Source organism: Papilio machaon, chromosome 28 (genome assembly GCF_912999745.1).
Source record: "Papilio machaon chromosome 28, ilPapMach1.1, whole genome shotgun sequence".
NCBI lineage: Eukaryota > Metazoa > Arthropoda > Insecta > Lepidoptera > Papilionidae > Papilio > Papilio machaon.
This window is the reverse complement of record NC_060013.1, coordinates 907,829-1,156,420: the sequence shown is the minus strand read 5'-3', so window position 1 is coordinate 1,156,420 and position 248,592 is coordinate 907,829. Positions and strand designations below refer to the sequence as shown.

Here is a 248,592-nt window from a genome sequence, read left to right as displayed (position 1 = left end):
CAACATCTGAAATATATTGTAACTTACCATTTACTGGGAAGATTACCTTACTATAGGGTAATCAACCCAGTTATTTACCAACCTATGATGCAAAATATATATTTTCATAAAATGGTTAAAAATCTATAACTAATTATTGTTTTGACGTAACAATCTAACGCTTTATACTTTTGCCCGACTGATAGAAGGGTAATATTTTTCATAAGTTATGTCATACTATTTTGAAGAGCCATAAAGTCGTATGGATTTTTTAATTTGGTAACACTATCCATTATCCAATCCATATCCATTACATATTGATGTTGAAAAAAAAAACAAAGACATTAAATATATTTATTATAGTAATTAATTTTCTTGTATGTGATTGTATGTATATTAGTAAATATTGTATGACTAAATTGTTGTGTGAAATTGTAAAATATTTAAAAAAAATCGTGTTTTTTTTTTGTGTAGAAAATAATACACACAGATCTTAATAATTTCTAGATAATTCTAGGATATACTAAAAAAAATAACTATAACAATTAGTAATAGGCCTAAAGCTTTGCTTCTAGCTTTTTTTAATTAATTTATTTAATTTATATCTATATAAGATTATTTTGTTTTTACAAAAAAAAAAAAAATAATTGCGTAATCCGTTGCCGGTACTTTCATATTTAAGACCCTTAGTACACAAAGCAACATAAATCTTCGATACTAATGTTGTATGATTTCGTCGTAAGTATCGCGTTGTCGATCCGTATATACAACGTTGAATCAAGTCAGTAGACATCATCATCAACCTACCCTTATCCTTATGGAGGGTCAGCACTATGTACTCCTCCATACATCTCTATCAGCCGTTATAATTTACCCCCTTCTTACGCATATCCTCTTTCACACAATCCATCCATGCTTTCTTTGGTCTTCCTCTACCTTTATAGCCTACATTCGATTACTTTTTTGTTTATATGATCATCATTCCTCCACATAACATGTCCAAACCACGCTAACCTTCTGCTCTTCAATTTCACGATAAAGTCAGTAAATATAACATCTACATTTCAACTGTATATATTTATTCCACCATCTTGGAAATCACAGCCACTTTTCTTACTACGATCTTGAAAAAAATGTCGCGAGCGACTGACAGAAATGTCGGCGACGCGACGATGTACGAACTTCTAATAATTGTGATGCTTAAATCGCTAAGCGACTAAAATCTCCGGGTATCGAAGATTTATGTTGCCTTATGTACGAAGGGCCTAAGAAATAAAAAATTAAAATAGTTACAACGAATAGTAATTGACATGAATTGAGTTATTCAGTGAACATTAGAACTTGTCTTACCTTCTGGCTGGGTCTAGAATGTTCTAGAAGTATCTTATTCATATTGTATGTGTGTAGATGTGACACGTGAAGATAATAATTATAGAACAGGGATAGATATAATATCCAATAGCTTTTGTATTGCGAATAATTCTTTATATACAGGATGATTTAAAAAAAATAGTTTATTAATATAAAAAAAAAATCTAAATGGCACTCAATTGCGTAATTCTTTTCTTTAAGTTTTACCTAAAGTGTCAAATCTGGTTAATAATTATTAAAAAAACTATCTTATATTGAGTCTACATCAGTTTTCACAGCTTTAAAACTTTTCTTCCGCTAAAGAAAAACACCTCTATGTATTTCTTAATTAGTTATGTAAGAAATTAGTTTCATATTTTGTCTGCAATAGGGCAAGGTTTTTCTTTTTAATTTCTGATCAGGCTAGTCTATATCTTAGAATACTAAGATACAGGATGTTCCATTTAGTTACTATCGGTAAGTATTTTTTTTAAGTTATATACTTGTGTTTACCCTTAGTGACCACTCAACGACTTTGCTTACTTCTAAGTTTTGTTATTTCAACACATTCCTTTAATTTTTCCATTAAAACTACTGATTATATTTGAAAATTACGTAATTTACGTTTAAAAATAATAATTTTTCTTTTATTTATGTATTACGAAAAATTCAATAAAGTTCGCTTGCTTAACAACTGCACCATTAAACAAGGGAGCTGCTAACTAAATTCGTCGTAACAGCGCAGCGACTGTTGCCTAGACACCCGCAATTACTGATGATTTCCTTACCTTCAATTGACTGAGGATGGGACACACGGATATAGGATATTTCCCCTTACTATGCGTCCCCTCCTCCGTCAATACCAATTCCCCTTCCATCCTTTCCTTATAGGAAAAGTATGGGCAGGTATAGGGCAGGGATCCCCAAACTATTTTGGACAAGTGACTCCCTTTTCCAAAATGAACCGTTTCCACAAACCCCCCATGGCCAAATTATTTACTGTTAAGATGAATTATTGTTATTATTATTAACTAGCTTTTACCCGCGACTCCGTTCGCGCGGAATAAAAAATAGATAACGGGGTAAAAATTATCCTATGTCCTTTTCCTGGTTCTAAGCTACCTGCCCACCAATTTTCAGTCAAATAGATTCAGCCGTTCTTGAGTTATAAATAGTGTAACTAACACGACTTTCTTTTATATGTATAGATTCTGACTTAGGTCAATAGAAGACAGAGTGAGAATTAGCAATGCTTTAAGTTCTATATCGACCACTTTGAGAATCCCTGGTGTAGAGGAATTAAATTAGACCTCCGGCGCAAATGGATTTACTTTAAAAATATTTATTACTTGTATGAATTTTCAAACACGCTGTATAGAAGCTAATGTATTATTCTTTTCTCATCGCTAGTTCCTAATTGTTAATAGTTACGGATGCATTTACGTTTATTGTGATAATAAAAATTATAAAAAATATATGATTTCTAGGTTTTTTTTTTTGGTAAAATTCCTGTGCTTTTAGGTTAGGTTATAAATTAATGTTACCGACAAAAATCTTGAAGAATTATTTTAAATGTGTTTTTGTTAATTTTGGCTTAATTTAATGTTTCTACAAATTGTTTGCAAACAAAACCTGTACAAAAGTATTGCTTGTCTTGTTTATTTGCAAAAAAGTTCGAGTTTAATTTCCCATGTTTTGTTCTTAAGCCAAAGATTTTTAATCGACTTCATATTTACTTAAAGTTATACTGTATTGCTCCAAAAAATTAGTTAAACCCTTTAACCTTTTGACCGCTGGTAATTACGAACGTAAACTTGGTTATAAAAGAGTATTTTTAACCTTTAAATTGTACCGAAACTGCTTTCAGTACAAGTACTTTGTTTTTGGTCAAGATTTCAGTAATAATTTCTAGTAATATCTAACATTAGAGATAAAAGCCTTGGCATTTATTTAAGCTAAAATGTAATTGACACAAAGTTTTTTGTCGTTTGTTTAATAATTTTTATCTTTTTTTTTTAATTTAAGTTATGAATATGTCTTATTCGAGTTCAAATTTGTGCCACATTTTTTAGATTAGTTTTATTTATTGGAAATTATGAAAAAATTACGAATTTTTTTAGGTATTTATATATTTATTTAAAGCAAAATGTTTGTTTAAATTACGTTATTAAACTTAAAAATAAAACTACTAATAAAAAGGCCTATATAGTCTAGTTTAAACAGTTTTCTTGCTTCCTACACTAATTTTTTTCCGTCTTCTATTACAACTGCTTAGTTTTTTTTGTTGTAAGTTAATATGTATGGTGTATGAACATAAAAATTATAACTAAATGTTTTGTATGATTGTTCATGAATGATTGTAACTTTATTTTATAATAAATAAATAATTATGAAACACTCTGTAGCTTTTTTATTAAATTGACCTTATATATTGATTAATTTCACAAGTACAATTTTATAATTGTTGTGAGAAATGCGTGTGTGACTGTCATAACAGTAATTCTGTCAGAAATGACTTGACAGCTACAGTACGTTCATTAATTCATTCTTTTATAATGGCGCACGGTGGTCTCAAATCGGATTTGAGGGACTTAGGGTCAAAGTGTTCGTTACCAGTTTTTTCTTTATGGAAATGAGTAGAGGACATCAACCCAAATAATAGTTGTCATGTACATTTTTTGCCTAAAGGTTGTAGTTTGGACAGAAAAAAATAATCATCGTTTTTTTTGTATGAAACGCATCAAAAAATGTTAAATTGTAGCTAAGCCCTGTTTGATCCCGCCTTCAAACCTTTTTTTTCTTAATCCCTGTCTAGTCTACTATCGTTACACATAGTAAACTTGCGCAACTAGCTGCTACTCTTCGAGATTAAACGATTTAAAAATTTGCAAAATCAGGATTATTTTTAAAATATTTATTTTGTATTTACATATTTTATTTGCACCTACTTTATAAAGAACTGAATAAAAATGTATTTAAACTATGATTATAATGTCAATATCAAACATAATATCAAAAACTAGTGTCTAAACTTACTCACTATTGCTATCACCATGTTGCAATTGCAATGTATCTACATCTTGAAATTTGATTTCTGACTCTCTCGAAAAAGGTAGCAGCTCTTTGGCTCTTGGCGATAGAACCATTGCCACACCATTTTGATTTCTCATACGAGGTCTTAGCGCTGAAATCTTCGGATCAGACGACAACCTTTATTTACTTCAACCTTTTTGAATTTTGATGGCTCCGAGTGTTTCTATTTCACCTCTTATACTAGTTCTTATAGCTGCCAAATTTGATTTCTGACTCTGTCGAAAAAGGTAGCAGCTCTTTGGCTCTTGGCGATAGAACCATTGCATTTTGATTTCTCATACGAGGTCTTAGCGCTGAAATCTTCGGATCAGACGACAACCTTTATTTACTTCAACCTTTTTGAATTTTGATGGCTCCGAGTGTTTCTATTTCACCTCTTATACTAGTTCTTATAGCTGCCACTGTTGATTTTGTTTCTTTTGTTAATTAAAAAAAAAATAGGACGACAATGGAACGTTGAAGACGGTCCGTCATTTTCCCAAACAATACTTCCATCAGATTTCTGCAGCCTTATTGGAACTAGACTAGCCATAAAAATACTAGTCATCAAATTCTTCATCTGACTTCTGTTTGTAGTTACTTTGACGGGAAGCTCCATCTAAGCATTGTTTGTTTCCCTAAAACTATCGAAGTGGCAATACTTCAATTTTAGAGAGGCAGTGGGCGAAACTAGTATAAGAGGTGAAATAGAAACACTCGGAGCCATCAAAATTCAAAAAGGTTGAAGTAAATAAAGGTTGTCGTCTGATCCGAAGATTTCAGCGCTAAGACCTCGTATGAGAAATCAAAATGCAATGGTTCTATCGCCAAGAGCCAAAGAGCTGCTACCTTTTTCGAGAGAGTCAGAAATCAAATTTCAAGATGTAGATACATTGCAATTGCAACATGGTGATAGCAATAGTGAGTAAGTTTAGACACTAGTTTTTGATATTATGTTTGATATTGACATTATAATCATAGTTTAAATACATTTTTATTCAGTTCTTTATAAAGTAGGTGCAAATAAAATATGTAAATACAAAATAAATATTTTAAAAATAATCCTGATTTTGCAAATTTTTAAATCGTTTAATCTCGAAGAGTAGCAGCTAGTTGCGCAAGTTTACTATGTGTAACGATAGTAGACTAGACAGGGATTAAGAAAAAAAAGGTTTGAAGGCGGGATCAAACAGGGCTTAGCTACAATTTAACATTTTTTGATGCGTTTCATACAAAAAAAACGATGATTATTTTTTTCTGTCCAAACTACAACCTTTAGGCAAAAAATGTACATGACAACTATTATTTGGGTTGATGTCCTCTACTCATTTCCATAAAGAAAAAACTGGTAACGAACACTTTGACCCTAAGTCCCTCAAATCCGATTTGAGACCACCGTGTGGCGGTCCTTTTTAATTTCGTCAAAATCAAGTTCATAGAGCTTGGTCTGTGGTTTTGGTTGTACCCAGATGTCTAAGTGTGGTTTGGGCTCTTGATTGTTGGGTGGGCGCTTCGTGATTGCACAAGTTCACATTAATTTTAACATACAGTACAAAAAGGCCGTTGATACTTCTCACACTAGCTGTCACATTTTAGTTTGACTTATGCTCACCTGGTCAATTTCATCTAATATATAAAATTCTCGTGTCACAGTTTTCGTCACCGTACTCCTCCGAAACGGCTTGACCGATTCTCATGAAATTTTGTGAGCATATTCAGTAGGTCTGAGAATCGGCTAACATCTATTTTTCATACCCCCCCCCCATTTTTTAACTGCGCGCGGACAGAGTCGCGGGCGACAGTTAGTTGTCTATAAAACTAGCTAACGTTAAAAAAACACAAAATACTGCTGTCTACTTGTTCAGAGAATATGAGATATAACGATGTTTTTGTTGCTGCAAAAAACTATGTTAATGACAACAAGTCAACTAATATCTTGAATATAATCTGTAACGTAAGGTTAATAAAAAAAACTCATTTCAGATTCCAAAAGATTTATTTTCGAAATTTCAAATCCTTGGATCATACACACAATCGATTAGCCATTACTGAATACTTAAATTGAGACTGTCATTACGGACTTCATTGTTGTAATTATTTTAAACGTCATGTTGAAAATATAAGAAAATCCGCAATAAACAATTTCATAACAAAAATTTTGTGTAATAAGAAATTTTAATTGATTTGAGATACATTGTGTTATTACAATAGTTATTTTTCTTTTTAATTTTTATTTTATAAAAGAATTCTTTATTTTTAAATAAAAAAATGGTTCATCGATTAGCAAAACTCTCCATACATTATTTTTTACATAAATCTTACAAAAACTTATAAACCGAAAATATTTTTACATTAATATTATTCTTAACATAAACTATACAAAAAAAAAAACTCCAAGGATTTATTTTACAGATAAAATTTCATCATTGTATCATAAAGAAAAATAACCTAAGAGCCAAAAATTTACAATTTTTTTTTTTTTGGTTAATTAATTTTCTAATATCAAATTAGCGAAACTTGTGGTATATACAGTGGGAATGAATCATTTCAATAATGAAACGAAATAAAAAAAAATATGTCAATTTTTTAATACAAATTACAGACTTAAGATTTCAGAATATAACATCGGTGTTCAGTTTTAAATAATAAAGAAAAAAAAGTCATTCGGTCAAAATTGGCGCCATTTTCATTTGAAAAACTTTGTAGGTTATGTTTAAAAAAATTATCAATCATAGTTTAACCAAAGTTTGGGTTTTTGAACTGTAATTTCCAGTTTGGAAAGCCTAAAAGAACCTGTAAAATTTTCCACAGGTAATTCACATAATTGTTTGTGGTTTTTAAAAATTTTCATGTGACAGATATCTTTCATAGATTATCTGGATTCATTCTAAAGTTGCGGATGTTGTGACAAACCGGGCATTGTGTGCTTTGGTACGACTTTTCATTACTGCCCATACCCCCCGCGCGACGTGGGTGCAATAATATACATTATTATTAAAAAAATATCACATTTTAAGCAACCAGTGTATATGATATATGGGCTATGGAGACTAACGGGACAGAGTGCAGTGTTGGCAATACATGTATTATTAAAGGTATACAATTTTCGATATTATATACAAAAATGTATATAAAGGTTATAGATATGTATAAGAGATATTGGCAACAAAGTCATTTCAATTGGGTTTGCCTTTTATTTGAATTTTATTGCAAAACTCTGACGAACAATTTCTACAGATTTTTATTTTTTTCAAAAATATTTTTAAACAAAAATCGATTTACTTAATAAGTCTGAAATTAATAGTGAAACCAATTTAGAACAATTGCTTTAACTCTAATAGCAAAATTCAGCCAACAAAACATAAAATCCATGACAGTTTTGTGGTGTACGACATCTATATATATAAAAGAAAGTCGTGTTAGTTACACTATTTATAACTCAAGATCGGTCGAACTGATTTGACTGAAAATTGGTGGGCAGGTAGCTTAGAACCAGGAAACGGACATAAGATAATCTTTACCCCGTTTTCTATTTTTTATTCCGCGTGGACGGAGTCGCGGGAAAAAGCTAGTTACTTATAATTCAAAACCTATAATTTTGGGACATTCAATAATTACTTCATTATAACAAATTAGAAATAAACTTTACAATAATAAATAAACCTTTAACAAGACAATGCCATTAAAAACATAACACTCTGGTCCGTTAGACTGTAACTATTGTACATTATGGAGGATAAGGGGTACGAGGGTATTGTGTAAATGTGTATAAATAACTCTGGATAAATGCTATTGCTAAGACTTGTGTGTGGACACGAAGCGCGGGCAACGGCAATACAGGGTATGGGCAACTTCAGTCTTATAAAACAATCACCAATATCTTGCCATTAGTCAAAAATTCTGTATAAAAATTGTAACAAGAAATATATATTACTAACAATCAACAAGACGGGATTTACACTATTACATGTATACTGCCTAGCAATGTATGTGTACAATAAATTGACTGACAATGACTGTGTACATTACTGTCTAGCAATGACTGTGTACAACATTACATTGCTTGGCAATATTTGTGTACAACTTTACACTATTTGGCAATGTCTGTATTCAACTCTTTTAGATGTTATCAAAGACCACCAGCAAACATAAAAGGGATTTACTGGGATTCTTTACTTGGTCTATTAATTGCCTAATTAGTGTAGATCCAGTGATGTAATGGAAATGTAAATGGAAGAGATATGGTGACCAAAGAGTTGTCGTTCCCGAGCACACAACACCAAGAATCTTGGTGCGCGGAGCGCTGGACTGGACCCGCGCGGGCCGGAGCTGCGCGCGGGGACTGAGTTAACGGACTTATAGCTAACTTAACTAACAACCACAGAACTGTATCTAATTTTTTTACATATCATAAATTTATTAATTTTTGACTCAAATTTTAAATTAATTAGATGTCCTCAATGTACAATGGTAGTTTTTTTAATTGCACACATTGGAAGATGGTGAGTAGTGATTTGAAATGACCAAGTTCTAGAAGTTACCAGACTATTTGACAGTTCTGCGGCGGAATATGAAAACTGTGACTGTAATACTATTAAATGGTTGTTAAATTGCTGTAACATTCAAGTAGAATTAAAAATGAAATTTTACATTAAAAAGAAAAAAGGAGTTGGGTTATTTTAAAAACTTTTTTACCAATTAGATACTAAAATATTCTAGATATTGAATCCAAATGACTGGATTATTCTTTAAAACAAGATCTTTTACTATTCGAAGTTAAACAGACTCGTAATATGAACAAATATATGATGACCTTATATCAAAGCAGGCCATAATTATTTCTTTTTTATGAAAATAGACTTTTAGGGTTAGTTTTTAAGATATAATTAATAGGTTTTAAATCCTTTTCTTTAATAAATATATCATTTAAAATATAACAGTCACAGTCAGTTTACAATTTTCATAAAAAAATTGCTGGAAAACAAAATTGTATAACACTTAACATCTAAGTAAAAACTTCCAAAGATCCTGTCCTTTGTGAAAACATTACATGGTTACATTTCAAAAATCAATATTTCACATTGCTCATTAAATATAACTTTTTTTTTCAAAGTTAATTAAGAAAAAAATCAGAAGTTATGCCTATAACAATATGTAGAGTTAAAGTTTAAAGTAATTTTTTTATAATTTGCAATTGAAATTGTAAATAAAAATGTATAAAAGATGCTTACGTCTTATGCTTAGCTTTTTATGCATAAAAATATATATAAAACAATCAAGATGTTGTGTGAAATTGTTGAATTTTCTTCACAAAGAATCAATCTTTGTCCTTGTATACTGTGAGAAGTTAGTTGAATATAAGTGTTGTATTGGACATTTCCAAGTTCATTTCTAATTAGTTAATAACTATGTGATGTATTCCACAAAGGATCTAGATGTATCACAAAATAGTAGCAAAATTTACAACAATAGCTTTAAGACCCTGGAGGTCGTGGCTAGTTAGCTCGTGCGTCACTGTTACGCCACAAAGTCTAGCGGCCGGTTGAACCCACCTTTCCTATTCATGTACTGTCTATATTTACGTTTTAAAACAACGTGAACCTCACCTTCAACATTATCTTCGACTTTCTTACCTTTAGTCGAATCGAAGCCGCAGAAACCCATAACTTTTAACATTTCTTGCTCTTCAGGCGTCTTTCCCTCCAAGTCCGCGGGCGTGACGATTGGTCGCTCGCCGAAAGTCTTCTTCGGTTTAGGAGCGAATGAGGTAGTGGGTAATGGAGATGCGGAGCGTGATCGTCGTCTTCGGGGGGAAGGTGATCTCCGACGGTCAGGAGATCGACGCCTCCTCTCTAAAGACCGGGATCGAGACCGGGTCCTTGGTCTCCTCCTCTCGCGGTCTCTATCTCGGTCTCGGTCCCTTCTATCTCTTCTATCATCACGCCGCCGCGGACTTGGCGACCGGCCCATGCTGTAATGTTAACATAACATAAATCATGATGTATTTTTGTTTAGATCTAAAGTAGTAGAGATGTAGGATGTAATAATTACCTTTGTCTTGAATAATTTTTTCTTAAAAATAAAATAAAAAGAAAACAGTAACACACAACCTAAACGTTCGCCATTTTGGAAATAATTGCATTCTTTTGACATAATGCAACGAACGGTTTTTTGCGTTCCGTTATTTATTTTGTCTTTTTTGTATGTTCAATAATATATTGATTAACACAGCGTAATGTTTTTTCTTTTAGTATTTAAAATGAATGTAGGATTTTAAATATCTGAAATTATTTTGGAAAGAATTTGGTCACCGAGTTTTTGAAAAACAAAATTAAATTTTTGAAATCCGCACAAATTAGAAACATGCGTAACACGAAACGTGGCATTGATTAAATGTTGTCGCACTATAAGATTATGAATTGCCAAATTTTTGAGGACAAATTGTTAGGTGCGGTGTTAGGTAGCAATCATTTTGCATAAAAATAAATTTAGTACTTTTACAATATATTTAAAAGAACTATCAATGGTACATACAAGAAACGATTATTGGACGATAAGCGGACATTAAAATTTGCTTTGTGAATGACGCATAAAATCCTAAGTCTACTCTTCCGAGCAATACTAAACATGTAAAATCAACTACAAAAAAATAAGTGCACATGTAACGTGTGGTATCTCAATGCAAATCAACTGTTGAAATTGAATGGTGAATCCTCAAAGCTTAATGGTTGGTTTTCGTGGTCCACGCAATTGTGGTAATTTTGTGTTCGTGGCAACATTATTTCCACCAAAGCCATCTGGAGGCTTAAAATGGAACTATAGATGTGTACAGCGCCACTACGAGCTGTGGCTCAAAAACGAAATTTTGACATCGATTTACAGAAGTGGTCGCGAGTAGACGGTTCCCTTTTTATTCGAAAGAATAAGAAATTGAGCGTTTCAGCGTAATGTTGGTGGTGCTAGTGCATTAAAACGTAACAAGGGACGTTCTGTGTGTGTAAAATAAACGCTATATTATGTTTGTGTGCTTAGTGTGAGTTAAACCGCTTCGCATTTTCTAGTGAAGTGATATCTTGGTGACGGAAAATCGGCATATCTTGTCAGGAGTCGCCTGCCGGTAAGTTAAAGTAACATTATTAATCGTAGATAAATATTAATGACCCAATAAGATAACATTGAAAAATGGTGTAAGTGCCTTTTACATATTTTTCGACTTTGGGTGTGTCAGCCGTCCATAGATCAAATTGGGTCGTTTTTTTTAGCCCTGCACGCATCGAGACGCCGTATTTCTGGCGCTGCTATTTACGCGGCTATTACACTATTTTGACGTTCCTCCTACCTTTTGTCTATTTAAAGTGTTTCCGCTTTTTATTTAAATAATTAAATTTTACTGCAAATGCGTTCGATGATGAATGGATGAGTATTTATAATTTACATAAGTTTTATGTCTATATTCATTGAATTTGGGCGTGACTTGAAATCAATTACATTTTATCTGACTACAGAGGTGATGTCACCAGGGCGCGGATGTTACCCGGCGAAATAATATGAGTCACTGTTCCGTATTGCAGGGGTATAAGATTGTGTTCACCTTTCCTCGGTCGGTTAATCGTGCGCTCTCTTGGTACAACGGGTACACAATTACGTTGATGGTAAAAGATTTAATAGTTTTTGACCGAATCGATGCGAGATTTCAGCGTCAATTAGCAATTTATACATCGTTGAAGCGGTTATCAAGTTTCTTGAATCTGTGTTTAATTTACGATTTGCGCCTTTATTGTCCATGATTACGTTCTCTGGTCAATTTTGAATACAATGTTTTTTTTTAATGGGTGATGAGGCAAAAATTATTCACACATTATGCCATTTTTTCTTTTAAATGTTCTTATAAAATAAATATTATAATTGTTCTGAAATATTTTAAAGTAAATAGTATGATTAAATAATACAAATATATATATGTGATATCCATGAAGCTGTAAGTAAATACATTGATAAACTTACAAGATATACTTTAGTCTTTGATAAAAATGTATAAATAATTGTTGATTATTCTACTAATTTTAACATTACAAGATATTAAGCTTCATTTTTAATCACGCAAATTTTATTTAAAACAAGCATAATTGATACTCCCATAGACATAAAAATATTTGAAAAAAATTCAAAAACTTAATTTTTTTCTATGATCATTACTTTTAGAGTTATTTTTTTTTTTTCATTAGGTGGCAAACGAGCAAACAACCACATGAAGTCGCCGCAATAGCGAGGCAACCGTTGCCCATAGACATCCGCAAATGCAGATGCGTTGCCTACCTTTAATTAACGGAGAAGAGGACGCACAGAAAGAGGATATTTCTCCTTCCTATGCGTCCCCTCTTCCGCCAAATCCACTTCCCCTTCCCATCCTTTTCTTAATAGGAAGGGATACTAAGGATACTAAGGAAAGAGGACTAAAATTAGGCCTGATAGAAGTTTTATTGGAAAATGTTCCACATAGAGTGGCATAAAGACAGAGGATTGATGTTTCTGTACTGGTATTTGGTAGTGGAAATTCATGATAACAAGTATTGTTTAATATTAGGTTATTACTGAAAATTTATAGAAAGCTTTAATAAAATAATGACAAATTAATTATTCACCAATCAATTTGTTATGAACGCTGTACAATTGATAGACATATTACATTTGGATAATAATTATCTACTGGTTATTATATCTTGCAAGTTATTGTCATATAATAGCCATACTGGCAATGTGTTTCTTTGCATGTTTAATCTGCAGTAGGATCTGTGCAAAAATATATCCTCTCACTCACTCTCGTTGGAAACAACAAGAGTGAGAGAGAACAAAGATATCAGTGTAAAAAAATGCTTCGTAGTGTACAAAATTTTATGCTTTTGTTTTGATGTTTTAATATCACCAGCTCATTATACATTCCCACTAAAGGGCTCGGAACTTACCCTAAGTTAGGGGTGACTAGGCCATAGTCAACTATGCTGGCCCAGTGTAGGTTTGTTGAATTCACATGTCTTTGAATTCCTTAATTACTTACATGCTTTAGGTATTTAAAATTGTTTTATTTGAAGTGAATGAAATATGAATCCTTACAAATACTTACTGGATAATGCTGACTACGTTTTTGCATTAGTGTGAATTGTAGAAGTGGAATTGTCACACCTCAATACCTATAATTACTGTGTGTTTTCATTTTTTTAATATCTCAAGGTGGCAAACACCCTTGTCACCCCTAATTTGGGGTAGGCTACGAGCCCCTCGGTGGGGACATATAGTGAGCTGATGATGATGATGCACAGAAAGAGAATATATCCTCTCCCTGTGTGTCTCCTATTCTCCGTCAAATCCTTTCTTTATACGAAAAGGATGGGAAGGGAACATGGACTCAAAGTTGATAACTGACCATAGTCGCATTTTTAGATGTATTGTCTACCTTTAATTGATAGAGGAAGGGATGCTGAGAGAGAGGATATTTCTCTTTTGCATTTTTTCCTCCACAAAATCTACAAAATCTACTTGTGATGATCCAATACTGCTCTATCAGCATGCAATTGTGAAAGAAGTGGACTTTTTTTAACATTAATGGTTATGAATTACTTGCTTTAAATATATCCACTCTATATCTTTATATGTCCTGTTTAAGTATGTATAGTCAAAATTATGAGCACGGAAAGTATCTTGCCTTGATCTTTTAAATAATTGACTAACAATGCCAGTTACTTTTTAATTAGTTGGACTCGGAATTTTTTGATGTAATGATCATTGGTTATAGAGTTAATTAAAATTTATTTAAGAGAAAGTTTTATTCTTAATTTCTGTATCTAGGTGTGACCCATTTTGAAGAATGTTGAATGGTAATTATTAGCTCACTGTGGGTTTCTGAGATCAACATTTCTGTTTAATTAAAAATATGTTACCTCTGTTGTGTCAAAGATAATGAGAGGGATGATGTTATTATTTATACAGATTTTGGTCTCAGAAACTGATGGTCAAGCACTCTATTTACTAATGTTATAAATGTGCAGTTTGAATGGATTTATATACGTTGTTATCACGTTATGTATGTTATCACGTAATTCCAGAATGGATGCTTGAATCTGGATGAAATAAGAGATAGAGATATGTTTAGGAAATACATAATAAAATTCTTCAAATTCTCTAAAAAAAAAACTTTTGTATTGGGCGTAAAGTACACTAAAAATCTCATACTAATCTTACTTCTTACTAATATTATAAATGCAAATGTTTGGATGGACGGATGTATGTTTGTTTGAAGATATCTCCATAACGGCACTATGGATCTCTGTCAAATTTTACATAGATGTAGAACTTTATGGAAGAACACATAGGCTACTTATTACGTTATTTTTAATTCCGCGTAGACGGAGTCGCGGGCGACAGCTAGTTTTGACATTATTGGCAATGACGATACGAACGCGATTGTCACAAATTCGCGCTAGACCCACTGATCATGTCATGTCTCATCTGGTCATGTGACTAAGAATTAAATAAACGGCTAAACACTCCGTATTTGTCCGGTGTGCGATGCGCCACGGCCGCACGATAATACCACTCCCACTCACCCTGATGAAGGGCCGATGGGTTCGAAACTAATCTGGTGCCGACACTGAACAAATACATTGAGTGTTTAGCCGTTTATATATTAATTTAAAATTCATATAGTCCATTTGATAGATATGACGCATTGTCACATGAGAATTGTAAATAAAACCGTGTCACGTCATCAGGGTGTACTATTTCAACCTAATCTGACCAACCGGCCGTTAAAATGTGTAACTTTATCCCTCTAATGTATATAAGTATTATGTAACTGAATAAATCAACGCATAAAGTACATAATTATTAACTGAATTAGCAACTAAGTAAAACTTTATAACAATGCAAACGCTTAGCTAAAGACAAAGTACAATTAATGCCAAACTGCATCAAGTTAGAAATTGTTAAAAAAGTGAATGTAGATTAAAAAAATTACGCTAAAACTTTGAAATACCAAAATGTTTTCTAAGTAAATCATCTAATATATAAAATTCTCGTGTCACAGTTTTCGTTCCCGTACACCTCCGAAACGGCTTGACCGATTCTCATGAAATTTTGTGAGCATATTCAGTAGGTCTGAGAATCGGCCAACATCTATTTTTCATTTTTTTTTTCAAGTGCGTGCGGACGGAGTCGCGGGCGACAGCTAGTATTGGTATATAATAGGGATTGAACCTAATTGAATGTCTAACGTTTAACCCATTGTCCACTGTCACTAAAGCAGTTATTTCATATATCCAAACATATTAATTAAATGGGAGTGTCTGTATGTAACATCGAAAAATGTCATATATCGTATACACGATTATTAGAGTAATTTTTGACGGGACTTTTACGGGATGGTAGTAGATGTACGTATGTTATAGGTAGGCTACTGTTTTTTTATTCTGCGCTGAGGAAATCTATATCTATATATATAAAAGAAAGTCGTGTTAGTTACACTATTTATAACTCAAGAACGGTCGAACTGATTTAGCTGAAAATTGATGGGGAGGTAGCTTAGAACCAGGAAACGGACATAGGATCATTTTTACCCCGTTTTCTATTTTTTATTCCGCGAGGACGGAGTCGCGGGTAAAAGCTAGTTAGTAATAGTTATGTGTTAGTCGCAGATTGTGATTCAGTATTTGATATCGCATTCTACCCAGTCTTGGTCGTGTTTAATCACCTACAAAAGTGTTTCTTTGTTCCGTTAGGTAATACGTTCAGTATCTAGTACTCTATTTAGGTTATCGCATTGTACCTAGAAATATATACGAGCTTTTATTATATGTTGTTTGATATTGTATTATTTTTGATTGTAATTTTTATTTAAAACGATTAGAAATTTTATTAATAGAACTAATTTCTGTCGTAATAAGTCTCCTTTTAGTGTAGTGTGCGCGGTACTCTGTGTGCGGTAGTTAACCATCTTATATATAAAATTCTCGTATCGCGGTGTTTGTGGTTAAACTCCTCCGAAACGGCTTGACCGATTCTCATGAAATTTTGTGAGCATATTGAGTAGGTCTGAGAATCGGCCAACATCTATTTTTCATTCTTTTTTTTTTAACTGCGCGCGGACGGAGTCGCGGGCGACAGCTAGTAAATATATATGTTAAATGATTTTTTTTAAAGACTTCATCCGCGTTTATAATTCAATTAAAAGTCGTTAAAATGTCCGTTGCAAAATTATCTTGATTTATCTTTGTTTTTTTAATCTGAATATCGTGTATAAAAACTGCCTGGTTCCGTCACCAAGGGTCACCGACCGTATTGGAACCATAAAGTATTCAATATTTTTTCTGCCGCTCGACGTCTGCATAACTGTCAACGTGATTGACGATCAATGATTTTTTATCTGTGCCCATTGAAAAGACAAATTTGAATATCGAACGTTGGGAAATACAACGGGGCGGGGCTCTGTATTTTTTTTTCTCAGAATAAGAGATATAGGTTTTTTTTTGTTGAAATTTATACTTTAGAAAATCTGTTATTTAGAAATCTAAAGAAATTCATGATATTAAAGAAACAAGTCATGTCTATCCTCAACTGTGTGTTTTTAAGACCATAATCTTTGTATAAAACATATTATTAACTATGTCATTATCTCTGACAAAACAGAGATAAAAATTTATTTAAAAGAAGATTTTGGTCTTGGAAATAATAATTAGATAATTAATGCTTTAAAGCAGTAATTTTCAAAGTGGTTGAGGACCCTTTGGGTTCATGGAGGTCCAGACCGGTGTGTACCAGAAGTAATGTAACAAGTGTTCACCGAAAGATGTCAAATTTTGAAAGAGGTCCTAGAGAAAAAGTTTGACAATCTCTGGTTTAAATAAATCAGAGAGTTAACGATTTTAAAAGTTAATATCTCTTAACTATTAAGAGATTCTTACCACAATTACTGTCTTAACCCCATGGTGTTTGGCAAACTACCAAATCCAATGGCAGGTCTGCGGTACCAGGGTTGCCAAAACTTATCAATAAACAAAATTAGGAAAGCACAAACAGTCTTACTTGGTTTGCAAAATACAAAACTTTACTACTCAATGTTGAAAATTAAAAATAAATTGTTTTGTTTTTCTTATTGCAACTTAAATTGAACTTTTTGGTTGTTGGCAACCCTATGTATAACTGACATTGTTTACTAAATAATAGAAATGGGGGTAAAGTGTAGGCGTTTCTATTTTAGTAATGTAACAAGAGTATGTAACTGATTATTATAACTTAGGTGAGTATTTACTAAGTTCCTGTTTACAGTAATAGTGTAAGGACTTACCGTTGGTTACCTAGACCAAAATCTCTCTAAAACATATGTACAATGTGTTTTAAATGGGAATTTTGGTATCGGAAAACTCAAGGCTAGTCGAAAATGAGTTCCAGATGATTTTTTTTTTCATATTATAACTAGTTTCATATTCCTGAGATAAGAGTCATAGTAGTAGTAATGGGGCTATGGGTACCGCAACTCCATGTCTAACTTGTATTTTCTGTGGGGGCAGGACATGGATTTCTTTAGCCAACCCAGCTCACCGAAGAATTCCAGTAACCTTTTTATGTTAATGGTGATATCTGGGAGCGATACCTGCGATCTGAGATACCTTATCCTGAAGTGGAGTGCTGGACAGTGTATGTCTTGAGATGCTGTTTCCTCTTCATGCAAGCTCTGCATAGTGTAGTTTATGTTATCTTACTAATATTATAAACTAGCTTTTACCAGCGACTCCGTCCGCGCGGAAAAAATAAATAGAAAACGGGGTAAAAATTATCCTATGTCTGTTTCCTGGTTCTAAGCTACCTGCCCACCAATTTTCAGTCAAATCGATTCAGCCGTTCTTGAGTTATAAATAGTGTAACTAACACGACTTCTTTTATATATATACTAGCTTTTACCCGCGACTCCGTCCGCGCGGAATAAAAAAAAATAGAAAACGGGGTAAAAATTATCCTATGTCCGTTTCCTGGTTCTAAGCTACCTTCCCATCAATTTTCAGTCAAATCGATTCAGCCGTTCTTGAGTTATAAATGGTGTAACTAACACAACTTTCTTTTATATATATAGATATAGATGTGAATGTTTAAATGGATGGATGTTTGTTTGAAAGTATCTCCAGAACAGCTCAATGGATCTTGATGAAATTTGGCACAGATGTAGAAATTTTTTTGGAAGAATGCATAGGCTACATATTACGTTTTTTTTAATTCCTCGCGTACAGAGTTCCGGGCAAAAGCTAGTATGTTATACAGGTGAATTACAATCATATAAAAGTATTTTTAACTTAATTTTGAATGTCTGTATCATTTATATTAAGTTTATTGGATATATTTGATAAGTGGAGTTTTTGCCAGACATGATTTCGACGATCGACGATCGTGTTGCGTAAACGTTAAAAGTTTTCAGACTTATGGTTCTGCCATTTTGCACTCGTTCGACCGGTGCAACCGGTTGTAAGATGTGTGGTACACAACTGGATAGGCGATAGAGATTTTTTAATTGGTTTTTAAATGATTCTGTAGTTTAAATATGTTATTATTAATGTTTCTACACACTACAAGAATACTGTCAAAATTCAAATACCTGATTTTATTTCGCGTAATTCTTACTAATATTATAAATGCGAATGTTTAGATGAATGGATGGATGTTCTTTAAAAGGTATCTCCTTAACGTTTCAACGGATCTTGATGTTATTAGGCACAGGTGTAGAACATAGTCTGGAAGAACACATGGGCTACTTATTAAGTTTTTTGTAGTAGCTAGTAAAGAATTGTGTGTAATTGTAGCCCAAAATGTTTTATTTTAAAAATGTGTTCGTAAAACGATAGTAATTTCAAAGCGTCCTGATTGAATTGATGTTTTTAACAAGTGAGCATAGTTTTTTTAATGTCGATTGATATTTATTTGTCACTAACAAAGCTCCAAAGTAAGTGTTACGTACATATAATTCGACTTTCATACATAATGTAATTTATAGCTATGGTATAGCTTAGCTAATACTACTCGATTGGCTTATAACCGGTCAGCAGGAGCGTCTCTTGCAATGATTCTCGTTTTATCTGCGTCTGTCTTACGTAACGGTATCTTGGATTATCTGTTACCAGCTTTGTTCTGTGACCCTTCAAACTGAAGGGTTTGGGTGATTAGTGTAAAGCCACGTTACCTCAGAACTCCACTGAACTGTCACTTGTATTACACACTAGGTTTTTTTTTGATAAAGTGTCTCATGTGCTCCTTGAGATTATGTTTATCTGTGCAATATTTTAATAGGATGTGTTGAATCGTTGCGGAGTTATTAAGTAAATGTGTGAATCAATCGTATCCTACGGGTACACATTTCCGGGATTGTAAGTAGTCTATGTGTTCTTCCGGACTGCGTTCTAAATCTATACTAAAATTTCATCGAGATCCATGCAGCCGTTATGAAGATATCCTCTATCAAATATCACTCCAAACATTTAAACTTTTGGCGAGCCGGCGACGCACTGTGGACGCCCTCTGCCCCACTACCGGGACATAGGACATTAAGTCAAGTCATTTAAACTTTTGCATTTATAAACAAATGTCATAGTTATAGATTTGTTTTTGGTATTTTAAGTATTTCCCCTTTTAATACATTTCAAATGTATTAATTCATTATTTTAAACATTTCTTTGAATTACGTAAGTCTAGTCTTTATCATTGTTCTGTAGACGTTGTATTGTTCCAAGTTATTCTCGATGACTTTTATCCTGGCGTCTTGTAGACCACTTGTACGTAGCGGAGTTATCGCTCCTGATAAGATATGCTATAGCCAGGCGATATAATGCTATCTGGAATCGTACCTTTATCTTATCGTTGGTACGTTTGAAATATTTTTCTTGTGTCGTATTGTAATAATTTCTTTGAAAAAAGGTCAGCGAAATTGTATGTTTGCGACTCAGAAGATAGAAATGTTTATTCCATTTTGTACTGTAGCCCTTTAGTTCTCTTTAGAATCTATTTAGATTCTGATCAATACAGAGTTTATATAAAACATTTCCTCACACCTAAATCGTCTTCTTCTAATACTCGTATATAAAATTCTCGTGTCACAGTTTTCGTTCCCGTACTCCTCCGAAACGGCTTGACCGATTCTCATGAAATTTTGTGAGCATATTCAGTAGGTCTGAGAATCGGCCAACATCTATTTTTAATTTTTTTTAACTGCGCGCGGACGGAGTCGCGGGCGACAGCTAGTACTAATATATAAATGCGAAAGTTTAGATGGATGGATGTTTGAAGGTATCACCAAAATGTTTCAACAGATCTAGATGAAATTTGGCATCGATGTAGAGCATTGTCTGGAACACAGGTCAAACTAAATTATAACAGCTTACTAGCGCCCCCCAGTCTATGTAAAAAAAATCATAAGATTTGTGGTATTATAGCTGTCTGGTATTTTTTTCTTTCATGGCATTTTTTATGTCCAAGTAGGTTTTATACGTTTTGTTACAGGACTAACCGAGATCTCTGTCACCGGGCCAGAAGTGATCGTCGGGCTATAGTTTGTCGTGTAGTGTCAATAGTGATTTTAATTCGTTTTGATGTATTTGTTGAAATTTATTACCTGTGAATGTTTTGGCCGTAAAATTTAATTTTATTTATTAACAACAATAAATTAAAAATTCAACCAAAACTTTATGGTTTGTAATACCTCATGTGCCGACCCCATGTGAGTGGGAAAAGACATGATTGATTTGATTTATATTTTTCCTTGAATATAGATAGTTAAAGAGAGTTTTCAATTTAATTAGAGAAAATCAAGTACAGTTGGCTCTTTGCTTTTACGCAAATAACATCCATGCTCGTTACACGGCGACCGCAAACTTTAATAACATCTGATGGTCTGGTAAAAGTGTGTCTAATGACCATCGTATAACCATGTCACAGAGTTTTAGATATATAGTAGCTGTTGCCCCCAACTTTGACCCTTCGTCGAAAGTAATATTGTATGGTTGCGTCGCGGGAATTGCGTTGTGCGCGCTCCGTACGCAACGTTGAATCTCCGACGCGAGTCGTCTTTTCAGACTACATTTATAGCGACTACATGTCAACTGTATATTAGGTCCTTACATATGAAATTGGCGTTTTGTATGGGAGGAACAAAAAGTCGAATATTTTTTAATGTAATATATTTAATTAATCAAAGTATGAACCATTATTTTCTATGCACTTTTGCCATCTCATAGGTAGTTCATTGATCCCTTTACTAAAAAACCAGTCGGACGGGAATCAATAAAATCTTTGAAGGCGATTTGGACTGCCCCATCGGAGTTGAATTTTTTCCCTTGCAAGAAGTTATCCAAATTTCGAAAAAAATGGTAATCTGTTGGAGCAAGGTCCGGAGAGTACGGAGAATGTCTTAGACTTTCCAATTGAAGCTCTTCTAATTTAGTAGCCGTCTGTTGCGCAGTGTGTGGTCTAGCGTTGTCGTGAAGCAGCAGTGGCGTGGAGCGATTGACCAGCCTAGGTTGTTTAGCCGCTAGCTTTTCCATCATGGTTTGCAATTGCTGACAATAGACATCAGCCGTAATAGTCTGGCCAGATTTGAGAAAACTGTAATGAACAATACCGGCACTAGTCCACCAAACGCTTACAAGTAACTTTTTTGGGGTTAATTTTCGCTTGGGCAGGATTTGGCTGGCTGGCCAGGATCCAACCATTGCGCAGAGCGCTTCCGATTATCGTAAAGAACCCATTTTTCATCACAGGTAATGATTCGGTTTAAAATACCTTCATTATTGTGCCGGTTTAGTAATGTAACGCAACAGTCGACGCGCGTTTGCCGGTTTGCTTCAGTCAATTCGTGAGGTACCCACCTTTCAAGCTTTTTAATCTTCCCAATTTGCTTCAAGTGAATTAAAACAGTTTTATCACTAACATCGCAGCCTGCAGCTAACTCGGACGTGGTTTGCGATGGATCCGCTTCCACAATAGCCTTCAACTCTTCATTATCAACTTGAGTCTCAGGCCGTCCACGGGGCTTGTTCTGCAGATCGAAATTTCCAGAACGAAAACGTTGGAACCAAAAACGAACTGTGTTTTCTTTTGCAACACGACCGCCATACACATCATTCACCCTTCGAGTCGTTTCCGCAGCACTAGTGCCACGGCGGAACTCGTACTCGTAAATAATGCGATATTTTAAGTTTTCCATTTTGTAAAATGAGTGACGCAAACAGAAAAAAACAGAAGAAAAAAAAACAAATGAATGACGGTCATCGAACCACAAATACATGAGTCTATAGCTGTACAAATTTGAATTTGGAATTCCTTACCAAAGAGGAGAAATTCGTGATTAAAGTGGCCAGTACGAAAAACGCCAATTTCATATGTAAGGACCTAATATATTTTCAAGAAAAATACAGACAAAAATATATATATGTACGTTTCGTCGGTTATATAAAAATTGTGTTATGTAGTATATATCTGACCTTGGCTGCCAATTGATTATGTCGTCATCCAGGAGGTCAGCTCATTGTCGCAGTTAAGAGAAGCGTTTGGGAGTATGCGTGGTAGTCAAGTATTCGTATATCAGGTTAGCGTAATATAGGTCTGTCTGAACAGTTTGACCTCGGATATGACCTACTTAGTACATTTTGTTTACAGCTATTATGGATATAGTAAAAAAAGTTTGGTATCTGACGAAGCTTTTGTGGTTTGATTTGAGACAAAAATATGGTCGATTTCATACAATTGTTTTTCGTATGCATTCAAATATTTCAACAAGTGAAACACGATCAACAAATATTTGTAAAAAGTACCTTCGAAAAGTACACGAAATTTCAACCAGTTTTACAAGTCTTGTGTCCCTTTTGTCGTAATCAAATTGTGTAACTCCATCCCGCTCTAACGATGTTTTTCGAAGGACCGGTTGAGCGAGTCCTTGACTTTAGCGATGAGAGAAAAAAATCTCGGTGCATTTCGACTTTATAATATTTTGTGCTTTATGCTTCAAGAGATAAGAACTATTTTTGCTTATATCTTACTCAATGCATGACAAAATTTAATTTATTGTGGTACAGTAATATAGACCTTCTTGCTATTGGTATAAAGTTTGAAATATTTTTTTTATAATTGTTGTTATATTATGAAATTCATATTTGGACGTCTGATGCATATGGAAGATTTTTTTATGTAGGACGTGGGACGTGTTTATGTAGTAAGTAACAGGAAAACAATACGTTACAATTATTTGAATGTATGGATAGATTATGTCATCCTTACCGTGATTTACTATAGACTATATATTTTTTATAAGATAAGTGGACAAAGGAGCAGCGGGAACACCGAAGTGTTTAACGACGCCCATGGATATCTACAATACTAAAGGAACAGAACTTGCATACCTTTGAGAAAATGATACGTTCATTTCAAATATAAAAACAAGTCGAATCTGAATAAGCAAGAGTCCGAGACTGAGATTTATCTCGCTTTTAGAGGTTTCTCGCTTATGGAGTTCGTACTTCAGGACCGGAGATAGACTCTTTTACATAGGTTTCATAATTACATCGATGTACAAATTTTGATCCTTGAAATCTATATATATATAAAAGAAAGTCGTGTTAGTTACACCATTTATAACTCAAGAACGGCTGAATCGATTTGACTGAAAATTGGTGGGCAGGTAGCTTAGAACCAGGAAACGGACATAGGATAATTTTTACCCCGTTTTCTATTTTTTTATTCCGCGCGGACGGAGTCGCGGGTAAAAGCTAGTTATTTTTAAAGAAGTTTTGCATAAACATTGTAAAACCTCATTTCGAATGCTACAAAAATCGTCAAAGCATTTCTCTTTCGTTTAAAATTTTTAATTTAACATTTTAAATGATTTTATGCACAAAAGAAAACAGTAAATGTAAATATTAATGATTCTTTTGTTTTTATTTTTTTAAATCGAATAAATTTGTTCAGTGTAAACGCACCCTAACATGACCTAAGACCCTAAGATATGGTTGTGTTGACAAATTTGAACAATGTATAATTCAAATGCCTTATCACATATGTCTTTGGAACTCAACTATGATAAGAGGGTATATATTGAGTTGGTTATTACTGGGACGTATTTATTAATATGGATGACTTGTCTTCAAAGGAATTCCTGCAAAAAGATAACTGGAATTATGTGGTTAATTTTTTGAATTGGTTAATGTATGTAGAAATAATTTTTGTTTTATTTTCCAATTCAAACACTGAACTGTAGAAATATAGCACATTAAATACTGAACAAATTTAAAACTATTTTCACTTTCAATTGTTTAACAATTATTAATTACAAAAATTAATAATTATTAATATTTTCAACTAGAGGTCGCACGTGTCTTCATGAGCGCGGAATTTAAAAAAATAGTAACCTATAATATTAGGTCCTTACATATGAAATTGGCGTTTTGTATGGGAGGAACAAAAAGTCGAATATTTTTTAATATAATATATTTAATTAATCAAAGTATGAACCCATTATTTTCTATGCACTTTTGCCATCTCATAGGTAGTTCATTGATCCCTTTACTAAAAAAACCAGTCGGACGGGAATCAATAAAATCTTTGAAGGCGATTTGGACTGCCCCATCGGAGTTGAATTTTTTCCCTTGCAAGAAGTTATCCAAATTTCGAAAAAAATGGTAATCTGTTGGAGCAAGGTCCGGGGAGTACGGAGGATGTCTTAGACTTTCCAATTGAAGCTCTTCTAATTTAGTAGCCGTCTGTTGCGCAGTGTGTGGTCTAGCGTTGTCGTGAAGCAGCAGTGGCGTGGAGCGATTGACCAGCCTAGGTTGTTTAGCCGCTAGCTTTTCCATCATGGTTTGCAATTGCTGACAATAGACATCAGCCGTAATAGTCTGGCCAGATTTGAGAAAACTGTAATGAACAATACCGGCACTAGTCCACCAAACGCTTACAAGTAACTTTTTTGGGGTTAATTTTCGCTTGGGGCAGGATTTGGCTGGCTGGCCAGGATCCAACCATTGCGCTGAGCGCTTCCGATTATCGTAAAGAATCCATTTTTCATCACAGGTAATGATTCGGTTTAAAATACATTCATTATTGTGCCGGTTTAGTAATGTAACGCAACAGTCGACGCGCGTTTGTCGGTTTGCTTCAGTCAATTCGTGAGGTACCCACCTTTCAAGCTTTTTAATCTTCCCAATTTGCTTCAAGTGAATTAAAACAGTTTTATCACTAACATCGCAGCCTGCAGCTAACTCGGACGTGGTTTGCGATGGATCCGCTTCCACAATAGCCTTCAACTCTTCATTATCAACTTGAGTCTCAGGCCGTCCACGGGGCTTGTTCTGCAGATCGAAATTTCCAGAACGAAAACGTTGGAATCAAAAACGAACTGTGTTTTCTTTTGCAACACGACCGCCATACACATCATTCACCCTTCGAGTCGTTTCCGCAGCACTAGTGCCACGGCGGAACTCGTACTCGTAAATAATGCGATATTTTAAGTTTTCCATTTTGTAAAATGAGTGACGCAAACAGAAAAAAACAGAAGAAAAAAAACAAATGAATGACGGTCATCGAACCACAAATACATGAGTCTATAGCTGTACAAATTTGAATTTGGAATTCCTTACCAAAGAGGAGAAATTCGTGATTAAAGTGGCCAGTACGAAAAACGCCAATTTCATATGTAAGGACCTAATATTACCCCGTCAGCTACCGTTTCGTCAAATTCGACCCAACTGTTCCGGAGAAAAAAATTAAATAAAAAAAATAATAACTTAAATTTAAGCGGTCCATTGCTCGTTTGCCCCCTTCTCCTATAAAAAAATAACGTATCAGCAATGAACGAAATATAAATGTTTTCGGTATTTAAAAAAAAAATTGTCTTCCAAATTTAAAAAAAACTGATAGTGTTATAACTACCGCCATGTATGGAAATTGACGTTCCTTTGATTTATAAATTAAAAAAAAAAACGAAATTTAGATTTACCTTAAGCTGTTTAACACTATCAATTTCGTTACTTCTGGTATGGAGTCTCACTCTTCCGTGATATGGAGAATGTGGTCTGCTATCTGGTATATAAACAAAACCAGCCAGTATCTAATTCTAACATGTACTCGTGTACACTTGTACATCCCTAATGTAAATTCGGTTAGTACCGTAACGAAAAACGGATGTTAGTGTACAAACGAGCGTTTTTATAAACGCCGCGTTTGTATATTTATTGTGAAAACTTTTTGACAGATTTAATTAAAGAGTATGCTTCTTTGAGTTGTTCTTAAATGTACAACAACAACATAACTCACGCCTGTAACCCAGAGCTGTAGGCAGAGAACGGACCTCCATTTGGTGCTGTCCTGACACATCTCTCTCCAGATATACACGCATGTCGGTTTCGGGTGCTCTTAAAATGTATTAATACTTTTTTTAAAGAGCGTTTATAAACCGCTCGTCTGTTGTAACGTACTAGGCGCGTCTCTATCGAACGGGAGCGACCTTGCGCTATTTCGGTTGTGGTAACCGCCCAGTTACAACCGCGTGTAATATTTGAATCGATATGATTGAGGTGTAGGTACTGTTGCCTGAAAGGTACCAAAGCCTATATAACTAGATTAACCTTATCTTTTGTATCGATTTAAAGCCGAAATTAATTAAACGGAGTAAAAATATATTCAATACATGGTGGCCATTATGTTATTTCCATTTTTCATATAGACGGTTCAAGGTTTGGATTCGAACTCTATATGTGGAGGAACATCCCGTGAACTATATATTTTTTTAATTTTTTTTAAGCTTGTCTTCTATCTATCTATATATATAAAAGAAAGTCGTGTTAGTTACACTATTTATAACTCAAGAACGGCTGAATCGATTTAACTGAAAATTGATGGGCAGGTAGCTTAGAACCAGGAAAAGGACATAGGATAATTTTTACCCCGTTTTCTATTTTATTTTATTCCGCGCGGACGGAGTCGCGGGTAAAAGCTAGTGTTTTATAAATGAATGAATACAAATAAAATGATTGAATTCATCTTGTAGTTATAGCGAATTTTTTATATATAGAGCTATAAAATATTAGAGGTAGCATCAACATTTATACATATTGAGTATTTTTATCCAGGAAAAATGTACGGCTTCTGTGGTACAGACATGTTTTTGTTTTTTAAATATATAAGACAATAACTCCATAATGAGCTTCTATAGTTTAGACAGAGATTGCAATTTTTTTTTCTCGTGAACCCTTTTTGAAAATGGTTTCGATGAACACTGCTGCTAACTTCTTCAATTTGTGAAACCAATAATTTTCCAGATATCGTAAGCTCCTGCCTTTTCTTTCATACATCTCTGGGAGTCTGGCGTCCACTTTGGTAATCACTCGTATGGTTGTCCAGTTCTAACACTTTGATAGTCTATGGCATTACGTAACGTATTGTAGACCGACGGAGCATGACCGTTCTATTATGCTGTTGAGCTTCCGAAGCTGATTATATTAAATGATGCCAATGCCAGCCGACCACGTGATAGACGAGTTAATAATGTGTGTTATTGCATGTCACCGTGGAATTGACAAAATAGACAGTTTGTAATGTTACTATTTGAATTGCAGGAAGATCGGAAGCGATTCACGATTTTTGAAATACTTCTCGATAAAAATCTGTTTACAAAGTTTAACATTTACAGTGGTAGAAACCAGGAACAATAACATCTGTTTCACGAATGGGCTTCGTCTGCAATACCTAACACAGAAGACAGGCGTTAAGTGGAAGCAATTCCAAGTACAGTCTGCTGTGTGTGTGCCGAAGGCCTAGCTATAGTCCCCTTTCCTATCCCACCCTTTTCTTATAAAGACAGGATGGGAAGAGGAAGTGGATTTGCCGATGGAAGGGGTGCATAGGAAAGGGGAAATATACTCTTTCTTTACTTCCCCTCCTCTGTAGATTAAAGGTAGATAACGCATCTGCAATTGCAAATGTCCATGGGCAGCGGCCGCTTCTCTATTTAGGAATATTTAGGTGGCCTCTTTTAAAGTCTAGTCGTTTTTTGCTGTCGCTAGTGAAACTGTTCATTATAGTACAAATAATAATTATATTCTTTTAATAGCTGTAGGCCGCAACAATGTCCGCCCGGAATAATGAAAATATTTAAAAAGTAGCATGTGTTCTTCCTGACTATGTTCTACATCTGTGATAAATTTCATCGAGATCCGTTCAGCCGTTTTGGAGATACGTTCAAACATACATCCATCCATCTAAACTCGCATTTATAATATTAGTAAGATTAATACATAATCGTTTATTTTTAATTATACACTTTATTATTGTAGTATGACAAATGTTTTTAAAATTACTCACAAGTGTTAATTATAATATATATATATGTTTAGAATTATGTATATATAAATTATTCCTGTTTAATGTAAATAAATGAATAAATATAATTATTAATAAGAAATGATTTGATTTCAATCACATTACGACATTTCTATTCGTGCCTGTCTTATCGGTTGTCTGTTTGTTTGTGAAAATATTGAAAAAAAAAAATAAGTCACATGCTTTTTTCAAGATTGCCATACGATATGTACGGTACATCCATAATTGATAATGAACGTAGATTACAGGTATTATTTGCACTGTTATATATCTTACTAATATTATAAATGCGAATGTTTAGATGGATGTTTGTTTGAATGTATCTCCGGTACGACTCAACGGATCGTTGTGAAATTTGGCACTAATGTAGAGCATAATCTGGAAAAACACAGGCTACAAGTTTGTTAAATTCCGCGCAGACGGAGTCGTGAACGACAGCTAGTTTTCTCCACACAGTCGAACCTTATTCTCGCTTATAGAGGTTTCTCTCTCTCAACGGAGTTTTTCATTTACCGTTACAGTTTCGGTTGTCTTGCTTGACACTTGTAACATATGCTGACTGTTATGTGGTATGGATACTAAAATATGTGATGAGAAGTGTAATGTCCATTCTATAGTGTAACATTTGTATCTCTTTAGTTGTGTACAATAATTCTGATGAGTATATCGTTTTGTTACAGTTTGTGCATGAGATCAGGGCGGGACATCTCGCACTGAGCCGACGTCAACACGACACACTAAGTAAGTTTGATTTAGTAAGTCAGAGATTGACAACATTTTATAGTTGTGTGTTAAGTACGTAAGTAAGATTTAGTTGATTTCACATTTTGACATTGGTAGACGCCAGCAACAACGTATGTTGCACGAATGGGCCGCTCGCCTGGTGAAATACCACGACTACATAGAAGACTGGCGTGAAGTGGACAGTGTTCGTTTGATGAGTGTGATGCTGGAGGACTAATTTTAGTCCTCTTTACCTTCCCACCTTTTTCTTTTAAGGAAAGGATGGGAAGGAAAAAATGATTTGACGGAGCAGGGGACGTATAGGAGTAGGAAGCATTCTTTTTCTGTGCATCCACTCCTCTGTAGATTAAAGGTAGGCAGCGCATCTGCAATTGTCACTTAATAATATAAAAAAAATCTTGTGTGCCGACCCCACGTGAGAGGTATATAGCTTTATGATGGAAAAATTAATTTGACATAGGGTATCACGACCATTCTTATTTTAAATTTAAAAAAAATTACTATCTTGGCCTATTGTATTAAAACTCGGAAGCGTACAAGTGGTTTGACAATGCCACCCTGCATCCCTCTTGATGCACCCTCTCTCATTAACAAGCTAGATGCATGTCGGATCGATAGGGAGAATACATATATGTAATATGTCCCTCGTTTCGAATATGAATTCGCATGCCAATGACCTCGATATGTCAAACATTGATGGAAGAGTACGGATTTCAACAATAGAAACGAAATTTTTTTTAAAACTTTGTTTTGATGCAGATGTGTTGCCTACCCATAATCGACGGAGGAGGGGTAAAGTATATATCCCTTTTCTTTCCGTCCCCTCCTCCGTCAAATCCACTTCTCCTTCCCATCCTTTTTTTTATTAGGCCCCCTTTTCTAATAACTTAATTTAGGCCTCTGGCAATTTGCTTGACACGAAATTGCTTCCAATTCACGACAGTCTTCTGTGTGGTCGTGGTATTTCTCCGGGCGAACCGGCCCATTCATGCAACTGATGTTGTTTATCGTTTATATAAGTGTACCAAAAATACAGCTGAATTACTTTTACAAGATAAAATAATTTTATTTCTCTTTACATTCATCCTCACAAAATATCAAAACTCTTAAACCATTTGCCAATCATTTACGACAAATTTCACACATGTCATGAACTAAATACTTTTTGTTTAACGCAACCCTTCATCCCTGTACCCCTGGTGTAATGAACACCGCTCGTTAGACCGCTCACCCGCAACTCGCCCCTTCATTTCACTCCCTGCCGTCTGACTTTTGACTGCCCCTTGTGTGTGATTTTTAAAATAACATCGTTGAGGTGTGAAGTAATAGGGTATTTATTATTTACTTATCAGAAGTATTAGGGGATATTGGACAAAAATTGTATAGCTAAATTTCATGTCATGTCTTGCCTGATTATTAAGCTTCGCTGTGTCCTAACATCAAAATACTAAGGCGATCTTAAATTAGGAAGTAAGTGCTGTATGTTCTTTTTAGCCGATTTCAAAAAGAAGGAGGTTATCAATTCGACTGTATTTTTTTTCTATGTGTGTTACTGCGACGCTCCGCCCCTGGTGGTCCGATTTTGATAAAAAATATTTTAATCGAAAGGAAGTGATTGCAGATGGGTCCCTTTTTTTTAAATAATTAGAAGACTAGTAGATTTTGAATTTAGCTTCAAAATTTGTTGCGAAAATTAGGGACAATTTTGCTTTCAGCGCTTACGTAGGATAAACTATAGGACCTACATAAAAATTATGTATGGACGAATTGTAGCTCTTTAAATGTCCTAAATAAAAGTCCGCGATAGCATATATCTATCTTTTATAGTTTTCTCACAATAACCATTTTTTTTTATTTAAAAACATCAATTAAATTCATGCCCTATATCCGACGCTATTATTCGAGTTCAGTATTAACCCTTATGTAAATAGATATGTTTATTATCAAGAGAATTTAATGTAGATTATAAGTTTGTTTTTTTAACACTCGATGTAGGTGTTTCTTCAGTAGCGAGTTCAATCAGTGCAGTGACAATTAAAACAAATAAATTAGTCTCTCGTTAGAGTCGCGAGTGACAGCTAGTAATATAATGAACAAAATAAGAATCTCCTATACCGTTATTTGACACAATAGTCTAGAAGACCGTCTATATGAGTGTATTATATTCAAATAAGGTCATAAATATGTTAATATATTCCAGTAACACGTCCTATGTTACCGTCACGTGCGATCGACGCGTTCAGGTTACGTGATAGTATTTTGTTTGTTATTGCTAATCTACTTGTGAATTATAGTTCTCACTGAGTGGACAGAAATGGTTGCTTATACCCTACTGGTAGATTAGGGTAAAAGCAACCATTGCAGTCCACTCAGTGATGTGTTTATTGTACGTGAGGTGTTTTTAGATTAGTATTCCTACGCGTTGAATCGGTCTGGTTGAAGATTTGATGATTTTAAATCCTTACTCGGATTATTTTAGTCGCAACAAATGAATTAATGTTGTCTCTTTTTCTCTAAAAAGTTTAAAGCGAAACTGGCTTTTTAATTGTGAGGTAGTTAGCAGAGCTGTACTCCTCAACCCCCACTTCTGGGGTAATTACTCCGTCTGCCGTGTCGGAATGCTCGTTGCCGAGTTTACGGCAAAAAGGGACTCATTAATTTATGCTGGAACGTTCTGTGTTTTTTTTTAATTGAAACGAAATCACGGCGAGTAGGGGGTTGGTTCTCCCGACCTCCTGTTCTATTAAGTTGGGTTTATTTTTTGGCAGGTAAATATTTATTAATATTTTAATGCCTGTGCAAAAATACTATTATTTATGAAAATTGCTTATTTTCTTTGCCTTTAGTAATCTTAGTAATATTACAAATGCGAAAGTTTAAATGGATGGATTTTTGTTGGAAGGTATTTACTGAACGGATCTTGATGAAATTTGGCATAAATGTAGAGCATAGTCTGGAAGAACACGTAGACTACTTATGAAGTTTTTTTAATTCCTCGCGGACGGAGTCATATACACAATATGTGAATTATTACACTAGCACGACTCCGCCTACACAAAAGTATGTTTATTTAATATGTCCTACGTGTTAGTTTCATATGACATCATCGAATACTAAAAACAAACCTATTTTCTCGGCCTCAAAGCTTTAGTCAGCAGAAAATAAATACAAATTATATTATATATGGAGCGAGACGCGACGGCGTCTGTCTATAGAGGGGTTGTTTATTGCTTAGCGATTGAGGAAAATGGCGGCCGACGTTGCGACGCCGCCCGATGAAAAGGATTTCATGAATGTTGCAATTTAATGGTACTTTTTCTAGACGTACCTACAAATTATACTGAAGAGTTAGTGAATTTCGCAGAATAGATGTCAAAAAACGTTAAGAAATTGTAAAAACAGTCATTTTAAATTGTATTTTGTAGTTTTATATAGCATTTCTGCCTCGTGCACTTTACATGTTAATGTAATCCAGAACAATGAAGGCGGATTTCTAAATCGCATAGCTCTCAACAGTTATAACATAGTTAACAATAAACACGTCCGCTGCGATTGAAATCCGCTTATCGAATGAGCTATTCTAAATTCAAAATGTTGCGAACATCGCCGCCATGTTGTTTATCGCGTTTCCGCCGCGTCCCCAATTGGACGCGTCCTGCGGAACATCCGGAATGTGTTTTGTCGTGGGTGACAGGTGAGTTTTGATGTGTAGTTTGTTTTTAGTTTGCCCCAGTTTCTATAAATATTCTATTAAAGGTATTATTTCATACCTTCTTCTTACACCTGATAGGTAGTTGTCTCTATAACAGATTTGCTTTTATCTTCATCATCATCAGCTGACTAGTCAACCACGCTGGCCACATATCTTTGAATTTCTTAGATATGTGTGATCACGATGTTTTCCTTTACCGTAAGAACTTCGGATTAATGTACATATGTGAATTCAAAATGGAAAAACTCATTGGTACGATGGATTCGAACTTAGAACCTGTAGATTACAAGTCAAGTGCTTAACCCATGAGCCACCGACGTTCTTCTTGCTTTTATATTGTCAATCCTTCGTTTCTTCAAAATCCAAACTTTTCATTAACATCAGAAGTGAGGAGAAAACAAGAAATCACATAAAATCTGGCTGTCGATAAGTCAAAAGGCAGAAAAAATATTGTAGGTTGTTATACCGCAGATAATGATTAATTTTAGTCTTCTTTCCCTTCCCACCCATTTCTAATTAGGAAAGGATGGGAAGGGGACGTGGATTTAGCGGAAAAGGGGACGCACAGGAAGGGGAAATATACTCTTTCTGAGTGTTCCTTTCTCCGTTGATTAAAGGTAGGCAACGCTTCAGCATTTTCGGATTTCTATGGACAACGGTCGCCTCGCTATTTCTGGAAACCAGGTAGCCGTTTGCCGGTTTGCCACCTTTAATATATGACTAATCTTATTCCAGTAGGTCAAGGGCGTGTCATATCTCTGTCACTGGAATCAACCGAGTGACACATTTATGTCTGTGTGACACAATATTACGCCCACACGTCGCGTCGCTTTCACGAACTCGCTGACAGTTTTCCGCGTCTATTTTTACATACAGTTGTTGGTCCATATTTTTTTAACGATATGATAATAAAATGTGCATTAACATAATGTCGGTAGCTTTTGAGTGATCTGATATATACCACTTCCTACCAATCTTCTTACTTAATATTATAAATGCGAATGTTTCGATGGATAGGTGGATATATGTTTGAAGGTATCTCGATGAAATTTGCCATAGAGCTAGAACATAGTCTGGAAGAATACTTTGGATCCTAATTACTTACTTACTCCGCTGGCGCAGCGACCCAAAGTGGTCTTTGCCTCCGACACAAGAGATCACCAGAGTCGCCTGTCCTGTGCCTTCTCCTGCCAGTCCATCTAATTAAGTTTAAGAATAGTTTCGTGTTTTATGTTGTTTTAATTATACAAGTACATGTATAGATTAGTAAAAAAGAAACTGTACTAAGGATATTTTGTGAAGGGGTGAACGAACCCCTTTGTTACGTATTAATTTACCCCTTGTTAGTATTAGGGCTTCATAACTTGTTCATTTTTACTTTTAGTTGTATTGAATTACGATGATTTTTGAGTAATGTTTACTTTACGAACATTAAAAACGTAGCAACAACCTTAAATCGAAGTTCTCAGTAATTCGAATAAAAATAGCGTTCTTTTCCGAAGAACCATCTATTACTCGATATCTCGAATTATCTAGATTTTGGAACTAGAACAAAATGTTAGGTATATAGACATTTAAGTACATACTAGCTTTTACCCGCGACTCCGCGCGGAATAAAAAATAAAAAACGGGGTAAAAATTATCCTATTCCGTTTCCTAGTTCTAAGCTATACCTCCCCATCCATTTTCAGGTAAATCAGTTCGACCGATCTTGAGTTATAAATAGTGTAACTAACACGACTTTCTTTTATATATATAGAAAGATTAGTAATATATGTTCGATTACATAACTTTTTCTGATTAAAAAGTATTTGAAGTTGCCAATATCTCCTTAAAAGTTCGATTTCTGGTTTCTTATTCCGCAATACGTAGACTGGTTGTACTAGCTAGCCTGGCGCCCACGCGGGGGCAATGACCTAGCTCAGCTGACTCAGCACTGCGTTTTTCTTTTTCGCGATTTTATTGTTATGAAATATCGCCATCATCTCTACAACTTTATTAATCTTAGACTAATCAATATTAATCCGTGAAGAGAAAACGCTGTACCTTATTGTAAATTGCGCTTTGTAATATAAAATTGTAAATTGCGCGATCTGATTAACATGAAATTTGACCTAATTAATGTGAAGAAGTGCATAAAGCTATTTATAAATAGCTGTCGCTTTCGTCTTCGACAACAAAGTATCCTGTAATATACCCTCGTGCATCAGCTACCTTCATATTAAAGTTCCGTCAAAATCAGCCTAGCGGTTTTGAAGATTACCCAGAACAAATGCATACTTGCGGACATATAGACAAGTGGACAAGCGGACATATAGTTTTTCGTTTTCACCAACGTAAATACATCATGTGTACGAAATATGACTTTTTCAATATACAGACTATACAATTTTATTGTATAGGTGAAAAAAATGAAATTTCATTATGAATTATAGTCGATTTTTTTACCAATGGAAGCCCACACTGAATTTGCGATGTACTAAGAAATAACGACCACCTGAAACAGACCGGTATGCATGTATGTTTGTGGAATGTTCTCTGCTTACCCCTCTGGTTTACAAGTGTGAGTTTATAACATTTGAATAGAACATAATGTTTCTAATAGACTCTACTCTCGTGTACACTGAAGCCATTTTTCTCGTCTCTGACGCACCCGTTGTGTGTTCGTTTACGTATCCATTTGGCACCTCTGTAGTGGCATTGACTCATGCACTGGCCCATAGCCAGAAATTGACCCCGATATATCAATTAGATGGGGAACAGAGTTCACTTGTCTCAGTGAATGAGATTGAATGAATGAATGTCCTGTTGCAAGGTTAGTCTCACAAAATTGTTGTGAGAGTGGCTCTGTTGTCGCTCTGAAAATATGGAAGGCATAGAAAATCTATAGACACACTAGCTGTCGCCCGCGACTCCGTCCGCGCGCAGTTAAAAAATGCGAGGGGGTGTTATGAAAAATAGATGTTGGCCGATTCTCAGATCTACTGAATATGCTCACAAAATTTCATGAGAATCGGTCAAGCCGTTTCGGAGGAGTACGGTGACGAAAACTGTGACACGAGAATTTTATATATTAGATTTATCTGACTCGTTGCGTATAAATCCGCATTACGACAGCTCATAAGCGCCCTCATGTCAATGTCAAAAAAGTGTCACCAGAACCTAGTCATATTGTAGATGTCTTGTTATTTTTTTAAGGTTTTTAATATGTCTAAGTAGGTTTTATATATTTACAGAGAGAACTAATGGCGATAGCAGCGTTAGGTTGCTGTTTTATTGGTTTCTTGTCTTAAGTGACTGATGTTCTGATAAGGGATATTTGCGATTGAGATTGTATGAACGAACGAATGTCCTTTTGGAACGAAGTTCCTTATCGCGCGTTGTGAAAGGGGGCTAGACGGAAAAAATTCTTACGAAAGTTGTCACGACACTTTTTGCTATATCACCATGGCAACGACGTGACAATATGTAATGAAAATTCATAGAAATAAAATGTACTTCTTGTGAAGACTTAAGTTTTTTATTCATAGAATAAACATTGGTTCCTTCACTAATTAATTGAAAGGAACTTCGTTCCATCCGGGTGTCCCTTGATACCTCTCAAGTTTTTGTTTTATGTTTTATTGTTCTCGCTGACTATATGTTCATAATAATGAACGATTGTGAATGACGTCGTCAGTTTGATGCTGGATTGTTTATTTTTGTAACTGACCGCTGTTTATTGAATGAGAGAGTGAATGAATGTTCTTTAATTGATCGGTGCAGATGTTTAATGCACTGATGGTTTATTGTTTTTTTTTTTGTTTGTGATGTGTTTTTTTATTCATTTCGATTGTGATGACATTGTATTAATAGGGTGGGTACATATTAGAAGAAATTCAGAGGTTTCGTTGGGAACATAATGTGTGCACACCTTTATGTCGTTATTTGTGAGTAGCGTTGCCAGTCGTCCGGATAAAGCCGGACATAGGTAGGCTTTTTAATTGCGTGTCCGGCCAAAATAAACAACGTCAAAGTTGTCCGGCTTTTGTTAGGCTTTTTACATTTCCCAAACGAGAGTGTACCTATTAATACTGAGACATAATCCTAAATAATACAGGGTGTCAGACCTTTCTACCCAAATGTCCGGCCAAACCGGCTGGTCTGTCCGGCTAGTAGGTTTGGCGACCAGGCAACCTTAATTTTGAATATAGTAGCAATATTATTGTTTTTATTAATACTTTAAGTGATCACTAAGGTGGTTGCTTAGGGTACATTTAAGATAAACATGTATGATAAATCTACATTAACGTCTGTTTAAGCAAATATTAATTTAATATGTTGTGTCGAATCAAACAGAATATCGGTTGAACACGATTCGTCAACGCAAAATAGCAATAATATCCAAATTAATACCAGTTTACAGAGCTACCTTCTAATTAACGTCCCGTAAAAATCGAATCATCCGTTTCGAAGAGACATGTCTGTCTGTTGTATGACAGATTTAAAAAATTGGACTTTTTAAAATTATATTTGAGTACTATGAATTTCTTATATATTACATACTTTATATACATACTCTGTCCTCAGCGGTATTTCCAAACAGTTACAACTTAGGGACTCCTAAGAAAAGAGCGTATACCTCCCTTAAAGGCTGGCAACACATCTGCGATTCCTCTGGCGTTGCGGATGTCCATGAGCGTCGGGAATAATTTAGGCGATCCGTTGCTCGTTTGCGCCCTTCTTTTATAAAAAAAATACATACACTCCAATTTTATTAATTGTATAGATGGAAAATCTTATATGTTGGTAAGAGTACAGATTATGTAATTGGTGTGTCTGCAAGTTACATAATGTTTACTCTACCTTGTGTAACATGTTATTTACTTAAATGATAGCGAACTTAAATGTGATGTCACCGACAGATTGTTAATATTGTCATAATGTATTATTTCTAGAAATTTTAAAGTGACGGGTACTTTATTTACTCATGAAAATGAAGGAAATTAAGTATATATTTTTTCTTAAGAGAAGAATTCTTAATAGAAGAAATAAGACATCATTTCTTAAAAGAAGAACTCTACGCGATTCGTACGACTTCGTCTTGTTGCCATGGGTACTATGAGAAGTTAATTTTTTTTCTACCACATAATACGGTACCGTTGCTATCCGTGCTCATTTTTCCGTGTCTATTCATCGTGAACGAGCTCCCCCTTTCCTACCTCACCTCATATCTCCCCCACCCCCTCCTCAAAGTATCACGCGACTCCCCTTTAGGGTTGTCGACATATAAACGTAGATCCAAAATTGAAAAAAGGTGACTTATCAACTTGACTCTTTGGATTACTGAAAAACATGTCCAATTTTATTATATATTTTTTTCTCTGGTACATTTCATGTTTACTAGAATCTATTCCCTTACCCTGCGTAGAGACAGCTCAGTATGTACTCCTCCATACATTTCTATAGGCATATCCTCTTTTACACGATCCATCAATACTCTCTACCATGTTTTGCAGTTGCTGCTGTAATGTACCTCTATTTGTACATTCATACATATATGTATGACGCTATGTTTGTATGTTGGTCGTTGCTTGAGCTTTGACGTGCAGTTTTTCATTTCCAGCGAAATATAAGTTGTGTCCTATTTGATGAGCGTAGCGGTTTTGTATTTTTTTTACTATGTGTTTATTACATTAAGTATATTGAAATTTTATCTATTGTTGCCTATTGGTGGAAATCTCAACTTAAATCGTATATAACTCTTTAAAAAAATAGCTTTATTACATAAATATATATTCGCATATATCAATTCACGTCCGTATTTGCGCAATTTTCTAAGACAGGGGTACAAAGTTATTGTTGTAACTATAAAATAATGAACTTTTGTCTCAAAGTTATGATTTCAAAGTTATTTTGATTAAATAGGATCATTAGGATTACAATTTTCTTCAGTTAGTACGCGTAAAGTGTCTTTATTCTTCTACTAGCTGTCGCTGGCAACTCTGTCTGCGCGGAATAAAAAAAACTTAATAAGTAGCTTACGTGTTCTTTCAGACTATGTTCTACATCTGTACCCAATTTCATCGAAATTAGTTGAGTCGTTAGGAAGAAACCTTCCAACAAACATGTATCTTAAAACATTCGCATTTATAATGTTAGTAAAATTTCTTTAAAAAAACCTACATTATGCCAGGAAGTTAGTAACCTATTCCATTTTTTGGTGAGTATTTTTCATACATTTAAAATGAACAAAAATATTAAGACCCGCTACCGCTCATGTAACTTATACACGCCTTACAACGTCGGGCGCCACAGTGACCCGACTTCAACGGATCGATACGTATCACGCGTCTATACGTCTCGCTCGCTCTTTACTGCTACCAATAGTGCAGGAAAGAGACAAATGATACGCAGTACTGTGACGCCTAACACCAATTTTGGGGTGGGCGCCGACCCATTACAATTCCTTGGCATCGATGACTCTATACGTAAAGTTATGTTAGTTTTATTATTAAAATAATATTTACGAAGGATTAATTCAGGTTCGTATTTTTTGTGTTGTCATTTTGTTTTATTATGTTTTTCTTTTTCACTTGTGTCAAGGTATGGCCTAAATTTCAACAACTAGCAGTCGCCCGCAACTTTGTCACCACACATTAATATAAAATTATCCTTTAATATTCTCGAGTGCATCAGTTAAATTTATTGTTCATTAAAATTATTATTATATTCGCCGTCTGTTAGAAAATTATATATGCAATAGAATATTAAATATTCCATATTAATAATATAATACAATATTTGTTAGGTGCACGAATTGGCCGGGTCGACCGGTGAAATACCACGACCACACAGAAGACAGGCGTGAAGTGGAAGCAATTCCGCGTTTCGTCTGATGAGTGTGATGCCGGAGGCCTAATTTTAGTCCTCTTTCCCTTTCCACACTTTCCTTATAAGGAAAGGATGGGAAGGAGAAGTGGATTTGGTGGAAGAGGGGACGCATAGGAAGGAGAAATATTCTATTCTATTCTATTATTTCTGTGCGTCCCCTTCTCCGTTGATTAAAGGTAGGCAACGCATCAGCATTTGCGGATGTCTATGGGCAACGGTCGCCTCGCTATTGCGGCGAATTCAGGTGGTCGTTTGCTCGTTTGCCACCTTATAATGTAAAAAAAAAGTACAATTTACATATTACAAATTATGATAAGGTAGAAAGGTTCACGAGTCCTAAAGCACGGCCTTTTGCTAGTGTTGTTTAAAAAATGATTCAGACGTTCCAAGAGTAATTGACTATCTAATTCATCGCAGCACTAACCGTGGTTTTCTTAGACCAAAATCCCCTTTTAAAACATACTGTTATTCCTGTTTTATCAAATACTAGCTTTTACCCGCGACTCCGTCCGCGCGGAATAAAAAAAAATAGAAAACGGGGTAAAAATTATCCTATGTCCTTTTCCTGGTTCTAAGCTACCTGCCCACCAATTTTCAGTCAAATCGATTCAGCCGTTCTTGAGTTATAAATAGTGTAACTAACACGACTTTCTTTTATATATATAGATAATGACAGGGATGATGATTATGTTTTATACAAAAGTTTTGGTCTCAGAAACCAACTTTAATTCCGTAACGTTTTTACTTGAAATGCCTTTTAAAACTTTCTGACTCTTGATTTTTATAGTACTAGTTCAATGACCTACGAACTAGGTTAATAATTCTAAAAGAAATGTACTTATCAATGTAATCGCATTAGGGTAAGTATACACTATAATGAGACTGACCGATAGGAAAAGTCGTAAAGTGTGCCAATGCTTACTTGTTATATTAATTGCAACCTTATTTCTTTGTAATTAAGTCTTATATTTCTTGTGAATTTAATTTATTTAGGTTTATGATCGATTATCGAGCAACGTTTTGGAGTGTAAAGGTGCGTTTACACTGCAATGTACGTACTCAATGGTTGCGTAAAATATATTTTATTTCTAAACATTTAAGAGTATACAACCGCATTGTACAATGCCAGTGACTTTTTCAGTGCGGGAATAAAAAAATGACCAAGTTACTCTCGCATATATCAGCTACTAATAATAGGGAATAGGGGATGTTACTATAGAAATATGTAAGATTTATGAAAATCTATATCTATATATATAAAAGAAAGTCGTGTTAGTTACACTATTTATAACTCAAGATCGGTCGAACTGATTTAGCTGAAAATTGATGGGGAGGTAGCTTAGAACTGGGAGACGGACATAGGAACTTTTTTATCTCGTGTGCATTTTTTTATTCCGCGCGGACGGAGTCGCGGATAAAAGCTAGTGTTTCATAAGTCAGCGACAAGAGACAAAATGGAGCGAGTAAGAAATGATATCCAAAGACACTGTCCCATCCGGATAATGTCGTAGGTACAGTCAGTAAAATAATATTTATAATTATAAAGATCACATGTTATTGTAAATTTACTTTAAATCATTATTCAATGTCTTATGTTATTGCAAAGTTAGTAGCCATTTGTGAATATCTAGACTGCCTAGACCTAGAAACTTATATAGTTATTTATTCTAGCATATAGTAGTGTGTGTCATAGGATTTTGTTATGTTTATTTTTATATAAAACTAGCTTTTACCCGCGACTCCGTCCGCGCGGAATAAAAAAAAATGCACACAAGATAAAAAAGTTCCTATGTCCGTCTCCTAGTTCTAAGCTACCTCCCCATCAATTTTCAGCTAAATTAGTTCGACCGATCTTGAGTTATAAATAGTGTAACTAACACGACTTTCTTTTATATATATAGAATACTAGCGAATATCCGCGACTTCGCCTACGAGGAATTAATAAAAATTGTTTTTTTTTGTAAAGTGTTAAAATATGGCCAAGTTTATGATTCACAACCAATTGACATCATAATAAAAAAAGTTGAAATTTTTAATATCTGTTTTGTTCGTCGTATAGCCTTTATTACTCAGTGATAATGTAGCTTTCTAATGATAATAGAATTATTGAAATCGGACCAGTAGTTTTTAAGTTTATTTGTAACATACAAAAATACAAATCTTTCCTCTTTTGAAAATTTAGTATTGATAGCTTAGTCGTTAATGAAAGTGTGAACTTTTATTCCTTATTCGCCTTTACGTCGGCGACAAAGGAATTTTATACTCGTTACTCTATTAAGACTTGGAACTCTTGGAAACTTGTTTTGCTGACTGTACTAGGACGCGTCCGTGAATTCATGACTCCTAAGATTAATTTTTAATTTATATACGGGTACATATATGTTTATTTAATGCCAGTATCAAGGAAAAGTGGTATTTATCAAGGAATAGAAGAAAAAAAATTGGCTGTATTAGGTTTAACACAATTGCCCATATCCGTTTGTGGGTGAGTTTAAAAAAAAAATTAACTCCATTTCAAATTTGGAACGGGCGGAAGCGCATTCCCCGACCGCGTGTCGTCTATTTCGGTCTTGCGCGCTCCTCGCGCTCCGTATTTATTTTATTTTTATTTTTAAAAATAAAAGGTGGGAATTCTTCGCACACTAACGGGGTCGTTGTTTGTTTTGATTAACGGTTAAGTGTTAGACAGATGGGGGAGGGGGTATGACCGAACTATGACGTCATGCAGTAATCTGTAAACTCGAATATGCAGTAGTAATACTGGCTAGAATAAAATATTAATAATATCGTTGGATATTAAAACATAAAATAAAAAAGATTCTATAGGCTAGTTTGCGTCCGTGCTTAAGTACCGAACTTCTCTGACCTGACCTTCTTTGTGCTTCTTTTTACGCTGATCTGGATGATACGTATGTCTTTTGTGAATGGTAAAAGAACTTTTACCAAAGAACTTTTGCTTGTAAGATGCAATTTTACTATACTGACGTTACGGAGTATGGTTTAATGCTTCGATATTTTGGCGAATTTATGTGTCCGTTCGCTCGTTTGCCACCTTATCATATATATCGGCGTGACCATCTTATAAAAATATCTCATGGTTGAAATTAATTAAATAACTCTTGTAAATACGTTCTTACAATCGATTAATTGATTAAAACTTCATTTATTGTAATTTTTAGATTAATTTACAAATGATTACTAAATTCAAACACTTTATTGTAAGTCTCATGAGGGTATAAATAAGAATGTTCCGGCGGCACAGAGGCAGTCTCAGTACGACCGCCGGAGTGTTCAGAGCTCTTCAAGGAGACAAAAACTCTGAGAAATATACGGATGTTCATCAAAGGCTGCGTTTCATTTAAGGACGAGCAATGCTAAAAATGATGTTAGTGGTGCTACCACCACTGAAGTTGTGTGGTTTTCACACACTTCGGGCGGTGCTCATCCGACATATAAAAAAGAACAACTATAGTCCAGTTGTAGATGTTTTATTGTTTCTAAGGGTCTTAAGTTGGAATTAAGAGGTCTAGTTATTGAGATTAATTTGTTACAAGTACCCTCAACTTGGCTTGTCCGTCTGTGGTGCTTCGTACAAATTGTTACAAATTGACCTCTTAAAAATATCGCTAGGGTAACCACGTGTCCCAGATATTTTAGTATAAATATTGTCGTTTCTGTTTTATTCAAAAAGAACGAAAGGGATAACCATATCAGTAGTAAGTGACTCAGGTGTATTTTTTGTTTTTATCCTTAACCGCTTTGCAAGATTAACAAAAATATTTATATTAAATCACATTACTCGTATTAACTGTCTGGAGTTTTATTACGACATTACATATTAAGAAAGCACACTTGGCTTTTAATTGAAAACATTACTAAGAATAATGTAAATTGCAAAAGCAATTTTGCAATCGGTATGTATGTCGAATAAACGAAAAATATTCTTGACTTCTATACATAAAGGGAAATTTATGAAGCTTTGTATCAAGCAGATGAAAAATATTTTACCTTTTAATAGAGGGCGAAATCTTACGTAGACGTTAAGTTGGTAATTAAGAGCCCTATATGTTAAGTTGTCTTGTAAAATATAAATACAAAATAGTTTTTTTCTATAGATTTCTTTTCATTTTCATATAAACTTTTTTTTTTCTCATCAGCTCCCTGGCTTTATCCCATTCACTTGGGATCCGTAATGTTTTGACTTTTATTTTCACCCATGTTAGTCTTTCTTATGTTCTTGGTAGGGATTGCAATCCGGAAAAACGGATCCGGTAATCCGGCGGATCCGGCATCATTTAATGGTTACCGGATCCGGTACCAATATACCGGATCTGAAAACCGGATCCGGTGCTAGCAGTTTGTGAGAAAATAATATAGCTGTTGCATGAGTAGGTACTTTAAATGCGTTGTGCGTATATATTTGCAGCTATGTTAGAAGTCGTTTAGCTGATGACACAATTAACAATATTTGTTTTCTACGATCTTATTTTCAAAATCAATATTGATTTTCTTTTAATACTTATATTTTTTTACAATTATTACTTAAAATAATTATTTATCGTAAGTTGATTAAACTAAAGAGTTCTAAACTTATTATTGTGATAATTTTTGCCATTCATTCGTTCGACAGATTCATCAAATCTGTTATAATCATAAATACCTATAAGACTTGTTTGTTAGCATTCTCAAATACTTTAATAATGATTTTGATCTCATTTCAGTTAATTACGTAAGGTTAATTGTTTCTATTAGATATTATAGTTACTTGATAATTAATATTGTTGCTTATAAATTGATCTATCTGTGAAAGTGAAATCTAGAAAGACTAAGCTATTCGTTACGTCGTAAAATTATTACTAGTTACCTACACTACTAAATTTTAATTGTTTTCTTGTTGTCTATTTGTCTTAACATTGGTTAAGAAATAAAGTCGATTTTATATATTTGTGATTTATTTTTAATAAACTACCTACATATAAGTGCAGTGACACTTGATTAACTTACTTATTTTGTACTAAAAAGCGAAAATCATCTTCATTTAATCAATCCGGTCGGATCCGGCCGGATTGATGGGAATCCGGTCGTATCCGGCCGGACTGAAAATGACGCCGGATTGCAATCCCTAGTTCTTGGCAGTGAAAACTCGATTCTCCTGTAATCCTTATGTTTCATGGTTACCCTACACTTGCATAATACGGTCATCTCTCATTGTGATTCTTGTGTCGTACGATGACGCAACGACCCCCCCGCCTCGTGTCCGTCACGTGTCCGCCCCGTGTACAATACACACTGACGTGATTGTGTTTGGATCGCGATTATCCTTGGATTTGTATTTGTATGGAAATTTATTGTATGATTGTTCTGCGTTTATCTGTTGTGATGATGTGGTCAGATATACAGAGGGATTGTAGTGTTCAAAATGAACGCTGGCTTAATGTAAACAGTAACTGGCGTCAGTGAGCTAATAGTCCATTCCAGTCCACCGCTACTGTCTTATTGTACTGGTATAATGTAAACGAGGCATGTCGAGATCAATGAGCAAAGTTATCTTGAAAGGTAAAAAAATGGAAATGTAAGGATGTATGTATGTATGTATGTATGCAAGGATTTAGAATGAATTTCTATATTGTATCCATGATATCAGTCACGTATGTATGTACGTAATAACTATTTATTATGTTAGATAATACTAGTTTGTTGCCCGCGATTTTGTCCGCGTTGAAATAAAAATGAAGCCTTCATTTCGTTTCGTAGTTACTTAGTAATGTTACTAATATTATAAATGCGAATGTTTGGATGTATGTATGAATGTTTGTTGGACGGTATCTCCGTAACGGCTCAACGGATCTTGATCTGTCAGACTTGTACTTAAGTTTTTTTATGTAATTTCGCGCGGACGGTGTCGCAAGCGACAGTTAGTCATATAATAAAATGCAAGTCTCATAAAAATTTTAACTTTTTCCTGAATAAGAACTCTTGTATTAGTCTGTAATATATTTCTGTTTCTAGTTAAAACAAGATCTATTAAGTTATTCGCGGAATTAAAAAAAACTTATTAAGTAGCCTACCTTTTCTTTCAGACTGTGTACTACATCTGTAACAAATTTCATAGAAATCTGTTGGGCCGTTTTAGAGATACCTTCTAACAAACAACTATCCATCCATCTAAACATTCGCATTTATAATATTAGTAATAATTGTACCGTTAGTGCTATATTGTGGTAAAAATGCGTCAGACTCACAGCAAACCGCACTGACTGACCGGTTCGAATCCCGTACCGGCCACTTCCGCTTCCCCTTCCGTGCTGTGGTCGACTGTATGGGTGTATAGGGTCGGAATTATAACCAGTAAGCTCGTTATATAAAGTGAAAAGTAATTGAACGTAGACTTCTACAATGGGATTCTATTCAGATATGACGGTTGATAAAGATGTATGGAGTTTGTCTTCTGTGTGGTCGTTGTATTGTGCCGGTCGAGCCGGTCTATACATGCAACATATCTTGTCAGCTACTGGTTAATGTGCTTATACTAAATAGAGAAATGGGCGTGATGATGATGGTGACTGATGTCCAAAATATATTGTTAAGTCAATCTATTTTAAAGAGCAGAGATATGTTTATTAGGTAGTGAAAACTGACCCTAATGGAATAGTGCAATTGCTCGTAATGTGGGTTAGAAGTTTGTAATCTCTGCTTACCATCGTCCGTCTATAATCCTATTAAAACAGTTGGATGTGGGGCTTCCGTGTGCCGAATACTTCTTTTTTGCAATACAGCGTAATGGGTTTTTAGGGTCACGGTACTGTGTATATGTTATTTCAGACTAGCTGTCGACCGCGACACCGTCCGCTGGGAATTAAAAAAAACTTTATTAGTAGCATATGTGTTCTTCTTGACTATGCTCTACATCTGTGCTAAATATCATCGAGATCCGTTTAGCTGTTCTGGAGATACCTTCAAATAAACATCCATCCATCCAAACATTCGCATTTTAAATAATATTAGTAATATTAAGTATATAAGTTTGGTATCAGACTGTCCTAGTTTTTTGATTCAACAGCTAGGTCTGAACAAGGTTTCACATCTCTTCAAATTTGATTTGAATACTCCAAGTCTGCATGGAGATTTTTGTCGGATTTTTTTTGCTGTCTGATTTTTGTTTACGTTTATTGAAAGGTGGCAGATCTAGTCCTAACTGAAGATTAGCAGAATCTAAAGTTAGATATAGATATAAATATACGAGAGCACATTCACAGGCATATTCTGATTTTTTTTTTGAATATTCGACGTTTCTATAAAAATAATGAGGTCATGTGTTTTTATTTTTATTTTAGTAGTCATTATTTCGGCGCCAGTTATCGTTTAACCTAATTACTTGCGAGCTTAAAGTAATTTTAAACAATATTTATGTACAAAGATATTTAAAGAAGCAATTGTTATTAACTGTAATAACCCAACTCTTAGTTAAATGGTTTTAAAGCATTACGATATCTTGCAATCAGCTGTGATGACGTCATAAGGTTTTCAAGTGAATACGCAATGTTGCCGTTAAAATTTGCATACCGCCCAAATGTAATTAGTCTAGGTAAGTTGAACAGTGACAAATTGTAAGGACGAATTTATTCGTTTCCCACGACTCGATTCACTCGACTCTTTGTAAAGATTCATCTTTATCGATTAAATTTTAATTTTGTTATATTTTAAATGAGGTTCCGCGATATTTCATTGGCTGAAAAAATCTTGATGTTACATATATATAACTCGTCTGCATTTTAGTATCAATACTAAAAACAAAATGTAGGTTTATATAAAAATTTAGAACAACGCCATCTAGGGAAGGATTGGCGAAATCTTTTAAATTAGGGCACTATTAAAAGGTATGTCGACTAGATAACATGAAAGGGTTTTGTTATCAAGTCCAATCTATATTGACCATCTCTGTCAATAATAAATACAGTGTCAATGAACTACCGGCATTGGAACAATTGACTGCATTGGAAGTCATCGAAGTTTATTTGACATACGCTATAAGGAATTTAAATGGTATGACATGAAGTTAAGTATAAATGTAAGACGAGGAAGAGATGGAATGCATGGATGGTGGTTTGATTTGGAAGGTAGTGAATGATTTAAGATTTGTATTACGAAAGTCTAATGCAGATCACACATATGACAGACATAAGACAGATAAAGACATTGTGATATTAGATTTTTCGCTACGTCTAAATATATGGAAGTCTTGATTAAACGAATCTATATATATAAAAGAAAGTCGTGTTAGTTACACTATTTATAACTCAAGAACGGCTGAATCGATTTGACTGAAAATTGGTGGACAGGTAGCTTAGAACCAGGAAAGGGACATAGGATAATTTTTACCCCGTTTTCTATTTTTTTTATTCCGCGTGGACGGAGTCGCGGGTAAAAGCTAGTTAAATATAAAATTGCTAAATATGTAGATTTAATTTTGTCTGATCGAATCAAAATTTTAATATTGTTATGACCTCTCGTATGAAACACCATTACGCCATAGTGTTGAGGTTGTTGACCCGGGTGACGTGACGCGCGTGGGCGACACGGCCCGTGCAAGTTCTATGGTGTGGTGACCATGAAGTTCCATAAATGAAAAAAGAAAAATATCCCAATTTATTATTTAAAAAAAATAAAAAATAAAGAAATCGACTGAAATTGATTGTACCCCAGGACTCACAAATCACCACACCTCACTCAACAAAATCTATTTTATCTGCGAGTATCATTATGGAACATGTGTACATGCAAACCAACATTATATATACGTTAAAAATTTCTCGTATTAATTAGACTTAACTATTTTTTTAAATAAGCCACCTTAAGTAGGAAAATAAAAGTAATGAAAGTCTTCTGTACGCCTATTTGAGCGTTATCCGTGTATTCTAATAATCATGGTATTACTAGCGAATACGTTCGTGACTAAACGAACTGTCGAAAAGTTTTTTTTTTTTATATATATATAAGGTCGTTTTTATGGCAATTCACATTACGATAATCGTTGTATTTTTTTAACTTAATTACAGTACGAATGTGTTTTGGAAACGAATCTTTGTAATTATAGGTTGATGCGAAACAATAGTTGTTTCAAAATACGATTTCGCTGGATAATTATAACTTTGAGAAGTTTGTATTAAGGTTTTTTTTTTATAAGATTTATTTGTAAAAGTATGCTTGCTAGTAAGGTTGTCAGGTCGCCAAACCTACTAGCCGGACAGACCAGCCACTTTGGCCGGACATTTGGGTAGAAAGGTCGGACACCCTATATTATTTAGAATTTTGTCTCAGTATTAATAAGTACACTCTCGTTTTGGAAATGTAAAAAGCCTAACAAAAGCCGAACAACTGTTTATTTTGGCCGGACACGCAATCAAAAAGCCTACCTATGTCCTCCGGCTTTATCCGGACGCCTGGCAACGCTACTTGCTAGCAATGACTGTATGAGTCGAAGCTATTTTTCTCGCTTATACAATTTTCTCTCTAACCAGAGTTTCTCGCTTATCCAGGTTCGACTGTACTGGTTAAATGTTATTGTATTTAAAGTAGAAATTGTTTAAGACATTAGTTCATCATCATCAGCTCACTATACGTCCCCATTGAGGGGCTCTAAACCTACCCTAAGTTAGGGGTGACTAGGCCATAGTCAACCACGCTGGCCCAGTGTCGGTTGACTTCACACATATGTTTGAATTTCTTCTCAGATATGTGCAGCATCACGATGTTTTCTTTCACCGTAAGAACGTCGGATAAATGTACATATGTAAATCAAAAATCGAAAAACACATTGCTACATGTCGGGTTTCGAACCCAGGATCTGCAGATCGCAAGTCAAGTGCTTAACCCCTGAGCAACTATCGCTGAAACGTAAATGTGCATTGTTTAACTTAATACAGACTTTACGTTTCGCTTTTGTTTCGCATAGCTTTCGCTGCAGTGTGTCACATGCTTTATAATCGTCTGTAACGAGCAACGTCCTGATAATCTTACTGTTCAGTATGTCAGTAAGTCTATTTATGTTATACACTTTCACACGCTTTACACACGCTACATTAGTCGTATACGATTTGCTAGATGTATACAGGATGTTGTAAAAAGTTTATGTCAATGACTTAGAGCCGAGCATAACGAGACTACTTATGACATTTTAACGCATCAAATGCCAATTTAATGTGATCAGAGTGCCTAGAATAATGACGACATAACGAAAACGTTCTCATGATCATTCGTGCTAGTGACTCACATGTAATAAAAAAAGAGTGTTATGATGATCAATTTAAATGGAATAGAATATAAAGAAACATATAGTTATACTAGCTGTCGCCCACGACTCCGTCCGCGCGCAGTTAAAAAAAACTTAACAGAGGTATGAAAAATAGATGTTGGCCGATTCTCAGACCTATTCAATATGCTCACAAAATTTCATGAGAATCGGTCAAGCCGTTTCGGAGGAGTTTAACCACAAACACCGCGACACGAGAATTTTATATATTAGATTGAGCAATGGTTTTCCACTACCATAAAAAAAACATTGTCTTCACTTTCTTACTTTTAAAAAACATATCGCATGCTTAATGGAACACTGACCCATTAGTAGATAGGTCAAAATTGAGTTAGGTACAGATATAGGCTTCTTTTAGTCCCATCTAACGTATCCCGTATAAATTACGCCGAAATTAGGTGTTTTTGAGGCTCCAGAAATATATAGGTCTGTTTCACTCTTGAGAGATCTCACATCAAGTATTCGTCGTACAGCGACTCATGCCAGATTGTGTCAAACGCCTAGTGCAGTGAGATTAATATTTTATTTTTAACAAAGACCCAATCGTTATTGAGACTGTTTACAACAAAATTCTAAGGTAAGTTTTATCAAATTGTGTAATCTTATATAGACAAATTAAATTTAAGGTCAGTTTACTACAAATTTTATAATAAATTACGTGAAACATTCAGTTATAAGCCAGTTTTCGATTGAACAATATCATATTTTTCGAGACCTCTTACAAGTTAAGTCAGTTTACTTTCAAAACGTATTCACTATTAAAGATAACAGTTTGACACATTTAAATATGAGTCTATTTACTACAAAAAACATTGTTGTTTAGAAGCCGCAATAATAGTTGAGTCTTTGTTTTATCAAAATTAATGTATTATAATACATTAAATTTTCATTGCCTGTAATTAATTTCTTTGAAGTCACTGATTTTTTATTTTTTTAAATTTTTGATGTGTATTGGAATCTCGGCCAGATTGATCTACAAAGATATTTTATTTGTTTGTTACAAAGATCTTTTATTTTGTCGTGTATGACCAATATAAGCTCCAAGTATAAATATTCAAATATTAGCAACCCCAGAAATTGTAACCAAGTGTTCCATTTAGAAATAGAAGGGCAAACTGTAAGAGTATGCAAACCTTTTTTCATGAAAGTATTAAATATATCTGATCGTGTTATACGTACTGTCAAGAGCAATATAAATGAACATGGAATTTTAGCGCAAGATCTGAGAGGACAGCACGGCACTCATGTCAGGGTTGACGAACAACTACTAAACGATATTAAACAATTCATCGACGCAATTCCAAGAATGGAATTTCATTATATTAGGCAATACTCTACTCGTGAATACATTGATGGTGGCAAAACAATTACAGATCTTTTCAGAGACTTTAAAGAAAATCAAAACAGAAATAACAAAGCAGCTGGAAGATATTGCACGTTTTATAAAGTATTTACACAAGATTATAACATATCATTTTTTCGTCCCAGAAAAGATCAATGCGATCTATGTGTTCAATACATGAACTCGACGCCTGAACAAAAAATATTGCTACAAGAATCCTACGATGCCCATTTAGAAGAAAAAACGTTGAGCCGCCAAGAAAAATACAATGATCGCTGCAAAATAGACCATAAAAATAAAGGTCTTGTGTTTGATCTGCAAGCAGTTTTGCAATCTCCTAGGGGAGATACCTCAGCATTTTATTACAAATCTAAATTAAATAGTTACAATTTGATAGAAACGATTTTAAACAAAAAAGTTGATGACCATAACATAAAAAAATCATATGTCGATGAGTTTCTTCTGGAATGAAACGGATGGTAAACGCGGGGCCAACGAAGTCGGGTCCTGCTTACTAGAAATTTTTAAAAACCTCTCAGCGGAGACATCAATTAATGACGATGGATGTAATTTGATTCTCTATTCAGATAACTGTGTTGGGCAAAATAAAAATAAATTTATAGTGTCACTGTATCTTTATGCAATTACTCATTTAAATATTAAGTCCATTACTCATAATTTTTTAGTAAAAGGCCAAAACGAAGGAGATAACATTCATAGCCTAATAGAAAAGGAGATTAAAAAAAATTAAAGTCTGGTCCAATATATACCCCTCATCAGTATATACCCATTATTAAAAATGCGAAGAAGTCTGGCAAGAAATTCTCAGTTCATGAATTTGAGTCATTTTTAAACTTAAAGAAACTTCAAGAAGATTGGGGTGTTAATTTTAATAAAACTAAAGACGGATGAACTGTATTTTGGAATGAAATAAAGGCGATAAGAGTGACCAAAGATATCCCTTTTTCATTTTTTATTAAAACTTCGTATAAAGATAACGAATACCAGGAAGTGAGCATCAGAAATAGAAGGAAGAAAATGCTTCCTCTGTGTGACATTATGCCAATTAATGTCTACACTCAACGGCAAGAACTAAGCGACAATAAAAAAAAAATATATTTGAGAGATTTATTATTTTTTATTTTTTTTTTATTGTCAAAAAATTTGATTCCAAATTTTTATTCGGATTTTCATAACGCAATTATTTAATTTATTACTAATCATTACGAAATTAATTAAAAGACAAAGTACCTTAAGTTTATATATACGAGTAACAGCACTACTAGTATTACATTTCCTTTAGAATTTAGATTCAAGTTTTTGTTTTATTTTTTATAGAGATTTAACTAAAATATAACCGAAGTAAATTTAATTTTAAGAACAAGTTAAACTGTTTTTCCTTGCTCTTCTGAAAGATTCTGTAATAAAAAAATAATTATTAATAATCTTTGATTATATTTATGTTTTTTATTCATTAGAAAAATCAATATTAAGTTTATTTACGATCGGCTAATTTGAATAAAATGACCCAATCACAAAATTTGTTTTTCTAAGTTAATCAAATACAGACTAAATACTGAATTAGTCATAAAAAATAATAACTTGTTCAATCTAAGACAGACTTAAAACTTATTGGAACGTTGGAATTTTAAAGTTTTGCTTTACTTTTTTATAAAAAACTGACTTAACTTTTAATGTACTTTTTAGATTTTTTTTTTAAATAGATAGTAATTATTTTCGGTGTTTTTTTAATCATATCTCATGAATAGTAAATCATACTTTAACCAAACAATGATTCATAAATTATTTATGGCAAGTTTTCATTTTATCAGTTATAATGTATGATGAATCCTTATATCAAAACCTTCTTTTGCGATTTCCCAACAATCGTGTTTTTTGAGTTAGGTCAGTATTCCATTAAGCATGCGATATGACAATATGCTTTTTTACCGCAAACTGTCATAAATTAAAAATGAAACATCCTGTACAACAATAACACGGAACGTTGTGTGAGGAGTCACGCTTGATCAGAGAATAGGCGCGCTGACTGCGTAGAGATGAACGACATGTCCAATAATTTGTAAACATACATAACTAGCTGTCGCCTGCGACTTTTTCCGCGCGAAATTAAAAATAAAAACTTAAATAAGTAGCCTATGTGTTCTTCCAGTCTATGATCCACATCTATACCAAATTTCATCGAGATCCGATGAGCCTTTCTGGACCTTCAAACAAACATCCATCCATCTAAACATTCGCATTTATAATATTAGTGAGATTTATTTCATCGACTTTTGCTAAGGTTACAAAATCATTGCAAGTTACGATCTCTCTAATATCGTGGTTCATCTCTGACATCTATTTCGTAATGCATAATGGCTTGCAAAACGCCCCCTCGTGGGAAATAATGTGAAACGTTTATTTTTTCATTTTACGTAACGCATAATACAATGAACAGACGTTCTTAATATTACGTGAGAAATAACACAATGGGAAAGTTATTTTAGTAACTAGCTAGAGAAGCGCACAACTTCGAAAGGCTTTTAAAATTTAAAACAAAAATAGTGATATATCCTTTTGGTAAAGAATTTTGGTGAAGAATTGTAAACCTTAAGTGGCGATGGGCCGGCCATATTGCCCGCAGAACGGACGGCCGATGGGGCCGCAAAATACTGGAATGGCGGCCACGTACAGGTCGGCGCAGCGTGGGCAGGCCTCTCGCAAGATGGACCGATTATCTGGTCAAGGTTGCGGGAGTATCCTGGATGCGGGTTGCACAGGACCGATCATTGTGGCGATCTTTAGGGGAGGCCTATGCCCAGCAGTGGGCGAAACGAGGCTGAATGGATGGATGGATGGATGGATCCTTTTGGTTCTAATCCAAACCACATCACATTTTTCTCTCATTGAAAATGCTGAAATAATTCCCGTACTATTTGTTGCGAATTTTTAAAAGTAGACAGAGACCTATAGCTGATGATAGGTATAATACAATTATGTCTGAATTGGTGCATGTACCAGGGAATTCACTGGAAACGAGTAAAATTTTGAAAGGGGGGTATACGAGTAAAAACTTTGGTAATTCTTGGTTAATAGAAATGATAAATGGTATGTTTATTATTTGCAGACGTAGACAGAGGAGCGGTCGCGATGGCGGACACGGATACAGAGACGCTGCCGAACGGGACTGGGCCGATCTCCACCACCGAAGAGGAGGAAGAACGCCTGAAGCAACGTCCCGCTGACATCGATGCGGTGAGTTATACAATTTTATCCCAAACTAATCACAAAGAGTCCGAAGTTGTAAAACTATACCAGATCGGTGCAATACCACACAGAAGACAGGAGTGGTGGTTGAACGTGCTAGAGGCCAATTCTAGCTCCCTTCCTAGCAACCTTTTATCTTATAGGGAAGTGATTGTTATGTTAGTGATTTCAGGTCGCCGTTTGCATGTTTTTTACCTTGTATTATAAAAAAAAAATCCTCGTAAACTGTCCTTGTAATCCTTTCAAATATCATATACGTGTTTTCCAGGATGTCCGCGAGATGGAACGCCGCAAGCGAGTGGAGGCGCTGATGTCATCGAAACTGTTCCGCGAAGAGTTGGAACGCGTGTTAGACCAGCAAGCGCATGAAGGTAGCGACGCACCGCTGCTGCAACGCATCAGGGAAATGGTTGGCGGACGATTGCATACTGGTAGCTTGAGGGTTAGTATCGTAACCATGGCAACATTGCCATAAGAGTCATAGAGACACGAACGACGAGTACCGCCTGTAGACTAAAAGACTGAATTATATTGCTGATTGAGGTATCATTCAATACTTGTTCTTACCCTGAAACAGCGGTAGTCAGTCACATGTACCCAGAAGTGAGAAGACAAAGGCTAAAGATGATGATGTTATACTCTCAGGGTCCTAGCTGCGTGCTCCCCATCAATGATATCCGTGGTATCGAAGGTGTGGGCTACGAGAAGGGGGAGAAGATCTTGCGCTGTAAGTTAGCAGCCGTGTACCGTCTGGTTGATCTCTTTGGATGGACACAGAGTAAGTCAATGTTAACTTAAATTGTTATTATGTATTTGGTAAGAAATAAAGATGATTATATGTTATCTAATTAAAACAGCAACTCATGTATGTTTAGTTATTCCAATTTCTCTTAAAGTATTATGGATAGAGTTACAAAATAAAAAAAAAACGTTTTGTAGCAAATTTCATCAGCTTTCTTTTAAGTTTTACTTAATATTAAAGTAATTATTTACAGCATTACGATGGCTTCTATGTATAAGGGCCTTTACTTTTTTATATTAAAAGTTACCTCTTTGTTTAGTTAACATGCACTAAACAATATACACATTGACATGTGTACATTTTTTCTTTGCTGAAGTAAAATTGTCCATACAGCCTATTTTCCTATATGGTTGAAACTTTGACAGCCTCTCCTGGAGAATTGTCAATTTGCACATTAGCCCTTATACGTAGGAGCCATTAATTAATTAGAAGGAGAGCTAGGAGTCTCAACACAGGCCAAAGTAGATTCAGCTTCCTGTTTCTCACACTCAATTTAATGTCAACCATTGTCAAAATACGGATATTTTATAGTTCCACAAGGATCTTATCGTAGTTTTTTGACATTGACATGGGGTCAAGTTTTTAGGGTCATCAGAAAACAAAAATTTCTTAACTTCTTCCGACAGTCGTCCATGTTGCAACTCCAAGCAATTGATTTGCAACTTTTAACTTGTGACCTGATTTCTTATAGTAATTATTTTCTATATAAATTGATATATTTGTGTAATCTAAAAATTATGAAGATGGTAACATTAAACCGTACCGTTTTCTCATTGGTCAATATTTGACGCTGTTAAGATGACATTGTTCATATATTTTCCGACTGCCAAAAGATTCTTATGGAACTGTAGCTTGTGGGAGAGGAATAAAGATTTTTTATTTATTATTCCAGCCGGTGTGAGCGGTCAGATCACCGCTCGTCTGAATACGGCGGTTGAACAAGTTCTGACAACGCCTCGTGGTCTCCTCCCGCACGAGGTGACCGCCTCCTCGCTGGTGAAGGTGGACATGCAGGGAGTGGTACAGGACCAGGGGACCACCAACTTCCCGGTCAATGTTGAAGGTGAGGAACTGTAGCTTGTGATTCACCCGCAACTCATGATAGAGGTTTTTATATTGAAAAAGTTCTTGACTCAAGATAAAAATCTATTTAATGTAATACTAGCTGTAGAACGCGACTCCGTCCGCCGATAATTTAAAAAAAAAACTTAATTAACAGCGTGTGTGTTCTTCCAGACTATGTTCTACCTCTATGCCAAATTTCATCAAGATACGTTTAGCTGTTTTGGAGATACCTTCTATTAAACATCCATCCATCCATCTAAACTTTTGCATTTATAATATTAGTAAGATTGTCTCTTTGTTTAGGTTTCTCTCTGCACGCGTCAGTGCACGCGGCGCGTCCTGACGTGCGCTGCGTGCTGCACGTGCGCTCTGCGGCCGCGCTCGCCGTGTCCGCCTCGCGCCGCGGTCTGCTGCCGCTGTGTGCTGAGGCCGCACTGCTCGGACCACTCGCACACCATCGCACCCCCCACGGTCAGTATACACACGTCAAAGACAGAAGCCCCCCAACAAAGATAATACGCGCCCCCAAGGTTAGTACGCACCCCCCACGGTTAGTACGCACCCCCCATGGTTAGTACGCTACCCCCACAGTTAGTAGGCACCCCCCACTGTTAGTACGCACCCCCTGTAATGTAATAGAAAGTTCTGTTGTATGTCGTCGTAGTGTCAGCCAGACTAACTACATCGCGACATTTTGCAATACTTCAGCTCACCCCCACGGTCAGTATACACCCCCTATGGTAAATACGCACCCCTCATACTTCCCTAAAGACAATTTCAAAGACTTTACGTAAGTGTGTGTTGGCGGAATAATGTTGAGCAACACTGAAGATGTATTATTATTTTCTTATATGGCATGGATTGGAAAGGGAAGTGGATTTTATTGAGTAGTGGACGCATGGGATGAAAAAATATTCAAGTTTGTCCCCTTCTCCGTCGATTAAAAACAAACAATGTAAATGACGGTACTTCTTCGAATTCAGATGGCCATTTACTCTTTTGTCATCTTAAGTAAAATAAAAATTAGAACAAATCTGAAAAGGGGTCTGCGACAAAAAAATAACTTTAGAAATCTCTTTCTAACTTTAATATAATTGAATCCTAAGTTAATTACGACAATAAACAAAACAGGTAACTTAGACAACGAGGAGCGCGACAAGTTGGTCCGTGCTCTGGGTCCCAGCGCCAAGGTCCTGATGCTGACCAGCAATGGCGCTCTCTGCTGCGGAGCTACTCTCGAGGAGGCGTTCTTCCAGGCCAAGAACTTGAACACCGCCTGTGAGGTGCAGCTGCGGGTTGCCAACCAGCCACTGGATGATCTTTATCTGCTGGATGAGGAGACCAGGCGTCAGGTCAGGCATTATATCAGATATACTACTTCTTGGTGTCACACAGAATATGTCTCTATTCTTTAATATCTGATATCTGTGTACTGGAAAATAAATTTCCTATACTTCTTTTTATTAGGGAAGGGATAGTGATTTGACAGGGGAGAGTATGCAAAGGAAAGGGTATTTTTTTATGTCCATCTCTGATCATTAAACTCATGACTTCTAATTTGTCTTGTTTGTTTGATTTATCATCTTGTATCTATTGTAATTATGAGGTCATCTAAATTCGCCGAAATAGCGAAATGACTGTCTCTAGATATTGAAGCGTTTGCCTACAATGGACTCTCTCTCCTTCTCTGTTATATCCACTTCTCTTTTTCATCGTTATAAGAAAAGGATGGGAAGGGAACATGGATTGAAATTAGAGCTCTTTTATTTTTTATTTTTTTAATCGAAAGGAAGTGCTTGCAGATGAGTCCCATTTTTTTTTTTTAAATAACTAGTAAAGTAAATATTGTCCATTTAGATCTACGAGTCATCTCGTAAGCCGCCGGCTGATACAAACAAGTGGCGTGTCGGTGGCGAGGAGTTTGAGGCTCTGATGAGGATGCTGGACAACGCCGGCTTCCGCACTGGATACATCTACAGACATCCTCTCATCAAGGTCAGTTATGTTACCACAGTTACAGGCTGTTTCCACTGGACAGTCGCTGATGTCCAGTGGAAATTAAACAATGACGTCATTTAGTTATAGTGAAGTATTATATTAACTTCTTTAAACGGTTTTATAGCACAATATGGATTATTTAATGTGTGGTTTACATTAAGACAGTACAGTAGACCAGTAGCGCTGGCCTGGTTTGGGCTAACTGGCGCCAGTTAGTATTTATTTTATGCCAGTTGTATGCCAGCGTTGGTTTTGAAAGCTACGGTCCCACTGTACTGGTTTAATGTAAATTTATATTAAGGTTTTAAAGTTGGTATCGCGAGAGATGTTTTTTTTTTTTCTTTACTAATTTTCGATTTCTTCTACTGATATGTCTATTTTTGTCTATAGAACGATGTGCCGAAGCCTAAGAATGATGTAGAAGTACCACCTGCGGTCTCCTCCCTTGGTTATCTTCTGGAAGAGGAAGAGCTGTACAGGCAAGGGTGAGTTCTTATGTTGTTGTTAAATAATTTAATTCCCTTCCCATTTAGGATTTAATATCGTGCAAACGGGTTTTTGTATTAATGCCTTCATCGTATAGATAAATCTCTAATAAATACGAAGATGTATAAATATAAAACACTAGCTTTTACCCGCGACTCCGTCCGCGCGGAATAAAAAAAATGCACACAAGATAAAAAAGTTCCTATGTCCGTCTCCTAGTTCTAAGCTACCTGCCCATCAATTTTCAGCTAAATCAGTTCGACCGATCTTGAGTTATAAATAGTGTAACTAACACGACTTTCTTTTATATATATAGATGTAACTTGAATACATAACTTAATTCTTCAGGTTATGGAAGAAGGGTCAAGGCAAGACAGGAGAGCGCACTCGTTGGCTGAACTCCCCCAACGTCTACCAGAAGGTTGAGGTCCTGGAGACAGGCACCAGCGACCCCAAGAAGATCACCAAGGTAGAATACCTCCGCGTCGAGGCTGAGTAGACCGGTCTACTCGGTCTACTGGTCTACTGGCCGGTCTTTTGAGTAGACTTTGGATGTAGACTGAAGAAAATGTTTATTTAAAATTATTTACAGTGTCTATATTTTCTTTTAATTGAGATTATCTCGGTTTTTATCTAGATTTCGGTCTGTATGCAAAGTCTATAATTTTTATTATAATCCAAAAAGTTGTATTTTGTTTAGTAAAGCTATTGTAAAGCTAAAGTACTCTTTTACCAATATTTAAATAATACTCTTCGTTAAGAAAATGGATTCATATTGTATTTGAGATAAAAAAAAAGTCCTAATAATCTTTAAAGGCTTAATATTGCTTGTTATAGCGCAATTTAATAAAAATAAATAGAAATTAGAATTGGCACAAAAGAAATAAATAAATAGTATTTAATAATAAACCAACAATAGACATATTTATATGGATTAAATTAATCGGATCCGACTCGAAGGATCATTTATTATAATCGGTTACCGCAATGAAAACTAGGCTTATATAGAACCGTAGAACTCCACTCTTGTATTACATATCGATGGCTCCTACGTAGACTAACGTAAGTCATAATTTTGTGATTTACATCTTGTTTTTTTATATCATACGGTTACAAAATTAACGAAATATAGACATTCGCAATTGCAGATTATATTTAATCTACGGTGGAGAGAACGCACACAAAAAGGATATATCTCTTTCCTAGCGTCCCCTCCTCCATCTTATTAATTTTTCACATCTTTACATTATTATAATGTTTCTGTGGCTTCAACAAAAATAGAATTATTTACGTAAATTATAAAAAAAAATATGTAAATTAATTGTATCTATACGACATTTCTAGACGCAGTTTTTTTTTCAACTATTTTTCTGTCATTGTTCTTTCACAAAACAAAAATGTCAAATATCGTAATGGCCGCTGTGTATGAAAATTGACTTGCGTCCTGTTTATTTAATTTCTAACATTCAATTGATAAGTATAACAACAGTGGAACTCTACGGTTATTTAAAAGTACATAGATGTGCATTTATTGAAAGCTAATGCAGTTACTTGTATGTTTTAAACATTTTTGAGGCTTTACATTTTAGGTTATCTTTGAATTTGAAAGTGTTTTTTTTGTTGGACTAAAAAATTGTTTTTTTTTATTTATCGGAATTTGTTGAAAATTTTACTGGTTTAATTATATTTTATTTTATTTTTCTTTAATTGATTTTTTTTATTAAAAAAATAGTTGTCAAAATAAAAAAAAATATTCGAATACTTATTTTCAATACTTAATATCACTTGCGTTCAATAAATATTAATTGAATTTAATTCAAACAAATATTGTATTTAATTTTTTTAAATACAAAAAAATAATTGTTAAATTTTTTTTTATTTTTTTAGACGTTTTCTTAAAAAGGTATTTTTTTCGTACCAAAAATTATTACCTGACTAGATTTTTTTTTAACAAAATGAAGAACTATTAGATAAAAAAAAATTCGCATTTATATGAATATAGTTTTTTTAAGACATCAAGTAACTGTATGAGTTGACTTTCTAATACTAGATATGACCTATATTTTGTGGTCTAGATTTTAAATTCTTAGACTTTTTCGAACTAAATCATTCTTATAACGTTTTTTTATTTTATTATCTTTTACATTCCATAATAAGCGGGCGTTTTTTTTTTTAAAATTTTTAATTCAGTTTTGTATTTTTTTTCTTTTACATATTTTTATTTTTATATATTTTTTTTATTTTATCGTAATTTAAAAGGTTGTTTATATTAATTCCAGGGGTTGTCAACTATTTTTTGTGACGTATTAAGACTGTTTTTTTTTCCTTTAGAAAATTTAACCAGTGTTAGGTCTAAAAATGCTTTAGAATTATATAAAAAAAATATATTAAATTGATGTGAAGCTCAAATTTTTGTTTAAAAAATAATCGAAAAAAAATCATGTATATTTCCATTTCAAAAATTGTATTGATATTAATTTTGGCAAAAAACTTTTTTTTTTCGAGTTCCTAAAACTATAATAGAAAAATACGCCCTAAGAAAGTTTTTGCGTGTCTTTTGCTTATGTGCTTTTTATGTCATCAATATATTAAAAAAAACATTTATGAGAGAAAAAAAAATAACAAAATGTTTATTTATTTTTAAATGAAATGCTTTTGAAGTTTTTTTTTTTAACACGGACTAATGTATTTTTTTTTTGTTTTGTTTTTTTTAATTCGTTTGTTTTTTTTTATAATCTGTGACTAATATAATAATGTTTTGCAGTGGGTGGACGCTAACAACGAAGAGGTAAATAATGTTTTTGGTTCGACATAACCTCACTTCGACTCCATAACTATTTTTTTTTTATTCTTTAACTTTTTTTTTTCTTTTAGTATATACTAGTAAAGGCCATATATTTATTACAATTGTTAAGATTTGTAGACATTAAGTCTGTGGAGTCTTACATCTTTTATTTTCGAAAAAAAATCAGATTTTTGATTAATCAAAGATCTGTGGTATACAAAGCTTTTTTGTCAAGGTCGTGTTAAGGTTAAAAAATACTAAAAAATTATCGATTTGGTAGAATATAAAAAAAATAACTAGTACTTTAAAAAAATTAGATGATCAAACACTTTTCACTGATAAAAGGCCTCTATTAGTTTCTAAATTCTATTTCTTGCCTCTAATTCGATTAATTTCTGCTATTATTTCTGTTCTATATTTGTTGTATGGTCATGTATGGAAGGGTATGGGACACATCTCCAAGCTTAAGTCCATAGGGTTCGGGTTGCTTTATTAATATAAAAATAAGTTATACTTCTTTGAAATCAAATTAGGTTAACACTTTAAATGCCATTGAAAAATCAAGTTAACCGTTGTGGCATTGAAAGTGTTAAATGTTAGGAGTTTATAAATTTTTTTGGAAAGCTTATTAGTTATTTACTTAATAATAATATAAGCGTTTTTTAATATGTTTAATATATTATGTGCTATACTAAAAAAAATGTAAAAAAAACATTTTTTTTTACTTTTTATAAATAGTTTTTTACTACCAGTAATTCATTATAAATACGGATATTTATGATAATAAAGTTTTTCGTGTTTATGTACGTTTTTTCGTACTTGTGTACAAAGTGTACAAGCACGGCTACATGAATTTGTACAATAAGTAGATAATTTTATACAGTACTTATGTATTTTTTTTGGTATTTTAAAGTACATTAGTTTTTTTTTTTTAAAATAACTTATTCGTGTTATTTATGAGGTTCTAAATAAGCTTTTACTTAGAGAAGTATAACTTAATTAATACGTATGATTTAAAGTTAAATTGTTGATTCAAATTTTTTAATTTTTTTTTTAACTATCAAGAGCATTTCATAAAACATCTATCCCCTGGTTTTTTTTCGAATGGTTTTATTGAGATTTAAAAAAATAATAATACCATTCGACTTCAAATGCATCGAGTATGTACAGTGTAGGGTCGAGAAATTGAAAAAAAAACGAAAAATTAATAAAAAAAATCACAAATTTGTAAAAAATGTTGCCACATCGAATCCTAAGCTTCCCGCACCTTTCAAACACAAAGCATCCCGAAATTCATAAACTCCCTACAGTCTATTTTTTATCTCATTTTTTTTGTTTGAAGAAATTGGAACGCGACTTAGCTTTGCATGCATTAAAGATTGCCATTAAAAAATCTGTACACGCTCGATGAGTTTGCCAGGATGAAAAAAATTTTTTTTTTCTTTTTTTTATTTTTCTCTTTCGCATAGCACATTCTCCTTGCCACTAATAACCTTTGTACCTAACCTTAACCTACTGCTGGCAACATTTTTATTAATTTGTTGTTTTTTTTTTCTTTTTCCCCTACGCTGGATGACTTCGGTATGTCGGTTTTGGTGACATTGAAAATTGGACCTTGTGCTGATGATAGTGGGTTCAAGATGGCTCGCCTGCGCACTCTAGTACCCCAGTCAAGATAGATACCCTACAATTTGTGCCTAAGAACACAAACCCTAAGGAATTCAAGCAATTACAGCAGCAGGTAAGTTATTGCAAATTAATATTGACTAGCTGTCGCCTTCGACTCCGTCCGCGCGATATAAAAAAAAAACTTAATAAGTAGCCTATGTCTTCTTTTCAGATTATGTTCTACATCGGTGACAAATTTCATCAAGATCTGTTCCAAAATGTTTTAGAAACATCCATACATTTATCCAAACATTCACATTTATAATATTAGTAAGAACTCAAGGAAAATACTTAGTGTTTTTTTTTCCATTAAATTTACGCCTCTAATACAAGATGTAGTGATGAAGTAGCTTCCATTATACGTTGACCCGTCATCCAGATAAAGGAGAACCGTCGCGCGGACAAGATCAGCGCTGGTCCTCAGTCTCACATCCTGGAGGGTGTCACTTGGGATGAGGCGGCGCGTCTGGTCGGCGAGGATGCTGTCAACACGCACACAGGAGACCATGTCGTGAGTAGTCTCTCTCGCACGAGTATTTATAACATATGTTACAAAGAGATATAGTTTACTAGCTGTCGCCCGTAGCTCCGTCCGCGCGCAGTTAAAAAAAAAATGGGGGGGGGGTTATAAAAAATAGATGTTGTCCGATTCTCAGACCTACTGAATATGCTCACAAAATTTCATGAGAATCGGTCAAGCCGTTTCGGAGGAGTACGGTGACGAAAATTGTGACACGAGAATTTTATATACTACTCAAAACAAAATAGGGCCCACCATCTTTTTGTCCCTTAATTTATGTGCATACATGATTATTAAATTTTTACAATTAGTCGATGTTGAATTAGGGTTTTACACATTAAGTAAACACAAAATAACGTTTGAATTGTTTAATTTTATCGCAATACACTCAAATACTCATTTTTAGAGAAAATGAGCACTAAGTAGACTGTCAATAAAAACTTTTATAGTCACTGTTTGTTTTTAATAAACTTGCCGGGAGCTTTTCTTTAGTATCGAGTAGGACCTCCTTTGCTCCGTATGCACTCTCTGAGCCTATCTGGAACACTCTCAATCAGATGAGTGGTGTTCTGGTCGGGTATTCGTTCCCAACAGAGTTTCAGCGCGTTTATGAGGTCCTGTTGGCTGTTAACGTGGCTATGGGTCTCTTTAAGACTTCTTTTCAATTGATCCCATAAATGCTCAATCGGGTTGAGATCGGGACTCATTGCTGGCCAAGGTAAAACCGAGATATTGGCATCAGAAAGTGCCCTCTGAGTGACCCTAGCTGTATGCGCACGAGCGTTGTCTTGCATAAACACAAAATTATCACCTACTCTTTGTGAATATGGGATGACATGAGGTCGGATTACTTGCTCGACGTAACTGGCTGCAGTGACCGTGCCTTCGTTCAAGATCACCAGCTCTGTTTTGCCTAACAAGCTTATACCGCCCCATATCATCACACTCGGGCCCCCAAAACGATCAGTACCGTGCATGCATGGTTCAGTAAAACGTTCTCCTTCTCTTCTCCACACACGTACACGTCTGTCATCGCTAAAAAACTTGACTTTACACTCGTCTGAAAAGAGTACTGTCCTCCAATTGTCCATGGTCCAGTGCAAATGCTCACGCGCAAACCTCAAACGTGCTGCCCGGTGAGCCCTTGTTAATTTTAAACGAATAACACGCATCCTAGAATGTTGCCCGTCCTCGTGGAGTCGATTTCGAATGGTTTGACCACTAACACGTGTGCCAGTAGATTGCCTTAGCCGGGATTGCAAGGTCCGGGCGGTTGTCGTGCGGTCCCGGCGCGCAGTCAATCGAATGTACCGGTCTTCTTGAGCAGTTGTGGCTCGAATCCTTCCTGATCCAGGTCTTCTAGCCACACTACCTGTCTCCTGGAACCGCTCCCATACGTTTCGAATGGCTCGCCGTGACACACCAAGGCGAGATGCAACCGATCTTTGCGATTCTCCCTCTTGAAGCAAAAGAACTGCCCTTGTCGAAGTTTCCACATCCATATGACGACGAGAACCTGGCATTGTAATCGGGAATAATGCCGAAACTAAAAAACACAGCTAAACAAAATGTGTTCAAAGTATTGCGCTTAAAGCAAGACTGAGAACACAAACGATTGAAAATTTAAGAAATGGGTAAATGGGTAAGCACTTTACTTTTTTGTCTCCCCACTTGAAATCAACAAAAAAGTTAACTTTTAAAACATCATTATGAAGTAATAAACATGTGTGCTAGAAGTGGTAGTGCTTCATTTTGTCAATGATTAGTATATGAGTTATTTATAAACACGATTAGAGACAAAGTTTCAGTGGGCCCTATTTTGTTTTGAGTAGTTTATATTAGATTATTTCGCTGGTATTAGGAATACATACGTGTGAGTGGAATAGGTTACAGTTTTTGCTAAAGTCCAGTCGCGGAGCACGAAGAATTTCGTACATTGAACTGTCATTACCTGTCTCTGTCACTCTCGCGTAAATACAATTAGTCTCGCTCGCACAGATACAATGGCCGCCGTCCTCAGGGATTGTAAACCTTTTACTGGAGACTATAAAGTTTGTTCTTTTGTAATAAATGTGACAGACGAGACGTCTTCGGAAAGCAGTTACTCCGATACGGAGGAATCGGATTCTGATTTTTGATTTTTTTTATTTTTTTATGCCGAATTAAGATTATTAAGATTTTTTTTCTTGTTAAAATTTTTATTACTTGTAATATAATATCTAAATAAATAATTTATATAATAATAATAACTATATTTCATAAGTTGGTAAATTTTCTTTCTCCTTCAAATAATTCATGTAAACCGCACTAAATACAAAAATGTTTATGACCACTGTCAGTAGGTAAAGAGGTCATTGTACGAAATTCTTCGTTCTCCGCGACTGGACTTTAATACCAGGATTTCATAAGATATGGTACTATATTACTGTCTTACTTGTGTATTTGAAGATTGTGTGTGTTGAAATAGGATAGATATATGTTTCTTTTTTCTTATATGATCAGGTACTTATGGGTGCAGCGTCAAAGGGTATAATCCAGCGCGGGTACCAACATAATGCGACAATGTACAGCGCTCCATACGCACGCAATCCATTCGATCATGTCACCGATCGTGAAATTGACGAGTACAAGCGTACTGTCGAAAGAAAACAGCGCGGGAACGAATGTATGTAAAATTTACAGGCCCGGAGTTACATAAGGTTTAGACTAGGGATCCCCAAATTATTAAGTGACCCCCCTTTTTACAAAATTAACTGTTAAATCAGACCTAAATGACTAAATTCTGACTTAGGTCAATAGAAGACAGAAATGTTTTTTTTTTATTTAAAATAGTTTTTTTGAATCTAGTGTAAAATTAGATGTTTTGTCATACAACAAAATTGCTTTCTTCCGTCTTTATTTTTATTGAAAAAAGTTAGCGCTTGACCACGATCCCATCCGATGAGATGTTATGGTCTTAAGATGGTACTTGCTAGCTTTGTATTTTGTATGAAAAGTATTTGAACGATCTTAAACAGACGACACCGACCTTTCTGAGTCTGAGGCTGTGAGTGGCGCTCAAGTGACGTCACCCGCCAGCGCGCCCTCCGAGACAGAGGAGGAGTCCCGCGACGGTATGCAGACAATATTTCTTCCCTTCCTTATATTCCCTTCCCATTTTTCTTTTATGTTAAAGACTAGTAATCGACCACGACTCAGTTCGCGTGGAATATGCTTAGCCTATGTTTTCTTCTAGACTATGAACTATATGTATGCCAAATTTCATCGAGATCCGTTGATCCGTTCTGGAGATATCTTCATGCAAAATCCATCCATCCATCTAAACATTCCAAAAAAAGACAACTGTTGCAGATTTTCTCTCGCCTACTGTAATACTTGACTTCACAAAACACACACAAAATACACTCTGACTGCGTGCTAAAGGATTAATTTTAGGTCTCTTTAACTTCTTATATGAAAAGGATGGGAAGGCGAAGTTGATTTGACAGAGAAGAGAACGCATAAGAAGGGGAAATATCTCCTTCCTTGAACAGAATCTTGCGATGTTCCAAATAAGATTACTAAATTGTTAGAGATAAGTTTGGAATATTAGGTACTAGGGTGCTTTTTTGCTCGATATGTCAACTTATACTGGTTCATCATCAGCTCACTATATATCCCAACTAAGGGCCCGAAGCCTACCTTAAATGTGACTAGGACATAGTCAATGCTGACCCAGTGCCAGTTGACTTCACAGATATGTGCAGATTACATCTGGTTACTGAGGTTAATTTCAATGTTGGTTTTTTTTTTTTCGTCTACCTTCTATAGAACACCGAGTGTTACGGATAGAGACGAAGCAAGTTCCGGTTCGCAGCCAACCTGAGCTCGTTCTCAGCGACGGTGAGTGTCTTGCGTTTACATCAATGAAACATTTACAGATACTGAAAATATTATAAGAGATGATTTTGTTTGATTGTTCTAGTTTAAGCTTTCTTTAATACTTAAAGCTATAATCTTAGGTATTCTAGTTATTCAGTTAAAAAAAAACTAAAAAAAGCTATTTTTTTAGCAATTTTGGTTCAATTAAACATTTTTGTATTGCATATTAACATGTTTTTTTCTTAATGATATGATGCATTTTAAGATATTTGACGAAAGAACGCAAACTATTTGTTTTGTTAACTGAATTGCGGAAAGATTCAAGGACGCGTCAAGTTTAGGCGCATTTCGTTACATGAGAGAGATGGAAGATGTACAATGTAATAAGTTAGAGCAAGACAGCATTACATCCATTTGTGTCTGCTATTTTTTCTTTTAGATTCGCATTTTTTAATGTTCTTTCGTCAAAGAAATGTTCTAGAAGTATGCAGAATTAGTTTCATGCATGTCACAAACCTATTTCCTCTCCGTAGTTGATACGACCGACTTCCTGAAGGCGGAACGAGAGCATACCGATATGTCTAGAGGTTAGTTTTCCTAGATCCTGCATACCTAAGTCTTAATTCTTCTAATTGTTGTATACATTCTGACAGATTAATGATTTTAAACGTTTGTTTTTGAAGTTTTAAAAGAATTTTGTGAAAAATCGGGCGTTGATTTTTTATTTTTGATTCAGTAAATCTTTCAGAATGTTACAATTTGCATGAATAACTTAACTGTGCAAGATTAACTTTAGGTTTATGATAAATGCATACTAAATATCTATGAATAAAATTTAACTATGGTTTTCATTAACTAAAGAAATAACAAATTGGTGATATTTGTTTTCGAAACTGTTTGGAATTTTGGTATTTATATAGATACGTAGATTTCGTAATTATTTCATTAACGAAATGAATATTTTGACCTGGATTTCCATATCTAATGTTCGCTTTTTTTATCCCTCTTAAATTCCTCAAAGAGATTGAACGCGATCCCAACTTACTGTCTGATGATGAAGTATTCTTGGACTCGACCGCGTCCACTGGTACTTCAAGTATTATCACTGCGCCATCTACAGTCGTCATCAGACAATATACTGCTCATGCGCCTGTCTTAGGACATGTGAGAGGTGAGAGTGAGATGGAATGGGTGGGTTTTGGGTAGGTTAGAATGAGATGGATGTTGTCTTTGACTTGTGTCGTCGAATTAATGTGAGAGAATATATTTTGGATCATCTAAGAAAGAGTTGTATGAATGTATGAAGGTTCTTGTGTCGTTTGTGTTATGTCCAATTTCATCATCTTGTGTCGTTAAATCGACTCTGCCTTATTCAAATATTGTAGCAAAATTTGATTGTTGAAACTAAGTAACGTAAAGTACGTTTATGTGATTATTTCACTAAACCAAAAGTCCTTAAAGGTTAAGGAACTAACTTTAAAGTGCTTGGTTAACATACGCTTTAGATATTTAATAGGACATCTCTTTAAAGCTCGAATCCATTTGCTTTGTATGTTTAACTTGCACTTAATAACTTGCTTGTTCATTAACACAGGTAATCTATCAGATGCTATCCTCGAAGACGTTCTCACATCTAACAATCGTGCCAAGCACAGCTTTCCCCGAAATCCTGGCTTCAGTGATGTCATATATAAATACGAATCCGATATCAAAAAACACCCGAAATGTAAAATCAATCTTAACACAAAAATACCATCAAAAGATATAGTTATTTATAAAAGTAATGATCTAGGCAGTTTATCCAGTTTGAATTCTATTCCATCGTTAGAATGGGATAATAAACGTAAAGTTGATTATTTATTTCGTACACGATCATTGCCAAGACAACGTACTAGTTCCTTAAATAGTCTTTATAGAACTAACTCTCATAGTGGCTTTGTTAATTCATTCATAAGGGATCCGGAACCTAATCATTATCATATCCCACGTAATAGGTCTTTTAGTACCAGTAATCTATCTTTTAGGTGTACTTCTGACACTAAACAATTAAAAAGTTCACATATTTCAGTCTACTATTCTTCTGATAATATTAATCAATCACATACATTAGAAGTTAACTCTGAATCGAAAATTAATATAGTTAAAGTTATGGAAAAGACAGTACCGGTTTTTAAAGTTGATATAAATACAAATGAATTTGTTGAAAGTCAAGAATTTAATGAGGATAATTATTTAGAAATGAGTAATAGCTTCTCGACGGATAATCAAACTATCATTGAAAATAATAACAAAGAAACAACTGATATAGATAGACAAGAAGTAGATAAAAAAGATTTACCAAATATTAAGGAGATAGAAACTAATACAGAGAAAATTGAATCAAATTCAGAGGTACCCGAAGAAGGTGAATATCACAGTTTTCATGATGAAATGGATTTCGAAGAAGCAGTATACGATAGTCCAGTTAAAAAACTAGTAGAGAAAGATATCAGAGACTATTCAGTACCTATAAATTTCTTTTGTTCAGATTATGGTAGAAATGAAGTACCAACGTATCAATCTCCAAGAAAATGTGATGTACAAAGAATTCTAGAACCAATTTTAGAAGAATCTAAAAGTATAAATAGCGATGAATCTAATAATTTTTCATGTATTGAACATGTTAAAATTGATTTGAACGTTCCTAAATTAGACAAGAAAGAAGAAACAGAAGATATTGATAGTAATAAATGTTTGCAACAAGAAATATATGAAATTAGTGATAAAAATGAAGCCATAATTAAGCCAGAATTTTTAACTGAAGAAAATATATTTCGTATGCCTAATAAAGTGATTGCAAAAGATGCTAAAATCAAAATGCAAGTAACAGATTCAGTAAGACTAAGTTATAGCAGCATAGCAAGTTCCGAAGGTTTAAGCTTCGATTCCACTATTGAATTTGAAAAATTAGAAATAATTTCTGATATAATCGGTATTATTATAAACAGAATAGACTTTGATAATATTTATCCTAATATAAATGAAGTTAATAACAACAATAATGATTTAGAAATAACAAATATCAATAAAAATGAAATTTCTATAAATGAACAAACATTTGAAACATTTTCTATTATTGATATCGTTAAAGAAATAGAAAGAAATGAAAGTTTTAATTCAACAAATGATAGTAACATGCAAAGTGAGAGTCACAGAATAGTCGAAGCTATTATTTACTACATATATGATAGATCATTTTACATAGCATCACAAAAGAATAAACGCAAACAAGTCAAAAGAGTAATTACAGTTGTTGACAATGAAGATATTTTATATACTACTTCACCATTATTTCTATTTATCGAAGATATTACTGCAAAAATAAATCTAGAATCAAATGGCAGTTCTAATAAAGATGTTTGTGACAAAGATTTAAATGAAACAAATAAATTTGAACCTAAAGTTGTGTCTAATAAAGAAGAATTTGACAATGGAATGAAAAAAGATTCCATCAATGTATTGGATAATAAGACTACTGAAGAAAATATTAAAGTACCTTCACATACTCAATACAATTCCATGGTAACTAATATTGATTCTATTCAAGTTCGTTGTAATGATAAAATATTAGAAAACAAAGAGATTGATAATCAATCTTCAATTATAGATAATATAGAAGTTATTTCTGATAAAACTTATGTTATTAAACAAGAAGAAGAAGATGTAGAAGATCCTTTAAACGATACATTAATTTTAGACAATGAAAACGAAATGAATACAGCTTTTTTAGCTAATGAATTTAGCAGATCATCTTCACCGAGAAGATGGAATTCAGTATTCGATCTATGTACTGAATCACCTATCAAAAATACTGGTGATTTATCTGGTAGTGATCTCAGTCTGTTATACGAAAGAAATAATACTTTATTAGGTTCTCCTTTCGTCAAACAAGCACCAGTGATAGCGATGTCACAGACACAAAATAGAGGCGGTTTAAAATATTGGATATCTTTCGATGACAGTCTTAATGATGTACAACAAAAATGTTGTAGTAAAAGTAAAAAGTTTCCTGATAATAAAATGCCTAGTTTTTATTCATTAGATTTTAATAAAGATGGAAAAGGTTATGATAAAAAAACACACGTTCGACGAAATGTACTTTGTAGTGACTACAAAAATGACAGTAACATAACCTCAAATAGTTTTAATACAGCGTCCACTTCGAATAATTATAGTACATGTGAATCGATAACTGTTGATAACGAAAAAAACGATTCCGAACGATTAATTTACGATTCGAGAATCGATTGGAAATCGAAAGGTTGTAGACAATATTCAAGCTGGCCACCTTACGAAGATACTGTGTTTTATAGAATTATATCTAAATTCAGAATGTCTGAAAGCTTCGATCCGAGTACAGTTAAACTAGAAAATAGTTTATAAATACCATTTCTTAATTTTCAATTAAGTGTATAAAAAAACATTTAATTCGATGACTAGATAAAGTTAATTTCACACTTAAAGATAGCCAAAAGCATATCGAAAGCTATATTACAAATTAAATTAAGTACAAAGTACTAAAATAAGTAACAAACATAATAGTGACTTGGATAGACAATAGTATGCTCTATAAATTTGATCTCAATATTTATTTAATATTCATTTATTAAAGCTTGCAACACACAACATTATGCTACAAAATTAGATTGTAGATTGACCTTAGATTGATAGAGTCGACTTTTTTCGGAATTCATTACTAACTTAGGTCAAAAATGAATTCACAGTTTAATACGAAATATGTTTTTTTAAACCTGTATTCATTAAAATTTATCTTTAAGATAAATATATTTTAAAAGTATTAATATAAATAAAAAGAAATATTTCGGGTTTTATTTGATATATTATTTATTTGTTTTTGTACGCACGCACGCCTTGTTAATTTTGTAAGATTATTTAAATTTTCCTTTTTTAATATGTGCTTTTTGTATTGCACTGTACTTGTTAATATGGTATACTGTTTGACTTTAAACATAAAAGCTATTAACTACAAAGTTATCTGACTCGGTGGACATAAATGGAACTAAATTACAATAGCTCAATAACGCCCTCTATCAATATCCTGAAAGTGCCTTAAAACACCTTAACATAAGTATAAACTGGTGCATTTACTTGTAACAGAACAAGCCGCTCTATAATATGTTCTAGTGTAACCTTTTCACGAACTAGACTTGCTTTGAAAACTTTTTGAGAATATGTTCTAGCGTACATCAACCTTTAAGTACTGTCGATGTCTTATGTTTCATTTTTACAACTTAACCTTAGCCAACAAATTCGCACGGACGCTTTAACGCGCGTTAAAAAAGAACAAACTGTAACTTTCGTGTATTTACTTAAACCACAGCACTTTTAAAAGCGACGCTTTTTATCGCGTGGTTTTGCAATCGAAATTTTTTTAAAGCGTTTATTGCTCGAGAGCCGATAGTTTAAAGCACCCATGTGAATGCACACTTACCGTGGGTTTCTAAGACCAAATTATGTACAAAATATCTCGTTATCCCTGTCATAATCTTTGAGAAACCAGAGATAACAATATGTTTTAAAAGGAGATTTTGGTCTTGTAAACCCACGGTTAGTGTTACATATCTTATGAGAGAGCGGACTGCGATAGTAGCGCCTCTTTTACCGAGTCAGAAAAGTTTGTCGTAATATAAGTTTTTGTTAAGTGAAAATTCAAAAATTTAAACATTAGTTTTGGTTAGAAAAGCTCGAGTTAGATGACATTTATTTTTTTTATTTCAAATAAATAATCTTTTGTGTATTTTAAATGAATGTCTTTGTCTCTTATGTGTTTTTACGTTTGCATGTAATTGGGTTTTTAGTAATAAAGTGTTTTTTTAATGCTATTGTATTTTTAACGTTGTGTTTTCTTTGGTTTTTTTTTTACTAAATTTGTATATAACGAATTAATGTGACACATTTGGCTGTACGGGCATGACTTTTGTCTTTTGCGTTGAGAAGAAAATAAATGTCACTTGTACAAGCTTGCATCCTGCATTTTATGGTTTTTAATTTTAAATTCATACTTTTAATGGCCAATTAAAAACAAATTTCAACGTTTCGATGTTAATTTGATAACAAAAATTTCTTTTGGTTTTTTTAATTTAAATTTATTTGTAAAATTAAAAACCTATAGTAGCTTCTGAAGTCAAATTTGCATCTCATTTAGCATTGTCAATGTTATTGGTTTCGGGTAAACGACTTTATGTCTAATAACAATAAAGGTGAGTGTTGCATGATATTTTAAAATGACAATCTGTCAATTAGTGGCGGGAAATTGCATTAACAATATATATTTAATCTGTAAAATTTCAAAATATGTTTTTTTAATGTGTGTTAATCATTTAAACGTCAAACTTTGAGGTGATTTGATATACTTATTAAGGTTTCTTAAATTTTGTCTAGAATTGAGGTATTTTTAAACACTTTAAATCCTAATTTTCTATAGTTTTGTCGTAATTTAAATTGAAAGGAGAAAAACATTGGATTGGTATATAAGATGTCGAAATAAAATTTATTTAAGCGTTATTAAAATTTTGAGGTTATGATTATTGAAATGTTTCAGGTGAGCATACTGTGAACGGTGATCACTCTGACGCCCACCAGAGCACTTTCTCGCATAGCAGTAAAGAGGTAAGCAGAATATATAAAAAATAAAAAAAAAATAACACGCATATCTCTTACTAAAAATATATACAGAAATTTACATCCCGTAGTTAGAAATAAAATATAAATTAAATAGCCCTACTAATTATAGTGTACTTTGTTTAGACTACAATGCGAAAAAAAAAATTTTTCGTTTTAAAAAAAATCTTTTTGTTAATTTTTCTTACAGACTAGCTTTTGACCGCGATGACATTCACTTCGAAATTTATTAATAAACCAAATGTGTTGTCTAAAAAATAAAAAATAAAGTTAGGGATGGACAACCCTTATCTCAACTCCGGATCACCTTTATAATATTAAATATGAGATTTAGTTTTAAATATTGTTTTTCCTTTCCCAGGGATCGCCTTCCAAGGAAGTATCTACTGAAGACTCGCCTAAGAAAGACAAAAAGAAGAAAAAAGGTCTGAGGACGCCGTCGTTCCTTAAAAAGAAGAAGGAGAAAAAGAAGGAAAAGTCCAGCACACCGCAGCCCGCCTAGAGGTATAATAATTCTTTTTTTTAAATTCTTTTAATCCAATCCAAAACCGAAATGTACAAACATAGATAAATTGCAAGTTTATTACTAACTTGGTAAATACTAAATTATGTATTACAATTAAATAATTAAATTAATAGGTTATATAAATATTTTCACAAAAATAACTCAAACTTAATAATGTTAGGGGGTAAAGGGGGGTAGATATTGGCACCTGTCCCCTCCCCTTAAAGACTAGAAAAATGCAAAAGTTGCCTATAATCCTAGATAGACATCTAAAAAAGGAACAGATTTTCATTAAAAAAATTGGACTAAATTTTGAAAAATTATTAATATTTTCTAAAAAAAATTACTACTGTATGGATTATTTAACTCTATTTAGATCAGTGTTTCCCAACCTTTTTGGATCCATGTCCCATTTTTCAGGATGAACACGACTATTGCCCCCTTATACATTTTGTTTAGAAATAAATTTCTCTCGAATCCTAAATTTACAATGTTAGAGAAATAATTAAATACTACTTTTGGTTGACTAGATCTATTTCATATAACATTTTTAAACACGAAAACACATATAAATATTTTAAATGCAACGGATTTTTGTCTTTAAAACGTTTTTATGTACTTTATAGCACTTGCTATCATTTTAAGGATGTAGCCTTAAGTTTTTAAATCTCCGAATTGCCCCCCCTCTAAATACAAATGTCCCCCAAGAAACACTGATTTAGATAATTTCAGCGTCATATCGACACGAATATAGATTTTTTTATCTCTGCCTTTTATTTAATTTTTCAGGTATAACATCGAAACAACACTGCCATGTCGCTTTCAATATTAATTCTTAATAATTAAGAGCAAAATTACAATTGTACTTTTTTTTTTAAATAATTTACCGCTTTACAGTTTGTATGGGTGGATTGGGTTGGATTTGAACCCATTAGATTGTTTATGTTGGCGTATTTGACCCACCTATCAGCGTAGCTATCACATGTCGCTTATGTCTGAGCATTTTGAGGTAAATTCTAAAATTGAGCATTTGCTAAGTTGAGTAAAATAGAGATAAAAATGAGTCGTGGAAAAATCGACCAATTCTGCTCATAGACTAAGCGTTTTAATTAAGGGCTATTTTAGATGACGTCTTATTTATTTAATCTTTGACATTCATTAAATCTTTGATTTTTTTTTAATTTCATCATGACTAAATTTATTTTCTTATGACTTGCCAAGAAATTCTAATGTGAAATGTGTTTTTTTTACATTTTTTTATTTTTTTTTGTTCCGAATCTGACAGTTTTAACGGAAAATATATATTTTTTATTTTTTTTTTTGGAAAATGCTGTTCCCATTTTGCTCTAAAAATGGGAGTATGCTATTTTTTATTCCGCTATACTTATCTAATAGGCGGAAATGACTATTGGATTAAAGTAATTTTGACAACAAAAAAAATATGACTCGTATTTTTTTTCTTAATATTTTTCGATTTAAATTGTCGATTCGGTGTTAATGGTGCATTCTTACGGATAATTTTACATCAGCATCAAATGCTTTACGTGTTAGGGGGTTAGACCATTTTGACAAGGCCCCACGCCATTGTGCTTTTGAAATTTTATTATAATATAGGATAAGTCCACATTAACACCCAAATACCTTTTGCCTTTGTCTCAAATTAAAAAAAAAAACAAATTAAATTACATTTGTAACAACATTGGTACAAAATAAGGTATAAAAATCGTGTGGACAAATAGCTTACGGTTATAGATTATAACGTTTTACATCTGTCAAAATTCCCGCCTTCCAACTGTCAAATGTAATCCATAGACATCTTTCATAGCAAATACGCGGCAATTTTGACAGTTGACATTTGCATTGTCTATATAAATATAATTAAACGATATAAAATTATAATTTACAAGCACTTCTATAAATAAGGAGTTATCGGCTAGCTATCGTAGTTTTTTTTAATCTATTTATTTCCTTATTCAAAATGTGACTTCAACATGGCGATGTTATTTAAATATACTATAAATTTATATACATAATTATACAGTACTATAATAAACAAGTACACAAATACGCATTTAAATTCTTTATAGACCTTAGTTCCGCCATGTTGAAAAGAACTAATTTTCCCTTACATGTTATTTTGGGGCCCAAATATTTCCTTTCATTTATTTAATATTTATATATATTTATAAAATTTATTTTTTATATCACTCTAAGGCCCGTCAATTTGACATTACCTAGAATTAGTCTAGAGTTGTTAAAATGGCAAGTTGATTTTTTTTATTATTATTATCCACGTTATATGGGATTTATTAAGTTTTTATCCCGTATTTAATAAATATTAAGTAATTTTAAATGATGTTTTGAAATAAAATTGTGGACAACTGGCATATTATGCGACTTTGTAATTTTTAATTCAAAATAAATTATTAGTTTTAAAGCGGTTTCTTATTTTTTTTAATTCCTTCCGACGAATGTTGCCAGACTATAGATCGTGCTGGTGAATTTTTTTTATTAGTTTATAAGTTTTTAGCTTAAAAGAGTTTATTTGTATCATGTATTTTTTTATTTCTAAAATATATGCTGTTTGGATGATTTATTATGGAACTTGTTGTTTAATTTTTTTATAACCATCTTTGTTACGAAGAACTTCTACAATATTAAAGGTAAGTGAGAACAACGAAGATTAAATACTTTTTTTCATTTGTACATTCTTAGTGTTACAACCCCGTCCCTTTTCTTCCTCTAATTTCTATGAAGACAGTTTTGCTTCTTTTCGACATAAACTTTAACTCCTGACGACCGTAATAGCGTCAAAATGGCGAAAATCAAAGACACAAAATACCACTGTTTGTAGCCTATATAGAGGTCATTCATACGAATAAAAAAAACCAAATAGTTATGGTCTCGCAAATGTTAATCTTTGAAAATATTTAATCTATGGTCTAACATTGTAACCATTGTAAGAAAAATAGGTTTGACATTTGTCTGATGGAGATTTACTAAATTATAAGTTACGATATTAAAATCAAAAATTTTTAAAGATGTTTATTATACAAGAAGTAATGAATACGCGATGAACAACACTACGGTACAATTATGGAGAATGCAGGTTATAAATAATTTGTTATAAACGTTTTAATATGGGAAAACTAGCGCCGAATTAAAAAATAATAGTCTATGTGTTCCTCCAGACTTTATTCTATATCTGTGACAAATTTCAACAAGATCCATACAGGCGTTCAGGAGATATCTTCTAACAAACATCCATCCATCCGTCCACTCAAATATTCGCATTTATATTATTAGTAAGATTGTATAGCGAATAAAGAGCGTAAATATTTTCCTACCCTGTTTTTTACTTAGGGTAGGCACAAAATTTAGTTTCATAACAGAAAACTCTTTGTATTTCATACTTAAATTGCCGCTTAAAAATTTTAAAGCTAAATTCAAAATCTACTAGTCTTCTAGTTATTTAAAAAAAAAAAAAAAATGGGACCCATCTGCAAGCACTTCCTTTCGATTAAAATATTTTTCATCAAAATCGGACCACCAGGGGCGGAGTTTTACACACATAAAAAAAATACAGTCGAATTGATAAACTCCTTCTTTTTGAAGTCGGCTAAAAAGTAACAGATAGACTACATACTTTTTTTTTAAAGTTAAATTAAGTTAAATGGTAAAATAGTGAGATACGATTTTTTACGTAGCCATCAAACATGTAAGATTCCTTACTTTACTGTACTATAGTGCTTTAAAAAGCGAACGTACCTCTTCTTTTAAGGCCGGCAACGCAGCTGATGTTCAAGGACGATGATGGTCACTCACTTATTCCAGATGCTCTTTTGCCTTTTCATTCAAAAAAAAAAAAAGAAATAAAATTGCGTATTTTGCCGATCACACTATTTTACTTGTATACGTTGAGTCAGTTATTTTGTAGCCTGTTATGTGATCATCCACGAAAATTTTCAATAATTTTCAATCGCTGTTGGTTCAGAGGAATTAACTACCTTATTAAGATTCTGCTTTATAAAATATTATACTTCCAGTTTCTACCGGCAAACAATAAGAAAGACAATTGCGAGTATAAACGACGTAAATGCAAGAAAGTGAAGAGTGAAAAATTTTCTAGTGTTTGTAAAGCCGCGCCAAATCATCTGTCAGAATTTGCATGCGCGTTAATGGACTATTTCTGTGAAGTTGCTAAATTAATTTCTTGCGAACCTGATACACAAGTGTGTAATACTTTAGTGGAATTGATGCGTATTGTTACAATACTAGGCCATGACATTTTTATCGTTTTAAAATGTTTTTGTCGCTGCTGTCGACGGCTGATGAACAAACGAAAGGTTTGCCTTATTTAATTTTTTTTTATCAACGACAGTTGACATTTCTATAATGTTTTTGGTTGTCAATTGCCTTGATGTGATTTAAAAAAAATCGTAATGTAATGTTTAAATGTGTTTTAAATTATGTGTTTTTAAATTTCCTGATTTTTATAAACCTAGAATAATTTTTCAAACAGACTAAAATATGGATGAAAATGACGGAATGTCTGTGAAGAGTGAACAGTAGTGAACACAGTTTATTACGTTGATTTGGGTTCGATTCCCAGGTGACAAAAATATGTGTTATTTTGCTATCAAATTGCATAATTTTCAAGTCTTTTACTGTTGTTTTGTGCCTTGCAGGGTCTACGAAACTTAACAGTTTACCATTCTTATGAAAAACAAGAAAATATTGTGTCAAGTGAAGATTTGTCGTAATTTATTGTGCATTGTTTTGTTTCTGAACCAAATAGATATGTAAAAAAACACGTGTATGAAAACGTAGTAATTTCTACAATTCCCTTATTCCCGATCTGTTTATTCTATTGAACCGTTATAACCGCCATTGCGGAAAGCCGGGTTAGAAACTTTAAAAGAAGGAAAATAAAACGATAATTTAAAACTTAATTTATTTAATAATCTATACAAGAATCAACAATCCCCGCGAGAAATGTACAACACCTGTAAAATAACCTAAAAAAAATTCGATTCGATAAAAAAATATTTCTAACGTAACAAACACCTGAACATTATAGTTTACAATTTATTATTTTTAAATAATTTCTATATCGCACCCATAATGAAGTGATATTTAGCAAAAATATTTAAATAATACGTAATTTTATTATTGTTCCATTTTAAAATCTTCCATTATTATCTTGTGGCATGTCGAAGTGGCATGAAAGGCAGATAATAAATTCTTTAAACTTGTATCCCAGTTATTGTCTTTTTGCATATATCAAAAGTAATTTGTTTTTTAATAACAGAAACAATAACAATTGTGTCAATAAATCTAATAAATAACAGAATTTTCAAGAAATATTACTCATTTGAATTTCTTTTTAAAAACCCGCCTTGAATTTACAACAATTGACAGTTGAATTTATAATTTAAAAAGACAAAGGAAATTCTCATTCAGCCTTAGAAAAAAAAAACACAAATTTTATTTAATTTTCATTGTTAATAAAATATTTTTTCATAACAATATATAAAAAGATTATTTTTAATTGTAATTTAAATGATTAAAAAATATAAAAGGATATTTTATTTAAAAAAAAACTATATTTACATAATAATATATGTAATATAACAATATATATAAAATTTTACAAAATCAATTATTACATTAAGTACTGGCAAGTTAATTTCCAAATACGTATTATTAAAAAAAAAAAACAATTTTTTCTTAATACAGTGAAAAGGAATAAAATAATGACAAAGGCAAGTTAAAGAATTCATGATTTTCAACTTTATTACAAAGCAATAAGTACCATTTTACAGAAATTGTGCTTTAAAAAAAAATTCTATCACCCATACCTTATTACTAGACCCGTTTACCGTAAACAAAATTTAACTAGTTTCATCAGATTTTAATAGTCAATTTATAAACTGACTGGCTAAATTTTAATTACTTATTTCCCGTCAGTTTACAATATGACTATAGTCCAGTCGCGGAGCACGAAGAATTTCGTACAATGATAATACCTACTGACAGTGGTCACAAACATTTTTGTATTTAGTGCGGTTTACATGAATTATTTGAAGGAGAAAGAAAATTTACCAACTTATGAAATATAGTTATTATTATTATATAAATTATTTATTTAGATTTTATATTACAAGTAATAAAAATCTAAACAAGTATCTACTAATTCGGCAGAAAAATTTTAAAAAAAAATCAATAATCAGAATCCGATTCCTATGTATCGGAGTAACTGCTTTCCGAAGACGTCTCGCCTGTCACATTTATTACAAAAGAACAAACTTTATAGTCTCCAGTAAAAGGTTTACAATCCCTGAGGACGGCGGCCATTGTATCTGTGCGAGCGAGACTCATTGTATTTACGCGGGAGTGACAGAGACAGGTAATGACAGTTCAATGTACGAAATTCTTCGTGCTCCGCGATTGGACTATAGTTGTAATGATAAAATTGAAAATAAAAACACTCAAACAGTCTGTCCCAAATTAATATTGATCCCAAATTGTTTATCAAGCGTGAAGTTATCCTGTGCACTATGAATTGTCCTAACATGAATTCTTAAATAACTAGGTCTAGTAAAAAACTTATAACAAATATGACATTGGTATTTTTTTAAACCGCTATGCGTTTCTAAATGTCTTTTCAACTTACCCCGAGTTATGAAACCTTTACCGCACTGCTGACATATGTAAGGCTTCTCTTTTGTATGTGTAAAACTGTGTAACTTCAAATAATAATGCAATTTGAAACTTTTACTACAAATTTGACAGATGTGTTTCTTCTCTTCAACTTTATCATCATCTTCCAAAGATATTTTTGAACCGTGACTTTTTAAATGTTCCTCTAAATAGAAGAAATGTTGAAATATTTCTCCGCATATGTTGCATCTCTTATTTTGTTCATCGGGTGATTGTTTCAAACCTGATTCAGGATATTTTGGTATACGACGTGCATTTTGTAATACCATTGCTAATATTTCATTCCTATTCGCTTCGACTATTCTGTAAAATATAAAAAAAAAATATTAGTGACAAAATTATTAGACAAAAAATTATCGGTGACAGAATTATTAGACAAAAAATTATTAGTGACAAAATTATTTGACAAAAAAATATTAGTGACAAAATTATTAGACAAGAAAATTATTAGTGACAAAATTATTAGACAAGAAAATTATTAGTGACAAAATTATTAGACAAAAAATATTAGTGACAAAATTATTAGACAAAAAAAACATTAGTGACAAAATTATTAGACAAAAAAATTATTAGTGACAAAATTATTAGACAAAAAAATTATTAGTGACAAAATTATTAGAAAAAAAAAATTAAAAAATTAATTTACAAATAAACATAATTTGTATAACCATTACACTTTAGAAACATACAGTCGAACCTAGATAAATGAGAGTCTAAGAGAATGAGTGAATTTTCTCACATAGATTTTATTTGTACATTTTTGCCTTTTCCAGGCATTGTTATATATGATTATATTTCTTTATTATATAATAACTAGCTTTTACCCGCGACTCCGTCCGCGCGGAATACAAAAAATGCACACAAAATAAAAAAGTACCTATGTCCGTCTCCTAGTTCTAAGCTACCTGCCCATCAATTTTCAGCTAAATCAGTTCGACTGATCTTGAGTTATAAATAGTGTAACTAACACGACTTTCTTTTATATTAGGTCCTTACATATGAAATTGGCGTTTTGTATGGGAGGAACAAAAAGTCGAATATTTTTTAATATAATATATTTAATTAATCAAAGTATGAACCATTATTTTCTATGCACTTTTGCCATCTCATAGGTAGTTCATTGATCCCTTTACTAAAAAAACCAGTCGGACGGGAATCAATAAAATCTTTGAAGGCGATTTGGACTGCCCCATCGGAGTTGAATTTTTTCCCTTGCAAGAAGTTATCCAAATTTCGAAAAAAATGGTAATCTGTTGGAGCAAGGTCCGGGGAGTACGGAGGATGTCTTAGACTTTCCAATTGAAGCTCTTCTAATTTAGTAGCCGTCTGTTGCGCAGTGTGTGGTCTAGCGTTGTCGTGAAGCAGCAGTGGCGTGGAGCGATTGACCAGCCTAGGTTGTTTAGCCGCTAGCTTTTCCATCATGGTTTGCAATTGCTGACAATAGATATCAGCCGTAATAGTCTGGCCAGATTTGAGAAAACTGTAATGAACAATACCGGCACTAGTCCACCAAACGCTTACAAGTAACTTTTTTGGGGTTAATTTTCGCTTGGGGCAGGATTTGGCTGGCTGGCCAGATCCAACCATTGCGCTGAGCGCTTCCGATTATCGTAAAGAACCCATTTTTCATCACAGGTAATGATTCGGTTTAAAATACCTTCATTATTGTGCCGGTTTAGTAATGTAACGCAACAGTCGACGCGCGATTGCCGGTTTGCTTCAGTCAATTCGTGAGATACCCACCTTTCAAGTTTTTTAATCTTCCCAATTTGCTTCAAGTGAATTAAAACAGTTTTATCACTAACATCGCAGCCTGCAGCTAACTCGGACGTGGTTTGCGATGGATCCGCTTCCACAATAGCCTTCAACTCTTCATTATCAACTTGAGTCTCAGGCCGTCCACGGGGCTTGTTCTGCAGATCGAAATTTCCAGAACGAAAACGTTGGAACCAAAAACGAACTGTGTTTTCTTTTGCAACACGACCGCCATACACATTATTCACCCTTCGAGTCGTTTCCGCAGCACTAGTGCCACGGCGGAACTCGTACTCGTAAATAATGCGATATTTTAAGTTTTCCATTTTGTAAAATGAGTGACGCAAACAGAAAAAAACAGAAGAAAAAAAACAAATGAATGACGGTCATCGAACCACAAATACATGAGTCTATAGCTGTACAAATTTGAATTTGGAATTCCTTACCAAAGAGGAGAAATTCGTGATTAAAGTGGCCAGTACGAAAAACGCCAATTTCATATGTAAGGACCTAATATATAGATAATATAATTTTTCTCACTAAACCGAGTTTCTCGCTTATCAAGGTTCGACTGTATTAGAAATAAAACATGTCATTTTTCAAGTTGAAATTATAGGAAGAAGTATTTTACAGGGGAGGGGACAAACAGGATAGAGATAAATCTCTATTTTGCTATCTATATATATAAAAGAAAGTCGTGTTAGTTACACTATTTATAACTCAAGAACGGCTGAATCGATTTGACTGAAAATTGGTGGGCAGGCTAGAACCAGGAAACGGACATAGGATAATTTTTACCCCGTTTTCTATTTTTTATTCCGCGCGGACGGAGTCGCGGGTTAAAGCTAGTTTCAGATAAATCAAATGGCTGCTGTAATAAAAATATACTTACAATCCTTCTTTCTGATGCGTTACTAAATGCATTTTAATATGATATTTAGTGTTAAACATGTGAGCACAGACAGGACACTCGTATCTGACAACGTACTGGTCCGCTCTGTGAGTTGCTATGTGCTTCTCTAACTTGCGGGATGAAGGAAAACTTTTAGAACATATATCACAAGTGTATTCCTTGTCAGCTGTGTGATGCTTTCTGTGGTACATCTAAAGGGTTGAAAAAAAAAATATTTGCAAACAATAGTACAATTTAAAGGTGTTGATGTGAAACATCTATAGGATCACTTGTAAACCGAATCGTTGGCGTGGCGACGCTTGCCGTGGCGACGGGTCGCCACGCTATACTGAGGTATATATATATACATATATGTTTAATATTATTATTATTCGTTCATTCATTAATTCATTAATTCCTTCCTTCATTATTTCATTCATTCCTTCATTCATTCATTCATTCATTCATTCCTTCATTCATTAATTCATTTATTTATTTATTTAATATTTTATGCATATTACTTATACACGCACGATGTTTCACATCTGCCAGGCGTCCCATGATGGCTCACAAGTTTTTTTTTTTAGAGAAGGTATTTACAAAAAACACTATTTTTTAATTAAATAATCAAAAATACCCCTCTTTATGTAATTTATGACACTCTGGATAAGATTACCAATGGTATGACATCTCACACGTCAAAATCGGTTCATTATTTTAAGCTGTAGAAGGTAACAAAGAAATTTACATTCATACAAATGTATTATTTTAAATGTATAGACTTTTGAGTCAGTCGAATAAAATGTACAAAAACCTAATTACAAAATGTATTAAAAAGATAAAATTTAAAGAAAACGCCATCTTTTATCTAAAAAAAAACAATCACTATAGTCCAGTCGCGGAGGACGAAGAATTTCGTACATTGAACTGTCATTACCTGTCTCTGTCACTCCCGCGTAAATACAATGAGTCTCGCTCGCACAGATACAATGGCCGCCGTCCTCAGGGATTGTAAACCTTTTACTGGAGATTATAAAGTTTGTTCTTGTTTGCATAATGTGGTTTTGGTTGGCCTTGAGTCATGACAAAAAGTCCTTGGTTTGCTTGACATTGACTTTACTTGTAATACAAAATCTAAATAAATAATTTATATAATAATAATAACTATATTTCATAAGTTGGTGAATTTTCTTTCTCCTTCAAATAATTCATGTAAACCGCACTAAATACAAAAATGTTTGTGACCACTGTCAGTAGGTAAATAGGTCATTGTACGAAATTCTTCGTGCTCCGCGACTGGACTATAGTAATTTTTCACACCAATAGATGTCGCTACTTACCATAGTTTCTCTCTTTTTATAAGTTTTTCCACATAAAGTGCACAAATATGCTTTCGGACCTTCATGAGTTGCTTCATGGACCTTCAGAGCTTCCTCATCATCCATCTTCATCAGACAATAGTGACATTTCAACACCAATTCTTCACCATCATGAGATTTCTTATGTACTTGTAGTGTTGCCTGATGTAGGAACCTTTTGTGGCAATACTCGCAAGCGTGAGGTCGATTTTTTTTTAATCTCTGATTTGATTTCGTATTTATACCGCTGATAAAATTAATTATTCATTAGTGGGTTCACATTGTTGTAAAACTTGTGTAAAAACATTAACAGATACAAGTTTTGCAGATGTTTATCCAAAAATGACAATATTTGTAATGTTTAACGTTCATTAGACGATTTAAAAAAGAAGGAGATTCTAATCTTGTAATATTGTTTAAATATTAAGGGAAAAAAAATTAAAAAATAATATCAAAACAGAAAAATGGTTGATGCATTTTGAAATGAAAAAAAAACTTACTCTTTGCTTTTTTTCTTTTTGTTCTGAACAATATCAGATCCAACATCTGTATTTATTTCTAATTTCATCGCTGGATCGTCTGAAAATCGTAAAAAACCGGATAAAACAACATGTAAAGGTCTCACTATATTCAGTCATAATAAGCGATATAAATTTATAAAAACATATTAAGTGAGGTTAAAACTCCTTTTTATAATCCTATGATTGAGAAAGTGGATTTAGCAGGGGAGGGGAACATATCGAAAAATATCCTTTTCCTGTCTGTAGGCAACACTTTTTAAGATTTTTTTTTTTAATAATAAATGCCAATTAGTAGTAGAGGTCACTTATTTTAAAATTAGGCGAGTTTGCTAATTTACAAATCGTATTCCATTAAAAAAAAAAAACATTTTTTTTAATTTTTTCAACTTATCGAAACACTCAGAAACACTTTTTTTTGCAATTTAAAGATTACTGGTATTAGTAAATTTGGCAGAAGATAGGATATACAGGAAAATATTTAATTAAAGCTATTTTCCCAAACAAATCACCCTAAAAAAATCATTTTTTTTTAATTTTTTCAACTTATCCACTCAGAAACATATTATTTTACAATTTAAACATTACTAGTATTAGTAAATTTGTCAGGAAATGGGATATACAGAAAAAAATCTCCGTATCTGTAATTTAGTAGACAAAAAAAACTTTTTTTTATATCTTCAACTTACCTAAACTGTCGGAGTGTGTCAAAACATGTCGATGCATTTTACTAGCTGTAATAAAACCTCGATTGCAAACATAACATGTAAATGGTTTCTCTCCAGTATGAGTTCTCATATGTATTTGTAAATAAGACTGGGAGCTTATTTTTTTATCACAAATCTCACATTTTATTTGCTGGTCGTGTTTTTGACGTTTACTTTTTTGAGGCGGTGAATCTATTTTAGGTGATGCTGCCCATGTATTTGATGGGAAGTAATCACTATCAGAACAACTGGAAAGAAAAATATATAGTCAAACCTTGATAAGCGAGAGTTTAAGACATTTTTCTCGCTTTTAAAGGTTTGTCACTAAACCGTCTTTCTCGCTTATGGAGGTCTGTTTAGACCAAACAATGACACTAGAGACCTCTTAGGGATTTCACGCTTGTTCAGTTGTTACATATTCAATTGTACTCCATACATAAAAAAAAAATTCTATTTTTTTTTTAATTTTTGTATGGAGTACAATTGAATATGTAAGGAAAAAAAAATATTTTTAAAAATTAAAAAAAAAAATTGAATTTTTTTTTTGAAAAACAACGATAATTTTTTTTTAAAATTTTCATCTAAATTGTTATATTATGAAAAATTGTGTTTTTTTTAATCTGTTTTGGTTACAAGTTTTTTTTTTATATTATAAGGTGATATACGAGTTAGAGGCAACTTGAATTCGCCTAAATAGCGAAAATACCACAATCTATAGACATTCACAACAATAGATACATTTCCTACTTTTCATCGACATAGTTCCACACAGAAAGAATATATCTACCCTTTCTATGTCCCCTACTCCATCATTCACTTCCCCTTCCCATCCTTTATAACAAAAGAGTGGGAAGAAGAAGAAAACACTAAAATTAGGTCACAAACAAACACTTACCTGTCTTGATCACCTTTAATATTATCCGATATGTATCCATCGGATTCAATTTCTTTTTTAACTTCAGTATCCATGAATCCATTTGGCACTTCAACCACAACCGTAGTTAATCCATTTTCTACATTATTTTCTATGGGTTTTTTTATTTCTTTTATATTTGTACATATATTAGAATCATCTATCGGCCAATCTTCCCATAATTTTTCACATTTCTCCGGTTCTTTATCGTCTGTTTTTATTTTTAATTGCTCTTCTAATTCTTTTAAATATGGTAATATTGCATTATAATCTGTGGATTTAAAAAAAAAAAACAAAACTATAGTGCGACAAAATTATCTGACCCGACAAAAGTTGAATGAAACTAGAATAATTCACTATTAATATATGAAAAAAAATAGTCACAAAATCTTTTTCATTGTAACTTTCTTATCAGATGTTCAAACATATTTTTTATAAAGATGGCAACTGATCAATCTGCCTTAATTCGCCGTAATAGCGAAGTGACAATTGTCTATAAACATCGGCAATCGAAGATGCGTTGCCTACATTTAATCAACAAAGGAGACATCCCCTGTACATCCCCACCACCGTCAAATTCACTTTCCCTTCCCATCTTTACCTTGTAAGAATAGATTTTACATATTTTCTGATAGAACTAATCACCATAATAGCATCTCTTACCGGGTCAAATACGCTTGTAGCACTATACAGTAAGACAAAGATCATTTACTTAGAATTATCCGACTCGAAGGATCAAAATACATACCATAAGGTTCCCCTTCCAATTTATCTTCAGGATGTTTTTTATCAAAGTGTTTTGTTAAATATTCAAACCTGAAAGACAATTTAAAAAGTTAGTTTTTATGAATTTAAAAATATCTTCCAAAATGTATGTGTTAATTATAGTAATAGTTATGTAATGTATTAATTTAGTTGCCATATACAGTTGAACCAGGATAAAGCAGAGTCCAAGGTACCGCGATTTTCTCGCTCATAGAGGTTTGTCTCTAACCATATTCTCGCTTATGAAGGTCGAAGGGACAATGGATCTCGCTTATAAGATATCTCGCTTATCCAGGTTAAAGATAACTGTGCCAGTTAATTACAAAATTGCTTTCTATACGTAACTAGCTTTTACACGCGACTCCGTCCGCGCGGAATAAAAAAAAATGCACACAAGATAAAAAAGTTCCTATGTCCGTCTCCTAGTTCTAAGCTACCTGCCCATCAATTTTCAGCTAAATCAGTTCGACCTATCTTGAGTTATAAATAGTGTAACTAACACGACTTTCTTTTATATATATAGATATAGATTAGTCATGTTTTTTTAAATGAATAATAGAAATTATTTTACAACACTTGTTATTGTGATACTGAAAATTATTTTTTTTCTATTTGACATAGTTTTAATTCTAAACAGATTATAAAACTTACCTAGAAAAATATTTATAACATATTCTGCATTGATGTCTGATAGCTAGATGTATTCTTTTATTATGTCTGCCTAACTTGCTCGCTGTGATGAAGCATTGACCACATTCCGCACATGTATATGGCTTTTCATCTGAAATATTGTAAAATGTATTTTAATCTTACTAATATTATAAATGCGAATGTATAGATGGATGGATGTTTGTTTGTAGGTATCGCCAAAACGGCTTATCAAATCTTGATGAAATTTGCTAAAGGTGTAGAACAAAGTCTGGAAGAACATATAGACTACTAATTAAGTATTTTTTAAATTCAGAGCAGACGGAGTCGCAGACAAAACCTAGTATTATATATACAAATGATTAGATAGACGGATAGATGTTTTTTTGAAGGTATCTCTGGAATGGCTTAACGGATCTTGATGTAATTTGGCATAGATGTAAAGTATAGTCTATAAGAACACATAAGCTTTCTTTGTTCCTGAAAATAGTTACGGTTCCCATAGAATACATTACTACATAAGGGATAGATAAATACCCGATAACTCCGCAATGGTTCAACACATCTTGTTGAAATTTGGCATAGATATAGAACATAGACTCGAGTAACACTTTTCACCTTTTTTAAATTGTGCACAGATGAATGCGGGCAAAAGCTAGTATAATTTAATATACCTGTATGAGACCGGACGTGTAACTTGAGGTAATAACTTAACGTGAACTGTTTTTGACAAGCAAAACATTTGAACATCTTTTCCAAATTATTATCCTTCTGAGGTTCATCGTTAATTTTTTTACTATCCGCCAACTTAGAATCTATATTGCTTTGTTCATTAATTGAATCTGTCGCTTTATAATCTACAGTTTTCGTATCACCTATATAACCATCTTCTGGTTTGATTTCAATTTCAGTTACGTTGTTCTCTTTTTTAATTGATTTTTTTAATTTTTTCAATTTTTTCTGTTCTTTACGCATCTTCTTTCTCTTCATTTGATTCTTTAGTCTTAAACCGTAACTTGTTATTCTATCTTTATGTGTTGTTATATGTTTGTCCAACTCTGATAGTAATTTAAAACTAATATTGCATACCGCACACCCGTAAAAAGGAAAATTACTGTCTGCTATTTTCTCTGATAGGAAACTCTTCTTTTCTTTACGTTTAATATCTTTCTTAATCTTTTTTGTTGGTTGTTCATTTTGATTTTGATTTTCTTTTACATTATCACAGTTTTCATTTGTTGATTCAGATTTTGAATCCACGTGTTCTTTGTTAATGTTACAATTTGTTGGGTATTGTATGTTTTGTACATCGTAGTTATTGTATGTGTTTTGATATGTCACACCTGTGTAAATATGTTGCGGATAATTAGGAAATTGTGAATAATCATATGTTGCTAATGGATCTACATCTACACCATTTTGTATGTTTGAGTTCATTTTTATAACCTGGAAAATTAATAATATTAAAGAAACATTAATACATACTATAAAATACAGGGTTAAGACCAGATTATTGAATAATTAGTACAAAAAATTATAAATATATTGGAATGTTTAGTTATAAAGTTTCATAATGGATGAATAGCAGGTTTCAAACTGATAACTGAACATCTAGCCTTTGTCATTTATGTACAGTCAAACCTGGATAAGCTAGAAACCTATAAAAGCAAGTCATGGTCAGACGTACAACCTCTGTAAGTGTGAGACTAGGTTAATTTCTATAAACGAGATAAATTTCACAGTCTCTTATCTAGGTTTAACTGTATTTAATATTCTTCTGCAAATAGTTATAAGCACAATTTTTTTTCAATTGAATTTATTAGCTTTATACATGGGTAATTGTTACTCTATTGATTATAATAAATTCAAATAAAGTATAAATATGTTAAACGTTAATACTGTTTAATTTGAAAATGAACAATAACTTTGTAATTAGGAAATACTATCTTACTTTGCGTAACACAATACTGAAGATTTCTTTTGTTTTGTTTTCGTTAACCAATTTTATTTACGAAATGTATTTAATGTAACGTAATTTACCAATTTTGTACTGATTAAAACTGTAACAAGTATTTAACGTAATGATAAGAATGTTAAACGCTTTATGTACCTAATCACCATAATGAATATAAAAAAGTACCTGAACGAAACCACAGCAATAAAATCAAAACTTCGTTAACATTTTAACATTAACACTGTTAAAAGTAATCATTTTAAACAAGATTTTAAAAGTACGGCAACATTATATATTCTATATTCATTGTTCTAATAATCACTTAAAAAGTTTATTTACAATGTAAAATAATGTCGAATTTAAATACGAAATTCAGATTTTTTTTCTCGCGTGACTGACCTGTCATGGCCATCACTTTTTTGTTGCCATATTTGGAAATACAATTACCACCGGTTTTATCGTTTCAAGGTCAAGTTATTTGTTTTTGTTTGATAAAACATACATATTTTTGGTTTTACACTCTAAATATTTTGAACATTGTCTAAAGAAATTTAAATTTAAAACAACTGAGATAACAGCAGTGATTTAAATAATGTCAGGTTTGAAATGTCGTTAACATTTTTAACTTTAGTATTTAAGCTTACTGTATAAGATACATTGAATTTATATTTATTTAAATCACTATTTAATGGTGGTATAAAAGAATTAAAAAGAAACTATGAACATTTTCTCCATGTACTCTTGAAGTTTAACTGAAAATATGTAAATCAAATTAATCCAAGTTACAGTTTTGATTTCTAAATTACTAGAAACAAAAAATTTGAAAAGGATGATTTTTCTAAATCACCCTGAATTGAACGAAAAAATTAAGTGAGTACAACATTACCTTAAATGTCACTGTCGCTCTGTTGTCAATCATTTGGATGTTCCGTTTCACGCGTATTTGAAATATTAAATGGGGAACAAAAAAAATATTTTTGTGTTATTAAATAAAACAATATCATCATTTAGTAAAATAAGGCGATGAATTATTTTTTTAATTTAAACTTATAAAACAGCCATTATGTGAACAATACTTCTTGATTGTTATCGATATAATTTGAGATATTTTTCAATAATCCTTTTTATATTTTGCTATAACATTACGCTTTTAGAAGTAGGGAATATGTTCACGTTTCATTTTAAAACACGATGTATGCAAATAAAGGAACTGATTGTTAGTCAGTTTATAGCTGCTACGTAAATTTTAGCACATTTTGAACCCAATCCCTTTGGAATAAAAATGATAATTCGTTAGCTTCCTCGTTTTACATTTTTTAGTGACAACATTAGTGTTGTGCATAGCGCAGAAGCGCTGAGCTAAAAGTCTTCTAACCGTTTACTTTACCAGTTTAATCAATTTTAACTTGGAATTTATATTTAAAGAGAAATATAATTTCTCTAAAGATTTGGCAATCTTATTTTACTTCATGGAGTACGAAAATGAAACAAAATTGCGAGTTCTTCCTCTCAATTAAGTTACTTATCATAATTGTTTCATTTAAAATTATAGCCATGAAACTGTTATTTTCTAAACTAGTTAAATCGGTCTGCTTTACGTTATGGTTATATCTTACTGCTATTTCAACTACTTCACAATCACTATCAATAATAATCAGTGACGCGCGAAACCGCCTCGCGGTTGGTTGTGCGTTCGCATAAATTAGTTATTTTTGAAAGTTTGCAAAACACTAAACTTTATTGAAACAAAGGAAGATAATTGTGACTAATAATTTATTGATATACATAAATATATATAATAATAGTGTTGGTGAATATAATTAATGTCGTGATTCAAATAGTTTGTCTGTTAAATACATAACAAAACTCATTCACACTCACTCATATTGTAATAGGTGAGCTAGACATTTACTAGTTTATTGTATCTTAAGAAGATTTTCTATAAATCTGAGAAAATTAAAAATAACTTTCCTTAACCAAACGAGGTAAGATAATGCTTTAGTCATTTCTTTAACGGTTTAAAAATTAATAACTAACTTAAGCCTAATAGTAGTTGTTGTAAATAGGGTTGCCAGGTCGCCAAACCTACTAACCGGACAGACCAGCCAGTTTGGTCGGAAGCCCTGTATTATTTAGGATTATGTCTCAGTATTAATAGGTACACTCTCGTTTGAGAAATGTAAAAAGCCTAACTAAAGCCGAAAAACCGTTTATTTTGGCCGGACACGCAATCAAAAAGCCTACCTATGTCCGGCTTTATCCGAACACCTGGCAATGCTAGTTGTAAAACTATTTCTGTTGCAAAATTCATTCAGATTCGCTTAGCTGTTATGGAGTTACCTAATAACAAATATAATATTAAAAAGATTGTAAAAAAAAACTTTGTATGTATTGACAATAAATTATTAATTTAACATTAATTAGTCGTTATTTTTGTTATATTACTTTAAAAAATTTGATTATTTTTTATTGAGACCAAACATTAGCAAAGCAAAGGGAAAGTTTGCCTCTTATTTAAGATTCTCGTTACGTAGTTGTTGACCTTTTAAATGTTGTAATTCCAAATTGTACTATTGAATTACTTTATTTTCTATTGAAACAAACTACGATCGATAAATATTACATTTAAATTTAGTACTCAACAATGTTGTAGTAATAATAGAAGAAAATATTTACGTGACACAAAAGCCTTTGTGCCTAATTTTATGCAGATTTATTCTTTGCCCCTTAGTTACATAGCTTTTGCCCACGACTCCATCCGCGCGGAATTATAACAAAACATAATAAATAGCCTTCATATTGTAGTCCAGATTATGTTCTACATCTGTGCTAAATTTCATCAAGATACGTTGAGCCATTCCGGAGATATCCATCCATCCATCTAAACCAGTGATTCTCAACCATTGTGCCGCGGTACTTTTGTGTGCCGCCAAATTTCAAAAGTGTGTCGCCAAATTTTGACTTTCGCTGACTTGCTGCACACGCACACTGTGTCTGTATTTCTTCGCATAAAAAAACAATGACAGAAAAATAGTTGAAAAAAAAATTAGCGTCGAGAAATGTCATATAGATACAATTAATTTTATACAGTTGAGAAACTATTTATGCAGTGTGTTGTAATAAGTAAATAATTTTTATCTTTTCCTTTGTGTGCCGCCAAATTTTTAAATCGTTAAATATGTGCCGCAACAAAAAAATTATTGAGCATCACTGATTTAAACATTGGCCTTTATAATATTAGTAAGTAAAAAACCCGGTCAAGTGCGAGTCGGACTTGCGCACCTATTCCGTACACACCTGTAAGTACACAAGTAAAATTTACGATATTCGCAATTTTTCCTTTATCAAAATGGACTCGTGAGGCCTTTCAACTTGCCTCACTTTCGTGGTCCGGATTAGGCATCTGTGAGTATATTTCAATCATCATCAACCTGCCCTTATCCCTATGGAGGGTCAGCACTATGCACTACTCCTCCATACATCTTTAACAGTGGTAGATCCCGCAACAACAATATTTGTTGGGTGCACGAATTGGTCGGGTCGACCGGTGCAATACCACGACCACACAGAAGACAGGCGTGAAGTGGAAACAATTTCGCGTTTCGTCTGATGAGTGCGGTACCGGAGGCCTAATTTTAGTCCTCTTTCCCTTCCCATCCTTTTCTTAATAGGAAAGGATGGGAAGGGGAAGTGGATTTGACGGAAGAGCGGACGCATAGAAAGGAGAAATATCCTCTTTCTGTGCGTCCCCTTCTCCGTTAATTAAAATTAGGCAACGCATCTGCATGTCTATGGGCAACGGTCGCCTCGCCATTGCGGCGAATTCAGGTGGCCGTTTGCTCGTTTGCCACCTTATGATATAAAAAAAATAATCTCATCACTTGTCATATCTGAATTTACCCCCTTCTTACGCATTTCAATGCGATTTAAAAAATATTCAATAGCTGAACTAAGGAAACCGTGCACAATAACATAAGATGCTTGTCTTATTATCTACCGCACAATTTAAAATTATTTTAGGACGTTAACTTTTTACAATCATGTTGTAGCGACGTCATCACACTGACTTCTTATGGAGTAATATTACCTTACCTAAGAACTAATCATAATTGTGTTCTTCCACAGGTTATGGAAGTCAATTGAGTGACACAAAATGGCAGCTTCCAGTCGAGTATCGATACAAGATGGCGGACAAGGGAATGTCAAACTGCATCCGTATTTCGCGGCGTTGATGTAAGTTACATTAAATTACATAATAGAATTTTTTACCTCATACACTTATGTTTTTTTTAAATTTGGAAGTGTTCCAAGCTTTGAGTTACACTGTTATTCACTATAGTTCCCTAAGTTCCATCCATATCCTGATGTTTGACAATCCGGAATTCGTACGTTTGTCCCTAGTTCAGAATCAGAAAAATTCCCTGATTCTGAATAAATATATAAGTCAATATCGCAAAAAATGTCGCTTAAAACAAATAGCCTTTCACCCCTCGATATGTAGATTATAAATAATTAACAAGTAATAAAAAAACTTTCAATTGTGCAATATGTTCAGTCGAACCTATTGAGGTTTTCTGCATCATTAGGCCTTAATTGCAACAGAAATAACTGGAAAATTAATAAAGTTTACTTCCTTGCACTATAAAAAAAACCTTCAACCTCCTTACATAATAAGATCGATGATGGTACTGGCCGGTAACAATACCATGTGTATTAAGAAACATAATTCCAATCATTATATCTAAGATTAATTAGTAAAACAATTGCGCAATAAATGGTCTAGGCTCAACAATGGAATTGTAACACGCCCCCGAACCTAAGTATAACCTTTGATCTGTCAACGTCATCTCTTTTGTATATTGTGTGGCCAATGAGAAAAGGTCTTTAATTTGAAATTCGAACTTTCGCAAGATTTTAAATATCGAATTTGATCTTTTCTAAAATTGTTTCTGGTTTCAAAAATAGAATACGTGGTTTTTCACATTTATTCATATTTTAAAGTTCGAATTAATTTTCATACAACTTCTTTTTTTAGATGTTGAATTTTTGATATCTGACTCATTAAATTGTTTAAACTTTCGTGAGACATCTTAATTAATTAATTAAGAAACGGCTTAACTCACGTTTGATCGTCCGGTGACGGCACCGACTAGTTTCGAACCCATCGGGGGTCCATCTTCAGGGCGAGTGTTTAATCCGAAGACTTCGCGGTCGCGTCGCGTCTCGCACTAATCAATTGCACTGTTGTTGTTAATGTTAACAACAACAGTGACTCATCAATTTTGAACTCGTCGACATCGCCGTCGCCGACGCACGCAACGGCCACTGCGCCCCCCGCGCCCGCCGCCCCCTCGAGCCGCGCGCTACGCGCTATGGCCCGCAGTGCGAGACGCGACGCGACCGCGAAGTCCTCGGATTAAACACTCGCCCTGAAGATGGACCCCCGATGGGTTTGAAACTAGTCGGTGCCGTCACCGGACGATCAAACGTGAGTTAAGCCGTTTCTTAATTAATTAATCTGACTCATTATCAATCTTATATCTTAGTAATATTATAAACTAGCTTTTACCCGCGACTCCGTCCGCGCGGAATAAAAAATAGAAAACGGGGTAAAAATCCATGTATCCTATGTCCTTTTCCTGGTTCTAAGCTACCTGCCCACCAATTTTCAGTCAAATCGATTCAGCCGTTCTTGAGTTATAAATAGTGTAACTAACACGACTTTCTTTTATATATATAGATAGATGATTTAGATGGATGATTGTTTGAAGGTATCTCCAGAATGGCACAACGGATCTTGATGAAATTTAGCACATATGTAGAACATAGTCTGGAAGAAAACATAGGCTACTTGCGTAATTTTTTAAATTCCGTCGGAATCTCGGGAGACATTGTCCATATACAGATCAGAGATTGCTTTCTTAGCATTTAATCATTTTGCTATCACTAATACACACCTATTTAACTGCACCTAATTATTAACCTAATTATGACATTTATATTTTAGGTCGCCCAACCTAAGTTTTATCACTTTAAGCACTTAAAAAACGATATCTGAAGTAATTATAATCTTGTTTAATATAGGTTATCTAGGGAACCTGATTTTATCAAATGGATTATGGAGAAAGGCTGTCATCTTCAGATTAGGCATAATGATTTGACACTACCTCCTTTATTGACAAAAAAAAAGAAATTTCGATATTTTCCTAAGTAGCTATAAAAAAGAGTATACAATTCCTTTAAAGGTCGGCAACGCATCTGCGGTTCCTCTGGTATTGCGGATGTCCATATGCGTCGAATCAATCAATATTAGACGACCCGGTGCTCGTTGCCTTTATTATATTAAAAAAAAATACTAAGATAAACTCCTTACTCTGGAAGAAATGTATGGAAAAGAGTAGTTTAGTTAATAAAATAGTAAAAGTTGATGTAAATTCGTGACTCTTATTTTATAATCTTATCCTATATCAACCTAAAAAATTCGGTCAAACGTGAAATCATTCATAAAAATAAAATGCTCTTACGTATGTTTATTTTTAAGATAATATTCCGCCGTCTTGTTGGAATCGCGCCCATTTCAATGTCAATGGGTCAATGACCTCGCACGTGTGGCAAGATGGCGGACGCGTGTGGAACGTGTATTGCCGCCTTTTTTGTTTTATTTTAATTTCAAATATCGAGTACTAGAAGACCTTGAATTTTGATTACATTGTAAGGAAATAAGTAAATATTGAATTACTAGCTATTGCCCGCGACTTTGTCTGCGTGGAATTAGCTATTCCAGACTATGTCTGTTCCAAATTTCATCCAGATATCTTCAGTCGTTTTGGTGTTAACCATTAACAGTGGTAGAACCCGACAACAATATTTGTTGGGTGGAAAAATGGCCCATTTGTTGTTTAGTTTGCTCAGTTCACCACGACATCACAGAAGACAGACGTGAAATGTAAGTAATTACACGTGGGTGCGGTGCATAATTTTAGTCCTCTTTCCCTTCCCACCCTTTTCTTATTACGAAAGGAATGGATGGGGAAGTGGATTTGGCGGAAGAGGGGCGCATAGGAAAGGGAAATATCCTCTTTCTTTGTATCCCCTTCTCCGTTGATTAGTTAGACAAAGCATCTGCATTTGCCGATGTCTATGGGCAACGGTCGCCTCGCTATTTCGGCGAATTCAGTTGGCCGTTTGCTAGTTTGCCACCTTTTGATATAAATAAAGAGTTACATTCTTACATCCATCCATTAAATTTTCGCTTTTATAATATTACTAGCTTTAACCCGCGACTCCGTCCTCGCGGAATAAAAAAAATTCACACAAGATAAAAAAGTTCCTATGTCCGTCTCTTAGTTCTAAGCTACCTGCCCATCAATTTTCAGCTAAATCAGTTCGACCGATCTTGAGTTATAAATAGTGTAACTAACACGACTTTCTTTTATATATATAATAGATAGATAGATATAGAGTTAGATTATTGTATAATTAAGGTAGTTAACAGAATCGTTTCTAAAAAAAAAAAACAATTGAATGAGTGGTTCATTTGTTTAACACGCGTCTTTTGTTTTTAATTTTTATTTACTCAGTTGTTAACATTTTGTATGGCGAAAAATATTTGATACGGCTTTAAACATTCATGTTGACCTTACGTTTTCACTTATGTTTGTACAAATGGATATTGCTAATTTAGTATTTTCAAAGTGATTGAATGACGCGTGTATAGTGTTGCCAGGCGTCCGGATAAAGCCGGACATGGGTAGGCTTTACGATTGCGTGTCCGACCAAAATAAACGGTGTCCGAGTTGTCCGGCTTTTGTTAGGCTTTTTACATTTCCCAAACGAGAGTGTACCTATTAATACTAAGATAAAATTCTAAATAAAGGTGTCTGACCTTTCTACCCAAATGTCCGGCCAAACTGGCTGGTCTGTCCGGCTAGTAGGTTTGGCGACCTGGCAACCCTACGCGTGTATGCAGTATAAACCTATTGTTTTATAGGTCTTTACACCTTTATGCCTCCTTTTAACCTAGGAATGTAAACATTTGCTCTTTTGTAAAAGTATTGCATATTGAATTTTCGCAAAAACGTTGAATTCAACTTGCGTGATGACTCACAAATGTAAGTGTACACGTATATTTAAAAGATATTAGATGTGTATTTTAAATCTACTTTAATACTAGCTATCGGCCGCGATTCCAAATTAAAAAAATTAAAAAAACATAATAAGTTGCCTGTGTTCTTTCAGACTATGTTCTACATCTGTGCCAAATATCATCATGATCCGTTGAGCCGTTGTGGAGATACCTTCAAACATTTATCCATCCATCTAAACATTCGCATTTATAATGTTAGTAAGATACATGTATATTTAAATTAATGACTAGCAAAAAGCGGAGTAACAGAAAGACAGATGGGTATATATAGGGTTGCCACGTCGCCAAACTTAATAGCCGGACATTTAAGTAGAAAGGCCGGACACGACCGTCAGTTGACTCTCGTCGCCGGCGCTCGGCCACTCTCGTTTGGGAAATGTAAAAAGCCTAACAAAAGCCGGACAACCGTTTATTTTGGCCGGACACGCAATCAAAAAGCCTACCAATGTCCGACTTTATCCGGACGCCTGGCAACGCTAGGTATATATTATATAAGAGCGTGTCAAATATTCAAATGCTTTTAAATTCTTTGTAATCGTTTACGTAAGAAAGTTAAAATATTTACGTTAATACTAGGCGATGGTCTCTTAAATATTTTACATATCATTGTTGGATAATATTAGTAAATACTGTTACATATTGTAATCTAATTCTTACGTGCCAGAGACCAAATTCTAGTCCTCTTCCCTTTCCCGACCTTTTTTAAAGAGGCTTGTGTTAGTGCTTATAGGAAGGGGAAAAAACTTGAGAGGTGTCAAGGGACACCCGGATGGAACGAAGTTCCTTTCGATTAATTAGTGAAGGAATTGTAATAATTTTTTTTTTAATTTTTTTTTAAGTCGCGACACCACACTGTTCAATGCGAAATAGAAATGAAAATATCTGGCTTGCTTTCTATAAGAGACAGACAGAGAAACATGCGACGCCGCACAGCTTACAATAGCTTACTATAGCAAAAAGTGTCGTGACAACTTTTCGTAAGAATTTTTTCCGTCTAGCCCCCTTTCACAACGCGCGATAAGGAACTTCGTTCCAATATATTTCTGTATGTCTCTGCTGCTCCTTTAAGATAGGCATCGGCAAACTTTCAACTCGTTGTAGATGTGTTTGGGCAGCGTTCACTAACACTATTTTAGAAATATCAGGTGTACCTTATACTAGAATAAAACTTTTTTAATTATAAAATAATGTACAGATCGATCGAATCTATCGATAAATAAAGTCACCTCACTATTGTCGATGGGACCTCGTTTAGTAATCTTGACCCTTCAAAAGACCAAGGCGCAATACACATTGAGCCCGCCGAGCCGCCGACATATGTCGGCAACTTTTTGTCGGCGGTCTAGTTGGCCGCTTCACTTTTTACAAGTCGGAAAATTTGGTCGGCGGCCTGAGATGAGAAATTTATTTGGTAGTCAGTCGCCTTGCAACTGAGCGCAAGTGTACCCAAGCCGCTAACATGTCGGCGGGTACAAGCGCGGGCGCATTTTGCCGACATGATTATTTTCATATAGGCCGCCGGGTTGTGTCGCCGGGTTCTGTCGGTGGGCGGGCTCAATGTGTATTGCGCTTTATAAACGTATCAAGACGTTGAACTTATCAATGGTTTTCATAAAAAAAAAAAAACTTTTTGTGCCTAAATGACAGACTGCTATTCGCGGACTAACTGACACGAACTCTTGTCTTCGTATAATTTTTTTAAATATTATAAACGAGCAAGTGGCCACCTGAATTCGCCAAAATAACGTAACGACCGCTGCCCGTAGACATCTACATTTGCAAACGCGTTCCCTACCTTTAATCGACGGAGGAGGGGACGCACTGAAAGATAATATCTCCCCTTCTTATGCGACCCAACCTTCATCAAATCCACATCCTATTTCCATCCTTCCATAACAAAAGGGTGGGAAGGGAAAGAGGACTTAAATAAGGTAACAATGCAATGTATTCCATTATATAATTTGAAAGTAACGCACATAAACTAAGGTCGAGGTTATACATAAATAGATATATATACCTAAGCTTATCTTGTTTATGTAATTGATCGGATCTTGTCGGACTTATATAACTGGTTATGTTGTGCGTTTGTTTGTAATAGAATCAAGTACTTCATGGTCACGAAGCCAAAGATATCAAATGGTTTCCATGAAAATGTAGTTTTTACATTAAACTTCATGATAAAATTAAATATAAAGATTTATGTTGCCATTGCCTTTTAAAAAGCTAAGTTATAAATGACCACACATAAGAGATGCGTGAAATATATGTTATACTAGCTGTGTCCGCGACTTTGTCCGCGTAAAATACTGTTACAACAAAACATATTAAACATATTAAACATATGAGCGTATCACCATCTCAAAGGCCGGCAACGCATCTGCGATTCCTCTGGTATTGCAGATGTCCATGGCCGTCGATGAACACATTGATGTTCCCGCTGCTCGTTTGCCCTTTATCTTATAAAAATATATATATATATATATATATATATATATATATATATATATATATATATATATATATATATATATATATATTAAACTTACAAAATATTGACACAAATCTTACATATGAACTTTCATCAAAATCCCTATTTTCAATTTACTTCCTTGAGGGTAGTCTATTTTTACGTACTTTTAATGTCATATTTATTTATATCAAATTAACAGCGTAAAAAATAAGTTTCCATACAAATTTCCAACCCCAACTTCAACCCATAACAATCCTTTTTTCGCGTCCAAAAGCCTATGTCCTTTCTCAACCTCTAGACCAGGGATCCCCAAACTGTTTTGGACAAGTGACCCCCTTTTCCAAATTGAACCGTTTCCATAGACCTCCATGGTCAAATTATCTACTTTTAAGATCAATTATTGTTATTATTATTATTTTTCATTCTGTTTTAGGTCAATAAAAGAAGACAGAGTGAGAATTAGAAATGCTTTAAGTTCGATATCGACCACTTTGGGAATTCCTGGTATAGACTATCTGCGTACCAAATTTCATTTAAATCGGTTCAGTAGTTTTGGCGTGAAAGCGAGACAGATAGAGTTACTTTAGCATTTATAATATTAGTAAGGATTTAACGCTACGGGTTTTATGAATTATATAAGTTCCTTTAACATTAAGATGTGTAGAGAAACTAAACACTTCACAAAGAGCGTCCGTTGTCAGTAGGTTAGAGACCGCTCTATCAATTTTACTGCTGTCACGCGGTTAGTGATGTACGATATACGATAAAAAGTTATCGTACGACGCACTTCCTTTTAATACAACAATTGTAAAAAATGTAGGTTACGTTACATTGTCTAATTAAACATATTTTGGCGTTTACAACAAACCAATAACTTTTAATTGAATTTAATATTATTCTAGTATAGCCACCTTTTTAAATGTTTAATTAGGTCAATGACTTCCAATCATATAATTTTAAATTTGTGATTATTTACAACTAGTTGTCGCCGGCGAATCCGTCCGCGCGGAGTTAAAAAAACGTAGTAGCCTATGTGTTCTTACAGACTATGTTCTACATCTGTGCCAAATTTCATCAAGATCTGTTGAGCCGTTCCGGAGATACCTTCAAACAAACATCCATCCATCCATCCATCTAAACATTGGCATTTATAACATTAGTAAGATAAACCGTAGCGTAGTAATCATTCGCGTTTGCTTCCAATATAGCCTGGAAAAACATATAGATAACTAATTAGTTTTTTTTAATCCCGCGCGGACATAGTCGCGGGCGACTGCTAGTATACAAAAAAATTTATTTATTTCTAATCTGTCTGCTTTACTTAATATCCTCTTTTACAAAACATCTTTTTATTATTTAATTTTAAATGAAACATCATGACCTTTAAAACAAACTACTTTTATCGATAACTTTTATCGATAAATATCGACACATCGGCCCGCACTAGAAATGTAGTCGTCAGGCGTCAGTTCGTCAGTAACAATTGAGGTCTATTTGCGTGCAGATAACGCGTTACCGAGAACTCGATGTTAATGTCTCGTTTGCACGTGGTATGTTATAAATTGGCAACAAGGGGGAACAAGGGTTATTGGGTACCACTCGTAGGATAACTACAATTGACATTTTATATTATTTATATAACATACTAGCTGTCGCCCGCGACTCCGTCCGCGCGCATTTAAAAAAAAATGAAAAATAGATGTTGGCCGATTCTCAGACCTACTGAATATGCTCACAAAATTTCATGAGAATCGGTCAAGACGTTTCGGAGGAGTACGGGAACGAAAACTGTGACACGAGAATTTTATATATTAGACTAGTTTTTACCGGTAACTCCGTCCGCGCGGAATAAAAAAAAAAAATAGAAAACGGGGTAAAAATTATCCTATGTCCGTTTCCTGGTTCTAAGCTACCTGCCCATCAATTTTCAGTCAAATCGATTCAGTCGTTCTTGAGTTATAAATAGTGTAACTAACACGACTTTCTTTTATATATATAGATATTGTACAAAAAGTACCATAGTTATTATTTCGAATACAATCGCCAATCGCCTCTGCTAAGAACACTGAATTCTACATTTATTCTTCAACTTTCACAAGGTCTTCTGTAAAAAACCAGATTTCATCAGAACCAATTTGGGAATTAGGGAATTAGGGAACGATTTAGTGAAATCTTAGAGGAAGACAAGGGTTTTGTTCTTACCTTTTTAACTTAGAGAAGGTTAATCATTGCTGTTATTAGAAAACTAGCTATCGCCTGTGAAACCGTCCGCGCGGAATTAAAAAAAAAACTTAATAAGTAGTGTATGTGTTCTTCCGGACTATGTGCTACATCTGTGCCAAATTTCATCAAGATACGTTGAGCTGTTCCGGAGATACATTCAAACAAACATCCATACATACATTGCATCTATATATATAAAAGAAAGTCTTGTTAGTTACACTATTTATAACTCAAGATCGGTCGAACTGATTTAGCTGAAAATTGATGGGGAGGTAGCTTAGAACTAGGAGATGGACATAAGAACTTTTTTTTATCTTGTGTGCGTTTTTTTATTCCGTGCGGACGAAGTCGTGGGTAAAAGCTAGTTTATAATATTAGTAAGATTTTCAATAAGATAAAATCTTTTATTCATTTTCCATTCTTTAACAATAAAAACTGTATAATCCAGATTTTAATTTGAAGAAACGCTGGTAAAAGATTTGGTTAAGAATTTTTTGTGCTGTTACTTTCAGACGTTGGTGTATTTCATCAATATGGACGACGGCAACTCTACTCCTGCACAGATTGATGACAGCTCCAGTGCAACCGATTACAGGTAAATACCTACTAGCTCTTGTACCATCAAGTTGCCTACAAGATTTTTTTTTTATTTAGTCATTAAGAGGCTTTGTCGCAATGCGACCATAACGCCCCATAAACCTACCAGTTAATAATACATTTAATCATCTAAATTATTTCTTAAACATATGTCGGTCAACTTAAACATCATCCTGGCCTCGTCAGAAGACGGGTAAGCCAGGATAGTGTTTATCTGACATTATACCCGAATACCTTAAAAGAATTAAGTCTAACAGTTCGTTCTCACTCCAAAACAACATGCTGGATGTCTTCTGTAATATCTGTATTTTTATATTCAGATTCAGAAAAATTCCCTGATTCTGAATATATAAGTCAATATCGCAAAAAATGTCGCTTAAAACAAATAGCCTTTCACCCCTCGATATGTAAATCGCAAAATATATTAGTACATGGTGGGATTCGAACCCAGGTCCTGCAGATTGCAAGTCAAGTGCTTAACATCTGAGCCACCAACGCTCAAAGCTAATTGCACAATAAAATATAATTATGTAGATTATATATTATATACACGTGTTCCTTACATAATGTATTATGTACTTACAATGTAACATTTACAATTTATATTATACTAGCTTTTACCCGCGACTCCGTCCGCGTGGAATAAAAAATATAAAACGTGGTAAAAATTATCCTATGTCCGTTTCCTGGTTCTAAGCTACTTACCCACCAATTTTCAGTCAAATCGATTCAGCCGTTCTTGAGTTATAAATAGTGTAACTAACACGACTTTCTTTTATATATATACTAGCTTTTACCCTCGACTCCGTCCGCGCGGAAAATAAAAAAATAGAAAACGGGGTAAAAATTATCCTATGTCCGTTTCCTGGTTCTAAGCTACCTCCCCATCAATTTTCAGTCAAATCGATTCAGCCGTTCTTGAGTTATAAATAGTGTAACTAACACGACATTCTTTTATATAAATAGATAGATATATATAGATAGAAGATATTGTAGCCGGAGTACATATTGTATTTAATAACTAGATTTATATCAATAAAATTATAATGGGATTCCACTTCTTACAACAATATTGCCTTACTAGTAAACAAACGAGCTTGTTATTTAATAGACCATTAGACCCTCCATACAATGTATACAAGACAAAGTAAAGCTACGAAACTAATATTATATGGTTGCGTCTCGAGAATCACGTTACGCGCTCCGTACACACAACGTTGAGTCGACTATTCTATACAGACATAGCGACATATCTACTGTATAGATTTGTCCGCCATCTTGAAAATTACAGCGACTTGTGTGACGATTGACAAACAGGTTGTAAGCGATTGTCTTTGGTGATGACAAAGAAATGTCGGCGCTGTATATAAACCTCTATCATTGTCTTGCGTACTGACTAAAATGACCTTAAGTTAAGTCGTAGTCCAAGCTCACGTTTACAAGCATTAGATAACACGTGAGTCGTTTGGACACTGCAATTATCTAACCTTGATGCAGTTGCAATGTTTATTTCTGCTCCGCTGACTTTCTGACTATAACGTGATAAAAAGAACGATATAAAGGAACAGAGAGCAAGAAAAAATACTCTGGGTTTATCCTACAATCTATCCTGAAATCAATTTTGGAACGAAGTTCCTTATCGCGCGTTGTGAAAGGGGGCTAGACGGAAAAAATTCTTACGAAAAGTTGTCACGACACTTTTTGCTATAGTAAGTATGTTAACGACGAATGAGCGCTACTTCACCATGGCAACGACGTGACAATATATAACGAAAATTCATAGAAATAAAATGTACTTCTTGTGAAGACTTAAGTTTTTTATTCATAGAATAAACATTGGTTCCTTCACTAATTAATTAAAAGGAACTTCGTTCCATCCGGGTGTCCCTTGACACCTCTCAAGTTTTTTGTTTTAAATATGTCTAATAGTAAAACGTTGTTTTTTTTTTTTTGGGCGGCACTATGCCGCCCTTTCGTTCTCCCCCTGGCGTGTGTATGCCAAGGACATTGGGAGTAAAACGTAGTTGTTTTATCGTATCCTTTATCTCGGTTTGAATTCTACCTACGCTTAAGGACCTTTTGACAGGTTCACAATCATGCTGGCTGTTTGTGTTTGAGTGCAAAAGTCATAGAATTTTTACAATGTATGATGTATTCCAGGACCGAAGCTCCCGAAGCCACGTCCTGCTAGTTCAGAGCATCTGCATCCGGAGCCTCTGGTAGAGTGTGTTGTGCTGCACCAGCCGCCGACACACACACTAGACGTCATCTTCGTTCACGGACTTTATGGTATGAATTAGATTTAAGTCGTTGTATAACTATATAGAGTAGAATATTTTAACGGGATTTTAATTATTTATTTATTTTTCGTATCGTATCATTATGTGGCAAAAAGTGAACACCTGATTTCGGCGAAGCGTTTGATGCTTAGCATCCCTCTCAGTGCCCCCTTCTCCGTGTAATCCACTTCCCCTTCCCATATTTTTCTATATATGTGAACATCCTTGATCCAAAATCTATTTAATTAAGTTCATATCGTTTGGTACAATCACACTTGGATATAATTATTTTACGACAGAAGCGGCATGACTTTATTAGTAGCCTATTTGTTCTAGTAGACTATGCTCTACATCTATGCTAAATTTCATCAAGAACTGTTGAGTTGTTCCGGAGATACTTTCAAACAAACGTCCATCCATCCATGCATTTATAGTATTAATAAAAGAATAGTTAACAGTTGGTTTCTGATATTGAGAGAGTTTTGATTGATTTTGTTTAAGTTGAGAAAGATTGAGTTTTCGAGAAATTGAAGAGCAGAAGGTTAGCTTGGTTTGGACATGTTATGCGGAGAGATGATAATCATATAAACAAAAAAGTAATGAGATTGAATGTGGATGGCTATAAAGGTAGAGGAAGACCAAAGAAAGTATGTATGGATTGTGTGAAAAAGGATATGCGTAAGAAGGGGGTAAATTCAGATATGACGGCTGATAGAGATGTATGGAGGAGTAGTACATACTGTGCCGACCCTACATAGGGCAGGTTGATGATGAGTTGGTTTCTGAGATCTAAATCTCTATATAAAACATATCATCATGATTTGTCTGTCTCTGTCGTTATCTTTGAAAAAACAAAGATACCAATATGTTTTAAACGGAAGCTTTGGTCTCAGAAATCAACCTTAAGTCAGTCAATTACAAGAACGTAATGTTGGTAATGTTATGAAAACATTTAAGGTATACTTCCACAATACAGTATGATAAGAAAGGTACGTAATTTTGTAAACATATCTGAGAAAGTTAGTACATAACATTGTGACGTCATACCGAGAATGAAACACCCTGTATATATAACTTCAAACTATCGTGGTTTTTAATAATATAGTGCTAGTACTAATAAACTACATCCTGTAGTTTTTAAATTACTCATTATTTTGTACCAGTTTCAATTAAATATTTAATGCCAAGTAGTGTTATAAATGGGAATGTTTAGATGGATGGATGGATGGATGTTTGAAGGTATCTCGAAAACAGCTCAACGGATCTTGATGAAACTTGGCACAGATGTAGAACATAATCTGGAAGAACACATAGTCTACTAATTAAGTTTTATTTTAATTCCGCGCATACGGAGTCGCGGGCTACAGCTAGTTACAGATTTACTATAAATTAACATATATTATTTTCTATATTTTTCAGGTTCATTAGGTAATACATGGCGTCAAGGTGAATGGAGAATTAATTATAAAACTGATCCAATAAAAGTACCTCTACGTCGACCTCATTCAATACCGACTGCATGCGCTTGTAAGTGGGACAGAGATGAAAAAACTACAAATAAATGTCAGTGCGATTTCTTAAACGATTCAAAAGTAACAAATAAAATCGATTATAACGATAAAGGGATTGAAGATGATGAAATTTATGAGAAGTATCGTAAAGTGTTGCCAGATGATGATTTGTTCATAACAGAGAAGTTTTATAACAACACTTTACTAGATCAAGTTGAGATTGTTGGTAATTTTGAAACGCAAGCGAATTTCGTTCGAGATCTATTCGAGAAGAATTGCGAAGACGATGTAACAAAAGTGAACTGTCAATGTCAAAGTGACAGATGTCTTGGTTGTGGTTGTACATGTGATGATTGTTATTCTCCTTGTTGGCCGAGAGATTGGATTAAAATTGATTTTCCAGGAGCTAGAGTTTTATCTGTTAATTATACTAGTGATCCATATTTATGGCGACCATTGTGGAAAAAAGAAAGCAAGCGGTAATTCATATTTTTTTAGCAAGTCTATTATTTTCTTAGTGGCCATGTTTTATTTCAAATTCACAATCTTTATGGCGGCCATTACGTTTTTTCTATATTCTTTTTTTTTTAAAAAAAAGGTAGTAATTATGTGATAACATTAGAGAATTCACAATTATTTATGAAAAAAATGCAATTTCTCTATGGTGAAACTATTCCTAGTTTGAATTGAAATAATATAGTTTGTAGAAAAATATAGTCAAAACAATGTCTCGATGAGAGGCGCTGCTATCGCTTTTAGATCTGTCAGATTTTTTTTTAAACCTATATGAGTAAAAAAATGAATCTTGGACCTTGTGTTACATTGTTGATTGAGGGGCGCTAGTGGGCTATCGTAATTTAGTTTGCCTTATGTCCACCGTGTCGGTCTATACTTACTTTTATACATACTTTTGTGTTATTTCTTAGCAAAATATTCAATAAAATATCTTTCCATTAGGCAAAGGTTACATGAACGTGCAGATCAAATGATGGAACAACTATTATCTCTAGGCGTTGGAGACAAACCTATCGTATGGGTGGGACATTCAAAAGGAGGGTTGTTTATTAAACAGATTTATTGTGAAGGTACATTCAATATTAAAACAGTAAAATTCGTTTTACAGAAGGCAATGTCAATCTTCTAAACAGATTTTAATCGTTTAGCGATTTACGCGATACAATCTTATTGGTTCGTACAGACATGCGTCGATATAGTTTAGTCGCTCGTAACCTGTTTGTGAAGTCGCTGCGATTTTCAAGATGGTGTAGCACATCTATGCAGTTGACACAAGTCGCTATATCAGTACTGGCTGAATAAAAGACTCGCGTCGACGACTCAACGTCGTGTATTGAAGATTCACGTTGCTTTATGTACGAAGGGACTAACTTTTCTTTCATATTATCAAAAGAAAGGAAAAATATTCATAAAATTAATAAAGTACTTCTTATTACAGCGTATGAAGCTTATTTAAAAATAAATAATACTAAAGCAAATAACGAGGAAAATAAACATTCAACTGAAAATAACATAGAGGATGTTCTAAATGGGAATATTGATAAAGTAATAGAAAATAATAATATTATAAAAGAAAATATCGCGAACGAAGCTAAATTGAGCAATTTAATCAATTATGTATTTAGATTTCAAAATAATAAAGACTTAGATAATAAACTACAAGATATAAGAATTGAAGAACAATTGGAAAATAATAGAACTAATTTAGACGAAAATGTTGAAAGTAACAATGCCAAAGATAAAGTTATGTTTTCTGATGATAAAGGTATCGCATTAACTTATAATAAACTTATCTTTTAATACAGTCAAACCTGAATAATCGAGAGTCCAAGGCAACAGTGTAGAACAGTTTAACAGTGGTAGACGTGAGCAACAACATCAGTTGCAAGAATTGACCTCACTCAGTGAAATACCACGACCATACAGAAGACAGACGTCAAGTTGAAGTAATTCCAAGTACAGTCTGATGAGTGTGGTGATGGAGGACTCATTTTAGTTCTCTTTTCTTTCCCACCCTTTTCTTATAGGAAAGGATGGGAAGGGGATGTGGATTTGATGGAGAAGGAGATGCATAGGAAGGTTAAATATTCTCTCTTTGTGTGTTCTCCTTCATCGATTGAGGGTAGGCAACGCATCTGCAATTGCGAATGTCTGAGCAGCGGTCGCTTCGCCATTTCGGTGAATTCATGTGGCCGCTTGCTCGTTTGCCATCTTGTAATATAAAAAATTTTTTTTTCCAAAAGTAGAGCGTGTTTTTTAGTCCCATTTTTGGAAAAATTAAGAAGTAACCAGTAGTTTTTCTACATTTCTCTTTTTTATCAGCTGATATTAATATATTGAATGCTGTTAAGCTTTTTTTCTTTATGTGAATTGAAGACTCGATGGTTGTTAATGTGTTAATTCGCTTTCTTCTAGAAGATTCTCTAGAAGTATTAAAGAGAGCCAACCTGTGGCGTAACAGTGTGGGGTTTATGTTCTATTCTGTACCACATCGTGGCTCTCCATTAGCTGATATAAAGACGCCGATTACTGCTAGAAGTATAGAATTACTGGAAATATGTAAAGGTTGTATATTTTTTTTATTTGTATTTAAACATAATAAAATGATTTTATCTTATTTCTTATTTAATTTCCAGATTGTTCTTTATTAATGGATCTGCAATCTCGATGGTTACAAGCAACAGAACAATCTCAGCCTGCCGTCAACAGTCTAGTGGAGACTTGCAAGACTCTTATGTCTTTACTCTGGCTTAGGATCGTCAGTGTTGATTCTGCTGGTAAGTGTACTCAAAGTTGTCGCTAAGGGAGGCACTAGGGCCCTTCGTACACAGGGTAATGTTAATTTTCGAAATCATGCGATTTTAGTCGCTAAGCGACTTACGCAATACAATTTCATGGTTCGTAAACAGTTCGCGTCGCCGACATTAGTCGTTCGCAACCTGAATGTCAAGATCGTCGTGAGAAAAGTCGATACAATTTTAAAAATGGCGGAGAAACCTTGCGTCGACGATACCTACAACGTTATGTGTACGGAAGCGTGCACAATCGATATTAGTTTCGACGATTTAAGTTGTCTTGTTTACGAAGGACCTTTGTGTTGTGACCAACTAATATTGTGGCAACAAGTTTTAAATAGATCCGACTTCTTTCGTTTCAAATGTGTTATTCCAAACATTTTGCTATATCTATACCAAATTTCATCCAGATCTTAACCATTCTGGAGATAATTTCAAACAAATATCTATCCATATCGACGCTGGAAAGCGTAAACGCTGTAACCCCGAAAGTATGAACTTTACAGGAGAGCCAAAAAATGATAACTCGTGAGCTGATACGCCTACAAGCATGCGGTATTTAGCAATGTTGTGTAGTTTGTGATAACCTATAATAAAATCATTATCCTTTGATAATGGTTGAAATTATTAACGTGTGAAAAACATATTCGCGATTTCAAAAGTTACAGCGTTTATGCTTTCCAGCGTCGATATATACATTTTCATTTATAATATTAATTTTCAACAAATTTCTCTCAGACCCAGGCATCGGCGCTCTATCCGGTGTCTCAGTGGACCACAGAGAGATCTGCAAACCTTCCAGTAGGAAGTGTCTTTTGTATCGTGAATTAAAGATTCTCATACAAAACGCTCTTAACAAACAACAACGTTAGTGACAAGATCTGTCAAGCGAAAAAAAAGACCTAAACTTGTTTGCTCGTTTTTTTTGAGTCTGTATGCGTTCGTAAAAATTAAATTTTACATACAGTTCAATGGAAATGAGAAATTATAACAAACTTGTCTAAAAAATTTACTTTTATAAGGTTGTAGTCACAGACTTATTACTATTTATTATCCAATATAAATCAATAGACAATAAATGTATATATAATTTCTAATTTTTTATTGAATTCGAGCAAATGTGTGATTGTCATCTTTTCCTATAAAATCAAAGGGACCTAGAATGCTACCTTGTGGTAGTCCTCATTAAAAATCAAACTGTGATTGTATTTCTTCATTTTAGTGCAATAAATATGTATTAATATATAATATATTTGTATATTATTTACTTTTGAGATATATATTTTAAAAATTTAGGTGTATTTTTAAGGTCTTTACCAGTGCCGTCTTTAGGATCAACGAGGCTATGGGCCAAGGTACTGGCTGGGGCCTATGTAAGGGATGGAAAATCCTTAAATTTTTACTTTATCATTTTTCTGTTTACAATAACGCAATAGGCTAAATCGTAACCCCGTCTCTTAACACCCCACATATGAGAGTTCAATAAATAAATTTTTTGAATCTAAAAAACTAATACCCCACCAATTCTAATTTAAATAAAATTGAATGAAAACCATATATTATAATCTATACAAAGAACAATACTTATATTTATTCACCAAGCAACCATTTATTTTACCAAGTGTGTGATTTGATATTTTTCTTATTATGTTATAAAATTTGTTGTTGTATATCGAAAATTTTCAGAATTGTGGGGCCCCTGCCTACCTCGGGGCCTCGGGCCAGGGCCCTGCGGGCCCTGCCTTAAAGACGGCACTGGTCTTTACATGTATTATGATGTCGAATGCATTTCTAAGTGCTATAAATTAAAAAATTATAATAAAAATGTTACGTATTGGGAGTAATGAAACGATTGCTTGCTTAGCGCAGACTGTTTATTCAAGTCGCTGTCACATTAGCGGCGGGCGCAGCCGCCCGTTCGGAAACACACGCAGGGCAAGCGCATACACAACATCCCTCCCCCTTTAGATGTGACATAACATTTAACCCTAAACTCTGAGAAAGACAATACAATTATACAACTTTTATATACAGTAGCTTATTACTAACACAATTATATTCATTGACTATCCAACTCTAAACAATCGGACGGCGCAGGGCGCCTTACCCCTCGAGTTACAGTCACATTGGGATGGTTGATAGGAGGTGTGACCGGAAGCGAGCATGCTTCCTCACCTTCCCCCTCAGATAGGCCCCTATCACTATCCTGTGCGACTCCTGGCATTCCTGAGGATGTTAACGATATTGGCATACTATCAACAACCTCATCAAAATCATCAACATCCCACGTGTTTAAGTTCTTATTAGTATGACCTTTATATAACCATAATTGATTTTTGTGTTTTTTTACTGTAGCTAAAGTTTCATTATCTTGTATTACGTACAATACTTTGCCCAGTCGCCGTAACACAATACCCTTATGCCCACAGGTGGGCACAGTTAATCGAAAAGTTAACTTCGTTAATCGTTAATTCGTTAATTAAAAAATTAACTTCGTTAATCGTTAAAGCGTTAAATTCTCGAAAATTTAACGCAAGTTAAAGTTAATCGTTAACAGTTAACCATACCAAAATTATACATACTAATTTCACACTTATGTGGCGATACTTGTTTAAAATAGTAATTTGACTATACATTTATAGAATGTATACAATAGTATTAGAGACAAATATGAATGCATTATAGTTTATTTCATTACGAGTGCGGAAAGCCTTACATTGCAAAGAGTTCCAACAAATGTCTAACCGAGCCGAGGCGCAGCCGAAGGTGAGGGTTGACAGTGGGAACAAGTTGTAATGACAGTTTCGCACGTGTACTAAACAACTATTTTTGATGCAGTTGCGAAAAAATGAAGCAATTTAATAGAATAATAAAACACAATAAACTCAACTAACCAAAATGTTTGGAAAAAGGCGCCAACCGTAAAAGAATACAAACAGAGATTTTTTGTTTTCTTCACCCATTCTAGGTAGGCAAAGGGAACTATGCCCAAACAACCAAGTCTTCAGTAGATTATTTTTATTGATATGAAATGAAAATGAAATTTAATGAGATGAAATAAAATGAAACCTAACCTAATTAATTGAATCAAATCATTAAATCTGATATTGTAACAAATTAGAAGCTTCTTTTTAGAAATATTTGCATGAATCATAAAAACTTCAATGATTTTTTTTTTTGTAAAAACTTCGTGGTTGGTTATTCTTTTTAACAGACATTATTTTGACAGTTGGGAAAGACAAGTTCAGAAAAGCTAAAGAAAAAGCACGAGTAAAAAAGTGTTTTAATACAGTTGCTCAAAAAGTTTCGTATTGCAGGGACGAAGAGCGTTCGGAATGGTGGCTATTACATACTCTTGCTTTTATATACTCCTAATGAAATATACTACTTCGAACCTTCTTTTGATTTTGTCCTGTTGGTCACGTCTTTCCCGGACGCTCTGATGCATACACTTGCACGCGAACTTCACATATTATATCAATTATCAACTCGTTCGTTCACCATTCGAGTCGCCGACAGTCGCCCTACATAGCTGAACTTACGAGCGTGGCGTGGCGCGTAATTTAAACAAAATGACAGCACGTCTCAAAGTTTCTATTTTAACGATTAACGGACTTTTATTAACGGAAGTTGAGTTTAACGGAAGTTAACAAAAGCGTTAACACTTTTTGAAGTTAACTTAAAAGTTAATCCGTTAAGCAAAATGTTAACTTCGTTAATTAACGATTAACGGATTAACGAGTTAATGCCCAGCTCTGCTTATGCCAGGTGAACTTATTTTTACCACTAAATTTTTTGTATAGCACATGTTCACCAGGGGAAAAGGAAGATTTATTTTTCCCACCATGGGCTGTGATTTGCGACTGCTGCCTAACCTCAACAACATCGGCAAGGGCGCCGAACGAGGGCGACGGCTCTCTGGGATTAATTAAATCCAACCGCGATTTAAGTTTACGCCCGTACACCAGTTCTGCTGGGGATAGACCTGTGGTGGAGTGAATTGAATTTCGATAGTCAAACAGAAACTTGAGGAGACGTAACTTACATTCCTTCACTGTACGACTAGACATAACGCTACTTTTGATGCCTTTTTTCACAACTTTTACCATACTTTCCGCTTGACCATTGCTGGCTGGATGGTATGCCGGTGTAGTTAAGTGCTTGATTCCATTTCCTAAGCAGAACTTTGAGAACTCTTGCGAAGCAAAGGAGGGTCCGTTGTCGCTCACAATCGTGTTCGGTATCCCATAACGCGCAATGTATTCGTAAAACCGTTCGATTACTGCATTCGACGTTGTGTTTGCGTTCATGTCGTATACCTCAACCCATTTTGTATACGAGTCTACGACGACCAAATACGACCGACCGTTTAACGGCCCTAAGAAGTCGATGTGCACCCTGTGAAACGGCTGAGGAGGAAACTTCCACGGCGCCAGCTTAGCACGCGGCGGTGACGGCCTCAGCCGGGTGCACACCTCACAGGACCCGATTAAATTTTCAATAGCGTCGTCCACGCCCGGAAACCAAAATCTGGACCTCGCTTCAGCCTTGGTTTTAACTATTCCTAAATGGGACGTATGCAATTCGTTCATTACCTTTTTACGTAATGAACTTGGAATTATTACTTTATGGCCCCTCATTAAGCATCCATTTTCTACCGATAGCTGATTTCGACATAAAAAGTACGGCTTCAACTTTAAATCTGCTACTTTATGTGGCCAGCCGTTTAGAACATAATTCACAACGCGGGATAATATTACGTCTTTGGATGTTTCATGACGTAATTCGCTTACGGTAATAGGCAACGATCCGTCCACCACGAAGCAAACATATGCGGCCCTATCGCACAGCGCCGCGGCGGCGTCTGCGCACGACGCGCGCCCCGCCTTCGTGGTCACCGCGCCGCGCTCCCCCGCACCCGCCAAGCTCGCGCGGGAAAGATAGTCCGCGCTGTTATCGGAGCTGCGAACATATTCTATAACGTAATTATACGCGCTTAAAAACATCGCGTAACGTTGCAGCCTATTTGCTGACACTTCTGGAATACCCTTATGTGGACCGAAGATGGAGATCAAAGGCTTGTGATCGGTTCGTAAGACGAAAGGGTCCGATCGACCGTATAAGTACTGGTGAAACCGACGCACCCCGAATATAATCGCAGTCGCTTCTTTTTGTATTTGCGAGTATCTATGCTCGGCGGGCGTGAGTGTGCGCGACGCGTACGCAACCGGCCGCTCCGTGCCGTCTTTCCCCACTTGTGACAAAATCGCCTCCTCGTCGCCACTGTTACGTATTGGGAGTAATGAAACGATTGCTTGCTTAGCGCAGACTGTTTATTCAAGTCGCTGTCACATTAGCGGCGGGCGCAGCCGCCCGTTCGGAAACACACGCAGGGCAAGCGCATACACAACAAAAAATCTATAAAATTCATGTACCGTTTTTTAATTCTTCCATTGACTATTAATTAAATGATTAAGAAAAAATTAAATAAACAATACAATATTTGTAAGCTGACCTCTATATATGGAGAGGCTATAAACTATAGTATTTTGTGCCTATTTGATTTACGCCATTTTAAGGTAGTTCTGCTGTAAAATCCAAGTAAATGAACTATGCTATACAGATCAGTATATAATGTTTTCAGATATCTTGAAAGCTCTAAACTTCGCGCTTGTCGCTATTACAATGTTAGATATGTTGGGACTTCAGAGGAGGACAATTCGCGCGCACATGACATTGGCTTGTCAAGATATTTGAAAAGAGTTATACCTATTGTACATTTTAATCAAGTATTTTCACAATTGTAATCCGATCTCTTTAAGATGTTTGTTAATCGTAATTATTATTAAGAAATAACTGAATTTATATAGAATAATGTTACTACGCGGGCACTATAACATGATAATTGCTATAACTTCAAACTTTCGTGGTTTTTACTAATATACTGTTCATAAGAAACGGGATTCTTACCCCCTTCTCTTATAAAAAAAAAAAAAAACAATTAGGCTATTTGAGCTCCCGATATCCGTCAGTCAGCCAACCCGTGAACATGGCGCATGCAATTGTGCCGAAATATCGGGAACTCAAACAGCCTAATTGTGGTAAGAATCCCGTTTCTTACGAACAGTAAAAATAATCGCTTCTTCACGATACCTACGCTATACTTTAGCAAGTGGTTTAGATTATTTCATGATGTATATTTTGTGACTGTGAATTACTCATTGACATGACGTTACTGTGACGTCATCTCATATCATGTTATTGTGCACGGATAGGCAATTTAATGAATTCCATTCAAGAAAACTTTAGCAAAGTTAGCATTTAGCTGTTTGTTATATGTTAAATAAATTAATCATTTATTGATTACAGTATGTTTCACTTTTTCCTATAAGTATAAAAGAGACAAAAAATACAGTTAATCTTTAGTTAAACACGTATTTTAACCCTTTGACAGCTGGTGATTTAAACGATATCCATTTAAACCATATATAGTGTATTATCTATGATTTAAACGTCAATGTGGTGGTATTTTTTAACCCTTAAATATGTCATCGAAACTAATTTCAGTACAAATTTACGAAAAGGATGACATTTTTGACGTTGACAGAATGGAGTTTGTGAGCTGTCATACTTTGTCATGGCCACCATGTCAAATATACTTGTCAGACATGTTAGATATGATTTCGATATTCTTTTAAAACCTATCTATATCTTTTATATATAAAAGAAAGTCGTGTTAGTTACACTATTTATAACTCAAGAACGGCTGAATCGATTTGACTGAAAATTGATGGGGAGGTAGCTTAGAACCAGGAAACGGACATAGGATAATTTTTACCCCGTTTTCTATTTTTTATTCCGCGCGGACGGTGTCGCGGGTAAAAGCTAGTTGATTATAAAACCGTAGTATTCGTACTACATATTGTCATCTTTGACAAAGTGACAGCAATATATATATTCTTAATATATATAAATCTCGTGTCACAATGTTTGTCCTCAATGGACTCTTAAACCACTTAACCGATTATAATAAAATTCGCACACCATGTGCAGTTCGATCCAACTTGAGAGATAGGATAGTTTAAATCTCAAATTATAGTCGCAATTTTAATTTATTGCTAATTATTTGTCTGTTATTATTTTACAGTCACAATTATCTGTTAACTCCAAATGATTCTAACAGATGTCGATACCTTTCGACTGGGTTGAGTAAGTAATCAATAGATGGCGCTGCTATGGTAAATCTACCAACGTGTCATATAAGATTATTAACTGCGCGCGGACGGAGTCGCGGGCGACAGCTAGTATAAAAAAAAACCAAATAAAAAAAAAAACAAAAAATTAGATCTTTTTATTGGAAAATTTAATCTTAAAATTAAATGACAATCACAAGCACAATGAAATAATAATGATATATTTATTTCAACTAATCAAAAAACACCCGAATGACAAGAGGATAACGGGTTTTATATATTTGTTAATTTATTTGTGACTGCCTAACACATAAACGACTGGACCGATTTTGACAATTTTGGTGTCATTCCCTTCGTCTTCTTCCACCGAGTGTCATACAATATGTAACATAGTGATAATGCACATATATTGCATGTAGGAAGTTAAATTATAAAATTTAGAAATCTCTTTTTAAAAGGTAATAAAGGATGACGCGATTTCATCCATTACAGGCTCAGTCAGTCGGGTTTTCCTGCTTTTTTAAATTAAGGTTAAATTAATTTGTACTTTAACAAAGTAAAAATTATAAAAAAAATCTAAAAAAAATTATCACTTAATTAAATGCTTAATACAACGAAAACCGGTTACAACTACAAAGAAGAGACAGGCAATATTTAGTCTTAATAACAGATTACGTTGTACTATTTACATTGCATGTGTAATTCAGACGAATTCTAAGATTTTGCCAAAATTGATTCTTCAAATTATGTCGTAGTAACCGGTTTTTAATGTACACTCGAATCTCTATAAGCGAGAGTTCGGTCACAACGGAACATCTCCATAAGCGAGAAACTCTGGTTAGAGAGAAATCTCTTAAAGCGAGACAAATATCGTACCTTGGACTCTCGCTTATCCAGGTTCGAATGTTAAATACTCATCTGTCACCTAAATAGGACACAACCCAGCACGTATAACACAATGCAGGCGTAAAAAAAAAACATTTTATTTATTATTTCATATACCATTGAAAGGATTTGGAGAAATTGCGCGAAAACAGCTGTCAGGATGACAGCTGTCAAAGTGACAACAAACGTCCAAAGAATATATAAGTAAAGAAAGATTCTAATCTAATTTAATACCTATTAAAATACTGGTGAGGCGCTGCTATCGCGTTTTGTTCTGTCAGAATATATAAACCTATTTTGACTTTGACTGGGGGTCGCTAGTCAGCTCTCATAATTAAATTTGACTTATGCCCACCAGTTGACATAACCTTTTCGATCTATGGCTTATGTCTTGAACCTAAAAATTTTGAACCTCTAAAATGAATATGAAAATGATTTTTGTTAGAAAAAGGACACGCGTAAGAAGGAAGTGGTTTAAGATTTGATGGCTGATAGAGATGTATGGAAGAATACAAACTGTGCCAATACTAAGAAGTTAACAAGTTTTAATGAATTAAATTTAATTGAGATGCTCATCTTTAAAAAAACATAAAAAAATAAACGTATAAACGAATTTTCGTTATAGAATTTACTTAAAAATTCCTATATTAATGAATAAATACATCTATAGTGGATGAAATTTGCGCGATTTTATATCAAAGCAAAAAAATAAAATGATTGACGTATGTTTAAGATAAAATGTATTCGAAACACTAAGTTTTTTTTAATGGTAAAGACCTTAATTTTTCATACATTGAAATCAGAATTATTACGAAATAGATATTATAATTAGATATTTCTAGAATTCAAATCAAATATTATTCTCATCTTCTTATATAATCATAGTATTATTATTAGTAATACTTTTTTTAATTTAAAATCTAATTTCTTATGATTACAATTAAAATTATTAATTATTATTTTAATTTGTACGTTGTTACTATATATTTAATATTTATCTTTGGTTAAACATTTTTTAAGCTAAATACGAGATCTTTTATTAATTGTGCTAAGTTTTAATTTAAATTTATAAATTAAAATAAAGTGCTTATTTTTGATCCATATTTTGATTTACATTTAATAAATGTTCCATATTTTGATTTACATTTAATAAATGTTCCATATTTTAATTTACATTTAATAAATGTTCCATATTTTGATTTACATTTAATTAATGTTCCAAATTTTAATTTAGATTTATATAATGTACCTAATTTTCATTTTAAATTTAATACAACTAGTTCCAAAGCCTCTCAATAGCGTCGTGTACACTTGCAAGGTGTTAACGAGTGGGTTATTGTCCGTCTAGGCGAACAGTGCTCTGGGATCTGGGTTCACAATATCACATACAAAATAATCCTGTTCCATTGGTTTTTTTATCCAACGACCCAGGTTTGCTTTTTCAAATGCTATTGTTAAACGTTCCTTTGCAGCCTGAAATTAATGAAAGAGAGAAAAGATACTTAGTTTTGTCTCTTTCGTGTAACAAAATGCGTCATAATCTTGATAATTTTAATGTACTGAAAATAGACTAGATTTTAGGCTATACCTATACAAATGTAATTTCGTCTATCTTTTTTTTAAATAAATCAAATTTATTTTTGGTACAATCATTAGAAGAGAAAGCAAATTCACATTTGAGTAATTTTTTGATAAAGTATTGCCATCACAAATTAAATTTTTCCAAATGATCCATGAAATTCTATTTTTTTTTTCACGAATTTTTTTTTACATTTGTGCTTTTGTTTGTATTTACATTCCATTGTGACCACATATAGCCAAAACTGGTAGAGATTTTAACAAGTAAGGTGTCATTTAAATCGTATAATTCCTTTGAGTGTCATAAAGTCAGTTGAGTTTTTTTGTTTTGTAATAAAGAAATAGTGTTATTATTGTAATAAAGTAAGTAAAAACAAACCTGATATGTTGTACAAATTTGTTTTGCCTCAAAATACTGCATGTTGGTTAGATCCGCGGGTGGCTTGATCTCTTTGGGTCCTTCATCTGTCTCCTAGAAAATATTTAGGTACAAATCTTCACAAGAGCTCTAGCAAAGTACTGTAATTTCTAATATCCACCAGTCTAATATAAACCAGTGTTTCCCAAGGTGGGGCGTACACCCCACTTTGGGGACATTTGGATTTAGAGGGGGGCAATTCGGAGATTTAAAAAACTTAAGGTTACATCCTTACAATGATAGCAAGTGCTAAAAAGTATATAAAAACGTTTTAGAGACAAAAATCCGTTACATTTAAACTATTTATATGTGTTTTCGTGTTTAAAAATTTTATATGAAATTGATCTAGTCAGCCAAAAGTAGTATTTCATTATTTCTCTAACATTATAAATTTAGGCTTCGAGAGAAATTTATTTCTAAAGAAAATTTATAAGGGGGCAATAGGGGGGGGGGGGTCATGTTCATCCTGAAAAATGGGACATGGATCCAAAAAAGGTTGGGAAACACTGCTCTAAAGGGACTTGGAGAAAGGGCTAAACAAAACACAAAGGGCCTTCTTTAGTAACAATTGTTTTAACTAGTGTGTTACCTGCGGTAACAAAGGCAGCTTGGTGATGAGGTACTGCCAACGCGCAAACATACTCTGCTTGCACAACAACGACGGTTGTCCTGAGTCCAACTTGCCTGTGGTCGCGTTTATAACTTCCGGCATCTAGAGTATAAGTTAGGTCTTAGACTAGTTTACTTACTAGAAGAAGAGAGAAAAAAGGAATAAAATCGTACTTTAAGTTCAAAACAGGGTTGGAATTTGGCAAATGGAATCTCGTTCCGCATAAATGCGTACTTCCGCGTGTTAATCTGCTTTCTGATTTTTATTTACGTTGATTTAGAATGCTAGAGGTTAATTGCTTTTTTTTAAACAATCAAATAAATCCCTACTTTTTTTTAGTACTTTTATTTGCTTTCGCTGTAAAGGCATCCGTTACAACCCTAGTTAAAAGTATTAAAGTTTTGCCAAATTACGATCGTATACAAGAATCGTTCTGAAACCATTTTTAAATCATGAGTTTCGAATTTAGCAGATCTAAGTATCAGAAAACTGGAATCAGAAAACCAGGGCACCCAGGGTCTGAAAGGGGCGACAGATCTACAAATTACTCTCCACGTAACCCTGTTAACTCTCCCCCCAAAAGAGATGGTTAAAAAAGATGACGTTGTAGAAATCTCGCCCAGGATTCAACCTGAAACCGTTGTAATATACTTACCTGTGAAGTACAACACCAACATATACTGATAGAGGGCGCTTTAGTCGCTGTCCTAGCTTCAGTACTAGCTGCGCGAGCTAACTTCAATCTCTGTAGTCGGTACGGAGGAGGTAAAGACGATATGTAGTTCTCTATACGACCGCATATTGCCCTATAAAATATTTTTAACCTTTGATATAGGATTTAGTGACCCCTAATCACTCAAAGGCTAGCGATGATCTCACCGATAGTTCTTGTACCCCCTAATTACGACCCCACAGTATGAAAACCACTGTTCTGTTTACTAATCAGGGGGTCTAGCATGAAAATTTGCAAGTATTCGTAACATCATGGACAAAATTTGTCAAATGAGATTTGTCGTTGCACTTTACGCCCGTTATTATTGTGATACAAATTTTTGTCGATAACGTTTCGAACACTTTCTCGCAACTTTTCGTCCTGAGCCCCTGTATAATGGAACGGTGATTTTCAAACTGTGGGGTCTGATTTCGTCAATGTTTGCCAAACTTTTTTATTTTATTTTAATTTGTTTACCAAATATACAGGGGGTACAAGAACAATCGATGAGTTTTTCATAGGTAACCTTTGATTTTTTAGGGATCGCGGATTATATACTAATGAAATCGTATAATAAAGGTTAAAAAATCATTATAGATAAAAACTATATAATCTATGAAATATTTACACATCTATAAACAGTTAAATTTAATACATATTTCTAAATACATAACTATTTCTTACTAATATTATAAATGCGAATATTTAGATGGATAGATGTTTGTTTGAAGGTATCTCCGGAATGGCTCAACGGATCTTGATGAAATTTGGCACAGATGTAGAACATAGTCTGAAAGAACACATAGGCTACTTATTACGTTTTTTTTTAATTTTGCATGTTTTTAAGCAATTGACTTGCAACCTGCAGGTCCTAGGTTCGAATCCCGCTATGTACCAATGTGTTTTAGATTTACATATGTACATTTATCCGACGTTCTTACGATGAAGGCAAACATCGTGATACTGCACATATCTGAGAAGAAATTCAATGATATGTGTGAAGTCAACCCGCACTGAGCTGTGGTTGACTATGGTCTAGTCATACCTAACTTAGGGTAGGCTCCGAGCCCCTCGGTGGAGACCTATAGTGAGCTGATGATGATGGACGGAATAGCGGGCGATAGCTAGTTCATGATAAACTATTTTATTGAATCCGTAACAAGACAAGGTCTATTTCACTCAAAATTATTTTATATTACGGTAAAATTATTGTTTATTAAACCTACGTAAGCTGTAGTTATTTACTGCATATAAATATAACCTAAATACTAAAGAAAGAAAAAATGGTATGATGTAAAAGACGGTACAGAAAATGTATAATAAGTTACAAAACTTATGGCCGCTTGTGATTAGCTGCGAGAATAGTACATTGAAGGAAACTGTCGTATTCCACCTTAATAAAGACGCATTGAGACGATGACGAGGAAAAATAACCAATAGTATGCAAGTGTTTAGCCATCTTCAAAAAAGAGGTTATCAATTCGACTGTATTTTTTTTATGTTCCCGCGAAGCTTCGCCTCTGGTGGTCCGATTTTGATAAAAATTATTTTAATCGAAAGGAATTGCTTGCAGATGGATTCCATTTTATTTTACATAACTAGAAGACTGTCTGTCTATATGAAAAAAGTTCCATCATTGAAGCGTGACTATTATTTTTTAGATTTCATTCGCGTTGTCAATTCAAAATCATGTGTACGGAATACCCGCAACGTGATACTCAAGACGTAACTACACAATATTAGTTTCGGATTTACGTTGTACTGTGTACGAAGTGCTTTAAGTTCGAATGTTCTAAACGATGTATCACATCTTTTATTTCCGAGCTTCTATAAAGTTTGCATAGCATTATACAAATCAGAAACGATTTCAAACATTACGTTCTGTTATTACTTACAGACAGCGTAGGGAACAAACACGTTTAATAACTGTTACGTTTTTGGCGCGAAAAGACTTTTACAACGCGCTTTTATCCACTATTAAAATTTTTCTGGTGATTTAACAGAAAAAAAAATTATTTTATAAGTTTAAATAGTTTTACATATTACTAGTATATAGTTTATTTTGTGAGTTTAAGTTTTAGAATGCAGTCCTTGCCTTTAGTCTGCTTCCTATCAATAATACGTAAGTACATAATAATTACAACTTATTTAATACTAGCTGTCGACCGCGATTCCGTCCGCACGGAATTAAAAAAAAACTTGAGAGGTGTCAAGGGACACGCGGATGGAACAAAGTTCCTTTCTATTAATTAGTGAAGGAACCAATGTTTATTCTATGAATAAAAAACTTAAGTCTTCACAAGAAGTACATTTTATTTCTATGAATTTTCGTTATATATTGTCACGTCGTTGCCATGGTGAAGTAGCGCTCATTCGTCGTTAACATACTTACTATAGCAAAAAGTGTCGTGACAACTTTTCGTAAGAATTTTTTCCGTCTAGCCCCCTTTCACAACGCGCGATAAGGAACTTCGTTCCAAAAACTTAACAAGCAGCCTATTTGTTCTTCCAATCTATATTCTCTATCTGTGTTAAATTTCAGCTAGATCCGATAAGCTATTCTAGAGATACCTTCAAACAAACATTCATCCATCCATACATACATACATACACTCAAACATTCGCATTTATAATATTAGTAAGTTTAGTAAAACTAGTAGATGTAGTTTTGTTTGATTTATTTCACGCTAGCTGTTACCCGCGTCTTCTTCCGCGTAGAATAAAAAAAAAACTATTTTAGTTATGTGTGAAACAAAAACAAATCCAATCCACGGAAATGATACATTAATCCGGGACAAAAGTAATATTTATACGGTTTTTCAGCCTATGTCAAAAAAGGGACATTTCCTAGCCAAATTCACCTCCTCTTCCTATCCGTTAATTACAAGAAAATGGATAAGAAAATGTTGAAGGAAAAGTCAAAACTGTAAATTGAAAATCTAAAAACGCATTTTGAAAATTGCTGAATTCGAACCAGAGACCTGCAGATTGCAAGTGCTTAACCACTGAGCCATCGATGCTCTTATCAAATAAATCATCCTTAAAGACACTCTACATCTATATATATAAAAGAAAGTTGTGTTAGTTACACTATTTATAACTCAAGAACGTCTGAATCGATTTGACTGAAAATCGGTCGGCAGGTAGCTTAGAACCAGCAAAAGGACATAGGATAATTTTTACCCCGTTTTCCATTTTTTATTCCGCGCGGACGGAGTCGCGGGTAAAAGCTAGTTATATATATAAAAGAAAGTCGTGTTAGTTACACTATTTATAACTCAAGATCGGTCGAACTGATTTAGCTGAAAATTGATGGCGTGGTAGCTTGGAACTAGGAGACGGACATAGGAACTTTTTTATCTTGTGTGCACTTTTTTTATTCCGCGCGGACGGAGTCGCGGGTAAAAGCTAGTTAGAACATAAAACCACGCACTAGTAACATTTATTCCTGATGTACGTTAAAGTTACGTAAAGTCATGCGAGACTTATTACGTAAATTATCTATCGATTGCGTATTTTCCCTTGTTGAAGAAAGTATTCTATTACTGAACAAATAGTTAATGTAAACAGAACTTTATTGATTTAGAAATAGAAGTTAAAATTGTATAACTTTTTAATTATTAGCCGGTACAATGTTATCCAATCGGAATCGTACTAATTTTCCTGGAATATATATATGATAAAAATTCCTAATATTAAAGAAAACACAATAGAATTAAGTTAAAAAACAAACTGAAAATTAATTAATAGTAACTAATTGAGGTCCTTGAAGTAAGGCCTTAGAGAAATCTTTACAAGGAACTGATTTAGTAACTACTAGCTGTTACCCGCGACTCCGTCCGCGCGGAATAAAAAAAAATGCACACAAGATAAAAAAGTTCCTATGTCCGTCTCCTAGTTCTAAGCTACCTGCCCACCAATTTTCAGTCAAATCGATTCAGCCGTTCTTGAGTTATAAATGATGTAACTAACACAACTTTCTTTTATATATATAGATAAATTAGGTCCTTAGTACAAATAACGTAAATCGTCGTAACTATCGGTTGCGTCGCGAGAATCGTACAGTACATACAAATTTGAATTGTCGACGCGAGTCGTCTATTCGGTCAGTACACATGTCAACTATATTGGCTCCATCTTGAAAATTGCAGTGCCTTTTCTAACGACGATCTTGAACAGGTTGTGAGCGACTATTTCTAATGTTGACAGATATAAATGTTATAAATGTACAAAACTAAACTAGCCAGGTTTAGAAGATTTAGGTTACCTTATACACAAATGGACTTAAACACCCTTGATTAGGTATTTTTTATATGGCGGCAAACCAGGAAACGGTCATCTGAATCCGTCTAAATAGCGAAGCGACCGCCGATACCTTTAACCGATAGAAAAGGGCATTCACAGAAAGAGGATATATCCTCTTCCTATACGTCCCCTCCTTCGTCGAATTCCTTTTCTTATAAGAAAACTGTGGGAAGGGAACGTTGACTAAAATTAGACCTCCGGCACCACACTCATCGGGCTGTACACGGAATTGATTCCACTTGAAACCTATCTTCTGTGTGGTCGAGGTATTAAGTTAGATTTCTTTTTGATGTGAAACATCTATAGGCTCACTTGTAAACCGAATTGTTGGCGTGGCGACGCTTGCCGTGGCGACGGGTCGCCACACTATACTGAGGTATACATATATATATATATATTATTTTAATAATATTATCTTATATGCATATTACTTGTACACACACGATGTTTCACATCTGCCAGGCGTCCCATGACAGGTCACATTTTTTTGGTTGTTAAGTTTTTATTTCGTACAAACTGAACGATAGAAAATACACTAAATAAACCAATATTTATAAAATTTCAAAGCAATTTGCATCTTAACACATATTGCAATTTGTTACGGTCCAAATGATCGGTATTAGGGTCGTAGATTACGTAAGTAAACATCGCATGCGACTTATTGGTTTATTTATTACTACATGAAGTAATAAGGTCTATTGTCACGATTACTGGTTTTTGCCTATCCTAAGTGACTAGGCTTTAGTCAACTGAACTAGCTAGTCAGTGCTGGAGTTGGGTAGGGCGTGGTTGTTGAACGCCCAGGGCGCTGGACAGAAAGGGGTGTGACAAAACAGCGAACTTTGTGTCGACAATTCAACATTTTGTATACGGAGCACTATATAAGTTACGTTAAGTTTTACGTTGGTTTGTGTACGATTCCGAGATTCCTGGTATATCTATATATATAAAAGAAAGTTGTGTTAGTTACACCATTTATAAATCAAGAACGGCTGAATCGATTTGACTGAAAATTGGTGGGAAGGTAGCTTAAAACCAGGAAAAGGACATAGGATAATTTTTATCCCGTTTTCTATTTTTTATTCCGCGCGGACAGAGTCGCGGGTAAAAGCTAGTATATATCAAAAATCAAAGGCACATATTGATGATACATTGTGATGATCCAACTCGGGACCTGCTTCTCTATTCCAGATCCACCAGAAATCCAATTTGAGAATGCCGTTCTACAAGCCACGCCTGTCCATAAATCCAAATGCCCATATGTCAGAAAGACACACGATGTATTGTTCCAGTTGTTCACCAGGTAAGTAGATAGTTGATTGGTATGAGATACTGAATATGGAATTATTATACGTTTTACAACTTCTACTATGAGAATGTAATCCATCCATGTTACAATTTTCATTAAGATTCACATTTAAGAGTAGAAGCCAGCAACAACTTCTATTCCACAATTTGCCCGGCTCAGAAAACAGGCGTTAAAAGAAATTTACTTTGCGTACAGTCTGATGAGTTTGCATGCCATAGCCCAAATTTTACTCCTCTGTCCCTTACCAACCTTTTTTATACGGAAAGTATGGGGAAGGTAACTGGATTTGTCGTTCTGGAGTTAGATAATAACAAAGAACAACTCAACGACTTGTATATAACATATTGTTATTTCTCGCATTATCTTTGTAACAATCGACAATTTATATTGTAAGGCTCACGATATTTTTTTATATAATAAGGTGGCAAACGAGCGAGCGGTCACCTAAATTTGCCAAAATAGCGGAGCGACCGCTGTCCAAAGACATCTGCAATTTATGAGAAATTGTTGACATCCAATCGAAAAAAGACTCACAGAAAGAGAATATATCTTCTTCCTATAAATTCCCCTTCCACTTCCCATCATTTCTTTAAAAGAAAAAGGTGGGATGGGAAAGAAGACTAAAATTGGTCCTCCGGCATACACACATATCAGACTGTACGTGGAATTGCTTCCACTTGACGTCTGTCTTCTGTGTGATAGTGGTATTTTACCAATCAACCCGGCTCATTCGTTCAACAGAAGTTGTTCCTAGCGTCTACCACAGTTAAATTAAGTTCAATTCTTTCTCAGACACAACCCAACAGTATACCAAGAATTAGTATTGAATGACGATGAAAAACTGTTCGCATCAAACATCAACTTCAATGACCCAACAGTAATATACTTCCATGCTTTTATGGAACAAGCAACGGATGGATCTGCTCTTGTTGTCAGAGAAGGTGAGATTTGAAATTTGCCGGTCACCAAAATTCGCCGAAATAGAGAAACGATCGCAGCCTATATACATCTTTAATTTCAGATGCGTTGCCTACCTCTGATCGACAGAGGAGGGGACTCACCGAAAGAGAATATTTCTCCTCACTATGATTTCCCTCCTCCGTCATCTCCTCTTCCACTTCCCATCCTTTCTTTAAAAGAAAAGAGTGGGAAGGGAAAGAGAACTAAAATTAGGCATTAGATATTTGAAAGTTAGATTACATTTAATTAATTAGGTCAGGTACAGTCGGGTACAGTCGAACCTGGATAAGCGAGTGCAAGAGATCGCAACATTTTTCTCGCTTTTGACGTTTCTCTTTTATCTGAGTTTCTCGCTTATAGAGTCTGTAATTACCGGATAATGCCTCTCGCTAATAGAGGTTTCTCGAGTATCTAAGTTCGACATTATTTCATAAATTAATAAAATTGTTTAAAACTTCGTAAGACATCTATGAAAAACGGCTACACTTAAGTATAGTTAAATCAGTGTTTCCCAAAGTGGGCGATAACACCCCCTTGGACGCGTTTGAAACCTAGGAGGGGGCGATAAGAGGCCCAAAAAATGGGGGGCATTGAAATTAATTAAAGTAATGAAGTTGTGGTTATAGGACTGAATAAAAATTAGGGGCGCGCTGAAATATAATTGATTTTCAAAGGGGACGGTGAAAGAAATAAGTTTGACAATCACTGAGTTAAAACTCGAATGTAGCCGGAATAACTTACGTTAGTGTTGACGTTTTAAATAAGTTTTTTTATTTATATTACAGCATATATGCAACGTGGTGATACAAATGTGATAATTGTGGAGGCACAACGCTTAGAAGCGGGACCTTGGTATTTCACCGCGGCTGAGAACACTTGGTATATAGGACGTTATGCTGCTCAGTTCATTGATTATTTAGTATCAAGGTTGGTCTAACTATACACTAACTGACTAATAAAGGACTCCCTTATAAGGGCCCTTAAATAGTACTTGTTTAAAATCGATTGATAATTTAGTGCGATGACAGCACAACCTAAATGTCAGATGAATATACATATTACTAGCTGTCGCCCGCGAATCCGTCCGCGCGCAGTTAAAAAAACTTAATAGCGGTATGAAAAATAGATGTTGGCTGATTCTCAGACCTACTGAATATGCTCACAAAATTTCATGAGAATCAGACAAGCCGTTTCGGAGGAGTATGGGAACGAAAACTGTGACACGAGAATTTTATATATTAGATGTTCTCGCTTATGGAGTTCGTCTGGCGGGACTCAACAATGACTCTCGCTTATAGAAGTTTCTCGCTTATCCAGGATCGATTGCTTTAATTAATTTATGTACTTCAAGTTTATTGTTACAGAGGTCTGAATCTATCCAAAACCCACTTTGTCGGACACAGTCTAGGCGCCCAGTCGGCTGGAGTCGCAGGAGCTTCTCTAACATCAGGTGAGTTGAATCCATGTTAAATTCATATAAAAATTGGGTTCACTAATCCATCAAGATATAATATGGATATTTCTGTACCCAGGTCGCGTAGCCAGGATAACCGGATTAGATCCAGCACTCCCACTATTTGACAAAGTCCCGTTAGAACAAAGACTAGACCCGTCCGATGCAGAATTCGTTGACGTCATCCATACGGACTCTGGGATTTTCGGTAATTTCATTTTCATTTTTTCATATAATTTAATTAATCTAATGCAATGCCAATATAAATCTTACGGATAAAAAAGTAACTACAACTCAAAATTGAAAACAACGCCATCTAGTATTCTATAAGGTAACACTGATATTATTCAATCAATAGGATTCCCAGGACCAATTGGTCATGCTGACTTTTATCCCAATGGTGGTAAGAGCCCTCAACCTGGATGTAATTTGGAAGTGGTGCTGCCGCAACAGCTGTTGTTAAATAAATGTAAGCTATTTTTTTTAACATAAAACCCTCGTGAAGAACAAGAGTCGACATCAAAGTAAAAAATTAATCGACTAACTTATTCCCTCTTAAATTTATGGATTTAGAATTTATCTGTCTGTCCATCTGTATGCATATCCTCAAACCTCAAGATATGCCTTTGACGTGAAGGAAGCTGTTTGCGGACATATTTTCATAGTCTTTCTCGTCTTTCCATACTATTATATTGGTCTTTCGCAGTCTTCTGCAGTCACTGGAGATCTTATATGTTCTACGCGGAGTCTGTGCTACGACCGAAGTCTTTTGTAGCCACATCATGCCCTTCCTGGCATCAGTACAAAAACGGGGAGTGTGTGGATGCTCCTAATGTTCATATGGGATACAGTACTGATTCAAGGTATGGTTAAAAGTTTCACACGAGGACAGGTAGAGTTGTAGACAATGCATTAATACGTGAAGATAGAAGAGTACTTTGTAATTTTCTATACTAAAGTCCAATCGCGGAGCACGAAGAATTTCGTACATTGAACTGTCATTACCTGTCTCTGTCACTCCCGCGTAAATACAATGTGTCTCGCTCGCACAGATACAATGGCCGCCGTCCTCAGGGATTGTAAACCTTTTACTGGAGACTATAAAGTTTGTTCTTTTGTAATAAATGTGACAGACGAGACGTCTTCGGAAAGCAGTTACTCCGATACAGAAGAATCGGATTCTGATTTTTTTTTTAATTTTTCTGCCGAATTAGTAGATACTTGTTTAGATTTTTATTACTTGTTATTAAAATCTAAATAAATAGTTAGTTAGTCTAATAATAGTTTATATAATAATAATAACTATATTTCATAAGTTGGTAAATTTTCTTTCTCCTTCAAATAATTTGTACGAAATTCTTCGTGCTCCGCGACTGGACTTTAGAAGTAAATGGAGAAAGCTGTTCTGTTAAAAAGAAGAGGAAATGGACGCCAGCAACAAGATCTGTTGCAAGAATTGACCTCGCTCAGCGAAATACCACAACCACACAGAAGACAGACGTCGAGTGGAAGTAAATCCAAGTACAGTCTGATGAGTGTGTCTGAGAGTGACATAATTTTAGTCTTCCTCCCCTTCTCAATCATTTTCTTATAACGAAATGATGAGAGGACGGATAGGAAGGGGTTATTTTCTCTTTCAATGCGTCCCCTCCTCCGTCGATTCAAGGTAGGCATGTGTAATTGCCGATGTCTATGGACGCGTTCCGATGGTCGCTTGCTCGTTTACCACCGTATGTTATAAAAGACGTCAGAAAAAGTAGAAAAGAAATAGATAGGAATACTTTTATATCTAGATATTTTGTATATATTTCAGGTCCCGTGGTAACTATTTTCTGATGACGCACAAAGATTCGCCATATTCAATAGAATGAATATTATAATAAATAATAAAATAATTAAACTTTTATTGTTATTTCAATTAATTCCATAGAAAATTTACAAATTAAGTCCCTTCAAAAAGATTTGAGTCGTTAAGCGACACGCGACACACGTCGCCGACATTTAGTTAGTCGCCAAAGCCAATCGCAACCTGTTCATCAAGATCGTCGTGAGAAAAGTCACTGCAATATTCAAGATGGCGGAGCAAATACAGTTGAAATGTAGACGCTATACAGTACGAATAGACGCCTCAAGTTGTCGACTCGAGTCGACGACTCAAAATTGTATGTACGTAGTTCGCAACGCGATATTCAAGTCGCAACCATACAATATTAGTTTCGAAAAAACGTTACCTTACGTACGAAAAGTCTAAGTAAAGTATCTATAAATGACTAGCTTTCGCCCGCGATTTCGTCCGCGCCGAGTTAAAAAAAACTTAATAAGGATATGAAAAATCCATATTTATTCCATAAAATCCCCAAAACCTCAACATGCAATAATCACTCTTATTACAAACACAATAAGGTCCATACCTGTACAAATGCTGTGGATGTAACAAGGAGCCGAGCACCAGAGAGCTAAGATACACAGGTCTAAGTAGACAGGCCAACAATGACCCCTGCAGACCAACAACGCACCAGCGCGCCGCTTTGTCTGAACAAGACATGGTTAGGAGACGTTCGCCCTGGGAAATTGTGCTTTGTCTGTATTTTACAGTTACAAGTTGATATTTTACAGTTCGAAATTGAAATTTTACAGTTCGAAGTTGATATTTTACAAATCAAAGTTGATATTTTACAGTTCGAAGTTGATATTTTACAGTTCAAATTTGATATTTACAGTTCGAAGTTGATACTTCACATTACGAGGTTGATATTTTACACATCAAAGTTGATATTTTACAGTTCGAAGTTAATATTTTACAGTTCGAAGTTGAAGTTGTGTTAGTGTCAATTAAGTAGTTAACGCTTCAATTAAGAATAAAAAAGGCCGTAAAATAAATACCTGTAGTACTCCATCCCATGTCTGTACGATGTTGCTGCTATTTTTGACAGGTATGGTGCCTTCACCAGATTCTATTTTGGTCCTCAGTTGACCTCGAGCTAGTCTGTTGACATAACAGTCAAATAAATATTGACATTTCAATTTTTACTAAGAAAATTAGGGGGGAAAAAATTCCACACCCTCTGATGCCCCTCACTGTCAATTCAGTATACCAATTTAGCCTAACATACCCTTAATCAACTTCACTATACTATTCTCCCCCTGCTCACCAGGTTCTCTCCAGTTCATTAGTCAAGGCAATGCAACGGTCAATGTAAGTATACCATTCCAGCCTACCATCCCCTTATTCCCATAGTTGCAATATACAATTCTCCCCCTGCTCACTTATTAGGATATTTATCCAGTTTGGACTCGTTCTAAAGATTCCAGCCTACCATTCCCTCATTCCCATAGTTCTAATATACCATTTTCCCTCTTACCCCAGGTTAAAGTAGACAATGGTATGCGTGAGTATACCATTCCAGCCTACAATTCCCTTACTCCCATAGTCCCAATATACCATTCTCCCCCTGCTCACCTATTATGAAGCCTATCCAGTTCAAGCCTATTGCTCTTGAGAAGACAGTGATCAGTGTGAGTACATCATTCCAGCCTATCATCCCCTTACTCCCATAGTCCCAATATACCATTCTCCCCCTGCTCACCTATTATGAAGCCTATCCAGTTCAAGCCTATTGCTCTTGAGAAGACAGTGATTAGTGTGAGTACATCATTCCAGCCTATCATCCCCTTACTCCCATAGTCCCAATATACCATTGTCCCCCTGCTCACCTATTAGGATGTCTATCCAGTTCGGACTCGTTGTTCTCATGAGGGCTGAATATCCTCCCGTCTCCGCAGGGAGCTGTGCTCACATACAAATGTATACTGCGATCAGGTTTCAATTGATAACCACCGGTTGGTATCGGTTCTATATCTGAATCTGGTATGCATTGCTTTGGATCTGATTGGAAAGGGAGAAAAAAAAATAAAATACACTATGGCACTATGACACTCGGGATAAGTATACAAATTGAATGGACACCCAATGTCAAAGTCTATGGTTCTTTAAGACAACAGAAGGTCATAATGTAACTTATATCTTACTAATATTATAAATGCTAATGTTTAGTTGTATGTTTGTATGAAGATATCTCCGGAACGTCTCAATGGATTTTAATGAAATTTGTTACAAATGTAGAACATAGTCTGGAAGAACACATAGACTATTTATTATGTTTTTTTTTATTCCACTCGGACGGAGTCAAGGGCGTCAAATAGTGCACAAAAAACAAAGAGTTAAAAACATTATCCTGACTCAGTCGACTAAATGCAAATGTTTGGATGGATGGATGAATGTTTGAATGTATCTCCTGAACGGCTCAATGGATTTTGATGCAATTTGACATATATATAGATCATATTCAGGAAGAATACATAAGCTACTTTTTATGTTTTTTTTTTAATACCACGCAGACGAATTCGCGGGTGACAGCTAGTTTCAAATATAGTGGAACTTGAATGAGCGAGTCCAATACCGCGATATTTTACTCGCTTACAGAAGTTTCTCTCGAGTTTCTCGCTTATAGAGGTTTCTCGGTTCACCAGCTCAAAGTTATCTGAGCTTTTCTCTCCAACCACATCCTTGTACAATTTTATTCTGATTTGATATTCAGAGTGTATAAGATATATGAAAAAGACTATACAAGATACTTTAAAATAATTACCTGAAGCTGAAGCATACATAAGTAGCTGTGAGTACAAATATCTTTGTAAACATCGCCTTGCAGCTACCTGAAACAAATCTTAATTATTATATGTTATAGTCAAATTAAAATATCTTGATCCTTGAAAATTTCAATTGGGATTAATGTGGTCTATTGTTTTAGAAATAATATATTTATTTGGTTGTATGTAGTATAATTAATCTGCTAAATTATTTATATATATGTGTGTTTGTAATATTGTAATAATATATTAAAAAAAAAAAACTTGAGAGGTGTGTTGGGACACCCGGATGGAACGAAGTTCCTTTCAATTAATTAGTGAAGGAACCAATGTTTATTCTATGAATAAAAAAATTTCGTTATATATTGTCACGTCGTTGCCATGGTGATATAGCAAAAAGTGTCGTGACAACTTTTCGTAAGAATTTTTTCCGTCTAGCCCCCTTTCACAACGCGCGATAAGGAACTTCGTTCCAATAAAAAATATAACGTAATATTTTTCCAATATGTGTATTTACCTAATGTTACATGAAATAAAAAAAAAAAAAAAATATGAAAAATGATATTGTTACGAACAAAGACACGTGAAACCCCCTACTCAATACTAGACGGCGTTACATGTACTACTTTGGAACTATATAGAAGTATCTGGAAAACCGGGTACATATCATCTTTCCGGAATCATCGGAACGTTCTTTTTTCAAATCGAAGGAACTTTCTAGAATGTTCTAGAACTCGTCTCGGTCTATATAAATAGCCGCAGGGAGGGGAGCGAGTTCATTTCAATATGAGCTACCTTCGAGGCGATATTAAAGTGAAAACTAGTGAAACCTACGACTTGGCTAAGACCTAGGACATAGTGTTTAATGTTTGGACCTAGTAAAAAAAAACTAGCAATTAACACTTGTCACCTACTGACTATGTCATTTATAGTCTATAGATTTATTTTGGAAAGTTACAGTATGATAAAATATCTGTTCTCACATACAGGGTGTCCGGATAACTAATAAATTCAATTAAATCGTCATATTTCTTCCAAACACGCCGTATATCTCTCTTACTAAATCTCCATTTCACCTTCTCTCTGGCACTCATTTTATATTTACCTCAGCATGACAGTCATTTAGTGCCAACCCTTTAACTGACATATGTTCTCCGGAGACACATTTTGTACCAGTAGTTACAGCAATCACCTGGAAAGAGATAAATTAATAAAGACTTTCTTATGTATGGATGATTTTGTATATATTTTTTATATCATAAGATGGCAAACGAGTAAACCTGGATTCGCCAAAAAAGCGAAGCGACCTTTACCCATAGACATCCGCAAATGCAGATGCGTTGCCTACCTTTAATCAACAGAGAAGGGGACGCACAGAAAGAGGATACTTCTCTTATCTATGCGTCCCCTCTTCCGCCAAATCAACTTCCCCTTCCCATTCTTTCCTAATTGTTAATAATGTTGTCTGAATGAATATGTAAATATGTCCATTGTTACCTTCCATAGCTTAAACTACTGAACCAATTTCAACATGTGAGGTGTCATTCGATACTTATTAGTGTCATAGATACAGAAAAAGTGTCATCGATACGAATATTTAATTAAATGTTTGTTACAAGATATCTTCAAAACTACTCAACAGATCTTAATGAAATTTGGTATAAATATAGAATATAGTCTGAAAGAAGACTTAGGCTAGTTTTTTTTTTAATTCTCCACCGGATTCAGGGGCATAAGCTAGTATTGTGATAATTATAAATCTCACCTTAGCGCCCTCTATACCATTGCCTATAGTAATAACGATACCAGCGAGAACCTTCCTTTTAGAATGTACCAGATTGTTGCGAACCATTTCTTGAAACTTATCATTTACTAACCTGCAAATAAAAATAAAGTAAATTAAATCCATACATATAAAAAAATTGGATTGTCTTTATGTAATATATAAAAACACACATATAATGTCTTTGCGTTCCTTTTTTTATATGAAAAGTTGGCAAACGAGCAAATGGTCACCTGAATTCGCTAAAAAAGCGAGGCGACCGTTGCCCATAGAGATCTGCAAATGCAGATGTGTTGCCTACCTTTAATCAACGGAGAAGGGGACGTACAGAAAGAGGACATTTCTCCTTCCTATGAGTCTCCTCTTCCGCCAAATCTATTTCCCTTCCCATTCTTTTCTAATAAGAAAAGATTGTGAAAGGGAATAGAACTAAAATTAGGCCTCCACCCTGGTATTTAACAGAACTGACCAATTCTTACAACATAATATGTTGTTGCTGATATGAACGATTATGATAGCGAAAAAACAATGTTATATAATTTTTGTCTGTCTGTTTGTTCCGGATGATCTCCGGAATGGATTGATAGATTTTAACAGGATTTGAACGTGAAGGTAGGTGATATATGCGAGCATGTTATAGGCTACTTTTTTTCTAAACATATAAAGTCACAGACAACCTGCTAGTATACATAAATAAAAATCAATGAAAACTATATTTTTATATATACTAATATTATAAATAGGAAAGATTTGTTTGCATTTAAAAGACTCCAAAACTGATTTGAAAAACACTTTCACTATTACAAAGCTACCTTAATTACTAAAATAATTTATAATTTTAGTAATTAGTAAATTTAATTAATAGAATTAATAAAATTTATGTCATCCGGGGATAGTGTAACTGTAGTGTGTAAAAAATATCTAGATATATATTTTTTTTAATTCCGCGCGAACAAACTCCGCAGAGACTAGTTTCTATATTTTAAGGGGAAATAAAGTGTCATATAGTTAAGGAATGTATAGAGAATCTCTCTCTTTCTCTTGCATAAACCCTACTCTCTGTTTCTCTCTCTCTCTCTCTCTCACCTAGCAACATGATCAGCCAGCAGTTGGTTGAGCGGTGCAGCTGGCAGCGGGCGCTGTGGTCCGGCGCGCGCCTCACCAAGCTCAGCCAGAGCAACGCGAGCAGCTGCTACTTTCTCTTGCATAAACTCTACTCTCTGTTTCTCTCTCTCTCTCTCTCACCTAGCAACATGATCAGCCAGCAGTTGGTTGAGCGGTGCAGCTGGCAGCGGGCGCTGTGGTCCGGCGCGCGCCTCACCAAGCTCAGCCAGAGCAACGCGAGCAGCTGCTACTTTCTCTTGCATAAACTCTACTCTCTGTTTCTCTCTCTCTCTCTCTCACCTAGCAACATGATCAGCCAGCAGTTGGTTGAGCGGTGCAGCTGGCAGCGGGCGCTGTGGTCCGGCGCGCGCCTCACCAAGCTCAGCCAGAGCAACGCGAGCAGCTGCTACTTTCTCTTGCATAAACTCTACTCTCTGTTTCTCTCTCTCTCACCTAGCAACATGATCAGCCAGCAGTTGGTTGAGCGGTGCAGCTGGCAGCGGGCGCTGTGGTCCGGCGCGCGCCTCACCAAGCTCAGCCAGAGCAACGCGAGCAGCTGCTACTTTCTCTTGCATAACCTCTACTCTCTGTTTCTCTCTCTCTCACCTAGCAACATGATCAGCCAGCAGTTGGTTGAGCGGTGCAGCTGGCAGCGGGCGCTGTGGTCCGGCGCGCGCCTCACCAAGCTCAGCCAGAGCAACGCGAGCAGCTGCTACTTTCTCTTGCATAAACTCTACTCTCTGTTTCTCTCTCTCTCTCTCTCACCTAGCAACATGATCAGCCAGCAGTTGGTTGAGCGGTGCAGCTGGCAGCGGGCGCTGTGGTCCGGCGCGCGCCTCACCAAGCTCAGCCAGAGCAACGCGAGCAGCTGCTACTTTCTCTTGCATAAACTCTACTCTCTGTTTCTCTCTCTCTCACCTAGCAACATGATCAGCCAGCAGTTGGTTGAGCGGTGCAGCTGGCAGCGGGCGCTGTGGTCCGGCGCGCGCCTCACCAAGCTCAGCCAGAGCAACGCGAGCAGCTGCTACTTTCTCTTGCATAAACTCTACTCTCTGTTTCTCTCTCTCTCTCTCTCACCTAGCAACATGATCAGCCAGCAGTTGGTTGAGCGGTGCAGCTGGCAGCGGGCGCTGTGGTCCGGCGCGCGCCTCACCAAGCTCAGCCAGAGCAACGCGAGCAGCTGCTACTTTCTCTTGCATAAACTCTACTCTCTGTTTCTCTCTCTCTCTCTCTCACCTAGCAACATGATCAGCCAGCAGTTGGTTGAGCGGTGCAGCTGGCAGCGGGCGCTGTGGTCCGGCGCGCGCCTCACCAAGCTCAGCCAGAGCAACGCGAGCAGCTGCTACTTTCTCTTGCATAAACTCTACTCTCTGTTTCTCTCTCTCTCTCTCTCACCTAGCAACATGATCAGCCAGCAGTTGGTTGAGCGGTGCAGCTGGCAGCGGGCGCTGTGGTCCGGCGCGCGCCTCTCCAAGCTCAGCCAGAGCAACGCGAGCAGCTGCTACTTTCTCTTGCATAAACTCTACTCTCTGTTTCTCTCTCTCTCACCTAGCAACATGATCAGCCAGCAGTTGGTTGAGCGGTGCAGCTGGCAGCGGGCGCTGTGGTCCGGCGCGCGCCTCACCAAGCTCAGCCAGAGCAACGCGAGCAGCTGCTACTTTCTCTTGCATAAACTCTACTCTCTGTTTCTCTCTCTCTCTCTCTCACCTAGCAACATGATCAGCCAGCAGTTGGTTGAGCGGTGCAGCTGGCAGCGGGCGCTGTGGTCCGGCGCGCGCCTCACCAAGCTCAGCCAGAGCAACGCGAGCAGCTGCTACTTTCTCTTGCATAAACTCTACTCTCTGTTTCTCTCTCTCTCTCTCTCACCTAGCAACATGATCAGCCAGCAGTTGGTTGAGCGGTGCAGCTGGCAGCGGGCGCTGTGGTCCGGCGCGCGCCTCACCAAGCTCAGCCAGAGCAACGCGAGCAGCTGCTACTTTCTCTTGCATAAACTCTACTCTCTGTTTCTCTCTCTCTCACCTAGCAACATGATCAGCCAGCAGTTGGTTGAGCGGTGCAGCTGGCAGCGGGCGCTGTGGTCCGGCGCGCGCCTCACCAAGCTCAGCCAGAGCAACGCGAGCAGCTGCTACTTTCTCTTGCATAAACTCTACTCTCTGTTTCTCTCTCTCTCACCTAGCAACATGATCAGCCAGCAGTTGGTTGAGCGGTGCAGCTGGCAGCGGGCGCTGTGGTCCGGCGCGCGCCTCACCAAGCTCAGCCAGAGCAACGCGAGCAGCTGCTACTTTCTCTTGCATAAACTCTACTCTCTGTTTCTCTCTCTCTCACCTAGCAACATGATCAGCCAGCAGTTGGTTGAGCGGTGCAGCTGGCAGCGGGCGCTGTGGTCCGGCGCGCGCCTCACCAAGCTCAGCCAGAGCAACGCGAGCAGCTGCTACTTTCTCTTGCATAAACTCTACTCTCTGTTTCTCTCTCTCTCACCTAGCAACATGATCAGCCAGCAGTTGGTTGAGCGGTGCAGCTGGCAGCGGGCGCTGTGGTCCGGCGCGCGCCTCACCAAGCTCAGCCAGAGCAACGCGAGCAGCTGCTACTTTCTCTTGCATAAACTCTACTCTCTGTTTCTCTCTCTCTCACCTAGCAACATGATCAGCCAGCAGTTGGTTGAGCGGTGCAGCTGGCAGCGGGCGCTGTGGTCCGGCGCGCGCCTCACCAAGCTCAGCCAGAGCAACGCGAGCAGCTGCTACTTTCTCTTGCATAAACTCTACTCTCTGTTTCTCTCTCTCTCTCTCTCACCTAGCAACATGATCAGCCAGCAGTTGGTTGAGCGGTGCAGCTGGCAGCGGGCGCTGTGGTCCGGCGCGCGCCTCACCAAGCTCAGCCAGAGCAACGCGAGCAGCTGCTACTTTCTCTTGCATAAACTCTACTCTCTGTTTCTCTCTCTCTCACCTAGCAACATGATCAGCCAGCAGTTGGTTGAGCGGTGCAGCTGGCAGCGGGCGCTGTGGTCCGGCGCGCGCCTCACCAAGCTCAGCCAGAGCAACGCGAGCAGCTGCTACTTTCTCTTGCATAAACTCTACTCTCTGTTTCTCTCTCTCTCTCTCTCACCTAGCAACATGATCAGCCAGCAGTTGGTTGAGCGGTGCAGCTGGCAGCGGGCGCTGTGGTCCGGCGCGCGCCTCACCAAGCTCAGCCAGAGCAACGCGAGCAGCTGCTACTTTCTCTTGCATAAACTCTACTCTCTGTTTCTCTCTCTCTCTCTCTCACCTAGCAACATGATCAGCCAGCAGTTGGTTGAGCGGTGCAGCTGGCAGCGGGCGCTGTGGTCCGGCGCGCGCCTCACCAAGCTCAGCCAGAGCAACGCGAGCAGCTGCTACTTTCTCTTGCATAAACTCTACTCTCTGTTTCTCTCTCTCTCTCTCTCACCTAGCAACATGATCAGCCAGCAGTTGGTTGAGCGGTGCAGCTGGCAGCGGGCGCTGTGGTCCGGCGCGCGCCTCACCAAGCTCAGCCAGAGCAACGCGAGCAGCTGCTACTTTCTCTTGCATAAACTCTACTCTCTGTTTCTCTCTCTCTCTCTCTCTCACCTAGCAACATGATCAGCCAGCAGTTGGTTGAGCGGTGCAGCTGGCAGCGGGCGCTGTGGTCCGGCGCGCGCCTCACCAAGCTCAGCCAGAGCAACGCGAGCAGCTGCTACTTTCTCTTGCATAAACTCTACTCTCTGTTTCTCTCTCTCTCTCTCTCACCTAGCAACATGATCAGCCAGCAGTTGGTTGAGCGGTGCAGCTGGCAGCGGGCGCTGTGGTCCGGCGCGCGCCTCTCCAAGCTCAGCCAGAGCAACGCGAGCAGCTGCTACTTTGGCTAACTTCTTACTCGAACCTATAAAAAGTATATAAAAACATATATTTAACATTGGTAAACGTCAGCAACAAAATCTAGATCTAAATCTAGAACTAAGTGAAATATCACAACCATACAGAAGACAGACGTCAAGTTGAAGTAATTCCAAGTACAGTCTGATGAGTGTGATGATGGAGGACTCATTTTAGTTCTCTTTCCCTTTCCACCCCTTTTCTTATAAGGAAAGGATGGGAAGGGGAGGTGGATTTGATGGAGGAGATGCATAGGAAGGTTAAATCTTTTTGTGCGTCTCCTCCTTCGTCGATTGAGTGTAGGCAACGCATCTGCAATTGCGAATGTCTGAGAAGCGGTCGCTTCGCCATTTCAGCGAATTCATGTTGCATACAGATGTATGGAAGACGATGTAAATGATGTGTTTTGTGAAAGATGTTTAGTTACGCGTTAATATATTCTTTCACTGTTTATCTGTTATTTTTTTTTAGTCACTTTTATATGTTATTTACATGTTTTTTTAACATTTACATGTTATTTTATAGTTATTATAAAATATGTTATGTAAACTGTTATGTAAAGTGAGTATATTGTCAAATTAATTGTATACTGTAAGGATGTTATGCAGTTGTTTGTAAATAAAAAAAAATACAAGTTATTAAATTCTATAATCAAATCAAATCGATGATCTGTAGATCATATGTGTGAAGTACATCAATGAAACGACTTCCAGTTCATATAGTATTTGAGCTATAGCTCGACGAGTCTATGTAACCTGAACTTTTGAATCGGTTCAGAGTTGATTTACACATATCTGTCATTACATACTTATTGCAGTAAAATAGAAAATATAGTCGAAGAAGTATTAACTTCTAGTTCAAGTTTCACTCTAACTGAAGTCTCTCGCTTATGGAGTACGTCCTTCAGTTCAATGACTCTCGCTTCTAGAGGTTTCTCATTTATCTAGATTCGACTATTATTTAGAAAAAGTACATTTAAGTGTTTACATTTCATAAACACTATTTGTTAAACAAAAAAAAAGAGTCCACCTGATTCGCCGAAATTGCGAAAAGACTGCTACCAATAGACATTCACAAACTGTACAGCATTACTTTTAATAGACAGAGGAAGGGATAAAAAGAATATTTCCCCATCCTATGTGTCCTGTCATGCCCTTTCCCATTCTTTTAAGAGAGGGAAGGGGATGATGACCAAAATGAGTCCTCCATCACCACACTCATCAGACTGTACTTGGAATTACTTCAACTTGACGTCTGTCTTCTGTATGTTTGTGGTATTTCACTCAGTGCTAGATCTAGATCTTATTGCTGACGTGTACCAATATTAGATCCAAACTCACCATATCCTTCAAATCTGTAATCCTTTATTTTGCAGACAACTTTAAAACGCATACTGTGACTGAGTTGAAAAGGTGCTGAAAATTAAAAAAAAAAAAAGTTATTACACATTTATAACTGACGTAGACATAATAAAATAGATTAAAGTTTTTTTTTTTATATCATAAGATGGCAAACGAGCAAACGGCCACCTGGATTCGCCGCAATATCGAAGCGACCGTTGCCCATAGACATCCACAAATGCAGATGCGTTGCCTACCTTTAATCAACAGAGAAGGGTACGCACAGAAAGGGGATATTTCTCCTTCCTATGCGTCCCCTCTTCTGCCAAATCCACTTCCCCTTCCCATCATTTCCTAATAAGAAAAGGGTGGGAAGGGAAATAAGACTAAAATTATGCCTCCGGTACCACACTCATCAGACGAAACGTGGAATTGCTTCCACTTCACGCCTGTCTTCTGTATGGTCGTGGCATTTCACTCAGTGCTAGATTTAGATCTAGATTTTGTTGCTGACGTCTATCAATGTTTAAATTATTTGCTGTGAAAGTTCAAGGGAATGTAATATTTTTCTTGCGTATAAAGTTTTCTCGCTTATGGAGTTGGTACTTCGAGACTTTACCGTTCTCGCTTATAAAGGTTTATATATTGCTAAGTAATTTAGTAATTCAGTAATTTTGGTAAGTTATTTCTACCGTAAACTACTCACCATATGCAGAATCTAAAGATGAACCATCCCCATAAGTACATATAAAACTTAATCCAGGATAATTCTCGTATAACATATTTATAGGACTCTTATTAGATGCCTGTAATCTAGACCCAAATAGAGATGTTGATGGTGAAAATAATGGTGAAGAAGGGGCATCTATTGCTGGAATTAAATTAAAAAAATATCATCATCAGCTCACTACACATCCCCACTGAGGGTCTCTTAGTCTACCCTACCCTACCCTAAGTTAGGGGTGACTAGGACATAGTCAATGCTGACTCAGTGCGAGTTGACTTCACACATATCATTGAATTTCTTAGATATGTGCAGCATCACCATATTTTCCTTCATCATAAGATTGTCAGATAATAAAAATTTTATAAGCATAAATTACAAAAGAAAAACAAAGTTAGTACAACTAGGAACAAGAAAACCGCAACCAACCCGCACTGGATCAGCATTGACTATGTCCTAATCACCTCTAACTTAGGGTAGGCTTTGAGCCCCTCAGTGGTGATGTATAGTGAGCTGATGATGTAAACAATTACCCTACCTATAATCGACGGAGAAGGGGACACACAGAAAAATAATTCCCCTTTCTATGTGTCCTCTCATCCGTCAAATCCATTTCCCTTTCCCATCCTTTCCTTATAAGACTGAAGGGAGAGAAGACTAAAATAAGGCCTTCAGCACGTTATAACTATTTCAGTCGTTTAAGATCCAAGGGTCACAATGAAATCCATTTTTTTACACTTTATGTTGCAAATTATCACTTGATTTGCTGAAATAGTAAAGAGATCAAAGATCTTTGACATATGCTAAGTTAAAAGTGCTTCGCCTTTTTGTCCTGGATATAAAAAATGATGTACAATACAGAAAATATTGGATCAACCTCTCCTCTGCTAAATCCACTTCCCTTCCCCATACTTTTCTTACAAGATAATACTGAGAAAGGGAGAAGATTTAATTTTCTCGGTTGTCGGATGTCTTCTGATGTGGATTCTGTTATCTATTCAGACAGAACTGACCTTTACCAGCTGTTGTCTCATCGCTGGTGAAGTCCTGGTATCTTGGCGGAGCTGGCAGTAGACGACCAGCTCGCTGCATCAGCGCTGTGAGACAAGCCCGCGCCGCTGCGGCTCGAGCCTCACGTTTACTGTGACCGAATCCTTCGAACTTCATGTCCGCTACCTACCAAGTTAATAAGATCGAGATCTTAAGAAAGGCTTTATTACAAACTAGCTGTCGGCCGCGACTCCATCCTCGCGGAATTAAAAAAACTGAATAAGGAGCCTATATGTTCTTCCAGACTATGATCTAGATCTATGCCGTAGAATTCATCGATATCCGTTTAGCCGTTCCGGAGATACATTTTAACAAACATCCATCCAACCATCTAAACATTCGCATTTATAATATTAGTAAGATTTAATTTGTATAAAACATTTATTTATAGTCGAACCTGGCACGCGAGAGTCCAAAGAACCTCGGATTTTGTCTCGCTTTAAGAGGTCTCTTACCCGAGATTCTCGCTTATGGACGTTCTTCTTAATACTATCCACTTTATGACCTTTAGTTAAATGGATTTAAAGAACAAAATATCATTTTTTTTTTAGTTTACAATAATATACCTACTGATGCTCACCTCAACAGTAATAACAAAGCTCGGACAATGAGGGGGTCCTCCTTGTTGACGTAACGTATAGTTCACTCGTACTCCTAGTTCATTGAGTGCTGAGACAGGCGATTTGCCGCCAGATTCAACCGCATCCGCAGCTGTAGCTAGCGCCTGCAGTAATATTATCAGGAGAGCACCAATACCGAGGATTTGAAACTTCAATTAACATGGCTATTTATCTCTTACAGGCGCGATACCATATTTAGGGGGTCTTGAACTTTATAATGATTTCAGCGAAATAATATTAGAAATTAAATCAAAATTGAATAGTTTAAATTGGAATTATTATTAAAAATTACTTTCTTGTTACATAATTATAAAGATTTTGGGGGTCTTAAACCCCCTAATACACTTTGGACCCCCCAAAGATTGCATACAGACATCTTAAATGATAAATCTAATACAAAAAATCTAAATACGAATTTAAAATATAATCAGTGAAGTTTTTCTGTGTATTTAGTGAAGTAAAACAGACCTGCATGTTCCATTTGAAGCCGTCTAATGGGATAGCATTGGCCTGTCGCTTTGGTGGAGGTCCATCGGCTGAAACCAAATACCATTTGCTCCTATCAACCGAAACAAAAACATGATGCATGTAACCAAGAAGAGTAGCTAGGAATAACAGAATTCTATTTTCTTGTACTGTTGCTTCTTTCAAATTCATACATCTATGTCATTATTTCTCCATATTTATACATATGTGGGTAGCTAAAACTCACATTTAGGTCTTGTTAATATTGGCTTTGTATCCTTAGAATCTACGTCCATGTCCGGCATCTTGATGTCAGTACTTGAACTTATGCTGGAATCCTGAAAATGAAGGAGTATATTTTCAATTTATTTATGACACAAACTACACTAATTAGACATGTAAATTAACTCTGACTTGAACTGTTGAGTAGTGGCTCAATAACTAAATTAGCTGTTCACAGCTCATTGCGATTCTGAGCCGATGCACAGTGAGCTGCCTGTTGACTCAGCTTACAGTTAGAAAGGCAAATTATAACTCTATGTAGGTACAAATTGAACTGAGCTGTGAGCTATTGCACTGATCTGCTCCACATATGAACTGAGCTGATCTAAAGGTCATCAATTTTAATTGCTTTACCAATGACTACTTAGTAGTCATTATATTCATTGAAAAGTGAATAACTTTTAAAACTAAATTTTTAAGGAAATTTCTAGAACATATCGCCTCTTTACAAGAACAAGGTGATATTTTTAAACCACAACTTTAGAGGAAAGCAATTTTTACATTTAAATGTTGATTGGAAAACAATAAAATTGTTGCGGTAATTAATGTGTAAAATTAATTTATCAACACTTAAATGTTTGAAATTGCTCTCCTGTAAAGTTGTGGTTTTAAACATATCACGTTGTTCTTGTAAAGAGGCCATACGAACATGAAATTTGACATAGTTAATGTGGAGAATAAAACTATTTTGAATGCAAAAAATAAAAAAAATCTTTGATTGTGAATTATAACTTTTTTTTTTTATAATAGTATTGTCTATAACTAAAACCTCTATAAATCCATAGGAAATCAAACTTACCCAATCCTTAAGATTATCTGGAAAAAGACAGAAATAAGTTTAGTAAACCATGTATGGTCTATGTTTGTGATATCTTGTAAACTATTTGTTAGAATTATATAATTTAAAAGGCTATTTAAATCTACATTAAATTTGCCTGATAATAAATTTTTTTGGACAAGGATTCATATTAAAATCGAAAAATAGTGCCAAAATAAAAAGGATCTTTAAATGCTTATTCTGATGAAAAAAATGGTTATTATGTGAAAACTTTAAAGACAGGTATCGCCAACTTTTTCATCATTTTTTATAACCCTTAATAACCTATAATCTTAATGGTTTAGCTTGGGTAAGCAAAAAAATACAAATTTTAAATGATTCAGATACATGATGTTTTCTAAATTAAAATTTTAATGAGATGTATACACAAAGCATCCAGAATAAATGACCTACACAATGGTGAAAACCATATTGTAATACGTTTTATGCCTTAGCAGAAAATTCATGCTAAACAGCGGTCACGAAAAGAGACGTACGTTTTATAAGTTACACATGTAACAAGGATGTGTTGAGTTTTATAACCATGAAAAAATGTTTTTGGATATTTATTTAAAATACCTTTTGTTATTTATTCCGTCAATTCCTTGATTATTAGCTTTTGAATACACTTCAGTTTACAACTTTAAAAAAAGATTTTTTCACATGATTCTGACGATTCAAAAAATGTTTTAAAATCAAAATTAAATCAATAAAGACTTAAATTACTTTTTGAAATCCTTTAAAATTAATTACTACGTTTAAAACCAAACCAAGTTGTCATTTAAATATATTTTAAAAAATATTTTGTCATCACAGGTACATACCTTTTCCTGTGATATCAGCGGAATTACTGTCCATTGTTATGATATATCATTGAAATATTTAAATTAAAAATTAACCGTTTTTTTTCAATGTTACCTTATTTAGCCGCAGATATTAGTTTCAATTGTCATTTATTCAAAAAATAATTTTAATTCGTGTAATTTGGCGCAATTCTAGTTTTACCGCACTGTTATCAAAGAGCAAATGAGCAAAAGCAAAGACGGTACGCAAAACAACCTCCGTGAAGTTGGCCCCCTCACTTTAATTTTTTTAACTTTTTTTTACGCAAATCGTTTGAGAATCATTTGAGAGGGTTTGAGAGAAAAGAAATATCGTTTGAGAGTTCCTACTTTCTCCGTAAAAACAATTTTATAACGCAAAGGTCTTCAGAACGCGCCCTTAAGTGCCATCAGCGCGTCCTTCGGAATGCGCCTCAACCGGCGGTGATTGGTCCGCGGCCGCGCCGCCATTATGTCCTTCCATCGCGCCAACGTGACTAGTCGGACGCGAACACTCTCGATGAAAGTACCGGTTTACCGACGCGTGTGCGCAGATATAAAGTGTTGTTTTCTTAAAGTTGATTGTAAAATACCTTTATTAAATTTGTCAAACTAACTATCGTTTTACTCCAAAATACCCGAAAACCCATGAACATTAAAAATGGCGCCCAACTAGAGGCTTTGGAGTAAACTTTTACGTGAACTTTTTGTGAAACTTCGTGAAAAGTTATTATCGTAAAAAAAAAGTATGACAAAATCGCGCACACGTCGTCAGTCTCGTCGACAATCTGAGTTTTTCGACCCGGCGGAAGACGGTTCTTCCCCGCCGCCGACTACAACGGGAAATATGTCTGTTAACGACATGGCCGCCATGATGTCCACGTGGCAACGCAACCAAGAGGAAACGTTTGAGAGACTACTGCACACAGTTCTCAACCACTCGCAGCGGCCATCGTCCCCGCCCGCTCAACCTGCACATGGAAACTTCGCTTCGTGCAAGGCTCGCTATAGCGGAGCGCCAGACGAATCTCTCGACGGCTTTATAGACGCCGTAGAAGCCTACAAAGAATGTGCAAATGTTAACGAAACTAATGCACTACGTGGGTTGTCAATGTTGTTAACTCATGAAGCCGCGACATGGTGGCAAGGGATTAAAACCACCACGAACAAGTGGGACCACGCCCTCACATCCCTCAGAGGTGCGTTTGGTGATAGCCGACCTCCGCATCGTATATACAAGGAGCTATTCGCCAACCCACAACAAGCAAATGAGAAAACGGAACTCTTTATCGCAAAAACACGAGCGTTATTATCACGTCTACCAAAGGACGATCTGACAACCAAAGTCCAGATGGACATGGTGTACGGACTACTACATAGTAAAATACGAGAGCGTTTGAGAAGAGAGGAGATTGATACATTCGACACGCTACTCAGAAAGTCTAGAGAGATAGAAGAATCTTGCGACGAGAGTCTATCAACCACTGGCCTTCAGAACAAGCTGCGACAACGCCAGTTCCCGCCAACTTCTCGTCACGCCGCAAGCGTCGCCGCCGCCCAGGGGTCAACGACCGCGCCACCACTAGCACCGCAGAGCGCGCCCAAGCCGCCTGCGCCCGCCGCTGAGTCCAGCGCCCACGGCACCTACCGCCGTTCTCCTCGCTGCTCCGTGATGCCGCCCACACCGTCGTCTCTACAACCCCACGGCTCTTCTACTCCGTTCGCGAACGCCAAACGTCGATATTGCTTCTATTGCAAGAGTTATGGACATACACGTGATGAGTGTCGTAGGTTAGCAGCTAAAGGCAAACAGGACATTGATAACGCCGCCGACCCTATCCCGTCATGTTACGGATGCAATGAGCGAGGTGTCACTCGATCACAGTGTGCTAAATGTAATTCGGACTTCTCTGCGTGTGAATACGACCGTCCGAAAGGCGCGCTGATGGGCACATACGGTACAAGGTATTCCACCACTGTTATCAAATCATCTTGTGATAAGGATGAGTCCCAGGTGAGTTCCATTTCATCTTATAACAGTGTGTCACATAAAGGTTTCCCCTCAAGCATGTTACCACCCCCCAAGTCCAACTTTGATTCAGTGAACCATAAACCGTCATTGGTAAATAATATTGCATGGGAATGCTCTGAAAATTTTTTGCCTACTCAATTTAAATCAGCTTTACCTGAATTGTTTCATACTAAAAATAATCACACAGAGTTTTTACCTAAACAATTTACATCTGTGTTACCTGAGTTATTTTATGCTAACATTGATCACATAGAGTTTTTGCCTATTGATTTTACTGCATTCTTGCCATATCAATACTTTCTTTGTGATAATGGGTGTGTCGTTAATTTAAGTCGTGATACTAATATGTTTGAGTGCATGCCACATGATGCGCCTCCTCCGACTTCTAAGCTAACTAACATGCTTGGTGATTGTTCTATAAGTAAGTGCAATTTGACCACAACCAAATCAATCTCATTTTCGACACCTACTGATAAGAATAGGGTGACTATGATTTTTTCCGGACATCCGCGGAATTCGAACATAGAAATTAGGGTGACCATGAAAAATGTTTTCTATGAACAATCCGGAAATATAAATAATTTGAAAAATAATTTTACTACGCCTACTAGGTTGACCATGCAGGACGATTTTAATAATAATCAAAAATTATTTCCTAAAGTTGAGTCACAATTTTTATTAAATAGAGCGACCACGTGTTCGAACATTTCTCTGTCGACTCTTGATTCAACTAATTCAAACGCTCATCCACAAGTGTCAGACACTTGTCAATCCCAACGGAGACCAATTCTTGGAGTGGAAATTCTAGGTGTAAGGGGTACCGCACTATTGGATACAGGTGCTAAAGGGTGTATTGCGGGTGCTTCCTTATATCAGGTGTTGCTTAGGCATAATCATGCCTGCCAAGAAACCACTAAACGCGTTCGTCTCGCTGATGGCTCCGTGCAGATTCGTGAGTTATTGGTTACTAACCTGCATGTTAAACTAAAAAGTAAACTATTGTGTTTGGAGTTCATTATTTTCCCAGACACCGAATCCAATGATACTATTCTTGGTATGGATTTTATTGCTTCAGCGGGTATGGTGCTTGATTTCGCTGCTTCAATTTGGTATTTTTCTGGTGATGAGGTTACTTACCCATTGGAATATGAACTTTCCAGACCCTGCGTGTCCGTATCCTCTGCAGATTTCCTACGTGAGGAGGAAGGAGTTATGCTGCATCCCGAAGAGAGACTGCTGTTGTCCGACTTCCTAAAACAGAACGAAGACCTGTTCGAACCAGGGGGAGGACCAACTCCGTACGCAGAGCATCACATCGACACGGGCGATAACACTCCTATAGCCGTTCCACCATATAGGCTCACTCCAGCAAAAAAAGAGATAATGAAGGCAGAGTTGGAGAAAATGTTAGCAGACGACGTGATTGAAGAGTGTGAGTCTGCGTGGTCTGCGCCTGCTCTTCTTGTCCCGAAGAAGGACGGATCTTTTAGATTTTGCGTCGACTACCGTCGCCTCAATGCGATCACCAAGACCGATAGTTATCCAATTCCCTTAATCGATGATTTATTGCAGATGACCAAACGGGATTGTCACATGTCCACCATTGACCTGCGCGCCGGATATTGGCAAGTCAATGTAACAGAAAAAGACAGAGACAAAACCGCCTTTATAAGTCCTTTTGGTACGTATAGGTTCAAGCGCATGCCGTTCGGCTTAAAAAACGCGCCATCTACCTTTCAGCGATTGATCGATCGTTTCCGCTCGAGTTCGTCGTTGCAGGACATCACTTTGTTGGCATATTTGGATGACATCCTGGTGATCACACAGGGAAGTTTTCAGGACCATCTTCAGGATCTTGACAAGGTTTTTGACAGACTGCGTCACTTTGGGCTCCACGCGAACCGCGCCAAATGTCACTTCGCTCGCCAGGAAGTTACATACCTAGGCCATGTGATCACACCCAAAGGAATCAAGCCGGATAGCACCAAAGTCGACGCCGTCCTGAAAATGAAGGAACCACACAATCTCAAACATTTGAAATCATTTTTACAGACCTGTTCCTGGTTTAGGAAATTTATTCCTGATTTCTCGCGTATTGCCGAACCACTGTCAAAACTTACACGCAAAAACGAAGCGTGGACCTGGGGTGAAGCACAGCAACGCGCCTTTGACGTGCTAAAGAGTAAGCTTACTAGCGCTCCTATTTTGATACAGGCCGACTACACCCAGCCCTTCTTGTTGCGCACTGATGCCAGCAATTATGCTCTAGGGGCTGCACTTTTACAAGGTGACAATAACAATGAAAAACCAATCGAATACGCCAGCAGACTTCTGACTTCAGCCGAGAGGAATTACTCTACCACCGAGCGGGAAGCCCTCGCAGTCGTATGTGCAGTAGAAAAGTTTAGGGGTTACATTGATGGCCATCTATGCATAGTCAAAAGTGACCACCAGCCACTTAAGTGGTTGCTTACACTCAAGTCCCCAAGTGGTCGTCTCATCAGATGGGCCCTGAAACTCCAGGCGTTTGATCTCAAGATAGAGTACTCTCCAGGTAAAGTTAATACCTTAGCTGATACTTTAAGTCGACCTACCTGTAATGGTATCAACGAATGCGAAGTGTGTTCCGTAATCGTCGACTTACCTCAAGCACTGCCGAGTCAGCTCCGAGCCGAGCAGCTTGAAGATCCAGAAGTGGCTAAAATTATTCAAGATTTAGAAAGCACAGACGAACTTACCTCTACTCGGTGGCTGGAACGTGGATACGTACTGCAGCGGGGTGTGTTATATCGTTATGATCCAGATAACGACTCCGAAGAAGCGCAGATGGTAGTGCCAATTTCAAAAAGGGAAGAAATTTTAAAGTCGTTTCACGATTCCCCAACTGCAGGCCACCAGGGTATTGAGCGGACTCTGCAACGCATCCGTGAACACTTCTTTTTCATCGGGATGCGTCGTTACGTCACAGAGTATCTAAAAAACTGTGTGGACTGTCTCAAGTATAAAGCCGCAAATCAGAAACCAGCTGGTCTCCTCCAGACACCCGTGCTCCAACAAAGATCTGAAGTCCTTGCAGTGGATCTTTTCGGTCCCCTGCCTGAAGGAGATCAAGGACAACGTTGGGTCCTTCTTGTTGAAGACGTAGCTACCAGGTGGGTGGAACTGTTCTCGCTTGTGGAGGCCACAGCGGAAAATTGCGCCAAACTTCTCATAGAAGAATACTTTCTCAGATATGGATTGCCACGTCGAGTTGTGTCCGATAACGGCACTCAGTTCATATCCTCAGTAATGCAGCTGTCGATGTTTATTTTAGGTGTTAAACAAGAGCTCATTCCAGTTTACCACCCTGAAGCTAATCCCGCCGAGCGCAAAAATCGGGATCTCAAAGTACAATTGTCTTTGTTAGTAAAAAACGAACACCGTAACTGGCCTAAATATCTTGCCCATGTTCGGTTCGCTATGAACAGCGCCGTCTGTTCCACCACTGGGAAACCCCCAGCCTTTTTAACGTTCGCTCGCGAACTTCGCACACCTTTTGAGATGCACCATGATTTACGTGCAATCTTAGATAAGGAAAACTTTGTTCCTTCGGCCACTCCATATTTGCGTTCCTTCGTACGTACCTTACAGGATATTCGAGATCGTGTTGAGAAAAAGCAAGATCAGCGTAAGGAGATAGGTGATACTGCACGGCGTTCTGTACCTACTTATAAACAGAATGATTTGGTCTTGGTCAAAACCCACGTACTGAGCAATGCCTCGAAAGGAAAAACTCGCAAATTCATGCCTAAACGAGATGGCCCCTATCGCGTTAAACGAGTTATAACTCCCACTACTTTTATACTCTCGAATTTGACTGACGACGACACTGTCATAGGTAAGTATCACAGTTCGGACCTGACCCCCTTTATTCAAACATCTGATAACGAGCAGACTACACCCGTTATTCCAAAGAAAGGTAGAGGTAGGCCGCGTATTAAACAGTCAGATACCAAGTTGGACCCGGGACGTGTTACCAACTTGGAGGGGGAGCCTATAACGCAAAGGTCTTCAGAACGCGCCCTTAAGTGCCATCAGCGCGTCCTTCGGAATGCGCCTCAACCGGCGGTGATTGGTCCGCGGCCGCGCCGCCATTATGTCCTTCCATCGCGCCTACGTGACTAGTCGGACGCGAACACTCTCGATGAAAGTACCGGTTTACCGACGCGTGTGCGCAGATATAAAGTGTTGTTTTCTTAAAGTTGATTGTAAAATACCTTTATTAAATTTGTCAAACTAACTATCGTTTTACTCCAAAATACCCGAAAACCCATGAACATTAAAATTTCAAATTCTAGTGTGAAGTTGGCCCCCACACTTTACTTTTTTTTCTTTTTTTCAATGCGAATCGTTAGAGAGTCGTTTGAGAGACATTAAGAGAAAAGAAATATCGTTTGAGAGTTTTTACTTTTTCTGTAATAAATATTTTAATTCTGGGCATCGAAAGTTACAAATCGATTTTCCTTTTTTTCCGAATTAAATATGGCTATCATGCACTTGGACGTTTCAAATTTATTGTGTAGGTAGAGAATGGTAAGAGAGTGATTGAGAGAAAAGAGAAATCGTTTGAGAGTTAATACTTTTCCTGAAATATATATTTCAATTTCTGAATCGAAAGTTACTAATCGATTTTCCTTTTTTTCCGAAATAATTATGCCAATCATGCACTTAGACGTTTCAAATTTATTGTGTAGGTAGAGAATGATTAGAGAGTGATTGAGAGAAAAGAGAAATCGTTTGAGAGTTAATACTTTTCCTGAAATAAATATTTCAATTTCTGAATCGAAAGTAACAAATCAATTTTCCTTTTTTCCGAATTAAATATGGCAATCATGCACTTAGACGATTCAAATTTATAGTGTAGGTAGAGAATGGTAAGAGAGTGATTGAGAGAAAAGAGAAATCGTTTGAGAGTTAATACTTTTCCTGAAATATATATTTCAATTTCTGAATCGAAAGTTACTAATCGATTTTCCTTTTTTTCCGAAATAATTATGCCAATCATGCACTTAGACGTTTCAAATTTATTGTGTAGGTAGAGAATGATTAGAGAGTGATTGAGAGAAAAGAGAAATCGTTTGAGAGTTAATACTTTTCCTGAAATAAATATTTCAATTTCTGAATCGAAAGTAACAAATCAATTTTCCTTTTTTCCGAATTAAATATGGCAATCATGCACTTAGACGATTCAAATTTATAGTGTAGGTAGAGAATGGTAATAGAGTGATTGAGAGAAAACAGAAATCGTTTGAGAGTTAATACTTTTTTTGAAATAAATATTTCAATGTCGGAATCGAAAGTTACAAATCGATTTTCCTTTTATTTCGAATTAAATATGGCAATCATGCACTAAGACGTTTCAAATTTATTGTGTAGGTAGAGAATGATTAGAGAGTGATTGAGAGAAAAGAGAAATCGTTTGAGAGTTAATACTTTTCCTGAAATAAATATTTCAATTTCTGAATCGAAAGTAACAAATCGATTTTCCTTTTTTCCGAATTAAATATGGCAATCATGCACTTAGACGATTCAAATTTATGGTGTAGGTAGAAAATGGTAATAGAGTGATTGAGAGAAAACAGAAATCGTTTGAGAGTTAATACTTTTTTTTAAATAAATATTTCAATGTCGGAATCGAAAGTTACAAATCGATTTTCCTTATACTCGAATTAAATATGACAATCATGCACTAAGACGTTTCAAATTTATTGTGTAGGTAGAGAATGATTAGAGAGTGATTGAGAGAAAAGAGAAATCGTTTGAGAGTTAATACTTTTCCAGAAATAAATATTTCAATTTCTGAATCGAAAGTAACAAATCGATTTTCCTTTTTTCCGAATTAAATATGGCAATCATGCACTTAGACGATTCAAATTTATGGTGTAGGTAGAAAATGGTAATAGAGTGATTGAGAGAAAACAGAAATCGTTTGAGAGTTAATACTTTTTTTTAAATAAATATTAGGTCCTTACATATGAAATTGGCGTTTTTCGTACTGGCCACTTTAATCACGAATTTCTCCTCTTTGGTAAGGAATTCCAAATTCAAATTTGTACAGCTATAGACTCATGTATTTGTGGTTCGATGACCGTCATTCATTTGTTTTTTTTCTTCTGTTTTTTTCTGTTTGCGTCACTCATTTTACAAAATGGAAAACTTAAAATATCGCATTATTTACGAGTACGAGTTCCGCCGTGGCACTAGTGTTGCGGAAACGACTCGAAGGGTGAATGATGTGTATGGCGGTCGTGTTGCAAAAGAAAACACAGTTCGTTTTTGGTTCCAACGTTTTCGTTCTGGAAATTTCGATCTGCAGAACAAGCCCCGTGGACGGCCTGAGACTCAAGTTGATAATGAAGAGTTGAAGGCTATTGTGGAAGCGGATCCATCGCAAACCACGTCCGAGTTAGCTGCAGGCTGCGATGTTAGTGATAAAACTGTTTTAATTCACTTGAAGCAAATTGGGAAGATTAAAAAGCTTGAAAGGTGGGTCCCTCACGAATTGACTGAAGCAAACCGGCAAACGCGCGTCGATTGTTGCGTTACATTACTAAACCGGCACAATAATGAAGGTATTTTAAACCGAATCATTACCTGTGATGAAAAATGGGTTCTTTACGATAATCGGAAGCGCTCAGCGCAATGGTTGGATCCTGGCCAGCCAGCCAAATCCTGCCCCAAGCGAAAATTAACCCCAAAAAAGTTACTTGTAAGCGTTTGGTGGACTAGTGCCGGTATTGTTCATTACAGTTTTCTCAAATCTGGCCAGACTATTACGGCTGATGTCTATTGTCAGCAATTGCAAACCATGATGGAAAAGCTAGCGGCTAAACAACCTAGGCTGGTCAATCGCTCCACGCCACTGCTGCTTCACGACAACGCTAGACCACACACTGCGCAACAGACGGCTACTAAATTAGAAGGGCTTCAATTGGAAAGTCTAACACATCCTCCGTACTCCCCGGACCTTGCTCCAACAGATTACCATTTTTTTCGAAATTTGGATAACTTCTTGCAAGGGAAAAAATTCAACTCCGATGGGGCAGTCCAAATCGCCTTCAAAGATTTTATTGATTCCCGTCCGACTGGTTTTTTTAGTAAAGGGATCAATGAACTACCTATGAGATGGCAAAAGTGCATAGAAAATAATGGTTCATACTTTGATTAATTAAATATATTATATTAAAAAATATTCGACTTTTTGTTCCTCCCATACAAAACGCCAATTTCATATGTAAGGACCTAATATTTCAATGTCGGAATCGAAAGTTACAAATCGATTTTCCTTTTATTTCGAATTAAATACGGCAATCATGCACTAAGACGTTTCAAATTTATTGTGTAGGTAGAGAATGGTAAGAGAGTGATTGAGAGAAAAGAGAAATCGTTTGAGAGTTAATACTTTTCCTGAAATATATATTTCAATGTCGGAATCGAAAGTTACTAATCGATTTTCCTTTTTTTCCGAAATAATTATGCCAATCATGCACTTGGACGTTTCAAATTTATTGTGTAGGTAGAGAATGGTAAGAGAGTGATTAAGAGAAAAGAGAAATCGTTTGAGAGTTAATACTTTTCCTGAAATATATATTTCAATTTCTGAATCGAAAGTTACAAATCGATTTTCCTTTTATTTCGAATTAAATATGACAATCATGCACTAAGACGTTTCAAATTTATTGTGTAGGTAGAGAATGATTAGAGAGTGATTGAGAGAAAAGAGAAATCGTTTGAGAGTTAATACTTTTCGTGAAATAAATATTTCAATTTCTGAATCGAAAGTAACAAATCGATTTTCCTTTTTTCCGAATTAAATATGGCAATCATGCACTTAGACGATTCAAATTTATGGTGTAGGTAGAAAATGGTAATAGAGTGATTGAGAGAAAACAGAAATCGTTTGAGAGTTAATACTTTTTTTTAAATAAATATTTCAATGTCGGAATCGAAAGTTACAAATCGATTTTCCTTTTATTTCGAATTAAATATGACAATCATGCACTAAGACGTTTCAAATTTATTGTGTAGGTAGAGAATGATTAGAGAGTGATTGAGAGAAAAGAGAAATCGTTTGAGAGTTAATACTTTTCCAGAAATAAATATTTCAATTTCTGAATCGAAAGTAACAAATCGATTTTCCTTTTTTCCGAATTAAATATAGCAATCATGCACTTAGACGATTTAAATTTATGGTGTAGACAGAGAATGGTAATAGAGTGATTGAGAGAAAACAGAAATCGTTTGAGAGTTAATACTTTTTTTTAAATAAATATTTCAATGTCGGAATCGAAAGTTACAAATCGATTTTCCTTTTATTTCGAATTAAATATGGCAATCATGCACTAAGACGTTTCAAATTTATTGTGTAGGTAGAGAATGGTAAGAGAGTGATTGAGAGAAAACAGAAATCGTTTGAGAGTTAAAACTTTTCCTGAAATAAATATTTCAATTTCGGAATCGTAAGTAACAAATCGATTTTCAAAAACTTACAAATCTCAAAAATTTAAATATTTATTTCAGAAAAAGTATTAACTCTCAAACGATTTATCTTTTCTTAAAATCAATCTATAACCATTCCCTACCTACACCATAAATTTGAATCGTTTAAGTGCATGATTGCTATATTTAATTCGGAAAAAAGGAAAATCGATTTGTTACTTTCGATTCCGATATTGAAATATTTATTTCAGGAAAAGTATTAACTCTCAAACGATTTCTCTTTTCACTTAATCACTCTCTTACCATTCTCTACCTACACAATAAATTTGAAACGTATAAGTGCATGATTGTCATATTTAATTCGAGTAAAAGGAAAATCGATTTGTAACTTTCGATTCCGACATTGAAATATTTATTTAAAAAAAAGTATTAACTCTCAAACGATTTCTGTTTTCTCTCAATCACTCTATTACCATTTTCTACCTACACCATAAATTTGAATCGTCTAAGTGCATGATTGCCATATTTAATTCGGAAAAAAGGAAAATCGATTTGTTACTTTCGATTCAGAAATTGAAATATTTATTTCAGGAAAAGTATTAACTCCCAAACGATTTCTCTTTTCTCTCAATCACTCTCTAAGCATTCTCTACCTACACAATAAATTTGAAACGTCTTAGTGCATGATTGCCATATTTAATTCGAAATAAAAGGAAAATCGATTTGTAACTTTCGATTCCGACATTGAAATATTTATTTCAGAAAAAGTATTAACTCTCAAACGATTTCTCTTTTCTCTCAATCGCTCTATTACCATTCCCTACCTACACCATAAATTTGAATCGTCTAAGTGCATGATTGCTATATTTAATTCGGAAAAAAGGAAAATCGATTTGATACTTTCGATTCCGACATTGAAATATATATTTCAGAAAAAGTATTAACTCTCAAACGATTTCTCTTTTCTCTCACTCACTCTCTTACCATTATCTACCTACACAATAAATTTGATACGTCCAAGTGCATGATTGCCATATTTAATTCGGAAAAAAAGGAAAATCGATTTGTAACTTTCGATGCCCAGAATTAAAATATTTATTACAGAAAAAGTAAGAACTCTCAAACGATATTTCTTTTCTCTTAATGTCTCTCAAACGACTCTCTAACGATTCGCATTGAAAAAAAGAAAAAAAAGTAAAGTGTGGGGGCCAACTTCACACTAGAATTTGAAATTGTTTTTACGGAGAAAGTAGGAACTCTCAAACGATATTTCTTTTCTCTCAAACCCTCTCAAACGATTCTCAAACGATTTGCGTAAAAAAAAGTTAAAAAAATTAAAGTGAGGGGGCCAACTTCACGGAGGTCGCAAAACAAAGAGTATTAAATGTGTGAATACAGATAAAATATGGGACAGACTCTAAAACAAAGCAAAACTGTCACAAGCTTAATGTCTTCGTAGCGAATTTAGGTACCTTCATTATGCTTACCTGAGTCTTAGTGAGTAGAAACTGATATAACTTGGTAATTCTTTTGTAAGTTATTTAATAAAAATGATTTTTCTTTTCATTAAAATTAACTACTGGATAAGATTCTTGACATCTTTGATTATATGAAATGAAAATCTTTTGCCTGCGGCTTAGTTTGCACAAAACTTTTGTGTATTATGTGTTCTAAATATGACTATGTTCTAAATATGTGCCAAATTTCAATGACATATGTTAAACCACTGCAGTTGTTGAGTAAATGTGTAAATGAAAAGTATCCCATAGAAACAGTGCACATTTTTGCGATCATAGCCTATGCATCTTTCCAGACTGCATTCTTCATCTATACCAAATTTCATAAAAATCTACGCAGCCGTTCTGTAGATACCTACTAACAAGCTTCCATCCTATAATATATTAATTCGCATTTATAATATAAATAAGTTATGAACAGTATCGTGTGTAAGTACAGTCAAAGAAGGATATTTGACCCGATGAGAGAGGCGCTACTATCGCGGTTAGTTCTGTAAGAAAATATGTTAACCATTCGAGCATTGAAATAACAAAAATTATGTGCCGTAATATGCGTAAATATAAGCAGGGAGTTTATTAATTATTGTAGATTTTGTTTGGGCCGTTCAGTAATTCAGTAAGGTTAATGCGTAATCTAGAAAATAATATGATGTGTGGACAATGCACATTGCACACGTCTTTACGTGTGCATTGTCCACTATGAATGGCTGTTATATTTCTAGAGGAGCTTAAAAAAATGAGTCTCAATCATTTTGATCATTTATTTTTTTATAACACACACTAGGACCAAGAATATAAATATATAGTCTATTCTTTATCTGAGAACACACATGACAATGTCTAAAAATAAAAAAATAAACATTCCACATTTTCTATTAATAACACTTTTTTAATTATGTATTTATTTCTATTAAAATATGGCACAATTGGAAGAAACTATTAGGAAAATATACCTTAGAAACTAACAAGTTCTATATTTTACATACCCCGCAACTAACCTAAAAATATTAACACAGCTCACAGGTTTATAATTACACTATTAGGTTATAACCAAATATAACAAAAATTTTCTAAGATGACTTATTATTCAAAACATATTGTTTTCTCTATTTTGTAAAAGATAATGAGAGAGAGGGTAATATATTTTATATGGAGATTTTGGTCTCGGAAACCAATGGTTAATAATTGAGCACATAATTACTTTTTCTTACTAATATGTCTGAAAAAGGATATGCAGTAGATGGGAGTGAATCCAGATATAACGGCTGATAAAGATGTATGGAGGAGTAGTACATACTGCTGACCCTCTATAGAGATAAGGGCAAGTTACCGATGATGATGGTAAAATTTTCTAGAATTGTAAATTAACTATAGTTATAATATAGACTTATAAGAACAGAAGGTTAGCGTGATTTGGACATGTTATGCAAAGGATGAGGTTCATATAAACAAAAAAAAAAATTCAGTCAAATTGATAACCTCCTTCTTTTTGAAGTCGGCTAAAAAGTAATGAGATTGAATGTGGATGGCTATAAAGGTAGAGGAAGACCAAAGAAAGTATGGATGAATTGTGTGAAAGAGGATATATGTAAGAAGGGGGCGAATCTAGATATAACGGCTGATAGAGATGTATGGAGGAGTACATAGTTCTGACCCTCCATATGGATAAGGGCAGGTTGATGATGGTAAAATTTTATAGAATTTAAAATTCTAGTTATAATTTATGATTTTTATCAAAGTAATTCTTGATTAATATGTTCTCTAGTGAACAATAGTCCATTTTGAGGGTTTTTCACATTTCCCTTTATCAGGACAAAGCCTATTAAAAGTTGTAGAGCTAGGAAAACCTAATATTTCCCTTTCCTCTTGTATTCTAAACGTAAATGTACTATCATATGTGCCTACAAAGAAAGCCGCATGAGAACATATTATTTGATCGATAATAGCAACACCACCATCTTTGTACATATCTAATTCCTTTTTACTTGGTATATAAAAGTGTACTTTATACCCCAATTCTTTAAGATCATTTTCCAATGTTTTAACTTCAGTTTCGGATGCATCAGTTGCAATAAAAATTGTTTTGATATCTGGTACATTATCTTTGACTATTTGATCTATCTGTTTAGCAGTTCCTTGTAATGTTGGTACATCTTTGCCTCTACTGTATGCAAAATCTCTCCGTCTCCAATGAACACTTAAATATGTAGTACATTTTTCAATTTTACAATCCAAAAATTGTAATATGAAGTTTTTTGCTGTTTTAACTAAGCCAGTGTTGAATTTCATGCTTTTTCTACAGTCCCAATAAGTCTTAGTTCCATAAGAGATATGTAAAGGTATTTCTCCATGGGAAAACATAACATATTTATCTTTTGGATGCAGTGAAATTAATTCCCATAACTTTGATATTTTTCCTTGAAAATTAACACAAACAGTTTCTTTTACTGTGATATTATTGTATCCCCAAAAATAACCATCATATTTACAATTATCTGTTATCGTCCATTTATCATGAAATACACCATCTTCAAAGGCATTTTCATAATTTTGTAATACATAAAGACGATCAATTTTTAAAGGTGTTATCGAATTTGATACCAGTTCTTGTAACTCTATCACCGGTACGTATGTTTTGAGAGAATTTACATCAAAGAATTTATTCCAAGGCAAAGGTTTATTTTGCGCACCCGATTTCCAATGATAAAGTCTATACCAAGGTGGAAGAACTAAACGCCAATTTAATTTTTTACCCATCTTCTGTGTTTCGTTCAGCATTATAGCGAATCTCATGTAAACATCTCTTCGTAAATTGAAGCCTTCGGGTGGATTAACGTCGTACATTAAGAATTTCTCACCAGAACCAGGTTTGCAATGTTTCCCAGATTTATCACAGAAACCATTGTCATCTTTAGATGCAGCGAAAAGTATTGTTATTATAACAAAATGCAGTATTACAAGTAAAAACTTATTGTATAAATTCATTTTTGTATCAATTTCATTTTTTCAAAACATGATCACATAACCATTGACATTGACATTCCACATATTTCGACAAAGAACACCTAGTCATTAGCTATGGTATTGGTTGTGATTAAAAGTTAAATTGGTTTATTAAATATTAATGTAACTATCAACGATGGCGTAAAATACTATGTTGTTTAAAAAATAAATAACTACCTTGTTAGAAATGCATTGTATTGTCAGTATTTTCAGATTTATAACAAAAAGTCACCACTATTCGTTTACTTTGTCTAGTTGTTCTTTTACTTTTAATCTTTGATTTAACTGATGTCATATTTATGTCATGTAAGGAAACGAAAGAATTGTAAAAATCCGAACGAATGCGGATTTTACAGTGAAATAAACTAAACAACCAGTATTTATATTTATTCTCATAAGTTAAGGATAAAATGGAGCTCAACGATGTTATAGTAAACCAGCCCGTGGTTATAGATAATGTAATTATTATACATCTAAAGATTATTGATCCACCGTTATGACGAATTGCCACAACTTTTTTGCGTTTTATTGGTATTTCATGAATTTATGTGTTAATACGATTGAAATAACCTTCCTTTCATAATTTTAAAGTAATCAAATCATTCTTATATCGTTAAATTTATAATATGAGTCATAATACGCTAAAATAAAATCATCTGATTTTTTATTACTTTAAGATAATTTTTGTATGTTTTAGGGCTCTGGTGTTATTAAAGCAGGTTTCGCTGGTGATCAAATACCGAAATGTCGCTTTCCGAACTAGTAAGTAACACTTCCATAAAAAAAACCTCGAATCTTACTATATAGTTCCCCCCATCCATAAAAAGATTTCAAACATTCATATAATATAATTTGGCATAGATGTAGAACATAGTCTGGAGCCATAGGCTACTGATTAACTTTTTTTACCTCTGGATAGAGTCATGGATAACAGCTAGTACTTCATAAATTGATTATTGAAGTACATAAATGTCCCTTTGATTGAACACAATTATTACGTGATGAAAAGTAGTTTTTGTAAGAATCCAGGATGTAATTTGTAGTTCCAGGTACAACATACTAGCTGTTGCGCTCTACTCCGTCTGAATAGAATCAAAATAAATGTAATAAGTAGCCTATGTGTTCTTCCTGACTATGTTCTATATCTGTGCCAATTTTCGTTGTTTGTGTGATCCGTTGAGCAGTTTCGGAGATACCTTCAAACATTCACATTTAAATATAAATATGATGTTCTACTTGGATCTTAGATTTGTTGGGTTACAAGGTGTTTTTTTTATAAAAAAACCATACTATAGAGTTCTGCACAACAATGTTAAACGATTTTCGGCTTACTTCATGTTCTACTCTAGTTAAAAAAAAACAATATAACAAGTACATAGACACAAGACGGTATGAACTGGTACTTTGTATCTAATTTTCTACTACTCATTTGCCTCTGACTAATTTAAGCATTATTGTATACAGTAATAATTATTTTTTTCTTCAGTATATAGTTAAATGCAATAAGCAACATTTTTGTTGTATTTCCGTTTCAGTATCGGTCGTCCTAAACATGTACGTGTGATGGCGGGTGCTTTAGAAGGGGAGTTATTTGTGGGTCCACGCGCTGAGGAGCACCGCGGCCTGCTCAGCATCAAGTATCCAATGGAGCATGGGATAGTCACCGATTGGAATGATATGGAGAGAGTTTGGAATTATATTTATAGTAAGGTTAGTTTTTTTAGATAATTATTTTCTTATTTACACGGTTGTTTTTTAAATACTAGGAATGTAGAATATGGCTTATCTTACTACTACTAATATTATAAATTTGGTGTTGGAGGCCTAATTGTAGTCCATGTTTCCTTCACAACCTTTTCTTATAAGGATAGGATGGGAAGAGGAAGTGGATATGACGGAGGAGGCATAGGGAGCGGATATATCCTCTTTCTGTGCGTTCCCTTCCTCTGTTGATTAAAACTGGGCAACACATCTGCAATTGTAAATGTCTAGCAGCGTTCTCTTCACTATTTAGGCTGATTCAGGTGACCGCTTGCTCGTTTGCCACCTTATGATATAATAAAATAGTGTAAATGCGGAAGTTTTGATGGATGGATGTTTGTTTGAAGGTATCTTCAGAATGGCTCAACGGATCTCGATGTAATTTAGCACAGATGTAGAACATAGTCTGGAAGAACACATAGGCTACTAATTAAGTTTTTTTTAATTATGTACCCAGTGGTACATAATTAAAAACTATTCTTACAAATACAGTCATCATCACTCGTATGAAATATTTAAACAACTGTCGCTTTTATGTTATACCAACAAATACCCTGATAGTACTTTTTTTCAACAGGACCAACTTTCAACATTTGCGGAAGAACATCCAGTACTCTTAACAGAGGCGCCTCTCAATCCTCGTCGTAATAGAGAGAAAGCAGCCGAAGTGTTCTTTGAGACATTCAATGTGCCCGCTCTCTTTCTGTCAATGCAGGCTGTATTAAGTTTGTGAGTATTTATGTTTGCTTATTGTTTGATGCCATAGACAAAATTATGTCAAAAGTCATTCATTTGAAACTAGCAGTTTCATCATCAATGTTGAAATAAAAAATGAGACAGTGGTCGGGCTAGATCTGTACCGAATTAATCCGGATCAATGCAGCAGTTCTGGAGATAACTTCTAATAAACACGTTTAACAGATCTTGATGAAATTTAAGACATGTCTAGAATTCTGGAATAGTCTTGAAGGCATAGGCTAATTACTAAGTATTTTTTAGATGGAGTCGTGAGCGACAGCTAGTAATATTATAAATGATAATACAGTTTAAACTCTTTATAACGTTATCCTTTATAACAATAAACTCCCTGTAACGTTGAAGTGAGTCCAACTTGGTTCGTTTGTGTTAAAACCACATATTGAAACACTCTTTATAGCGATACGCCATTCTCTATTACGAAGAAATGTGTTCATATTTGTAGACAGTAAATCTATATATATAAAAGAAAGTCGTGTTAGTTACACTATTTATAACTCAATATCGGTCGAACTGATTTAGCTGAAAATTGATAGGGAGGTAGCTTAGAACTAGGAGACGGACATAGGAACTTTTTTATTTTGTGTAAAAGTCGCGGGTAAAAGCTAGTATTTATTATCGGTATTATTGTTTATGTTATGTTATCTTGTTAATTTGGTTGTTTTTTGTTCACTCATATTCATATAACGATAACTCTCTATAACGACAAAAAAATGCTCAGTCCTTTGAGTTTCGTTATAAAGAGTTTACATTGTATTTGTATGTATGGATGGATGGTTGTTTATTAGAATGTATCTCCAGAATATCTCTTGATATAGATGTAAAACATAGTCGGGTAGAACATAAAGGCAATTTTTTTTTAAATTCCGAATGAACAGAGTCTCGTGCGACATCTAGTATTGTTATATCTAAATACAAATACAAATATACTTTATTGTGCACTATCATGGAGTTACAAAAAAAGAAAGTACAACAGGATTTTCACAAAAGGCGGTCTTATCGCTAAGCAGCGATCTCTGCCAGACAACCTTTGGGTAGAAATTAAGCTAAGTAAGCCAAATCGGTAGGGTGCACACGAACAGTGATAAGAAATAAAAATAAAAACAATAGAAATATTAATAAGAGAAAATAAAATAATACAATATTTCAGCAATATATAGCCAAATTAGAGCTGCAGATAGTGATCTTTGACATGTTTTTTAAATGATTCAATACTTTTACTGCATCTAATAGAGAGAGGTCTATGTACAGATACGCGACAGGTCGTACAACAGGTGTAGTACTGGACTCAGGTGATGGTGTTACTCACGCTGTGCCTATATACGAGGGTTTTGCGATGCCTCACAGCATCATGAGGGTTGATGTGGCAGGTAGAGATGTCACCAGATATTTGAGGTGAGTATATATAGACTAAGACATAGATCTATATATATAAAAGAAAGTCGTGTTAGTTACACTATTTATAACTCAAGAACGGTTGAATCGATTTGACTGAAAATTGGTGGGCAGGTAGCTTAGAACCAGGAAACGGACATAGGATCATTTTTACCCCGCTTTCTATTTCTTATTCCGCGCGGACGGAATCGCGGGTAAAAGCTAGTAAAAGATAAATTACTATAAGTGGTATTCATAGTACGGTCCCAATGAATAACCTACATAAGCGAGAAGTCTCTATAGGCGAGAATATAATTACAGTTCCTTGGACTCTCACTTATCAAGGTTCGACTGTATTTATAACGACGAAATAATTCTATTATTGAATTAATTAAACTTTTTTTTTTTTTAGAAAAATCTTGGTAGTATTTTCTTTTTTTGTATGTTTGAATTGAATTTTCCATATGTTTCATACAGTCAAAAACTATTCTAGTCTTAATAATAGATTGTACTAAGATATAGTCGTAATTGTATAAAGCGAGAGGTCTGAACAATTTTTTTCTCGCTTTTAAAGTTTTCTCTAATGTGACTTTCTCGCTTATGAAGTTTGACCGGACAATAGTTCTCGCTTATGGAGGTTTTTTTTTTCTGACTGTCTCTGATTTGTTTTTAATCTTCCAGACTGTTATTACGTAAGGAAGGTGTTAATCTTCGTACATCAGCTGAGTTGGAGATAGTGAAAGCTATTAAAGAGAGAGCTTGTTATCTTTCTCCTAATCCGTTGAAAGAAGAGACTTTAGATTCAGAACGGGCTCAGTATACTTTGCCTGATGGAACTTTACTTGAGGTATAGATTATATTAGAATTTATTTATAGATTGATTTTACAGTTGTAGATCCCGCAACAACCATATTTGTTGAGTGAAAGAATTGTCCTCGCTCAGTGAAATACCACAACCATACAGAAGACAGACGTCAAGTTGAAGTAATTCTAAGTACAGTCTGATGAGTGTGGTGATGGAGGACTCATTTTAGTCCTTTTTTCCTTCCCACTCTTTTCTTATAAAAAAGGTTCGGAAGTGCAAGTGAATTTTGCGGAGGAGGGGGCGCAAAGGAAGGGGAAATATCCTCTTTCTGTACGTCCCCTTCTCCGTTAATTAAAGGTAGGCAACGCATCTACATTTGTGGATGTATGTGGGCAACGGTCACTTCGCTATTTCGGCGAATCGAGGTGGCCATTTGCCGTCATGCCATCGTATGCCATCTATTGGTATAAAAAAAGATTGGAAACATTTTTTTATGTCATAAGATGGCAAACAAGCAAGTGGTGTGACCGCTGCCCATAGATACTTGCAATTTCAGATGTGTTGCATAACTTTAATAACAATAAGAGTATATTTCCCCTTCTTGTGCGTCTCTTCCTCTGTCAAATCCACTTCCACTGCTCATCCTTTCCTTATAATATAAGGGTGGGGAGGGAAAGTGGATTAAAAATAGGTCTGGAATATGTACAAATACTTTTTGTATATTTCAAATATAATCAAACCTGGATAAGTGAGGAATTAATAAGCAAGATAAATATCTAAAAAAAAAAGTTATAGTATAAGTAATTTAGTTAGTAAGTAATATAGTAAATAGTTAAAAAAGAAAAAAAAATTAAGTTATATGTATTTATAAGTAAGTTACATTATATATTAAGCAGGAACAAACTATGTAGCATAGGGATAATATTAATAAACCAAAAAAAAGATAACTAAAACCTGTGCAAAAAAGAGTACGGACCAAGCGTCTGTAGATGTAATTTTATTAAATAAATAAAAAAAAATATATCGTGGTCCCTTAAACTCTCTCATATCCAGGTTCGACTGTATTAATGAAGTTAAAAATAATAAAAAAATGTAAGTAAGTTTGTTTACAGATAGGTCAAGCAAGATTCCGAGCACCGGAGGTACTTTTCAGGCCTGATCTCATCGGGGAAGAATGTGAAGGTAATTTGTAATGTAATTTATGATTACTTTAAAAAAAGGAATTACAGGAATTAAAAATAAACTAGACTATAACATTCCCATTTAAATTGGCTATATTTCAGTTGAAGTAACTTCAAAATCTGTCCAGCCGTTCCGGAGATTAACTTGAACGAACCCAAACTTACAAACAGACAGACGGAGATTTTTACAAATTAGTTTTTTCGTTTTTAGTAATGTATTTATGTTCGTTAATTGTTTTTTTTCGATATTACATACAGAAATACCTATTTTATTTATCTATATATATAAAAGAAAGTCGTGTTAGTTACACTATTTATAACTCAAGATCAGTCGAACTGATTTAGCTGAAAATTGATGGGGAGGTAGCTTAGAACTAGGAGACGGACATAGGAACTTTTTAATCTTGTGTGCATTTTTTTTTATTCCGCGCGGACGGAGTCGCGGGTAAAAGCTAGTTTTATATACATCAATTTTCATATTTTAAGGTCTCCACGAAGTGTTAATGTTCTCAATACAGAAGTCAGATATGGATCTGCGTAAGGTTTTGTACCAGAACATTGTTCTGAGCGGAGGATCCACACTCTTCCGAGGGTTTGGAGATCGTCTGCTGGCGGAGATACGACGGCTTGCACCTAAGGATATGAAGATCAGGGTAAGATTTAAAACCACTAGTACTTTATATACATTTTTCAGATTTTAGTAAGCAAAAAGCCAAAAGCAAAAAGCTGATTTCTCAAAAATAATAAAATTATTGACCATAGACATTGCAGAGAGTTGTCTAATTAAATAGAGGAGGGTAGAAATAGGAAGACATTTCACAATATGTTTAACATCCCTCGTGAAATACTTTTCTTGATGGCAAAGGATCAAATGATCACTTTAATTCGCCAAAATAGCGAACGACTGCCCATAGACACAGAGGAGACATATTGAAAGATAATATTTCCCCTTCCTATTTATCCTTTACTCCGTAAAATCATATTCTTATAATAAAAGGATGGGAAAGGAAAGTGGGTCTAAAGTTAGGCCTCCGGCATGAGAAGGGATGAAGATTCGTACTCAAAGCAAATACTTTGTACTTCTTTTTAAGGAAATTACTTTAAATGCTAATACAGTGTAAACTCTTTATAACGTTATCCTTTATAACATTAAACTCCCTGTAACGTTGAAGTGAGCCCAACTTGGTTGGTTTGCGTTAAAACCCTCATATTGAAACAATCTTTATAGCAATACGCCATTCTCTATTACGAAGAAATATGTTCATATTTGTAGATAGTAAACATTTATTATCGGTATTATTATTTATGTTATGTTGTCTTGTTAATTTTGGTTGTTTTTTTGTTCACTCCATATAACGATAACTCTCTATAACGACAAAAAATGCTCAGACTCTTGAGTTTCGTTATAAAGAGTTTACACTGTATGTGAAATTTCACATAATTATAAATAAAAAGTACGAAGAAATATATAAAGATTTTTTTTAAACAATAAAAACTCTTACTTAACAATTCCCTTTAGATCTCAGCTCCACAAGAGCGACTTTACTCCACATGGATCGGGGGTTCGATTCTCGCTTCACTTGACACATTCCGCAAGATGTGGGTCTCTAAACGCGAGTACGACGAAGAGGGACAAAGGGCGGTGCATCGCAAGACCTTTTAAATGCTTTTAGACTCTATTTCCACTAGGCGATTAGTCACTATCCCAATAGAAATTACTTCTAATACTACAGAAAATTTAAATTCAAATTTATAGCTTAACTAATTAAAAAAATAATAAGAAAAACATATAATTTCAAGTCAGTAGAAAAGAAGTTTTATAATTTGACATAAAATATAATTTCAATGGAATATGTGAACAAATTAAACATTTCAAAATACATTAATATAATAAAAAGCGCATTTTTCTCACAAAACTAATTTTATCTCACAATTTTCTGAAAAATAATTAAACATTTCATATATCTTAAAGGGTGCCATGTATTTGACGTCCCTCTATTTATTTAATTTAGTCTTTGAAGGAAAATACTGTTTTAGTATTTCAACAGTGGAAATACATAGATTACTCGCGACTATTCGCTCAGTGGAAATGAACATTTAGCTTTGCTATGTATGGGATATGATCGGATGATATCAATAGTATGGATATGCTTAATTTATTTGTACTTATATTAAAATATAATATTTCACAACTTTAAAATCATGACAAATAGCACTTCACTAACACATATAATTAAGGAACTTCGGAAAAAAACCGATAAAACACATGTTTTTTTTTAGTTTTTTTTTTAAACTGTAAAAAATATGGCCAAGTTCACAACCAATTGAAATCATTATAAAAAATGGTCAAAATGTAATTTATCGTTTCTTGTTCCGACGTTCTTTAATTTAGATCAAAATATAATTAAAAGTTTCATATAGTATCTTGAATATAGGCAGCTCAAAGTATGCTAAAAAGTAAGATTTATGCTAAATAAGTGGACTCACTATTTATCCTTTATAAAATATTAAAAATTACAGTGTTTATAACTTACGTGTGTATGGAAAGATGTATGAATTTAATGGATTAATATCTTTTTTAATTTATTTAACTGAATGTCTGTGGTTTTTTTATATTATTTTAATGGCATATCCATATTATGATGTACATTCCGGGAAAGTACGCAACAGAGTGTTTGGATTATATAATTTAAGCTATAAAGTTTATACATATAAATATATAACAAATTTAAATCATTTAAATGTCTTTTATTTACATAAAACAACTACAGTTCTCCTTAACCCTACAACTTATCTATGACATTACATATTGTCATCCCTTAGTGTCTCTTTGACAGAATAGAATCAGCAATATGTCGGCTTCTACGAATAAAGGCCATTATGCAAATTGACAACTTTACAGGAGAGGCTCTCAAAGTTTCAACCATATAGAAAAATAGTCCGCATAGGCCCTTTTATTTCAGACGATTCTGTCCCCGCGGAATTAAAAAAAGACTACATCAAATTTCATCGAGATCTGTTCAGCCGTTCCGGAGATACATTCAAACATTTATCAATCTTAACATTCGAATTTGTAATATTACTAGCTTTTACCCGCGACTCCATCCGCGCGGAATAAAGAAAATGCACACAAGATAAAAAAGTTCGCTGTCCGTCTCCTAGTTCTAAGCTACCTCCCCATCAATTTTCAGCTAAATCAGTTCGACCTATCTTGAGTTATAAATAGTGTAACTAACACGACTTTCTTTTATATATATAGAAGACTAGCTTTTAGCCGCGACTCCGTCCGCGCGGAATAAAAGATAGAAAACGGGGTAAAAATTATCCTATGTCCGTTTCCTGGTTCTAAGCTACCTGCCCACCAATTTTCAGTCAAATCGATTCAGCCGCTCTTGAATTATAAATGGTGTAACAAACATGACTTTCTTTTATATATATAGATTAAGATAGCCAATAAATAAAATTATTGTCGACCAATCTAAGACTGATTATGTCGAGTATTTATTTCAATTGAATAACGTTTTCCCTTGACCCCATTGATGGCAAATTACTGATGATAAGTGTAACTCATTGTTTTATCTCAGTATTTCGTCTCCGTGAGCGTAAGAGTGTGGACGCTTTTGACATTGACAATGGCGCCAAAAGTTCCAGTTGTCACGTTTAATAATGGAAAAACTATCCCGGTAATTGGTTTGGGGACTTGGAAGGTAAGAAAATGAATTTAATTTTTATTCCCATAAGTTTTATAGATATTTCAAAATATTTATATTTGAACTACTACTTACTAGTATTGAAAAAAAGGAGATTTGTTTTAAAAAATCAAGTAATTTTTGTCGCAAGTAAAATCCGCAATAATCTAGTTTTTTTGCATATAACATGGCACGATTGGCAAAATGCAAATTAAAATTTTTGCCTAATAAAAAGATATGTCATTGTCTTTTATCCGCAAAAATCTTGTCACTGTCAAATTAATAACTTGTTTTTGCCGGTTATTTTACTGACAAGATAACGAAGATAAAAAATTCACTATTACATAGGTAGTAAGTTAGTAAGACATTCTTATAAGAATCCAGTTAGAATACATTGTATTTTGAAATATATTTCGAAAATGGCGGCAGAAGTTCCCAAAGTCAAATTTCATAATGGACTTGAGTGTCCTATTCTCGGAATAGGAACATGGAAGGTATAGTAATATTAAATTAATACGACAAATGAAAGTCTGTGATAACTGACTACCTCGATCTCGATTAAGTCTATGTGATCTTAACTTATGAGTCTATTCAGCGCTACACATATCAAAAAGATAAACCATGATTTTATCTGTTTATTGCATTTTATCTCGAACAAATAGGATAGTGGTTATAAAATATATATTATATTCATTTATAATAGATTATCAACTATGAAATGCACGTCTATGGCATAATTTTAATTTTAGAAGTACCATTATTCAAATAAATATAAAGTAACAACACTAAGGTTAATAGTTGTTTACAAAATTGAAGTCTTTTCCGTAATTATAATTTTTGAATAATAAATTTTACTTTACTAAGTACTTTAACATCTTACTAATATTATTAATGTGAAAGTTTAGATGGATGGATGTATGGATGTTTGTTATTTGTATATCCAAAATGACATAATGAATCTCAGTGAAATTTGGCATAATGTGGAAGAAAACATAGATTACTATTTCAGTTTTTTTTTATTCCATGCAGATGGAATGGCGGACAACAGCTAGTTTTACTAATATTAGAAATGTGAATGTTTGGATTGATGGATATTTTTTTTGATGGTATCTTCATAGGCATAGCTTTAGAACATAGTCTGGAAGAACACATGAGGTTTACGTTATTTTTAGTTCCACACAGTTGGAATCACAAGCAACAGTTAGTAATATATATTTAAATTATACAATAAGAGGCCGTAACCTTATGTATTTACATAATAATAAGGAAGGTATATTTTCATACACATAAAATATTTAAGAGTTCTTTTATCAGAGGTCAATAATTCATCTTTAAAGTTATCATTTAAATGTGATTTTGATAACTACGTAATAAAATTATTACGTAATACTAGTTGTTGCCATAGACTATTAAATAAAAAAACTGATTAGCTGCCGAATTATAAAGTAAAAAAAAATTATCTACAGAATTTTTTTTCTTTGGTATAAAATAAATTAGAATAGGTAAATGCTTTTTAAAAGAACTTGATATTACTAAAAGAATATTGGTTGATTTTTGGAAATATATACCTTGCTATCTTATTAATATAGTAAAAAATGGATAAGCGAGATTCCAAGGTAATTCAATATTTTTCTTGCTTATATATATATATATCTCACTGGAATTTCTCGCTTTGAAAGTTGTTTATCAAAAACCGATAATGACTCTCGCTTGTAATGGTTTCTCTTATTGAGGTTCAGTTGTTGCATTAGAAATACGAAATCTTGCATTGATGGAACATAACTAACCACAATAGTTGTATGGATCAGGATTAAATTTGGAATGTAGATAGATTACACAGTCTGAAATAATGCAGACACTTTATAATCAATTCCATTTAGACTTTTTCTAGACCAGTGATTGTCAAACTTATTCCTTTCACCGCCCCCTTTGAAAATCAATTATATTTCAAAGCGCTCCTAATTTTTATTCAGCCCTAAAACTTAAAAACCACAATGTCATTACTTTAATTAATTTCAATGCCCCCTATTTTTTGGGCCTCTTATCGCCTCCTCCTAGGGGGCGTTATCGCCCACTTTGGGAAACACTGGTCTAGATAGTTGGTTCATTAAAGTATATACGAGTCTAATCTCACATTAGTAATTTCGATTAATAACCATTAATGATAACTTTAAGATAATCTCTAATTTTTTTTAGTTAATTATTTATTACATAAAAATATATATAATTACAGTCAAAGCCCGGAGAAGTGACCCAAGCTGTGAAAGATGCTATAGACATTGGGTACCGTCATATTGATTGTGCATTCGTATATGGCAATGAGAAAGAAGTGGGGGAGGCTATCACTGCTAAGATTAAGGAGGGAGTTGTGAAAAGGTAAGGTAGTTAATCAAAATATTTATTTATATGATTTTTCTTGGATTATTCCTTGTCTCAAGTTTTGTCAGAAAACAGGATAGGAATGTTTTAAAGGCATATTTACTTCCAATAAGTTGATTTTTTTTTGTATTTAACTTTCTCTCTTTATATATAATCTCTTTCATCTTTATATTGATTGGTCTGTTTTATATATAGTTGAATTTCTTTTCGTTTGATGATAATGTTTTTAGAGAGGATTTATTCATCACCTCCAAATTGTGGAACACTTTCCATCGGCCTGACCTAGTCCGTGGTGCGTTGCTGAAGACATTGGAATATCTGAATGTGGATTATTTGGATCTGTACCTGATACATTGGCCGCAAGCTTACAAGGTCAGGTCACAAGCATGTTTTACTGCAGCATTCTAGTGATATTTGCATATTTAAATAAAAGTGTTGGTGGTGCAGTTGTTCGATCTTGGTCATGTACATCCTAAATCGGCCCCGGGTAGGGGACTGACTGCGGATATACAGAACGACTCGCACGGGAGGTGCACCGGCAATAATCAACAGTGCACCCCCAATGCGGAGCACGGGGAAATAAAACCACCTAATGCTGGTAAACGGAAGAGATTTATTTGATATGTATTTCGCCTTATATATGTTCTTAGATGTCTGACCAAGCATGAGCATTTACACGATCTTCATAGGTGTGTGTGTGTTACGTGCGCCCCAATCTTTTAGACTTCCTGCTACATATCACGTATGCTCTACACAGAGCTGGGCATTAACTCGTTAATCCGTTAATCGTTAATTAACGAAGTTAACATTTTGCTTAACGGATTAACTTTTAAGTTAACTTCAAAAAGTGTTAACGCTTTTGTTAACTTCCGTTAAACTCAACTTCCGTTAATAAAAGTCCGTTAATCGTTAAATTAGAAACTTGGAGACGTGCTGTCATTTTGTTTAAATTACGCGCCAAGCCACGCTCCTAAGTTCAGCTATGTTGGGCGACTGTCGGCGACTCAAATGGTGAACGAACTAGTTGATAATTGATATATGTGAAGTTCGCGTGCAAGTGTGATGCATCAGAGCGTCCGGGAAAGACGTGACCAACAGGACAAAATCAAAAGAAGGTTCGAAATAGTATATTTCATTACGAGTATATAAAAAGCACGAGTATGTAATAGCCCACATTCCGAACGCTCTTCGTCCCTGCAATACGCCACTTTTTGAGCAACTGTATTAAAACAGTTTTTTACTCGTGCTTTTTCTTTAGTTTTTCCAAACTCGTGCGTTCTCTTTCCCAACTGTCAAAATAATGTCTGTTAAAAAGAAAAACCAACCACGAAGATTTTACAAAAAAAAAAAAAATCATTGAAGTTTTTATGATTCATGCAACTATTTCTAAAAAAAAACTCCTAATTTGTTAGAATATCAAATTAAATTATTTGATTCAATGAATTAGGTTAGGTTTCATTTTATTTCCTCTCATTAAATTTAATTTTCATTTCATATCAATAAAAATAATCTACTGAAGACTTGGCTGTTTGGGCAGTTCCCTTTGCCTACCCAGAATGGGTGAAGAAAACAAAAAAAAACCTCTGTTTGTATTCTTTTACAGTTGGCGCCATTTTCCAAACATTTTTAGTTGAGTTTATTGTGTTTTTATTATTCTATTAAATTGCTTCATTTTTTCGCAGCTATATCAAAAATAGTTGTTTAGTACACGTGCGAAACTGTCATTACAACTAGTTCCAACTGTCAACTTGTAGACATTTGAAAATTAGTATGTATAATTTTGGTATGGTTAACTGTTAACGATTAACTTTAACTTGCGTTAAATTTTCGAGAATTTAACGCTTTAACGATTAACGAAGTTAATTATTTAATTAACGAATTAACGATTAACGAAGTTAACTTTTCGATTAACTGTGCCCACCTCTGGCTCTACATATTTTTATCGTTGCTGTGCAATCTTCCGGTACTATGGGCAGGCTCTGCTCTAGCCATGGTCGTTGATACGAACAGTCATGTAATGTGTTTTTATAATTTTCTTCACCGTAACGTCATATAAGTACTTTTATCTGACGTTACGGTGTATCGCAGTTATTCGTAAAGCAATCTGCACATATCTGAGAAGAAACTTAAAGATATATGTGAACTCAACTCGCACTGGGTTAATGTTGAAAGTGTTTTAATATTATCATTAACAGGAAGGCGGAGAATTATTCCCAACGGATGAATCAGGTAAGATCCAATTCTCTGATGTGGATTATCTGGACACTTGGAAGGCTCTAGAACCATTGCAGAAGGAAGGTCTGGTCAAGAGTCTTGGAGTTTCGAACTTTAACTCCAAACAATTAGCAAGATTGCTTCAGAGTGCTACTGTTAAACCTGTGACTAACCAGGTAAGATGTAGTCAAGGACGTTTATTTCCTACCCATTTTGTGATCCTTTGATGCTTACAATGAAATTTGATTGAAAACTTATAGCAACATACTTGTTTAATAACTTTTAAGGGGACAGTTTTCTTTACGATATTCGACAACTATCCTTCGTTTCAATAGAAAGTCAAATTTAAGTAAATAGACGAATGTCTTATTCTAGACATGTCGGCCATTATATTTAACTTTTTTAGTTCTTTTGTAAACATTGTGTGATAAAGTAAATTGAAGGTTTATTATATACAGTTGTACATGGATAAGCGAGAGTCTAAGATATTTTTCTCGCTTATAGAGGTTAGAACCCGAGTTTCTCGCTTATGGAGGTACTATAATTATGTGAGAAAAAGTGTTTCACCAGAAATATTATGGAATTTAATATTTTTAATTTAAAATTGTACAATTTTTGTATATATAGATTATTTTCATCGAAATATCAATATTACTAGGTGGAATGTCACCCCTACTTGAACCAATCTCGTCTCAAATCATTCTGTGCACAACACGACATTGTGATAACGGCATACTCCCCGCTGGGCTCCCCGGACAGACCCTGGGCCAAGCCCGGAGACCCTCAGCTACTGGAGGATGAGAAGTTGAAGGCTATCGCTGATAGATTGGGGAAGACTGTCGCTCAAGTCTTGATCAGGTACGTTTATATTTGTATAATATGTTTGATTAATTTAAAAAGGTATTTTATAATAAAAAAGTACATAATGTCTAGAAACTCTTGTCCTGTCTAAATGTATTTATATCTTGGTAACTATTAAAAAGATTTTAACAGTGCTAGACGTCAGCAACAACATCAGTTGCACGAATTGACCTCTCTCAGTGAAATACCACGACCTCACAGAAGACAGACGTCAAGTTGAAGTAATTACAAGTACAGTCTGATGAGTGTTGTGATGGAGGACTCATTTTCGTTCTCTTTCCCTTCCTACACTTTTCTTATAAGGAAAGGATGGAAAGGGGAGGTGGATTTAATGGAGGAGATGTATAGGAAGGTTAAATATTCTCTTTTTGTGCGTCTCCTTCGTCGATTGAGGGTAGGCAACGCATCTGCAATTGCGAATGTCTGAGCAGCGATCGCTTCGCCATTTCGGCGAATTCATATGGCCGCTTGCCACCTTGTAATATAAAAAAACAAGAGCCTAGTATTCTGGTATAATTCGTTTGAAAATGTATATAATTTTTCTTTATACAACTAGCAATCTCACATTTCAATGTTCCATGTTTGGAGATATTTGTCTCGCTTATAGAGGTTTCTCACTAACACGAGTTTCTCGCTTATGGAGTTCGTCCGTTAGGACCGGATACTGACATCTAACACTTTGCCAACCCCTTTTGAAATTAAATAATTTTTTTACAGATATCAAATAGATCGAGGCAACATTGTAATTCCTAAATCAGTGACAAAGTCTAGAATCGCGAGCAACTTTGAAGTGTTTGACTTCAAACTGTCTAAAGAAGACTTGGATCTTATCAACAGCTTTGATTGTAATGGACGTCTCGTGCCTATGACTGCGTGAGTATATGAAGGATTAATATTAAGAAGTAAAGGGTTTGATCTCATTTGGGGGAGGTTTGATGTCATTTGGGGGAGTTTTGATGTCACTTGGGGGAGTTTTGTATCATTTGGGGGAGTTTTGATGTCATTTGGGGGAGGTTTGATGTCATTTGGGGGAGGTTTGATGTCATTTGGGGGAGTTTTGATGTCATTTGAGGGATTGTGATTTCGTTTGGGGTGGTGATTTATTTCTTTTATGTTTGAATACTTTGCAAGGCCTCCCCCCTAAAATTAGTAATATTTCAAATACTAATTTTACAATTTTTTTTTATTTCTTTGTAAAGAAAACTTTTACTGAGAAATATAAAAAAATGTTACATTTGTATTACGGAAAATAATTTGTTTTTTTTTTTATTTTTTTTCACAGATCTCTCGGTCACAAGTATCATCCTTTCGAAAACGATGAATTTTAATACATTTAATGTTTTAATTTTTATTATTAAGTGTGAATAAAGGATTATATATTTGAATTTTGCTTTTTTATTTAAGTTACATGGGAAATTATTTTCAAATAAAACAGATTTATTAAAAAAAATTACATTTTATTTCAATTATATCTTAATTTTATGAAACAGTTTCGACTTAATTAATACATATTGAAAATAAAAAAATAATAATTTAAACGCTACTTTACCATTATTGTTTATTTCCTGATGGCTTTTTCACTAACCCTGAAAAAAAATAATATGAAATTGATAAAAGGGAAAAAATCATATACAGTCTAACGTGTATAAGCGAGAGTCGATGGGACAGAAATATTTTTCTCGCTTATAGAGGTTTCTCACAAACCCGAGTTTCTCACTTTTGGAGGTTTCTCACAAACCCGAGTTTCTCGCTTATAGAGGTTTCTCACTAACGCGAGGTTCTCGCTTATAGAGGTTTCTCACTAACACGAGGTTCTCGCTTATAGAGGTTTCTCACAAACCTGAGTTTCTCACTTATGGAAGTTTCTCATAAACCCGAGTTTCTCGCTTATGGAGGTTTCTCACTAAACTATACTTACTGGCTATATTATTTGATGTTTTAACTCCGATCCCTTTCTGTATGCTGTTTATTGAAGTTGACGTCAGATTCTTTTCATTTGTCCCTGAAAAAAAAAATGACTGTAAAATAAAGTCATTCAACATTTAGACAGGACATTACGAATTAAACTGTACTTTTAAAAGGATGTTGGGAATTTTTTTTATCATTTAAAAGGTTCTTTGAGTTAGATTTTTTTCCAGATTTTTTCATATAACTATTGGAGATATCTTCAAATAAACATCCATCCATACATTATTAATTTAACTTACTGGGACTCATTCTGAATAGATTGTTTTTCTCGTTTATCTTCATTGGTATTTTCGTTTTCTGCAAATTTATTTTTCCTTTATTAATGTTGCCACTAAATCTCTTATTGATCGGTTTGATTTTTGAATCATACGTTCCAATGTTGCCAGTTTTAATATTTGGATGATTTTTCGTTTTTAAATTTGGTATCAAATTAATTCGTTTCTTTTGTGGAAATATTTTTTCATTACTGTTAGTAAAGTTTTGTTTGTTTTCTTGAGTATTCTTGTTTTCTTTGATTTTTGTACTGGCAACATTTTCTTTCTTATTTGGAACTTTCTTACCTTTTTCATTTATTTTGTCTTTATTTTCTTTATCTTTAGATTTTACGATATTCTCTTTATTTGGTGCATTAATTTTGTTTGTTTCTTGTGCTTTATTTGTTTTTGTATTTTTTACGCTTAAATCAGGTTTTAATGAATTTTTATTAATTTTATTATGACTGTTAGAATCATTAGTTTTTTTATTACTTTCTTTATTAGAATCTTTTGTTGGGTTTTTTATATTTTTACCATCTTTCACTTTGACATTATTTTTAGCTTTTTCTTGTAAATTAGCATTTTTATTTGATTCTTTTCCTTCATTAGCTTTAATTTCTTCAGATACACTTTTCTTAGGTTTATTAATTTCTTTATTAGAATTTAAACGAATTTCATCGTTCTCTTTGCCTTTAACTTTAGTTTTCTTTGGTAATGCTTTCGGTGGTCCCATAACTTCATTTTCTTTCTTCTTCTTAGCCACTGGTATATCCATTGCATCATTGGGTCTCTTCTGGACCCTGGATGCTTCTGATTCTGAACCATCTCCTTGAGCTTTAAGACATGTGCTGATGATCTTTGAGAGGAGTGACGTCCTCTCTTCAGTATCGACTGATGGATTCGACATTTCTTTGTTTGCTTGTGTTATTATTTTGAGAGATGGTTCATCTGGAAGATAAAGTCAATATCGGTTACAGCGACATTCAATCGATTGTTATATTCTGTCGTAATAACTGATTCTAATCTATTTTGGTTTGTTCAAAATAATAATTACTGATTCAAATTTCTTGTTAATTAGCGGTTGTCCGCGATTTCATCGGCGTAAAAAAAATAGAAAAAGATTAGCCTATAATATTACCTTCTCGTCAAAGTCCCGTTATAATTGGGTAAGCCTTTGCGGATAAAAAAAATAGTTTTTCGTTATTACCAACATAAATACGTCATGTTCACGAAGTATGGATAGATAGATGGATGAACGGCTAAACGAATCTTGATGAAATTTGGCACAGATGTAGAACATAGTTTGAAAGAATACATAGGATACTTATTAAGTTTTTTTTCAATTCCACGCGGACGGAGTCGCGGGCAACGACTAGTATCGAATACATTAAAATTAAGAGCACATTTTTTAACTATCAGTTACATAGTAAATATGAAATCTTTGTAAAATTACCCATATACTCCAAACTTAGTTTCATTCGATGTCTAAAATATGCTACAGTTGAAGGCTTGCTCTCTAATGTCCAAGAAAGTTCTAGAACATTTGCACATTGCAGCTGATAGCCACCTTCTGACTGTAATATTTACAACAATAAAACCTATAGTAAATAATAAATATATATAACCTATATTTTAGTTCATAAGTTTCTTTTGTGTGGCAATAAACGCTTATTCTATTCTATTCTATAGATGAAGTAATCGGAGCACAAAATTGAGGTTAGGATTTCGGAGGCTTTTTTGTGTTATATTTCCTGTGTGTATTTTACATTACAAAATAATCGAACCTTGATAAGTGAGAGTCGGATTTGAGAGAAACCTCTGTAAGCGAGAGTCACTGTCTAGTGCCGATGAATACCTCTAAGGGCGAGAAACTTACAAACTTTTATGAGCGAGATAAATATCGCAATTGGTTTTACGCTTATCTAGGTTTGATTTTATTTAAATTAAAAAATAAATCAAATACAAACATTTTTATGATTATTTCTTAGTTTTTTTAGTATAGTTTAATTTTATAGGTAATAGAATTAAATTACGACAGTACACTAGCGCCATTGTGTCAAATTAAAAAAATGTCTCAAGATACTTTTTATACTGTAACTGTCATTGTCAAGTCATTTTCTATACTTTTTTTAGAGCGTCTATGGCTCAAGGGTTAAGCACTTGACTTGCAATCTGCAGGTTCTGGGTTCGAATCCCGCCATATACCAATGTGTTTTTCGATTTACATACATATGTACATTTATCCGACGTTCTTACGATGAAGGAAAACATCGTGATGCTGCACATATCTGAGAAGAAATTCAATGATATGTGTGAAGTCAACCCGCAATTAGCCAGCATTGACTATAACCTAGTCACCCCTAACTTAGGGTAGACTCCGAGCCCCTCAATGGGGACGTATAGTGAGCTGATGATGCTTTTTTTACATTAAAAGGTGGAAAATGCGACTATCTGAATTCACCAAAAAAGCGAAGCGACTGCTACCCATGGACATCTTCAATTTCAGATGTCTTGCCTATCTATAATCAGCAGAGGACTGACATAAATAGTATAATTCCCCTTCCTATGCATCCCAGGCAAACCCAAGAGCGGGAAGGGAACGTAGATTAGGCATTAGGGTAAGTTTTACATATTTTTTGACATATCTGATATATTATTAACTTGTATGAATGTATAAATCACTCACCAATGGCGTCATAAACAAATCATCTCCATACATCTCCGCGAGACGAGCGAGCGTCGTCCGACGAGATCTGTGAGCTGCTGCGTAACTTTTCAATACCTTAGTTATGAAAAAAAAACATATTCTGTTTTAAAATATTTACTAATAAATAATTAAAACAATAAACTTTCTTTCTTTCTTACTCTTTCTATCTTTCTTTCTCTTTCTATCTTTCTTTTTTTCTTTCTATCTTTCTTTCTTTCGTTCTTTCTCTTTCTATCTATCTATCCTCCTTTATTTCTCTTTCTATCTTTTTCTTTCGTTCTTTCTCTTTCTATCTTTCTTCTCTTTCTATCTTTCTTTCTCTTTCTATCTATCTTTCTTTCTTTCGTTCTTTCTCTTTCTATCTTTCTTTCTATCTATCTTTCTTTCTTTCGTTATTTCTCTTTCTATCTTTCTTTCTATCTATCTTTCTTTCTTTCGTTATTTCTCTTTCTATCTTTCTTTCCTTCTATTTATTGCCATAAAAATTTACAAAAATTTTAAAACACAGGTCTTAACAATGTTTAGTAATGGCAAAAGGTGGTGGTTCAGCTTTGCCAACACCGGATACAGTGTCGAGCTGGTTTTAAGCCACCTCCCCCTTTCCCAGATAAAAAAGGGAGAATAAAGAAGTAAAGAAAACATTATTAAGAGATAAAAATGGATATTATCAAATACATATATTTTTTTAATTTTAGGTAAGAATTGTACTTATGAACTAGCTATCGCCCGTGACTCTGTCCGCGAGGAATTTAAAAAAAACTTAATTGGTAGACTATGTGTTTTTTCAGACTGTGTTCTATATCTGTGCCATTGAGTCGTTATGAAGATACCTTCAAACATCCATCCATACATCTAAACATTCGCATTTATAATATTAGTAAGATTACCATTTAAAAAAGTATTTTATACATTAAAGTGTAACAAATATCCGGTATGGATGTAAAATAATACAAAAAGCGATAAAAAATTTTGAATTTATTCCTTATGGTCCTTCGAGTCAGATTTTTTTAAAACTTATTGTAACCCGCCTTCGTCTTACTTCTTAAAAAAAAAAATAAGTAGCCTATGTATTCTTCCCTTCATTCTAGATCTGTTCAATCATTCTCGAGACACCTAACAAACATCAATCCATACATTCCTATTTATAATATTAGAAAGATTACTTAAGTTAGGCAGTATTTCAAATAAGCAGTTTACTATTTTCACTAAAAAGGAACTGTCCAACTGATTGCTCAGTGGAAAGGGAGTCTAATACCTCAAAAGCATCGCTGGGTGTTATCATTTTGTTGAGCACAGAATTGGCAAGTTCTCTCTCATTGGCTTCCTTTGATGCAACCACTTTCAGACATCTGTAAGATGGCTGTCCAAAGATACGGTTCTGGAATGAAATTATTTATTTTTTAAGTTGATTATATTTCCTAAAAAGTCTAAGCACTAACAGTTGCCCATATCTCAGAATTAATAAAAAATCTAGTAATAAATATAGCCTATATCACCTTGGTATAGCTTAGCATCTTAATAGTGAAAGAATTTTTTAAATCAGTTCAGTAGTTTCAGAGCCTATTCAATGGAAACAAACAAACAAGCAAATATTTCCTTTTTATAATACTAGTATATATAAAAAACTTAATAAGTAGCCAATGTAGAACTCAGACTATGTTCTACATCTGTGCCAAATTTCATCAAAATCCGTTGAGCCATTCCGGAGATACCTTCAAACAAACATCTTTCCATCCAACAAAACATTCGCATCTATATATATAAAAGAAAGTCGTGTTAGTTATACTATTTATAACTCAAGAACGGCTGAATCGATTTGACTGAAAATTGGTGGGCAGGTAGTTTAGAACCAGGAAACGGACATAGGATAATTTTTACCCCGTTTTCTATTTTTTATTCCGCGCGGACGGAGTCGCAGGTAAAAGCTAGTTTATAATATTAGTAAGAGTGCAAGGAAAATTGAGGGTTGATCAGTAATTTTGTACACAATGTACTGATTTTTTTTACCACTATACATTATCTGTTCACTTATTAATTTCAAACACATAATAATTACTAATATTATAAATGCGAAAGATTAGATGGATGGATGGATGTTTGAAGGTATCTCCCCAACGGCTCAACAAATCTTGGATGAAATTTGTCACAGATGTAGAACTTAGTCTCGAAGAACACAAAGGTTACTTATTAGTTTTTGGAACAAAGTTCCTTATCGCGCTTTGTGAAAGGGGGCTAGACGGAAAAAATTCTTACGAAAAGTTGTCACGACACTTTTTGCTATAGTAACCATGGCAACGACGTGACAATATATAACGAAAATTCATAGAAATAAAATGTACTTCTTGTGAAGACTTAAGTTTTTTATTCATAGAATAAACATTGGTTCCTTCACTAATTAATTGAAAGGAACTTCGTTCCATCCGGGTGTCCCAACACACCTCTCAAGTTATTTTTTTAAAATTCTATGTGTACTTAGAATAGACACTTACCGGTTGGTGTACGTAGAAAGATATGGTGAAAGGTATCAAATCCACTTTGCATTCTGCTATAACTTCATGCCAAACACCTTCTTCTGTTATTTGAGGTTCTCTGTAATTGAACATGTTAAATTATAGTACAAGAGAATCAGTGACTCAGAGCTTATGCACTTAAGCAAGCCATGTATCAATGTCTTTTTCGATTTACATATCGAGGGGTGAAAGGTTATTTGTTTTAAGCGACTTTTTTTGCGATATTGACTTATATATAACGGCCGGGGTGGCTCGCTATCAGAATTATTATTGATTGAGATCACTTGTGGGCGGCTGTGGGTAATATCGGATTCAAGGAATACACTACTCATCACTTCTCAACTCGTTATAATTGATTCACAGGCTCATGTACAACGAACAACAATCCAAATTTCCAGAATGACTAATGTCAGACGCGCATCGTACAAGAAGTCTCTTCGAACACAGCTCGTGTTCTAATTTCGATTTATTAAAGTTGATTTCTTCTTCTGATTGCGACATATATATATTCAGAATCAGAAAAATTTATCAGAATCAGGGAATTTTTCTGATTCTAAATATACATATAAGTCAATATCGCAAAAAATGTCGCTTAAAACAAATAGCCATTCACCCCTCGATATATACATTTATCCGATGTTCTTACGGTGAAGGAAAACATTGTGATGCTGCACATATCTGAGAAGAAATTCAATGATATGTGTGAAGTTAACCCGCACTGGGTCAGCATTGTTGACTATGGCCTAGTCACATTCATTGAATTTCTTCGCAGATATGTACAGGTTACATCACGATGTTTTTTTACACCGTAACAATGTCTGATAAATGTTCATATGTAAATCGAAAAACACATTGGTACATGGCGGGATTCGAACCCAGGACCTAGCAGATTGCAAATCAAGTGCTTAACCCCTGAATGTTTACTTAATAGCTCTTACCCATTTATTTCTGGACTCTCAGTTAAGATATTAACAGTTGACTCCAGCACTTCAAGACCTGTGAGCTCCGCTGTTGCATTACAACGTGTCTGAAGCGCAGATTTCATTCTTACTAAGCTTGGCAATGATTTACTCTTATCCATACGTAAAGTGAGTTCAGTGTCGGAATCAGAACTGGAATTTTAAAGTTTTATTGTGCATAATCTAAATTATTTTATTTAAGTAATGGAGGTAAACGAGCAGCGGGAACACCCGAGGTATTCAACGACGCCCAATAGACATCAACGATACCAGAGGTATTGCAGATGAGTTGACCTTATATCAAACATTCTTACATACTTCCAAACTATCACATTTTTGTTATAAACATTTAAATTGTAGAAATAACTTAAATATATCCTTATTTCGTATGTTTTGTTAGAGTAGAAGGTTGACAAACGATATTACGAGAAAAAATTAGAATGGATTAAATAAATTAACCTTCGCTAGTCGAAGAGGCACTACAAGGACAAGAAAAAAGAAATTAAGCTTAATGCTTAATTAATTGTTTGATGTTATATTTCACTACATTAGAATATATGTATTGATACATATTTTAATGTAAATTACCTGTCGTCATATTTTAAATTATTGTTTGTTTCATTTTGTTTGGCTTTCTTAATTTGTTTGTCGCATAATTTTAATTCTTCTAAAAGCTTTTCCTTACGCTGTTGTAAGGCATTTTTCTTGCCTAGTCTATTCATCCGAGACATTTTCCTTAACAATTATTGTTTTAAAACAATAAATTAAATAATCAAACTCTTAAATATAATTCAAATCAATTCATTTTCAAATCACATCAACTGACAAATTAACCATAGATAAGTACTGTCAAAGACAACATCGACCACAGATTAAGAATAAGGTTGTGCAGAACAAATAAAATTAATAAAATAAATTCCAGTATTCCAGTTTTTTTTATTTATTTAGAAAATATATTTGTTTTTTATATAAATAAAATAGAGCGTTGTTTAGATATCAAAACAAAATATTTTTCAAATATTTTTATCAGTATTTTTTCTCTTCCGCTTTTGTCACAAATGTCAAACGAGAGTTGCAAGTCGCAAAACCGAAGATCATAAATCAATTTATTGGCAAAAACAGTTAATTTTATTATTACTATAATGTAAACAAATACCGTGCAATGTTAATTATAACAGTGGTTACCGAGTAATAGGCTAAATTAGTTAATAAGTTAGAAGATTCCAATAAGAAAAGTATACAATATTTTAGAAGACATTTATAAAACAAATTTAATTAATATTTATTGTTAACATGTGTACGATTAGAAATTATTACTGATGACTTTACGTAGCACTAATCGTGTTAAAAAGTGCGTAATTAATATCCAAACAATAGTATAAATACGATAATTTGGTGCAACATACGAGTTCAAACATCTCGACGAAATGGGCCAAACAGGCAGTGCAATACCTGGTAAGTGATGTTAATTTTATTCCAAAACGTGTTAATATACTTAAACAAGAGTCTAATTAGAAATGTCGCTTCCTATTCTCTTATAACCTATATGCACAATGACGCATAACTACGAACCCAGTTACGAAATTAATATTCATCAATTAAATCAACATTCCATGTCCTAAAAGCGTAATCATAAACGGGATGTGCTTATCTATGTTAATAACATTTAAAATGTATATTTTGAATACAATATTGATTATTGTTTAATATAATGTATGTAATAATGCTTAGGATTATGAAATTTAATGTTATATTAATTTGTATCACTGGTTTTAGCTTTACCAAGATTTTGGATGATATTTCTATGTTGCCCCCTTATTTACCATGCCTTTAGGGTTAACAGTTTTATCTAAGACTGTAATTTACAGACCTGTGGCACCTTCTGTCCAGTATCTTGCGTGGTTGTCCAACCTTATCATACCCTAATGCTGACACTGACTATCTCAATTATAGTTTTAAACCTTTATAAATGTGATTATTAACTGAGAAATTATTAGTAAATAATAATATAAGAACTACATAAAAATACATTATATACTAATTGGAAATCATTACCAGAAGGGTCCTTATGTCTCTATCAGGTACAAAATACTCAGGTACATATTATTGTACAATATATAGTAAATATATTGTTAGTAATCCAGTATATTACAGGGTAAATTTCAATCCACGATGTTAATGAGAAACGGTTTTGACAGAGACAGAGCTGGGCATTAACTCGTTAATCCGTTAATCGTTAATTAACGAAGTTAACATTTTGCTTAACGGATTAACTTTTAAGTTAACTTCAAAAAGTGTTAACGCTTTTGTTAACTTCCGTTAAACTCGACTTCCGTTAATAAAAGTCCGTTAATCGTTAAATTAGAAACTTGGAGACGTGTTGTCATTTTGTTTAACTTACGCGCCACGCCACGCTCGTAAGTTCAACTATGTTGGGCAACTGTCGGCGTCTCGAATGGTGAACGAACGAGTCGATAATTGATATATATGAAGTTCGCGTGCAAGTGTGATGCATCAGAGCGTCCGGGAAAGACATGACCAACAGGACAAAATCAAAAGAAGAAGGTTCGAGATAGTATATTTCATAACGAGTATATAAAAGCACGAGTATGTAATAGCCCACATTCCGAACGCTCTTCGTCCCTGCAATAAGCCAAATGTATTAAAAACACTTTTTTATTCGTGCTTTTTCTTTACTTTTCTAAACTCGTGTGTTCTCTTTCCCAACTGTCAAAATAATGTCTATTAAAAAGAAAAAACCAACCACGAAGTTTTTACAAAAAAAAATCACTGAAATTTTTATGCTTCATACAAATATTTCTTAAAAGAAGCTCCTAATTTTTTACAATATCAGATTTAATGATTTGATTCAATGAATTAGGTTGGTTTCATTTTATTTCATCTCATTAAATTTAATTTTCATTTCATATCTATAAAAATAACCTACTGAAGACTTGGCCGTTTGGGCATAGTTCCCTTTGCCTACCCAGAATGGGTGAAACAAAAAAAATCTCTGTTTGTATTCTTTTACGGTTGGCGCTATTTTCCAAACATTTTAGTTAGTTGAGTTGTGTTTTTATTGTTACATTTTATTGCTTAATTTTTTCACAACTGTATTAAAAATACTTGTGCCAACTGTCAACCTTCACCTTTGGCTGCGCCTTGGCTTGGGTAGACATTTGTCGGAACACTGCAATGACAGGCTTTCCGCACTCGTAATGAAATATACTATAATTAATTCATACTTGTCTCTAATACTAATGTTTTATAGAATAAAGATTAATTTTTATATTAATAAAAATTAATTTTTATAATTAAAATAATCAAATTAATATTTTAAACAAGTGTCGCCACAATAAGTGTGAAAATAGTATGTATAATTTTGGCATGGTTAACTGTTAACGATTAACTTTAACTTGCGTTAAATTTTCGAGAATTTAACGCTTTAACGATTAACGAAGTTAAATTTTTAATTAACGAATTAACGATTAACGAAGTTAACTTTTCGATTAACTGTGCCCACCTGTGGACAGAGATAATATGTCCCCATTTAAAAATGGTACATAACATATATAAAATTCTCGTGTCACAGTTTTCGTCACCGTACTCCTCCGAAACGGCTTGACCGATTCTCATGAAATTTTGTGAGCATATTGGGTAGGTCTGAGAATCGGCCAACATCTATTTTTCATTTTTTTTTTTTTAACTGCTTGCGGATGGAGTCGCGGGCGACAGCTAGTCTTATATATAAAATTCTCGTGTCACGGGGTTCGAACTTGAACTCCTCCGAAACGGCTTGACCGATTGTCATGAAATTTTGTGTTATCTATAGATGAATTCGACGTCCCCACCGAATAACCCCGTAATAGGAATAATCAAATTTTTCAGGAGAAGCCAAAACCATATTTCTTAAATAACTTCATCAATAATTATTGTACAAGAATCTTTTAGATACCAAAACAAAGGTAATTTTTATAGCTTCATTGTATTTAATTTTCATTCATGTATTCCGGACGTATTCTGTGCAATGAAGGATAAATTATAATACCGGAAAAAAAAAAAAATCTGTTTCAATAGTGACATTTTATCTCCGTAATTAACATTAAGAGAAATACAAAAAAAAATTCACAACATGTAATAGGACCTTTAGATCCCGAATTCGACGGAAAAGCAAAAACCCGGTAAGAGTGCATTACAGGATTCGATGGGGGCGTCGAATTATCCTCTGATCTTTAATAGAAGCTAATGTTTGTGCAATTTACAATCTTAATGTATTGGTACAAATCTCATGGAAGTGTAAATACAAAGAATTTTTCACATATTTTCGTCCTTGGCCCTCTACAATAAGTTAGAAAGTTGCAGATGCATTGTCTACCTTTAAAGGTTTGAGGATATTCCTTCTATAGATTGTTATGTCCTTTTCTTCTATGTGGACATATTTCTGTCAAATTCCATTTCGTTTTACCATACATTGCTTATTAGTTTAACATTTTCTTGCATAAATATTTATAGATAGTAATTATAAAAAAAAAGCAAATTAAATTCGAAATTTTTTCTTATAATAACCTTATTCAATCTTTGATAAAAAATGTAGTCTGCTCTCCACCCAGGTATGTCTGAACGGACTCTAAGAGAAGTGGTCTTAGAAGTACAGAAATTACATCAGTGAAAACACCCTATAATATGTAACTAAAAAAAAAAAACTACCCTCCACTATTAGAAGTATAGTAGAAAGTTCTCTTTTGATTATTTCATTTGATTGTAATCTTGGGTAAAATTATCTTATATCTTTCATGGAATTGTTAAATTTTTTTTTGCAACAATATGTTTCACAATATTTAATGGTATTTAAGACAAAAATTGTTTTGAAACTGCATAGTTTAGATTCCTGGATGCAATCTTTTAAAAATGTTACTGGACTTATGAAATAATGGTCCTTTGCCTTGCCTTAGTAATGCCTAATTAAAAACAAAAGTTTAAAACCTAAAATTTAAAATTAAGAAAAATAAACTGTATTCAATTGTAGTAGAGCTTATATTGGCTTGTTTAGTATTCGCGAAATAAAAAATTCTTTTCTTTTCGCGAACAGCTGACGATCATCTGTGAAGTAACTCTACCTGTCATTCTTCTATTTTTTTTTTTGCCCAACGCACGTGCATTCTGCCAGTACAATTCACGTAATGCGAAATGGACATTTCATTGCATAGTAAAATCGACTTTAACAACCGTTGTGTAAGATCGATTTTAGCTTACGTTATTTTATTTTTTTAAATAAATATTTTTGCGTTAAATTTAAAATGAAAATGTATCCTGTACGGTTGAGTTTAAGGTTCAATTTGCGCTGTTAAGAGAAATTGCATCGTTTGTGCATTTTAGTTATGCAAAATTCGGGCTACATTTTTTTCGATCAGCTGATGGTACAAAGGCAATGTACACAATGTTCTAATGTCATGCATTTTTTGTGTTTTTTTTTCTATACATATTTTTTTTGTTTGTGGTCAAGAGAAATTGTTATCAGCCAGTGTCTTCTGCATAGTTTTCTAAGATCGAAAAATATATATGAGTTTTCTTAACTTCGCCTTAGGAAGACTTTATCTTACTATTATTATAAACCAGTTTTTACCCGCGACTCCGTCCGCGTGGAATAAAAAATAGAAAACGGGGTAAAAATTATCCTATGTCCTTTTCCTGGTTCTAAGCTACCTGCCCACCAATTTTCAGTCAAATCGATTCAGCCGTTCTTGAGTTATAAATGGTGTAACTAACACAACTTTCTTTTATATATATAGATATAGATAGATGCGAATGTTTAGATGGATGTTTGTTAGAAGGTATCTCCGGAACGGCACAATGGATCTTGAAATTTGGCACAGATGTAATACATAGTCTGGAAGAACACATAGGCTACTTATAACAAGTTTTTTTTAAATTCCGCGCAGACAGAGTTGCGGGCGACAGCTAGTACATGAATATTAGTACTACTATATTTTTGTTCTGTTTACAAAAAATAATTATGTGATTCTTTGGTTGTTTATGACAGATTTCCGTACTAAAATAGAAAAAAAAACTATCATGGAAGATACTTAAATTTATCCTATTGGTAAAGAGGGTAATGTTTTTCGTGTCTAAATTAGTTTGTTTTAATGTATGTGGCTTTGTATGTCGATGGATCCTATGTATAAGGGCCAAAGTAACAAATGGATGATTTTTACTTTTTTATATTAAAAGCTACCTCTTTGTTTAGTTAACATGCACTAAACACAAATACACATTTATAAGTGAAAATGTTATTTTTTTGCTGAAGTAAAAGGGGCTATGCGGCTATTTTCTTATATGGTTGAAACTTTGAGAGCCTCTCCTGTAAAGTTGTCAATTTGCACATTTGCCCTTATACGTATGAGCTATCGGTGTATGTAAATTATATTGTGACGTCATTATATTCGTCTTTTCCCCCGAAGTATCATAGCGTATATTAAAACGGCAAAAAACTCACTTAGTGGACGTGAGATATGAAATACAAAAAAAATATTAATATTTTTTGCATTGCTAAATCTTTTTTTCGATTTTTCGAAAATATTTTCAAGTAACAAAGTGTCATATATAACATTACATGTGTCATTTTTTAGTTGAAATTTAAAAAAAAATATTTTAAATAGCAGACAATAGATGGCGCTTATTCATCTATTAGAGCCTCAGACTGCTTTCTTAAATTAAGGTTAATCAAACATATCTGTTACCCTTTTCTATATCATAAGGTGGAAAAAGCAAGCAGCCGCCTGAATTTACCGAAATAGCGAAGGAACCGCTGCCCATAGACATCCGAAATTGTAGATGCGTTGCCTACCTTTAATCGACGGATGAGGGGATGCACAGAACGAGGAAATTTCACCTTCCCATGCGACCCCACCTCCATCTAATCCACTTCCCCTTCCAATTATCCCTTTAAGAAAAGAGTGTGAAGGGAACTTGAACTTAATTAGGCCTCCGGTTCTTACACTGAGATGAAACAGAATTGCTTCCACTTGACGCCTGTCTTCTGTGCGGTTGTGGTATTTCACTGAGCGAGGCCCATTCGTGCACCCAACAAATATTGTTGTTGCGGGATCTACCACCTAATAGTACCTCTTTTTGTGACTGACTAGCCACTGTTTGCATTGAAGATGCATTTACAGTTACACCGGGCTTGTGGTGGTCGGGCGCGGATGACGCTTAGCTTAAACCTCGTTTATAGTAACTAGGCTCGAGGGATCTCTCAGGAGCCTCGGTTCAGGCTGTTACTTGGGTATTATTACCAGATTGAGAGGCAGCCAAGATCTTATTTAGTACAAATGTCTCAGTACACGCTTTCGTTTTTAAATTTACCATCGCCTGTTAACATAGTTTACGAAGGTGGCATAGCAACTGAAGTTAGTTTAAAGAAAAAAAAAAGCACATATGCAGGTAAAATTGAGGAATTTCTCTTTGTATCCAACTGAAGCGATATACGACCTTAAAACGTAGTGATAAGGTTCAATTTGATGTTTTTTTTATGATATTGTATAGGTTTTTATTAAACAGCTGACCGATGACAGCTGGTGTTCGGACAATGAACTAATATCAGAATAAGGTAATTTGAACTATAATATATTGTAATTGGGTCTAAAATTATTTATTTACATAAATAGAAACAAGTAATTAACTTAAAATTGTATTAATTAATTTTTAAAAAGGTCCGACTTGATTGGTGGTTATTTTTGTGGAAAAATCCGAATCCAAAGATGTCCTTTAGACCATGTAATCATTTGGGTTAAAGGATTTCCACGGTAGAATCGACATGAACTTATTTATATTTATGTACACTAACCTATTCCAATTGAAATCTAAATCTATATATATAAAAGAAAGTCGTGTTAGTTACACTATTTATAACTCAAGAACGGCTAAATCAATTTGACTGAAAATTGGTGGGCAGGTAGCTTAGAACCAGGAAACGGACATAGGATAATTTTTACCCCGTTTTCTATTTTTTGTTCCGCGCGGACGGAGTCGCGGGAAAAAGCTAGTTTATTATATTAGTAAGGAGTAAGATTGATTGTTTTAGCGTTGGTAGTTCAGAGTTTAAGCACTTGTAATTTGCAGGTCCTGGGTTCGAATCCCGCCATGTATTAATGTGTTTTTTGATTAATATTTATCCGATGTTCTTACGATGAAGGAATACATCGTGATGCAACTCGCATATATCGGTAAAAAGTAATTTCAAAGATATGACGGCGACGCGACTTGCCACCCGTCACGTTCCGTCTCCCGAAATTGTTAATAGTGGATTGCGGAGGTTCGTTTTGCCATGCCAAATGGAGGTCCGAGATCTCTACCTATCCCTCTGGGTTATAAGCGTGAAATGTTTGTGTTTTAGTTATTACTTTGTTAATAGTTTGCTATGTGACTGGCATATATATAACAACCAAAGTCCTTATAAAAACAGAAAAAAAAACTCAGGACCGATTAAATTATTTTCTTAATTTTTTTTCTTACATTATACTTAGTCTTTCGCCGAATTACTTTAGTACATTCACTCTATAACACCTGCTAAATGTGCAAAACCTCCCCGATCCAAAAAGGGTGAACACTAGTCACAAGGCCGGACAGACGGCGAGCAAAAACCGGCAACGCCATCTGCCTGTTAGGCACGCGACTGTGTAACATCCATACATGTATAAAAAAAACTAGTTGAACTCGGCATACGAGTAGACAAAATAATATTGCGAGATAAAAGTTTTATTAATATTATTTAATACTAGCTTTTACTCGCGACTCCGTCCGCGCGGAATAAAAAATAGAAAACGTGGTAAAAATTATCCTATGTCCGTTTCCTGGTTCTAAGCTACCTGCCCACCAATTTTCAGTCAAATCGATTCAGCCGTTCTTGAGTTATAAATAGTGAAACACGACTTTCTTTTATATATACTAGCTGTCGCCCGCGACTCCGTCCGCGCGCAGTTAAAAATAAAAAAACTAAATGGGGGGGTTATGAAAAATAGATGTTGGCCGATTCTCAGACCTACTGAATATGCTCACAAAATTTCATGAGAATCGGTCAAGCCGTTTCGAAGCAGTACGGGAACGAAAACTGTGACACGAGAATTTTATATATTAGGTCCTTACATATGAAATTGGCGTTTTTCGTACTGGCCACTTTAATCACAAATTTCTCCTCTTTGGTAAGGAATTCCAAATTCAAATTTGTACAGCTATAGACTCATGTATTTGTGGTTCGATGACCGTTATTCATTTGTTTTTTTTCTTCTGTTTTTTTCTGTTTGCGTCACTCATTTTACAAAATGGAAAACTTAAAATATCGCATTATTTACGAGTACGAGTTCCGCCGTGGCACTAGTGCTGCGGAAACGACTCGAAGGGTGAATGATGTGTATGGCGGTCGTGTTGCAAAAGAAAACACAGTTCGTTTTTGGTTCCAACTTTTTCGTTCTGGAAATTTCGATCTGCAAAACAAGCCCCGTGGACGGCCTGAGACTCAAGTTGATAATGAAGAGTTGAAGGCTATTGTGGAAGCGGATCCATCGCAAACCACGTCCGAGTTAGCTACAGGCTGCGATGTTAGTGATAAAACTGTTTTAATTCACTTGAAGCAAATTGGGAAGATTAAAAAGCTTGAAAGGTGGGTACCTCACGTATTGACTGAAGCAAACCGGCAAACGCGCGTCGACTGTTGCGTTACATTGCTAAACCGGCACAATAATGAAGGTATTTTAAACCGAATCATTACCTGTGATGAAAAATGGGTTCTTTACGATAATCGGAAGCGCTCAGCGCAATGGTTGGATCCTGGCCAGCCAGCCAAATCCTGCCCCAAGCGAAAATTAACCCCAAAAAAGTTACTTGTAAGCGTTTGGTGGACTAGTGCCGGTATTGTTCATTACAGTTTTCTCAAATCTGGCCAGACTATTACGGCAAATGTCTATTGTCAGCAATTGCAAACCATGATGGAAAAGCTAGCGGCTAAACAACCTAGGCTGGTCAATCGCTCCACGCCACTGCTGCTTCACGACAACGCTAGACCACACACTGCGCAACAGACGGCTACTAAATTAGAAGAGCTTCAATTGGAAAGTCTAAGACATCCTCCGTACTCCCCGGACCTTGCTCCAACAGATTACCATTTTTTTCGAAATTTGGATAACTTCTTGCAAGGGAAAAAATTCAACTCCGATGGGGCAGTCCAAATCGCCTTCAAAGATTTTATTGATTCCCGTCCGACTGGTTTTTTTAGTAAAGGGATCAATGAACTACCTATGAGATGGTAAAAGTGCATAGAAAATAATGGTTCATACTTTGATTAATTAAATATATTATATTAAAAAATATTCGACTTTTTGTTCCTCCCATACAAAACGCCAATTTCATATGTAAGGACCTAATATAAGAAGATTAGGTCACGTTCGCGAATCCGTCCGCGCGTAATTAAGTAGCCTAAGTGTTCTTCCTGACTATGTTCTACATATGTTCCATTCATCAAGAAATAAAGATCCCTTGAGCCGTTCCGTAGATACCTCGTAACATACATCTATCCATCCATCCGTAGTTATAAAATTAGTAAGATTTTTTTTTATTTCATAAAGTTAAAATCTGTCACCAAAAAAGTGATTTCGTTTCATGTTTTGGCTGAATGGCGCCAGTTAGTGTTTATTAAGCCAGTGGTGTACCAGCTGAGTTTGAATGCTAAAGTTATACTGTACTGGTATAATGTATACCAGATATAAGCGATAAACATAATTATTTCACCTATTTCGTCACTAATTTGATAAATAAAAATATATGTACTATCATCAGCTCACTATATTTCCGCACTAAATGTCTCGGAGCCTACCCTGAGTTAGGAGTGACGGGTGACATAGACGGTAGTGTAGTGTTAGAAGGTATCTTCGGAACGGTTCAACGGATCTTGATGAAATTTTTCACAGATGTAGAACATAGTTTGGAAGGACACATAAGCCTTAGGCTTATTAAGCTTTTTTTTTTCATCTTGCGCCGACGGAGTCGCGGGCGGCAGCTAGTATGGATTAAAAGTGGATTTTAATAATATTTTCACCTGGCTATTTGTACAGTAGCAATGTTATCGTGTAGCCAGATGCGCACGCGCCGGCATGTGGCGTTTTTGGGGGCGGTAGCTTTGACAAAAAAAAATCGACGTGACTTCCGGTGAAATTACTATTACTGTACGTTCGCCTTTTGTGTAGAAGTTTAAATTATTTTTTATATTAAAATATAGGGTAGATAGGAAGGAAGAAGAAAACTTAATATTTTATTTAATAACAGAATTTAGAGAAAATTTAATTAGTTCTAACTTTATTATTTTTGTATCAAAAACTGGCAAACGAGCAAATGGACTAAATTCGCCGAAATAGACAAGCAATCGCTGCTAATAGATATCTGCAATTGCAGATGCGTTGCCTACTTTTAATTAAAGGAGAAGGGGACGCACAGAAAGAGGATATTTCACTTTCCTATGCGTCCCATCTTCCGCCAAATCCATTTCCCCTTCCCATCCTTTCCTCATAAGAAAATGATGGGAAGTGAAAGAGGACTAAAATTAGGCCTTCGGCACCACACTCATCAGACTGTACGTAGAATTACTTCCACTTGACGCCTGTCTTCTATGTGGTCTCTGTATTTCACTGAGTGAGACCCATTCGTGCACCCAACAAATATTTTTGTTGCGAGATCTACCATTATTATATACATTGTTTTATGTTATTTTGTCATCTAACAGTGGAAATAGACCTTAATTCTATAACCATTTGCAAGTGCATGAAAACTGACTGTAAAAGTTATTTAGATGCGTTTAAAGGTCAGACAACACGAGTTGTTTTTTTTTTTCGAAGCAGATGTCTATATAAGGGCTTAAAATTCTAATGGTTGAATGCACCTGCTATATAGAAAGCTCAAGATTACGTTCTGTTATTAAACTTTATTAAATGCTAGCTGTCGCCCGCGACTCCGTCCGAGAGGGATTAAAAAAAAACTTAATTAGTGGTCTATGTGTTCTTCCATACTATGTTCAACATCTGTGATAAATTTCATCAAGATCTCTTTAGCCGTTCCGGAGATACCTTCAAACAAACATCCATCCATCTAAACATTTGCATTACTTCTTACAACCTTATTTATCTTACTAATATTATAAACTAGCTTTAACCCGCGACTCCGTCCGCGCGGAATAAAAAATAAAAGACGGGGTTGAAATTATCCTATGTCCGTTTCCTGGTTCTAAGCTACCTGCCCACCAATTTTCAGTCAAATCGATTCAGCCGTTCTTGAGTTATAAATAGTTTAACTAAGACGACTCTTTTATATATATATATGTCAAATTTTAGATGGATGGATGTTTCTTTGAAGTTATCTCCGGAACGACTCAACAAGATCTTGATAAAATTTGGCACAGATGTAGAACATAGTTTGAAAGAACACTTATGCTACTACTAAGTTTTTTTTTAATTCTGCGCTGACTAAGTCAAAATTTTTTCATAGATAGAATAAATATTTTTACTGACCTATCAAGTTTTGTTGTTCTGATCATTGCTCCCTTTTATATGACCGGAACTAACCTAAGACCTTTTCTAATTAATACAATTGCAAACTTAATTATACTTAATTGTTTTTAATTGCTTAACAAGGTGCAAGTGTACGTACGGACTGTGAAACGAATCGTTTTTATATGTACGTACAGTTCATATTTTTCCTACTCTTTCGTACATCTTTATCAGCCGTCATATTTGAATTCACTTCCTTTTTTACGTATGTTTTCTTTTACACAATCCATACATACTTTCTTCTGTCTTAAAGCCATCCAATATTTCGATGACTCCTACAAATAAGGGCCAATTTGCAAATTGACAACTTTACAGGAGAGGTTCTCAAAGTCTTAAAGTTTTGGCCGAAGTCGCAGGCAACAGTATAGTTTTAGTTGCCGTAGTTATGTGAGAGTACGATAGGGAGCACTCTCCCCTGAGTAGTGTAGACGCCCTGACTTATCAAGTTGTAGTTGAGGATAGCCACAGAGAAGGTTTTAATGAATCAAGTTTTACATAACTCTGTCTTAAAAAAAAAAGTAAATAGTTTTATTCCAAACATATATTAAATTAATTTACCTACTTGGCTATTTATGACTGAAGTTCTTAAACTTATTGATAACTACATACTTATTAATAAGGAAGGTAGCACAAACGTATCCGGTCCTATACAAATCGCAGAAACAATACCGAACAAACTCAAATGGGTCAACGAACGCCCGACAGATGGCGCAGCGACACGCGCAGCCTCCGCAAGGTGGAGTGCGCTTGCGCATCTGTCTTGATAGTAACCATGGTAATAAGAATTTGGGATAATCCTGTGGGTTTGAATATTTATAAATATATGATATTTTGGTTTTATTGTAGTTCACGTTAATAGCGCATGGCGAAGATATTTTAAATCATGTCATCTTTAGTGTTTGACAATTTCAATTAGTCAATTTATAGTTGGACAAAATAGCATTGTTAAACTCATTTAGTATCCATCAACCAACTATAAGTAACCATTAAGAGGCTTCGGTTCCCTACGCTATGTCCTGGTTGGTTGATTTCACGCATATCTTTGAATAACTTCTCAGATATGTGTACGTTGCGTCACGATGTTTGCCTTCATCGTATTGTACATCGAAAAACATATTAGTACATATTGGGATTCGAACCCAGGACCTGCAGATTACAAATCAACTGCTTAACGCCTGAACCTTTGACGCTCGCTAATACAGCATTTAAAGTAAATTGACAACTTGTAACATGTTTGGAGTTTATTATCTGAATTTAATTTCATGTTACATACATTATATGCTTCTAAATAGAAAAGTTATTAGCACACTGTTGTTAAAACGTGTTTTGGTAAAATAAATATCCTTTTAGTTTTATCCTTTAAACGTCCTAAATATTTCAATGTGGTCACCCTACACAATTGCAATAGGTCTACTTTCCCGACATTTAGGCAGCTCGGAATGCGGGGAGACCTTTGTCTTACTTCTTGCTGGAATTGAGCAATTACTTATGAGGGGAGACTTTAGTTTGAAGCTAGGACTTTGACTTTTTAAATGACAGGACCACTCAAGCCTCCCTCTGTCGAATAAAAAATAATAATCTATATACTCGTATATAAAAGAAAGTCGTGTTAGTTACACTTTTTATAACTCAAGAACGGCTGAATCGATTTGATTGAAAATTGGTGGGCAGGTAGCTTAGAACTAGGAAACGGACATAGGATAATTTTTACCCCGTTTTCTATTTTTTTATTCCGCGCGGACGGAGTCGCGGGTAAAAGCTAGTAAGATATAAACATGTTTGTGTGTTCGCTTTGTGTGTGTAAATTTTTGACTCAGTATTCGTTAATGTCAGCTTGAAATGCTAGTGTGATTGTCATCTTTGCATCATGCCCCGTGAAAACTGACAGAATTTAGTGCATAGGTGGCTCTTTGCTTGGTCCATTTCTCTCTAATCGAAGACTTTATATGAAGCTCGCATGACATTTATGGGTGAACAGAGGGTGAGGTTTTTTACGTTGACAAGCTACGTCTGTAGTCCGTTGTATTGAGATAAATGTATGTATGGTTTAACTCGCTGTGAAATGTACTTTAATTTCGAAACTAACTAGATAAGAGGCTATAGTTAAAGAAAAATCGTTAAAACTGACATCCCCTGAATTCTCAGAGGAAGAATATGACTCAAATAATAATGTAATCTAATGTATAATAAACATACATTCAAGTCAAAGTATTTTATTTCTTAATCTTATGCGAAAGTTTGGATGGATAGGTGTTTGTACCTAGGTAGCTCCAGAACGGATGAACGGATCTATGAAACTAACGGTCGCCAGCGACTTAAGGATAAGGATCAAGGATAGGAAAGGGCAGTAGATTAGACGGAGGACGGGACGCTTAGGAAGGGGAAATATTCCATTTTTGCGCGTCCTCTCCTCTGTCGATTAAAGGTAGGCAACGTATCTGCAATTGTGAGAGTCTATAAGCAGCGCTTCGCTATATTTGGCGAATTAGGTGACTGCTTGCTCGTTTGCCACCTTATAATATAAAAAATATATATCTCTGGTTTTTGGAACGAAGTTCCTTATCGCGCGTTGTGAAAGGGGGCTAGACGGAAAAAATTCTTACGAAAAGTTGTCACGACACTTTTTGCTATAGTAAGTGTGTTAACGACGAATGAGCGCTACTTCACCATGGCAACAACGTGACAATATATAACGAAAATTCATAGAAATAAAATGTACTTCTTGTGAAGACTTAAGTTTTTTATTCACAGAATAAACATTGGTTCCTTCACTAATTAATCGAAAGGAACTTCGTTCCATCCGGGTGTCCCTTGACACCTCTCAAGTTTTTTTTTACTCGATTAGGTCTATATTCTGACGGTCATTCTTTTCTTATAACCTAACCTTTTACCAATTCTAGTAAAATATAAAAGGTACGTAAGTGTCGGCATTGTTAAAGTTAAGTTAAAGGTTATTCATTTGAAAGCTTCACGCCCCATCGCCATTTGTTCTAACAGCTGAAAACGTTTATATTACATCTCTTTCCTTAAGTATGTGCTTGAAAGAGATGAACGATAAATAGGGTGACAAAATATTTACTAAATAATAAGTTAATTCTAGTGAAGCTAGTTAGATCATTTGAATTCGAAGATATACAAATTAGATTATTTTTTTTCGTTTTATTAACAAAGCCTATTCTACCGCAACAAATTGTAAAAAACCCTTTTACTAATAATCACGTATATTTGACATTCAATTTTTCATTTTAGTTTAATTAATTTAAGTTTAAAACATCATTTAGTTTAATTAGTTTAAAATCAGCAAACAATACATTGTCAAAATGAAGCCCGTGTAATAAATTCACTATACTTAAAAAATACAAATTCCTAAGGACAATTTTTCCAAGGTTTCATGGCTACCCTACATTTAGGGAGTTCGTGCGTACGCAACACGAGCCCTTGGCGCGTGACGTGGATACCCTCACTCCGCCGCGGTACGTCGCAGCGAGCGGACGTCTTTCGCGTTGCGTCCCCAAACCGCGTCTTCTACGCCGCGTCGTGTTATCGTGACTTAAAAATTAAAATTACAATTATTCCGTGACTGTGCTTTGACATGAATTAGAACTGGACTTTTTTTTATCGCGTTTTAACAAGTAAATCGGGACAAATGATGGGTGTAAGTAGTTGTATGAGTGTTAGGCAGGCGCGAGGGGGCTGCCATTGCCCTGCTTGTCCTAGGGGGTCGGGGCATGGGGCTCAAATGCCGCCCCAGACTCTAGTCCTGCCTCCCATGGCCCTGGAGCCCGAGACCACCCCTATCAAGGATAAGAAGGGGTCGAAAATGAAAGTTTTTAAGAAGATTAAGAAAAAAATGGGATTAGGTAAGCAATATTCTTTTAGAAAATACTTCCATGTAGGTATATTATTTTGGTGAAATTTAAGATCTTTTTATGAATTATTCAATAATTATTACACGTAAATACAATAGTTTTATATATTGCGTATAATTCACATAATGCGTAAAATGGAATTATTTAAGGCAATTTTTTAAATGTGTTCTTAATTTGAATTGAAGTTATTCAATTGTGATATTTATGTGGTGGGTAGCGGTAAATTAAATGTTTTCATGAGTTTTTATTAGTTAAAATTCTTAGATATAGAATCTAATCAAATTGTTTTTAATTATGGCAATACTGGCATGAAAGTTATATTTGCGGCCATCTCTCCCCTTTTTATTTTTTATCTATGTTATGTGTACGCTTTGTGTCCGTTTTTAACGGTTTTTTCTGTGCAAATCGTGATAAGTATATGTAGGTAAAAAAAAATTGTCGCGGGATATAGATATAGGTATTGCTTGTGACTTCGTCAACGTGGAATTTAAAAAAAATTATAGTAAGTTACTCACACTGACCTCACCTTTTTATACATGCAGACAGTCCAGTGTTTTTTAATTAATATGTTTTATACTAAGCTGCTCTGGTTTCGCATGAGTAACAAAGCATGTAATTTTTTTCTGTCGTAATGTACCTATTAGTTGTGAAGGCAACATGTCCATGGGCGTCGTCCATCACCTTGGTGTTCTCGCTGCTCGTTTTCCACATAATCATTACGAATTTCACGTGTTAAATTGTACTCGTATGGCGGCAGTTAATGTGTTAAGTTATATTTCACTTATATAAAAAACAACCTCAATATAAATTGAAAGTCTCTTATGAATTACTTTTATCTAGCGGTGAAAAAAATAATAATTGGGAATTCGTCCATTTTAAAAGTTTTACTATTTCAAATACAGAAGCCAAGAGAATAATCGTACTTCGGATTATACGTAAATATTTTCTTATCTTACTAATATTATAAATGCGAATGTTTAGATGGATGGATGGATGTTTGAAGTTATCTCCGGAACATCTCAACGGATCTTGATGAAATTTTGCACAGATGTAGAACATAGTCTGGAAGAACACATAGGCTACAAATTAGGTGTTTCTTTTTAATACCGCACAGACGGAGTCGCGGGCGACAGCTAGTATTTCAATAAAGCTTTATTGTCATGGGTCTTAAGTTATCGTACACGAGTTGTAAGATACAAGACTGTAATATATTTTGTTATGAGAGCAGTTGCTTACAGAATTAGAACTTATCGTTGAATTTGTCCGAAATGGACCTGAACGTTGTACATATCACTCGAAATTGTACCTTAAAGTGTTCAGAAAAAAGTACATTTTACAAATAAAGATTCAGTGGGATTAAAAATTTATTAATCTAATATTTGTTAAGGCAATTTTTGCCTTATTGGTTTAGTTTTAAGATGGATTATGGTATGCAGTGTTATGCCATCTGCATTAGGCATCTGTCGACTTTAAAACCAGCTGTTTTGATGCACCTTTTCAAATTATTGGTATTTCTGTATTTTATTAGATTTAAATTAGCTCGATCACAAGGTGTTGTACATCTGTTAATCTGACCTGTATATCAAATACTTCCTTAAGTTGTACAAATTAAGAAAAAAATACTGATTTTGACAGCTGTCATTAATTAGTAATGTGAAAAAATCGGTAATTTATCGATAAAATTCAATTATTAATTTAATATTTTTGTGTGGAATTTTATAATTCATTTGCATATTATGTACTATGCAAATGCAATTTTATGAAAATACTAGCTGTTGCGCGCGATTCCGTCGGCGTGTAATTTAAAAAAAAACTTATAAGCCTATGTGTTCTTCCAGACTATGGGCTACATCTGTGCCAAATTCTATCAAGATACGTTGAGTAGTTCCGGAGATACCTTCTAACAAACATCCATCTAAACATTCGCATTTATAATATTAGTAAGATTAAGTTATTCAAGACTTCAAGTTAAGTTGATAAAACTATTATAAATCTTCCATGCGTAATAACATGCTAACCAAATAAATTCTTTTTCCAAGTTTACTATAAAGGTCCTGGTAAGTTTTATGTGAAAAACTAGTAGTGTCAAATATATTCGTACCTGAGACTTGTTACATATTAACCACTGAGCCATATATGCTTCCTGTTCATTGCCCGGGTCTAACCTTTGAGAATTGAGTAGGATAAAAAAATTGGCATAAAGAGACAGCTGTTCCTTATAGAAATGTCCTTTTGTGCGTTCAGCAGCTGACGTTGACAGGGTTGCCACTTTCGTATAAAATTATAGAAATTCAAATTAATATTTTTTATTAGAAAACATTGTAAACGATTTCTTAAGTAAAACAGAACGTGATCTACCAATTTCATACTTGATTATTACTTAACTAATAAGCCATTTTATTTTTAAATCAAGTAATCCACATAATTTTTAAGATTTTTTAAATATACTAGGTCTAATTATTGTCTTGTTTTTGCCAACCCTAGAAGGTTGCGCACGCGCAAGCAAGATCCCGTTTCGAAACAGCTGTTCTTATTCAATAATATGTTGGAAGGAGAGGTATAAGTTGAAAAAGGATAGCAACACACCATATGTTTGTTCACTGATAACGCCGGTATCCTAAAATTTACTTTTTTTTTTCTTCAGTGTCATCTTGATAGCTAAGGGCAAAGACCTTTTTTATCTGTAGTATAGTACGTAAAGGTATGGTTTATGGTATGAGACCTTACATGCTCGCGTTTGTTGCGTGATTTTGATGTTTTTAATGTTAACCTGGATATAGTTAACAGAATAAAAACAACACTTGAACTCGAGTCGTAGATTAAACAAAGCTATTAATATTTTTTAGGTTAAATAATTCATTTAATATCTAACACAAAATCTATTCTCTATGAAACAGTCTTACAGCCATAAGACCTTTGCCTTTTTATCATTCAGCCAAAGTGCTTTTGATTTTTCCATAGAGCCATTGACTTATTTCTTTCATTCAGCCATCTGCCTTTGCCTATTTTCTTACAGTGTAACAGATATCGATAATTCCTATCGAATTTAGTACAGCTGTTAATTTTCAAAATATACACTAGGGTGTATTTGTACTGTATTCTAAAATGAACTTAAAGTTTAAAGGAAATAAGGTTTATTTTACGATACAAACTTTAGTACCAGGTGTAAATAATACCTTTTAGAGAGGATGGTGTAGTTGCTTTTCAATTATAAACTTTATTCGTTTGTGATAAGAGTTGGTGTCAAATGCATGGTATAAATGTAAAGGCGTTTACAAAACTTTTAAATAAGATGCAAGATAATGAATTTCGTTTGTTAGATAAGGACAGATTTGGAAAGGTGTTGCTAACGCCAGCTGATGCGTTCCCGTTGTTACGAATTAGACAAAATGGCGTAGAGCTTGGAATGATTGTTAATTTGTTATGTAATTATATAATTGTAATATAATTAATAAATTTATTTTTATTCACGTAAAATATTAAAATAATGAATTAATTATGTTTTTATTACTATATTAAACATTTGAATCCATGAATAAACGGATGAATGTTCTAATTATAGTAATTTATGTTTGTTTTTTTTTTTAATAAATTTAAACATTATGCAAATGCAGTTTATTTTTGTATTTCTCATAGGTTTTATTTATTTTTTATTTCTTAAATTAAACGTAATTCATGTTTTCTTTAGTTTGGTTGCCTTAAGAAGAATTAAAGTTTGTCACCTTGCGAAGATATCAAAGGTATGCGATCCGAATTGGGGATTCTGTTATTTCTGCGGAGCGCGTAATGATCGTGAGAACGGCCATTTTGCATTTGGAATTCTAGCGATTTGAAACGCGGGAAAACGTGTGTTGCCGTTTTTGGAATTGAAAACTTTCTTCGAAATCTTATGGACACTGATAAAATAATAATATAAACTGATTTTTTTTCTATTATCACAGGATCACAATTTTTTTTTTATCCTATTTTGTATTTGACGCGTTCTTGACTATGTTTTTTCTCTGTTTCGGTACGCTGTTATGGCGACGATGTATTGTCAACATTTACATAATTAAAATATAAATCTACAGAGCTAATAAAACATGATATTCTTAGTAAAACTGGTATAAGTTTAGAATTCAAACAATGGCAACACCGATTTCCTTCAAGCAGTAAAGACGTCATATTTCTTGGTAATCGACGGACGTCTATAACGTTACCGTTGATTTAAATCGAATAACAGTTGACACCGCTCTCCGGAAAGGTGTGGAAAGCTGTTATATCCGTTGTTTCAATTGCCGAGAGATCGAGGTATCCTGGCTTAACTGGTTAAAAGTACTAGGCGATTATAAGTTAGAGAGGTGTACTAATATTATCATCCTTTCCCTTTTCCTTTGTCACATCGTAACTGTTTCTCTTCCTTTGCAGCAGTTATGCAGCCTTAATACCTGTCATTAAATTACATTCTAGCCAAAAATTAATCAAGCAAATAAAACAGTCTTAAAAACTTTTCTGAACATAGTACAGATTCAAGACTAAAACATAAACAGTTCTAAAGACAAGGATCCTATGGCACTCTTGACACCTATAAGGGACGTTAAGGCGCTTTCGTTATTTAGTTCAACTTTTGCCTGACCCAATGTGATTGTGTACTAGGATTACATTATCTTAAACAGTTTAAAGACCAGGAGAAATCGTCAGGTCGATAGGTCATGAGAGAGAAACGATGCATCTTCCGGGATCTAAGATTGCGCAACAGTATTTAAATACACGCTTGTAATATAGGAGTAGGCAGACAAGGTACAGTAAAATAATTCTCACATTAAATCGTACAATCATACTTCTGAATTAATTACATACATTTTTACATACATAATTTGTTATCTGTTATTAGTATAATAGACTAGATTGTATTCTGTGCGCCTAGTATCCTATATTGGGATTAAAATGAGTACCAAAGTTCGAGTAAAAACTGTTTCAATATTTCTATTGTCAAACAAAAATATTAACAATCCGGCTTTGAAACAAAAACCTCTATTCACAAAAGTTGTTTCGCACATTTTTTTCTACTATTGTTTAAAGCTTTGTTTACTATTTTTCCCACAATTTTACTATTTTGTTAGAAATCTGCTGCACAGATGTTTTATGGCAACCCTTTTTGTAGAAATTTCAAAATTCGAAGTTCCTCGAACCCGCGCGTGGGAATCAAGACGTCAAGGCATAACTGACAACTTATTTTAAACACCTACTTGGAAATAATTCCGACCTTATTAATATAGTGTTAAAGTTTAATTTTCATTATTCCTTTTATAAAAACAATATTGTTACTTTACAATTGTTTAATTCGTTGTAATTTAAACCGTAACTTCTACGGAATAAGATTCAATTCTTTACGTAGTTTAAACGATTTATTTATCGTTAACTCGGCACGGGTTGGGAATTGCTAATTTCATTTTACACGAGATATTTTCGCTTCCGGGACTGTATTGATAGAATACACATGTTACAGTTTATGATTACCTGGTACTTTCAAATGATGATCGATGAAATAAAAATCTCCGTTTCTTTTTCCATTTTAATGGCATGTTTAGAAGAAATTTAAAAATGGAACTTAGAAATTCTATTGTTTTATTTCTAAATTTTTAAAGTTTCACTCTCTTAATAATTCTGTTATTTAATCAGTTAATCTCATTTTAATATGATGAATGGGATGTTTACATGTATGGATGGATGGATGTTAGTAGTTGTCTCCAGAATAGTTAAATAGATCTCGTTGGAATTTGACGTACCTAATGTAGAACACTGGCTACTAATAAAGTTTTTTTTTAATTCCTTGCGGACGAATTATAAATATTTAAGAGTTAATTACAGTCAATTTAAGTTAATTAGTTAGATTAATTTATGTTTAATTAAATTTATGCTCGATTGGTATTTCAAGTTATATAGACTGTAAATAAAAGAATTTTATCTAGAAGTTTGTCTACATTTTGCTAATCTAGATTAATTTTCTCAGTGTATCTTTTGCAAATTCATTTCTATCCCATTTGCTACATAATAAAATAAAATTCTAGTCTTACTTCTTGCTAATATTATAAATGCGAAGGTCTAGATGAATGAATGGATGGATGGATGTTTGTTTGAAGGTATCTCCGGAACGGCTGAACGATTCTTGATGAAATTTGGCATGGACGTAGAACATAGTCTGGAAGAACACATATGCTACTTAATAACTTCCTTTTTTGATTCCGCGCAAACGGTTTCGCGGGCGACAGCTAGTTTTAAAATTATTTCTTGTTGGTCTGGTGTTTATCTCGGATTCTTTTATTTTAAAAGCCCAGCATCCACATCTATCTTGTCTACTGGGCGGTCTGTTTTGTTCGTCTTCAAAGTCAAGTGGTACTCCTACTTATTTGGTCCATCGAGTACCAGGAGCGCATCGATAAACAAGAGCTATATCGTATAACGAGACGATACATCGTCTATCGGAAAGGTGAAGTTCCCACGGTCCGTGAGAATGGACCAGGCCGTTCGGTGCGAAAGGGAGAACTATATTAATATTGTTGAGTGCGAGCGAAATGGCCATACTATCATTGCGCGTTCCAATTACGTAAACGCACTTTTAAACGTGTTACGCTATTTTAGACATAACACCATTAGGAATAGCATTGAAATTTGATTATTGGAATGATAAATTTTTCGGTAAGAGCATAATTAAGCTTTTTTTTTAATTTGCAAGGCAAATCTTTATAAAGATTAACAATTAAGATCACTGAAATAATAATTAGCATAACTACTTTTCCTTGCTGACCTCCTGGTAACAAAAAGTTCCTTGTCCTTTTCCCTTCGTAGTGTCGGCACAGTACTCTACCATACATCTCTATACCGTCATGTCGGAATTCCCTTCCTTACGTATAAAATCTTTCACACAATTTATCCATCCATACTTTCTTCGGTCCTCACTTTGTAGCCGGTCTTTCAATCTCATACATGAAAATAAAAACAATCACAAAAACTATAAACAATAGACACACTAACTAGTGTCAGGGCATCATTTTTCCCAAGCAATTAAATATTGTCCGCTGTATAAAAAAATTTAATAACTGTGTTCAACTGTATATAAAACAAAAGGGCTTGAAAGTGAATCGATTCCCACGAAGTTAACCGTTTAAAAATATATAACTTGTCAGACTGGTTTAATGCATTTGTATACAGCTATATTTATAGCGTAGCGATAGCTAAGAAATAACAGTTAATTAGCTGTTATAACGACTATGTTAGTCGACGGTAAAGGTTTGTTTTTCTTTTATCCTTTTGTTGTCTGTTTAAGGGCCTGTTAAAGTTTTCTTTTTCATTACTAATTAGAGGTACACAACGGTCATCTATCCATCCATCCATCTTAACATTCGCATTTATATTAGTAAGATGTCCTCAATAAGTTTGAAAATACAGATAAAAATAATGTTCTTTAACAAGAATTCAGACTTTAATTCACGGATAGGATAGTTTTTTTTAATTACTCCAACTTTAAAAATTTAAATCCTGGTTGTATATCTTAAGCATAGCTTACTGTGTAGCACATTGATACGTTATTTAGGCTGATTGTCCGCGTATTTACTGAGAATGTTGTTCAGATGTTCTCTCACGGTGTTATGTCATTTGTTTTGTGTGGTCTGTTCGTTATAGTTTAGTGGCTAAATTGTCACAGTTTTTATTTGGGTTCGAATCTGTAATGTTCTAGATGTTAAGACATATGCTCACTATTGCTATCTTTTGTTTTCTAAGAGAGTAAAAGGGATGGCAATATTGTTGTGATACAGTGGAGACACGCTGTCATAGTTTAAACCATTTTTAACCGTTTAAAATAGAGTAAAATCATAAAGTAACTACCAGGACATCATAACTTTAAATGTAGTGTCTTTTTAAAAAAAAATAGTCGTCAATTCTCTAAGTCTGAACGTGGGAAACAAGTAATGGGTACCGTTAAAGATAATTGTTAACTATCAATCCGGATCGAGGTTATATTTAACCGTCGACCACCTTTTTGACTTTTTTGTGACCTAGCTATTATCTGTGCTTAGGGCTGGCAGTAATCTAGAACTTCATGTAAGTGACGAATCTAACATTTTTAAAAGACGGGTTTTTATTTGGCTGAATAAGTATGAAGCTTTTGTCTTCGAACAGGAACATTAAAAAAGTATTTTTTATAGTTTTTCTATCTTATAAAAGCTTTTATTTTAATTTTTAGTTTATAGTTTCTAAACTTTATTTTTATGATGTCTTAGTAATGTTTGAATGGCGTTGTAAATTAGTCAACACGTTAAAGAAAGTTTCTCACGCGCTACCAAATTACGGGTCATAGATGGAACATAAAATTTCCAGAATCGTCATTTCATTTAAAGAAATGATTTTGAATGATCTTGTAATGAGGTGTAGCTGTCATAGATAAAAAAATAAATAGACTAGACATAGTACCTGCTTTAACTAACACCGACAATTATTTGCTTCAGTGGAAATAATAAATAAATAAAATTCAAAAGCTACTTATCGATTTAAAAGCTACAAAATCCTTGTCGTCTTGCTATGTTTTAACATATTTTCCGTCAAAACTTACCATGATAACAGCGCCTTTAGTTGCAGAATAATCCTAATATTACTTTAAATGAAGTACCAGGAAATCATAAAATGACTATAAAATATGGTTATTACATTTAAATATGTTTTTAATCTGTGGCTGGTATTTTCGGTATGTTTATGCAATGGCATCCCTATCACGCATCCGGCGCTGACCATCCAGTCCGTGGTTTGCAGTTTGACGGTATGTCTTGTATTACGAGCTGTTTACTTTTTTGTTTGTGATTTCATTTTGTTCTACTTTCATGTGCCCTGGTAACATTGTATGACAATGACAGATTTTTAAATGAATTAGTTTTCTGCAGTTATGATTGCCTGGTATTACAATTAAATTAGGTAAAAAAAAAAAAACAGATCAACGCGTAGGAGAACAATGACACAAATATTTATAGTCCTGCCCCCGTTTCTTTCTTAAATAACATCGTGAACCACAAATAAACCGAGGACCCCCACACAATCCCCGTGGGTCACGGCCATGTGTGAACATTTGTGACGGAAATAGTGCATTAACTCTGACAACACTCCCCCGCAAATGCATAGACAAGACGTGTAACAATAGCGCCCCCATCTTTGTTTATTTTAAGCGGGAATTTATAAAGACTTTTGACAAGTAACCTTACAATAATAATAAAATAAAGAAAAATGAGGCTCGATAATAATTCTACTTTACTCTTATGATTTTTGATGTCCTGGTACTTCCTTAGTCAAGATGATATAACAAATTAACTACTCTAACGTTTTATTTCTTATAAAAAATACTTTCATCCTTGTCTTGCATACGTAAGCTAGAAACTATCTCTTTTATTTATTGAAAGTAGACGCAGTTAAGATACGCATCGTGGCTTTTTAGATCGTCACGCCTCCGTGCTTCTGCCTACCCCCTCCATGCACAGGGTAATGTAAAGAGCACATCGCATTAAAATATCTTTTTACTGAAATTTTATAATCTGTGATTTTTTTAATCTATGGTTAATGCACATGGCCATCTTTAATAAATAAAAAAAAACCGAATCGATTTCACCGAGAGTCGTAGTTTAATTATTCGATCGAGACTTCGTGTATTGTTGACTAAAGTCACTTTGTTAAAGCAACAAACAAACAGACATACTAATTGACTTCAAAAGATATGTACAAACAAAGAAACAAAACAAGATTTTGTATGTGTTAAGACGTGTGAGTAATACGAATTGATTCGTACAAAAATAACTCTTAAGACAAAGGGACAAGGGGTGATTTGGCTTGCGAATTATAAATCAAGGACGTAAATTAATGGGTACTTAGACTGAAATTAGCACAAAGGGTGAATTTAGGTCATAAATAAGACTTTGTTTCGAAACGATTCACAGTAAAATGATGTTCTATTGTTCTTGTATACGTAAATATGTTGCATATAACTTCGTTCAGGTATTAAAAAACATAGGCTATTCATTATTCCAAGGCTGTAAATAAAATCTGTTCCAAACATCCACAAACATCCATCCAAATTTTTGCATCTATATATATAAAAGAAAGTCGTGTTAGTTACACTATTTATAACTCAAGATCGATCGAACTGATTTAGCTGAAAATTGATGGGGAGGTAGGTTAGAACTAGGAGACGGACATAGGAACTTTTTTATCTTGTGTGCATTTTTTTTATTCCGCGCGGACGGAATCGCGGGTAAAAGCTAGTTTATAATATTAATAAGTAGGATTAGTCTTTCTTGACGTCGTGATATAAAAATGTCGTTTGTATTTTTAAGATCGAAGTTCATCAGATTTCATCAAATCGATGAAATATCGTGCATGAAAAGTTGATGCGAGTCTAAATTTTATAATTGTTATAGGCCATAAAAACCGTTGCTTGGTGGCTTGTTCCGCTTTATATATTTCGACATGCTCTATGGTTCTGAGGTAGTCGACCTCGGTACTCTATGGTCAGTGGTCCTTCACAATAAAAAAAATTCTCCGTACTCATAGACGTCTGGCTAGTATTAATTTTTCTCGCTTATATTATGTACATTTCATTAAGAAATGAATGAGTTTTTTTATTTTATTAATATCTGAAATCCAACTTGAACAGTTTGATATGATTTAAAAAGAAAATTTCATTTAATATATACGCTCCAATGGGATTACTTTGGGGTGGTTATCCCTTAGGAGTGTTATTACTACTTTGGGAACACAGATGGCGCTGTATATAGAGCAGACCTAGTCTCTTAAATGGTATTTATTTTTCGTAAAATGATTTTCGTTCTTAAATGCTTTTGTACTGTTTCTAAGATTTAATAAGTCACCGGGTAACATAACTTTGTCGGTCTATTACTATGAAAACGTACTGACCTTCACATTTCCTTTGGAAAAACTGACAACAATATGTCACAGTATAACGGCAGTTGAAACAGTAAGAAACACATCATCTATACTAAACTTATGCAATCCTATTACCTTAAGTCATCTTCAAATAATATTGCCCACGCAAACCTACATCTGCCCACCCACGATATAAATAGATTGAATATATAATTCAATGAAATCTTTATTGAATGAAATGATGTCAAATCTAAACGTTGGTTTACACTGTCGAAGCATTCCTATAAAAATATATTGCTCTCATTTTTTTGAAGGAGTATGAGAGATGGAGACATTTTATAGTTGTTAAGTTATTAAATTGAAATGTCTCCTATGAATTTATAAAACCCTGGTACTTGATTCACTAATTGTGTTCAATGTCTTAAATTGTAATTAAAAGAAGTTATAATTAATTAATAAGAAACAAGAAAATTATAATTAACTAGCTTTCGCCCCCGAAACCGTCCGCGCGCAGTAAAAAAAAAAAAAAAAAAACAAAATGAAAAATAGATGTTGTCCGATTCTCAGACCTACTGAATATGCTCACAAAATTTCATGAGAATCGGTCAAGCCGTTTCGGAAGAGTATGGGAACGAAAACTGTGACACGAGAATTTTATATGTTATCTCTGTTTTGTCAAAGATAATGAAAGGGCTAACGATATCTTAGAAATCAACGAGAAATAATTCTCAAAAGCATGTGCTTTTAATAGATAAGTAAAGTTCAATGATCCAATATGTCTGGATTAAGTATATTCACGGAACGTATCTGGCTATTTATAAACAAGCCATAGTATAAATAAGCCTGTAAACAAAGAGTATAAGCAGAATGTACCTCCTTCTAATTCCTGATATCCTAGTACAAGAAATTTTCGAATGAAAACGTCTGTATGTATTTTGTTCCTATAAACTACAAGATAAAAAAGTTCCTATGTCCGTCTCCTAGTTCTAAGCTACCTCACAATCAATTTTCAGCTAAATCAGTTCAACCGATCTTGAGTTATAAATAGTGTAACTAACACGACTTTCTTTTATATATATATACTAGCTGTCGCCCGCGACTTCGTCCGCGCGCAGTTAATAAGCTTATATGACACGTTCGTAGATTTACCATAGCAGCGCCATCTATTGATTACTTACTCAACCCAGTCGAAAGGTATCGACATCTGTTAGCATCATTTGGAGTTAACAGATAATTGTGACTGTCAAATAATAACAGACAAATAATTAGCAATAAATTAAAATTGCGACTATAATTTGAGATTTAAACTATCCTATCTCTCAAGTTGGATCGAACTGCACATGGTGTGCGAATTTTATTATAATCGGTTAAGTGGTTTAGGAGTCCATTGAGGACAAACATTGTGACACGAGATTTATATATATTAAGATAGATATAGATTATTATATATTATTTTAATCTTATTTAAGAAGATTGTATTTCGTAAACACTCCCCGACAATCTATTTCTGTTACACCCACGCGTTCATCCCCTAACATGTGCGGTCTCTCAAGGGGATGAAGATAATTAAGTGCGCATTGTTAGAGTATAGGGGATGGTTTTGTGCAAACCGATAAATTTCTTATAGAGTATACAGAAACAAGTAACAAGTATTAAATATAAGAAAGTAAACAGAAAATTCTGAGCTGATTTAATAGGCGCTGTTGTCTTGGTAATGTGGGACAGTATGTAAAACCTACTTATGACCTACAAGACATGACAAGAAAGCTACACCACGACAAGGATTTTGTGACATTGAGGGGGTCGCTAATGAGCTAGCGTCACTGACCTGTATACATGGACAGGCTATAAGCCCTAGTATTTTGTGCCTACAGTCAAAACCGTTTATAGCGACATCGTTTAGAACAACATACCGGTTAAATTGACCAAAATCAATGTTGATTGTTGCTGAAATGCTGAATGTTATTACATATCTTTCCTATTAATACCTGTCACCGGTTGTTACAACTATCGGTTTTTACGACTCAATATGAGTAGTCCCTTCGATGTCGTTATAACAGATTTTGACTGTATTTGATTTTCGATTGAGTCGCTTGTGGTTGGTAGCGGTGGTGAGGATACTAAGAGCAGAGATAGAATTTATTGTCAGGAAATTCAACAGGCGCGTTTTATTCGGAACAAAGCAATAGCTGTCATTTACAAATATTTTTATAGAGATCTGTAGCTAGTGCACTTAAGTTATAATAATGACCGTCGGGTTATAACTTTGTCGGTCTATAAACGCTGTGATTCGCCGGAGACGCAGTTCGCCACACATCCCTTTTACAAAAGAGGATGTGTAGGTATCTATTACTATACGGGCATGTGGTTATGTTCATCTAAGCGTAAACATGTTTCCGCTCTTAATTCACTTTGAACAAAGTTGATTGTATTAATAACTCCAGCAAGCTTCTTATGTCCTGGTATTTTGAAATATTACGACCAAGTTACCCTGAAATTTCACTACAAAAAACATGATTATATTTTACAAGTGTTTCGACAGTGGAAACCCACATTAATTTCAACTGATTTGTTCACTAACGACTTGGTAAGAAGGTTCTTGGGTACATTTTATCAGCTAATCCTTAAAACTCCTTTTAGTTATGCATTCCTGGTAAATAAAACAGCCGCACAAAAAAAGTGCGGAAGTAATTATGTTAGAATTAAACCTAGGTCTTGTTTAGCTCTAGGCTTCTAATCTCTATATTATAGGTTCGTTGTCTCATAGTTTGTCGCATAGCTGCTGCTCCCGTTCGAGATCTAGACCGTCATTGACGTCATCTAGGTCTAAACTTAGGATGTCTGTCGCATCAGGAAGACTTGCTGACGTCAGCAGTGACATTTACCACTAGAGTACTATGTATTTCTTGCGTAACTTCACAGCGTACTGGCAACACTATCCCAAATTTATATCCATGTCCTTTTCTGCATTCCTGGTAATTGTATTAAATTTACAGCAATCTGCAGTATGAAAAAAAAAGAACAGAAATGTAAAATCTATTTAAACTATTACCAATTTTATAAATACGAAAGATTTGTTTGTCTGAAAAATACTTTCGTTATTTATTAGTACTAGATTTTTTAATCCCGCGCAGACGAAGTCGCAGGCAACTGCTAGTAATATAAGTAGTGAATACTTTCTCTTCCCACAATGTGTGATATTGCAAAAATATCATCTTTTCTTTCAAAAAAAAAAAATCGATACAATTTACTTCCGATTTACCACCCCCATCCTACCCCTAGATAACATAAGGTAAGCCATGTTACATCCGCCGGAAATAAGCCCCTAAATCATGGCGTCCCCCACCTTTAACTTTTGCACCTGGTGTTTAACGCCCCCCATCTTGTTAAGATCAAGTTTTAAATTTCGTATTTAGATTTAAATTATTTTTACAGATCTTTTGTAACAATGGAGTGAATTTAAATGACGGCTAGAGATTTAAGGAGATAAATCATCGTCATCTCGCCGATCATTGTCATATTGTGATATGTTAAAGTGAAAATAAGATCGATTGGCTTTTATCTGCGTAGATAAAATAAAGAAATAGCCAAAGGAATCGAATTTGTATTCCGTTACATGCAAAATTAAAATAATTTTCGGAAATCGAATATTAATTTAGATCGTTCAGTTCATGTTTACTATTTAGATTAAAAAAAAAACTTTAAAAAAGTATCCGAACGTAACTGTCAAATCGAATATCATAGTTTCAAGATGGCGTCTTGAAATTGGCGCTTAAAATACAATGATAACTTCCCGCCTCACATTGGCAGCGATTCCGGAACCAGCACGTGCGTTTACAATGGGGTTGTTCCTCTTGGTCGATGGAGAGTGGATAGGGTCCCATTAGGGCGGACGTATTTTTTATTTTCAGAGCAATGTTCTATCCTTGGAATTAGAAGACTTTTCTATTTAAAGAATTTAATTATTTAATATCCATCTGAGCTGTTGATGGAAATCGTTATTATTCAGTATTTTATGATGCGAATTTGTTTTCTTATCTATCTTATATATATAAAAGAAAGTCGTGTTAGTTACACTATTTATAACTCAAGAACGGCTGAATCGATTTGACTGAAAATTGGTGGGCAGGTAGCTTAGAACCAGGAAACGGACATAGGATTATTTTTACCCCGTTTTCTATTTTTTTATTCCGCGCGGACGAATTCGCGGGTAGAAAGCTACTTTAATATACACAAATATGTTAATTGATTTAAGAAAATAAATCTTTAATTAATATGTTAACTTGATTTAATAGTCATAATATACAGCAAAAATAAATTAAAAAACGTAAGTAGAAATAACTGAAAGTAATGAACGAATGTGTACAACATTAAAATGTCGCCTTATCAAAGAAATAACACACATATTTGTAACAAGTATTCACCAATTAAAACTATGAAATGTATGAAAATATTACACGCGTACGCAAGCTGCACGCGCATCTGCCGCGCAGGTGGCCATCTTGGTTCCGCCATCTTGACGTTTAGAAATAAACCGAGGGGAACAACAATGGATTCGTTGTACTTAAGTTATGTTTTGTCGCGAAATACAACTTGGATATTACTTCTAGATAGTGTAAATTTGTTAATGGTATATTTTTAACAAACATACATCTAAACGTTCGCACTTATAATATTAGTAATATAGTAAGATGGGGTATTTCAATTCGAAAAAATGGTGGGAAGACAACACAACTTTATTGGTACTCTTTAGGAATGTCTACAGAATTCTTTTGGGTAATCTTTTACAATCTATTAATGGAACGGTATTTTGACCTCGTTTATCTTATAAAGTTTTTCACTGCTTGTTTTCTTTATGGCCAGTTGTCTAAGCTTTAATTTATTTGTTCCAGTACCTCGTACTTCGTGCACCGGTGGCGCCCCCAACAATCTTCCGCCGCTCAGCTTCCATGCGGTTCATGGAGAGAATGTTCGGATATCACGTGATGGGTCCACTGCACGTCGCGTGGAATCATTTTGCAAAGGTGTTGCGTTCAGTGCAAGACCAGTTAGAGTTAATGAAAAAGTTAGTATTTGGTACTTTGAAAAATTTAATAGCACCTTTCATGAAAGTAGAATAAATTTTTTGTAGCCAAGGTTTAGTTAAGAATCTTGTAATAAAGAGACAATATTTAATTATGCTTTTACTAGTTGAACAAAAATCTAAAATTCCCGTTTTCTATCTTCCAGGTATGCATACGTTTCGTCGAGATCTCAAACAGTTGGAGTGGTGTCATCCGCTTCGGTTTCACCACACACGATCCCACGACCCTCGCCCACGCATTACCAAAATACGCGTGCCCCGATCTCACCAATAAACCCGGCAACTGGGCCAAGGCTTTAGGCGAAAGGTTCTGCGAAAAAGACAACATATTATACTATTACGTCAACTCCGCCGGTGACGTTCACTTCGGAATGAACGGAGAAGATAAAGGACTCTTTTTCTCCGGTGTTGATACAAGGAGTCCGCTATGGGCACTCATAGATGTATACGGGAACTGCACAGCCGTTCAATTCGCGGACCCAAGAGTACCGAACCAAGTTCGAAGAGCAACGCAAAGCCCAGTTGCAGAAGATGAAAGATTAGTTGGTGAAATGAGGTCTTTAAGTGTTGATGAAACTTTACCAGCACCAAGATATCAGAACCCGTTGGTACCTCTCAGTTTACATAGAACTAAAGGTAGGAACGTCCAGTTTACGAACGATAGAGGTGTCGCTGCACGAATCGAAGCGGAATTCTGCCAAGGATATGTGTTCACAGCACGTCCTATGCGTCCAGGACAGACTATAGTTGTGCAAATATTGGCTACTGAAGCAGCGTATTCCGGTAGTCTTGCTATAGGGTTGACATCCTGCGATCCTGGTACATTACGTCCGGCAGACTTACCTTACGACGCTGAACAGTTACTAGATCGTCCGGAATACTGGGTTGTTAGAAAAGACGCGGCGAATGGTCTACGCAGAGGTGATGAGTTAGCGGTAACTTTGACAGTAGACGGGGAAGTACGCGTCAGTAGAAATGGATCGAATCCTGTGACAGTTATGCATGTTGACCACACGTTAAGATTGTGGGCTTTTGTTGATATTTATGGGGCTACTCAGAAGATTAGGATGTTGAGTTCTCAAGTAGTGCCAGCGCAGACTCCGCCTCAGCAGTTGAGGGTCCTCGCGGGATCAGCAGCACCGATAGCCACGGGTTCTGGAGGCACTGTTCTAGTTGTCAGTCTTCCGCCTCAAACCAATGGACAGAATATAGCCAACCAGCAGGGATTGACTTTGACCAGCGCTCATTATATTGAGGTAATTTGAAAGATTCTTTATTTTTAAGTAAAAACTTGTATATCAAAATTGCAGAAATTTATGAGGAATAAATCATATATATGTATACTTATGAGATCCTGGTACTTCTCTTTATCTACATTAATATATATCAAACTAGATTTCGATTTCGTCAGCGCAGGATTAAAAAAAAAAGAAAAACGTAGCCTATGCCGCCTATATAGCGTGTATCAGCTATATTCTTGTCAAAGTCCGGTCAAAATCCATCCATCCATCCGGTCCAGAGATAACCCGGAATAAATGCGGCCCTGTGAATAGACAGAATAAGATTTAAAAAATTTGCATTTTTTCAGACAGACACTCATATTTTATTAATATCTATAAATTAACGTTTTCTTTTTCATTGTACAGCCGATCCAAACATCATCACAGCTGTGTCTAGCCAACTTCCAACCTATACCACCTCAGGCATCTTGCTCCCAACCACAGTCCTATCAACAGCAAAGAATTAGAACTGACGCACAATGCTCCTCCACCAGCCAGAATAACGTAAACGAACAAGTACAGATACCTAACGGTCATTCTGAACCTATTAGGATGGAAAGAATACCAAATGGACCTTCAACAAGCCGACAAATCCCTTCATCATCACATCATCAACCAATCTACTCTGTCATCGGTGAAGGTAATCTCACTGGAACTGAATGTACTATATGTTATGAGAATCCTATTGATAGTGTACTTTATATGTGCGGTCATATGTGTATGTGTTATAGATGTGCGGTACAGCAATGGAGGGGGAAAGGTGGGGGTCAATGTCCATTATGTAGGGCACAGATTAAAGATGTAATCCGCACTTATAAGTCCTGATGTGTTTTGTGGCTGAATTTCGCGCGCGCCTTTGCCTTAGCTGTCAAAGTGACGTCTGTCAGTTTGACGGGTGCGCGCGGGAATGTCCAATATTTTATGCCAAAAAAATATGTTCGGTTGATGAATGTTGAATTTGACTCTAATATATTTCCTTACGTAGTTGTTATGGTGTAAATAATAATTTTAATTATATGTTTATATGTAAAAAAAAAATACAATTTTTTACATATAAATGTGGTAGAATTATGCGAACTTGTATATGAATGTAGTTGAAAAAGGAAAATTTTTAATATATCTGTATTTCCCGACTGTTTGCTATCGTGACATTATTTATTTCTTTGTATGACATTTTTTGAATTATAAAGAGGTTCTATTAAAGGCGGTTGTTTATAATTTTCATGGGTTGCCAGTATGATATTTATGACATTAAAATTTATTTTACCTGACAAATATGTAATACTGCATAATTGTAAAGTTTATATATTAATTCGAACATTCAGAGTTATTTAAGGGTCTTCTTAAGTCGCCATTATATTACACTGAGTGAGTTTGTTAACCTTTAAATGTCCAATTATAAATAGATACCTCTTTGCAAGAATTGATCTTTGACAAATGCATAATATTAAAAACATATGTAAGTTTATGAATTTATTATCTATATATGAATTATAATTTATGGTTTGATAATGCGAGGCTGTAGTATTTTTTTCTATTGAAATATTAGTTATGGCAACACTAGATGGAATGTCACATAATTTTTAACAAGTCAATTTTTTTAATCTACCAAATTTATTAAAATTCAATAACAATATGCTACATTTTTTTATAATGTGACACTTCTTCTAATGTTGTAAAACTATAAAAATGCTATTAGTAGTTTTGCTAGGGTTTTAACTATAGGGGGTTCCTAAACTTTATGTCCTAGAACCACTGATCTCTATAACTACGCGCTGGATAGTTTGCTGTGGTGAAGCGAAAGATTTTGCATGGCTCCGATTTAAAAGTGCTAGTTAAATTTTCCACCACCGTTACCGTTAGCGCCGATATGGCGATAATCAAATAGGCACAAAATACCATGTCTTATAGCCTGTCCAGTGGAATGTAGAGGTCAGTGCCTAGAGCACATTTAGGCTGCAAACTACGTCCAATATATTGCGATTGAGTGATAAAATAAAATGCATTTAATAATTTAAAAATTATATCTAAGTTTTTTTAATCTTATATCCTGGCAGTTCCTAAGAATGTACTTGATGAATCTTCCAAGATTACATAGTAAGTGGTTATTTCACTATGCGATTCGTTGCACGACTGTAGCTTTCATTTTATAATAATCACGCACGGTCACAATTTTAGTGTAAATGGGATCTAAAGAGGGTAGAATGATATCATCTATTTCCATAGCAAGCTTATTTATTTAATTATCCATAGACAATTTTTTTTTCAATAAGCTACTGTTATCTATAGATAATTCTTTTCAAACCTTTTATTACTTTTAAAATCCACTACCAATCAGACAAAATGACTGTTAAAATTGCAGTATTTATGTATCTAATATTTTCACACATTGATCGGAAATTTAGCTAAAATCGGCCCGTAGAAGAACGCTACAGTGCCTGTAATGGTAAAGCTTAATTTCATATATGCAAAACATTTGGAAATTTTCTTCTACCTTCTTTAAGTTTGATTAATACATCGAAGATGTTCGTTTTCTATTCATTTTGGTGATCAATCGATGCTGTTATTGCAATTGTATCAAAAAAAGTACTAGTTATTTTTATGCTGACATCTTTCTGTTTGCTAATTAATAAATGGGAAGCATAATTTTTTTCTGTTTAAGTATTTACGAAAAAATATCAATAAATCTTCCATATGAATGTTAGATTTTTATAAATTTAGCTGATTTTTTACCTTGGAATTTTCATTAACCACATTCCATACAATTGATCAGTGCTTCCCAACGGCATTTATCTAGACCTTATGTGTTTTAATTTTAAATCATTTCTCTCTTTATATCATAATTTTTACGAAATAAACTTGATGCTGTAATTTTGAAATGATGTGTACTATTAAAATATGTAACATGAATTAATATGTAAAATATAAGTAGGTAATATTTTTAAAATCTTAAAATTCTAATATAAAAAGGTTGGGAACCACTGATTTAATTTAGCTTTAAATTCGCAAATATATTGTTTATGTAAAAGTTGCTCAAATTCGTATCCGTTGTAAAATATTGCATATCATTTTATCCCAACATATCTATTGATAATTTTAATAACCATTCCTGTTTTAGGCTTGTTTTTTTACCATGTTTTTTCTGAACCAAACGTATGCAGCCAGTTATAAAATTTTATAATTAATTTATAAGAATTTTAGATAAGTTTAGGGATTTCTGTATCGGAGCATTTATTGCTCACTTACAGAATCTCTTTTTATGTAATAATAATGACGTATTTATTTAAATTTTTAATTTTAAGATACAGATTAAAAAACCTACTCTTTTATACCAAAACAGTGTGACCAGTCTATTGAATTGTAAAACTACTAGATCTGACAAATTGTAACCAAATTTTCTTTTAGTTGATTTTTTTTGTAAATAATTTTGTCTTTTTTTAAATGTCCTGAATGTAGACCAAGATACCTAAAAAACCTTGTTAACACTTAACAAATATCTCGTCTTTTGAACTAATTTTATTCAATAACTTTACTTTAATAACATCAATATTGTTAGAGTTTTTAAAAATGTATAATTTTCCGATTTTATAAAAAAAATGTTCCACTGCATGTTTTCAGACTTTGATTTATGAAAGTCTACATTGACATTTAAAAAAACGACAATATAATTATGTGATATGACCTTCATTTGTTTTGATTATTTTTTTTAATAATTATTATTTTGTGTCCGGTCATAATAGATCGTCACGTCTAGTCGTTAGTAATTTATTATTTTTTTGTTCATTAATAAAAAGTTCGGTCTTTGGATAATGACGTTTGGAGGTTAGGTTAAGTTTTCAATTAAAAATGATTATCAAACAAACTTTGCTGTTTTTTTCCTCATTTCCTTACCTTAGACTGAATAATTTTTGCTAAAATTAGTATTCTCTGCTTACCCTACTGGGCTACAGTGGTTGAATTATTATGTAGAGGGCAGTGCTGTTGATTGTATTATCGACTGTGGCGCCGCCATTCGTCACCACTTGATGGGAAATGGCGTTTTAATTTAATATACAACATTTGTATCAGTGAGAATGAGAACAGATTTTTACTGACTTTTTAAGACTAGAATCCGTGTAGTACTAACTTATTAGCGCTTTCAAAATTAATTTATTCTCTTGATGGTTTAAAACTTAACTGAGAGGCGGACAGTGCGCGGATTAATCAAGCCAACTAAAGTAACAGAATTATCTTTTATCTTTATAAATCAAAATTATTTTTGATGCAAAATTAAACAGATAATAAAATCTTTCTTTCAAACTACATACTTGTCTGTGGTGACTGTCAAAATACGTGTGCTTAAAACAGGGAATTAGAAGCGCTGAAAGCGCTACTAAAATTATGAATTTATTATGCAAATCTCAACTTTAATCGGCTATAATAAAGTTTAAAATAGAAGTTGTTTTCGTAAAGTAGATATGATTTTTTATAACTGGTAACACACACGGCTATAGCGTCAGATGAATGGATCTTTTCTGTTATTATTATAAACGAAGTATAACCTTTTATTCTTACGTTTCGCTTTTATTTTACTCAACAAACTATACAAATTGAGTTAAAATAGATCCAAATCCTGTGTTTTTGTGTTATATTTCGTTTTTCATAACGTTTTGCATCGCAAAAGGTGGGTTGTTCAGTCAAAACATTGAAATTTATTGATAACTTAATTATACTAAACGATGTACTCGTGAAGTTTTTACTGGCATGTGCAGTTATTTTATGAGACAGCTCTAATTGTTTCGTTACTTTTATAATTTAATGCGCCATTTTGTGATCGGAATTGTATTTTCGTATTGTTTTCGTGAAAGTATCGTATATATTTCGTTATAAAACATTATAACTGAATTTGGAAACTAACGTAAGTATTTATATGTAAAAAATATCAACTATTTTAACGATGCTTTATAACTATCAAATTAGTATAAATTCGGTTTCTGTGCCTCTGTTTTGAAATACAAAATGTTAGATCTATTTATTTTTCGTAAATAAAACAAAACTTCACCAGTACGCAAAACTTTTTACACATACGTTGAGTTTTTACGTAATTACCGTTATGTTGGTAATACATAATTTTGTGGTTAAATCACACCCAATTTTAATTGAAATCATTACAACTTGGTTACATTCAATAGTATACCATTCACCATTATATTTTACAGTAAAATTCTATTCTTCTAAATCCTATTGTAAGTTATTCAAAGATTCTGTACAAATACAGTCACACAACAATTTGTTTCAATAAAATATTTTAATACATTCTATTTACTTAATAAATAACTTATTACTGTAGTTCTAACAATAAAGTAAATAACAAAATACCTTCTTTACTATGAAATTTACTGGAAAAAAATGTAATAAACATATTTCATCATCATCAGAGTTTATAACAATATGATAGTAAACAAATGTTTTGGCAATAAAAATAACAGAACAAAAGAGGTAGAGCCCAAAATAATATGCGAGAATGTACTGACTCAATTGGTGAAATATCACAACCAAAGACAGGCTTCAATTGGTAGTAATTCCATGTTTCATCTAAAGAGTGTGGGTGCTGAAGGTCTTATTTTAATCCTCATTCCCTTTTCGCAATCTAATATATAAAATTCTCGTGTCACAGTTTTCGTTCCCGTACTCCTCCGAAACGGCTTGACCGATTCTCATGAAATTTTGTGAGCATATTCAGTAGGTCTGAGAATCGGCCAACATCTATTTTCCATACCCCCCCCCCATTTTTTAACTGCGCGCGGACGGAGTCGCGGGCGACAGCTAGTTTTGTTATAAGGCAAGGATGAAAAGGGGATGTAGATTGGTCATAGGAGGGGTAACTATCTTTCTGTCAATTAAAGGTAGACAATGCATCTTGTTACAAGTGCAGGTGCATTGCTCTGCTAATCCCTCTGAGTTACAGGTGTGACTTGTGTTGTTGTCGAGTTTCTGTAAATATTTTTCAATATACGTATATAACAGTTTATCTATATATATAAAAGAAAGTGGTGTTAGTTACACTATTTATAACTCAAGAATGGCTGAATCGATTTGACTGAAAATTGATGGGCAGGTAGCTTAGAACCAGGAAACGGACATAGGATAATTTTTACCCCGTTTTCTATTTTTTTATTCCGCGCGGACGGAGTCGCGGGTAAAAGCTAGTACTTAATAATTTAAACACTAACAAGATAAGCGAGAATCCAGTCCCAATGGACAACCTCCTTAAGCGAGAAATTCGGGTTACAAAGAAAAATATTGCTGTCCTTGGAATCTCATTTATTCAAGTTGGACTGTGTAACTAAGAGCTTATTTTAATTTCCAGATGTTCTGCATACAAGAAACGGAACCATCACATTCTGATCCATTCTCGAAAGATAAAGATCCATTGACCATGACAACAATATCAGAATCGAGTGATGATGAACCGGACACGAAAAGACCTAAATATGCCAACTCCTCATTAAACCTCAAAGTATACCAAATACCGACTTTCAACCCACCGAAATCATTATCAATATACCCAACATCACCTAGTAGTATATTACCGAAGTTTGTCAATAATCCACTAAATTTAGCAAATCCCCTAGCGATTGCGACTAGTAATCTTCAAGCTACTAATATGGTGAAAAGTTTGCATAGTAGGTATTCATTACCAGCTAAATTAACTATAACGCCAGTTCACAAACCGACTGCTGATGGTGAGATTATAAGATATAAGAAGAATGGGGAAATTGCAAAGAAACGAGGTCCTCCGAAAGGATATAAAAGGAAACCTAAAGTGGATCTGTCACAGAGTTTAACTAATGGAGCCCTTTTACAGGTACATCTTAATTTTACTAAATTCTTAGACTTCGTCCGTGCAGAATTAAAAAAATATATATTAATAATTATGGTTTATGTCACCCAGGGATAGTGTAGCCTCCCAACGGTGAAAGAATTTTTAAAATAGACACAGTATTTTCGCAGCGTATTCAAAACAAGTCTTTCCTCTTCATAATATTAGTATACATTTATTTGATTTTACTGTTGTTAATATAACTCCTCTAATACAATATCTATAACTTCTACATCTATACAATTAATAAAATTGGACCGTCTGTGTGTAAAAATCTAAAGAAAAATTTATATTTCTTGTACATGACGTATTGCGTCTGTGTTAAAGAAACTAATTTTTTTTCTGTCTGTCCCCGTATATTCCTGTGGGATAATATTTCAGAATTATAATAAGTGACCGTAAGTTAATTAGAAAGTAATAAATAAAATAAAAGATGAAAATTGAACTTTCACTAAAGTAAGGTATAGAAGGGGTTATGACAATACTAAAGGAGACCTCAAAAAAGACTTTGACATTAAAGTAGTGGTGTATAAGGACATCCCTCGGGGTTTTGGCAATTGTGGGGTGGGCTCTGATCGCTGTATACACCAATCCCGGGAAGATGGCAACATGGCGTGGTCCCGTGTTGCTAATTGTTTGTAGGCGCGAGGAAGTATATCCTGGGGTTGTGCAGAAGCTAAATGTAGAGGGGCCCGGTGCGTTCCATTGGAGATCCCGGGTCCCTCGCAGTTGCACTTGATGATTTCCACCAAGGGTTTTTGTGAGTAGAAATCTGGTGTTTAAGGACATATTAAAAGCGAAGTCGCAGACCTACAGTAGTCAATTTAAAAAACTATAAGTTACCACTCTAATGCTATCCAGCTGGAATTTGTACTTTTTTCCTCTATTAAGCAGTTTAAAATACTTTTTTCAGGCACAAAACACAATCCTGACAAGTCTTTTAGCAGCAACCAATCCAACTTTCACCACCACAGTGACAGCTCCGGTAACAAAAGCTATACAACCACAGATACCACAAGTTAAAATACCATCAGGTAAGTAATTGAGAACGGCTTAACTCATGTATGGTTGTCAGGTGACGGCACCAATTAATTTCGAACTCCCGACAGGTTTATGTCTCATTTCACCATCAAGTAATTACTTGAGTGCTTCTGACTCAGGGATTAAGCACTTGCAATCTGCTTGTCCAAGGTTCGAATCCTGCTATGTACTAATGTGTTTTTCGATGATGATAAATAACTTGATTGGTACATAAATCTACACTTTGGGAACTCCAGCTTTAAGTCAGACCTCATACAAGTATCCATACAATCAATAGTAGTAGAAACCAGACAACTGTTGCAATTTGTGCCTCGCTCAATGTCAATGAGATAAATAGATCTTAGACCTCAGGAGTTAAGCACTTACAATTTGCAAGTTCAGGGTTTGAATCCTGCTATGAACCAATGTGTTTTTCGATGTACATATGTACACCTATCTGACCTTTTTGCGGTGAAGAAAAACATTGTGATGCTGCACATATCTAGGCCAGCATTGACTATGGCCTAGTCATTCCTAACTTAGGGTAGGCTCCGAGATCCTCAGTGGGGACATATAGTGAGCTGATGATGAAACAGAAGATGATGGATGATTGAATGATGGCTTAATAACTCGCAACTATCTGTACAATATTATCTGAACCTTGTTAAAGTAATTATGAGGTGGTTGACAGTTACATAGAAAAGGTGTAGGCAGCATTAGAAAGAAAAAGTTTTTTTTTCATACATCATACATAAAAAAACATTACATATTGGTACAAACTTCTACAATAGTAGATCCCGCAACAACAATATTTGTTGTGTGCAAGAATTGTCCTCGCTCAGTGAAATACCACAAACATACAGAAGACAGACGTCAAGTTGAAGTAATTCCAAGTACAGGCTGATGAGTGTGCTGATGGAGGACTCATTTTAGTCCTCTTTCCCTTCACAATGTTTTCTTATAAGGAAAGGATGGAAAGAGGAAGTGGATTTATTGGAGGAGGGGACACATAGGAAGGGGAAATATACTCTTTCCGTGTGTTCACTTCTCCGTTAATTAAAGGTAGGCATTTGCATTTGCAGATGTCTATAGGCAACGGTCACCTCGCTATTTCGGCGAATTTAGGTGGCCATTTGCTCATTTGCCATCTTATGATATCAGAAAAATATATATTAGCTGGTTTTTTTAAATATCTTTTGTTAATACTCGTTTTTGGTTAATAAATAGTTTTTTTTTAAATGTAAAAACGTATTGTTTATGCTTTTCCTGAATGGTTTTAGGTGTGGAAGTGGTAGAGTTAGATTTAGACCCTGAGGACTGGTTTCCTGCGGAGCCCTACAGGATGGTGTTTAGTAGAAAGAAGAATCCTAAATGGAAGAACTTTCCATACAGATGTGAACATTGCTTTAAAGTAAGTTATATTGAATTTAGTTTATTTAATTTACTAGCTTATGTCAGCGACTTTGTCCGTATTTAATTAGCCTATGTGTTCTTCCAGATTGTGTTCTACACCTGTGATAAATTTCATCAAGATCTGTTGAGACGTTCCGGAGATACATTCATACAAACATACATCCAAACATTAGCATTTATAATATTAGTAACTAGCTTTTACCCGCGACTCCGTCCGCGCGGAATAAAAAATAGAAAACGGGGTAAAAATTATCCTATGTCCGTTTCTGGTTCTAAGCTACCTGCCCACCAATTTTCAGTAAAATCGATTCAGCCGTTCTTGAGTTATAAATAGTGTAACTAACACGACTTTCTTTTATATATATAGATAGATATATATATATATATATATAGATATTTACTTTGTATGTCAGGAACAGCTGGATTTATTTTGACTGGACCTAGATTTGGGGTGGGTTTTAGGCTGATTTTTTTATTTCACTTATTCAGTAATTCTTTAATTCCAGGGTTACCGAGTGGTGTCAACTCTTCTGACTCATGCTGCAGAGCGTCATGGCACAGTTCCTCGTGAGCTGGCCATACCCTGCCCTTGTTGCCCTCATGTGTCAACACGTCGTAAGCATCACAAGAAACACCTGGAGACACATGAGGGTAGACGGCACAGGATATTCTGTCTATATTGTCTACCGCCACGTGAGTACTCATTCAGTCTATCCTTGAGTCATTCATTCAGTACAGTCAGTATCATTTACTTTGCTCAGTAGTTGATTCATTCTTTCTGCTCAGTTGTTGAATCATTCACTCAGCTCAGTCGTTGATTAATTCACTCAGCTTAGTCGTTGATTCATTCACTCAGCTTAGTCGTTGATTCATTCACTCAGCTTAGTCGTTGATTCATTCACTCAGTTGTTGATTCATTCACTCAGTTGTTGATTTATTCTCTCTGCTCAGTTGTTGAGTCATTCACTCATCTCAGTCGTTGATTCATTCTTTCTGCTCATTTGTTGAGTCATTCACTCAGCTCAGTCGTTGATTAATTCACTCAGCTCAGTTGTTGATTCATTCACTCAGCTTAGTCGTTGATTTATTTTCTCTGCTCAGTTGTTGAGTCATTCACTCAGCTCAAACGTGTCATTCTCTCAGATCACACATTGAGTCATTCACTCAGTAGGTGAATCGTTACGCTCAGTTACGTAGATGACCTGAAGCTCAAAATCTCTTATTTAATTCAATTCTCTTATTAGTTAACTCGTTCAAATATACTATGGTTTCAAAGAAAGATCGCTTTAACCGAAGTTTTTTTTTAACTGTTATTTCTCATTTTCAGATGATTCATCGGAACCTTATGTGAAAGAGGCTGAAAAATATCCTTTCGATAAATATCCTCAATTCTGGTATGCATCAGAGGAATCTCTCAGATTGCACAAAAAGAGGAAACATCCTTACGCCGCTATGTTTAATTACAATTGGTTCTGTTCGTGGGGTGAAGGTATACCTAATAGTTAATTATCTACCTAAATCTACTGTCTTTTTTTAGTATATTTTAATGCTAGCAACTTTTTTAAAATCCTTAGTTTTTAATGCTGGCAACTTTAAAGTATTTGCAGTATTTTTAATGCTGGCAACTTTTAAGAATTTGCAGTATTTTTAATGCTGGCAACATTCATAAAATCGATAGTTTTTAATACTGGCAACTTTAAAAATTGGCAGTATTTTTAATGCTGGCAACTTTTAAGAAATTGCAGTATTTTTAATGCTGGCAACTTTTTTAAAATCGTTAGTTTTTATGCTGGCAACTTTTAAGAATTGGCGGTATTTTTAATGCTGGCAACTTATAAATTGAATGTAATTATGATGGCAACTTTTTTAAAATTGTTTATTTTTGATGCTGGCAATTATAATTGGTAGTATTTTAAAATTAAGCTACTTTTTGTCAGCAATTTTAAAACCTATTGATAGTATTTTTTTTAGTTTGTAATTTTAGTATACACTGGCAACATTATATATTAGAAATTTAAATCAATAATCAATGAAAAATGTCACAAAATGCCAGATTAAGTTTTTCGTTTTTAATTTTACATTTTTTTTTATTGAAATGAAATCTTGAATCGTACTTATATTGAAGAATATATGAATGCATGATATTTAGTGTTGCTAGAATAAACATCACAATATTTTTGTATATATTTGCGCTTTAAATTAGGTTAAAATATAATAAAAAGCACTGATTTTGAGATGTGCCTTGTATTTGGTAATGTTTTTGATATAACTTTAAAAAAAACATTCCAATAATATTTCGTTTAAATTCAAAGCTGAAATTAAGTGAACAAGTTAAATGTCAATGGCGGCCATTACTATAATTTAATTTAGTCGCTATTTTATTAAAAAAGGTGAGATAAACTGAAGTGATATTTGAAAAATTAAATTGCTAATTACATAGTTTTGATAAAAAAGTATTTTTCTAATAATATTTTGGAATTTACTAGTTTTAGTATAAAATACAGTTTGTCTATGAAATATATCAGGTTTGTGTTGGAACGAAATATTAAATTCATACGAATTTTAAACAATTTCATTTAATTGCTTGAAATTAAATGAAATATAATGTATTTATTAGCTTATTTTTAAGCAATAATAATTACTTTATGTGTTTTATAATTTGGATTAATATCTGGTGGGTGTGACAAACGAATTTAAATAATTTTTGACACGTTAGGATAGAACTGTCAAGGTGACATAATTTTTGGCGGGGAATCGTTCCCTAAAACATTTTTTTTTGTCTTATAGCATTTTGTGCAATAAGTTTTAGTTAATTTTAATCATTTATTCACAAATCAATTTAAAGATTTTATTAGAAATTATCTAAATAAAAAATATAATCAATTTTTTTTTAATGATTTTTAGTTTTTTTTTTAAATAATAAACCATAAATCATGGCTGAATGCGACAAATGCCTTTGCCTTTCTTTTGACATTTGACCTACAGATGATATTTTTTTAAATCATTTATTATAGAAATTGTTTATGAAAAAACTTTAATTATGAATTATATTTTCAAAACGCAATATAAAGTATTTTAGTGCCATTTTTTTAAAGATTTTTTACTTAGTATTTATTTTTAAGTAATATTTATTCAGAAATCAATATGAGAATAGTTTTCAAAATAAGTTCTACGCAGAAATAGATTTTTTCGAAGGAACGAAATTTTATGCACACATTTAAAATTAATATTTAGTTAATTTAGTAATAATTTTGTCTTTTTTTGACATTTATTTAGATATCTTTTTTAAATCCTAAAATATAAATAATTGATTAGATATGATCAAAATTTGCCGCCATTTTATAAATTTTCCTAAAATTGGATATTTTTAACTTGTTTTCATCCGCGCGGAAATCCGAAATCGGATTTAATTTTTGAATTTATTCTTTAAATACAAACATACAAATTTTCCCTCTTTATATTATTAGCAAAGATTATATCGAGGGGTGAAAGGCTATTTGTTTTAAGCGACATTTTTGGCGATATTGACTTATATATATTCAGAATCAGAAAAATTCCCTGATTTTGAATATATATCGACGCTGGAAAGCATAAACGCTGTAACCCTTATAGCAACCTTTACAGGGTTACAGCGTTTATGCTTTCCAGCGTCGATATAAGTCAATATCGCAAAAAATGTCGCTTAAATCAAATAGCCTTTCACCCCTCGATATGTAATAAATTCGAATGTCATACCTACCGTCTATAAACAAGGATAATTATATATATTACTATGCGTGCGCAATAACGTGATACGTGTCATATAAAAAATTGTCATTTGATAAATACAAATAAATCGAATATTTGTAGCAAATATAATTTAATAAGGAATTATAAAATATTTATATGAGCATAGATAATGGTATAAAAGATAAAAAAAAACATGACAGCAACAGTAGGAAAAGAACATTTTGACGTTGACATGAGGGCGCTACTGTGCTGGTATATTTCGTTTGACTTATGTCCACCGGTTCAGATGTCCATGTTATGTTTAACTATTATGACAATTTTCTGTAATATATTGGATCCTATTTAGCGATTTAATTTTCTTCTTATTACTTGACAATATTTTTGTATGAACGATGACGTCATTTAAGTTAGTTATCATGTTATTGCGGTCGTGTTGTACTAATTTTTATATGCCATTTTTAGATATACGAATACGAGATTAATTGATAGTTGTAAATAATATAGTTTATAATACACTCGCGTACAAAAATAATTGAAAAAAAGATCCAAGTACCAGTATTTTTATATGAATTTTTTATGCATTTACTTAGGCTATGAGGTTTAACAATAGACCAAATTTTTACAGTATTAATATTCTAGTAATATTTTATTTAACCATTAAGTAACTTAGATATAGTGCGACTATATCTGGTCCGGTGAGTGGCGCTACTATCGCGGTTCTGTCAGAGAATATGTCAAACTTACTTAGTAATGAATAGCAAGCGGCCATATGAATTCGCCGAAATGGCGAAGCGATCGCTGCCCATAGACATTCGCAATTGCAGATGCGTTGCCTACCCTCAATCGACGGAGAAGCACAAAAAGAAAATATTTAACTTTCCTATGCATCTCCTCCATTAAATCCACCTCACCTTCCCATCCTTATAAAAAAGGGGTGGGAAGGGAAAGAGGACTAAAATTAGGTCTAATATAATATAAAAGAAAAAATTACAAGACAGTTATATTGCTGACACTTTTTTTAATATTCACATGGTGACGCTAGTGTGCTATGGTTAATTTATTTTGACTTGCCCACCGGGTCAGATAACTTTGTCGATCTATATTTAATCTATAGATGGACTGTTTCATACAAGTTTGACGTCTTATGTCATTTTGCATTGTAAATGACAACATTATGACAATTTGTCTCGAGAAAAGTTCTCAGGAGGCCTTATTTTTAGCCGACTTCAAAAAGAAGGAGGTTATCAATTCAACTGTATTTTTTTTATGTGTTACCGCGAAACTCCGCCCCTGGTGGTCCGATTTTGATAAAAAATATTTTAAACGAAAGGAAGTGCTTGCAGATGGGTCCCATTTTTTTTTAAATAATTACAAGACTAGTAGATTTTTAATTTAGCTTCGAAATTTGTTGCGAAAATTAGGGACGTTTTAGCTTTCAGCGCTTAGTAGACTAAACGACCTTTACAATTTAAGACACGAAATGCTAATCTTTAACTGAACAATATTAAAAACAACGAACGACACTTCCTTACCATATCCTCTCATTGTACCTTAAGATAAATTTAGTTCTCTCTCTTCCATTTTAATAAAACAAGGATGGGAAGCTGAATAGTTCAGTATTCGGATAAGAAATTGACGTATCGGTTGCACGATTTATTCCAGATTACAATTGTATGTACCTACATGTACAGAAAGGGGACATGTAGATGAATTTGTTGAGGTAGGAGACATATAGGAAGGATAATATCTATGCATGTCCCCTTCTGATGTACTGCATGGTTAAGTATTCTGATATACTAATATTGTGAGATAAATTGCCCGGTGAGAGGCGCTGCTGTCGCAGTTAGTTCTGTCAGAAAATATGTCAAAGACATAGGCATATTTATATAAAACAAAATATACGACAAGACAGCTACTGTACAATAAGGATCTTGTGACACTGTTTTCATTTAGAGCCTATCGGGTCAAATAATTTAGTAGGTTTATAAAAGAAAAAGCTTAACAGTAGGACAAGTCGTTTGACAATTTTTTGACATTGACAGAACGGCGCTAGTGTGCAGTAATAATTTAGTTTGACTTGTACCCACCGGGTTAGATAAGTTTGTCGGACTATGAAGCATTTGTTAACTTGAGGCAGTCTATGGTCGCGTGGATCGTAACCATTGATAATGAAAGACTTGACGATAATACTCTAATTATTGTTGTATGTAAACTGTAACCCTCCAAATAAACTATTAAATGAATTTTTGTATGAGTATTGTGTAAATACATTTTTTTATTAAAACTATTGTCGTTTTCTTTTTTTTATTACCTTATTTTCTAATAATAGACAATAATCTCTAATTGTTAAAACACAAAGAAATATGTCGGTAGATAGAAAAATTGCAATGGGCGGGTAGAATAAAAAAAAACAGAATTCAAAATAGAACGTTTATTTTACTATTATTTATTAAAAAAAACTTAAAATAATTATTTACAAGATAATTAAAACTAAAGTGATAGTAACAATAAAAATTATGTTAGACAAAGAAATTATTTATACCTTATCACAATATAGGAAATCCGTTAATATAAAACTTGTCAATAGTACGGACATGTATTTGACGACAAATGTCAATAGTAAAGAAGCTCAACTGAGAACAGAACACAAGTTACGATTGGTTAATTAGGCAGTAGTGGGCAGTAGAAGATCGTCCTTCTTACCGGCTGGTGGTCGGAGTTTTCACTCCAATAATATAATTTAGAGAAGTGATAATTATTTTTAAACGCTTGAAGTCGATTTGACTTACATAAAATAATCGTGGGTATTAAGTAATATAAAATGTAGGAAAACATACTAATGGTTTTTAAAAATTAAAATATCAAGTGATTGGTTATATTTCGTGTTTTATTTGACTTTAAAGAGTTTAAGACGCCATCTTGGCTGCTGCGGCCGCGGCGGCGGCTGCTGCTTTCTTCTTGACGGCGAGCGCGGTGCGTTGCTTGGCTTGGATCTTTGCCTTTTGACTCTTTGATAGTTTTCGTTTCTTATTTGCCTCGTTTACAGCTGCTAAAAGTCAATAAGTAAATTGATTATTAATACTAACTGTTTTATTTTAAAATTTTCATTAAATCAATTACATCTTTGTGCAAATTAAATTTTCTAAGCTCGAATAATGACCCCACAAAAGGGGTCCAGACTAACCTAAAAACTAAGTTAAGTCTGAAATTACATTGTGGCTGAATTTTAATAGTAAGTTTTCTTTGTACGATTTTAAAGCATTGATCTCTATAAATGGAGTGGCTATAAGAGGTAGAATTTTGTGCCTATTTGATTTTTGCCATTTTAACACTTATGGTAGCGGTGTTGTGGATTCGTACTTATAATATAGAATGAATTGAATATTATAATATATAACGTAACAAAATGAGTCGTGTTTAAATCAGAACGAAACAAAAGTTGTTATTTTCAAGAAATTGCTTATCCTTTTTTAGAGATAAGTGTTTTAAAAGAAGAAATTAAAAGGAACATCGACCAAATAGACCAATATTGAAAAAATTAACGATGGATCGATCTGAAGGATAGATAGATTCTTACCAGCTGACATGGCTTGCCTGTTGGCGGCCGTGCGCGCAAGCTCGCCGAGCGTGTTCGCGAGCGCGGCGCCGAGTCGTGAGCAATCTGAACGAGCGGCGGAGTGCGCCCGTAGCGCTAGTGTCGCTAATCTGAAATGAAAAGTTTTTACACAATATATATATTATAATATCACTAGTTTTAGCTCGCGAGTTCATCTGCGTGTAATAAAAAAAAACAAATACATCTATGAAAATGCTTCAAAATTACTAGGCTACATTTATTACTTAACTTTTTAATTCCGTGCAGATTAAGTCGAAACTATCTAAAAGATATAGTCCGAAAGAAAATGCTTCTTATTAAAAGAAAAAAACTTTTGGTCCAAGTAGACATAAAAAAACATTTTTTATTAGTTACCTTCCAGCCAGATCCTGTTGATCTGTGTCCGGATCGCAGGCGACTGTGGTTGTGTTCTTTCCCTTCACAGTGACGGCCATCTGAGACCAACGAAACTGTTTGATACATATAAAATTATACACATATCAAAATAAAGTAATAAGATTACTTTGATTTTTTTATATTAAACACATAATATAATATGCAAACAAGCAAGTGACCACGTGTTTTGCTGATATAGTGAAGCAACCGCTGCCCATAGACATCCGTAATTGCAGATACATTGCCTATCTTTAATCGACGGAGGAGGGGACGTACAGAAAGAGAAGATTACTCTTTCCTATGAGTCCCGTCCTTCGTCAAATGCAATTCCCCTTGCCCATTCTTTCATGATAATGATGTTTTCACTGTATCTAAATAAAGAGTTGTTAAAAAAATACTCCACAAATACAGTTATACATTTTTGACCGCCGCTTCGCTGATTGTTATAAAAGAGTATGTTTTATCCTCAAATATCATCATCAGCTCACTATTTGTCCCCGATGAGGGTCTCGGAGCCAACCCTAAGTTCGAGGTGACTAGGCCATAGTCAATGCTGGCCCAGTGCGAGTTGAATTCACACATATCTTTGAATTTATTTGATTCAAGAATGTCGGATAAATGTACATATATGTAAATCGAAAAATCGTTGGTACATGCTGGGATTCGAACCCAAGACCTGCAGATTACAAATCAAGTGACCTCTAAACCACATTTTTAAATATTCCCAAAAAATTTCGTACTTATTTCTCTTACAGCTGTTACCTTTAATTGTCTAGTAACTGTCATAAGTATCAAGATTGTTTTAAATCTAATCTGGTTACTCACCTTAAAGCTCTGCGGACAGATTCCGAAGAGATATCTCTCGAGTGTAACTTTCATTTCATCTGCAAACACCAGCGCGGCACCGTCACTTAACTGTGAATAAATTCATTTAGAGACTATACAATAGCGGTAGAGTGGGCATTTAGCTGCATAAATGCAGAAGACACTACTAGCTTCCTTTAATAACTATGTATCGATGAGCAAGCAAACAAAGTAACGAGCAAGGGGTCACTTGAATTCAACTAAAGTGACCGCTGCTCAAACACCCTAATTTGGAGATGCGTTGTTTACCTTTAATCGACAAAAGACACTACAGATAGACGATATTTCTCTTTCCTATGAGTCTCTTTCTTTCCCTTCTTTATAAGAAAAGGGTGGCAAGGGGAAGATGACTAAAATTAGTCCTCCGGCACCACGCTCATCAGACTGTACGCGGAATTACTTCCACTTGACGTCTGTCTTCTGTGTGGTCGTGGTATTGCACCCGGCGATTCGTGCAAAAGATGTTATTACGGGCTCTACCACAGTTAACCTCTCTTTCCCATCATATTCTTATAAGGAAAGGTAGGCAACGCAATCTTTTAACTTATTACAGACTAGCTGTCGCCCACGACTCCGTCCGCACGGTATAAAATAAAAAGTAGCCTATTTGTTCTTCCAGAATATTATCTACATTTATGTCCAATTTTATCAAGATCCGTTGAGCCGTTCTGAAGATACCTTCAAACAAACAACCATCCAAACATTCGCATTTATAATATTAGTAAGATTAGGCAACGGACATTATTACCAATATGAGTTGGCCGCTTATTTGTTACTTTGTATTTAAAAAAAAATGTCTGGTGAATAGTTCGTTAGTATATTTCTAAATTCAAGTTTTATGTAATATTAACTTTTAGTCTGTGCTTCCCGGATTTAAAATGTAAACGCGTATCTGTTTCGCATCATAAAGTTAACATTGAACAAACATGTAGATTCTCATTTATCAATATCCGTTCATGGAGGTCAACTAAATACGTTGGATATGTGTGAAACATTTCATTTTGTTCATGAACAGAAAGATTTTTTATCTATCTATATATATAAAAGAAAGTCGTGTTAGTTACACTATTTATAACTCAAGAACGGCTGAATCGATTTTACTGAAAATTGGTGGGCAGGTAGCTTAGAACCAGGAAACGGACATAGGATAATTTTTACCCCGTTTTCTATTTATCTATTTTTTTATTCCGCGCGGACGGAGTCGCGGGTAAAAGCTAGTATATATAAAAGAAAGTCGTGTTAGTTACACTATTTATAACTCAAGAACGGCTGAATCGCTTTTACTGAAAATTGGTGGGCAGGTAGCTTAGAACCAGGAAACGGACATAGGATCATTTTTACCCCGTTTTCTATTTTATAGTCCGCGCGGACGGTGTCGCGGGTAAAAGCTAGTTATTTATAAAAAAGCCTATATGGCAACATTTTCTTTATGTTTTTTTTTTCTTCTTTATCTGTAATGATTTTGCGTGCAATGGCGCCATAAAGTTTGTAATGTCGAAGTTTAAAATGTTTGTAAAAAAAAAAATTATAATAAAACTAACAAACGAGGTTATGTTCTAAAAAAAATATAGTGTTCCTGAAACCAAAATCTTCAAAGTGTTTCTAACCGGAGGGCAAAGAAACATACATCTGAGCAAAGGCCCTATCTGTTCTGTATTGCTTAATTATAATTTGTTTGATTTTTTTTTTGATTATGTATATTAACTTTTCGTGTCCTTAGTTTTAACTATATAAGTGAACTTTAAATGTTAATTTCTTTTCAATTTTTTAATTATATTGTAAGTGTTGTAATGTCTTTGAACGGATTAAATGTCTTATAATTAAAGACAATAGTAGATAACCAACAGTTAATTGTAGAATAAATCAAAAATTGAACTTTAAAATTGAACTTTTCTAATGTCTCTTTTTAATGTAATCTTACTAATATTATAAATGGGAAATTTTAGATGGATGAATGTTTATTTGAAGGTATCTCCGGAACGTCTCAACGGATCTTGATGAAATTTTGCACAGATGTAGAACATAGTATGGAAGAACACATAGGCTACTTATTAACTTATTATGTTTTTTTTAATTCCACCCGGACGGAGTCACGGGCGACAGCAAGTGAAACAAGATGAATGTAACAAGTTCTAGAATTTCGTTCTTGATTTGTTTTGGATTCCATTTCTTTTGATTTTAAAATAGAAAACAAACATATTTTGCATTAATATAATATAATTTAAAAAAATAATCTATGTTCTATTTTATAGACTCAGTAACATAAATATAAATAATACCAATCTTTATCTATTAACCATTGCTTTTAAATAATATTATTAATTGAAAATGAAAATGAAAAATGAAAATGAAAATGAAAAATGAAAATGAAAATGAAAAATAATTTATTGCAATCCAAAAAATTAAGTTTAAGTTTACATTGAACAGTTAAGCAAAGAAACTTTATGGATACAAAAGGGTTGCTTTATAAGAATTGATCAGTACCCTCGCACTAGGCGTAGCCTGTATCGCGAGGATCCTGCTCTTAAGTTTTATCAGAGATCTGTTAGACGGCAACAGATTAACTAAGGAAACCAAAAGTGCCATTTGTCTTAAAAGTAAAGTTAAATCATTAATACAAAATAAATAGTAATAAACTCAATTCACTATTTTAAGAATATTCTCTATGTCCTCGTACGTCATTTTCAACAACCACGATTTCAATTTTATTTTGGCTTTATATACCGAGTCTCGCTTAATGTCGCATTTTCCTAAGATTATGTTATAAATATATGGGCCTAAGAAATGCATAAAACGTTGGGCAAACGAAGAGTTAACCCTCGGTATAGGCACCTTAAACTTTCGCTTTGCAAGAAAATTTTGGCGAGTGGTATTTTTTGTTATAGCTTTATGCTGTAATATAGTTGTTCTTAACATAAAAATTTTCCGCACACTGAGCACCCCGGCCTCTGAATACAAAGCAAAAGTCGGGAATCTTTTTCTACGATTGAGTAACACCTTTAACACCGCTCTTTGCGCTCTCTCTAGCTCGAGCATGGCGGTCATAGCAGATCCTCCCCACGAAGTAATACAGTAAGCGATTATGGATTCGCATAGCGCCGTATACACTATTAGAGCAATTTTAGGGTCGGCAGCATCGCGGATACGATACATAATATGTGTTAGTTTACGAACTTTGGCAGCTACTCCAGATATATGCATATTGTAAGACAATTTGTCATCAACAATAACACCAAGATACCTAATGCTGTGCACTTGCTCTATTACGGGACAGTTACATAAGCTGGAATTGTTACACTCCGAATGAATTTTTAAATTTATTTGAGATTTCGGCTCCGAAGATTTGGTTTTGTGGAAACATAAAAGTTTCGTTTTATTTATGTTAAGGGTTAAAAGGTTATTATTTAACCATTCTACTGCTCTCTTAACACCTATTTCTGCTCTTTGCGAAGTATCAGACCATGAGTCGCCTTCAAAAATGAGGGCAGTGTCATCAGCGTAACAGATGATATTCGTATGAGTGTTATCCATGACACTAAGCAGATCATTGACATAAATTATGAAGAGAGTGGGGCCCAAGACACTACCCTGTGGGACGCCGAAGGTTATTGGTAGTTTTTTACTAATTAGCTCATCAATTTTAATAATTTGAAATCTATCAGTCAGGTAAGAACGAAACCATTCTAACGCCAAACCTCTGATGCCAGAGTATTCAAGTTTCTTTAATAGTATCGGGACGGAGACGGTATCGAATGCTTTAGCGAGGTCAAGAAACACAGCAATACAATTTCTTTTGTCATCTATAATAGAGGAGATTTTATTTGTTAAGTGCAATAGTGAATACTAGTCTTCTCAATATCCATTAATGCTATATTTTGGAATCACTCCAGCGGCTTTTACGCACTCGAAAATTTGGCGCAATTCTACATGAGTCAACAAAGGATGTATAATGCTATCCAAACTTTATAACAGACAGCTGAAAACCAGCGCAGGGACAGTTTAGTCAGTCCTTGCTTCGCTGAGCAAGCTTCCTTTTGCCACACGATTGTACCAAGTTTGTGCCTTGTGTGTTTTATATTCTTTGTGTCGCATTAAATGTTTTTTTCTTTCGTTTTTTGAATATACAGATTACAAGTTTAATTATGTAGAATGAAGGGCATACCATTTCGTTTTCCTTTACCCGTATTAGGCATAACTAACACGGATTCGAATTAAATAGTACTTCGTACACTTCGGAAGTTTAGCCGCTAAGTGAATTACGTAATACATTGTCATAGAGGTTTGAAGTGCGCGACGCCGAAATTTCTTCTATTATCGCCAAAGACAGTCCTTCGCAATCAATTTGTCACGATCAGCGTGATAAAAGTAGCTGCAATTTTCAATATGACGGAGCAAATCTATACAGTTGATATGTCGCTAAACCTGTACAGACCGAATAGACGACTCGCGTCGAAGATTCAACGTTGTATGTACAGAGCGCGCGCAACGCTATTATCGCGACGCCACCATAAAATGCCAGTTTCGACGATTTTCGTTGCTATGAGTACGAAATGCCTATAATTACTCTGTGTACTACGAGCCTTCATAAAGTTTCAATCTTATAAGTTTGGTCATCGAGTCTGGAATATTGTTACTTTCAGCCAGTCGATGTCCTGTCAAAGTGTATTTTGACATTTAAATACTTTTTCGACTTCAACCATTTTTTTTTATTTTATCACTAAATTTGTGTGTATTTTATTAATGATACTGGCTATATTGCACGTTAACGAATTTTTTTTTTTTGTATACAGAATTATAACTCTCGATTAATTTTAACAAATAATTTTCCAGCCAATTAGAAAGTTGCATCACGTTGAAGTTTGTGGTGGTAAAAGTTTAGTGTTTAGATTTCCATTTTGTCATAAAAAATGAATACATTCAGTAGATAAGAAACGGAAAAAACAGTGGATCAATATTAAAGTCTTTGAAGTTATGGTTGATTTTTATTTTTTTTTACAATATTTTAACTCATGCTTTAAGCCATTTTAATGCATAAATTTATCAAAGTATACTTAGCAATGTACAAAGCTTTATTTTACAAGGTCCAGTGCATGCATGCGCAATTTTTTAAACTTGTTATTGTTGTTGTTGCATCTTATTTATGGATGATCTTCAGTTAAATTTAAACAGTATCTATTATGGACTTATGCAACAGTGGCTTTTGATTAAAAATAAAAAAAACAAAAACTTCCCTCAATGTTTACAAAACAGAATTCTAAATTTAAAATTTTAAATCGTGAATAACAAGAAATTGGTTGTTTATGTTTTGTATTGCATTTGTTAAATACTACAAAAGCTTGTCTGTGATGCGCTCGAATACGTTTTAGTAATCGAGTGTTTATTTCTCCAGGTGATGTACTAACGGTGCGTTCCGAAACCTCTGGCAATTCGCCAAGAACAAGATTATTATTTATATCCAGATTCATAAGTGCGAGTTTACTTCGCAGACGGCAATAAAAGATATCCTCGATTTATGTTGATAAATAAATTGAACGCGATGATTTCTGAACGCATCTGTCAAGATGGCGTCGTTATCTGATAGGTGATTATGAATGAGTTAATTAAAGTGTTGGTGTTGTTACAAATGAGAACTTCCTCACCTTTGGGTAGTTTTTTCGTCGAAAACAGTGAGCTTAGCAAAAATATTTGTGACAATCGCCATCGTCAATTATCTCAAAATTAGTATGAGATTTATGGCGTATTCTACGACCATTAGAGCGATGCACAAATTATAATAACAATTTTTTTCGTTGATTATTTTATGGCGACAATCAAAATTATTGGTGCTCTGCTCACAGAACGACTTTCTTACAATGAAAGAAATCCGTTATGTTTTCTTACTGACGTAACAGCCGTAGAAATAAAATCTGAACAAAAAATTACTTCGTGAAATAATTATTTATTGTTTTTACTTTCCTTATTTTTATACACGAATTTATTCTCTGTACCCATGTTTACTAAATCAGTTCATGGTGATGTTGTAAACTGTTTTATTGTTACGTTTTAGGATGTCATTAAATGAAATATGTTTATGTTCGACACAACGAGACGGCTGACTTACTCGCAATTTGTCATTCAACTTTATGTCGAATGTTAACGTAATAAATGACTTTATTTCACTTAGGGCTGTCGATTTACGATCGCAAATACGGGTAATACAGTTAAGCATATTCCAACGAAATGTTTTATTAGAACAATTTTGCAATGGTTTTAAATACGTTTAGAACTTTGTTATTTTAATGAAAGATGCGACGAAGCGACTGTGTTTCATAATTGAGGTTATATTCTACACAAAAAAAGCGGGAAATGTAAATTATACGCGGGTATATAGAATTATTTTCGTGCTTTTTATCGCGGGCAGACGATATTATAGTTTCTGTAATAAATTAGACTCGGTAGATGATTTTATGACTGTCAGAATTGTCCACTTTGTGTAGAGGTTTTTGATTATTAGAGACTTGTCATAGAGACGATGCCAAGACGTATATTCGGGTGTGTTCACATTAAGGGGAATGTTGATGGTGAAGATTAATACCCGACTGACTCAGAAGGCTGATTTTCGCACGTATGTATGTCAGTTCCGTTGTGACATAATGTCACTTAAGCGACGGAATCTATTTTCATGAGTGAAATGTCATTCAGTTATATTACCATAGTTGTCTTAGGGGTAATGTCGGGGTTTTTGCTTTTTAAATAAATAAATCAAATAGTATTTTTTTAATAAACTACCTGTAAGATCGGGTAATTTTCATATCTTCTTATTTTCTGACGAAAGATAAATGAAATTGACGTTAACATAGCCATTTATCTTTCAATTAAATTTGAATATCTTCGTATATATTCTTACGATCATCTAACGTAAATTATTAGGTATTTAAATGACTCTATTAACAACATTGTGTGGGCTACGACTGAATGTCAGTTACCAAATCATTTTGCTATTGCGAGCAAAAATATGGATTTCAAATTCAATAACACATATTTTCATCGTATTATTTCTTAATTCTCTTTAATAAAAAACAGAGACAACTATAAATATGTTTAATGGATGTGTTAAAACAGTGGACTTTTTTTATATTATACCTTATTACCTTATAATATAAACATATTACAAAGGTAACGAGCAAGCGGTCACATGAATTTATGGAAATGGCGAAGCAATCGCTGCTCATGGACGGAGGAGGATGCATTTCTATGCGTTCCCTCCACCGCCAAATCGATAGCTAAGTGCAAAACAATATGAAGTAGCGCTGTGATCTTTCACTTTATAGGTTCATTTTAGAGGTTCACACAAACTTTGGTACGGTTAGTACTTAAATAAAAATCTATTCATATTCTTTAAAATTTAGAACAACATAATTATAAATGCAAATGTTTTTCTTTTTTTTTACGTTAACGTGAGTCACTTGTCATCGCATATTATTGTGGGAAATTAAACATTCATAATCTAGCAACACTTGTCTTACAAGTTTTGCCAAAAGTACGTGCGTCACTACACGCAGTTTTTTTGTTTGTTAAATAATAAAAATGTATTTTTATTTTTTTATTGTCCATGACATAAATGTGTACTAAATACACATTAGTAGATAACCTAGATAATATATTGTTGAAGATTCGTCCCAATGTTCGAGTTTTAATAGATGGAAAAAGACGGAGAAATTATGACTGCACAATAAGTAATGGCGACCTTGGCGTAATTTATTTAGTCAAACGAACGGTTATTAAAACATTCTTAATTCGTGTACTGATGAATTAAGGCAAGCGTGATTTTTATCTAAGTAATGGAGACACGTCGCAGGATGGCAGTACGTGGCGAAGGATAGGGAACATTGGAGAAAGTTGGAGGAGGCTTTTACCCGCCACCCGCCAGGGATCCATACAGGTATAAAAAAAATTGTATAAAGAATAAGTTAACATAACTGTAAGTCAATGTATGGAATTATATAAAGCTAAATAAATAAATAATTAAATAAACGGAGACACGGGAGTGTAAGTATTGTTTGGTATCATTATTTTGTTTTGGGTCTCTTTTGGACAAACTTTCTAACGGATAGCTCATAGTTATCAAGATTCTAGAAGTCTACAGTTATTAATGAAACAGATTATAGATTAATTTTTGCCTTTAGTGGCAGATACAGATGTAAATTATGAAATGATAGGGCTTGATTCAATTTTCTTAGATCGACAAAAAATGTAACTGTCAGTTTAGCAAAGAATAAAAGTTGCTGGGAGATTAATTAAATTGAACAAATAAAAATTGAGACTATATTTTATCTTACCTTTGGTGTACTTTTCGTTTCTGGTAAGTGAGTTTTATTGTCTTGTGATAACTTTGCCTCGGTCATCCACAAAAATAATAAAAATGTCAACACAGTAAGTTTTCGTAAATTTTTCTTCTTAAATGCCATTTTAAAAATATTAAACACTTAATATTCTTAAAATTATGTGGTAATAAATATAATTTTTTTAATTTCTATTTGCGCGTAAATTGATTTTTTTGAAGTTTAAAATGGCGGGAAATTTCAGTTGTCAAACCCCAGTGGCGGGCTCCAGTGAACTGGAAATGTAAATGCACAGACTGCAAGACGGTATTTATTTTTAGATTTTATCGAAGGAACAGTAATAACAGAATCGACGTCACATGTAAAATGTATAACACTAGTTTTATTGATTCAGGCATTTCAACGCGTTTCCGAACTTAATACTGATTGACAAATGACTGTAGTATTTCTTTTGATCTATTTTTTTTAATGAAGATATAGAGTAAAAGGTTAATGTTGACTTTGAGAGTTTTGAAAACAAATTAACACTGGCAGTTTTTATTTTTTTTATTATTTTTAGTATGTTTTTTTTTGTTAATGGCTTTCCGTGATTTGTTTATGTTGTTTTTAGTAAGTGCGTGCTGTTACTAATTATTTTTTAATTTCGAACATAGTAAAGTAGGTTTAGAAATTGTAAGCCGAATTTAAAAGTGTGAACCTTTACGCATCAATGTGCCATTTTTATAAATAAAATATTAATTTAATTTATCATACACGTGCCATCAAATAATTTTGATTTTGTGATTATTGGGAAGTAATGAGATTGAATGTGGATGGCTATAAAGGTAGAGGAAGACCAAAGGAAGTATGGATGGATTGTGCGAAAGAGGATATGCGTAACAAGGGGGTAAATTCAGATATGACGGCTAATAGAGATGTATAGAGGAGTACATACTGTGCCAACCCTACATAGGGATAAGGGCAGGTTGATGATGATTATTGGGAACATTCCGTTGGCCTATAATTCGTCTTTTTTTTCACAGTGCATAATAATTTTTTCGTTATTGGTTCGCTATCTCTGGTCCTAATATATTTAAAACGAGATCGCTATCTTTGTGTTCCAAGATTAGTTTGAAAGCTACAGTGCTATTTTCGTATTTACTTTTTTGTGTTTTAGGAGTTTTTTATTACTCGTCTTTTTCAAGTTCAAACGCGCTACACTGCTATGTTTATTGTTTCTTTACAATTTACTATACGTTACAGTAGGAACACTTTTGTTTGTTTTTTTTACCCGTTTTATACATACTGAGATAACGGGAAAAGTTTTGTATTTGTGTTTTATTGCGGAAAAAAACTATCTCGAAATTTCTATGTGTTTTGACAATTTTTGGGTTTGTTTGGCGTTGTGAAAGGGGGCTAGACGGAAAAAATTCTTACGAAAAGTTGTCACGACACTTTTTGCTATAGTAAGCTATTGTAAGCTGTGCGGCGTCGCATGTTTCTCTGTCTGTCTCTCTCTCTCTTATAGAAAGCAAGCCGGATATTTTCATTTCTATTTCGCATTGAACAGTGTGGTGTCGCGATTTAAAAAAAAAAATATTATAATTCCTTCACT

At 34.5% G+C, this 248,592-nt stretch overlaps 15 protein-coding genes and 1 long non-coding RNA gene across 29 annotated transcripts; 9 read left to right on the top strand and 7 right to left on the bottom strand.

The window, feature by feature from the left end:
- Positions 1-9,653: 9,653 nt before the first annotated feature.
- Positions 9,654-10,527, bottom strand: LOC106709366 (U4/U6.U5 small nuclear ribonucleoprotein 27 kDa protein). The gene is made up of 2 exons (XM_014501159.2): positions 10,453-10,527; positions 9,654-10,372 (listed from the first exon to the last, which is right to left on the bottom strand). Exon 2 carries the CDS (start codon positions 10,369-10,371, stop codon positions 9,919-9,921), a length of 453 nt encoding a protein of 150 aa, XP_014356645.1. The 5' UTR covers position 10,372; positions 10,453-10,527; the 3' UTR covers positions 9,654-9,918.
- A 721-nt stretch (positions 10,528-11,248) lies between these two features.
- LOC106709367 (protein hu-li tai shao) lies at positions 11,249-76,264 on the top strand. 5 transcript variants are annotated; one of them, XM_045685111.1, is made up of 22 exons: positions 11,249-11,518; positions 29,478-29,538; positions 54,905-55,032; positions 55,313-55,486; positions 55,690-55,822; positions 56,739-56,909; positions 57,215-57,382; positions 58,043-58,263; positions 58,769-58,906; positions 59,300-59,394; positions 59,744-59,864; positions 62,160-62,183; positions 63,811-63,921; positions 64,228-64,359; positions 66,871-67,033; positions 67,386-67,481; positions 68,179-68,250; positions 68,763-68,816; positions 69,251-69,400; positions 74,831-74,898; positions 75,272-75,414; positions 76,205-76,264. In XM_045685111.1, exons 3-21 carry the CDS (start codon positions 54,928-54,930, stop codon positions 75,410-75,412), a joined length of 2,337 nt encoding a protein of 778 aa, XP_045541067.1. In that variant the 5' UTR covers positions 11,249-11,518; positions 29,478-29,538; positions 54,905-54,927; the 3' UTR covers positions 75,413-75,414; positions 76,205-76,264. The 5 variants fall into 5 exon arrangements, with proteins under 5 accessions (XP_045541067.1, XP_045541068.1, XP_045541069.1 ...); XM_045685112.1 differs by lacking the exon at positions 62,160-62,183; XM_045685113.1 differs by lacking the exon at positions 69,251-69,400 and having other exon boundaries at positions 11,250-11,518.
- LOC106713164 lies at positions 51,376-52,890 on the top strand (the record flags this gene model as incomplete). The annotated part of the gene is made up of 2 exons (XM_045684847.1): positions 51,376-51,852; positions 52,714-52,890. Coding segments are annotated over 2 exons (654 nt in total), but the record flags the coding sequence as incomplete, so codon positions are not given.
- Positions 76,265-78,415: 2,151 nt separating the features above from the next.
- Positions 78,416-112,646, top strand: LOC106709369. Of its 2 annotated transcripts, XM_014501170.2 has the most exons (11): positions 78,416-78,524; positions 79,462-79,761; positions 95,774-95,881; positions 105,000-105,082; positions 107,245-107,373; positions 108,783-109,353; positions 109,832-109,959; positions 110,328-110,654; positions 111,305-111,454; positions 111,526-111,666; positions 112,423-112,646. In XM_014501170.2, the coding sequence occupies exons 3-11, from the start codon at positions 95,802-95,804 to the stop codon at positions 112,554-112,556; spliced, it is 1,743 nt and encodes a 580-aa protein (XP_014356656.2). In that variant the 5' UTR covers positions 78,416-78,524; positions 79,462-79,761; positions 95,774-95,801; the 3' UTR covers positions 112,557-112,646. The 2 variants fall into 2 exon arrangements, with proteins under 2 accessions (XP_014356656.2, XP_045540929.1); XM_045684973.1 differs by lacking the exons at positions 78,416-78,524; positions 79,462-79,761 and adding an exon at positions 93,598-93,633.
- On the bottom strand, positions 81,614-91,974 carry LOC106709368 (zinc finger protein 572). 3 transcript variants are annotated; one of them, XM_045684969.1, is made up of 10 exons: positions 91,835-91,974; positions 90,369-91,140; positions 89,698-89,827; positions 89,030-89,097; positions 88,264-88,552; positions 87,351-87,616; positions 86,644-86,722; positions 86,126-86,390; positions 84,786-84,997; positions 81,614-82,441 (listed from the first exon to the last, which is right to left on the bottom strand). In XM_045684969.1, the coding sequence occupies exons 2-10, from the start codon at positions 91,129-91,131 to the stop codon at positions 81,907-81,909; spliced, it is 2,607 nt and encodes an 868-aa protein (XP_045540925.1). In that variant the 5' UTR covers positions 91,132-91,140; positions 91,835-91,974; the 3' UTR covers positions 81,614-81,906. The 3 variants fall into 3 exon arrangements, with proteins under 3 accessions (XP_045540925.1, XP_045540928.1, XP_045540926.1); XM_045684972.1 differs by lacking the exon at positions 91,835-91,974 and adding an exon at positions 91,805-91,827; XM_045684970.1 differs by lacking the exon at positions 91,835-91,974 and adding an exon at positions 91,646-91,718.
- An 8,344-nt stretch (positions 112,647-120,990) lies between the features above and the next one.
- LOC106709370 (double-stranded RNA-specific editase 1) lies at positions 120,991-148,812 on the bottom strand. Of its 2 annotated transcripts, XM_045685085.1 has the most exons (20): positions 148,633-148,657; positions 148,388-148,449; positions 147,791-147,807; positions 146,957-147,047; positions 146,713-146,780; positions 146,205-146,348; positions 145,588-145,750; positions 144,557-144,721; positions 143,851-143,925; positions 142,385-142,517; positions 137,523-137,634; positions 136,863-136,949; positions 135,757-135,823; positions 134,822-134,993; positions 133,991-134,093; positions 133,519-133,670; positions 123,024-123,174; positions 122,348-122,470; positions 121,720-121,812; positions 120,991-121,235 (listed from the first exon to the last, which is right to left on the bottom strand). In XM_045685085.1, the coding sequence occupies exons 4-20, from the start codon at positions 147,012-147,014 to the stop codon at positions 121,107-121,109; spliced, it is 1,995 nt and encodes a 664-aa protein (XP_045541041.1). In that variant the 5' UTR covers positions 147,015-147,047; positions 147,791-147,807; positions 148,388-148,449; positions 148,633-148,657; the 3' UTR covers positions 120,991-121,106. The 2 variants fall into 2 exon arrangements, with proteins under 2 accessions (XP_045541041.1, XP_045541040.1); XM_045685084.1 differs by lacking the exon at positions 148,388-148,449 and having other exon boundaries at positions 148,633-148,812.
- LOC123722640 (pancreatic lipase-related protein 2-like) lies at positions 125,100-132,288 on the top strand. The gene is made up of 8 exons (XM_045685086.1): positions 125,100-125,202; positions 128,577-128,688; positions 129,487-129,635; positions 130,440-130,581; positions 131,019-131,104; positions 131,187-131,315; positions 131,466-131,576; positions 131,814-132,288. Exons 1-8 carry the CDS (start codon positions 125,163-125,165, stop codon positions 131,978-131,980), a joined length of 936 nt encoding a protein of 311 aa, XP_045541042.1. The 5' UTR covers positions 125,100-125,162; the 3' UTR covers positions 131,981-132,288.
- A 195-nt stretch (positions 148,813-149,007) lies between the features above and the next one.
- On the top strand, positions 149,008-154,980 carry LOC106720343. The gene is made up of 2 exons (XM_045685087.1): positions 149,008-152,222; positions 152,460-154,980. Exons 1-2 carry the CDS (start codon positions 149,378-149,380, stop codon positions 154,823-154,825), a joined length of 5,211 nt encoding a protein of 1,736 aa, XP_045541043.1. The 5' UTR covers positions 149,008-149,377; the 3' UTR covers positions 154,826-154,980.
- A 7,211-nt stretch (positions 154,981-162,191) lies between these two features.
- LOC106709365 (GDP-fucose protein O-fucosyltransferase 2) lies at positions 162,192-163,729 on the bottom strand. The gene is made up of 2 exons (XM_014501158.2): positions 163,722-163,729; positions 162,192-163,633 (listed from the first exon to the last, which is right to left on the bottom strand). The coding sequence occupies exons 1-2, from the start codon at positions 163,727-163,729 to the stop codon at positions 162,418-162,420; spliced, it is 1,224 nt and encodes a 407-aa protein (XP_014356644.2). The 3' UTR covers positions 162,192-162,417.
- A 210-nt stretch (positions 163,730-163,939) lies between these two features.
- LOC106709360 (alpha-centractin) lies at positions 163,940-171,310 on the top strand. The gene is made up of 9 exons (XM_045685079.1): positions 163,940-164,117; positions 164,357-164,421; positions 165,195-165,369; positions 165,998-166,149; positions 167,428-167,571; positions 168,232-168,397; positions 169,468-169,537; positions 170,023-170,189; positions 171,056-171,310. The coding sequence occupies exons 1-9, from the start codon at positions 164,070-164,072 to the stop codon at positions 171,197-171,199; spliced, it is 1,131 nt and encodes a 376-aa protein (XP_045541035.1). The 5' UTR covers positions 163,940-164,069; the 3' UTR covers positions 171,200-171,310.
- A 1,763-nt stretch (positions 171,311-173,073) lies between these two features.
- LOC106709371 (aldo-keto reductase family 1 member B1) lies at positions 173,074-180,044 on the top strand. Of its 2 annotated transcripts, none has more exons than XM_045684941.1 (7): positions 173,074-173,243; positions 175,459-175,601; positions 175,835-175,976; positions 177,800-177,994; positions 178,477-178,676; positions 179,397-179,552; positions 179,962-180,044. In XM_045684941.1, exons 1-7 carry the CDS (start codon positions 173,169-173,171, stop codon positions 180,005-180,007), a joined length of 957 nt encoding a protein of 318 aa, XP_045540897.1. In that variant the 5' UTR covers positions 173,074-173,168; the 3' UTR covers positions 180,008-180,044. The 2 variants fall into 2 exon arrangements, with proteins under 2 accessions (XP_045540897.1, XP_045540896.1); XM_045684940.1 differs by lacking the exon at positions 173,074-173,243 and adding an exon at positions 173,518-173,719.
- Positions 180,045-180,217: 173 nt separating this feature from the next.
- Positions 180,218-181,094, bottom strand: LOC106709372. The gene is made up of 3 exons (XR_001356941.2): positions 180,887-181,094; positions 180,598-180,681; positions 180,218-180,265 (listed from the first exon to the last, which is right to left on the bottom strand). It is a non-coding gene; the product is annotated as an uncharacterized LOC106709372 (long non-coding RNA).
- Positions 181,095-181,299: 205 nt separating this feature from the next.
- LOC106709359 lies at positions 181,300-187,844 on the bottom strand. Its single transcript, XM_045684846.1, has 8 exons — positions 187,666-187,844; positions 187,057-187,230; positions 186,098-186,197; positions 184,864-184,986; positions 183,588-183,683; positions 182,355-182,475; positions 181,482-181,849; positions 181,300-181,323 (listed from the first exon to the last, which is right to left on the bottom strand). The coding sequence occupies exons 1-8, from the start codon at positions 187,806-187,808 to the stop codon at positions 181,300-181,302; spliced, it is 1,149 nt and encodes a 382-aa protein (XP_045540802.1). The 5' UTR covers positions 187,809-187,844.
- Positions 187,845-188,156: 312 nt separating this feature from the next.
- On the top strand, positions 188,157-221,784 carry LOC106715356 (protein neuralized). 2 transcript variants are annotated; one of them, XM_045684902.1, is made up of 4 exons: positions 188,157-188,532; positions 219,328-219,500; positions 219,665-220,774; positions 221,165-221,784. In XM_045684902.1, exons 1-4 carry the CDS (start codon positions 188,505-188,507, stop codon positions 221,621-221,623), a joined length of 1,770 nt encoding a protein of 589 aa, XP_045540858.1. In that variant the 5' UTR covers positions 188,157-188,504; the 3' UTR covers positions 221,624-221,784. The 2 variants fall into 2 exon arrangements, with proteins under 2 accessions (XP_045540858.1, XP_014364122.2); XM_014508636.2 differs by lacking the exon at positions 188,157-188,532 and adding an exon at positions 203,123-203,524.
- Positions 221,785-225,334: 3,550 nt separating this feature from the next.
- LOC106715357 lies at positions 225,335-231,666 on the top strand. Of its 2 annotated transcripts, none has more exons than XM_014508637.2 (6): positions 225,335-225,461; positions 227,148-227,645; positions 228,574-228,694; positions 229,961-230,091; positions 230,600-230,786; positions 231,421-231,666. In XM_014508637.2, the coding sequence occupies exons 2-6, from the start codon at positions 227,148-227,150 to the stop codon at positions 231,597-231,599; spliced, it is 1,116 nt and encodes a 371-aa protein (XP_014364123.2). In that variant the 5' UTR covers positions 225,335-225,461; the 3' UTR covers positions 231,600-231,666. The 2 variants fall into 2 exon arrangements, with proteins under 2 accessions (XP_014364123.2, XP_014364124.2); XM_014508638.2 differs by lacking the exon at positions 225,335-225,461 and adding an exon at positions 225,610-225,695.
- A 4,961-nt stretch (positions 231,667-236,627) lies between these two features.
- Positions 236,628-247,104, bottom strand: LOC106715359. 3 transcript variants are annotated; one of them, XM_014508639.2, is made up of 5 exons: positions 246,996-247,104; positions 238,639-238,728; positions 237,793-237,887; positions 237,400-237,527; positions 236,628-236,871 (listed from the first exon to the last, which is right to left on the bottom strand). In XM_014508639.2, exons 1-5 carry the CDS (start codon positions 247,059-247,061, stop codon positions 236,729-236,731), a joined length of 522 nt encoding a protein of 173 aa, XP_014364125.2. In that variant the 5' UTR covers positions 247,062-247,104; the 3' UTR covers positions 236,628-236,728. The 3 variants fall into 3 exon arrangements, with proteins under 3 accessions (XP_014364125.2, XP_014364126.2, XP_014364127.2); XM_014508640.2 differs by having other exon boundaries at positions 236,628-236,868; XM_014508641.2 differs by having other exon boundaries at positions 237,793-237,872.
- Positions 247,105-248,592: the final 1,488 nt, after the last annotated feature.

Excerpts from the sequence above, each read along its gene's own strand:
- LOC106709366 (XM_014501159.2), bottom strand. The coding sequence starts at position 10,371 with ATGGGCCGGTCGCCAAGTCCGCGGCGGCGTGATGATAGAAGAGATAGA.
- LOC106709367 (XM_045685111.1), top strand. The coding sequence starts at position 54,928 with ATGGCGGACACGGATACAGAGACGCTGCCGAACGGGACTGGGCCGATC. Across the intron at positions 67,034-67,385 it reads AAAACAGCGCGGGAACGAAT|ACGACACCGACCTTTCTGAG; the intron begins GTATGTAAAATT and ends GATCTTAAACAG. Across the intron at positions 74,899-75,271 it reads TCTCGCATAGCAGTAAAGAG|GGATCGCCTTCCAAGGAAGT; the intron begins GTAAGCAGAATA and ends TTCCTTTCCCAG.
- LOC106709368 (XM_045684969.1), bottom strand. The coding sequence starts at position 91,131 with ATGAACTCAAACATACAAAATGGTGTAGATGTAGATCCATTAGCAACA. Across the intron at positions 89,828-90,368 it reads ACACGTCCGGTCTCATACAG|ATGAAAAGCCATATACATGT; the intron begins GTATATTAAATT and ends ACAATATTTCAG. Across the intron at positions 86,391-86,643 it reads AAAAAGAAAAAAAGCAAAGA|CGGTATAAATACGAAATCAA; the intron begins GTAAGTTTTTTT and ends TAATTTTATCAG.
- LOC106709369 (XM_014501170.2), top strand. The coding sequence starts at position 95,802 with ATGGCAGCTTCCAGTCGAGTATCGATACAAGATGGCGGACAAGGGAAT. Across the intron at positions 109,354-109,831 it reads TGGAAAAAAGAAAGCAAGCG|GCAAAGGTTACATGAACGTG; the intron begins GTAATTCATATT and ends TCTTTCCATTAG. Across the intron at positions 109,960-110,327 it reads TAAACAGATTTATTGTGAAG|CGTATGAAGCTTATTTAAAA; the intron begins GTACATTCAATA and ends TTCTTATTACAG.
- LOC123722640 (XM_045685086.1), top strand. The coding sequence starts at position 125,163 with ATGCAGTCCTTGCCTTTAGTCTGCTTCCTATCAATAATAC. Across the intron at positions 128,689-129,486 it reads TTGTTCCAGTTGTTCACCAG|ACACAACCCAACAGTATACC; the intron begins GTAAGTAGATAG and ends ATTCTTTCTCAG. Across the intron at positions 131,316-131,465 it reads TACGGACTCTGGGATTTTCG|GATTCCCAGGACCAATTGGT; the intron begins GTAATTTCATTT and ends TTCAATCAATAG.
- LOC106709370 (XM_045685084.1), bottom strand. The coding sequence starts at position 148,666 with ATGGACAGTAATTCCGCTGATATCACAGGAAAAG. Across the intron at positions 146,781-146,956 it reads AATATTAACAAGACCTAAAT|CCGATGGACCTCCACCAAAG; the intron begins GTGAGTTTTAGC and ends ATTTGGTTTCAG. Across the intron at positions 122,471-123,023 it reads GTTGGTGTTGTACTTCACAG|ATGCCGGAAGTTATAAACGC; the intron begins GTAAGTATATTA and ends CTTATACTCTAG.
- LOC106720343 (XM_045685087.1), top strand. The coding sequence starts at position 149,378 with ATGACAAAATCGCGCACACGTCGTCAGTCTCGTCGACAATCTGAGTTT. Across the intron at positions 152,223-152,459 it reads TCCAATTCCCTTAATCGATG|ATTTGGATGACATCCTGGTG; the intron begins ATTTATTGCAGA and ends CTTTGTTGGCAT.
- LOC106709360 (XM_045685079.1), top strand. The coding sequence starts at position 164,070 with ATGGAGCTCAACGATGTTATAGTAAACCAGCCCGTGGTTATAGATAAT. Across the intron at positions 166,150-167,427 it reads ATGCAGGCTGTATTAAGTTT|ATACGCGACAGGTCGTACAA; the intron begins GTGAGTATTTAT and ends GTCTATGTACAG. Across the intron at positions 170,190-171,055 it reads CTAAGGATATGAAGATCAGG|ATCTCAGCTCCACAAGAGCG; the intron begins GTAAGATTTAAA and ends AATTCCCTTTAG.
- LOC106709371 (XM_045684941.1), top strand. The coding sequence starts at position 173,169 with ATGGCGCCAAAAGTTCCAGTTGTCACGTTTAATAATGGAAAAACTATC. Across the intron at positions 175,602-175,834 it reads AAGGAGGGAGTTGTGAAAAG|AGAGGATTTATTCATCACCT; the intron begins GTAAGGTAGTTA and ends TAATGTTTTTAG. Across the intron at positions 177,995-178,476 it reads TTAAACCTGTGACTAACCAG|GTGGAATGTCACCCCTACTT; the intron begins GTAAGATGTAGT and ends CAATATTACTAG.
- LOC106709359 (XM_045684846.1), bottom strand. The coding sequence starts at position 187,808 with ATGTCTCGGATGAATAGACTAGGCAAGAAAAATGCCTTACAACAGCGT. Across the intron at positions 187,231-187,665 it reads AATTTAAAATATGACGACAG|TTCTGATTCCGACACTGAAC; the intron begins GTAATTTACATT and ends TTAAAATTCCAG. Across the intron at positions 182,476-183,587 it reads ATTTGTTTATGACGCCATTG|TCAGAAGGTGGCTATCAGCT; the intron begins GTGAGTGATTTA and ends TAAATATTACAG.
- LOC106715356 (XM_014508636.2), top strand. The coding sequence starts at position 203,311 with ATGATGGGTGTAAGTAGTTGTATGAGTGTTAGGCAGGCGCGAGGGGGC. Across the intron at positions 203,525-219,327 it reads TAAGAAAAAAATGGGATTAG|TACCTCGTACTTCGTGCACC; the intron begins GTAAGCAATATT and ends TATTTGTTCCAG. Across the intron at positions 219,501-219,664 it reads CAGTTAGAGTTAATGAAAAA|GTATGCATACGTTTCGTCGA; the intron begins GTTAGTATTTGG and ends TCTATCTTCCAG.
- LOC106715357 (XM_014508637.2), top strand. The coding sequence starts at position 227,148 with ATGTTCTGCATACAAGAAACGGAACCATCACATTCTGATCCATTCTCG. Across the intron at positions 228,695-229,960 it reads ACAAGTTAAAATACCATCAG|GTGTGGAAGTGGTAGAGTTA; the intron begins GTAAGTAATTGA and ends GAATGGTTTTAG. Across the intron at positions 230,092-230,599 it reads GATGTGAACATTGCTTTAAA|GGTTACCGAGTGGTGTCAAC; the intron begins GTAAGTTATATT and ends CTTTAATTCCAG.
- LOC106715359 (XM_014508639.2), bottom strand. The coding sequence starts at position 247,061 with ATGACCGAGGCAAAGTTATCACAAGACAATAAAACTCACTTACCAGAA. Across the intron at positions 238,729-246,995 it reads AAACGAAAAGTACACCAAAG|TTAAGTGACGGTGCCGCGCT; the intron begins GTAAGATAAAAT and ends ATTTATTCACAG. Across the intron at positions 236,872-237,399 it reads CAGGCAAGCCATGTCAGCTG|CAGCTGTAAACGAGGCAAAT; the intron begins GTAAGAATCTAT and ends ATTGACTTTTAG.